General features: G+C 39.6%; 16 protein-coding genes and 1 pseudogene across 29 annotated transcripts in view; 5 read left to right on the top strand and 12 right to left on the bottom strand.

Moving 5' to 3' along the window:
* The window catches only part of LOC133421621 (uncharacterized), a 5,773-nt gene extending 2,828 nt beyond the window's left edge, over positions 1-2,945 (bottom strand). The window contains exon 1 of the mRNA XM_061711289.1: positions 2,204-2,945. Within this exon, the coding sequence (XP_061567273.1) occupies positions 2,204-2,225 (22 nt within the window). The 5' untranslated portion in view covers positions 2,226-2,945. The remainder of the gene's footprint in view (positions 1-2,203) is intronic.
* A 290-nt stretch (positions 2,946-3,235) lies between these two features.
* LOC133421622 (coiled-coil domain-containing protein 134-like) lies at positions 3,236-12,781 on the bottom strand. Its single transcript, XM_061711290.1, has 7 exons — positions 12,524-12,781; positions 9,539-9,669; positions 8,718-8,839; positions 8,123-8,207; positions 5,459-5,640; positions 4,024-4,095; positions 3,236-3,827 (listed from the first exon to the last, which is right to left on the bottom strand). The coding sequence occupies exons 2-7, from the start codon at positions 9,639-9,641 to the stop codon at positions 3,702-3,704; spliced, it is 690 nt and encodes a 229-aa protein (XP_061567274.1). The 5' UTR covers positions 9,642-9,669; positions 12,524-12,781; the 3' UTR covers positions 3,236-3,701.
* A 654-nt stretch (positions 12,782-13,435) lies between these two features.
* On the bottom strand, positions 13,436-83,439 carry LOC133421566 (meiosis inhibitor protein 1). The gene is given in 33 exon segments (XM_061711219.1): positions 13,436-13,790; positions 15,244-15,365; positions 20,545-20,676; positions 31,316-31,422; positions 32,112-32,193; positions 34,483-34,667; positions 35,900-35,984; positions 36,304-36,476; positions 38,566-38,676; positions 39,511-39,627; positions 44,031-44,220; positions 44,518-44,618; positions 44,693-44,903; positions 46,430-46,580; positions 47,854-48,010; positions 51,938-52,029; positions 52,641-52,701; positions 54,711-54,822; positions 55,124-55,271; positions 55,564-55,655; positions 57,245-57,359; positions 60,875-61,009; positions 64,158-64,257; positions 66,514-66,633; positions 67,181-67,295; positions 69,198-69,376; positions 71,137-71,346; positions 77,003-77,108; positions 78,020-78,093; positions 78,956-79,006; positions 79,731-79,854; positions 82,897-82,910; positions 83,292-83,439. Coding segments are annotated over 33 exon segments (3,978 nt in total). The 3' UTR covers positions 13,436-13,732.
* Positions 83,440-90,764: 7,325 nt separating this feature from the next.
* On the top strand, positions 90,765-113,513 carry LOC133421391 (ankyrin repeat and fibronectin type-III domain-containing protein 1-like). Its single transcript, XM_061710957.1, has 19 exons — positions 90,765-90,908; positions 97,040-97,223; positions 98,260-98,533; positions 98,660-98,860; positions 100,795-100,908; positions 101,310-101,407; positions 101,685-101,775; positions 103,374-103,481; positions 103,874-103,973; positions 104,402-104,531; positions 105,754-105,873; positions 106,104-106,210; positions 106,608-106,722; positions 107,827-107,993; positions 108,090-108,264; positions 108,477-108,639; positions 109,425-109,591; positions 109,743-109,947; positions 110,690-113,513. Exons 2-19 carry the CDS (start codon positions 97,062-97,064, stop codon positions 111,424-111,426), a joined length of 3,234 nt encoding a protein of 1,077 aa, XP_061566941.1. The 5' UTR covers positions 90,765-90,908; positions 97,040-97,061; the 3' UTR covers positions 111,427-113,513.
* A 1,879-nt stretch (positions 113,514-115,392) lies between these two features.
* LOC133421408 (GTPase IMAP family member 7-like) lies at positions 115,393-117,274 on the top strand. 2 transcript variants are annotated; one of them, XM_061710990.1, is made up of 2 exons: positions 115,393-115,581; positions 115,850-117,274. In XM_061710990.1, exons 1-2 carry the CDS (start codon positions 115,551-115,553, stop codon positions 116,821-116,823), a joined length of 1,005 nt encoding a protein of 334 aa, XP_061566974.1. In that variant the 5' UTR covers positions 115,393-115,550; the 3' UTR covers positions 116,824-117,274. The 2 variants fall into 2 exon arrangements, with proteins under 2 accessions (XP_061566974.1, XP_061566973.1); XM_061710989.1 differs by having other exon boundaries at positions 115,823-117,274.
* Positions 116,846-120,620, bottom strand: LOC133421411 (ER lumen protein-retaining receptor 3). The gene is made up of 5 exons (XM_061710993.1): positions 120,231-120,620; positions 119,728-119,828; positions 118,817-118,975; positions 118,452-118,704; positions 116,846-118,237 (listed from the first exon to the last, which is right to left on the bottom strand). The coding sequence occupies exons 1-5, from the start codon at positions 120,319-120,321 to the stop codon at positions 118,194-118,196; spliced, it is 648 nt and encodes a 215-aa protein (XP_061566977.1). The 5' UTR covers positions 120,322-120,620; the 3' UTR covers positions 116,846-118,193.
* A 5,618-nt stretch (positions 120,621-126,238) lies between these two features.
* On the top strand, positions 126,239-135,381 carry kcnj4 (potassium inwardly rectifying channel subfamily J member 4). 3 transcript variants are annotated; one of them, XM_061710971.1, is made up of 4 exons: positions 126,239-126,523; positions 127,011-127,055; positions 132,165-132,292; positions 133,421-135,381. In XM_061710971.1, exons 3-4 carry the CDS (start codon positions 132,276-132,278, stop codon positions 135,024-135,026), a joined length of 1,623 nt encoding a protein of 540 aa, XP_061566955.1. In that variant the 5' UTR covers positions 126,239-126,523; positions 127,011-127,055; positions 132,165-132,275; the 3' UTR covers positions 135,027-135,381. The 3 variants fall into 3 exon arrangements, with proteins under 3 accessions (XP_061566955.1, XP_061566953.1, XP_061566954.1); XM_061710969.1 differs by lacking the exon at positions 127,011-127,055; XM_061710970.1 differs by lacking the exon at positions 126,239-126,523 and having other exon boundaries at positions 126,846-127,055.
* Positions 135,382-158,744: 23,363 nt separating this feature from the next.
* sox10 (SRY-box transcription factor 10) lies at positions 158,745-166,459 on the top strand. Of its 4 annotated transcripts, none has more exons than XM_061710977.1 (4): positions 158,745-158,872; positions 162,885-163,689; positions 165,107-165,267; positions 165,544-166,459. In XM_061710977.1, the coding sequence occupies exons 2-4, from the start codon at positions 163,259-163,261 to the stop codon at positions 166,332-166,334; spliced, it is 1,383 nt and encodes a 460-aa protein (XP_061566961.1). In that variant the 5' UTR covers positions 158,745-158,872; positions 162,885-163,258; the 3' UTR covers positions 166,335-166,459. The 4 variants fall into 4 exon arrangements, with proteins under 4 accessions (XP_061566961.1, XP_061566960.1, XP_061566958.1 ...); XM_061710976.1 differs by having other exon boundaries at positions 165,107-165,375; XM_061710974.1 differs by having other exon boundaries at positions 165,107-165,441.
* Positions 166,460-172,082: 5,623 nt separating this feature from the next.
* Positions 172,083-174,728, bottom strand: polr2f (RNA polymerase II, I and III subunit F). The gene is made up of 5 exons (XM_061711010.1): positions 174,580-174,728; positions 174,191-174,260; positions 173,922-174,052; positions 172,861-172,932; positions 172,083-172,507 (listed from the first exon to the last, which is right to left on the bottom strand). The coding sequence occupies exons 1-5, from the start codon at positions 174,597-174,599 to the stop codon at positions 172,417-172,419; spliced, it is 384 nt and encodes a 127-aa protein (XP_061566994.1). The 5' UTR covers positions 174,600-174,728; the 3' UTR covers positions 172,083-172,416.
* A 189-nt stretch (positions 174,729-174,917) lies between these two features.
* Positions 174,918-183,863, bottom strand: LOC133421393 (MICAL-like protein 1). 3 transcript variants are annotated; one of them, XM_061710959.1, is made up of 15 exons: positions 183,255-183,863; positions 182,786-182,834; positions 182,482-182,623; positions 181,158-181,249; positions 180,925-181,067; positions 180,168-180,724; positions 180,060-180,099; positions 179,319-179,925; positions 178,197-178,319; positions 177,832-177,958; positions 177,621-177,711; positions 177,391-177,464; positions 177,185-177,299; positions 177,047-177,093; positions 174,918-176,955 (listed from the first exon to the last, which is right to left on the bottom strand). In XM_061710959.1, the coding sequence occupies exons 1-15, from the start codon at positions 183,395-183,397 to the stop codon at positions 176,834-176,836; spliced, it is 2,472 nt and encodes an 823-aa protein (XP_061566943.1). In that variant the 5' UTR covers positions 183,398-183,863; the 3' UTR covers positions 174,918-176,833. The 3 variants fall into 3 exon arrangements, with proteins under 3 accessions (XP_061566943.1, XP_061566945.1, XP_061566946.1); XM_061710961.1 differs by having other exon boundaries at positions 181,158-181,246; XM_061710962.1 differs by lacking the exon at positions 182,786-182,834 and having other exon boundaries at positions 183,255-183,382.
* A 2,200-nt stretch (positions 183,864-186,063) lies between these two features.
* Positions 186,064-198,349, top strand: gga1 (golgi-associated, gamma adaptin ear containing, ARF binding protein 1). 2 transcript variants are annotated; one of them, XM_061710965.1, is made up of 17 exons: positions 186,064-186,190; positions 188,552-188,636; positions 189,898-189,973; positions 190,068-190,166; positions 190,243-190,366; positions 190,478-190,578; positions 190,764-190,844; positions 192,600-192,737; positions 192,854-192,935; positions 194,012-194,125; positions 194,234-194,365; positions 194,467-194,540; positions 195,780-195,967; positions 196,109-196,338; positions 196,588-196,757; positions 196,905-197,015; positions 197,152-198,349. In XM_061710965.1, exons 1-17 carry the CDS (start codon positions 186,148-186,150, stop codon positions 197,260-197,262), a joined length of 1,959 nt encoding a protein of 652 aa, XP_061566949.1. In that variant the 5' UTR covers positions 186,064-186,147; the 3' UTR covers positions 197,263-198,349. The 2 variants fall into 2 exon arrangements, with proteins under 2 accessions (XP_061566949.1, XP_061566948.1); XM_061710964.1 differs by having other exon boundaries at positions 194,213-194,365.
* A 44-nt stretch (positions 198,350-198,393) lies between these two features.
* ddx17 (DEAD-box helicase 17) lies at positions 198,394-209,277 on the bottom strand. Of its 3 annotated transcripts, none has more exons than XM_061710967.1 (14): positions 209,156-209,277; positions 208,920-208,983; positions 208,632-208,791; positions 206,441-206,537; positions 206,196-206,329; positions 206,050-206,115; positions 205,810-205,951; positions 205,530-205,690; positions 205,178-205,350; positions 204,399-204,509; positions 203,151-203,212; positions 203,006-203,065; positions 200,102-200,335; positions 198,394-199,422 (listed from the first exon to the last, which is right to left on the bottom strand). In XM_061710967.1, the coding sequence occupies exons 2-14, from the start codon at positions 208,967-208,969 to the stop codon at positions 198,974-198,976; spliced, it is 1,899 nt and encodes a 632-aa protein (XP_061566951.1). In that variant the 5' UTR covers positions 208,970-208,983; positions 209,156-209,277; the 3' UTR covers positions 198,394-198,973. The 3 variants fall into 3 exon arrangements, with proteins under 3 accessions (XP_061566951.1, XP_061566950.1, XP_061566952.1); XM_061710966.1 differs by having other exon boundaries at positions 208,920-208,986; positions 209,156-209,250; XM_061710968.1 differs by lacking the exons at positions 206,441-206,537; positions 208,920-208,983; positions 209,156-209,277 and having other exon boundaries at positions 208,632-208,772.
* Positions 209,278-209,569: 292 nt separating this feature from the next.
* LOC133421401 (transmembrane protein 184B-like) lies at positions 209,570-225,406 on the bottom strand. 2 transcript variants are annotated; one of them, XM_061710978.1, is made up of 10 exons: positions 224,991-225,406; positions 222,963-223,184; positions 218,426-218,591; positions 215,067-215,157; positions 214,740-214,815; positions 214,395-214,486; positions 214,041-214,210; positions 213,447-213,641; positions 213,110-213,136; positions 209,570-211,931 (listed from the first exon to the last, which is right to left on the bottom strand). In XM_061710978.1, the coding sequence occupies exons 2-10, from the start codon at positions 223,182-223,184 to the stop codon at positions 211,702-211,704; spliced, it is 1,269 nt and encodes a 422-aa protein (XP_061566962.1). In that variant the 5' UTR covers positions 224,991-225,406; the 3' UTR covers positions 209,570-211,701. The 2 variants fall into 2 exon arrangements, with proteins under 2 accessions (XP_061566962.1, XP_061566963.1); XM_061710979.1 differs by lacking the exon at positions 213,110-213,136.
* Positions 225,407-225,548: 142 nt separating this feature from the next.
* On the bottom strand, positions 225,549-234,753 carry LOC133421402 (casein kinase I). 2 transcript variants are annotated; one of them, XM_061710980.1, is made up of 11 exons: positions 234,540-234,753; positions 231,841-231,931; positions 231,561-231,671; positions 231,090-231,238; positions 230,398-230,626; positions 228,675-228,845; positions 228,355-228,503; positions 228,021-228,216; positions 227,765-227,904; positions 227,271-227,338; positions 225,549-227,180 (listed from the first exon to the last, which is right to left on the bottom strand). In XM_061710980.1, exons 2-10 carry the CDS (start codon positions 231,914-231,916, stop codon positions 227,306-227,308), a joined length of 1,254 nt encoding a protein of 417 aa, XP_061566964.1. In that variant the 5' UTR covers positions 231,917-231,931; positions 234,540-234,753; the 3' UTR covers positions 225,549-227,180; positions 227,271-227,305. The 2 variants fall into 2 exon arrangements, with proteins under 2 accessions (XP_061566964.1, XP_061566965.1); XM_061710981.1 differs by having other exon boundaries at positions 227,765-227,871.
* Positions 234,754-235,728: 975 nt separating this feature from the next.
* On the bottom strand, positions 235,729-236,213 carry LOC133421419 (nuclear transport factor 2-like; annotated as a pseudogene).
* Positions 236,214-238,658: 2,445 nt separating this feature from the next.
* On the bottom strand, positions 238,659-258,969 carry LOC133421421 (trinucleotide repeat-containing gene 6B protein-like). Its single transcript, XM_061711012.1, has 23 exons — positions 258,672-258,969; positions 256,850-256,937; positions 256,471-256,492; positions 255,820-256,254; positions 253,364-255,517; positions 252,656-253,318; positions 252,367-252,507; positions 251,987-252,177; positions 251,803-251,865; positions 251,425-251,583; positions 251,066-251,093; positions 250,914-251,023; positions 248,614-248,802; positions 248,276-248,380; positions 247,944-248,154; positions 246,579-246,731; positions 246,224-246,391; positions 245,804-245,950; positions 244,234-244,326; positions 243,848-244,063; positions 243,529-243,599; positions 241,188-241,327; positions 238,659-241,096 (listed from the first exon to the last, which is right to left on the bottom strand). Exons 2-23 carry the CDS (start codon positions 256,904-256,906, stop codon positions 240,523-240,525), a joined length of 6,090 nt encoding a protein of 2,029 aa, XP_061566996.1. The 5' UTR covers positions 256,907-256,937; positions 258,672-258,969; the 3' UTR covers positions 238,659-240,522.
* A 3,511-nt stretch (positions 258,970-262,480) lies between these two features.
* Positions 262,481-283,057, bottom strand: zmp:0000000896 (caspase recruitment domain-containing protein 11). The gene is made up of 24 exons (XM_061710958.1): positions 282,974-283,057; positions 279,971-280,210; positions 278,654-278,791; positions 276,114-276,300; positions 275,763-275,901; positions 271,113-271,286; positions 270,898-271,017; positions 270,632-270,757; positions 268,318-268,494; positions 268,131-268,235; positions 267,675-267,711; positions 267,017-267,054; positions 266,828-266,916; positions 266,685-266,725; positions 266,388-266,508; positions 265,851-266,034; positions 265,575-265,698; positions 265,201-265,441; positions 264,375-264,441; positions 264,184-264,286; positions 263,928-264,086; positions 263,680-263,792; positions 263,458-263,573; positions 262,481-263,281 (listed from the first exon to the last, which is right to left on the bottom strand). The coding sequence occupies exons 1-24, from the start codon at positions 282,978-282,980 to the stop codon at positions 263,074-263,076; spliced, it is 3,054 nt and encodes a 1,017-aa protein (XP_061566942.1). The 5' UTR covers positions 282,981-283,057; the 3' UTR covers positions 262,481-263,073.
* Between the last annotated feature and the right edge of the window lie 4,679 nt (positions 283,058-287,736).

The raw sequence follows: 287,736 nt of genomic DNA, 5'->3' as shown, positions 1-287,736 counted from the left end.
CAAATTTGGCAAATCTTCTTGAAGAGGTACATTCAAGTCACACTGTATTATATCACAGAATGAGTGGAAATTGCTTTAGATTTTAGTAGATCAACCTGAAATAACTTTATTGCTCAGGTTTTCTCAATTAAACAGATTGATAGATCCATATGTTTTCCTGAATTAAAAAACAATAAAATGAACATGGAAGGAAGTTGGGAAATATATACATTTATTTTCTTATTTAAAATCTGAATGCTTGTTGCTTCCCATGGAAATGTGATCAAATGCTGCCAGAATGCGCATTTATCATTATTACGGTAAAATGCACTGCAACAGGTTTGAATACAGTAAAATAAATCATTCAACATGTACATTAACTTTAAGTTCAAACAAAAGCACGGCTGGAACTACCTTTCAGAGGAAAAATGCCTTGTGTAACCATCTCGGTCAACTCAGATTAATCAGACACATTTTTATTATATTTCAGTTGTTTTTTTTAATCAAATAAGTGGTGGCGTTAGCCTTTTGAGAATCTATTCAATGTAAATGGGATACTTAGTCTTTGTGTTTGTTTGTCTCTCGTAGGAATCACAACTAATTAAATGTATTTTTCTACCAGCGTGTGAAACATAACATGACGTCACATGTCGCTTTAACCTCTGGCATCTCCAGTATTTCCTCATCAGCCAGTAAAAGGACTAAATGTTTAATTACCTGTGCTGTCACAAAACATGCACAACTTTCTCTGCTCATGTGGATTTCAGGCTGATTTAACACAACCTGTCTGTGGATCATGAATGATCACATGATCAAGTGGAAAATGTAATTTACATGTCATTTTTCATTTAAATGTCATTTCACTCCTGATCAGTAAATGTACCATTCTTTCACTGTGTACTTTGATTGGATTGGTGCTTTTCTGTATAACAACAAATTAAAACAAATTACATATGGCTCTTACAATTTCAGATTTAAAAAGAAAGAAGAATCAACATAAATCATGCAGTGGGTGCCAGACATCAACAAAGATTTAATTATCTATTTAAGGAGTGTTAAATGTTTGTTTTTGTTCACTGTGTCCAATTTTACCAACAGGCGCATTTTTAATGACGACTTTATACCCGATAATAACGGAGGCCTGGTCAAAGGACAAATGTTTCTTTTTCCTACATCTAGACCTTGACCAGTTGAGGTAAAAAAAAAAAAGAAATAAAAAACCAATTTAGATAATATTCAAAATAATGAAAGCTTGATCACAAGTTTATGAAAGTTTTTTTTTGTTTTTATTTTATTTAACATTTGCAAAAAGTATAATGATTATATATCTTCACATTATGCAATGTCAAGTTGAACATATAAAGAGTATAAATCAAATAAAATACAAAACAAAAAGCACAACATATTATAACCAGCCAGGGGGGATGAAATTATAACAAAAGCCAAAACATTTACATACATTTATGGTTTTGATTGCTTTTGAATATACAGATACTGATTGAATTCAAAATGATAGTACAAAAAGAGTTTGTTTTTTTGTGTGTAAGAATTTGGATTTGTGGATGTGGAATTTGCAAGGATAATCAACAAATTAATAATAAATGTTTCTTTTGGCTTTGCTCTAATCGTTACATGGTCAAAGACACCAAACAACACATCCTTCCAAAATAATTTGAAATCAGTTTCAATGCAACAAAAAGTACATTTTGAATCGATATTTCTTTTAAATCTTTTTACAAAGTGATCATTTGTAGGATAGAATTTATGAATTAACTTAAATGAAATTTCTTTAACTTTGTTGCTTCTTCCAGTTAATATTTTCTACATATTTATTCCAATATGGGATCACGTATGGAACTGCAGAGATATCCCTTTTAAATAAAGTTCTGATTGTTTTATTATTCTTTTAGTTTATGAAAGTTCAAGAGCTTTTGTGACCAGCATGACGTCACCAGCCTGGACGTTTCTGCAAACAAACATAAACTCAAAAGATCCGTTTATACAAGCGGCCCAACGCATAAGATAGCCGGTTAATATTATTATTACACCCGATGCTGACTTCCCACGAGGCTAAATACCTGATACCGAAAGCACAGATCCCGCTTTAATCATTTGCAGCGCAGTTAAGCTGATTAACAAACGATTTGATAATAGCATGCTATGATTAGCATGCTGCTTCCTCATCACGATAGTTGACAGTTAAATAAAAATAAAGACATCTCACCTTCGTCCTCGTCGCAAGACATTTGTCTTTTATCGTGGCTTCTTTCTTTAATGCAGTTAAAGCTTCGTTTCCATCTTCTGAATATAATACAGCTGCAGATGAGACAGTTGACCTAAACTCAAGTCAACTGTCAAAACATAAACATGATCGTTGTTGAAGAGCAGGTTCAGCTCGGTGCTGCCCCCTGCTGGCTCACCCAGGAACTGCAGGAATCACACTCGCCTCTATTGTCTTTAACGTATCAGTCACTTTATTTTGTTAAATGTGTTAACAAAATGGCTTGTTGATTCTGCAGCAATAATATTCTTTCTCTGAATATACACATAGTTTTATAACAGTCATAATTTTTTAAAATTACATCAAGTTCCATAAATCTAATCCATTTAAATATGTCCATTTCCAGCTAATCTGACAAAAATATTTAACAAAAACACAGGGCTGCAACATACTTTTATCTCTGCTTGACAGAATGAAATTATTCTTGACAACTAAAGGTACAGAAGGTAGATAGGAGGACTAATGGTTGTGATCCCCTCAGATCATGAAAAAAAGAAGTAAAAAGACATAAAAAAGTACCAGTATTCATATATATATATATATATATATATATATATATATATATATATATATATATACACATATACATATACATATACACACATACACATACACACACAGTACAGACCAAGGGTTTGGACACACTTCCCCATTTGTTTGAATGAGGTATGTCCAAACCTTTGGTCTGTACTAATATATATATATATATATATATATATATATATATATATATATATATATATATATATATATATATATATATATATATATATATATATGTCATCCTTCAAAAAAGCTAAATATGCATCTTCACAAACTGGCAGAGTAATTAGAAAGTACGTCTGCTTTTTAACTCAAACTCCCCCCTCACAAAAAAAAGAAATAAAAAAAAGTTTCTCATCAGTTAATAAAGATCAACTTAGACAAAATCAGGCCATGTTTCAGTGAAGTCAAATGTATATTCGGCAACCACACTTATTTAAAGCATATGGGTTTAATACACATTAATTCTAGACCAGACACAATACACTGGGGGTTCGCAAAGTTTGAAGTAACCTGTTGATGCCACTGCTAATGAATAATATTCCAAAATTCACTTATATAATCTTCACATGTTCAAAAACGAGTTTTCCCTTTTCTCCGCCCACCCCCTCCCGTTACTCAAAATTAGATTCCCCGATTATAAATGACTGCTGAGGACAGTGATTCAAGCCTTTGTCAGAACCTGACTAACCTTCTCTTCAGTTTTACTTTTTTCTTACACTGAGGGTTTGGGTCTTGTTTTTCCCCCGAGCACCTGGCTGCTGTACAAGTGATGACGAGTGTGGTTGTCTTCACTGCCGCCACAGTATACAAGTCAAGCCACTCCTAGTGGACTGTGTATACACTCCCTCTTCTTTGACTCCTGTTCTCTGCTCCCCACAAGCACCGAGGTGTAGCGCTATAGCTCATTGCGAGAGCGAGACATGCGAGGGCCTTTCCTGATTTCTTTCCTCTTCTCTTCCTTCCTCCTCCTCTTCTCCTCCTCTCTCAGGATCTTCTGGAACGCTTCGGCGGTGTGAAGAACCTGAAGTAGATGAGATATGCATATTTTTGCTTTCTACTATGAGAAGAAAGTGTTACTGTTTCACTATTGTTAAAGGGAGCAAAAGTATTCCTAACGGTATTACAGGATGAATTCCAGATTAAGATATATTAAATAGATGATGGATGAGCTGCCAAGAGAGATAAAATGAGAAACAATAGTCATACGTCTTACTCACATCATCCCTCTCTGTCCGATAGGGGTTTGTAAAGTCTGGAGTCTTCTCTGTGATTCCCAGCTCCTGTGACATCTGAGATTTGAGCAGCAACAGAGGGAAAGTTAGAGGATGCAGAACATGTTACTATAGGGTTACTGCGGCAAGCATGAGGGTTGAAGACACTTTCAGGGTACAAACTCCTGCTGCTTGCACTCAGAATTAATCCACTTTATAATCCTCTTGGTGCACTGCTGGAGTCACAGTATAATCCTGTTCATTAACGTATATGTTAAAGCTGAGGGAAAACATTTCAGCAGTGGTGACGTTTGAAGGACACCATAAATCATGGACGAATATTGTGACTGCATTGTCCAGAGATGTTCTTTAACCATGTTGCTGCTCCGTCATTTTCACACACCAGTCTCATGTTAATGTTGCAGCGCTCTGCTTTACTGCAGTGTTTCCGTATTTTCAGGGCATCCCCCTGCAGAGAAGTGCTCTTGTTTCAGGGTATGCTGATAACGAAATCTGCATCTAGAAAGCAGAGCATCATGCTTGGTTCATCTCCGTCAGCAAAAAAAATGATGCATCATCATATCTTGCATTTATCTGGCATGAGGGATGAATTTAAGTTTAGTTTTTTTTTTTAGCTTAGGTTTAGTTTATTGGTCCTTTCAATTCCCACAAACCCAAAGTACAAGTGTAATTCGTCGATGTTATACAAAAAAATATATATAATTTTTGGTATATATATATATATATATATATATATATATATATATATATATATATATATATATATATATATATATATATATATATATATATTCACACAATTTTAGCTAAAGACCAAGGACCAAAAGGTGTAGACTGAAGCCTAAGCTTATGACACCTACCCTTTTCACAAAAAAATGTTAACTTTTATAAACTAGTGCAATGTCATTAATAAATATCATTCCATACAGTATTTGTATAAGCAATAATACAATAGTACATACACACACGTACATATATACACACACGCATACATACATACACATGTCCATAGGTACATGCCTATGTGTATTATCCCTTTGTTTTATATTTATTAATCATTTTGAATTTATAGGTGCTTTTGAATTGTAATAACGTGCTACACATTTTCATTTCTGTTCCACAGATTAACTCCTGTCACTGAGATGCATCGTTGTTTAACGTTGGTTCTTGCCTTTGTTTTCCTGAACATAAATGTTCCCCTGAGTTCATATTGGCTAACTCTGCTTTGGAAGAATACTGTCAGGAAGTGTTTTATTGTTGATTAACTCTATCTGTTGAGTAACTCTTTCTGAGCTACAAGTTTTTTCTTTTGAGCTTTTTTTTTCTTAAAAAAACAAAACAAAAACAGCCTCACGTTAAAAGAACATTAGTGGATTGAAACAAGAGTTGCACAAACAGGACAATTAGTGCTTGCTCTTACAAGCGTGAGGACGTGTTGGTGAGATCCTCCGGTGAAAACCCCCGTCTGGTTGCAGAAGTGCAGCCCCCAGCGCAGCAGCCCACCCCAGTCGGCGTTGCGGTCGTAGTAGTGGTGCACAATACGTGGGAAACGCAGCGCCACGTCACCGAAGAATGCAGTGTTCTCTACTACATGGGAATAGGCTGCACAGAAGAGAGCAAGACAATCACTGTCTCACACATTTTAAAGATTAATCCATCATGATGATCTCAGATCAGGTGATTAAATAAATGAGAGCAAAGTTATACTCGGGAATTAATGTTTAATTTGGAATAAAGTGAAATAGATGCGAACGCAGTTCAGAGTTTCCAGAAGGCACCATGAGAACTTTATACAATCAATGGTTAATAAGGTTCAGGAGTCTAAGTTAAGATGTTAAAACTGGTATAAAAAAAGAAAAACTGAATAAAGGTAAGAAAACCAGTAGCAGATAGAGGGGATGTTTTAGTGTTCAAGAAGACAAACTGGTCAAGGGCGGCGGAGACAGAAGCTGAGGGTGAAGGACACACTTGAATCGGGAAAAGTGCACAGAAACAATTACGCTGCAATCAACCGCAGGAAGAAACTCTTCCAGGAACTAGTCCAACAGCCATTTCATTTCCACCTCAGAAATCAGGAGTTAAAGAGGAATTTCACCTTCAAACGTGACTGCAGAAGTGTTGCGGAGCTTCTCTAAAGCCAGAAACCCTTACACGGATGCCGTTTACAAGCAGGGACAGAGCGGCCTGTAATTCTCCTGGATGCTTACGTCCTTCAGTGTTTGAATATCTTCTTTAAAGTCGGCCGTGGAGTCCAATTAAATCTGCAGACTTCTGCTAAACTTTTGATCAGTCAAGCGTTCCCTGCGTTTAATATCCACCTCTCAATTTCATACATCTGAGCTTCAACATCCACAAAAAAATAATAAAATGTCCTGCAGTAATTAGGGATGTTAATAATTAATCGATTTTCGATTAATTGCCGTTATGAAATTACCCGATTAAAATTAACGATTACAATTAATCTTTTTTTTTTTTTTTTTTTTTTTTTTAATTTTTTTTTTTTTTTTTTTTTTTTTTTATCCCGGTTTTGTCCCCATTTTATCACCCAGTGCTCCTACCTAACAGTCCTGTGCATTGCCATCCTCTACCAACCCTGGGAGGGCCCTGCACTGAACTCTCCTCCTTAACCTGAGGAGTGAGCAGCTTTTTTTCACCAGACAGGGTGGGGTTTCTCCGGCCGAACGTAGCGCGTGGAAGGATCACGTTATTCCGGCCGGATCCTCCCCACCCCATCTGGCGCCCCGGTTGGCCAGAGGGGGCATGTATAGCCCAGGACTGTGTGCATGTTTTTGTGAGGGTAGCTCACATTAGCTACCCAGGGGAACACGGGGAGAACATGCAAACTCCACACAGAAAGATCCTTTCGCCAACCCCACCCAGGGTGTGGGTGCTGAAGTCATGGGGGAACTAACACGCACTTCAGCGCCCACAGCGTCCCCGGCGGGAATCGAACCCAGGACCTTCTTGGCTCTGCGTTGTTGTAACGCAGAACCATAAATCAGCCTTCACCCGGTACATACATAGGTTTCTCTAAACATCTGTCCCCGCTACAGTTTTAACTAAAAGAAAATGTGCTCCAATACAGCAGGTCTCATAATTTTATATTGAACACTGCCAAAACTCTAACTTAAAACGTAACTAGAACTTAAAATTTGCTTGACACAAATGACACTATTATGGCTGCTGCTACTACTAATAGCCTTGAAGTGCACTTTGTATTATATTCCTTGTGGTACAAAAATGTCTTTTTGTTACTTTTGTATCAAATAAATATTTGATTAAGGAATACATTAAAATGTCCTTTGTATTTTATATAAGCAAAAAAAATTATGTTTGTATCTCAGATGGGGGAAAAACGCCGCTTATCAACTAATCGATGATCGATCGATAAGGTTATCAACTATCAATTAATGAAATAATCGATAATTTGCATCCCTAGCAGTAATAGTTATTACTCTTTGTAAACAGCATTCCACAATAAAATCTGCCCAGTGAAACAGAAATACCTGCAACCCTGCAGTTATCCAGTTTAAATCATTGCCGATAAACCTCCACTCCCTTAATCTGCAGTAGATGTTGAAAAACTAGGTGACTTGTCCCTCTTTAATCATATTAGCTTATTATTTTTATGGATTCTGTTAGCTGCACAATACAAGCAAAGCAGAGGCAAAGTATAGATAAACGACTCAGTCCTTCCTCCGATTTAAAAGCTATTTGGTAACAGGAGACACGCATCGTCGTAAAACGGTGAAAATGAGGAGAATGGATGTTAAATTGCTCTGAACTATTTCAGTTTTGTATTTATATCGATCATGACATCAGTGTGGAAATAAAACTGGTTTTCTACATCTGTTACCGGGGCCAGACGCAGTGACTCGCATCAAGAAACGCTGAATTCTTTTAGGAGCGATGCACTTCGGTGAACCTGATTTGCCTAATCCGACCTGTGCCTTAGATCTCAGTGGAAGTACAAACCACCCAGGGCTGAAATAGTCTTTCACTTCTTTGGACAATCCCTGAGGTGCTTTGTGTGAAATGTTCATTTGGATAATAGGAAATGTGAGCAGTAAAAAGGGAGTCAGACCTTCTTTGATCTTGTCATCCAGGGGGAAGGGGTCATCGGGCCGCATGTTGGACGCCACCAGGATCTGTCTCGAGTCCTCCAGCACCTGCAGAAACAAGAACAGAGCTTGCAAATTCAAACATCTGCACTAATGTAGCTAAACAAGAAATCTCTGGGCCTGTTGGGAGCTCTGTGGGGCTGGACTTCCAGTAAACCCAGGGCCACTACGAGCTCACGCGATTTATCCCCATCATAATGTTTTACACACCACTTTCCATCCACAGACATCGTCTGAGATTACGGCCAATGCGGCACGAGTAAAGCGCTCCATCTTTCACACGCAGCGGTACAGAAGTGCTGACGGTGTGTTTCTGCCACCGAAGGTTGCCTGTGTCAGATGTCCTTGTGAATCCATAGATAACTGTCCGCTGGGAAAACGGGAGCCATGCAGTAAATCAAAGCTCCCAGCCAAAAAGCCAGTAAATGGCCATTTGAGCAGTTGGATTAACATCCAAATAAAAGCCAACATTAAGATAAATGTTCTGACTCTGAGGGCTGTTACTGAAGGCCTCATCCGCGCTCACGTGTGATGTGAGGGGCGCGCGCCCGCTCCTACCTTGAAAAGCCCTTTGAGCATGATGTCTATGATCTTGTACTGCTGGTTGATGTCGTTCAGCTCCACCAGATTCTTCAGTGCGTTCAGCTGATCTTTCCTCTTCGTCTCAAAGAGCCGCTTGTCTGACAAGCAGGAGGTCAGGAGGATACATGTGCAACACATGGGAGTTACAAACTCACACACACACTAAAAAAAGTCCCACTTTTAGGCCTGTGTTGAAAAAAATCGATTTTCCGATTCTAAATCGATTCTCATATTAATTCCTAAAAATCGATTCTTATGTCTAAAGATCGATTTATTTATTTTTTTTTCATCATTTTCGCCAGGTGAACTTTAATCCCAGTAGTCGGACACACAGTTTGTCATGACACTTCTGAAAAATGCCAGGTGCTTCATGGCAATATGTGTGCGTGGTGACAGAATAAATTAGATAAGCTAAAATGATTTGTTTACTGCATGAACTGTTGCAATTTCTTTCTTTTTTGCACTTTAAATGGATATTGAAAGGCCTGTTTGAGTTATTTATTTCTTAGTTATTTCACAATAATTATTGTGAAATTATTATTTCACTAGTTATTTTAGAGTCATATAATTCAGGCAACAGCTCAAAAAACATTTTAAATAACACTAAGCCAAATCAATATCGAATGGGATCGAATCGAATCATGATAATCGATTCTGAATATTAAGAATTGGAATCGAATCGATTGACATTTGAACCCAGCCCTACCCACTTGCACACCCACCTGTCACCTCAGATCACACAGAAGGCTCACATTACTGAGCGACGCACACGCAGGTGCGTTCAGACAGAAGGATACAGATCTCCAGGTTGGAGTCGTGTCGTGGTCGGTGTGTGTCGGGGTCCGCGGAGCCGAGGGCGGCGGCGGCGAGGGCCAGGAACACGGAGCCTACACTCCACATGGTCAGCAGGGGGTGGCAGAACACTCCTCTGAACACAGGGAGAGAAAACCATCAGAGCATCAAAACACATGAAAATACTATGGAAAGATGTGATCAATTCACTGATCTTCAAGAAAAACATCCTTGAAAATTAACTATTGAGCTGTTTTGTCATTTCATTTCAGACAGTGATTTCCCCCCTCATGTCAAACTCTCCCTGATAATTGTGGGACGGGTAATAGAGATGCACGCTGTGGATAAACGGTCAATATGGAACAACAGAGGGTATCTGGCACTCAAAAGGGGGCCCCTTATGTTCCCTTTAAGACACATGTGATGTCTGGCACTCGCTTAATCCCTACAGGAACTTCTACCATCGCTGCACGAGGCCGCCTCTCCTCCTCCACTGAAAACAGAGGTCTATAAAGATTTTAATTCAGTTGCAACTTCTATTTCCCCCTGAGGCTTTTTATGCATTTTGAAAGGAATTGATGAAAGTGAGAAGATCAATATAAGACCTAAATATAGGAACTAATAAAAAGGATATATAAAAAAAAACATTAGCAGGAAACAGAGGTAACGGGAAGGAAAGAATGAACAAAGCTTGATTAAAAAAAAAGTGTTGATGCATATTTTTTGCGAGGGCTCCTTCAGGGGGACTCAGCAGGCCACGAGGGTTGGAAATGTTGAACAGAGAGGGAAATTATAAGAAGCAGATGAAGGGAGGGGAGGCAAGGCATGAGTGGAAGGGCAGGGGCATTGAAGCTCTTGGAAAGAAGTGGAGTAGGGAGGCGAGATCCTGCGGGAAACCAACAGCTTTCCTGGTGAATATTTCATCCACCTTTGCATAGATGCAGCGGCAAAACTGGAAGACACAGACAGGAGAGCGAGTGCAAGACAGAGGAGGATGAGGATGAGTGCCGGGCTATGGAGAAGAATAATGAGCACGAGGGGACTGATTACTGCACAAACTGAATTAACCTTTACAAGTCGGGCTGCTGATTCTTGAATTTGAAGGACTGGGAAGTGAGCAAATGTCTCAGGGTGTGAATATTAATTCAGACCGAGTGATTCTCACTCAAATCAGACCTGGGAAGCAAACGCTCTGAGGCATCCACCACCCAACTCCCATCTTCCTTCTGTTTAACAACAGTTTCTCTTTCAAAATCCAACCTGACAGTTGCGTGGCAGCTGATCAGACGCTCGTTTTTCAGTAAAGTCGAGGCATCGCTTCTATGAGCGCATGTAAAATGAGTCCTACTTTGCAGTTTATTTCTGTGATCATTCATGTCTCTCATCCAACATTAAAAACAGGTTTCCCTGAAAAGAGCCGGAGTGATTATTACTCCGCTCCGCTACAAATCTTTAAGTGCTGGTGGAAAGCCTCAATATTTCTGTGCAACAGCCAAGGTCAGGGGACCTCGTCCCTCCTGTGACAGCAGCCCATCTATTAACGTGATGCTCTCCCGTGCATCCGAGCACACTGCCATGCGGCTCTGACAGGTATTTATGAGCAGAAAGGTTATTGCAACTGGCAGTTTAACACAGTCAACACATACTGTACATCCAGCAGCTGCTAATGTTTCCGCTCGAGAGAGCAAAGTGCTGAGACTTTGAGAACGGGAGTAAGCACTGAACGTCAATTCTATCAACATGTGTAATTGTCACTGGCAGCAAAGACATGAGACTCTAAACAATATCCATTAGCTGCAAACAAGTAACACTAATTACAAAAGGATATTTTTACATACAATAATAAAAAAAAAAATCAGAACGGTTATGACACATTAAACTGCAGAAATGATCATCTCTAAAAAAAATGACTGAGTTACTCAGAGGGAAATGAGACACATAACAGATAAAAATAAGCTCTTCTCTACAGCTGACCCAGTGATGCTCAGTATTCAGGGTGGGAGGGAACAGTTCGGATTTAGTATTTCCCTTTGGTGAGGGATGAATTGGTCATGTGGAAGACTAAAGGCAGCGAGGAGCTTACTGAACTCATGTAAGCCCACATATATATATCTCTCGGTTGTAGGTTTTCTTCTCTGCTAACAGCAATCTCTTGGGGAGGAACGGCTGAAGTTTGATTTCCTGTGTGGGAGATCCATGTTGCAGCTTTGTCTGTGAAAGTAATCTCTCGGTACCTCGTCTAATTGACATGTGCAGATGCCTCCATTCTCTGCTTGAACATGAACAGTTTTCTGCCATGCAGTGAGGATGCACTGATGACACTAACAACTGCAAGACAAAGGAAAAGGATCAGGGGGGAATCTTCAATCAAGAGCACTGGAGTCTGGACAGACTTGAATAACATTAATCTCAGCAAGTAAACTGACCCTTGAGATGGATGTAGGTCTGGAGAGGATGGAAAAGCGAGACGCTCATCAATCAGACAGACAGCTGGATGTACAGGTTGCAAGCCTGCAGTGGGAGACCTGAGGTTCAAGGACTGAAACTTCACTCCTCTCTCTCTATCTCTCTCTGCTTGCACTTCCCTCCATCATTCATGCAAAGGCAAACCCACGGACATGCGCAAGGTTGATGATGCTGGCTCAGTCTGGATGCAGACTTGTCATTAATTACAAGATGTCTTAATTGATCTCGTGTCCCCTCCCTGACCCGAGTTGATTGCAGCCACACCAGTACACTTTCATCTAACGACTGAAATTACGCACATCATATATAAATTGTGATGTAACACCATGCACATTAGTAATAACCCCCAACTCTACAATAATACATATAATTATTCCAGCCAGACTTCCTCAAGCCTGCAGCTTTTGGGAATAATAAAAGTATGTGATCACATCTGGATGTCACCCCCTCCCCTCCAGGATCCCTGCACGGCGGATCGGAGAGGATCCAGCTCTGGACATCATGACAACTTGAGCTCCACTCACCGCGCCGTGGCGAGAGACGGCAGCGCCAAAAGGGCAGCGATTAGCGGGAAGCGTTTGCTCGGGAGTAGAGCCGCTTTAACCGCGCTGTATTCCTGCTGGATCTGCTGGAAAAGTGGGCTCTCCGACTGGCAACGCGGGACAGTCGATGCAGCCCCCGGAAGATCCTCAGGTGAAAGCAGCAGAGAGGTTCATTTACATGCGGCTCTCGCTGCTCCACTCCACCAGCGCCACGATCGCACCGGCTGGTTTGTCTTGGACGAATGACAGCGAAGCGGACAGAAAAGAGCCACGCAGCAGGGCCACGTTTCCACACGGAAGACTTTAAGCGTGGCGCCAGCAGAGCCTCGGTCTGATAAACGTGATCAAATTCAAATACAGTTTGAGTCCAAAAACACTGAGTAAATGATCCATGAAAACATTAAAGGAAAGCCGAATGTTTCTTTAATGAGAATAGATTTTTAAGGTGACTGAATATCCCTTGTGAATGTTTGCAAGTTGTTATTTAGGAAAATATAACTTGAATTATTAAGTCATAAGTTAGATTTGGAAGCCACATTAGTTTAGTTTTAGTTTAGTTTATTGTTTTGCACAGTTTTAAAAATATATGGGAAATATCAAATATAAATACTATAGGTGCAGGAAGAGGCAAAACACCCTTATTTGAAGCCTCCACCGAAGTTATTAAAATGTCATGTGTTATAAAGAACACAAGATTAACATACAAAAACAAAAAGTATAACTACACAAAAGTGATGGCAAACTAATAATGCAATATATAAATAATAAAGAATAAACAACAAAAACAAAAAAATAAGTGTTTGTGAGTGTGCATGGGATATTGTTTTTACAACTTATATTATTTATATTGAATCCTGAGCAAATTAGACGGAATAAAACACATTGGTACACTTAACAATTTATTTCCCCCCTGAAATCGTCAACAAGCTAGAAACCACAACCAAACAATATTAAATATCTGTTGTAAATAAATACATAAATACAATTATGAAAAAATTAATTTTTGCCCAACATGCACATCCAACATTCAGCAAAGACTTTCTCCAAAACATCAGTAAATATAAGCTACTTTTATCAGATTACTGTTGTACTGTAACTTAAAAGTGGTAGAAACTGCATGAGAGGGATATAAAGGCATCAAAGTATAAACGAACATTAAAATGAACTGTTGAATCTGACTATCAAAGTATATCATCGTCCTGTCTTCAGGGTGAAGTCTGACATGCAGATGGTCACGTCTCCAACTTGTCTGAAGAGGCGTTAAGGAGAAATAAAGCAGCAAGACACTTTATCTGTGCAATAGCAAATCAGATTTAACAGATACAAACTTCTGGTTCCACTTGAATGTGCAAATGTATATCATGTTAAGAACTGAACTAGATTTATGGCTGTGTGATTTATGGCTCAGGTGAAGAGACTCAGTGTTCAACTGATCAACACCTGGTGATGAGTTGGCTCCAATGGTGGAGGAGGTAACCAATCAGACCTATGGCGTAGTGTGAGGGTCTCGGGAATGTCTGGCAGAGTCCCAGGTCAGAGAGAGCTTCAACTCCCATCTCTGGCGTAGCTTCAGCCATGACCTTTTACTCTGCCATCGTCCTGTCTCTCCTGTGATCTTCCATCACTCTCTGGTTTGGATCAGACACCAAACAGGAAAGGTACAGACTGCAAAGGACGGTAAGGTCTGCAGAAAAAATAACGGGGACTGATTTTCCCTCCACCAGGACACTAGGTGGAGTGTCCTGCAGACCCCTCACACAACGTTTTTCAAACTTCTCCCATCCAGTAGTTGCTACAGAGCAGTGCACATCCAAATCACCCATAAACAGAGATGGGGCTATCGCTCTGATGAATTTTCAGTAGTCACAGAGTGTCAAATACAGTATTTGCAGAGTATCTTCAAATCTGTAAACAATGGATCTGTTTTGAAGTGTGCATATTTTTTGATTGCTTTGGCCTTTTACGTTCATATATTTATTTTTGTTTTATTTTCTCTTTCAACGTCGAGAGTCAAAGTTTGCTGAATCAAATTCCTGGTTTGTTTGCACAAACCTGGTGAATAAAGTTGATTCTGATTCTGCCCAGTGGAAGACAGGAAGGGAGGACCAGAGCTGTGGCGTAAGGTGTCAGTGCCTCTTGTGACTGTAATCCCTGAACACATTGGTGGGCACCAGCGGTGAGGGATGTCATCAAGCTGAGGAAGGAGTCCCATCAGCCCGTTTGGGCCTGGGGGACTCCAGAGGAGCTGATAGGTACCGCTGGCAGAGCGGAACGCGGCTATGAGACTGGGTGAGTAAATGAAAGTCCAGTGGGAGAAAATGACTGTGTTTGAGTCACATGAAATGACAGAAGTGCTGCTACTTCAAGTAGTGACTTTGACATTACAGCAGAACCTGTTTTGTTCAACACTTTCAGTGGAAAGCACAACACAGACATTTGATACACTGGCAGGGAAAATCAATGACAGTGCGTTGCTAATGTCTCAAGTAGAACAGGGAAATCCTATCTGGTGTGGTGAGAGAATGTGTGCATGTATAATGTATCTGTGGATGTTTTCCCAGAATGTATGACCAGCAGATAGATCCTCAGATAGATAGATGCTTTGTAAACTGTGAAGTGTTGCTCATGTATAGGTGAATTCATATTAACTGCAGTATGTCACACTATACTTGAGTGTGTGATTATATTCAGGTGAAGGATACAGGATGGTGCTGGAGAGACTGGGGTTGCAGGTCTGGGCTGAAGTCTGTGGTTCCAGCGCCTCCACCATTCTCCTCACTCTAAGCTTGTGCTCGTCTGGTGTTAGTGCAACATGAGCCTCGATCTAATCAAACAGGAAGGAAAGGGACATTTTCACTGAACAGAATTAAAATGGCGATGAGATAACAAAGCTAAAGTATAAAGAAGGGCCATTTGACATATTGGAAGTTTCAGAAATCAAGTTAACCAGGTATTGAAGAGGAAGATAAGAAAATAAAACCTAAAAGTCTGAATATAAAGGAGGAGATGCAAGAGTGAAACCATGAATTCATCTGTTATAGTCCTCAGATATTTACTCTCAACTTTAAGTACACTACGGGGACAGACTCTAGACCCCGTAGCAATGTTTATGTGGCTGGATGGATATTATGCATAAGAGGTGATGTGTAAGACAGAATTTATAACAGAACATCTGTTTTTCTCTTGTTTAGCAAGCAAATACAAATATGGGTTAAGCACAGAACTTGGGGGAAGAACAAACAAAAAAAAGCAAATGTGTGTTTAAATATATATATGTACTGCTCCAAAAAAAGGGAGACACTTAACACAATGTAACTCCAAGTCAATCGTACTTCTGTGAAATCAAACTGTCCACTTAGGAAGGAATCCACTAATGGCCCTTTTCCACTAGTATCTACTCAGCGCGCTTCTACTCGCCACGCTCCCTTCTTACGCTTTTCCACTACGGGCCGAGGTGGGGTTGCAAGGTGTTTGGCATTTGCCAGAGAACACCAAGATTGGTAACTTTGCCAGTGGCGTCTTGTGCTCTTCACAGATGAAAGCAGGTTCACACTGAGCACGTGACAGACATGACAGACGAGTCTGGAGACACCGCGGAGAACGTTCTGCTGCCTGCAACATCCTCCAGCATGATGGGTTTGGGTTTGGTCAGTAATGGTGTGGGGTGGCATTTCTTTGAGAGGCCGCACAGCCCTCCATGTGTTCGCCAGAGGTGGCCTGAGTGCCATTAGGTGCAGAGATGAGATCCTCAGACCCCCATGCTGTTGGCCCTGGGTTCCTCCTAATGCAAGACGATGCTAGACCTCATGTAACTGGAGCGTGTGAGCAGTTTCTGGAAGACGAAGGCTTTGATGCTGTGGACTGGCCTGCCCGTTCCCCAGACCTGATTCCAATTGAGCACATCTGGGACATCATGTCTGGCTCCCTCCACAGACTGTGCAGGAGTTGGCGGATGCTTTAGTCCAGATCTGGGAGGAGATCCCTCAGGAGACCATCTGCTACCTCATCAGGAGCATGCCCAGTCGCTGTAGGGAGGACACACAGGCACGTGGAGGCCACACTCTACCGAGCGTGTTTTAAAGACATTGCATCAAATTTGGATCCGCCTGTATTGTGTTTTTTCCACTTTAATTTTGAGTGACTCCAAATCCAGACCTCTGCGGGTTGTTAAATTGGATTTCTATTGATCATTTTTGTGTGATTTTGTTGTCAGCACATTCAATTATGCAACGTATTTAATCAGAATATTTCATCCATTCAGATCTGGGATGTCTTATTTTGTGTTCCATATATAATTTAATGTTATATATGGTTCAGACACTGATAAGTAATTGAAAAGAGCAGTAGTAGGGAAGATGGATAATGAAGGGGAGTTAGTGGGGTGAGACCAATAGGGAACATAATGAAAAATGAAGAAGCAAGGGAAGCTGGGGTGCAAAGACAAGCAAGTGAAATAATGTATGCAAGAACTAAGGTGACAGAGTGGTGGAGTGATCAAGAGTCCTTCTGGTCTGGGTGAAGCAATTACCAGTCTGCAGGCATCAGAAATTTTGACAAGCTCAGCGTGCAGTCCAAGATGTATCGGCTTCGCCCCCACTAACCCATACCATGGCCACAGGATCTTATCTGCATACGCTTGCAGTTTGAGTCATGAAGACAAACATGAGCAAATATGTAAAAAGATGGGCTTAGACCACAAACAACCAAGGGGTAAAAATGTAAATATAATGCAAATACAAAGCCAGCATGTCTACTCACTGTATGTGTGCACACACATAACATGGCAGGACTCCAAGGAAGAAAACAGCAAGGACCTGATACCAAATTATGGATATTTACACAAAACTTCCTCATAACATTTTATTTCAGCTGCCTAACAGGTCAACAAAACCTCAGAAAACTGTATATTTTAGTGTATGTGTGAAATACATGAGTATGAAAATATAGACTGGGGCAGCGACGATGACACACACACACACACACACACACACACACACACACACACACACACACACACACACACACACACACACACACACACACACACACACACACACACACACACACACACACACACACACACACACACACACACACACACACACACACACACACACACACACACACACACACACACACACACACACACAAGCAAGTTGACACATTTGCATGCATTCACACAGTTGATGATTCCCTGGAACACGCTGCACTGGGCGCTGCAGTGGGTGCCATCATGCCATCATTCTGTCACTCCTCTGACTCCGAGCTCGTTTCAGAATACTAAATGCATTTCTGGCCCCTTGTATGATGCCAAATTCAATCTATTCTATCTGATGTCGCTGCTATTCCTTCTGTGTTTTATTATGTCTCGAAGCAATCCCAGATGGGCTGTTGAAAAGCCAAGAAGTGTGACGACAAGGATGTAGTTCAGATAGATGTGGGGCTAGTTGAACAGTTCACCTTTACTTAATTCACCAACATTACTTATTTTCAAATTGTACAGAATATTTTCTGCTTGTACTTGTCGTATGGGATCATCATCATTAGCATTAGCTGGAGGAGAGGACGTGTATTCATCTTTAAGCAAATAAGCAGCACTAATAAAACATCTGCTGAGTGATATACAAACAATGTTATGATTTAAAGCTTTACAATGATCACATACTGTATAATAGATGGGGGAAAAAAACACATTCTAAAACTGGACCTGCGTCCAAAGGAAAAGTATTGTTGGAGGTTTATCACGGGTCTATTCAAGAGAGATGTGTTCAAAATAAGTGGAAAATCAACATAATTTTTGTTTAATATGAGAATATCTTGAATAAATGCTTTGTTGCTTTTTTCAATAATGATTTGCTTTCGAGGATTTTTGTGCTGTCATCATCATAAGGAAAAGGGAAGAGACAGGAAACATGGACACTTTAAAAGAGCAGTCAAAGAAATATCATTGAATTAGATCTTTTATTTATTTAGTTTTTTTTCTTTATTTCTGTGGTCATTCATCAGCCAATGCTATATTTGCTCTGGACTAATGTTTCATGCAGTGCATTAGCATGGGATAAGAAAATGCTCTCAATCATGGGAGAAATTAAATCCCATACAAATGAACATCTCCTTCTTTCAGTGGTTTGCAGGCGGGACTCTTGGTAAAAAAAATTGTCTCCTTTTTCTCAGAACAATTACGGCAGCTTCAGTGAATATTGTGAGTTCATATAATTACTTTAGCCAATATCCACTGCTTACAGCCTAATGTTTTGATATTTTTGGTGGATAAAAATAAAGAAATTAGTGAATATTAAGATCTCACAGCGAGATTTATAAAACAAGATGCTCAGAACAAAAGAAGCACGATGATGAGTTAATGACATACGTAGCTTCATCATGCAATAAGAAACTTTCAATCTTTCATCAAGCTCCAAACCTGATCTGACAGCAGGTTTAGATTACAAACGGTGGTCTTGCTATAATTACCGTTAAGTTTCTGGTTACCATGGAAACGAATGCACATAGGCCTATACGTCAATTTGAAGGTTTTGTCACCTGTATGTATTTATATGCATGAGATTACACATGTCATCCATCTCACTGTGACTTCTCTACCAGCTCCAAATTCTTTTTCTAAGTTTCCTTTAGCTCATAACCACAACCTCTGCAGTTTTTAAAAATTACTTGATGTCCCTGAATAATTTTAGAAAAATTAAAGGCATTTCATAATACTGGTTTAAAAAGCTTCTCGTCATAACCTTCAGAGTTAAACTTTAGCAACAACAGATCACATTTTGACAGGTGAAGATCTGAAAAATATATAATAAAATGACACCTGGAATGTGGCAGATGTGCGGAAGTTGCTGTGGTAACAGTAAATTGAACGGTAATTGTTGTAAAGGCTTTGGACATGATGCTTTTTAATATCATCTCATTGTTGACAGCTTAACAGCTCGAGCAGAGGCATGGCTTTCTTCCCTCACAGCTCATGAGGAAATCTTGGGTGTTCATTCTTTTAATGTGTGTCTACATGTGGCTAAATGCCAAACTATTTTCTCCCCAAATGTAATCAATCATTGTAAAGTCACCCCAATTTCACTGGAAAAGAGACAGAAAGGGTGACTAGAGGAAACAAGACGTAATAAAGAGATGCTTGATCTCAAAGAAGTGAATTACTGAGAATTACATTTGTGTGGGATATAAATTAGCTCATGACCTCTGTTTGCTAAAATATGGCAGGTAATTTGTAGGGCATTGTTACTTTATAAACTAAATGCATGACCCATTCAATCATGCTACAGACAATTACCACAATTATTACAACCTTCCCAAGTCTCCAGGTACCAATCCCCTACAAACAGGGCATAATGCAACAATCGACATCAGCGGTCTCCAACCTGGTCCTCAAGTGCCAATGTCCTGCATGCTTTAGATGTTTCCCTGCTCCCTGTGTCATTAACAGATTTGCACAGACCTTAATGACATGCTGACAATGCCCATTAATTAGAAATGGGTGTGTTGATGCAAAGCAACATCTAAAACATGCAGGACAGTGGCACTTGAGGAACAGGGTTGCCTACCCCCCTGTACCCCTGGTACATCTTACAGTTGTGCCACAGCATGTTAGCACTTTGTAAAAAAAGAAAGGTCTCATGATATTAATGCTGTTGTTTGTGGTATTTCTGGTGCTGCAGTGCAGAATGCTGGGGTTTTACCCTAAAACAAAACTGTATTTACTTAAAACAAATTGATATTCCCTGTGTACATATTTCATTTTTGCCTTTGTGCTTCCTCAAAACAAAAAATTAAAATAACATTTAAACATGATGTGAATCACACCAACACAGGAAACTGTGTAAGAACTGGATTTCTCTTCTGATTCCCCATCTCTTCTAATGTAGACATCCACAGTAAGCAGGAGTTCTCTCATGGTGAGAATATACTTAATGGTCCCCCGCATGTCCTGCATTCTTTCATCTTTGTGTTCAAGAGCGTGCATGAATGCAGACATGGATTACCTGTGTCAGAAGGAAGCTGAGGGTCACCGCTGCCTCCGGGCCGAGCTCCTTCACCCCCTTCCTCTCCACTGTCTCCATCACACGGAGCAGGTCAGGCTCCCACAGCACAGACGTACTGTTGCACTGCAACAGCTGTGGAAAAAAACAGCACAGAGAGAAAACAATCATATACGATTGTAGTCTTTATTGATTGTGAAGAATTGCAATAAAGAAGAGCGAGCTAAATTCAACAAGAGACATAGTTTATGTACTTTACTGTGTACAAGTCTTTGGTAGTAGAGGCAAGGAAGCTTTTAGAAATAATGTTTGTTCTATTTCAAACAATATTGTTGTACTGCTGTTTTTATGTTTTGTTTTATTCTATTAGGCGCTATGAGTTTCACTTCTGTTTGAGAGGCGTTATTTAAATAAAGTTGAAGTTAAATAATTTAATTCAAGGTCCAATAAAACAAAAAAGCAAAAAGTTATCATTGGTATGAACAGCACCAATTCTCTGTTGTTAATTTGTGGGTTTTTTGTCTCAAAAACTTAATCAACCTTTGGATTCAGGTCGTTTCAGTTGCTTCTGTCCCATTTAATCCAAGAATGACTCCAAAATGTAGTTTAGAGCAGCGGCTGCTGGTCACTGAGGCAGAGTATGAAGCATTAAATTGTGTGAAAGAGGTGTTCAGGGGAATACTACAGGGCAGAGAATCCTAGAATATCAGCCCACAATACAATAACTGAATATGACTCACTATCTTCAATTAACTAAATCACTTTAAATCACAGTACATACAAAACTATAATGCATATGTTCTTACTTCTGTTTGACTTCTGACTTTAATTCAACACTGTGTGAGTAGAGAAATCCAGAAGTATCCAAAGAATCCAAGCAGTATGAGTATGACAGATTCAGAAAAGTAGTCAAAGAAACAGAAGCATCAGAGCAAATAGAATAAAAACAAACTAAATTAAGAACACAAGAGGCCAGGAAAACCCACCAGGAGAAGTAGAAAGAAACACGGGACATGGAGGCTGATGATAGCTTGACAGGCTTGACAGAAAAAAGAGACAAAGGGAAACAAAGGAAAAACAAAAAGTCTTGACACAGGTCTTATAAAAATGTGGAGTTTAAAATGTGAGAATTTGTCACTATACCCGATAATCATAAAAATATTTTCCCTCTACAAAATACCAAAATTTCCAGCTCCGTAAGTGTGTTCATTTGTTGGCATTTCTTCATTTACTTTTGTTTAGAAAAAGTAAACATTGTGATTGGATCTTTCTGAGGTCAGATACGTATATCTATATACGTATATATCTATATATATATATATATACATACACATACATACATATATATACATACATATATATGCACATACATACATACATATATATATATATATATATATATATATATATATATACATACATACATATATATATATATATATATATATATATATATATATATATACATACATACATACATATATATATATATACATACATACATATATATATAAAGAGAGAAAGACAGAGAGAGAGATAGATAGATAGATAGATAGATAGATAGATAGATAGATAGATAGATAGATAGATAGATAGATAGATAGATAGATAGATAGATAGATAGATAGATAGATAGATAGATAGATAGATAGATAGATAGAGAGAGAGAGAGAGAGAGAGAGAGAGAGAGAGAGAGAGAGAGAGAGAGAGAGAGAGAGAGAGAGAGAGAGAGAGAGAGAGAGAGAGAGTGAGTATGTCTAAAGTGTTTTCATATTTCTCCAACCAAATCAAGAATTAAGGCTCTTATACACTTAATGATTTCTGCAGTCGATTGAGATCGATCCATATCGGGCTGTGTGACATGGATCTGGTTAATCTTGGGTAAGACGTCAATAATGGCATGTGCAGCCTAGTTGTGTGATTAATGAAGCCACCACAGCCTCTGCACTACGGTCTATGGGCTAGTAGTGGGAAAAAAAGCACAGCTTTTAGTAAAAATTAGTTCATGATTCAAAAATCTTGGCTTTTCAGTGTTTTCTAAGTGAAGTATAATGTTAGCATTTGAGTGGTCCAGTTAGTCTATTCTTCATGGGATGCAGCATAAAAAATATCACAATTGGAATCCATGTACTTCATTTTTCACTGTTGTGGTTATTATTATTTTCTAATTAAGCAGTGCACCTCTGTGCAAATGGATGAGCTGGCTATGGATGAATGCTGTGGCTTTTGGGGCTCCAGAGCTACTTAAGAAGCAGTACATCCTCCCTTTGAATTTAAAGTGCTAATTGCAGGATAAAAACCAGAATATGCAGCAACCAAATTTGCCTACATAAAACTTAAAGACTTCATGTTAGTTTAAAAAAAAAAAAAAACAATAGCTCAGCAGCTACGTGGCATAAAGAAGATTGGCCAAACCAGAATGACTTTAGTAGTAAGAAATATGGATCTATGAGCGTTTTGATGCTGAATAAATCAAAAATGTAAAATCGCACACACATGACAGACCACAGACATATAATTATGAGCCTAGGCTTCAGAGGGATCAGGAAAGAACATGGAGGCAGAAATATCAGAGCCAGGCACCAGAAAAAAATCTAATTAGTGTAAGAGGAAAACCAGTGGAGACTTGACTCAGCGTGTCATGACTATTAATGTTAGCAAACAGTTGCTAGCAATGTTTTCACAGTATTACAAAGTCTGTTCTCATATTCTTATAATACTTGAGATGACATTTTAACAGTGGCATATAAAAGATATATAACAGAATGTGCTGATATGTCTCTCTCGTACACCAGTGTCGTGACAGATGGAATCACACAAGATTCTGGCTTTAACATCCTGCCTGGAACTCCATGAAGTCCCCAGTTACATAATCCTCTTGTCTAAACTTAGTGCCAAATCCAGTTGTGTTTGAGGAATTGTCATGAAGTCCCATCTCTTCATCTGCACAAAAAGCTCCCAGGAACGATAGCTAAAGTCACATAAAGACAAAAGCAGATCCTCTTTCAAGTCTCAGGCTTTAAGTATCAGGATTTAAGTAAATATAAACTGTCTCTTAAAGGTTTAAAACATGTGTTGAGTAGAATGTCGGATGATCAACACATGCCAGTGTCATTATTTATTGAACAAAAAAACAAGCTGTAATGCAGAAGCAGTGTTTGAAAAATGACTTCCATCATAATTAAAAGGCTGCTAATCAGATGCACTTTGTTAACTGAACATTAATAAATGTGACTTCTTTGAAAGAGGTTTCAGTAGATGACGTATCTGGAATGATCAAGTGAGTTCTAACACAACACCAAGAAGGAAACACATCACCAACCATCTCAGAGAAGCAACTGTTGCTCCTTATCAACCTGGAAAAGGCTATAAGGAGTTTTCCAAACAATCTGGAGTCCATCATTCCTCAGTGAGAAAGATTATTAAGAGGTGGAGAGCTTTCAAAACAGCTGCCCACCTTCCCAGGAGTGGACATCCCAGCAAGTCCACCCAAAAGGCCAGATAGTGCCCCAGAGCTCCCCAACAAAACTACTTCTCAGAGTCTACAGGTCAGAATAGGCACGTTAAATGATACATTTTATGACAGCACAACGAGGAAAAATGCTGGAACAAGGTTCATTGTAGAGGCAAGACTTACATGAAGATTTTGGGGGCACAATGCACAGCTCCACGTCCGGTAAAAACCAACCACACTGTATCAGCACAAGCACTTTATGCCACTTGTGAAGCACGGAGGTGGAGGGGAAAAACTTGGGTTTGTTTCATAGCCACAGAATTGACGCACCCTGTTCTCAGTGTATAGATCAGCGATGTCAGGGATACGGCCCGCAAGCAGGCTTCATCCGGCCCCATGTGGAAAGGGAAAAATAATAATGTAAAAAAAATAAAATAAAAATTTAAATTATAAGTTTAAAAAAAATTATAAATCTCCTGAAAACAGGGCAGCTGGACTAACCATCTCAACAGATTATTCTGGACAATGGATTGCCTTTCATAACTACCAATAGAAAATGAAGCTTATTGTTGTGTTGATCGGCCGAGAGGTGCGTCTGCGAGCGGGTGCATGTGCATGTGTATGCGTGTGTCCGAGCGAGGCGCCGCAACTCAGTGCAACAGGTGAGCGCAATTGGACTGATAACAGCTCGAGCCAGAGACAATGAGATGACACGAGTTGTTCATGGCGTGCTGACAGAAAAGCAAGATTACAGGAATCACGGGAGAAAACGCGTGAAAAACCGGTAGCCTCTTTGGTCTTTTTTCCTCTTTCCCACGCGTTTCTTCAGTGATTCCTAGTGATTCCTGTATAATCTTGCCTTTCTGTCAGCACTCGTGTCATCTCATTGTCTCTGGCGCGAGCTGTTATCAGTCCAATTGTGCTCACCTGCGGCGCTAAGCTGCGGCGCCTCGCTCGGACACGCGCATACACATGCACGTGCACCCGCTCGCAGACGCACCTCTCGGCAGATCAACACAACACTTATAATTAATGAGTGACTCAGATTCAGACACCATCTGTAATTGTTTAGAGTTGTTTGATGGGAAAAAAGTTTTCTTTAGGAGACTATTTTTGTTAACTGTAAGTGACTCATTTAAATTGTAAAAAGTGTTGTATGAATAATAAAAAAAAAAGTTTTCTTTGGTAATTATTTTTTTGTTAACTCTGTGAGTGACTCAAACTCATTGTAATTATTGTTAAGAGTAGAGTAGTATGATTAGGAAAAAAAAACTTTGGTAGGCTACATTTGTAATTTTACATTGTGTTACCGGTGTTTTCATGTACCAACATGCAATTATGTTGACTTGAGTTATATTGATATTTAATTGATGTAAAAAAAATTATCCGGCCCCCTTAAGGTCTCATTTGAAGGAATGCGGCCCTCTACCTAATATGAGTCTGACATCCCTGGTATAGACCACCAACTCCTCTGCATACCTAGCCCAGAAATTTAGACGTAGCACAAGCACATTTAAATTTGCTTTGCAGCTACATCTAGTTACCATCCAGGAGCTCATTAACTATGCCCAAAAGTCATGGGGAGCCAATCAAATCAGTCTATCCCTTTAGAGAGTCTCTGGGTGAGTTTAATACTATGACGACAGAGCGGGGATGTTAACAGTGTAGATGGCTGCAGCTGAGAGTAAGTGGCCATTTTAATTGGATTTGGCATCAACAGTTGAAGATTCAGATTTTTTCTTTGAAGAACTGAACAGAAAATGGCACTGATATCATTGGTTTGCAAGGTAGATGTATTTGCTGTTTTGCCAACAGGTTGCGGCAAAAGATTGATTAACTCTTTTACACAACACATTCTCCTGTTGACTTATTTTCATCGCTCTGAATGCGTCACCTTGTTGATTGGTCGTAGGACTAAACAACTGCGTGCAGTTTGATATGCAACCGTCGGTGTTGCCCCTTGGATCGGGAGGCCTTCTGGGTCATTTTAAGACACTACATCTTTCTAGCTGTAGCGGCTGATCTATGAGGCTACTGTATACTAAGGTAAGAGTCAAATGTGAGGCCATCTGTTTGAGAGCTGAAGCTTGGCCTAAACTTTAGGCCCTGAAGTCAGTCAGATAACAGAACAATGACCAGAATCACACTTGTGAAGGTACAAAGGCATAAAAAAAAAGAAGAATGAAAGAAGGAGTTGCAATAGCCCAGTCAATTTTCAGACTTCAAACTGACTGGAATGCTTTAAAGGGGACCCATTATGAAAAACAAGTTTTTTTCTTGCTTTAACATATATAAAGTGGTCTCCCCTCAGCCTGCCAACTCAGAGAAGGAGGAAAGCAACTAAATTCTGCAGTGTCTGTACAGCCGCCCGGATGAGCCGTCCAGTGTGATGTGACTTCTACGAGCCGTTCAGATTCTGCTCCTGTCGTGATATCACGACAGGAGCAGAGGTTGGCCTTCGATGCGTGAAACCACGCCCACAACTATAAAACCGTGTAACTGCATGCGAGCGTCCGACTATCGTAGCACTGCATGACATCGGACGCTCTTTGTCCATCTCCCTCCAGCAGCTGCCACTTTATTGAGGTTTTTGTAGTGAAATGAGGAGGAATCAGAGATAACTTCTCATTTCAACTAACTGGATCAGCCGTTCCTCATCCATGACCGTTTCCCACAGCGCTTTCAAAGCGAACGACAGGAGGAAAATAGAAGCCTGCGTCCGACAAATGTTCAGCTCATGCCGCGTCGTGCTGCGCAGCGTTGCGTAGCTGCGGCCAGTTAGGACAGAAAATTAGAAATTTTAGAAAATAAAGCAATGGAATTGATTTTGTCGCTGACGCTCGCTCGCATCGCATGCATGACACGGTGTAAAGTATGGGGGTATTATTGTTCCAATATTATTTGTGTGTGCGTAAAAAAGATGTGTCCATGATGACCTGCCTGTGACGTCATTTCAACAGTTTTTCGACTCGTACCCATAAACTTGAATTTGTGTTCACAGTGAAAACTCGTAGTCGTAGAAATTAGAGTTGTATTCACAAGACTTTGCACTCACAGCTTTTAGATTCATACTCACATAAAAACAATCCTAACCCTAATAATTTATCTCTCATGTGTGTGACAGCAGAATTTTGGGTACAACTTTTTTATTTACATACAAATGTTTATCATTACGAATACGAATCGTTATAACATGGACACATCTTTTTTACGCACACACAAATAATATTGGAACAATAATACCCCCATAGTAAAGGCTGATTTATGGTTCCACGCTACACCAACGGAGAGCCTATGGCCTACGGCGTAGGGTCTGCATTGATTTAACGCAGAACCATAATTCAGGCTTAACTCCGCCGGCCGGAGCTTCCGCCATTTTTTCATAGCGGTGTATCGCGTCATTCAGGCAGCCAATCAGCACAGAGCCTCATTATCATAGCCCCGCCCACTCAGAATCCCGCATAGATAAGGAGGTTAGAGAATGGGAAGATAAAGACATGGCTCAGAGGCTGAATTTCTAATTTATATAGAAAAAACTATCAAAAGCTTGTTTTTAAGACATTCAAGGCCTGTTTAAAATAGGGATTAAATGCCATAATAGGTCCCTTTTAAGAGAGCTGTGTGTAAAGAAATGTCTGAAAACCTCAATGAAAAGAAGGAACATTGTAAAGAAGACTGGGCCAAAAGTCCTCCAGAATCAATCTGAGATTACTTCAAGTAATTGCTGTTCAAGGTGCTACAAACGACTGAATCATAAAATGTACTTCTTTTTCCACACACTACTTCTGGAATTTGACTTTGTGTTTGTTCAATAAATAATGATAGACTCAAATATGTCATGTGTTGTTCATGTAAAAGGGAAATATATACATATGTTATTCATATACAACAACAGTTAATCTGCTGTATTCAACTAATCTTAAGATCTATTAACAACTAGGATATTCTTTTATAGCCTGACATGTAAAATCTTAAAACTTAAAAGAGGCTGCACTTTGCTTTTGAAAATGATTGCACTAGAGATGAAAATCAACAACAAAAAAAACCCTAAAATGATCTAACATTATTTATATTCTGTAAGTACAGCACAGAGCAATGACACAGACTCCGACCCATGTAATGATGAATCAATAGGATCCATTACGCTGGTGTAGACGCTCAGACATCCAGGTCATGGTAACTCACAAAGGCCTGAAACAAAGCAACGGTAATTCTTTTTCTCTTCTTTGAAGACGTTTCACTTTCTATCCTGTGGATTTCATCAGTTTAAATAGTGGTGTGGAATTTTGACCTTAGAAGCTTTATATGCAAATCACTAACCCTCCCTCCACTTCTGCGGGGTTTCTGCCCACTTGACTCTTATTTCAAACCAGCTGTGTTCACTATTGTCTGCAAAAGAGGGTCCTTTACCTGTGGGATGAAGGAGCTACTGTAAATGTTGACCTGAGGAGCTGGCTGTCTTGTGTGGTGCCATGCGTTAATGGAGTTGCTGTTCAGTTACTCTGTACACTCCTCACTGTGCTGGACTACATAGACGACTCTGCTCAGTTTCTGTTCGGATGTTTAGTCTTTTGGGTAAAACAGTTTCAGTCTGAGGGTCGTCACCCCTGCCACGTATGGGATATCTCCTCCTCTTTGTTTAGTGCTGTGTTGTTTTTTCTGGATTTGTAGTACCCAGTTGGGATATCCGCCGGTTTGAAGTGCTGTCTTGATGTGGTCCTTTTCTTTTTCCTCTGTCTTAGTGGGAATATTATCAGCCTGATGATGGAGACTTTTGATGACGGACATTCCAGAGAGTGGTGAAAAATAACAAAAACAGCTGTTTGTAGGTTTCCAATAATCTTCGTTATTCAAACTTCTGTCCTCCCCAATATGATCAACCATAGTCCAAAAATGGAGAGCTTGTTGCTCTCTGCATCCTCTCTGCTGAAGTTGATGTTGCTGTAGATGTGTTCAGTGAAGGTCTCTGCTTCTTGGGTTTGGATTGTAACCCAGGTATCATCCACAAATCTAAACCAGTGGCTTGGTGGTGTCCCCTTGTTGTAGTTCAATGCTCTGCTTTACAATTCCTCCATGTAGATCTTGGCAATAAGTTGTGACACTGGAGAACCCCTGGCACATCTGCGTAGCTGTTAAACTGGTCATTGTACTCGAAGTATGTAGAGGCAGAGGTTCCAGCAGGGTTAAAGATCTGGCCTGGAGGAATATTGAACCAGTCGTTTCCTGAGGGTCTCCACTGTCTCAGATGTTGGCCCTCAGTTAGCCCCACAAAATGTGACATCAAAGGACCCAACAGTTTCACAGTCTGTGGAGTTCTGGATGTGATGTGGTGTTTCCATCCAGAGGGGCTAAGATGCTAGTGAGGCGCTTTGCAATATTGTGACTGAGCTGATGCTGCTGCTGATTGGTCTGAGTGGTGGGAGTTCATATGGGTTCCCTCGGGTAAAGTCTGTGGTAAAATAAATTCTGTGTTACTTTTTCCTTTCTTCTAGTTTTTGTAGTTAGTGTGTGACCTTCTTCTTGAAGGCATTTGTTGGATCTCTCTTCAGAGCCTCCGAGGTACTGTCACTTAATATTGTCATTATTTTGTTGTGGCAATCTGCCAGTGCATCTTTCCATGTTTGCTGGTAAAATTACATTTCATCAGAGTAACTGCCTTCCTTTGCTGGGGTGTCAGGTTGGGTAGATGAGTTCTTGCACTGGTAATCGCTGCTGTACCTTGCTCCAACCAACTGATCCTGCATTTCCAAATATGTGGTGTCCTTGTCTTTTTGCTTGGTGGAGTTAGAAGTTGTCAAGTGTCTGTTTGCTCTCAGCTGCAGAATTATAAATGTATGTTTTTGTGTTACTTGCTCTTCAGATGTTGTGAAAGCTGTACCTTTTTAATGAGGTTGGAAACATCCTCTGTGATTTTGTCTGGGAGAAAACTCGACTCATGAAGAAGAGGCAAGGTCAGTGATTTACATCCAACTACGGTTTATAAGCACGAAACTCCACAGCAGTCTATCTGAACTGACGAAATCTTCAGGATAGAGGTTGAAACGTCTTCAAGAAAAAAATAAGTCCTGTTGCCTTGTTTCCAGCCATGAGAATAGGATGTATTATTAAAAAAGCTTTTTTGAGGACAATATTAAGATGACATACTTTTTCTTCTTTTTTTTAAACGCAACAAATCTTTAAAATAAGATGTATATTCTATGGGAAACACAACAGACAAGTTGTATTTTCAGGCAAGACTTTAGATAAAGGCGGACCGGCAATCTGACAGGAAAATGAATGGAGGGATGAAGCACATTAGGAAGATGAAGTTTAAGAAGTTGGACGTTGTAAAGACTGAAAGCCAATTTAAAGAGCTAGAATATGATTGATATTTACAGTATGCTTGGAATTAAGCAGTGTAGAGACTTTTATTTCAAAGCCTTTTCTTCCTTTAAAAAAAAAAAATCATATTATTTATCAGTCTTTTAATAGCATTTAATAATTAAACCCCAAATTTCAAAATAAGCTTGTTTTAGGCTTTTATGAAAGTAACATTTAGTGCTATTTGTTGTGATTGTGTTTGTTTAGTTGAAGCTGGTTTCTTTCAGTAAATGTAAACATGTAAAAATTAGCGAGGGGACGGTTAAGTTTCTTGAAAGTCACCGTTTCTCAATTATTATCAGAATGTTTTCTCCTGTATTACCTGGTACACCTTCAAAGATCATATGGGCAAAAAAATAAAAATAAAGAAGTGTGCCTGGTTTTTATGATATGAACTTTAGATGACTGTTACATCTAGCCGTGGGTGTATTTCATGTGATGATTGCAGGCCATAACTGTTATGCAGGGACATTGCTCACCCGTGGGCTGCAATCCTAGGATTCATAATTTATTAGAATACTTTCTAATAAAGGTTACTTTCAACCCTGCATTTCTTAAGGTGCAGACAAAGCACTTAACTCACATCATGAAACCTGATTTTTAAGATATTATAAGAGATCCTGATACAAGCTGACTACTGGCACAAACTACTCCCACTAGTTTCTACTCTATGACTGTTGAATAAAACATGAAAGTGTTTAGTGGCATGGCTCACAGCAGGAAATATAGTAATAATTTATCTTTGGATGTGATTTACTTTACAAAGTAATTCTGCATAACACAGCATCGTGTTCATCTTAATTATTCATGTGATCTATATGCTTTTACTTTTTCATATCTTTAATATCAAACATACACTTCTCCTAAGAACTATGTCTGTGACTCTTTTCTTTACTCTGTGTGTGTGTGTGCGTGTGTGCGTGCGTGCATGTGTGTGTGTGTGAGAGAGAAACATCTCACGATTGTGAGGAGTCTGAGAATGGCAGGGTGCAGAAGGCAGCTCTCTCCTGAGCTGAGCAGACAGCGCAGTAGGAATCGAGTCCATGGCTGACACACCACATACTCGGCTAATACACAAACACACACATTCACGAGAAAAGAGAAAAAACATCAGCTTATTTTGACTCCGTTCTTCAAGGTCTTATTACTGAACAATCAACACTGTTGAGTTATTATAAAGTTGTAAAAATAAATGAGTAAGCATGTCAATTAAGACAAATACATGCTACAGCATTAAAGACAGAGATAATTTTGAAAAATATTAATGTTTCTGGGGGAAACCATTTACTTGATTAAAAACATAAATACAAGTGGATGAATGTTTTAAATGTGTTTATTTCAGATTAATGACAAAATGTATAAATTATTAGTATTCAAACTTTCAAGTAAAAAAGAACACATAAGCATTAAACCCAGACCCTTAAATCTTTAAATGTTGATGCATGTATTGATCATTTGGTGTTCATGGTGCAGCTGCTGAAGATGCATGAACTAATGCTTCATTTTCTACATTAATGTAGAAACATCTCATCTACTGTATATTTATAAAAGACTTCTTATCATTTCATGGTTAATTTAATCTTGTCTCATCAAAAATGTAGAAATCAACAACTGCTGTAAGTAAAGACACTGATAACACTAATATATTTTAAAAGAAATATAGCGGTGTAGGAAGTACGGCAAAGTATATGTTTGAACAAATGATCTACACTCACTCTTCCCATTTTTTGTTTTTTATTTACCCCTCACTTTGTACCTGTCGTGAGACTTTTCCTCTTCAGGAAAGCCAGCAGGGAGGCCAGGCAGTTGACTGAGGCTCTCAGGAGCAACTCGTGTTTCTGAGGAGACAGTAGACCAAAATACCAGTTAAAATTCAACTAGACAAATTTGTGAAAGAAATAAAAATCTTCCAGCTTTGTGATAGTTAAATACAACAAAAGTACATTTACTTTGTGACTTGCTCCCTCAAGAGCAATTTAGAAACATGGAAAATACCTTGAAATGATCTGAATTCATTTGGTTTCCAAAGAGTAACCAAAAACTTTCAGTGACTGAACCTAAAGTTCAGTCACTGAAAGTTTTCATCTTATTATTATCATCCTCAAAAACTGCTTTGTTTCTCTTGAGGTTCTCGAGTCAATTTATATTATAAGAAATAAACTTAACTGCCATTCAATATGGGCCCAATCAAATAAAAAGGACATCACACAATTTAAACCTTTTGTTATGAAGCTATGCAAACTAGAATAACACATCACTGAGAGCCAAAGAAGGAACAGTAATACGACAAGTAACTATCTGCACTCAGTTGGCAGAAAGTTGTGGAAAACAAAGTAACAGAAACAGAGAGAACAGAAACATAGACCGAGCAGACACATGCTTTCAACTGTAATAGACAGTGATTCATTCAGAAACACAAGAGAGAACAAAATAACACCAGGGGAGAGAAACTAAGTGAGATTTTGATAATGCATGTGTCTCCCACAGCAGCTGACAGTGAGTACTGTATAGTGTCCTAAAATACTGAAATGGGCCAGGCGAGATATAAGATGACATGGAGAGTTATGCCCTAACCCATAAGGAGAAAGGAGGAGTTAACACAAGAAAGGAGTCAAAAGAAAGAGTGGGAGGCGTGAGGGAGTTGACATGAGGGCAGGCTGGAGCCAGTACAGATGAGAGAAGACCAGATGAACATACAAAGATGAATGAAGCCGCCAAAATGAGAGCAAAGAAATAGTGAAGGGCCAGAGAGTGAGATGAGAGAGAAATGGGAAAAAAGAGATTAGTAACGCATGTATTTGCTGTGGAAGGTAAATGGTTTTTATTTGTATATCTTTTTTTAAGAGAGAACCACTACAAACCACTCAAACACAGAGCCAACACTCACAGAGATTGAACCGTTTATCTTACTCTAACTGCTAACCCACAGCCAAATCCCACAACATGTACTGTATTTTAGATGGTAAATGTGTTGCTGTAAGGCTTATTAAATACAATAAGGATGGGATTTAAACCCATGAGTGCAGAGCACAACAGATAAGCAGTCCATCACCTTTGCCACTCAATCTCCTCATCTGGAAAGTGTCCAGGTATTTGATGCTGCAGCTGAACAGATGCATCAACAGGAGGGGGTTGGGAGCTGGTATCACACTACAGAGCACTGAACCTTGGAGTTCAGTGCAGCATTAGTCTTTTACAGAGCGTACAGATGTCACTAGAGGAGAACCAAATACTGGCAAGCAGCAGCATACGGACAGTTGTTGCATTTTAGGCAGATTATAGTCTGTAGATGTGTAAATCTAACTGATTCATCATTTGGGATCTTATTTTTACACAACCAAGTTTTAGAAATGCAGACTCAATGTCATGCTGCAACTGTAACTGTGCCTAAATAAACCCGAATAGTGGCACAGTGATCTTTCTGATTGTCATTATTGGAATGTATTAATATCCATCTAGTGATAATACTGAGAAGCTCATCTTTTCCTGCGTATATTCTGATTCCCAGACTCAGAACTACAAAAGACTGCATTACAAATACAAGTTCGTCTCTCACGTCCCCTCATCATTATGCTGGTGGTTTTCAAGCCTCCATTTAAAATGTTGTTTTATGGTTAAATGTACCACAACTGCTATCCTTCTGGTTATTTTATACTTAAAGATAATACACTGGTGGCTATTGCACTTTAGCTCTTTCAATTTTTCACAGGAATGTACTCTTGTTGTTCTCTGTTAATTCATGCCATCCATAAAACAGGAACTGTGGGAAAGGCTGTGCTGCAATGCAAATGAGCTCTCTGTAACAGCTCACTCATTCATGTTGTGATGTAAAATCCATACAGCGCTTATGGCTATTCAACAACAAAAACAAGTGAGCAATCTGCCCAAACATTTACATTTTGACTGTTAGCTTAGTGTTCAAAATCCCTCCATTCTGCCCTGCCTTCAGTAATGTATTTCCTCTAAATCTTCTCAGTCACTTTGCAGGACATTACATGAATTTTCATAACATTCTCAAAAACTTACTGCACCTTAATCCTTGCTATAATTAATATTCGCCTAACCAAACATATTCAACTTTCCCTGAATATAAACTTATATAAACATTGACATGCAAGTGCTACAACCTGCAATAGAAGCCCGCTGAGAGCAGTAGTGAGGCACAGCGCCCCTGTGGAGCCAAGCGGGTACAACGCATCGCCTTCAACCCCCAGGGGTCGGGGCCCGACCAATCCAGGACCAGTGCTGAGGCAAACTACTGCCGAGGCCAGGTCAACATCAAGTAGGGCCTGCAGCAACTTCAGGTGGCTGACTGAAGGAGAAAAAGAGAGAGACATAAGAAAGTAAAACTGCTAAAGCAAGTGGGACGAAGAGGAGATGGCAAACAAATGTGATACAACGGTCACAAGAGGAAAACACAAGAGAACAACGGGGAGTGACTATTTGGGTCTGTGAGTGGGAAGAGAAAATCAGAGGGACAAAAAGATGGTAAAATCTATTATCAGTGAAAACGGAAACGTAGTGGAGAGACGGCTGAAAGCAACTGATAGAAATTTTTTTTGACTGTTATGTGACACAGTGAGGGCAATAAGTTGAAGATGCCGGTGCCAAGTAGAGGGTGTCTGAGCCAGTGAGATAGTTGCAGGGGTGAAGGAAGTTAGGAAAGACTGAGAGACCAAAGCCAAGATGGAGATAAAGAGGGAGAGAGAAGCCCAAAAGGACTGGCAAAACACAGTGGAATCCGAAATTGAAAGCAGCCAACCATCTGAAACGCACTTATGCCAAGTACACTGAGATTAGAGTTCTTTGAGGGAGGGAAGGCTAATTAGTGTCAGCAGGAAAGAGAGAGAGCAGATGAGGCAAAGAAACAGAACAGCAAGGGTGGACTGGAAAGCATAAGGGAGGTTAAAAACGGAGAAACAGACACATAAAAGGATGAGTGAATGCAGAGACATAGAGATGCGCGTGCAGAGGAAGGGAGCCAATGCATCACAGAGAGCCTGACAGGCTACTTATCCAGCTGACAGGAAAACAGGAGCAGCAGGGATGATCTGTCTACAAGAGCTGCAGTGGGATGTGGCTACTTAATATAATGAGTGTGTGCATGTGTGTGTGTGTGTGTGAAACGCAGGCCTGGGGTTTGTTTAAGTCCACTGAAATTGATGCATTGACAGATATTCACTTCACCTGTGCAAGTGTATGTGTAAACTACATAGAGGGGATCCTCTTCAGTATCCTAGGATTTACACTTTATATGGAAAGCTGCAGCAGTAATTGGGGATTCCTGACACAAAATGAGTTTCTATTGGCATGCAGTAACCTCTCACATGTCTGCAATTGTTTCAGACGGGATATAAAAGTCACTAGCATGAAGGCATAGAAAAAGTAAGGGCAGAAATTTGTAGCACAAAAACAAAATGGGAGAAAAAGTAATCAGAAGCAGAGCTATTTGCAATACAGAGGATCCTTTGAGACTATTCATTTGCAACCACATGCTTAAAAAGCTTTTAAAACAACATAAGAATGAAATTCTGTTTTTGTTACCCAGCAAGAGGCTGTCTGTGTTTCTTTTCTTAACAAGGAGCCGATCCACAGCTGTGTCAAGGCTCCAACTGATGCTCTTATTGACCTTAAATAGTAGTGAAAGACAAAGAGGAAGGATAAGGTAGAGAGGGAGTCACAAGTATAACAAGATTAGGACCAAATTTGCTGCAAGCAAAAAATTTATTTTCTTTGCAGTACAAGCAGAGAGCAAAGAAGACAAAGCTTTATTTTGCATTCCTAAGTCATACATTCATATCTATCACACAAATGCAATAGGTTTTTTTTTTTAAAGTTGTGCACCGACACGTTGCTCTGTGCTCTGTTTTGCTCTATGACTTGCCCTTGACTTTGCGGCGTTCAAACCCAGAGTTGTGATAAGAGCAGAGCTGAGCTGTAGTGTGTACCTGAGAGGAGTGAATGTGCTGCAAGGTAACAAGGGAAGACAGCAGTAGGTGGCCACAGCACAGCAGGGCTGGAGGAGGGCAGGCTGATGGCGGGGGGGATGGGGTAGTGGAGGAGGAGATGACTGTCTGCAGCTGGTCCATCAGCCCACTGTTGGAGAGCAGCATGGAGACAGCTGGCAAAGATAAAGCACTGTCATTACACAGAAACGTTAGTGTGGCGCATGACTGTTCTGAATAGCAGTTGGTCAGGATGACTGCAAGGCGACGCGCTGCAGGTGCACGCTGCAACTTTTTTGCACAATGCAAAAAAAAAAAGAAGCAGAATTCCTCTTCTCTTAAGGACTTTAGTAAAATAAACTTCACATCACAGTTTGCCATATGATCACTTGTTTGCTGACTCATTCACTCACCTGCTTCCACTCATCTAATTCATCTTACCAGTATATTGTACATATTTCCTAGTTTTCTTTGTTAACCGTCTTGGATTTCTTGGTTTAGCAGTGCTTTATGCTACATTCACACAATCAGCTACATTGTCCAAGTCCGTTTCAATTTTAATTTGGTAAAGATCTGATGTGATGGTTCACACTGACAACTCCACTATTTTTGTACTATTATTATTTTTGTTGTTTACTAACAAAATATGAAGTGTGCGCCTTCCTCCCTCCCCAGGAGGAGGACGGCGCTAGTCTCATAATGGTGGTGACGTATGACGGGACAGGCAAATACAGCAGCGAAACCGTCATTGACCGCAGCTTCAGGATCAGCAGGGGAATAAAACCCTCTGACAACTACTGCTAAGGCTCACGGACTCTAATTTCATCTTTATTTAAAGTTTATTATTTTTACAATAAATTCTAAGCATCAGGAAATCACAATGCTCTTTGGATTTATTTAAAGGACAGCTGGGAGTCTGACACACTGCTTAAGCCTGCTTAAGTACTAGTGCAAAAGACATCACATTATTTACAAAAGGAGAAAATCTTGGACCACAGTAAATCTAACATGGGCATGAATATAGCAAATGTAAGAAAGTACCACATCTCCAACATAAGTCAGTCTCTAAGTCCTAACCGCACCATTTAAATAATAATTTTATGATTAATTAGGCGTGTCTGTATATCACTTGATAGTTTAAACCATAAACCCAAAAATTTGCACCCATATTTCACCACATACCTCTCCCCCTATATCTCTCTACAACTGTGTATTATTCTATGTGTACAAGGTAGGTGTTTCAAACCCTGGTCTAAAGCAGGAAAGGTCAATTTGGTGAACCAAACAGAAGCAACCAGATCTGATCAAATCCACGGGAAAGAAGAAAGCCGTACTTTCAGTCAACATCGTTTTATGTGATGCCTTCAACTGAGAGACCACAGAAAGATCAACATCCAGACTCAGCTCACATCAGTTTGGTCATACTTAATAACTACCTGGCTCTGCCAGGTAGACAATAAAATTGTATATTTTAAAATCTAATTAAAATAATTAGATGTTAAACTGGATGTATAAATGCATAAATAAATGTACTAATAAATAACACATAATACATTGATGGAAAAAGCAGCTATAGAGGATGAGTACAGGTAGGCTGGAACTGAAGCAGTAAAGTAACAATAATAAGGTGTTACCTCCTAACAGCATCTGTGAGCCATCTTATTGACCACACACAAACTCATACATACATGCTGATACACACACATATATATATATATATATATATATATATATATATATAAATTAATATATAATATATAATATATTAATTAATATTAAAACCTGCAGTCTTCTTGTAAGTAATTCCCAGTAATTTACTTCTTGAAATTGTTTTGTTATTACTTCTATTTTTTAACTCATAGATAGCAATTTTGCATATTATTCTTGTTGAGATAGTGTTTGGGATAACAGATGTTAGCCTTCCCTAGAACATAATGAAATTCTCAGCTTATGCTGCTATGCTTTTGTGAAAATGTGTGAGCAGTTCTAACACTAGACAGCAAAACAAAAATTAGAAAAAGACAAGAATCTAAAGGGAAAGCCCATGACTGAGCCAAAACCAGCTCGTATGATTATAATCTTCTTTGTGCTTCAGTGGTACAAGGATCAAGATCAGCCTGTCATTTCTGTCAACAAGTCAGAGACAGAGTGCAGAGTGGAAGAAACATAATGACAAAGGGCGTGAAGAGGCAGTGTGTGCAAATTACAGTGTTGGTTGAGAAAGAAAGAAAAAAAATCCACATGGAGAAGTGAAATGTGTCTAACCTCTGTCAGTGATGTGTGCAGGGGACAAGCTCAGGCAGCTGTGCAGGTAGTTGAAGGCAGGTAGTAGGCTCTCTGTGTTGATCGGCTTCAGACTTCCCACTATATTACTGACTGATACACAAAGAGGAATTCACACAGCTGCCCTTGTGTCACTTCACTTCCTAACATAGCTAAAGAAAAACCATTGTCCAAAGCTAACCTTTGCATTTTTAGATTTCCGTCAGGTATTGGTAGCACAGACTTCCTGAGTTAAAACAACCCTAGGTTTATTATGAGATGGCAAATAGTGTGAACTTTAATCAGGGACCAAAACAACACGAATCTAAGCAGTTTTGAGTTGGAACAGAGTTTGTGTTTGCAGCAAAATGACAATTAATGTTAGCACTTGGGGTAATGTCAAATGTCAAAAGGATTTGCTATCTTAAGCTTCTGACAAAAAAATAAATAAAAAAAATGAATTTCAGTTAAATGATGCTGCTGATAGGGTCTCTAGAAAAACCAAGCTCATTTTAAAAACTTGTATTTGTACAAAAAGTGTATAAAAAGGAGTGTTTGTACAGGAATCTTCATCCGGTTGCTGCTATCTATCATAAATCTGTACAAATCGACTACGAGTGCAAGAATGATAAAGTTTAATGAATGACTGACAATGGTAATAATTAAACTGAGAAATACCCCCAATAATGAAAAAAAAACGTCTATATGAAGTTGAAGCAAACCAGTTCAAATAAATATGTAATTGTTAGGTTAAATGCCTCCGTGAGCATGAACACATCTGTATGCATGACTGAAAGAACTCAATGGTCTTTGCTGTAGCGTTTCTGGGGGTCTCTAAAACAGAAAGTGTTTACATTTCAATAGTATATTATATTTTATTTAATCTGCTTCTAATGTTACTCGTCTATTTGTCTGCACATAAATGTTATTGAGGAGCGTTGGTCTCACCATGGTACAGGAGCTTGAAGTGCAGTCCTTCCATGTTAGAGTCGAGGGGATGTAAAGGCGGGTCGGTGGCCTGAGTCACACAAAGCAGCTTCAGCACCAGGGGGAGCGAGTTGACTGCTACACAAAGAAAGAAAAAAAGAACGTAGCTAAGAGACTACATGCACTCGACCAGAATGGAAAGAAACTCATTACAAAGTTCACCCTGCAGTTTTAATTTGACAGAAAACCACCAAATTAAAGACATGGTTTAAACTAACATTGTTTAGTTAGAAGTTTCTTTAACAAGTGAGAATATTTTGTATTCACTTGTGGATTTAATCAAGTCCGGATTTTTGCTGTCCGTCTTTTCTTTTTTCCCATCAAGGGATGACTACTGGTCTGCCTCATCAAATAAAAGGAGAGAAAATCAAAGAGTAGGCCACTATAATTCCCATTAACACGTTTAGAAACAATATCCTGCGTCTGTATTCAGGGCAAAAGAAGAAAGTCAGCATGCAGAGGGGGCGTGAGGTTAAAGGAGACAAAGGGTAGCAGTGCTAATACAAAAATCAGGCTGGATGAAGATCTGAAGGAGTACTCTTCTTTTAGTGCTGTGCTGCATATAATAAAATCTCTCCCCTTGGGATGGCACTACATTAAAGCTAATATAGAGTATATATTAATGCAAATTGCAGTGCAGCTGAATGAGGACATGAGCAGGGATAACACCCTGTAATACCCTCAAGCCTTGGAATGAGCAGAGAGCAAGCAGAGACCAACCACAGCAACAGTTCTTACATCCCCAGCCAGCCGACTGGTGTTGTGCCCTTCAGCTGTTCTCATTAACCTGGTCAAGTACACAGACATAACACCACCTGGCAGACAACTCTACCAAAAGCACAAGGATGCATGCACGGAACTGAACAAGTGCAGTTTGTCAAAAATCAAATGCCTTTCACTTCTGATGTGATATAAAAACAATAGGCTTCATCACTTGCCATGGTGAGGTAACCATATTCAGTTAACATTTCTCCAAGTGTTTATTACCACCTTTTTAACATTCACAACATAACAAGAGTCATGGTCCAGCAAAACATGCTGCCACCTCCTATAAATGTTTATAGGATGAATTTCTTTCATTACTACATTAATTTGCTTTGAGGGAACTTGTTTTATGATCATCCTGTAATAAAGTTATATCTTACTATCGAAACTCTTGTAAAATGAATAATTCAGAGAAATTATGACCTCTAAAAAGATTTCAACCTAATGTGTAAAAGATACCTAAAAAAAGAAGCAGACTCATGTAATACTGCATTATCTGATAAAAAGTGCAGATTACCAACAACACACAAAAGCGTATTTACTAATTTGATCTACTAGTGTCCACCTACCCCTTAGAATTGCAAAATTCAGAATAAATACTTTTAAAGGAATATGAGAAACTCCTCATTTAAACATGCAGTTGTCTATATATGAATGAAATTCTTGCTGTAAAGCAACTTTAGGCAAACTGCTACCACAATCTGCACAAACCTAATCAATATTGCAGTGTCTTCTATATACACAAGTACTTCATATCCCATCCTATTAATTTTAATAGTGCATTAATTGGAGTCTTTCCTTCCAGCATTAATCAAAAGGTAACAGAGTTCAGGGAAATGTTTTGAAAACAGGCCAGATTTCAGTTGTGCTCAAAGTTTTATACAAATCTGTGGCTGCATTTGAAAGCTTGTATATCTGCATCAAACTGATTAGACTTTGGGTGTTTATGCAGCCAACTCCATGGTATTATGTCCTGGAAAAATCTCAGAATGAGCCCATATGTGAACAGCACATTTAACTGTCTGGAGAATTCATGGCTAAAGCGAGAGAGTGCATGTTGATGGCTGTCACTGATGTACAATCTTGTTTATTGCCCTGTATAGAGCTTTCCACTCATTTGTTTATATTGAAGATAGCTATATATAGTAGTATTGATATCTACAAAAGAAAACAAAAAACGACAGAATTACAGATAAAAAAAAGCCTAATCTTTCTTTCTCCTGCCTTTTTGCATCATGCTCTTGCCAGGAATCACATGGGAATATTTGCAGTAGAGAGGATGCATCTCATCAGAGAATTTCCTGCTGTCGGATATGTGTGTGATCAGGCAACTGTGGACAAAACGTGCACCTAATTCTCAGGATATTCTCAGGTGTTCATGTGTGAAACAAGATAACAAGATGTGCCACACTAACTACACGTAAACCAGCCAATATAGACTCATATATTGTGGTATTTTAAGATGTGTCCAGAAGTGTTATTTGTGATTCCTTAACTGTTTCTATATACATTTTCTATAAACACATTTTTTTTAAATGTTATATATTTATAAGTTTATATTTTAAATATCTTCTTATATTATCCATAAAGGGCTGAAAGAAAGAAAAAAAGAAACAAAGACGCATATCATTAAACACAACATTTAGGCCTTGTGTTAACACAATGGCTCGGAAAAGACCAGCAAACATAAACCATCGCAAACATTATTTTAAAAACTTCCCAGATTCGAAAATGATTAAACTAAGTGCTTTCCATTAAGCAACGTACCGGACAAACCCAATTAATCCATGTACTTTACTTTATAGATGTTGATCAGTGTGTATGTAATAATCTCACAAATGCATTTTTGAAGGGGTGTGTGTGTGTGTGTGAGTATTTGTCTGTCCTTTGCTTTTCTAGCTTGCCTTTATTTTATTATACATCAAACATAGTGGGGGCATTATTGGGGAACTGCGGAAGTGCATTGTAGAGTTTGACAATGATAAGATGAAAAGAATGGTGCTTTTATGAAGCATACTCCAGTTCTGAAAGCTTGCAGATATCTACTCCAACACAAAGCGCTCACAGACCTAACATTTGGTGTAACACTCCTCTGAGGTCTGATGCGGTGCATTGTTGTATCGTCCTTGCCTTCATTTCGATATATTGTGCTTGTTTATTGTGCAGCTCTGATGTTTTATAGATAAAATGTGTAAAACCTAGAGAGAAAATGATTACGATACAGCAAATAAACAACTTCCAAAGTAAAAAAATACCTTGGTCACAGTGTGTTAATATGTTCAGTATGGAAAGTTTCATTGCGTCTCTCAACTCACACCGCATTCTCTGTGTATTGTGGTCTTTTTCACTGGTAATATTAGGGAAAAGATGAGCTAACCATCTATCCATTCATTTTTAATATGCACTTCATCCTTGTCAAGGTCTTGGAGGCCGTTCCCTGACCCTGCTGTAATTGGGGAAGATGCCCTGGAAAACAGAAGCCCATTTTTATGGTAGGTAATTTTTGAACTTCTTGAGTATTAGACTTAACCAGAATGAACTGGATTTTACATGGCTTACAATAAATTGGAATGAATTAGAATATAATTTCTATTATATTTAAAGTGGACCTATTATGAAAAACACGTTTTCTCCTGCCAACTCAGAGAAAGAAGAAAGCAACCAAATTCTGTAGTGTCTGTACAGCCACCTGGATGAGCCATCCAGTGGTATGTGACCTCTACGAGCCTCTACGATTCTGCTCCTGTCGTGACGTCACGACAGGAGCGATGCCTGAAACCATGCCTGAAACCACGTTTTCGTAGCGGCGTATCGCGCCATCGCGTCAGGCAGCCAATCAGCACCGTGCCTCATTATCATAGCCTCCCGCCCATTCAGAATCCCGCATAGAGAAGGAAATTAGAAACTGGGAAGATAAAGACATGGCTGAGAGGCTGAATTTCTAATTTATTTAGCAAAAACAATCAAAAGCTTGTTTTTAAGACATTCAAGGCGTGTTTAAAATAGGTATTAGATGCCATAATAGGTCCCCTTTAACTTTGTAAAGTTTGAGTGCCTTCTGTGTAAAGTGCCTTCAGATGCCGGTGTTTGAAATAGGCTCTATAGAAATAAAGTGAATTGAATAGAAATGTATTGAACTGAACTGAATCCAAGAGATGGACTGAAACCACAGAGCTACTGCTGGAGTTTGTTTCTAAAGATGAGAATGAAATAAATACATTGTTTAGAAAGGGAGAGAAAAAAGATGAGGAGTATGATTACATCTCACTGTGCCTAAAGCGAAGGGTATTGGTATTAGTGTGTGCTTGTGTGTGCCCATGTGTGGCTTTTAGCCAAGCAATGGAGAAGAAATTTGATGAAAAACATTTAGAAGCACAACACATTTTTAATATGCATAACTGAGGTAGAAAAACAGCCTGCTGCATTATAAAAAAGTAAACTCAATGAGGTGAACTGTAGTGTGTCTGTGTGAATATTAATTTATACTTTATTTATACTAAGCTTGCCTTACTAATGTCGGTGGTGCAACACAGATCGGCTCGAGTACTGAGCAAAACAAACAAAATAAATCATATTCTTTTAATAATTAGAGTGAGTTACTTAACTGAAAATGATTAACATATTCATAACTCTTTGGGGCTTACAGACACACTTCGGGCTCTGGTCACTCCATTTGGGAGTGCCAGTTTTTTCATATTACGTGTTATGTCTCATACCTGATGTACTGTGTCCCTGTCCGAGGCCATGACCCATGCTTTCCACACTGATCCGCTGTAATGCCTGGAGCAGGGCTGACCTAAGATTTGTACACAAGTCTGTCATATGGTCTCTTAGGTCATGCAAATGAAGCTCCAGGACACCCAGAACTCGCTCTGCAAGGGGAGCCTCTCTGGTGCAAGCTATGTCCTGAAGAAACACGGACAGACAGTCATTTAACAGGCCAGCACAGCTTGTAACGAGCATCGTTCTACAGCACTGAGCCAAACGGTTATACAACATTAATGAACAAATTTCTTAAAAAGAAAAAGACAATTTGGTTTTGTCTCAAGCTTCACAATAAACAGTCACTGGATGTTAAACAATCCAACACATCGACCTGCATTAAAACATGTTTTCAAATTAATATATCCAAGCTCTTAAATCTAATGTTTTATTATATATATTATATATTATATTTTTTATATAAATTGTTATTAGTCTCACCAACAGGGTTAGTATGACATCTGGGTACTTCTTCATAAGAGCCAATAGCTCCATGGTTTCTGTGTTTGGTTCCTGATCCTGCCTATTGTCTTCCTGTGTAACTGCCTGTGAACAGGAGTGAAATCAATGGTTTAGAGCTAAATGGATAAAGATCATTACGGTAAATATTTAAGACATCAATCCGAGAAATGTCTCCTTACTCTGATGTGCTCTGTCTTAGTGTGCTGCGTTTGCTTGGTCAGCCAGAGTTCCAAAACCAGGGAACCAAATTTTTCCACCAACTCCGGATAGCGACAGATGAAGTGGAGGAGTGCAGGATGGTGGAAGTAGAGGGAGGCGAAGCTTTGGCAGGAGGACAGTGCTTTGCTGATGTACTTCAATGCAGGCTTGAAAAGGGCAGTAAAGTAGGAGAAATGAAGCCGAAATGCTTTGTTTGAAATGAGCATGCAGAAGTTGGTTAAAAAGTTTGTAGCTGTGAAAATATGAGACTCCTTTTAAACTGTAACAAGATACTGCAGTGATGTTGCAAACCAGTTCATAATTCATCATAAAAGTACCGGTATATAAAGCAGTTTCAAAGAGACTCTTCTTTAAAAGGACAGCCAAAATGATTATCACATGATTATCAAAATATATGCATTTTTTAATGTTAAATTTAAAGCACATACTTTGCATCTAAAGATGAAGAAGTGCTTTCAAACTGCTTTCTGATCCTGAATGTTACATAAATACAGAAAATGTCTCAGTAGCTCATGTTCTTGCCGTCTTTCTCGGTTTAAGTGCTTCCATCTCAATAAAATCTTGACACATTAAGTGAACACCAGGGCTGTAAAACCTGTCTCAAATGGTTCAAAGTGTTTTGTAATTTTTCATGTCAGGCTGACTCACCGAAGAGGAAAAAAGAGGACTATTTGAATCTGTGACATAATATTTGTTTTGGCTGAAAATGATCATTTTTAAAGTTTCATGTAAAGCTGGTTCCAGACACTGCAGTTCCAGATACGGTTGCCGATCACTGGTCTGTTCAGATTACATGACATGCTATCCCTCTCATCTATCTATCCATCTATCCATCTATCAGTACATGATTAATCACCAACGGAGGGTCATACACTGCAGAATATGACTCACTGATCAAAATGTCAGTGACCAGTCACTAAAACCACATTTTATCGACAAACACATATGGGAAATGAGGATTAACCATGTGCGTAACACAGCTGATTATTTGAAAACGGTCTTAGGTGGGAAACAAACAGTACGAGGTATTTGTACAATGCTTTGATCATGACACAGAAAAAAAAGAAAACACAAAGAACGTGGGCAAGGAACGGATTAGCACACAGGGTTGCAATTATTATCTCCGTAAAAACAGAGTTGGAGATGAGTACGTGCCCAACTCCCCCGGACTGTGGATCTTCGCTTCTATACAGTGACCTCAGCCGATGTCTAACTCTCATATTGGCTGCATCTTAAGTAGAGATTTTCCGAGATATCTGGCTTGTTTACTATCCTTTGGCCTTCAGCAATGAGGTAATGCGTCAGTGAGCATCTCTGAAGATTCTTTCAGTCATTCTGCACATAATGATCAAATGCAAACTCCAACCTCGAACCGCCTGCCAACACACTACTACTCATGCGTGAGCAACTCTGCAGCTGACACATCGACCTTAAAATTATCCAGTCTGAAAGAGCCTTGAGGTTTTACTATTTCATTTTGAAAGTCTACACTAGGCCATGCTTTCTAACAGTCTTACTGTATCGTAATCAAAAAAATTGTCATGTGCATAGATTTTCCTGAAACGTAACTAAAAGCTAAACTAGATTTTGGAAATGATGGTTCTCATCAAAGCTGAATTCCTGCTTTCATGAGCTACAGTGTATCTTGACATGTTTTCGGTGAATCAGTTACCCCATCGAGGTTGGAGCTCTTGTCTTGTGTGATTGCCAGTAAGTAGAGGGCAGAGCGGAAAACAGAGTGAGGCATCGTGGAGCTGCATTGGTCCTGCACTGAGTGCAACAGCCACACCACGCTGGAGAAAACCTTCTGGTCCGGGAGGAGCCTGGATTGCACAAACACACAAGGATGGCATTATTCCAAAAATGACAAGCTCACATACATGTGTCAGAGAAATTTTAAAACAAGATCTGATCTCCACAACAGACAAACATTATGTGTTTCAGCTGATAATAAACAAACAATTACAATTTTATTGAGTCTATATTGAACAGACTAATAGACTAATTACTTTATTGAAAACTTGTTGGAGTCAGTCAATGAAATTACTTAAGGGATGTGGATGGAGGTTTATCTAACATTTTGACATGGATGAAGATCAAACTACATTTTATAGCAAATTATTGCAGAATACCACTACAATCAAAAGAGTGAACATACTTTTTCATCTCGATGCATACGAGCAGTAGATGTACCACTAGAAAAAGGGAAACTTGTAAAATCCTATTTACTAACGGTCATCCTCCTCTGGGATAACACATTTTAAGTCAAACTTATGCAGGTTATCTTGTAATAACACGATTAATTGTTAATTATGACAGCCCTACTTTTTTGGACGCAACTTTGTGTGTTAAGTTATTGACCTAGAAATACTGTGGGGTAATGGATATAAATCAACATCTAGAGTTATAAATAATTCCTAAATAATGAAACACACCTCAAATAATTTATGCTATGGTGTATCAGACAGCATCCCCCAGTACTTCAATCAGCAGGGAAAGTGGTGCTTTTAAAGCTGTAATAAAGGTTAGACACTGGACACCAGCAGTAGTATAAGCATAGACACCCAGTTACATTTAGCTTTTTCCATTAATTCCTTTTGTACAATTAATAGAGTACAACAAAGCCAGTAAATGACTTTGTTGATCAAAGACAAATGTAGTTGTATTTCAAAAGGGACACTGATGCAGCAGACCACTCAGCATTTCTGGATCATTCTGCGCTTGCTGCTCTAACTGAACCTTTCAGCATCAATGCTCTGTACAAGTGCTTAGAATTTGGATCAGCAAAATAGTTTTTCTTTTACTTTTTGTTTTTTGTAAAGTTGTGTTGAAATATTTATTGGTTCATTACATTCCTTAAAAACACAAGCTCAGAAAACTTTTTTGGGACTTGTTACATTTTAAATTGAAGAGACTTATATATTTAAAAAGCAAAGTCTTTGCAATTGCAAACACCCCAGAAACGTCTCCAGAGTGTTTGTACACATCTAAAATGTGACTGAAGGAGGTATTGGTGTTTTCATTTTGGAAGCCTTTATTCACGTTTGTCAGCCAGTGGATGTAATTGCTTTTAATCCACAACACATGCATTATTACCTGTTTCCTTGCTGCAGAGCCAAGTAAAGCATAATCACCAGACAGTACTGTGTAGCTCTGGGTTCTTGATAGTCACACATTAGAATAGGCCATTCTGACAAATGGCGACACAGAGATGGGAGGACGCTTTGCAGAAGAGTCTCCACCTCTTCACAATCTGGGGATGATATAACAGGAAATATAACAGGAGGAAAACAAGCATTATTATCAATGCTTGAGAGTGGGAGAGGAGAAACCTACAAAGAGATGGATCAGATGAAATACAATGCAGGAGAAGCGGCTGCAAGGCCTATATACAAAGGACTATTACTCACCAATTTTTCGTATTATTACCAAAGCCAAACCAAAGCTAAGATTTACACAAACCCTGATAAGGAAAAATGAGTTAACGTGCTGATTTCACACTTTTCCAATAATTTATTTTGCATCTGAACATTGAACCAGTATCTGTCACAGAGAGGACCTCGCTGTCATGGATGCTTAAAATCAATCTCCATAACTAACAGCAGCCATAATGTGCAATAATATCAAGGCTATAAACTTTCTTTTTTTATAATATCCCTAAAGTCCAAGGAGAAATATTAAAACTACATAAAATAATGGGGACAGTAAGGAAGAATACGTGAGTAGGAAGTGAAAGTGCATATCTATCTGTGCATATAAAGAGTGTCAGGAGAAAAAGATGTGATATACAGCACTATGAGATGATGGAGCTTCTAAAACTCTAATCTGGCACCAACACCGAGAAAGATGAGACAACAGGAACACAACATGGTATGAAAGAAAGCTGTGCAGTGCAATGCAGCCTCTTGCAGGTCTACGAAAAGAGACGAGGGATGATAAGAAAGAGAATCAAGCGTATTATTGGATTCAGATATTTATATTTTGTAGAATTTTAAAATGAAAAAATAAGGAACAACTCTTAAACATTCTGTACGAGTTGAGCCTCAGTGTCTCAGACCTTAATTGGATAGCTAGGTCTCAGTTGTAATCAGTAAAAGTCAGGCTACACAAATTTTGAAATTTACAAATACTCTGGCAACTCAAACCTGGGGTATCAGGTGTCATGGATTCCTCTAGCAATTATTGAAATAATCCAAGCCCACAGAGTAAGAGAAGGTTCAAAAAATAATAAAATGTTTTGACAGAATTGCAACATTGGTAACTTAGAAAATAAAATTTACAGCAAAAGGTTTTTTGGTAGCCTAATATACACACAATACAGGTGATTATTGAGATATAGTACCTTCCATAGTAGGTGAAAGTAAGAAATTAAAGACTACTCTAAGCTTTTCTACAGGAACTTTTCCTTTCATCTCCAAAAATGTGTATATATTGATTAAATTGACTAAAATATGTCCTCTTCATTTGATATCTTCTTGAAATTGAGGCCATTATTTGCTTACTTTTCACAGTAGGACATACTCTGTCTAAGGGTTTCAAAACCTTGGCAAGACACTGGGGATTTAGGATGAGGGTCAGTGATGCATAACTACACAAAAGATGTAAAGCTTCACAGGAGTCTGGTTGTGGCGAGCAAGACAAACAAGATAAAGAAGGGGATGAGATTTCAAGAAAACAAAAAGGAGAGATGAATATAAATTAATGGCATAGGGAGAGAGGGGAGCAGCTTGTACAAAAGTACAAACCCGTGGCAACTGGTCTGGAGGGGCCATTGGATAAAATGTTAGAGAAAAATAGTATGATTTAGAAACTAAAAAAAAAATAAAGGGAATGGCTGTAGTTACTCATGCAGTCATCACCCCAAGGGAAAAAGTGAGAGTTGAAAACTGAGGGAAAGAGAAGAACAAGAGGTCTGCACCGATTCTCAAAGGAAGGACTTAAGAGTGAAAGGATTAAAGTTAAGGAGTGACAGATGAAGAACATGAAAGAGAACAACAGATGGGACAGAAAAAAAGCACACTGTAGTGGTATTTTCCCTTCCGCCTAAATTTGATCAAAAGAAATAAAATAATCTGAATAGGAGAATAAACCCTCTTTCAATTCTAAAGGTTTTATATACTGCAGCACCAAAAAAATCAACTGGTCCTTGGAAAACCAATCATCACATTACAAAACTATATGTGACATATTTACATCCTGTCATTATTTGTTTAGCAGAAACGTACCGGTAATCAAAATGCAGACATGGTGTGTGAAAAACTCCACAGGAATTAAAATAATAAGCAGCTGCCAGTAGTTGTTAATCAAATGCACGCAATTAATTGATCATAGCTCAGTCACTGCAACACTTTGCTTCACTCAACCTGATTGAAATACTATGGCGAGACCCAAAGTGAGCTGTGCGTAAAGAAATACCATCCATAAATTGAAGGAACTCTGTAAACCAGAGTGAGCCAAAATTCATCATCAGCAAAGAGGGAAACTAATATCCATGTACAAGGTGATTCCTGAAAAACTTGAAAGACATGAATTTTGAAAGTATATGACCACCCTCCTAATCTCCATCAAAACCAAAGGTCCAAACACATGCATGCACTACTGCAGAGCATAACCTGTGCAGACAGACTAGCTGAAAGTCAGGGATCAGCTGAATTTTACTTACACTCTGCTTGAGTGACGACGCATGAAACCTCCTGAACTAAACGCGAAAAAGGTGAAACCTGTCCAGCAGAGATATACCGAAAAATGCATTAGTCTTAAGTTCCTCATGTTGCCCTCAACTGTTGCCACTAAGGAAACACCACAACAATCTTAATACTTGTTTTATTTCTTGCAGCAGCCTTTGTTTAGTTGTTTTTCTTTTTTTTTTTCAGTTGTAGCCTTCTCAATTGCAGACTTTCTTTTTTGAGCTGCACTGGGGTTTGGTGTGTTCTCCGCCACTAAGTTCATTTCCTTGTCCAAACCCACCTAAAACTAACGGCAGCTTGGCATCTACCTGACTGCACACCACTACCAAAAGAGACAAGCAGAAAGTCTATTTGATTGGCAGAGATGGTGACAAATCTTTTCTCCTTTCAAGTAAAATAATTTGACATGATTTTCTTTACTGTACCAGCCACTAGAGATGACATTTTTTTTGTACCAATCTCAGAAATTAATTATTAATATTCTGATAATAAATAAACAAACATTATTTTAACCAATAAAATCAAAATTATTCTTGAAATAACAACCCACTTATCGCAGTGAGAAGTTGATCAACAATGCAGTGATAAAGAGATATGAATAACAATATCCTACGTGTGTGAAAAAATGATAAAAATGAACATTCAATGAAAGATGAAGGAAAACAAGCGGTAGGGAATGAAAAAGCAACATCACAGTGATAAAAGAGGAGAGAAGTGTGACAAGAAGAAATAGAGAAACCATGAGTGTCGGGCCTGCCAGACTCATTATTCACACTGACAAAAACACATAAGCACTCACACACACTACAGACACACGCACACAAATCAGCATTCACTCATAAAATTCTTACACCTCATTACTTCAAAGAAATATTTTACTCCGTGTCACAATGTGTCCCTCAGGAACCACTGCAGTTTCCACTGACATGTTTTTGGGCTTCATTTTAGGCTATGTGACAGCTATGTGGAGAGAGACGAACGACAGCTGAGTTTTAATCATTCAAACACGACCACTAATGTGTACCGACTTGCTTTTTATACAATTTACTTTGGTCTAACGCAGTAAAAAGGCAATGCTATTAAACACATAATCGTTGCATGTGTTGTAGCAATTTAAAGTGACATTTAATAAAAAAAAACAAACAGCAATTCCTTCCATAGGTGTAAAATTAAAAGTCATTTTACACACCCAACATATTTCCTCGTCCTCTGTATATCAGCTAACTACTTTTCAGACACTGCGGAATTTAGCAGCATCAGCTTGTTTATTGTTTTTGTCCACCAATCTGGCCTCGAGAGACCTTTTTTTTAATTGGCACATCAATGGCTTGATCAGTGACAGTCATGCATGGGTATTTATAGATAATTGTGTATTTTCATAACTCAACTGCTAACACTTTAACACCACTTCTTTGAAGCAAACAGGAACAACAAAGATTGAATGGTGCTACGTCTTTACATGTTATGTAAGTGCACATGTGAACTTTGCGTACCCCGGTTGCCAAAAGGAGGGTCTGACTCGGAAAGCAGACACATACTGAGCTTCTGCAGAAAACCGCAGCACGAAGCATTCAGACCTGGGTTCCTGAAATAATTGGTAAGGGGGAGAAATTGACAAATGATACATTTGAAAAATGTATGCATGTAGAATAGAGCAGGGAAAAGACTGAGAATAGTTAAGGCAAAAAACAGAAAACACACTGCACATAATCCATGGACGGTACAGAGAAGAATGAACAGTGAGAGGATGTGCTTTGTTTGAGTCATTCCTTTCAAATATGAAACACCGACACAGTGTGGTTTAGTTTCATTACAGCTAGGGGCAGGGGGCCTAAAGCTTACCCATTCAACCACAGAAAGCATAAACACGCGCACTCTGTCTCATAGAAATACACACAATTTTCTATGTGCCTATATACACATGACAAAAAAAGCGTGCAGACTTTGACGCTGCAGATCCATCATTCTGTGAAAGACGCACTGCTGAGAAGACTAGCTTATTGGGAGGAAATTAGAGTGACAGAAAAATGCCAGATGCCTCAGTCACTCTCTGTGTCATTGTTTTTTCAACGAGAATAGAAGTAAGAGGCCAATTTTCTGGCTTAACATGCAGTGTTAAACAGTGAACATCTAGAGTGCAGCATTTTGTTTCACTTCTGTGCATGCTTGTGTGTTTGTGTGGTCTGTTGAAAGTACCTGCTTCCTGCACAAAGGAGGCTTTTGTGGTTTAAAGCCAGTCTGAAGAAACCAGAGGAAGCTTAGAGGGGAAAAGAGGTGAGGAGCCGGCAATTAGGACATCAAGACATGAGCAAAAGGGCAAGAGCAAAAAAACATTTCCTTTTCAAGCAATTTCTTTGTGCCAGAGTATCAATTCCTGGTACATATACTTATCATGTCATAGTCACAAAAATAGATCATCATAATGTCATAGTGACCTACAGCTTTGACTATTAGATTATTAAGTTGAGCCCTATAAGGCAAGACTCCTGCTACAGCTGAAAGCAGCATAAAACCATGACAGACCATCATAATTAAAAAGGCTATATCAAAGGAGAAGCACATCAAAAAACAACCCTAGTGTTATCAAAGGTTCAATAACTTATTTGAAAGAGGATTCCGAAAAGTTGACAAGACATTTGATTAAGCAACAGAGATGAAGGCTAAGTTATCATCAGTATACGAGATTTCAGCCAGATAATTAAGGGCAATTTGAATATTAAAATCATTCAGATTTTCGTTATTGTAGATTTGAAGCAGAAAGAAATCTATTCTAAAAGTAATGTAAAGGAGAAGTGTGAAACATCCATTATTTTGTCACAGTAAAGGTAGCAGGGCCGCAGCTCTACATTAATCTCAACCAGGGGAAGAAAAAGCGTTTTGTAGTGTGTATGTAGAGTAAAGTCTTTGCTGTTCACTGCTTTGGTGAGTGACAGCACCCTAATTATGTAGAAGTTTTAATTCCACAAGGTTAGTGACTCACTGCCTTTTTTAGTGCGCATGGAACCACAGAAATCCTGCAGAAACCCTGCTCTGGTCTGATAACTGCTTGCAGCATAAATATAAAGCTGTGGTTTCTTTCTATTGCCACCTCTGTGGCTTTTCCAGATGCCCACGGCAACAACTTTCTTGTAACAATTGAAATTGTGTCCAATGCTAGTTTTGGTCTGATTGTGTTGTTTTCCCCCTCTGCAAACATTTAGCCCCAGTCTCTGTTGATGCTGCTTCTTTCCTCTTTTTTTTAAACTGCAAAAAAACCCAGATTTTTACTTCTAGACAAAATACCTAAACACAGCAGCAAAACAATTTAGTGGCTCAGAGAATAACACAATCTATTATGTGATGATGAATTCACATTATGTTAAGTGTTTAATTAAGCTGGAGGGTGAAGCCACTTCTATTTCTGGTTTTTCAGTCAGACATTTAAATAATTCAAAGAACATCCAAGCAATTCATGCTTATCTGGCCAGCTGGCATGTTGAGGAATATGTGTGAGCCAAGGTCTGTGAGGGCTTTAGTTTCACAGCGGTATGTGATACTGCTACATGTTGCCATGAGGTGCACAACCGACATATGTTAAAGCTAATAATAATAATAATAATAATAATAAGTGTGACTACTTCACAATTATGCGATTTCAGCTACTTTTATCATAAATTCAACTGATCTAATGATGAAGCTTAACTATGTGCCAAAATAATGAACTCATTCTGTCAGTGTGAAGCTTAAATCAGTAAAAATCAAGAATGATCAATAAACAGCAAAGTAGGGCTGGCATCTGAATGTAGGGACTCGACTAAATAAACATCCTAAAAACATCTTAAAAACATTAAATTGCCCAGAACCTAATAAAACAAGCCTGAGTTTTAATACATTTCACAGTGAGTGTACACATACATATAGTGTGTGTGACAGTAAATAATGCTGCATGTAGAGTTTAACGTTGCTGCTTATAAATGATGTTACATGATGCACTTCTATTAGCAGTATATTGTATTATGTGACTGAAGTTTGTCTGAATTTGCCTGCTCATGCATCACTCAACTGGTAAATAAATATTTATATTCGAGGGACCGTCAACAGAGCTTGTTTTGAGGCACTCCCTTAACAAAAAGTGTATATTTATCTCCTGCTGAGGAGTCAAAGCTGACCAGTTTCCCACACACAGCCTGCCAACTAATTTTAAAAAAAGGCGTGTGTGTGTGAATGTTTGATCAAAATGGAACACTGATGTTTGTTTTTGTGGTTACACAGTGTGAGACAGCTCACCTAGTTTATTTGCAAATGCAGGCATGAGGGAGGGAAGAAGGGTAAACTGGGAGGAAAGGATGGAGTAGAAGGGCTGCAGTATCATGGCACTGGGCTCACATTCACACATCCTCTACAGACATAGAAAATCAAGAGCAAAAACACAAACTGTTAACAATTTTGACATGAGAGATTTTTATCCTGAAGACAACTGACAACGTACATCATAAAACAATTAATAGCACTGAAGCAAAGAACAATTGCCACTCAGTCAATATGTACCTAAACTTAATAAAAGTGGCTGTGTTATGTGTTTATTATCAACAACTGAATAATTCCTCAAGTGTTTTAGTTCTAACTGTTACAGAGAGACAATTGAGGATGATTAATCGAATCATCAGCCTGGCATTTGTTTTACTGTGTTCAGCCCTCACCTGAACAGCGGGTATCCAGACAGAGTCGCAGCAGCGCAGCAAACATTGACACAGAGATTCCACAGAGTGTTGAGCATCGTTGTGTTTATGTGGAGCAGTAAATGGGTTCTCCATCAGGACGGGCTCTGACGCACACTCCTCAGCCAACCTTGAACAACATTTTTCAAAAACAGACACATAACATTTTAAAATTAGAAGCAGAGACGAATAGACATGAAATACTACAAGGAACTTCATAAACTTCTTTCATTTGCAGTTTAAACCATAAATTGGAAATATTAAATCCAGGTTTTTTTTTTGCATAAAATAGCATATGAATTCAAAACTTTGACTAATTTTTTCTATTTAAGATGGTAAAAAAAAAAAAAAAAAAAAAAAAAAACATATCTTAGCCCAAAAAGTCTTTATGGTCTAATTCAAATTCTTGTCCATGTCCTGACCTGCAGGTGGCCTCAAAGCAGACCAGGGCCTGTAGAAAATATTTTTTTGACCCGAAGGTCTGGCTGTTTGTATCTGATCTCCTCAAAGTTCCCTGAAATACAAAAGCAGAGCATGAGGAGGGAGGAGGCAGGAGGTAGCAGAAGATAGGAATGCAGCCTGGAGAGAAAACGTTGAGCAAGAAAAAAGTAAATCCAATCTTTAAATGACATAAGATAATTAAGCTTTATCATTTAATTAATCTTAGGTGAAATGCCACATCTTTACTGAGAGTCTGAGATCTTAGGATACCATCCTTCTTCTTCTTCAAAAACAGGAGTCTATTAAAGTCCAGAGGTTGTACTGACAAAAACTAAGGCTGTACCTAAAAACAGGACAGGAAGGGTGTTGGAAAGAGGCTGGGGTTGGGAAGGTTGATTAAGTTAAAAGTTAAATTAAAAAAATATTTTAATCCATCCATGAATCTGTTATGCTTCGCTAAAAAGAAATCAAAAAGGGCATTACAAACAGAAAATGTCCACACACATTCACATTTGCAGCAAGATGCGACATCTATTAGTAAGGATGTTTTCAGTAAAAATGTTTGGAAATGTCAGATTCTTTTCAGATATTCACAATGATTGTGTTGTAGAAGCAAGAATAGGTTAAAAAGACCAATATAAGTGCAAACCATTTGGCATTTACCATTCTGAAGGTTTGTTCATATATCAACTCTATTTATGGCATATTTTACAATAGAAATATTGTAAAGGAAAATGAATAAAAAAAATGTTACCCATTGAGAAAATATTTTATTGATATGTTTTCACTTATATGTCAGTAAAATAGAAGAATGCTTTCTAAAGCTTAACTACAGGTCAGATTTATGTTCTGTAAATTGGTGAAAATATGCAGAGCATATCATTGAGCACATAAGACTGTGAGCACAAAAGCCAACAGATATCTGTAGGCTATTGCAACAAAAATAAATGATCATCAATCAAGTAGTTAAGTAAAACGATATATTTGATTGCAATAGTGAAAACCTTCAGCCTAAAGTCAGCCATATGATAAATCAACAGAAATCAACAGAACCAAACACCAACATGAACAAATTAATGATCATTTCAACCTATACAACTTCCCCTGTATCCTTCCTCACAACCACAAGAGGTCCACATTGCATCCCTTTGGGCCAGGTCTTTCACTGGCCACGCCCACCTCACCTGCTCCCAGGTCAGCACACCTGCATCTGCATCGCTGATTAGGACCCGCTTCTGTTTGTCCACCAATCCACCGCAAGCTTTGTTTGCCTTGGATTTAGCCTCAGAGTAAATCTACACTAATGAGTTGGATTTGTGGCATCATGAGAGAGCTTAAGGTTCTCATAATACCACAATTTCTTTCTCTTATTTTTTTGTGTGACAAAAGTGGTTCACTTATGGAGGAGGTAAATTACCATGGTAAAGTGTGAGATGGGAGATCGGCTCATGGAGAAGCACTGCATCTCATCTATTATTTCAGAGACTTAGAAAAAAATAAAACCAGAAAAACTTACATGTTAGTACAAGGATTGAGATGGACTCTTCTCTCTTTTCACGAGGTACATGAGAGATATTCTCAGCAGTCTATAGCAGTCTCTGCAATCTATATTGCATCTTGTAACTTAACATATGTGGATAAGACACAGTGTTATTAACTTACAGAGTATCTCAAAGGACCAGGGAAGGGCAAACGAAGTTCAGAAAATCTAGAGCTGATAGCCTTTACCAGTCCCTTTACCTCCTCATATTGGACCGGTCGAGACTGATGGTTGAGTCTGGAGAATTAAGAGAAATGCAAACAGCATGGTAGTAGCAGGTGACAAACAATAAGCAAATTGACAATTACCTATATTCCAAATCATTCCCTCGTGCCTTTGCGCTCACAATTTTGAGTGAAGATGTACTGTATGTTTCCAATGACAAGTATTTAATCCTGCAATACACTACAATGGTGCACTCAAATCAGCAAAAGAATTAAGTGTGTAATGCTGGACACCTTAATTTCTCAAGTGTCGCCTTATAACACAATTCCCTCTTCTGAGATACAGAAAAGCTAAATTAGCTTTTTATTATTCAAACCTGATGGGTGCTGTGCCTATACTGGGCGCAATCACGGGTTATAAATATTTGATAAAGCTACAGCTGTTGTACCACATGTAAGATTCTAACTAGCTTTGAGGATACTCAAAGGGATTCAGCTACAGTGGGTTACTATCTGAATCGAATGGGATTTAGAAAATGAAAAAGGAAAGAAAAAAAAATCTAAATTTTAGCCCCTTCTGGCATTTTCTCATATCCCGATTACATTCATTACTGGTGCGTCTATCTTTGATTCCCATGGGCTTTCCTCTTTCAGGCTGAAAACTTCTGATTGACATTTTAGGAGATTCAGTATGTTTGCAGTATGTATTGTGTTAATATGGAGGACCACATGTGTCATGTACATGGTAATAAGCCATTGTTATCATAAGTTTGTAATTGGGAAATTAAAATATATATAGATAAATTGGTTTGCTAATTAATTAATAAATAAATACATAAATAAATGGTTTGATTTCTAAAGTTGAAAAATGTTTTGGTTCTATATTATGCATGTAGGGTGGACCAAAGTGGCGCATTGATTTGTTTTAAACTGTACACAGTAAAAATACCTTTAAAGAGCATGTTGTTTCCCAAATAACAACCTGCAAACATCATGATACATCATGAACAGTAGTTAAGGAGTTATAGGACACTGTACTCCTCATATACTGTACCTTTGGTACAATGTCAAGGCAAGGCACGTTTATTTGTATAGCACATTTCAGTTAGACTTAAGGTGGAGTTACGGTTCAGTACTGACATTGGCCGGGTTTCCCAGATCCAACCTCTCTTAAGGATTTAAGAGAGGTTCAAAGAAGGTTTGAACTAAGAGAGAACCCTAAGATACGGGTGTTTCCCAGATGACTTCTTAACACCGTCCTTTAGTTTCGCTCTTTCAGAAGCTCTTTGGAGCAGCTGTCCGGTTCTGAAACCAAATCAATCGATGCCAGGCAAATCGATCACCGATCACTATCAGCGCATTTTCACACGCAGCACTGCTGCCTAACGCACTAATTCCCTGCTGCATGTGCGTTATAATGAAAAATTAAGATGATAAATATAATTCAATGACCCTTTTTCATCCAAACGGTGCGTTACTCCGTTATTTCTGGCTACAGTGAGGCTTTTTTTCCCCACACGCAGAAACCGGGAGGAAACGTGGTGGGCGTGTGTGTGCGTTCAAAAACATGAGGCAAGAGAAGGCGAGTTTCGCAAATCGCAACGTGGAATTACAGTAATCCCTGGTTTTTCGCAGGGGTTATGTTCCAAAAAGAACCCGTGATAAGTGAAATTGTTTTTACAGTTATAGAGGGCTTCTAATTGCGGAGATCATCCCCGCCACGTATTCCACTGCTCTTCTGAGCTGCTGCATCCCGACTCGCGCTGCAGCGTCTTTTTATCCTAAACCTCGCGGTGCAGGTGGGTTTTTTCAAGAGAAGAAAATAGTTATGGGTCGTTGTCTTCGCTCTTTTTTCTTCTGGGCAAAAAGATTCTTTAATATAAACCGACACCATTGATTATATTTGAGACTGTAATGAACGATTCATCAAAGGATCCCGTTCTTTCAGCTGCTGCTTCCCTGTCATCACATAGGTGCTGACGCACGAATGCGTTCATATAAACAGTTCTGCTTCGCGCACGGTGACGCGGTTGATTTGCAGCGAGAACATGCTGTATAGCAGCCAAATTATCAAATAAATGATATTCATTATGATCGTTTTATTTGTGTGTAATGCATAAAGCATATACAGGAACACACTTGTTATTCCTTATTTTTCTTTTTTTTCCCCCTTTGCTGTCACCAATAAATGCTAAACAATATAAATCTAAAGTATAAAATAAATCAAAATTTGTGCGGGGTGCATTGTTTTAATATCTCATTACTTGGTGTGATATTGATTTGCCTGACGCGGCTGGATCTGTGAGTCTTTGTTCACTAAGATGGTTGTAAAGACTGGGTCAGCAGCATCTTTCATTTCCTTCTTAATGAAAGAGATACTTAAGCTAAGAGCAACTCTGGGAAACGCGATTTTCTTTCACAGGCTCCTTAAGAAGGTTTGAAAGAAGTCTTTCGCTGTTAAGAACTACTTAACTGATCTGGGAAACCCGGCCATTAACATTGTTTAAATGAAAATTCAAAATGGCTTAAGTAATTCAGTCAGAGTTTTTAAGCTTTATTTAAAGGAACTGAGGGTTTCAGCGTTCCTGCAGTGTTCTGGAAGTTTGTTCCAGATCTGTGGAGCATAAAAGCTGAATGCTGCTGATTCTGATTCTGGGGACACAGAGGAGACCTGGACAAGGAAACCTGAGAGGTCTGGATGGTTGATATGGCAACAAGTCCCTGATCTATTTTGGTCCTAAACCATTATATAAAATAACAGGAGTATTTCTGATCCTACTAAGACATTAGGCTTTTGATCATGAAGATGTTCTTCAAGTGACAGAAGGATGTGTCTCTGAAGGTTCATAAATAAATTAAATACATTTTCCCTTTATTTTTTTTCTCTGCATTTAACCCATCTCTAGTCAAACTATGAACAGTGGGCTGCCATTTGCATGGCGCACGGGGAGCAGTAAGAGTTAAGGGCCTTGCTCAGGGGCCCAAACTGGTTTACCTCAGTTGCAATTCAGGGGCTTGAACCTGGGTCCTCCAGATCCCAGCCCCCGCTCTGCAACCACCAGGCTACCACCCCCCAGGTCTGACTCCATGACTACATCCAGATTCCGGGCCTCATCAGTGGTTTGTAGCTGTAATAACTGAAGCTGTGTGCTGACTTTTGAACACTCTTCATCTGGTGAATATACCCAAAGTGACAGCAAAAAGCAGCTCCTGATCAATCAAAATTAAATGCTTTCTTTGCTCTACAGCCTTGATAAGACTCCAAAATGACAAACAAATAAGGTTCGGTCAACCATGTTTAGGTATTTAAAGTGAAATAATTTCAATTTTCTTCACTTACATTCAAAATGACCCTGATTCCCCATTAAGGTCAGCAGGGCTTTGCAAATCGGAGCTTATCTGCAGATTTAGTGGGATTTTCGCAGCATTTTTTCCCCGACGGAGAGGGCTGAAACGGATATTTGCTATTCCGGGGCCTTTCCATGATCCCATCCCTCTCAAACGTTTCAGAATCTAGGAAAGTAGCTGAACAACTCTCCCAGACAATATGTAGCTCATTTTCATGTCCGCAGATGTGTTTGTGGGTACCTGAACAAAGCGGTAGCGGCACTGACAGCCTCTATGGCGACCAACCAACAGGAGGAGGCGACTCCAGCCATCACTGCCTCTGAAACCGCCACAAAGCCTGAGCCACTGGGGAACAGAGGTAGGCTGGGGGGCTGTCTGTCCACACAAATACACACAAACACCAACAGTGGTGCCATTGTTCAAATGGTTGGCAAATAAGTGATTATACAAATAATTATAGACACACATACAGTACATGCATGATTTCATACATGCAAAATGACACAGAATAGCAGACAACAATTATAAATCCTGCTTGAATCCCTGTAGTCAGTAAAATATTGAATGCCTCAAAACAAGTCAGTTTTAAGTAAAAGGAAAAGTGGGAAATGTTTCAGGAATTTTTGTTGATGTTGATGTTTAAGTTTGATTTCAATAAAAGCCCATTACAAAGATGTAAGTATGTTCTTTAACTTAATTTAATGTCTCCAACTCTTTCCTGTACCAACACTGGCACAATTCTTCTACCTCAGTTACCTACACGTTGGCAAGCACACATAGAAAAATCACAAACACAGACACGCACACAAAATATTTCCTCTTTTTAAGGGCAAGTACACCAGACAATAAATAAATATCACTGACCTCTTGGCATTAAAAATAATACCACAGTGTGTTACCACAATGCAGCACTAAAACAGCTGTAGACTGGATCAATGTTGCCACAACAGTAGATGAATAGAACAACCTAAATAACACATGCATGCACATAAACATGAAAACACACACACACTACTCGATTTTAACGGTGCCCCTCTCTTTGCTACCTTTACCATTTGTGTGTCAACTGATCTTCAACCCCCCCTCCAAGTTTATTTATCTAGCCTTCTTTAATAATTTATACAGCAATACTGGCATTTAGCTTGAGGGATTAACAAAGTATTAGTTCAGTTTACAGACACGCAAGGGATTGTCTAACCACCACTATTATCTGAATCCCAATCATAAACCCTAAAACCGGGTCTAAACCCTAATATTGTCAGTCCCATTAGCTCATGTTCTGTCAGCTTTTACTCTCCCTTATATAATTAAAAAACATGCGCACGCACACACACATATACACAATTCTAGCTTGTTCAGCTCCTCAGGTGCTGTGGTCCAGCTACCTTCTTTAATGTTTAACTCAGCATAAAGGACACATTTCCTTCTCAGTATATGCAATTTCTTATCCCTTGTATCACTGCCATGTTACACGTGGGCGTTCCATTAAAATTATGTCAGCCTTGCGGAAATACAATGATATTTTACGGGCCTGTGATGCATTTTCATCTCAGGGACAACAGACAGTTAATTCAAATGTATTAAACTCCCCAGTGCATCATATTTAACACATTTAACGGGAGGTCGCTTTTTATTTAATTTTTTTGTTTGTGCAGCTGAACCTCAGTCTGAGTGCAACAGCAACAGTCTCAAATTCATTTAGAGCATTATCTGATTATTTTCTAGAAAGCATTGTCTAGTTCTCGTATTTTTGTGCCCAAAAATACAGTAACTTTGGAATCTCATCCCATTTATCTCTGGCAACAACTTTACAGCCATCTGTCTATGTCAACACCCAGAAAAAGGCTAAACAAAAGCAAGTTTTGGACAGTGTCATTAAATGACTCAATTTCCATGCCTTCAGGGACTGTCTGAGATAAAAGCTCCAGGAGTTCCTTTGTGTTGTCTTAACTAAGCAAATAGGAAGAGCCATCCACTGGAAAATCACTGCACTGTTAAATAATGTGTTTTTTTTATCTGCAGCTTCAACTAATTTAAATTTCCAACCTTTTCAACTTCTCACTTCTAAAAACATAGAACACTTCTTATGGTCATGGAGAAGGTATTAGTCTGTTTCAGAAGTGTCAAAATGAATGGTCTGCATCAAGTGGACAAAACAACTAAGAAATTGTGGAATATTACCAATAAAATTGTGTTAACACTGTTAAAATGAGGTTAATAACTGTCTGATGCATTATGAAAGCCTGTAGGAATAGTGGTGAGTCCTCATCGATGTGGAGGACTGGTCTCTGTAGAAGAGGATTATGCTTGTGCTGTCAGATGAATACAGATTTGCCCTGCTGTAGAGTGATAGGGGCATCAGGGTAAGAGTAGTAGTGGATGAAGGGATGCAGCCACCATGTCTAATGCTAACTTTGCAAGCGTGCAGGTGCAGTGTTTTGATCTGCGTTTGCTTCGGTTGATTTGGTGAGGTCAGGTGACGATGTGAATATATGGAAAGATCAGGTTTTTTCATTAAAAGTTTTTTTTTTTTCCACTGTCACAGTCACATAAGATGACCATGTCAGGATTCATTAGGCTAAAATTGTGAAAAAGTGATTCAGGGAGCATGAATGCGAATTCATGTTTTGACAGTGCATAAACTTGTCAAAACAATTTCACAAAAGACAGCAGTGTGACTTATTTTGTCCAAGTATAATTGGCTCTTGTGTTAACTAACTAAAATCTAATGAAGCTTATAATAAAACCCCAAAACTAAAACATCTATCAATTTGTATAACTGCCAAGTTTTATAAAGTGACACATATTTCAAGTGAGACCTAATAGCTCAACCATATACATATACAGTATATATTTTTTCCACTTTCATATTTTACTTTTTATGTAAATGGAATTTCTGTTTTTATATTTTGTACGTTTTTATTTACTTCACTGTACAGTGAATGTTTACCTGAATGCAGTGAATACCCGATGACAGGATGTTTCTAGATTGAGTGTTTTGTGACACCTCACTTTAAATGTTTAACAAGTTACAAACTATTTTATGTTCCTTATCCAAATGTGACGTATGATTTTAAAGATCTCTAATGTACATGTTTGCCATTTCCTCCCCTGTTGTTGCTCCTTTGTTGCTTTGAAGGAGACACAAAGGCCAAAGCACACCTTTGATTTTTCATAATAGGTACTTTATTTACAGATTCATATTATTTTTAGAAAACTGAATCATTTTCTCAATAATGCTTATTATATAGCATATTTTGGAAAATTTGGTATCTACAGCTGGCATGGCAGGTGGTTTGAAATACTACCTTGGTCTCTCAGAAGGCACCATATTAACCATATTTTAAAATGTACATTCTGCAGCTGAGTCTATCCTCTTATGACTGTTCTCTGCTGCACATGTATAGAATCAGTGGAGCAGTCACAAACATTTTTGTTAGTGAGGAAAACTGCTACTTTCAGTTCTTTAGCACATGGACACCTTAACCTAGAAAAAAATAAATGAAAAAGGTAAGATTCCCACCTTTCCAGTATTTGAGTGAGGAGCAGAAAACCATGTTTTGGTACTTCCGAATTGGTCAGCTGCAAACCCTCCTTTATACTGCGCAGCAAGGACTCAATACCTGCAACACACCACAAATACACACTGTTTAAATAAATATTTGACTCAAATTTGCACATGAGCAGGCGGTCAGATCAACCAACACTTGTCTAATCATGCTCAAGTGTTGTGATGTCTAATACCTTATACACTACAAACAAAACAACATCTTGAATTAAAATAGTGAGGGGCTCATGATGTAATAAAACAATACACAAATGCTAATACCCTCTCCCCTCTATTGCAAGTTAAAGAGCTGCAGTGATACATGTTTCCAATGTGCTGCTATATAGGACCTGCTGCAATGAGGGGTGGTTACAGCAGATATCCTGCGTACTGGCAGACTGATTCTGCACTGCAAGTGTTTTTCAAACTATTTCTTGAAGTGCTGCAGGGACAATGGAGCCTGAAATGCATAATCCATTGTCATAGTGCACTTCAAAGCCATAGAATCACACACACACAAGCTGTGTTTCCATCCAAAAGCAAAATTAATTTGAAGCATTTTTTCTAAATATCACAAAAAAGAAAAGTGTTTCCTTTCAAAAACCTTTTGAAAAAAAATCAAACTTTTTGTCACTTTGCTTTTAAATAAACTCTTGTATTAAACATGTTAATGAATACTGACCTGCTTGCTAGGAAAATATGAAACATATTCATAATTCAAACCTAATTTCCTAATAATTTGGATTTTTTTTATATGCAGCAAAACAAATAAGAACCAATAACAAATGACGTGTCCTTGCTAAACAATTTCACTGTATTTAGAAAATATTTAGCACCTTCATCCATTTACCACCCAAGGATACCAAATTGTTATAGTTCTCCAAGAGGAATCTATATCCATTTGTGCTCAATAAAATACTTAATTTGCTTGAATTTCAGTGGGTGTCAGAGCAGTGCACTTAAATGAATTTCAATTTGAATTTAATTTGGGTTTCATTGAAAATTAAAACGTTATGACCCACATTCAAACAAATGTTCTGCATATATTCTGTCTTGGGGTGTGAATGACATGCACACATCACTTTTAATGGCTTTAATTCTCCACTTGCACAGAGGTTCATTTTTCTTTCCTCCTTTTGAGTGTAATAACTTATTTATTTCAGGAATATCAAGGAGACACTAGTGTTTATGGCCAAAACCGTTTAAGGGACTAAAAAAGCACAATTTGCTCTTCTAGCCTTAATCATATTTTTTAAATTTTATTTTGTTTGGAATCTCCATGCATAGTGGAAATGTCAGTTTTTATGTTAAAGGGGACCTATTATGGCATCTAATACCTATTTTAAACAGGCCTTGTTTTTGCTAAATAAATGAGAAATTCAGCCTCTAAATCATGTCTTTATCTTTTGTCTTTTTCTTTATCTATCCATTCTCTAACCTCATTATCTATGCAGGATTCTGAGTGGGCGGGGAGGCTATGATAATGAGGATGGATGGATCATCCGGACGGCTGTACAGACACTGCAGAATTTGGTTGCTTTCCTCCTTCTCTGAGTTGGCAGGCTGAGGGGAGACCACTTTATATATGTTAAAGCAAGAAAAAACGTGTTTTTCATAATAGGTCCCCTTTAAATTCAAAAAATGCAATACTCTCAAAAGTCAGTGAGTAATAATTTTAAATAACTGTGATTTCAGTGTTGACCAAAATAACTGAAAAATGCCTTTTTCATAATCAGGCATCCCTAGTGGCTGGTGTCTGATTCTCTTTTTCATGATTCTTTATACAGTAGATCGAGAGGTGATCGGGCATTTTCAGTAATTCAAACTTATTTATTGTCCTTGGATTTTAATTCACTTTGACAAATAACGGTTTTATTTGCATTGGAAATGTCATCAGCTAAATAAAAGTTCAAAATTTAGAACTTGGGTTCGCAAAACTGAAATACTCATAGTACTCAAGTACTATCACGCATCAAGTAACTGTTATTTCTATTTCTCTGTAGTGTAGCTATAACAGCATATAGGAACTGTCACATTTGAGGGCTTATTCAAATTTCTTGGCACTATATCAAAAAGTTCACAGTTGTTGATTGTCCAAAAACTATTATTAGATTTCTTAATTTCCACAAAATTAAGTCAAAGATTTATGCGGCAGACATACACAGATGTAAAGGTAAAATGTTTTGGAACTGAATGCCGCCATCTTGCACTGATGACATCATTTGCAACCTGAGTTTGCACAGGTCTAACAATTTTAAGATACTTTAGCTTCATCTTTTTTGGAGAATTTGGTAACCTGTGGTCCATTTAGATATAAAGACAGTGCTTTTACCATAGATGGAGTGACACTGGGAGAAGAAGAGTTGGTCTTCAGTTAGCAACAATAAACAACTGTAGATAGACAACAGCAGCATCTCATTACTACTGGAGGCCAGTTGGTCAAACAGAAACCCTATGAGAGATGGAGAAACAAAAGAGAAACTTTGAAGGTAAACAAATAAAATCAGGCTGAAAAGATAAAGCTGGAAACAATGTTGCTAAGCAATAATGCTTTTCTGTATCTTCACTATAACTATTTACGAACAGGTTAATGCTTTTATGTATAATTAGTACAAAGTGGAGCGAAACTATAGCAATATTAACCTATGAAAAGTATGAAATTCATTCATGTTCTGAAATTCTTAGTGGAAACACAAGATAGCACCATTATAGTGACATAAAACTAACATCAACAACAACATAATTAAAAAAGAAAAAAATAACAGACAAAAAAGAAAAAGTCTAAATAAATACACACAGACAGCAAACAGGAAAGATTGTTGCATATACAAAAGCAGAGAACATTAATTGGAGAACACAAATCGAAGAGGTAACACCTTGGATAGCTAGCATTATCCCAGCAAAGTGTCATACTGTCAGTGTGTGTGTGTGTGTGTGTGTGTGTGTGTGTGTGTGTGTGTGTGTGTGTGTGTGTGTGTGTGTGTGTGTGTGTGTGTTACCAGGTACGTCAGCCTTGATGAAGAAAACACTGTACTGACTGGGGGAGTGAACCAGAATGGCAGCAATACACTTCACGCTGGTCACCTTCAATGTTTCATCACCACTCAGCAGCAACTGAAAGACATTTTTGATGGGATTTTTAGGAAACTTCCAATCAATTCAAAACACTTTGCACTTAAATACTTCAGCACAACTTAGCTGCCAAAGACAGTTTTCTCAAAGTCGTGCTCTCACGTTTAGGAGGTGAACTGCATTGCTGCTTTACTACTTGTAAAGGAGCCTTGAATATAACTCACAAATAGCACCACCAGAAGCCTCCCATTTTAAACTATTTTTAAAATAAAGTCTACGACACAGACAAATGAGTTGGTGAGAGATAAAAGACAGGTGATGATTTGGACTGCATAATGTCACTTTAACACTCACACCTTGAAACATACGGTAACTAAAAAAAAAATGTACTGGTGTTCCTGACACTGTCCTTTTACTTTGGATCTGTAAACTATGCCATTTTCATCTTCAGTAGAGACTTTAATGTAATTTTCCTACAAAATGACTAAGCTCTGCTGAATTAAAAAAAATATACTAAAAAATAAAGAAACATAATATGAACATTGGATGCAGAAGTTATACTCAACCTTAGCCTTTTTGTGCAATTATATTTGGTTCCATTAGCAACTACTAAAAAACAAAATATATAATGGAAAATCAAAGAAATATATCTTTGATACCTGAAGTTGCAAACTCAGCCGCTGTCTAATTATATCTGGTTACATTACATTGCCTTTGGATATGGTGTCCTAACAAAAATCACCAATCAAGGTGCATGCTGACTGGTGCCAGAGAATTGGAAATGAACATATATACTATATGTGGAATATACGTGGAAGACCCAGGACACGCTGGAGAGACTATGTCTCTCGGCTGGCCTGGGAACGCCTCGGACTCCCCTAGGAGGAGCTGGAGGAAGAGCTGGAGGAAGTGTCTGGGGTGAAGGAAGTCTGGGCATCCCTGCTGAGGCTTCTGCCCCCGCGACCCGGGAACGGATAAGCGGCGGAAAATGGATGGATGGATGGATGGGCATATATACTATATGACTATTTACTGCTACTTACGTGTAGTTTTTATTTCAATTGTTTTGCACTGAGCACAGGAGAAGTTTTACAGTTTTGTTGTACATTGTATAATGACAATAAAATGCATTCAATTCAATACTCTAAGATATGCACTAAGCATGCACATATGGACTGATGGATTCCCTAGAACTGTGCCATCTATAAATTATAGACCAGTGTCTGCTAAACTCAGCCACAAAGCACCAGTTTAAAAACATAACTGGCTCAAGTAGATTCCAACTTTCCTGATGAAATGCTACTGTACATCATTCAAATATTCCAACAAAATGGTGCTGTTGGATACACCCACTCCTGATAACTAGTGGGCGTATGGTCATTCAGAAAATAACTTAATTATTTCAAAGTCCTCTAAGAAACACACATTTGTCCAATCAGTTTTACTTCCGTCTCCACAAAGCTCAACATGGCACCAGCTGAATGCCAAACATGAGGCTTTAAAACAGCAGTTCATAAATCCATGGGTGATGTCACTGAGGGCCTGTTATTTACAGCCAATGATCTGGCGACAGCTAGTGCTAGTTAAAATACACAATTCATTTAGCTGGATTTATCATGTTTTGGGAAAGACTTTGTCTACTTCACATGATCATTTAGTTAAGAGTGTAATTTCACAGCAACACACTGCACACTGGTATCTAAACAAACTTACTAACGTCATGGGCTGAGCTGTATTGTGAGTTATCACTGAGAAAATCCAACAAAATGTAATCTACACATTGATTTCCCAGACATGAAACACAAATATTTGTCTAGGATAACACTCCCCCACTGAATCCCTATTCAAAGGCCCATTTATCCAGGACGAGAGCTTTTTGTTTTGATTATGATCAGTACCCGAGCGCAGGTCTTGGGAGTGGGAGCAGGATGTTTAGACAGAGACCTTTTTCAGCAAGAGAGGCAGAGGACAGTGCTCAGTGGGCTGTTGCTCTTGGTTTTGAGTCGGGATCTGGCTGTTGTTGGTGAGGATGTCCTGGGTCTCATCGCACATTATCTGAGCGCCTTGGCTGCTCATCAGAACTGACACTGCCTCGCTCAGCTGCACCAGCTGCCACAGCAGGCCTAACAGATGAAAGACACGTTGTAAAAACAGACATGGCATGCTTCAAATTTCTTAAAATAAGCAAATATACACATTCCAATAAGCTATTGCATCATTGAGATTCTTTGCAAAGCATCAAAGTTTCAAACCCATTAATGTTGCTTTAATTTTACAACTACTACAACCATATTTTATTTTTTTATTTCATATTTGTTTTCATATTTATATCTAATGTTAGAACAAAAATTATAGTTTTTTTATTTGATGTGAAGATGTTGTTTACCACTGTGCTGCGTCATCCCCACTTTTCACTGCAAGTATTTGGGAACTGACCGTTTTTAAGCCAAATGCTCTTAAAACTTTGTATTTTAAAGGATTTACACCCATGAACAGTTCACAACTCAACACTAGACTACAGGAAAGACAGTTCTGAATCCTGACTCTCTATTAAATATCCACATACCTGTATTGTCATACTGTTTCTAATATTCTCCACCTAATATTTGTTTTGCCTTTCTCTTTTTTTTGTCTGCACCTGTAAAAATTCAAAGATGTGACAATATGACAATGAATATTTTAAAAAAGGGCTTCTACGATAAGTAAATCCAATCATTCAGTTTTATTGTATACAGCATCCTCGCTGTGAGATAAATAGATGGAATCCTATTTACATTCCTGTCATCTGGGAATGTTAATAGATAACAGAAAAAAACAAGACATAATTAGGAAATAACTTTTTAACATCAGGTGAAATGTATTTTATTTTCCTTAGAAATGTCTTTTTTACTGTCTGTTTTACTTTCACTGAAGAAAATGAATGATAATTCGTTTATTTCCCCTCTGGGATTGATAAAGTATGTTTTTACTTGATTTTGAATGACCCTGTTCCCTCCTTTTTACTTTTGTCATCATCAGGACTGCAGCAAACCAGGTTGAAGCTCCGCGCCAGGAGGCTACAGCGCTCACTGAGTTGGCCTGTGCCGGGACCCCCCCCATATATGCTAGTATGATGTTGTTTAATTGTTTGACTATGTTGCTTTTCCCGTGCTGACGTTTTGTTTGAAGTCGTGTGACGTGTCTTCATTCTGTGTCTTTACACGGTATGAAGATGTCCCCCCCCCCCGCCTCTTTTCTCAGCTGATGATAAGGGCAGCGCCTACCATGGCTGCAGCCCCAGGTCTACCCATGTCATATGTTTTTCCACATCATACTATATACATACACATACTACTATAACATTTTGGAGTGACATTCTTTTCCATGCATAACACAAATAAAAACATTTCTCTTCGTTTCTCACTAAAGTACACTCTTTACAGTACTTTGCACTTGGTTGTATTTTTTTGTACTTGTAGAAACTAAGCACAGCCAGTTAAAGTTGAACATAACAAATTCAAAGCTTTAGATGTTGTAGAGTTAGTCCAATCAGCATTAAATATAATTCAATGGGACTTTTAATTTGCAGATTTAATAAGCAAGTTTTCATTAGGACATCTAATAAAGGAGTAAATAATATATGTTTCCATTGGGATAAGAATGTATCTGTTGAATGGATCTGTTTATTAATTAATTTCCCTTCGGGGATAAATAAAGTATTTTAGAATTAAAATTAGAATTAAATTTACATGTATCAACCTTCTGTTTTATACACACACACACACACGCACGCACGCACGCACGCACGCACGCACGCACGCGCACGCACGCACGCACGCACGCACGCGCACGCACGCACGCACGCACGCACGCACGCACACATACACATATAGATTTTTCTCACCAGCACAGTTTCTGATCAGCTTTTCTGCACTGCCATTGGCCAAGGTCTGCAGCAAACGGATACACAATCTGTCCCTGGTGGTTGCGGGCAGGGACTGGGCTACAGTGTCCCCAGCTGTTCCCAACAGCTGGAGCCACACATACATTACTGACGTTTTCAGGGCTTCAGCTGGGTAAAGCAAGAATGAGCAAAGGTGGTCCAGGAGAGGCACTGTTGAACAAAGAGGAGGGGGGGACATAAGTGAGACAGAAACACTGTATCGACAACAGATCAATGTACCGTACATATTACTGCAACATTGAGTAAAATAAATAAAATCTTGTCATCTCATTCAAACTACATTAAATCAGGTAAATTATCAACAGGCAAAACCTGTCTCCATAAGAAGGTGAAAAGCGATAATAAATGAGTAAGATTTCTTTTCTTTTTTTTGTCTGCATATATATTAATGGTTCAGACCAAGTTTGGTAAAAACCTAAAGCATATATGCATTTTAACATATAATCAATTTAATATATAACATATAATGTTGTTTTTTTTTTAATTAGGGGGTGAGTAAGATTTCAAAAAGAGCCAATGAGAAGAACCAATGACCATAATAATGTGAGACAAATGTAACTTGAAAATGGCCAGAGGACAGGACCGGGGGTATAAAAAACCGGCCATAACTGGGGGACGCATATGGAACCCTATATTTTTTAATATTATAACAGAGAGTGAAAGCTACTTTATTATCTTTTTTTGAACCAGGTATGATATGTAGTAAGGGGATATACGTTTTTGCTTGTTGGGTCAAAGCTGCAAACACAGAACATGTCAGGAAAAGGGAACTGCTGTGATATTTAATCTAATGTACTTTGTAATTTCCATGGTGTGAAAAGTGAGCCAATAATGTAAATGAAAGAGCTTAGGCTTCATTACGGCAGAGTATGAATATTAATGTCTTTTCAGCCATTAATTACCTTTACTCTAGAAGTTGTGCCAAGTAACTGAACATTTCTCAGATAGTGGCATATTGACCATTACTTTGTATTGGGTAAATAGCATGCTGTCTGGCAGTTAACACAGCAGCCATCTGCTTTGGTTCTGGTGCCAATGGCGATCTGCAGACTTCAGTTCAGAGATTAGTGATAGTGCTGACAAAGCAAGAGGCCAGGGACTGTATTCTCCCTTATAACACTTACTGCAGGCACTAAATAACAAGTCTAAACGGATTTTAATGATTACTTCTTGCAGAGGAGTTTCTAAACAACAGCTTTTTTCACTGAGTTGTATTTGGCTTCAACTTTAAGCACTAAGAAGGGTAACTGAGGTTAGACATGGCTGACAAAGAGATACAATTAGATGTGATCAAGGAATAAGAGCAAACCACTGAGAAAGAAAAGGATGGTTAACGTTCAACTTAAGACTTGACAGGAAATCGTGCAGCTAAGATTAAATGGGAAATTAGCCAAAAAGATGACAAATTGTTAATGATTACTGGGTAGCCAACTAATAAAAATGGTATAGATAGATAAATAGAGAGGGAAAGAGAGAGAGAGAGAGAGAGAGAGAGAGAGAGAGAGAGAGAGAGAGAGAGAGAGAGAGAGAGAGAGAGAGAGAGAGAGAGAGAGAGAGAGAGAGAGAGAGAGAGAGAGGGTGGAAGAGGGTAAAACTAATTATAGGCAGAATTCATACACTCTTTCCCAGGTTGAATTTAAGGTCTTTTCTCAAATTTTATTAGCATCTCACTTGAGCTGTACCAAACAACATATATATGGATTCATTCACAGAAAAATTATTATTTTACTTTTTGATAACATTAAAAAAGATGCTATTATGTTGAAAAAAAAAAGATTTCCAAAAGTATAAGAGTAAGAGATTAAAACAAAATACATAATCTTTTATGTTTTGAAACATGTCACTTGTAATTAGACTTCACTTCCCATCAACTAAAAATGTAGTCATACTAAGCTTATGTATTTTTATCTCTGTAAAATGCAATTATCCATACTAAAAATAAATATTGGACATGATCTGAAGTATGTGTAAAACAAAACATCTGATAGTAAGGTTTCATTTTTACTTAAGGAGGGTAAACAAATTTGATCAGACTCGGTCCGTCAGGACCAGTTTTATAGCCGATTGGTCCGACCTGGTTGCGTTAAAATGCCATATAAATGCAATACATTAACATTATCATAATCCACAGAAAACTTTGCCAAACCTCATCAATACAACAACACTGACAATCAATTAAAGCGGTGCAGTTTGCTTATTTTCTCTTCATTTACTTGATGGAAACTGATGGCTGATAATGTGGAATCACAATACAATACCCGCATTACTAAAACTTGCAGGTTCATGAATTTGATCCTACTCTCATCCATGCTTTCATTTGTGTTTGTCATTTTTGGCAAACTATCATTAAAATGGGAACCTTGAAGCATGCTGGAATATTCATATCCCACTGTTGTGAAATAGTAACAAAATCAAGTATTTCTAAGCACTTCATTCAAAATTCAAAGACTTTTTTAACCTTGAAAACACAAAATAACAATTCAAGCATTTTTAGGGATTTCAGGTACAGATATGAACTCTGATTTGTATTCTTCTCAAAACACTGCAGAGAGCAAAACTACAAAAAAAACAGAAAGCTACTTCCACATAGGCAGTCCGCCACAAAAGTATAATTCAGATTTACAAGAAGATATAATATTAGATATAATAACAATAATAATAATTATTATTATTATTATACAACCTCAAATAAGCAAAACCACATGGTATATAACACAAACAACACAAGCTACTTATATTAAAGATAGTGTACTATCATATGTTGTTATAGTAGTATAGATAGTATTTTTATTAAGTCCTTTTGAGTAAAACCTTGAAAGATTATATGCTTTTTTTTGCCATTTTACTGCCGAAAGACTTAAATAATAGAAGAAGAAAAGATTGAGGATGACCGAGAACATATGACAGATGCAAAGAGGGAGAAGCATGACACATAACCACGAAAACAAAAATGAATAATCCAGGTGCCATGAAGTAAAAATCCTGTCCAGCAGTTGTTCGAACTAATCACTCAACCAGCTCCTCTGCAGATACATGGTAGGTCGTTAGTGAAAACACTTGTTCTAAATGTACAGGATGATCCAGAAACATGGCAGAGTTTTTACTTTATGGCACCTGGATTATCCACCTCTGCACCAGAAGTAGTAGGAAGAGTAACAGAAGAACAGCTTTGGGAGAAAGACAATCTACAAATAGTGGCAGACAGGATGTTGCCGCATGCAGTATCTGTATCAGTTTGGAGCACATTTTTCATCCTAAAACCTAAAACAGAAACAAACCTCAAATCAAAAAGACAAAAAATTTTCACACAAACCTTAAAACCATCATAGTAATTCATAACTGGTATCTTAAAGAAGTCATCAGATATTAGTACTGCAGTTCCAGGTCTCTTTGGTGCGATGAAGTCACACCAATAGAACTACTGTAGGGTGTGTTTGTGTATATATCTGCAGTTTCAGTGATGGCTTGGTCTTTAAATTTGTGAATAGTTTAGCTAGATTACGGTAAGTCATTGCAAGGTGTGCGCCAACTCAAATTCATGATGAAAAAATACTACTTTTTCTTTGCTATGCAAATATTGAAATACATTTTCATATTTTCCAAACAGATACATTGTGATTTGACTTTACTTGAAGTTTTTTAAGCAGATAAGTAACCAAGTTTAAATGGGAAAATTGTTAAAAATGCTTTCACACAGTCAATAATTGACTGAATGACTGAGAAATAAACAAAAAAAGGTTGTGGAGGTGCATGGTGATGCATAACAGACTCAGTATGTGAAGACGAAAGAGGTGATGGAGTACATGAGCCAGAAACAAGCACAGCTGCTCTTTGAAGCAGATCCAAACCCATATGTGCCTGTAGACACCAACTGACATGTTTGCTTAAACCACAATATATGGGATGGCCAAGATGAGAGCCAGGCATTAGAGAGAAGAGAGTGATGATAGGAAATGGGGATGAGCTAGTAAATCCTCTAAACACCATGGATGGAAATTGTTTATCACTGTTCAAGTAAACATGTCTTTGCTTTTGTCTAAGTCTTTTAAAACTTCAGCTTTTGTTGACTCTGAATGCTCCTAATGTGTAAAATATTATTGTTGGAAACTTCAAAAATGTCTTTCACTCAGTCAAAATTAATCTTTTGGGATCTAATGATGTAAAAACATTTTTTTTTTCTCCTTCTTTCCCTTCTTTATCTCACTGATCCTTCATCCTCCCTTTCTGCTCCCACATTTTCTCAGTTTCCTCTTTCCAGTCATGACCTGAGGGAGTGCCACAACAGCAAACCAGAAATACGAGAAGGAGAGGAACAGTAATACAATAGAAGGCAAAGAAAATACAAGAAAGGAGGAAAAAGAGTTAGGCTTATTCAGTAAGATAGACACACAGTGAGTCCGAGAAAACTGTGAGATCCATTGGGAGCTCTGAGCTTATGTTGTCACTGCCTTGCTGTTGTTGTTAGTCCAAACAGACCCACAGAGACTTGTTGAATGACAGGCCACAGACAAGCACACACAGTCAATAATGGCAGCCCACATCTTGCATCAGCATCGCAACAACCCTGCACTACCTGCATTTGCTCAGGGGACCATGTAAACACATGAGAGCTGGAGACATAGAACCTACTACAATAGAGATGATGCCTAGTTATTTGGTATTGGGTTGCTTGTGGGGTGAATGTAAAGATAAGTACTCAGGCATAACACAAACACCTCACAACACACACTGGTCTGGAGTTTAACAAAGCCTGTTTAGAGCAGAGTAATGGTTCAATGTATCAGCAGATGTCATATATGTGCTTGAAGAAGAGATTAAATCAGTAGTCGTGTGAGGATAGAGTGCACCTGGAGTGCAAATGAACATCATAACAGCAGGCTGAATTAAATAGATTATGTTCCGCTGTTTTTAGTTTTTGTTCTACTTTAGTTTAACACAAAGTACGATAAGGTGCATTTGGAGATAGACTGTTTGAAAACTCGAAACAAAACATCCCTATGCTCTATTTATAAGATTAACATAATTTAGGTCATAATTTAATGTTGGGTATATGATCACTGAAAAAGAAATGTTGAAAACCAAACTAATATTTCTAAGGTATTTGTGGAGAAATACATCACTTGTTTTGTTTTTAATTTCTTTTTCGATGACCATATGAACAAGCACTCAACAACAGCATCATGAGAGACCTGAAATCTGACAAGAATCCCACCTGAACTCCATTTTTAAAACTGGCTCAAACAGTGTGATCATTTTTGTGGATACTCTACATATGAGAGATTTTCCAACACAAGGAGGGTCGAGGTCAGAATCCTCTGAAGAGCGGTTTGCAGTTTAATGATTCCACTTCACGACGTAAACTGCTGTTAAAAAACAGTGTCTTCTACCAATTTACTCTTTATAGTAAAAATAAAATGTAATTTTATTTTTCCTCTGAGTAACTTACATGGTAAAAATTAACAACATGCACATAATTACAGTTTTTCTCTGTAATAATAATAAAAAATAATAATAATGATGACTTTTATTGCACTTCTCCTCCTGTCTAGCACTGAGAAAATTAGCAAAAGCAAATTTAATGAAGGTTTGAGTTTTCCTATGACAAAGTAATAATGACACTGCAGAGTACACTGATATTTCATAACAGTAGTTGGAAGTGTGTCCTTTAAGAAAGACGGTGAAAGTAACAAAACCTTGAAAGACATGGAAAAAAAAAAAAAATCAGATAGAAACTAATATTCCCCTTTGTAAACCTGTGCTTTCGTAACTGTGTGATTTCACTTGTGTATCCGTGACAGGGTCTCACCGTACTGAGTCACAAGGCTGTGGGCCACATTAGGGACTGCTTTCACAAGGTTCCCCAAGAAATTGAGTGCAGGCAGGAAGGACTTCACACTGAGCTGGTCACTCACCTACATAAGAATACACCATAAAAAATTTAATAAAATCCCACTTTCATGGCAAAGAGACATATCCACCAAATCCTTATTCATGGAAGCACAGTAGGCCTCTACATGTATATATTCAATCTCAAAAGTAATACAATTAATTTCTTTTTTACTATTTCTCCTAAAAACCGCCTGCAAATTCAGTTATTCACAGCTCAAAAAATATTAAAACCTTGAAATCTATGGGCTAGAGAATTTGAAAATATTAATAGGCTACTTGTATCCAATATAAAGCAAAAATGAAAACTGAACAGGATACTTTACTTCAGCTGAATTAACTTTGTACTGTGTATACATGCATCACTAAGCACTATTGCTGCTGAATGTATTCCAAACGTTTTCATTTGCAGCACAACCAAATTTTGTAGTTTCATACACTCATCACAGTATCGGGCTGCCTGTTCATTTAAGGGTCTGTACCCGGAGAACCTTCAAAAAGCAATGGCAGATTTAAAATTTTGAAGAATCTAATTAATTCAAAAACAATTATGTTGATTTCTCCCCATGTGTTATATTCCTAACAGAGGTTCTGTAATTACATTTTCTGTAAACACTTCTAATCAGGTTGTATTCTAGTTACACAAGTGAGACCTGTCTGTTCCCCCAGGTGTTATACACTTCTGTCATCATCAGTATACACAGCTTTACTATTTTCCACTGGCTGCAGAATTATGCAACTCCCACCCCGCCTCCCCCCGAGGTGACACAACAGCAGCAGGAGGGAGACAGATACACCATCTGTTTACTGAACAGCCCAGTCAGGATATGGCGTTGGTTACCCAAGTGCTGTTAAAAGTTTTAAGACCTGAGGCTTGTTCCTGTGTCAGCATGTGTAGAAGTGTATCTCCATATATCTGTAAAAGTGTGTATCTTACCTGTTTGTGAATGTTATCCAAGACAAAGTGAACTGACTGCTCATTCTGGAGCTCCGAAAGCAGCTGGACGAGCACTGATAAATGTACGCATGGGCATAAATACCAAACAAAATAACAAAAAGAGAAATTCATTAAATTAACATCACAGCTGAGTAAAGTTTAATACTTTAACTGACAACATCATCAGCTGGCAGAAAGAATGCAATATTACAGTTCTATGTATTTATTGCATATTTAAAACAACTAATTACCTGGGTGGCTACTCGGATGAGACTCAGATAATTGATGGGATTAATGCTTGACAGTACGAATATGATCTTGTTGTGAAAGTTGTTTGTTATTAGTAGAACTCAAACCAGTTTCAAAATATTCCCTCACTGTCTGTGCGAAAGGAATATCAGATTTTTAGCACTACTAGCTTTCACACCATGCTGGTCCCTAAGGCATTTTGCAACAGCTACCATAAAATCATTCTGTCATTTCCACTAAGAAAAACATTTCTGCATTTTTAGAAGCTGGAAAGAGCCCAAACCGAGTGACAGAAAACATGACTTTGCTCAGAGGCCAGCACTGAAATACAGAAACATTTTCACAGTTGACTACATGAATCAGTAACTACAAATAGAATCGGTATTTCAGACAAGCAAAGTAAACCAGTGAAAAATCATCTACATGTGAAAAGTCATATGAACCTTCAAAAATGTTTAAAAATGACATAAAGATCACCTTAGTTACTGGCGGGGATTATTACTACATTATTACAGGACTGACTTGTCTGTTTATCTGTGGATACATGTGATAGGTCCTTAGAAGTCTGTATTCATTCTCGTAAAGCAAGATGCGCATATATATGTTGTACACAGGTGTTTTTTGAAAATGTATGTGAGCACACAAGGTAAAACACACATACATGCTGGTGTGTGCACATTTCTTCACCTTGGTCAGCCTTTTCCAGAGTGACTGGGTCATCCATTGTTTGAAATACCCCTTAGGAAGCAAAAGCAATAAAAGACCAGAGTTAATGAAAAGAAGAAAAAAAGATACTTGAATTACAAACAGAAAATACAATTCCTGAAATCAGTCTTGTTTAATATCAAAAAATATGTTGAATATCAACAGGACACTTTACATCCCCCCATAAGGATCTAGTGAGAATATCACTATCATCTAATCAGTAATATCATTGGGGGATATGAAATAGGTTAAGACTTTTTAAGTAACTCACAAATTATATGAATTTGTCTTTATCAAAACTTCTCTTGAACAAAAACTGTAGTTAGGTGATGATAATGTACTTCTATTATGAGGTTCTGAACTTTCATTTAACAAAATAAAACCCCTTTTTCTCAGACTTGATACAGTTATGAAAAATTACCATCATGCATATAATCCTATGAGTAAATGTGGTGCATTACCAAAGCCCATGATTCTGCTAATTTCATTTTAACAGAATGTAATTATCTGTGTTTTTAATTTTTGTTAGTGTCAAGACTTGTTTATTAATGTGATATGCTTGTTTTTTACTGTTCAGAAGCTGTGATAAATGAACTGGTGCCATCCAGTCTGATCATCTGTAATGTAAATGCAGCACAATAACGGACTTGCAGAATGGTGCTCAGTTTTAAAAAGGTGGAAATGTTGCACAGTCAAACTCAAGCTGGTACAACCAAAACAAGTCAAAGGCTCCCAGACCTACTAATGTGCTGCTCACCTAATATTGTTGCGATAAAACGTAAACAGACTCTGTTGTCTTGTTGTAGCAGCTCTCTCAAGGTTCCTGGAGAACTTTTAAGTATCCCACTTATACTAGACAAGGCAAAGGACTTCCTGACCGACTGTGACGAAGACAGGGCAGGGAACATGGAAGATAGAGATAAAGAATGGAGACTACAGTCAGCACAGAAATGTACAGCTTAACATTTTCAAACATATTCCTAAAAAGCAGGGAATGCAGTGTAATGGCACCTTAACATCAAACGAAATAAATGCAGTGTAAGTGGCTTTTCAGTAAGTCAGTGAAGCATGACAGTGAAGAGTAAATGAGGCGTGCCAGGCATAAACAATATCCAGACATCATCTTGCTTTTCATCTCAATTCGCCGCATCCTTCTTATTCTTGCATCCACTTAAAACCGTTGAAACAGAACCTTCCTCAAGGTAATAAAGTATACTTTAACTTCAATCTTCAGCAGTGAAAGATCCTCGTGTTCATTTGTCTGGTGCACCTAGGGTTGCCAACTCCCTGAACAATAAATAAGGGACACTTCATCGGCAGGGCCGGCGAACCTGTTTGCCTTCACCCTTCCTGGCGTGGTGAATTTTTTTAGCCCCTTTATTTGTGAGTGAAACGATTTTTTAACTATTAGACTCGAACCTGAATTGAATTAGATGCATATTTTTGAATGCCATGAACACATGGAAAACAAATGATTATCCAGCAATTCACTTTAATACAAAATAACAAAATGAACTCAATAAAATAAGTATCTTTCTTAAACAGAAACCTGTCCTGCTTAACTTAAAATTGTATAAATTAGTATAAAACGATAGAAAGAAAGAAAAATATCCATTCTGTAATAGTGCACATTTTTAGTGCAACAACAAAAGTGCAAACAGAAAGTCTGTAGAAAACTTGTAAACATATTTGTGATCCAAAGGCCATGACTGTAGGCTACAGTTGTAGTAAAACAGCAAAAAAATAACTTATGAACTCAACAGCTCAATGCCATTTTCCATTGGCATTTTATGACTATTTTTTGACTCTCGCAGTAATACAGGACAAGGTGCGTTCCTTTTCAGATCAATACGGGACGTACTTTAGTTTATAAATACGGGACGACTCCGTTTTTCAAGGGATGGTTGGCAACCCTGGGTGCACCATAAGAAAAACCAGTGAACAGAATCAAATGTTAATACAAGCTTTTATTATATCATGCACAATGTTTTCCAGCCAGAGGTAGGGCTGGGCGATATATCGAGATTTTAATATATATCGATATATTTTCAAACATGATATGGTACGAGACAATATCGTTTATATCGATTTTAAAAAATATATATATTTTTTTTTTTTTTTTTTTTACATTTTTTTTTTTAATGATTTTGATATAGCTTATTTTGTGACAAATTGACTTGAATGTTTTATTTGAGATTTGCACAAATGTTTTGTTATTTGCACAACTGGCAACCTCAGTGGAAAAGTCTGCCTGTTACTGTCTACATTGTATTAATTGCACAGTGTATTTTAATTTAATTGTTATGCAGGAAAAGGATATTTGTTTTATTTTATTCAAGAAGCATTTTTATTCTATATATGCAGGCAGTTTATTTTTATTTCATTTGTTTTATACATTTTGATATTGTGCAGACCTCTGTTAATAAAAGGTACCTGTGTGACATTTGGCACGAGGCTTTGTATTAAAACTGACTGTTTTTTTAAGGGTTTGCCTCAGAAAAAAATGAAGCAGAGATGCTATGCTATAATGCTTTCGGGGAAACCCCAATTTTGGCACAGAAAAAATATCGAGATATATATCGAGTATCGCCATTTAGCTAGAAAATATCGAGATATGACTTTTGGTCCATATCGCCCAGCCCTAGCCAGAGGTACACTTTTCTCAAACCACAGATGTAGGAGAGAAATGCAGACTTGTGGTCATCAATCCAGTCATATTTATACTGAAGACGGGAGGTGTTTTGTACGTTATAGGAGCAGATGTTGAACCTTATCTGTTGAACCTTATCTGGGAGGCCAACTGCAGGGAAACAAACTTAAACATGTCACACTTTCAGCCATATATTTTCTGTTGTTTATCTCTAATCTGACATGCCAACCCAGCAAAGATCTACGACAGCCAAAAACCCAGAGAAAAACAGGAGGGGACCCATCAATCTCAAAACCTCTGCTCCTCTTCACCGTCCTCACCTAAAGAACTCAGCTCATCAGTCTGGTCATAAAACCAGGAGGTGGTTCTGCTCTGAGAGCAACCATCAGTGTACAATCTTATAGAAAACCCTGTCATACTTTTAACAATTTCATAAAATTCTAACAGCAGCAATGAAAACCTTGCACATATCCACACCTGGCCTCATTGCACACCATGGCACACTAGTACAGCCCAGCAACACAACCAGGCTTGCCACCTGTCCCTTGAAATACGGAATTGTTACGTAATTGGGAATTAAAAGTTGCGTTCCATATTGAACCAATACGGACATATATTATGCTCTTATTTATTGATGTCATGATATACAGGTGAAGGTCTGAAAATTTGAATATGCAATTTGCAATATTGCAAAACTTCATTCGTAGTAAATTCAACTAAAAGGTGAAACACATATAATATTTCCCACTACATTCAAAGTGAGATATTTCAAGCCTTTATTTGGTAGAATTTTGGTGATTATGGCTCACAGTTTATGAAAACCCCAAATAAAAAATCTCTATATTATGAAATCAATAAACAATTCAATCATCAAAATTATAACAAATAAAGGTTTAACACATGTTGCTTTCCATGTAATGATGTACTATGTAATGTATTAGTTTTGCCTTTTAAGTTGTATTATTGAAATAAATTAACTTTTATACCATATTCTAGTTGAATTATTGAAATAAATTAACTTTTACACCATATTCTAGTTGAATTATTGAAATAAATTAACTTTTACACCATATTCTAGTTGAATTATTGAAATAAATTAACTTTTACACCATATTCTAGTTGAATTATTGAAATAAATTAACTTTTACACCATATTCTAGATGAATTATTGAAATAAGTTAACTTTTACACCATATTCTAGTTGAATTATTGAAATAAATTAACTTTTACACCATATTCTAGTTGAATTATTGAAATAAATTAACTTTTACACCATATTCTTTACCTGTAGGCTATATTATCCATCTGGGCTGATGTGGACATACATAGGAGGCTATTTCAGCTGCTAGTATGGTTGGCTGTCTGTACAGTCATGCAAGTTCGATGCTATTAAAGCACTTTCAATTTTAAATCAAAGGATTTTGTTTTTTCATATAAAACAAACACATTTTTATGCAGTTTAGAAGTTAAGGGGCTTTTTTTTGGGCTCCTGCGCTGCTGAAATCGGGGCGTCCCTTATTTCTATTTCTGAAAGGTGGCAACCCTACCAGCAACACAACGTGTGGATTACACACAAACACATATAAGTGACTGTTGCAGAAAGGCTTGTTTTTGATAGGGGGGGAGGGAAACTTGTGTTTCATTAGGACAGAGTAGGCTAATGTTAATTCCTCACCGCGATGTGCTCCGTGTCTATGATGTGAGCGGCGCAGGCCAGGCAGAACAGCCCGCCCTGCCGCGGCTGCACGCTCCACCGACGGTCGTGGCGGAAGTGCACCTTGTCAAAAACGACGTCTGCGCTCGTCAATGTAGACATTGCACCTGTTGAATAAAGTAATACAGTAAATAGATACATTCAAACGGTTTCCTTGATAGTTAGGCCTGACATGTCCCGCGCTAATTACTTAGTGCCGAGTAATTGGCGCGGCGATTATGCTAGTTGTGACGTCATACGATTCATCCAGGCCCCAAACTTTTCCTGAAATTGTGGAAAATTCCATAAAAAAATGGGCTCGATCTAAACCCTGTTCGTACGGAAGAGTATGAGGGCCAGGCAGGCAGGAGAAAAATAAAAATAATATTTTAGAGGAGGAAGATTTTTTTTTCATTAGGCCTATGCACTTCGAGAAAAAAGTAGAAATGTCGAGAAAAAAGTCGAAAAGTCGAGAAAAAAGTCGAAATGTTGAAAAAAAAAAGTAGAAAAGTCGAGATTAATGTTGAAATAGAATTTCGAGAAAGAAGTCGAAATGTTCAGAAAAAAGTCGTGTTTATTTATTTCATTTGTATTCTTTATGGAACATAAATCTTATACTGCCTCAATTGTAAACGTGTAGAACCAAAATGCAATGAGAAGTCTGAATGTTTCAGACAATACATTATTTGATTTTAAACAACCTCTATATTTTGTAACTGTTGCCCTATATACCTTTTTTAAGCTCTTGTTCGTATTGACCAAGGAGTTGATGAAGTTTTCTATACCTTGTTTGTGCTACTGTTTTTACTTTGTAATTATCTGATAAATCATTGTAAATTATTAAGTTATCCAGCTGAACTTCTGTGCAAGTTTAAATTGTCTGTAGTCAAAACTCAAACTTTATTAACAAAATATAGAACATGGAAAGACAGTCTAACTTTATGCTTAAAAGTATTTAGGATTTAAAATGAGATACAGAAGGCTAGTTTTGTTAATAATGCATTAGATCACTCTTCAGATACAGTTATTATATATAATATTTATGTACATCACCCGAGTTTTCATTAGTCGTTATAAATAATATGAAGTCCAGCATTTACAAAAGAGCCCCAGGCAAAATAAGTAACGTTACGTTTTAGAAAGTTATTACTCTGATATTAAAAATGTGAGCTAAATTGTTGAGTCTTAAAACACATTAAACTTTAAATCACCACTGAATGTTTTAAAGTATTACTCTATTTTGTTTCATAAAAACAAAAATCTAAATGGATATTTCATTCACATGACCTCAAAATGATTTTGATTCACTTATATGGAAATTATAAGGTTTCAGTTAAATATCATAAGAAAAGACTATATAGTAAAAATGCAGCATTACTTTAATTCGATTCAGGTCAGTTCAATATACTGTATTTCAGTTCAATAATCCTTTAGCCATCCCTGAAAAGCAAATATATGTTGCAGTAACTGTCACTATTGTGGATGGTTATCGCTGTGGACAGAAAGGATCTTGATCTGTTGCAGCAGATCTGAAGAAGCCTCTGACTCAAGACACTTGAATTGCTGCCTTGTTAAGAGGATGTTGAGTGTTTTCTATATGCGTTTCATTTTATGAAGCATCCTTCTTCAAACAATCAGCTCTAGAGGCTTCAAGAGAGAAAGCTTTCTTGATCAGTTGGTTCAGCTTTTTCAAGTCACTGTTTTTGATGCCGCTTCCCAGATAGGTGGGTGCAAAGGAGATTACACTCTCCACAACAGAATTATAGAAGATATGCAACATCTTGCTGCAGACACTAAAGACTAAAGCTTTGTCAAGAAATACAGTCGGCTTTGTTCATTCTTGTAGACAGTATCAGTGTCACATCTCCAGTCAAGTCTGTGGCCTAGGTGAACACCAAGATATCTATTCATCTCCACCAGATATAATCTTATATATTTATATGTAAATGTTCATGTTGTCTCGTTTTTAACAATACTAATTGACAATTCATTCATCAATTTGCTCTACTTCTTCTTTCAAAGTGTAAATGGTGTATGGCTACTCCTAAAATCCACAATCATCTCCTTTAGCTTGTTAACATTTAAGATGAGATGACTGTTCCCACAACATACCAGTAAAGCAATCCACCAGTTCTCTCATGTCCTCACAACTTCAGTTGTATTGAGGTGCACAGAGTGAAGAGAAATTCAATTTCAATTCAATTTTATTTATATAGCGTCTATTACAACAGAAGTTGTCTCTAGGTGCTTTCCAGAGAGCCAGAACATGACCCCCGAGCAATTATTACATAAACATAACATAAACAGTGGCAAGAAAAACGTCCCTTTAGGAGAGAAGAAACCTTGAGCAGGACCTGGCTCATAAGGGAGTCCCTCCTGCCGGAGGCCAGCTGCACATAGCAGGAAAAGACAAAACAGACAGAGAGAATGAAGAACAGAGAAAGGAGAGACACAGACACAATGGTGAACTGGTGCACTTCAGGGATACAAGCAGATGTAGACAGCAGACACTGAGGTGATCAAAAGAAATGGTGATAGTCAGTGTTCGAATTGGGGGGGAGCTAAGGGGAGCTGAGCTCCCCTAAGAAGGACATTGGCTCCCCTGAAAGACTGCTTTTTGAAATTTAGGGGGAGCTCTAAAATATTGGCTGTTTCTTTTTCAGACAGGTTATAGAGTTCGATTTTCTGTATGACCAAATCCGCTCCGACCCGGTGTGTCAGTGATCAGCGCAGACAGACTGCAGCTTCGCCTGAATTATGGTACTGCGTTAAATCGACGGCGTAGGGTCGCAGTATGGTGTGCGTCGCCGCGTACCCTACACCGAGGGCTCTGCGTCGATTTAACGCGGAACCATAATTCATGCTTTAGCAGAGCTGCGCTCTCGGCCACGCGGACGTGCCGTGCGCTCCGGCGGACAGCGGAGCTCCTGACACAGCTGCAGCTCATCAGCTCATCTATGGAGAAGTTAAAGAGCATCTACCGCTAGATTCTCCTTTCATCAAGGCAGGGAAGAGAATCAGGCCAGAATAGATGAATGTTATCAGTGACTAAGTTTGTAGTGTTGAACATGTTACTACTATTCTTGTGCAATTGCTACAAAATAATTTGTTGTTTTTAGTTAAGTTCTACAGAAGAATATTTATTTTATTATTATTATTTTATATTAAATACATATTTTACTGTATATTACAAATCATTTTGTGGGCACCCCCTGGCACCATCGAGGAGCCCAAGGCTGGGGGCATCTTAAGACCTCTCTTATATTTTTTTGTTCAAAGATATAAACATTTTATATCTTTGAACAAAAAAGATCAGAGAAACAAAGAAATTGAAACAAATAAACAATTTTAGTATCAACTTTGTTTTATTAGAACAAAGTTGATACTAAATGTGTTTCTTTTCCTTTTTTCCAAATGAGAATCGATAAGAGAATCGATAAAGAATCGAATCGTTAAGCAGAATCGAAAATGGAATCGGAATCGAAAAAATCTTATCAATTCCCATCCCTAGTAAGACCATTATACAGGATTCTTGAAGGGGTGTTTTGAGCAGAAAAAATGTTGCCTGTGTGTCCCCTTGCTGCTTTTCTTTATTCTTATTAATAAATGAGTTTGGTCATGCAATACGGCTAGTAGAATGTTTTTCACATGGTCTTTAACCCAGCAAGCACCGTTCTAAAAGAGGAGCAAATGATACATTTGTTTATTTATATTGAGACCCGTTATGTTGCCAAATTGCGTCAATTAATTTGCTTCAAAGTGAAAATTTCTTTGGGCAGTACCCCATCCCCGTCCAACCCCCCCGTCCAACCCCTCAGAAATGTTGGCTCCCCCAGGACCCATGGTCCAATTCGAACCCTGGTGATAGTACAGTCCCCTGTGGTGCCTCTGTGCTGCTGACCACTCATCTCACTCATAACCATTTAGACCTACAATAAGGAGCATGAAAAATACAAGATCACCTAAGGTAAAGGTGTCAGACTCAATTTCATCCTGGGCCACATATTGTGGTTAGTTATAAAGGGCTGGTTGAACGGCACCTGGAAGACTATACAATACAGACACAAGAGTATATTTTAATGCTTATACCCAAACACATCTGCATTTAATTATCAATAACATCAACAACATCAATAATAATAGAAAGATATTACTTACCCTCTATCTTCAAATTGCCCCCTCTCCTCATTATTTTTTCCTTTCTTTGATGTGTTTGTTTTAAAACATAACTGTTGTAGAAAATAGCTAAATTTGAGATACTGCTATGCTACTACTACTGCTATTGGGTAGAAAATCCATTGGGTTAAATTAAGATGTTGCGTGGGACATTTCATTATGATTCATATATGTCTTTACAACAATGTAGAATTGCATTGTGAACACATAATTATCTTGGCATCTTCTTGTGGGCCAGATAAAATTAGTTGTTGACTGGATTTGGGCTGAGGACCTGAGTTTGACATGTCTGACCTAAGGCACTCATTTATTCTAGTGGAGTTCCCTAATGCTTATCATGTTTATTCTAATTTTGGTTCATAATCCATAAAACTAAGGCATCAAGAGTGACATCTCCACTCAGAATCATTTGAAATTACATTTGAGGGTATATATTCCCATGCCATTAGCTCTCATTTAGTGTTTTCCTCTAACAAAGTTTTTCAGAGCTCTGTGGGAATATTGAATGTCATTGCTGAATAATAACAACCGACTGTCCAGAGATTGGATGTATGAATTTTTTTTGCAGTATCAGTTGGCTATGATTTTGGTTATCACCATGACAACAATAGCCTCCTGGCAACTGAGCAGAATTGTGATAATAGGTGTGGGGGCGAGTATCAGATACTACTAACATGTCACTTTATAACCTCTGTCTAATACTCCACAAACGGCCTTCACTGCACATCTGTTTAGAGCATCCCATCACATAAGGCCCATTGAGCTTTTACTACAAAAGTGTGTGTTTTTGCATTACAGGGTAAATGAGTGTCTAAAAGCTCTTGTAGTGAGCTAATCACTCCATGTGTCTCAGTCACAATAACATGTGCTCATTTAGCAAATCAATGTGCACCAGCAAGGTCAATAGAAGCAAAATGATATTGTTGGGCATCCATATTCACAAAGTGGTAAAGTTATCAACTGAAAAGAATACGAAACTCTGGCAAGGAGGAAAAATATCAACGATTGTTTGCAAAATCTCCATCTGTTCTTGGACAAGAGCTACCGTATCCCCATTATTTGGTGCTGTGAATACTGGACCTTAAGAGAGAAAAATAGAAACAGAGAGCACTCCTCTCTGCTCAGCAGGGACAAAATCTGTCAAAATCTTTTGACAACTATTCCACAGACAGTTCTTTACCAAAGGAGAGCAGATAGAAATAGGTGCAGTTTCTGTACAAGTACAAGGGAGGACTTAAAATGGAAATCATTTTCAACGCCATCCTTGGGCGTCAGTATTCCTATGACTTGTCTTGAATCTTTATCCAACATCCACCCCCACCACCATCATCTACCCACCTCATCCAACATCTACATACAGGGCAGTGGTGAGAATGATACATATAGGAGATAGACTGGCACATAGTAAAGTATTAATTCCAGTACCAAAACAGCAGCTGTTAATGAGGATGTTGGACACATCTTGGAATAAATGTACTCGAATATACATTTGTTATACTTAAGAAAGTGTTATGTATACTTCATTAGATATAACAGGTGTATACCCAATACTGTGGCTGGTGAGTGTAGCTCTAAACCTTTTGACTAGTCTGGTACCCCCAGTTGCTGCCAATCAGGCCTGTTTAGGCCGCACTGAAATGTGTGAATGCATCATCTGCATCATCTTTGACCTAAACAAGCATTCTATACAAACAAAAGAAAAATAAGTATTGTTGCAATACTTAATTGTTTTGCATTTAAATGAATGGCTATGGACTACATTCAGCTTACTAGCCTGTAGCAAATCAGGAAGTGAGGAAAATTCCAGTTCTTTGACTGATCACTAGGGGTTGGCTCCAAAAGTGGGCCGATCTCACTCGTTCCCCATATCAAACCGCCTAACTTGTCAATAAATATTTTCAGCCTTGTTATTAAAGAAAAAAAAACGGGACAATTGATCTATATCTAGATTCCACATCCAAGACAACTGTACAGCAACTGGAGCAGCTTACTCCCTTAACCATGCCAATGTCCAGGTTGGCCCTGGCACCTTTCAGAACAGACTTACGTTGCCTAGACCTTTGCCATAATCCAGCTCAGAAAAGCCCCAATTATTCAAGCATCTGGGGCACGGCATAGCTCACTTGGTTGAGCATGCAAACCATGTACAGAGGCTATAGTCCTTGTGCAGCAAACCAGGGTTCAATTTCTGGAATGTGACTCTTTGCTGCATCTCCTCTCTCTCTGTCCCAAAGTTACTGTCAAGCTCTCAATTAAAGGCCTTTAGTGTAACTAAATCTTGTAAAAAAAAAAAAAGGAAAAAATCAGTGCTCTGGCTTTACTCATTTCAAATCTTGGTGATATCTTGAGATATATGGGTCAATGATGTGACGCTTATATTTTCTGAAAAACTGATTTTTTTTCAATTCAAAAAAGGTTTAAATGGATTAAAAAAATATCATATATATGAAGTACCTGTCCCACATATGGACTCACTTGAATTTTACAAAAAATACTAGTTATTTGAAATTTTATTGTTGTTTTAAGCGTCAAAATGTCATGTGGTGCGACCGTCCGACCATGACTCTTGTTTTGAAAACTTTTTTTGAAATCACTCTAAATGTTTTTAAATCAATCTTCTGCCCTATCTGGCATGATTTCCAAACTGTCTTGTAGTGTGTAAGATTGCAACACATTTGTATTTATATTTCCATCATAATATACAAACAAATTTTGACTGATGATGTCCATTTTATGAAATATCATGTGGTGCGACCATTAAAAAAACAACAATTTTTGTATAATACTGAAAACTTGTAAAAAAAAGATGTCAAGATGTTAAGGAAATTAATTTATTTTAATATGAATCATGACCTTTTTTAAGGCTAGTGCCAATTCATCTTGACAAAAAACTCAATTTAAAATTTGTATATGAATTTATGTGTACACAATATTCTTAATGTTTGAACGACTGCAATAGATATTCTTTTTTTTATTATTTTAAAATTGACCTGTTGAAAATCCTTATTCGTCATTGACACATATATATATATATATATATATATATATATATATATATATATATATATATATATATATATATATATATATATATATATATACGTACATGTGTATGTGTGTGTGTGTGTGTGTGTGTGTGTGTGTGTGTGTGTGTGTGTGTGTGTGTGTGTGTGTGTGTGTGTGTGTGTGATGAGAAAGTGGGCGGAACAGACAGGAACATGTGCGGGTGATCGTTTGGTCTCCTGCGTGAGTGAGGCGTTCAGGTGCTCTTTTCAGTCGTTGGTGAAAACTTTGAGATGTGGACACAATGGATTTTATGAGATTAACCACCCGTTTATGAGGATCAAAACTACTTCTCTGAATCGCGACGTCGTCGAAAGAAAGGACGTATAAAAAAAGAAAAATAGCCACCAGCGGTAAGAAATTCATTGCACTTTATGAACTCGGTGTAACGTTAACGTCTCACTTTGAGCCAAACTTTTAACCAGGTACAGTTCTGTTACAGACGGCCTATGATACTTTTCACTGAGTGCTGGTTCCAGGGATGCTCATTTGTACACTCTAAATATTTTTTATATTTCTGTGCAAAACAATCAATTGTCAATTCAAGTGTTTACAAATATACTAAAGTTAGGCAAAGCGAGTCTAGATACACAAATGAGACAAAAGTGTCATACTTGGACGTATATATAGTATAGTACAGTATATTTTATTCTGGAAGAGCATCCTAGCACCAAATAAATAAATAAAAATAAAAATATTCACATTTTATTTCTGAAAGAGTTCCTTGTTTTATTTAAATACATATGTAAGAATATGTTTTATATGAGATACACACTGAGTTGTTTCTGAAAATTGTTTCACAAGAAGAAACCTTACTTTCATTTATTACTTTTCTTTTCTTTTTAAAATAGCACTTACCGTAAACCGTGCAACTTCTCTAATTCATAGTCTGACAGATTGTGTAGAAATTGAGGAATTAGGATATGATAACACTTTTTTATACTTCTTAACCACTCAAAATACTTTAACACTACAAGTCACGCTCTCTCCTTCTTTAGCTTATGTAGGGCCCAAACTTTTATCAAACTCCTCCACTAATGCATGGTGGGCTGTGTTGGGGTTAGTGCTTTGCCTAAGCAGACTTGAACAGATCTACTGAGATCAAACCACTGACCTTATAGTGGCAGTTATAACTTCCTGAGCAACAGCTGCTCCATTCTATAGCTGCCTGTCTGCACTTTGCTACAGAATATATGAAAAAACCAGGTTATCACTGGAAAAATAGTTTTTTTATAACAATGACATAACTTTTTTGGTTGATGAGAAGCCTTATTTTTGGTGAAAATAAAAGACCACTTTCCTGTGTCTCATATCATCAACATAATACTAGGGGACTGTTTTCCTGGACCTAGTGAATCATCTTGGCCATAAGTTACCTTTCAGTTAGACTAAAAAGATAAGAAATATTGTTGAAATTCCCAGCTTAATTAGCTGCTCTTAGAAAGCATATGAGTGCACATTTTAGTGTGAAAATTATCCTATTCATCGTTGATAGAGAGATAAATTCTCATTTAAGCTAATTAAATCTGAAGGAAAATGTTAACACACATGTCTGTATACCAAATCTCACAAAACAAGGTGTTCTACCAAAGAAAGGTTTAAAAAAACAAATTTTAATGCTCTGGAATAACCAAACTAAAGTCCTCGTCTTGACCCAATAGAGACCAGTAGTGAGAAGTTGACCTGATAAAATCAAACATACAGTACAAGTTAACAATTTAAAGCTGTTTGATTGAGTCATCAACTAAAATCCTTGTATCTAACGTCTTAGCTTCACATATAGTTTAAACCTTTATAAAAAGTAGGCAATGTTATATAATTTGATATAAATAAATGAATAGATTTTATTCTATAATATGATAATAAGACTAAGGTCTAATTTGCTTGATTGAGTTCTTATCTTCTTCTAGGTCGTATTTAGGACTTTGGTGAAGTTGTATGTCATATTTGCAAAGGTAAAAAAAATTGTAAAGGATCCACAAACTTGTAATTGTTGCTCTAAATAGACATTTTATCCTGCAGTCACTGCACCATAGGATTATGTCATTATTACAATGATCCTATTTGTTTTTATATTTAGAAACTATGAAAAACAATGTATTTTTAATGTTCACTCGTCCAGTGTCTGCCCTGTAGCGATGTGAAATCCTACTTTATCATAACCCTTGAAGGTGACAGGCTACTCTGTGGTTTACCCTCACAAATGGCTGCGCTGCATAACTTTGTGAGCTATTAGCAGTATCAGTCATCAGATGTTTCGCATGCACTGCTGATTGTGAGAGCTACAGCATTCAGCAGACTGACAAACAGGAAAGAGCGTCTGCAGACAGCACTTTCGCATCTTAGCCAGTCAGACGGTAAAGTGGTACTGAGAGAAAGAAAAACCACAATGAATCAATGACGTATATCTCTACTTAGGTCAGTGCTTTGATCTTGCCTGCTCTCATATTTTCTACTGCACTGTTAACATAGTTTCCAAGCACTTTTTTTTCTTCTTGTTTTGGCTTTTCTTTAAGACAAACACTAAACATTAGCTAGCCTCCTCTCTGAAATGTCTCATCAGCACTTTCTGCAGGTTTTGCAGGATACAATAAACAAATAGGGGAGAACTGTACCAATAACAAAGCCCTTATGCTCACAGAGAGACAGTCAGGTATTATACGAGACGGTGAATCACGCAGTGAGGCAGCAGATACAATGCTGATGTGTCCCTGAGATGTGCTGTCACTGTTGTCTGGGCCCTCATCTTCTGTCTGCAACTACCATGCACCGGGGGAGTATTAGCTTTCTCAACAGGACACTGCATGACTTAGCACATCAAGACTTTTGCCTGATAGGAATGAAATGAAGAAAAAAAGAAAAGAAAAAAACTGACACTGACGGCTTTCATTTGCATGGGAAAGTAGTCACAAAAAAGTGTCTTCTTATCTGAGTGCTTGTGGCATGACGTAAATCGAAGTGACATAAAAAATGACTTCACTGCAGGAGTGTGAAAAGAGAGGGAATAAAGAGTTTATGATAAGAAAGACAGTGACAAATGAAAGAGACTTGCTGACTGAGGAGAATGAGGGGTAAAAACTGTACCAGACTACATTTTGCCCAAGGGTTGGAAAAAAAATACTATAAGACGGATCTTCTGGCGCAAAAGTAGTTGACTGTAAATGATGAAGAGGTAAAGGAATCGATGATGATGAGCCTTCATTACTGTAGCGTTGATTGATTTTTGTCCTCAACCTGATGATATGAGAAGATTAAAATGTATTATACTTGTAAAAGAATCCTGGTTTTCTTCATGGATTTGCAATTCTGTGCTTAATTAAATAGATGGGTCTGGTGCTTTGTGCAAGGAGGACTCCATTCAGAGGGATGAAATCCATGTCACATAATAGGAGGTGAAAGGAGAACAAAAGAGAGGACAGAGAGAAGCATTTTCATTGACTTTGAACAGGCACGGGAACTCTTGTGTGTTTAACAACCCTCACTCTGTGCTTAGCCCTTAATAATTAAAAAAAATGGTTTCATATAAGTATATACTTTATCTTTTTCTAAACATCATATTGTATGGATACCTTTTCTCTTGAGATGCACCAATTTACAGTTTTACAATTGGAAAAAATTGGATTTTTCAGTATTATACACTTCTAAGCTTATACAGCTAATATTCCCCTCCACCAAAACTTTAATACAAAGATAAAATACAACATTTTAAGGATGTTCATTTGATGCATGTACTGAAAAAAATAATTCAGGGTGTATCAACCTACTACTCAACTGAATTGAATTGAATTGAAATGAATTGAATTGAATTGAATTGAATTGAATTGAATTGAATTGAATTGAATTGAATTGAATTGAATTGAATTGAATTGAAGTGAATTGAAGTGAATTGAAGTGAATTGAATTGAATTGATGGGAATTCGTGTTCAGTGTGTGGCTGTAACAGCTGGAGGGTTTGAATCCCAACACTGCCCTTTTTATTTGTATTTTGTACTTTCACTTTGCCAAAACCATTTATGCTTGGTTGATTTGTGGCGGTAACGTGTATGTAAGAGTACGTAAACTTGTCTTTGAATGATACAAATATTTCTGTTGGGATTTGAGCAGAATTGATCAACCTCAAATTCAATATTGTCCTGCATTAGATTTTTAACATATTTTAGACACTGATACAAACAGAAAAAAGGAAAGTATTCTGTGTGTAGGCATACAATCCCACTGAAAGTAATTTTCTCTGAAGTGCAACAAAGATATATCTCAATCTTCCACCATGACCACAAATTAGTCGTTGTGGCATATTAAGTCACATTTTTCAGCAGCATCTCAACTTTTTTCATTAATGTGGATACAAGTGTTGAACGCTAGCTTAATTAACATGCAAGTTAGAGGGTATGTAGTATCTTTTATCCAGGGTTGTGAAAAGGATTTCAAACCCCAACCCCTATATAGTCACTGTCTGGGATAAACTGGGTCCTGTCCAGAGTGAACCCTGTCTTTCACCGAGAGAGAGCTGGGATATGCCCCACTAGATCCCTGTGACCCTGAAATGGAATAAACAGGGATGGATGGATGGATGGATGGATGGATGGATGGATGGATGGATGGATGGATGGATGGATGGATGGATGGATGGATGGATGGATGGATGGATGGATGGATGGATGGATGGATGGATGGATGGATGGATGGATGGATGGATGGATGGATGGATGGATGGATGGATGGATGGATATAGTCACTGTTAATGAACGACATGTCTTTAGCCAAGAAGTGAGTTGGTTACTTCTTTGTGCCTTCAAGAGTCTTTTTTCATATACTTTTACCTTGCGACTCATAAATCGTGATCTGTTTTATTGTCTTCGCAGAAACGTTGTCACTAGTTTTGCATGACTTTTTAAATTCATTGCGCTGCGGTCTGTAGTGCTTCTTTAGACACTGGTTCATGGTGTTGCTTGTTGTCATGGCAACTAAACTGCAGCACTTTCTACACAGCATCCTTTTCTGCTGTATATCCCCCTTATTAACCGGGGTCACTTTAATTCACTACCTTTTCAGGTCATTAGTAGACATTTTTGTCCACTCTCATGAACAGCTAGAAAAGCGTTACAAACCTTTTTTTTTTTTTACTTTTTTTTTCAAAATAAAATAAAGTCAATTTCGATCTTAATCAAAACTACCAAATATTGACTTTGAATTATTGTTACAATGTTAATGGAGGACCTTTAATATTGGCATTTTAAATTGTGAAGTATTTAATTGACTGCCCTAAAGGATTAATGTTTATTATTAGTTTGGACTACTTTTCCATTATAGTACAAAAAACATATAATTTCTTCATGGTAAACTAATGTAGAAAAGTAATGCATGAAAATCACTATTGGTACTAATCTGTGTTCATTTAAGAGTGATTTTTATATAAAATTCCCAGCCCTCTAACATTAGTATATCGTCACACTCTTAAAATATGGTCATATTTTTCCTCAAGTTTTTAAAAGACAAACACAACCTAACCAAAAATCTGGTTTCTGAAAAACTCAAAAATATGACTTAATCCGTTATTGTAAGAGGATGACAATATAGAAAATAACTAATTTGATCTGTTTTTATTTTTTTCATAAGAACAGTGATGTAATGTAACTGAATTGGCTATATTTGGTGATTAGATTTGAGCAACCAAAAAAAAGTGCAAAATATAATACTTTTTCTTTTTTAAGATGAGTTTTTAGGATAGGACATAGCTCCCCCAGAATGGCCTGACATGGTAGTTAATTCATCCCAGGTAACTGTTGACCTATTAAAAAAAAAAAGTTGAATTCAATAGGCTTTTAAAGAAAAAGACCCAGCTTTACAAAAAATACTATCTTTTGCAGTAAAAGTTGTCACTTGAAAGGAAAAAATCTCCCTAATTACCTACAAGCATTAGAGTAAGTTCGAAACACCTTGACACAACAAAAGTCCCTCTTTGGTTTGGGATGAATGTTTAATCTGTGCTTTTAGGCTGAACAGTAGCCATTTGGTTGGAGATTAAATAAATGTTCTGCTTTCCCTACTTCCACATGTCTATTTTTGAGTGGTTAATGTGATTAGTTGACAAGGCAAAGGGTACTTCTCACTGGAGAGCACTGGAGAGCATGGCTGTCACACAAGGAGAAGATCATAATTTTGTAAAACCATTGAGCTGCTATGTTTTCAAGCCTTCATTCACTGCATGATGAATAATGTAACATAAATTGATCAGATGGAATGATAGATTTAGTTTACTGGTGGTAAATCTGACTCAATATTTTTTTTTCTCGTATTTCTTGTTTAATCTTCCTCCGTACTCTATCATTTGGTATTGACTTAATATTCTCTTTAGGTTGAGGTTATGAATCCTTCTTTACTAACCACTGACATCTCATCTCTGTTCACCTTTTTCTTTTCATTTTCTGCTACCCTTTCCTTCTGTTTATCTCCTGTTCTCTCCTGCGATCCCTGTCCCCCTCAGACGTGCCTCCTCATCTCCTGCCATGTCTGTATCCATGAGGAACCCACCTCAGCGCCGGCGCTCTCTGGGTCCCGTCTCTCCTAAACGGATCTACAGAAACCTGTCTGTCAGACTGAGGGGAGGAGAATCTTCTGTTGGTGTGGAGCGGGACGCACCCAAGCAGCCCAGCCGGCCTGCAGAAGCAGTGAGATGTTTTCTTGTCATTTCTAGGGAATGTAATATGGTACTTGTATTTTCCTTTTAGTCTGTCTTCATGCAACTTTCTGTGTCTTAGAAAGAAATTCCTCTTGAGTTAGTTACAGCTGAAGTGATTCGTGGATTAATTAATTAGTCATTTGACAGAAAATTTGCAACTACTTTCATAATTGTAAAGAGCATTTGTCACAGTTTCTTGCAGTTTCATGATTTTTTGGAAACCAGTCAGCTCATTAATCAGCAGTTTAATTCATTTTGAAAATAATCATCAGTCTGCTGCTGCTTTGTTTAAACAAAATTGTTTAAAATGAGCTCAGTCTGTGTGTTTTCAGTCTGGGGCTCCAGCATGACTAACTGAGAGAGGGGACATTTTTCTCTATTGAATGCTTTAAGTTGAACTATAAGTAAATTGATGTGGTCCTACATACTTGTACATAAGCAATATTTTATAATTTTTTCAATGCAGAACTTTGTCTTGTACTTTTATATTACAGTTTGGTATTTGTACTTCTTCTGTCAAAAAGAATGTTTTGTGGATAATTCAGTTTTTAACAGTGATCTGAATTAAACAGTATTTTAAGAATACAGGGACTTTGGGTCCGTGTTTTTGTGTAGTACAGTACTATGGAGGACCAAAACTGATATAATAAAAAATAAAAGCAGAAATGTAAATATTTTGTTTTTCCTTTTCCATATACATGCATTCCTTGTTACATTCCCTTCTCTCCTCTTTTTACTTTACTTAATGCACTTCTACATCATTATGCAAATGAGGAGGACTGGCCTTCTTGGTCCAGCTCCTCTACTATTGGTCAATAACCGGGACCAAGAATCTTTCTTGATTTCATGAGTCTACAATAAGAATAAATCCTACTGGGCACTTCTGATTTATTTTAGTCCTGTATTTCTCTCTCATACAATGACTCTTTTCCCTCTATCTTGTAAAACAAACTCTTTTTGATGCATAAACCTTCTTCTTGTACGTTACCCCCTCTATGGCTCTCCATCCTTTCTCTTTCTCTTAGTACAAGACCCTTTGGGAGGCAGTAGAAAATGAGGACACTTTGGCTGTACAGAGCCTTTTGTCCAAAGAGCACACCAGCAGTGGAGGAGGAGTAGCAGGGAGAAGCATGTGGGAGAGGGGAGAGAAGAAAGAGAAGGACTGGGACCGAGATAAAGAAAAAGGGGTGAACAGAGTGAGCGAGCAGGGCCTGGTTCCCCTTGACGTGGCTGCCCTCACCCACAACTCCCCTCTGCTTCATGTGCTAACAAAGGCAGGAGCCAGACATAACCCTATTTGTGAGTCCTGTGATATTAAATATAGAAAATAACAAAAACGAGTCTTACAAGGCTTGCCATGAATCCAATGCAAATCATATTCCAGTTATATCCGCTCAGTTTGCCATTAACTGTTTTATCCCTCAGTGTGTCGGACCGTAGAATGGGCAGTTAAGCTGGACAACCTGGTGGCTCTGGCGAGTAAACGAGTCGATGAGAAGAAGGCAGAGTTGGTGAGGAAAGCGGGAGCGGGGCCCCAGGCACAGGCGGACGTCCAGGGACAGATCAGCCTCTGGAGACTGAGGCTGCAGCTTTACTGCCGGATGAGGGAAAACTTCAACAACACAGGTCTGTGGTGTTGGGGCAGCCTGGGGGTCAGGACGCAAACTCAGCAAACCACTTTTAGTGACAATACTTTTGGTAATTGTACTTTCAATAATGGGAATTTCTTAGATTCTTGAGGGGGATTTTTTTGCCCACTCATCTTTACAATGTTGCTTTAGTGCAGTGGTTCTCAACCTTTTTTCCTTGGAGCCCCCCCTACTTGTGTCTAAGACCAGCCGGGCCCCCCGACCCGTATGTACTGGCACCAAAAGAGTAACGTGATTCGTTACAAACCTTTAATTGAAAAAATAAACATTAATAATGTTTTTGTGATACATTTCTCTTTGGTTTACCCTGTATACATGTGACTTTGTCTTTCTCACCCTCATTTTGTGTCACTAATGTATAAAATACGCACAGAAAATAATTGCAAGGACATGAAATAATTTCTGAAAAATGTCTCTTTTAATATGAGCGCAAACATTTTTTAAATTTTTCCTTTAACAACCTGTCGGAGTAGTAGTATGATTAAATGTTGAATAATGATATAATAATAAGTTATTAAGTTTTTATCCTGATAAATAACTTAGAAATATATTTTGGTCATTTTAAAATACTACGTGGGTTTATACAGACTTGGATTACAGTATTCCATTAGGTGTGTTATTATTTTTCATTTATTTAACATGCGCAAATATAATTTTTACAACTGCATATCCTCAAAGCAGACAAAGTTTCGCGCCCCCCCAGGGGGGGCGCGGACCCCAGGTTGGGAGACACTGCTTTAGTGCATTTAGGTTTGAAGGTATTTAATTATGCACAGCTCTCTTAATAAGGTCTCACCAAATATTTTCAGTCAGGGTGCAGTGAGGATTTTGACTAGATCTTTTTTCGGTGGGTTTGGTTTCCTTGTCTGGTTACATGAACTATTTTCCTCTAAGGTTTATCTGTTGAACTGCATTTGACCTCACAACTGCAACTTGTTTGCAGCTACAGGACCTTGCAAAATTCTACATTATGCAGTATAGAATAACAGGGTATGTAAAATGAGCTGCTTAGACGTGAAATTACAAACCCACACATCAGATGCAGTGCAACTGCAGCACGATGAGGATGCCACCAGTGAGTCAGTAGACTACGATCAGTAGTCAAAGCGTAGCAAGCATTGATCTCAACTCTCCCAAGTGAAGCTTTTTTAAAATGCCAAATAAAAAAATGAAAGGGGATCCCGGCGGTAATCTTTACTGAAGGTCGGCAAAATAGATCCACCACGTTTCCAGTCACTCCTGCAGCTTTGGATCTTTCTTTTTCAGTAGGTGTGTAGCCCCTCATATCAGTGCTATGGTATTGACTCCTGACATGATCATTATGCAGATTACATGACTCCAATGTGTCCACATTTGGTCTCTTAACAGTCATGATACAAGAACCACAAATCCGATTCTCAAAGCTTGTCGTTTCGACATCTAAAGTGTTAAAATGAGTCCAGTTCTTCTTTCTCATGATTCTTCTGTAGCGAACAGTTATAGTTCTTCAAGCTCTCTCCCGTGATGCATGGCTGTGATGAAGGCAAAGTTAGTCAGATATTCGTCAGATCATCCGGGGCTACATGCATAACAGGCCTATTTATAACTTTATAACATTAAGGTCGGACTGACTTTTGCTTGCATTATGTACCCACTGTGCTCAATTTATGAAAATGAACAGCTCCCATGGTGCTGAGGAAATATTAGCAGCTGCTTGGACTGAGTACTGGAATTATCAGATTTTCAATCAAATACAACTCTAAATTGTGCAATAGGGTTGCCATGGCTCAATTGATAGATCATTTCATAATGTAGACAGAAAACAGAAAACACATTTGTGTTTTGTTAAAAAAAAATGACTATGTGAAGAATTAGCTGAGGAATATCTCTTATTTTTTCTTTGGTGTAATTTTGTTTTTTCAACTGTCCCAGAGCTCCCTGGCCCTCCCAGTCATGTGTCCATACTGGTAACCAGCACGTCATCTTTGTGTGTGGTGATCAAAGAGCCAGAAGCCGACACCATGGGGCTCATCACCCGCTACAAAGGTAGGTGGCAGTTAAAAGCGAAGATAATGAACTATTATGGATAGATTGATGGAGACATTCAGATATCACAAAAAAGGGAAAAAAATGGAAGGGTTTGGTGTAGTGAGTGAAAGGAATTAATGAAGCATTTATTTTATTGGCCCAATAAAGTCAAAATCTCACAGACTATTAAAACTGCTTTTTATTGATGCATTTGTTAACTTTACTTTAGTTTCAGTTCCTTCGAAACTCCAACTTCACAGCCAAGACTAGATTAATCCCTGGTACAATGTGTTCCACAAACTGTACATTTTTTAAATCCTCTGCTCCCACTTAATGGAGCCTTGAACAAAGCCCGAGAGAAATTTTCTCAGTGAGATTGTTTCTTTGTTGTTTTTTTTTTTTGTTGCTTTCTTTCTCAGTGGAATGGAGCACATCAGCTTGCTTCAAACGCATTCTCGGCTGTGCCCAAGTTGCAGAAACCAAGCACCCTTCCTATAATATCAAGGGATTGACAACAGTAAGTCGTGCAACCACGCAAACACACGCTGTAGACGTAAACCCACATCACACACGCAGTAATGATACAGACATTATACATGCAGCCGCTCCAGACCCACTCATGAACTATAGTCACTTGATCACTCATCCGCTGCGCTGAATTACTTTCAAAAAGAGAGCACTTTTCGTCAGTCTTATGAATTCATAATGAGAGTGCTATCTGATCTCTTTGACCTGGAATGGATGACATTATTGCATTGTGATAATTTAGGAGTCTGGTGCTTCTCCACATACAGGGAGTGCACTACTTTGTCAGAGTGAGCGCCTACAACGTGAAGGGATGGGGTCCGCCTCAGTGCTCTACTCCAGTCAGCGCTGCCCCCTCTAGTGAGTAAACTGAACTGCAAAACTTCAAAGAAAGATGGGGGTTTTTTTTGTCTCTGTTCCCGTTGTCACAAACGTGACTTAGATGACATCAAGCTTGTTGTGAAGGAGGTTGAACCGCTTATGGTTGGTAGCAGGATTGGAGATTAACTTTTTCACCCACCTGCCATGTTGGAAGGTAGATTTTAAAATTTACCAGCCACTGTGGTATCATGGTATCATATTAGTGCATGAAAAAAATAAACGTATAAATTATCTAGTATTTGGGCCTGGATGTTAAGCCAAACGAGAGGTTTTATTTATTTAAATAAAAGCAGAAGAACGTTGCAATATAAACACAAACACACATACACGCACACACTATGAATTGGTGTAAGATTAGAATAATCAAAATAAAAGCACCCACTCAATGACAATGCTACCTTGTCTCAAAGTCAAGGATTTTTTCGCATTTCCTGCACTTTTTTTTTCAAAATGAAAGGAATGGACATCTTCTCATCTGCACTGTTGTCACACTCCTATGTGCTTTCATGGCACTCGTTTCGCCAGACATGAGCATGAAGCAACAAGTCATGCGATTCACAGTTATCAGATACTCTCCAATAGTCATAAAAAAAAAACTTCCACTATTTTCACGCCCTTGCCTCGGCCCTTCCTCCTGGGTTTTCCTCTGGCTCCACATATATTTTAACTCCTGCTATGTAATCCTGTAATATTTCTATACAAAGAGGTAGAATGAAACAACCCCTGGGAGTTTATTCAGGAAGGGAAGTGTGCATGCATGCTTACCTTTACCTTTCTGAATAGTTCATTTCGATTACTCCATCTGTTCTCTGACTTATAGAAGTATGTGTTCTTAGATGCCTTTCAGATGTCTCACCTCCCCAGTTTGCTGTTCCCCTTGAATTGCTCTCCCCCCTCCTCCCCTGCTTCCACCTGTGGGGAGGCGGGTTAAGTTCAGCTCCCCTGTATTTCTATGTAGGCCTGATAAATGATGCTAAACAAAGTCTAAATGCCTAAACCAAGTATGTTTTCCTCTGTGTAAAACTGAAATGAATGATTCAGGATGCTTAAAAAACCTCATTATCTCTGTAATTATTTGTTTTACGTATCAACCACAGTGGCTGGTAGTGTTCAGAAAACTGATCCATCGATGCCCAAAATAACCTGCATTTGGCAGGTGGCAGGTGCTAATTTCCAATCCTGGTTGTAGACTCATGAATTATTAAAATGTTGAGCAATTTCAAGTATGCCATTGTGAATAATTTGGCCTAATTAGGGTCTGACTTCCATCCAAGCTTGCACCCCTGCTGCTTGACTCTCTGTTACTTTTCCCTTCTTATTGTTAAACAAGAAACAAGGCTGCAGAGTGGTTTTCAAATAAAGTACAACATGCCACATGGAAAAAAAATATCCATAGTAAGCAATAATGAATAAATCGAGTTTTGCTGCATATGAGTGGTTTCTTATGCAAGTGCTCCTGCTTCCGGTCCCCCAAGGAATTTGAGACTTTCCAGCAGATTATTTCTTGGCATCTGGATTATTCTCCACAACTTTGTATCAGTGAAAGTGACAATGTATCTCCCTATCTCACTCTGCAGGTTGGAGAGAGTGCGTTGGTGTAAAGTCGCAGATCAGGAATTATGAGGGCATTGTGAGAAAACTGCTGGAGAATGCAACAGAATCACAATACAAAGGGTATTGCATAGGTAAAATTGTGCATTTAATTATATATAAATATATATATATATATGTTGTTCGTTTTTTTTAGAAAGGCTGCAAATACTGTATATACAACGTTCCTACTCAGCATGCAAATTGCAAATTGCAAATTGCAAATCTGTACTGTATATGCAACCATATATACAGTGCAATCAAACTGAAATTACTCTTTGATTTACATTTATTAATAACTATAAACAACAAAAAATATGTGGTGACATGTTTTAAAAGACTATGTAAGGCTTTGGGAAGTTGGTTCCTAATTTAAAACACTGCAGTTCTTCTCACAACTGAGAAAACCATTTCACTGCCTTCACTCAGTCAAATATCGGCAGATGAATTTTCCTCAAATCTGATCCGACTCTCCTCTATTCTGCAGAGAACTTGAAGCCCCAGAGTCCCAGCAAGCGTCTGTCAGTGTCTCGAGGCATCAAGCAGCTGTTTCAGTCTGCCACCAAGTTTGTTCGTCTACTCCAAAGGTAGCGCTCATTTGTCTTACCTGTCCTGCTTTGCCTCAACGGTATCCAAAGAAATGGATTCATGTTCAGGGATTACAGCAGTGTAGACTGCAAAGTACAAGTTGAGAGCTTGTTTGTTTTATTTTGTAGGTATTGAAAAGAACATCAGTCACACAATAGCTGCTGTGGATTCTTGTTTAGAGAATAGATACAGTATTTTGAAGACGATGACAGATGAAATAACTGTATTATTGCAAGTGGCAAATGTTATTCCTGCAACATCATTCTTTGGATAAATTTTAATTTAGATGAAGGTGACACGTGCATTTTTTTCATTCTTTTCATCTCTTGCTGGGTTAAAAGCTGTTTTTAAAGATGAACATGATCCGATTTTTCTGATATTCTAAACTGATGAAACACTTTGGTTCGTCTTACATTAATCTCATCAGGGGCGTCTACATGGCAACGATATTTTACCACAAGGAAAATATCCTGGTGACGGCCGAAGATCAGATCCCACTGGTGGAGATCCAGTGCTGCTCCACCTCCATCACCCAGGACTTCCTTTGGTTTGTCAAGGTGAACCCTCAGTAGATGCATCTATTTGTTAATTTAGCATATACTGACATACTCTCACTGGCCACTTTATCATGTATACCTCTCTAGTAGTAGGTTAGACGCCCTTTTGGTTTTTGACATGTTTTATCTCCTTGTAACATAAAGATCTTGGTCCACGCTGACCTGACAGCATCACGCAGTTGCTGCCGATTTCTTGACTGCACATCCATGATACAAATGTCCCGTTTCACCACATCCCAGAGCTGCTCTGTTGGACTGAGATCTGGTGACAGAGGAGGCCATATGAATACAGCTGCCCTCACTGTCATGATCAAGAAACCAGATTGAGATGACTCGAGCCTTGTGACGTGGAAGTGGTTATCAGTAGTTATTGGGGATAGACATAATCAGCTGTTACTGTGCACAACATGTACCAAGGAGACTAAATAGTGCCAATAAACTTTCCCTTACCCCTTTCCATCACCGCCAACAACCTGAACTGATGATACAAGGCAGGATAGGTCCAGGTTTTTATGTTGTTTATGCTAAATTCTAATCTGACTCTCTGAGCAACAGAAGTCGACACTCACCAGACCGGGCAGCATTTTCCCAGTCTCCTTCTCCTGTCCCACTTTGGTGAGCTCAAGCAAACTGTAGCCTCACTTTCCTGTCCTTAGCTGACAGTAATGGCACCTACAGTTGTCTTCTACAGTTGTAGTTCATCTGCTTCAATGTGGTTCAGTAATGGTCTTCTGCATGCCTTGGTTTTAACGTCTGCTCGTTTGAGTTAGTGAATTGCTTAAGATGATCTAGAACAAGTCGGGCTGGACCTATGGCATTATTAAGGCAATTTCACACAGAGAACTGCCTCTCATTGGATTATTTTTTCTTCCTTTTTTGGACCTTTCCCACGTAAACCTTAGAGATGGTTTTTTTTATGAAGAACTCATACCTTTTGACACTCACATCCATGGCACATTCAGAGTCGCTGAAATCATCTTTCTGCCCGAGTCCGATTCTCACTTTGAACTTCAGCAGGTCGTCTCAGCTAAGTCTACATAACTAAATGCATTGATCCACTGCCGTGCGAATGCTTTAGTAGATGTGTGTGTCACAGTGCTCTGTAAAAGCACACCATAGTATTTTAAACTGCTTTGAAATGTTACATGTACCTTTCATCATATAAGCTCTGAAACGCTCACTATGAACTGTAGTTGAACTGTAGTATCTTCTTTCCTTGTAGTTGTCCTGTGCATGGCAGCAAGTCCCCTGGCTCCAGCAGGCTCTGTCCTCAGCTCACTCATCTCCATCCTCCCTCCTTCAGAACAGGCACAACATTTTAAGAGCTGTTTCTCAGCTGCAGGTAGGAAGTTAAGCCGCTTAGTCTGAAGATAGAAAGAATCAAAATGGCTTAATTTCTATGTTAATTACCTCTTCAAATATTTGCCTCCCCTACTTCCGTCTCTTTGTTTTGCCAGGCTCAGTCAGGGTATTGACTTCCCCTGTGCATACAGAACCTGTGTTTCACAACATAAATCGTGAAGATCCTCATGTTTTTTTTCATGTGTTGGCCTCACCTTTGTCTGCCGTCAGTCCTCTCTAGGAACGACGGACCTGGGCCAGGTGTACTACGAACCTCTGAAAGACCGGCAGGGCAACATACTACTAGTGACTCTGAAAGGATTTCCAAATCCCCCCAGGTGAGACAGAGTCTTGTCACACCTTATTAATCCTGTCTCGACATTTTCAACATCCCCCTAGAAGAGTGGAATATCTTAAATCAAGGATTGAAGCTCTTTTTGAAGGGCATCTTTCAAGTCATTGCTCGGCAGCTTATACTCATGCCCCATGAACTCGTGATGACATCTTTCCAAAATCCACCAGATTACATTTTTCTCTCAGACTTCTCAACTTTATTCCCTATTGTTCCATGGAGATAATTACCAAGTTTACGTATCATGCCAGGCTTGTTAAGCACACATGCTGAAAATGGTGGTAGGGAGTTAAATCTGTGGAGCTTTGCTTAATTATTGAGTCAAAATGCTTCTGTGCTATTTCCATGTGGCTGCATTACATTTATGCATTGTGTGCTCTTAGCCCTCCTGACCCTCCCTTTCACTGGATACCTCTGGCTCGCCTGGAAAAGAACCGCAGCAGAACTCCTCTGCTACCCGAGCCCACAGCCATGGACATGCTCTATGAGCAGCTGAAGGTGAGAAATAGACAATCGTATCACAGACAGCAGGGTGTACTGACAAGTAGGAATGGGCGATATTTTACCGTTCACGATATACCGTCAAAAAAATGCCCCACAGTAAGAATTTGTCATCTCGCGGTAAAAATGATAAATTCCCGTTGATGACGTTTTTGTGTAAAGCTGATTTATGGTTCTGTGTTAAATCCACGCACAACGTACGTGAAGGAAGGAAGGAAGGAAGGAAGGAAGGAAGGAAGGAAGGAAGGAAGGAAGGAAGGAAGGAAGGAAGGAAGGAAGGAAGGAAGGAAGGAAGGAAGGAAGGAAGGAAGGAAGGAAGGAAGGAAGGAAGGAAGGAAGGAAGGAAGGAAGGAAGGAAGGAAGGAGGGAGGGAGGGAGGGAGGGAGGGAGGGAGGGAGGAAGGAAGGAAGGAAGGAAGGAAGGAAGGAAGGAAGGAAGGAAGGAAGGAAGGAAGGAATGAAGGAAGGAAGGAAGGAAGGAAGGAAGGAAGGAAGGAAATGAGCCAGAAAAGAAAGAAAGAAAGATATGAGCCTGAAAGAAAGAAAGAAAGAAAGAAAGAAAGAAAGAAAGAAAGAAAGAAAGAAAGAAAGAAAGAAAGAAAGAAAGAAAGAAAGAAAGAAAGAAAGAAAGAAAGAAAGAAAGAAAGAAAGAAAGAAAGAAAGATAAATTCCCGTTGATGACATTTTTGTGTAACAAACATGGCGGATCTGAGAACGAGGAACTTGAGTCATTACAGTTTTGCAGTACAATTTTAATAGGTTTTTATCAATTCAATTTAATTGGTGTAGTTTAGTAGCATTTAGTATCTTTTAGAGCAGTGTTTTGGGGGCTCCAAAGACTGAATGTGGTGATAGATTTATAGTTACAAAGGTGGAGTTGATTTGGTATTTTTTTTTATTGTAATTTTTATCGTTATCGGGATAAATGCCAGAAATTATCGTGATACATTTTTTAGTCCACACCGCCCATCCCTACTGACCACCAAGCTGTGATATTGTCTCCTGCCCAACATCAGGCACCAAAGGTTAAAAAAAAACATTACAATTTGACATTGAATGAACATCCAGCATTAATGCAGCAATGTTTCACTCTGCACTCCAGGAGAAGCTGTCCTTCCACAGGCACAGCATCCAGTGGCCCCATGCAGGTCTGTACGTGGGCATCCTGAAGCTCTGCAGCTCCGTGGAGCAGATCAGGGTCCTGGTTCCCCAGAGGCTGCCCAATCTGCTCTGCCACACACGGGTCCGACACAATCCCCACGTAACCAGGTGACATTTTTTCACCATTTCAAGTGATAGACAATACCATTTCATGGAGGGATAGGTGTCCTTGATTCTAAGATTGTGTTCTTGACTGTGTGTCAGAGAGGAGTGGGCATGGCTCCAGAGTCATGTTTACGTACACAGCGGTAGCGTTCAGAACCTGCTGAGCAGTGAGGACGAGAGCTCCATGGAGGGCAGTGCTCTGGTAGAGTTTGTCAGGGCTCTAAGAGCAGCAGTCACACATCTACTGACAAAGCTCAACATCCCCCTCTACAGGGTAAGAATGGCTAAACACAACCACCTCTTCAGTGACTTATCTTTTAAAGTGCTACGCAATGAAATGCAAGGGATGAAGTCCGCTTCTGCCATAATGAGATTCAGCTTAACACCTCGACTTAAGAAGTTTGTATTGCATGTATAAAACTCCCATTTTACTGACTTAATGATATTCCTATTCATGCATCTGGCACGCCACCTTGTTTCTGGCAGGCGTATCAGTATGGTGTGTACACCCGAGAGCTGCTCCAGTTTGATGAAAAGATGTCCATGGTGTTGCTCCTGCCTCCCAGTGAGGACTTCAGCTCCAGCTACTGGCCTCTGGTGGGGACCAAGGAGCCCGGCCTAACCCTGCCTCTGCAGATCTTTGAACTGGGTAACTGGGAAACTGCTACTGCACTTGTTCTGTGTAACATTATTACTAAATACAGTTTTTTTTTTCAAATACTGACGAAAAAAAGAGACCAAAAAAAGGGGAAAAGCGATAGTAGGCCAGTTATCCATCAAAGGGGCTGTGGACCTGGAGCTTAAAGGAAGCTCTGGACCTGGAGCTTAAAGGAAGCAAAACCTCTCTTACAAAAAAAAGGCAAATACACTGACAATGGTTCAGTTTAATAAAGAATAAGTAACTATGAATGAATGAGGAGTGAATGAATAATAGAGCCATTGTGAGCGTTTGAGTGTCCTAGAGGAAAGCGCGATATAACATTATTATTATTATACATGAGAACAAAAGCTACAGTAGCCATAATATTTGGTAAATAATTAAGTAACGTGAACTAATTAATGAAGAATTGTAAGTAGACCCAGAAGTAACCCAATAGATTCAACCATTTCTAGTTGGGATTTTTGATATAAAATCCATAAAGCAAACTGGAGAAAAATATCTGATCTTCTGATCCACTGGAGATAATCCCTTTTTATTGTTTTAGCACTTGTCTCTATTGCTTTGATCTTTCTTTTCGTACACAATAAAGGGCTATTGATCTTTTAACATTAACTCATCCTTCCCTTGAACCCCTTTGGAAAATTACCTCACCTAAAGTACAATAAACTGCACCTATGAGGTGTGCGGCTTACTGGCTTTTCTTTGATGTAATGATGTGATTTTTATTTATTTATTTCTTTTTTGTCCCCATTTAACTCTGACTAATGATCTAGTTCACTTCTGGACGTACGAGCGGGATTTTCTGTGCCAGTACTGCCAGGCCTGGGTGAGGCTGGAGCTGGACACCCATCTGGCTCAGCAAGCTCTGCGTGAGGCGCTGGACACCAAGGAGGTGCAGGAAGCCCGAGAGCGACTCAACAACATCACGGAGCTATCTCGGGTACGATTTTCTGAAACCTATGGGACACAGTGATATATGAATGATGAATACTTAATGGTGTAATTTGTTAAGGGTGTAAGCCTTCACTGAGAGAGCTATACAACAGTGAAACCGATTAGGTCTGTTCTCTTTCTTTTTCTTGTCTCTTTAGAGATTGGATGTGGTGTGGAGGGATGCTCGCTGGATCATGGACTGTCTACAGTGCGTCCGGTCTAAGCAGTGGGTGGGGGCGGTGCCTCTAGGCCTGGTGATGGGAGGAGACCCGCCCCCTTGTCCCGATGGAGAGGAAGAGTCAGAGACTTTGACTGCCAGACTGACTTGGCCCCATCGGATGCCGACACAAAGAGCCATCACAGGTAGTTTAATTGATGTAGTCGTAAGTTCATGAGGTGAAATAACTCATATTCTTCAGTGTAATGACTGAATCCTTAGACGGCAGGTCTTCATGTCCATGGTTACTTGGTTACTTGGGGATGAGGACCTGGACACCTGCTAGGTTTACACATTTCTGCTCTCTCCCACATCTCTGGGCACCTCCTATATAGGTGAGGAGCACTATGGAAATCTAAATATGAGATAACCAGACAAAAAACCCAGCTAACATTGAAACAGAAAACAGCTAAGCATTTTCAGGCTGCTGTAAAGTAAAGTGACAGAGAACTGACAGCGAACAGGAGTTGTGAAGGAGCAGCCACTCTCTGGGGGGGTGGAGTCATCTATTCAACTCCCATCCACCCCTCGCTTCCACTGGGTATTTATCTTGAAATGAGGCTTTGAATTACCCACTTACAAGGTACAGCAAATAAAACATTTTTTATTGATTGCTTGCTTCTTTATATGGTTGTTTTTAGGCCAAAGCGGCCCGACCCGAAGTGGTATGCTTGTTATTTCAAAAACTCAAATAAATGCTCCTAATAATAGGAAAATGTGACTTTCTTCCCCTTTAAGTTTCAAAAACCAAAAATTCTTGGAGAGAACAGCTTCAAAGGGTTACCAGAAAGCCAAATCAAAACCTTTTCCTGCCAGTGTGCAAAATCACATACAGGGCTGAAACTTAAACTTAATCTCTCTTCAACTCTTTTCCTGTTTCTTCTGCAGAGAGTTCAGTCAGCGTCCCTCCACCAGTTACTGCTGAGGTCTCCACTGCAGAAGTAATCTCGGCTGTCACCGAGGAGGCCGCGCTGGTGCTGATGGAAGGTGTCGTGAAGGGAGGGTACCCTGTAGACATGAGCTCTCAGTCCACCACGGACCTGACCAGCATTGGCCAGTCAGAACTTGAATGCGCCGATGTTTTGATAGAGTCCGGATTGGAGGCTGCTGCTATTGCACAGTTAGAGACAGGATATTCAGTTTTGGACGCAGAGGAACCGTACAACAAGGACCTGGACTTTCACTCCTGCATCACTGAGGTCATCCAGCCAATGGAAATGGCAGAGTTGGTGGACATCCTGCCTACGCTGAGTCGTATTGAGGAGGAGGAGAACCCCACTGGCTTGTCCACACCATCTGTACTGCAGATGCTCGAGAGCTTTGCACTAGGGATTGGTGAGGACAGGTCCCTCTTTGACTTTGGGGACGGGGGCTCGTCGGAGCCCGGACCGCACTGTAACAATAGCAGCAGTGTGAAGGAGACGCACTGTGAGGGTATGGTGTTGCAGCCACAAGAGGCTTCAGCCTCTTGTCCCACTCTGAAGGCTGCAGGCGGTGATGTATCTGCCTCGAGCTGGGACTGTCCTCGAGAAGATCCAGAGACACAGGAGTCTCCAGGCAATGGGACATGTCTACGAATGAGGAGTCAGGTGGAGTGGGACAAACCCGCTAACAGCTCTTCCTGATATCAGCTCACATACCAGCTGGCCTTAAACTTGATGTTAATTTAACTTATGAGCATGCAAAAGCACACTTAATTCAGAAAAATCACATGTAACCATTAAGAGCATTGACACGCCCACTCAAGTCCTGTGTTTGTTATTGTCATGTACTCATTTAACAAAAACTGTCGTGCAGAATGTGGTTCTGCATTGCTCTAATGGAAAATGCACACGTGCATGTTGCAGCGTGTCAGCCGGTCAGGGGCGGTCTCGCCTTTAGTTATGTTGGTGTTCTCTTGGTTTTGTTATGGAAAACACAATCGTCTCTGTGGAAAAAGACACACTTTCTAGGGGAGTGAAGTTAAGTTTTAAAATAACAAATATTGTCCAGTTCAGCTGTTGTCCTCACTTTTCACTTCCCTTCTCCATTGTCTTATTTGAGATGGTTCCTATTGGCCCCCCAGTAATTTAAGTCTTTGCACGTATCTGGTCCAACAATTTCTTTATTTTTTAGATTTTATCCACTAGACCTTGTTAGACAGAAGAAAAAAACTAATAAGCTACAGTAGTTCTTTTTATTACTCGAAAATACACTCACTACAGCATGAAGCCACACTGCTTTGTGGTTGAGCTGGATACAAACTCATTTAATTCATACAATTCAATCAAATGGAAGTGTTGCTTTACTATCTGTGAAAAACAAACATACTTGTATTGAAAAATGATGGTTGTGATTGGTTTTCCTGCATGCACTTTCTGCTTTTGGTAGTACAAGACGCCAGCAGTATTCAGTTTTAATTTCAGCTTCTTTCAGAGGAGTCCAACGAAATGAAAACAAGTCTGAGGAAATAGTGTGGCTGCTGAAAGAAAACTGAGCACCATAAGTCACCTTGTTGTTGTTTGCTGCACGTTTCTTTCCTGCATCTTCACGCTGTCTGTCACAACAACTAGTCTGAGCACAGCGGCGTCTGAACCGAAGCCAATAAAACAGTGAGGGTGCGTAGAAATTTCATCCATCTGTAACATGTAGCAACAACATTTGGAGATGCTGGTCTCATTACTGCTAAATTATGGAATGTAATTTAGGCTAAATCTGAGAAAACAATAGGATCTACCAGCTGTGTATTTTAGCTCAGTGTCTTTCAACAAAAGCCATTATATAACTGTAGATTTCATTGTATTTCGACACAGTTTATAATATAATGTAACTACGGTGCAATATATGTACCGGTAGTAGAAATAGGCGGAATATACAAGTGGATTAGTTGGCTTTGAAAGCTTGTTACCCAAGACATATACTGTAATAGTGAATGTATTATTTAGTGTATAACATTTAAGTAACTGTAAAGGCTTTCTGCATTGTCTAACTGTCTTCTGGTTCTTACAGTAAAAGAAAACAAAACTCACTGAAAGTTTTAAGTTTAAAGATTCTGAACAGCCACAGTACCCAGTAACATCTATCATCAGACTGATGCTTGTTTGACATCCTGTTCAGTCCCACCTTTGAAAGTGGGATTGCGTGAATTACGATTGGAGCGTTCATCCTATTTAGTGTGTATTAAAGTGGAAATGATTGTTAAGTTCAAGCATCAACCTCTGTACACTTTTATAAACCTAACACAAAACATAAGGTAATTTGTATTTGATAGATAATTTCTTTGTTGTAACAATGTTTCTTGGCAATAAATCTTATATCGTTGGAAAGCCTGTTTATTTCCCTTTTAAATGGAGCCACATTTGTAAATAACCTGTATTTGTGGGATGGCAAGCAGAGCTGAGGTTTGCACCCTTGAAAAATTTTTCAAATGTTCTCTCCCAATGCCAAACAACTATAATTTTTTTTTTTGGGTGTTTGGTGGATTGTATAGTTGAAGTTTGAAGAAACAACACATATTGGCAATTTAATAATCGATCCATTTAACAAACAGGAGTCTCAGTAGTGAGTGGAAGAACAACAACAGCCTGACTCCTCCTCATCCTGGTCTCCCCTACTGTGGGACGGCATCTCGTTCTGCAACCAGCATTTGTCTCAAGTAGCCAACGTGGTTGTGTTGGTCACTCTGGTACGAACAAGACGCCCAAGCTGGTCCCACAAGAGTTCAAGGAGGTTGAGGTCAAGTAGCTGGCAGGTCTCCATCCTCTCCACTCTTCAATCCTGGAGTCGATCTCTGATAAACCTGCTCTGTGGGGGAGAGCGTTGTATGCTTGGAGCAGTTCGGGCCCAGACTGCTGAGATCTGGGATTGCCACTGGTTGCAGAATCTCATATCGGTATCTCTGTATTGAAATTGCCTCCAATGATGACGGGCCTCGTTTTTCCAGTGAGGGAGCTCCCGCCCCACACCATACATTAACTATACATTTAAAATGTAAAGTACTATAGGAAGTACTGTATATATATGTATAATTGTGCTTTTATATGAATGTATTTTAATTTTCATGGACCCCAGGAAGACTAGTTGGCGTTTTGCGTCCGCTAATGGGGATCCAAAATAAAAAACAAAACAAAAACCATCACAGCTGCCTCCATCAGAAAATGTTACTCTGTTGGTGCAGCAGCAGTCAGCTTAGAATTCTCCACGTCTTTTCCACACTTCGACCCTATGATCCAACTGCAGTGAGTATGCCGCATGCCGAGGCATACACGCTGTTAATATTTAATAACCTACAAAATACACACATAAAAACCCTATTTACAGAGTGATATAACAAATAACAAACACTATTACAGTAGTTAAGTGTAATAAGTATTCCTGTAGTGAACAAGCCGAAAGATCGACTACTTAATAAACTTTCATAATAGTGACAAAATGTTAAGGTTATTTGTATTCCCAATATTGATTGTTGCTTCAGTTTGGTCATTGCAATCTTGCTGCTTTAACACGTCTGTTTATAATAGTCATTGAGTGGACAGCTATTCAGAGGTTCCTCTGGTGGATTTCAACTGTTATTTGTGCATTCACGCCGAGGACTTGAAAAAGTTATGAAGTTTTTTGTTTTGTTAGTCTTTGCTTTTTGTTTGGTTTTTGCAATCGAATATTGAATTCATAATAAATATGTTGAACAGTTTTTAAAATGTCCTTATTTTTTTTTATTCTGTCAAGAGAAAAATAAATGGGATTGGTGGGAAAAATACAGTTTGAGCTTGTCATTGTTAATTTGTTAAATTCAGGTACTTGGAAAAAAAGATGTTATTTATACTTACATGTATGTACAAACTGCTGTCAATATAAGTATATTAACCATGTAACATTACACTATATGTGTCGTATACACTATATATGTATGTGTGTGCAAGCCTGTGTGTGTATATTGGCTTTTTCTTTTTTATGTACAGTACTGCACAAATGGGTATGTATGACTTACACACAGACGGTAGATAGATATATAGATAGATAGATAGATAGATAGATAGATAGATAGATAGATAGATAGATAGATAGATAGATAGATAGATAGATAGATAGATAGATAGATAGATAGCACTCATTTGAATACTGCAATAATGAAAAGGTGATCCAAAGTAGAATTATATATCTTATTCAGTGCTCAAAGGTTAACGTTTTAATTATGCATATGCAGATTGTGACTGGTAACTGGCAAAAACCATTTGTCACTTTGTCACTGTATACTTAAAAATAAATAAGCAAAAAACCATTTCAGGGGTCTGCAAAAATCTCAAAATAATACATGAACAACATTAAGTACAAAAAAGGTTTTGCTTCCATATGTTGACACTCGGTATTTGCTGCCATCTAGTGGTTGAAATTAGGAACTACATCACTGCGTCTTTAAAGAGGCTAAAGTATATTTATTTGTATGCAGCATTTCTGCGATTTTTTGTAATTGTGGTCATTGTATAAGGGTGTTATAGGGCCGTGGCAGAAGCTATCTTGGATTAATCTTTAATCTTATCACGAATGTCTTCTAGTTTTTTTCCAATAGGTTTAGCGGCGTGCGTCACATTGGCAGCTGCGCTCTCCATCTCTGCAGCTGCACGCTGATGCACTCGCTGTTTGGGTGGAATTAATATGTAGCTGGAAGAACACATCTGGCCAGCGGTGACTACACAAGAAAGCTGGATATACGTTATTGTAATTGGCTGAGTAATCGTTACACCGGATATTTTATCAAGGTTTCTCTTTCAGGATGTCATCCGAAAATGCTGTGTCACAGGCAGGTATGTTTATTACAAATCTTACCAAGCATGAGTGATCAGAACAGCTTGTGTCATTGTACAGCAAAAAAAGTCTCAACACAAAATAAGAATCAAACACTTAAAATATTAACCTTTAAAAAAAAAAAATTCAAATCTTGAAAACAAATGTATTTTATCAGTATGTGTTTTATACATAGAACATGCAGATGCTGCTCAAGGGTAAAATAACATTGATGCATGTTTACTGTGTGTTTTGGCACAGCCACTGACACACCACTCCCCACATCAGAGTCTGAACCTCTGAGGATGATTCTCCTGGGCAGAACGGGGACAGGCAGAAGCTCCTCAGGAAACACCATCTTTGGCAGATCTGCTTTCTGGGTGGAGGCATCCCCCCGTTCCATCACTACAAAATGCAGAAGACAGACTGGGACTGTAGGCGGGCGCCCCGTATCCATCGTTGACACCCCAGGCTTCTTCCACACGAACCTGTCACCGCAGGAAGTCATGGCAGAGGTGGGGCAGTGCATTCGATTATACCCTCCAGGACCCCACATCTTCTTGGTGACCGTGCAGCTTGGAAGGTTCACCCAGGAAGAAAGAGAGACCCTGGAGTGGATCAAGGCTATGTTTGGATCTGAGGTTTCTAGATTTATCATGGTGCTGTTCACCTGGGGGGACCAATTGCAAGGAAAGTGCATCGAGGACTTCTTGGAAGAGAGTCAAGAACTGTCCGAGTTTGTCCATGGCTGCCATGGGAGGTATCACATCTTTGACAACAGCGGGCAAGACGAGACATCAGAGTGCTCGCAAAAGGTCATGCTTCTTTTGAAGAAGGTGGATGTGGTGGTGACAAAGAATGGAGGTGGCTTCTACACCAGCGAGATGTTCAAGGAAGCTCAGAACACTATAAAAGAGGCACAAGAGAGGATTCTGGGGGAAAAGGGACAAAAACTGGAGGTTCTTGAGAAGGAGACTGGAGATAAAGAAGAGCAATCCCACGACTCTGAGATGATGAGGAGGGAGGAAGAGGAGGCCAGGAAGAGAGCAGAGAAGCTTTTCTGGTGTGAGCTGGTGACTGCCATAGGCAGAGGTGCAGCAGAGGGAGCAGGGATCATCGGGAAGGAGAAAGGAAAAGGAAAAGCTGTGAAGAAGGTCGCAGCTTTGGCAGCATCACCTCTAAATATCAAATCAGTGGTGGGAGGAGCCGTGAGAGAGGGGAGTAAAGTGTTGTCCAAACACAAAAAAACTCTGCTGCATTGAGGGACATTTAAGGCTGCGATCATTTAAGTCTTTTGAAGACGTGTGGTCTTTATTACACAGAAGTGATATGTGAAAGAAAACTCACTTACATACATCACACCAGATGATATAGATCCATTCATCTGCACAAACACTGTAAAATCATACTGAATGAAATTACAGCGGACACGTGTTAACGGTCTACACAAAAGTTAGTATTCACGTGTGTTTCAGTCTATGTGGACAATTTACAGAAGGCATAAAAATTCTGTGCAATTCATCTTGTTGATTGACACATCTGTATTCCTAAAAACATGGTTTGTTATAGAAAATCACCCTTAAATAGTTTTTTTTTTCTTTTCATTAAAGTCATTGTTATTTAACTAAAACACTGGAGCAGGTAACCTCCATCTTTGGCCTCTTCTAGCGTGACAAAATATTTAGCCCTTTTTATTCTCCCATGAAGAGATACACTGAAATACAAATATGTATGAAAAACAAAAGCAAACAGGTAACATACTTAAGAAAAAGGAACGTAAAAAGCGAGCCTAAAGCCAGCTGCAGAGATTTTTCTTTTTTTTTCTTTTAACTGTGGAAATCCAGGCCGTCAGCTTTTGAACAGTGCAGATAGGTTTACAGAAGCATATCATTATGTTTGAAAGGGAGAACTGCAAATCTGTGCTCACAGTCGCTGAACTGAGTAAACAGATTTCCACAGAGCTTTATTATTATTAATATTATCATCATTTTTTTTTCCACAGCAGAGGTTAAGTCTGTTGTGTAGGAAAGGAACTATTTTGCAAAATACACAGGAAGTGTCTACCAACACAGAAAGAAAGGAAGGTGTCAGATTTTCGGGTATAATATTTGTTAAGAATAAGTTTGCCGATCGGTTTTAATGTAGAAACCTTTAAAAAGCAGCACTCGCACAGCCACAACACCGGCTCCACAGACTGTGTGTGAAGTGGCAACAATCTGCCTGGGAATGCTGACGCCACCACCAGGTGTGGATTTAACATTCAAACAAATAGCGTAGCTAATAAAACTAAACGTAAGTCCCTCTATAGAGTCGTAATCGCTCAGTTCCTAAAAGGTAAAGATAAAAAAAATGGAAAAAAGTACATTTTTCCATGCTGTATAGACACATGTCCTGCGTAACATTCGCATGTCAAGACAGGATAAATCAGAACTGTACACGGAGTTCACACTTAAAATCATACATACACAAAGTACCATTCAAAAAGAAAATCATTTTCATTTTTGGTCTGCAGGATGATGCCAGACCACTAGTCCCATAGCTGAATACAAGTACAGTCGAAGGCAAAGATCGGCGCTCAGATGCTGAACCGCGGCAGGCACAGATGGGTGAAGGCGCAGCACAGGTGTCCGATTTAAACTGGCATCGGCAGGCTCATCTTTCCTCTTCCTCGAAGCACTGCAGACAGGTAGAGGGCAAACCAGGAGAAAAACGCGAGCATGAGATGGCAATCTGGTCAACAACCTTCTCCACTCCCCCATTAATCATCGACACTCTGCTCTCCTTCACCCAAGCATTCAAATCTGTCAAAGTCTACAAGGTCTCTCCTGCAGCTCAAATCAGTCACAAGTCCCTCCAGATAAAACCTTCAACTTTACAAGTTTATACTCACCCCTTGTCACATAAAGGTAGAAGAAGTCGCAGTAGAAAATAGTCTGCACGACTCCAGACACTACAGCGATTTGGTCAAAGAAGCCCTCTGTGTGGTAGCGCCACACCCAGTTAGCTATGTAGAGGGCTCGGTACAGGCCCAGGAAGAACAGGTAGTGGGTGGTGATCGACTCTGCCTCCCCCGTCTTGGTGATCATGAAGAGCTGCGGCATTATGGCCACAGCCTCCAGGAAAATGGAGAAAGTCCACAGGATCTAGTGGAGCGACAAGTAAATCCAACACAAACAATGTTGAAACAGAAACTTGAAAAAAGCGCATTTTTTTGAGCCTTTGAGCTGTTTTGCGTGCAGTCCTGCATGTTTTTACCTCCAACGGAGTGAAAACATAGTTTTCAAGGAAGGACAGCCCGATGACTGGGACCAACAGGAACTCCACGCGAAAGGTGTCGTTCTCCGAATCGTAGGTGTTCTTGAAGCGCATGTAGATCAGGTACACAGTAGCGTATGACATAGCCAGGAACACCACCTGAAAAAAAAGTCAAATATTGATTAAATGGGACTTTTATTGAGAAAACAAACCATTTGTTTGTGCTTGAAAGCATTTATTTTGGTGCTTGAAGTCATTATCGCCTCAAAAACATGACACAACACTATCACGCTCTGCAGGCTGGCCTACATCTGAAAACACCGACCTGTCTAATTCAGTGAGCTGCACGCATTTGCAGGGTTCTGTGACATCACAGATCCACATCAGCGTACAAATATCCAGCTTCTCCATCTTCTTCTCCAACTCAACTTACTTTACCGCAGAGACTTTCAAAAGAATGACACCACATGCAAAGCTGACTAATAAAGACTTGGTTTAAATTAACTAAGTCCTCAGGAAATTGCAATTAGAAAATTAACTTGTATGTCTCCTTTCAGACGACTCGGTAGTGGTTATTTTTGTATGTGTAACTGGCAGCTTACCGCTCTGCCTGATAACAAAATATAGTGTATGATCTTTGATTCAGCTGAGTGTTTGCATGTGTAATGAGAAATATTTTGAGATTTTAACCAGAGTACGAAGCTTAAATGAGGACGTGACCCCAGCTTGTCAACCCTGTCTCAACCTCGGGCTTCGAAAGAAATGTCTTAATTGTAATGCTGTTATTCTGGTTGAATGTAGAGTTATTCTCCAGGGAAATTGCATGTGTGTGTGTGTGTGTGTGTGTGTGTGTGTGTGTGTGTGTGTGTGTGTGTGTGTGTGTGTGTGTGTGTGTGTGTGTGCATACTAACCTTCATGACTGTGTTGTAAGCTGAAATGAAGACCGTGAATAAGTCAAGATACCTGGTGGTGAAGACAAGTGCAAACAGCACCTGAGACTTCCCGGAGATGCCTATGAAGGAAAGATGAGATGGTACGAATCAATTATAACCTGTAGTTAAAGGCAGATAACATCAGTCATCAGACAGTGCAGACATGAGAGGAAATGTTGCACTTCTCATAACTGTATGTGGTCGGTTTTCTCGTTGATTGTTGGAGGATAAGTGGAGGAGGAAGCTCTTAAAGTGCGTTTGTTAATACTGCCACGTAGCTTTCTCTCCTCTACAAGTACTCACCACACTATGCAAATACTCCCAATATCCCAGTCCCCACTACATCTACATAGTATAACTGCATATATATATATATATATTCTCAGTGCATATGCAGTCAGACTGCAGGGTCGTGTTTGTGTGGGTGAGTTAAAGTCCAGTGACAGCAGGGAAGAGCAGCAGACATGTTTCTGTCAACTCACCAGCGCAGGACCTGGACCTCCATATCTTCATGAGCAGGATGATGATGGCCAACAAGTGGCACACGTCCCCCGCCAGACGAAACACATTCATGCTTCTGCTGTCTCACTTCAACAACAACCTTAATTCTAACTTTAATTAACTCTTCACCGGCCTCCACAGAAGAAAGAGAGAGTGCAGAGTTGTTCAGCTACTAAAGGCGGGCAGTCAGGAGCTCTGCTGAGATAAACAGATGGAAAAGAAGCAGCAGCGCAGCCAGCGTCTCCAGGATCGATATCTACAGGCGTGTTTTAGTCAATAGGTACCAGTGAGCTGGACTTCTCTCATTTCAGCTAGATTTCAGTGAGTTATGGTGCGGGAAGAAAGCTGTGGAGGAGGTGACGTGGCTGTCAAGTCCGCACAGGTGTAAGATCAAACATGACAACCGTTTCCGGTCTGTGCTTTTCAAATTAAATGTCCAATTGGTTACGCGCACCCCTAGTAGAGCGTATAAATCTATTAATAATATTATTAAATCACCTTATATTACAAGTAGTTTAATACACGTTTAACAATGGAAAGTATTATTGGCAGAGTTGAAGTTTTAAAATAGGTTATTATTTTATTAAGAAGGAAGCGCCCCTAATACTGTGTTCCGGTGTCACCATGGCTAACTTGATTATGTGTGAACGACCGATGTGCAATAACAGAAGTAACCAGCAGGTGGCGACATAATGCGGACAATAGAGATGCATCTACCGGTATTCATCCATCCATCGAGCAAGCCGTAAATCTGTCAGCCCTTTACTGTAGGCTTACTTAACTGTGGATTTTCATTTTATGCCATTTATTTGATCTATTTTATTTATTTTTTAATCTTTGGGTAACTTTCAATACTTGTTGAAAAAAAAATTATAACAGATAACAAGGTTTTCCAGCGTTTTTTTCTTCTTTGGTCTGTAGTTGAGGAGGCCGTATTTCAGATACCTATGAGTTTCTAAAGATTCCATCAAGTTTTTTTTTCTATCTATGCCTTTGACTAATTTCATGTTTGATTCGTTTTTTAATAATCTAACACAATAATTACAATAATTATCCATGGTCTTTCAAGATAAGATAAGAAATCCTTTAATAGTCCCCCAGAGGGGAAATTTCCAGTCTCTGCATTTAACCCATCTCTAGAGACTAGAGAGCAGTGGTCTGCCATATGAACGGCGCCCGGGGAGCGGTTGGGGTTGAGGGCCTTGCTCAGGGGCCCAGGGTGGTTGACCTGAGTTGCATTCTGGGGGCTTGAACCTGGTCCTCCAGACTCCAGTCCACTTCTCTAACCACTAGGCTACCACTCCCCAAGATCTGAAACAGCTGCAACAGCATCATTCTTCTTTCACACGATGCTTTAGTTCTGATAATCTATTGATGTCATATACAGTATACTGAATATTATTCTAAAGGACCTAAATATTTGCTATCTTTCCTATTTTTTCTTTCTGACACTATATGATATTTTTTGATAATAATATACTTTTACTTCAGCTGGACTTGCATTTGTATCTTTTTTCCCTTTTCCTTTGCTTAATAACAGAAGATACAGGTGTACTTCAACAGAGACACCCATAGTCCTGTCGTCTTATCAAACTTTCAATAACATCCATATTTATTAGAAAATAGAAAATACATGAATCTGGTTCTCTAAAACCTATTAGTATGGTATATTCTAAAAATATAATTGCAAACATCTTTATGGGACACTCTCACTAACAAACATTAAATCAGTGCATGGTTCTGAAGCAGGCCATGATACAGCAAGTACTTATTCTGGGTTAATATAATAATAATATTGTGTTTTCATTGTGGGTTATTCAATGATTGATGTCAATTATCAAAAACTGTGAATAACTGTCCCACAAAGTGATCAAACATTAGTCGCTAGCTCAATTTTCAATAGTTACCCATTTTTCCCACGATTTACGGTAATTCAAGCTAAAACCATGTTTATTGATAGATTCTGTGAAATTCTAGCCATGTTGAACTCATTCAGACTGATTAAATTACTAGTTTGTGGTCCTATCTATGTGGAAGGCCATACAATATGAATAATTAGTTTTTTATTTGTATCCAAAGTATTTCAACTATAAAAGGAATAGCTCAGTGTTTAATTGTCATGTGTTTATTTTTTGGAGAACAAATATAAGTTAGAAAAATGATTACATGAAGATTTGTTGCAGTTTACTCAGACACATTTTTAAATAATCAGCGTTCACTTATTCTCTATTAGTGCTTTCTGACACCTCCACTCTACCTGCCTCCCTTTCCTCCAACATTCTGTCGTCTGAATCCGTGACTAAAACTTCCATCCACTCACCCTCCATTTTTCATCATTCAGTGTGTCCGTTCTCATTAAAATCTCAGTGTTTCCACCTCCTCACCTGTCCCCTTCTCTTACAATAGTTCAGGAATAGAAAATACATTTTGGCCTCACACACATCCTGTTCCTCAGCATCCCACTCTCATTTTTGATCCTGTAAAATAATAAAAAATCGTGCACAGGAAATGCTTTCAGCCTACTTTGAGTGTATCTGTGGTGGTGCAGAGAGATGAGGGGGCACCACGCACTAACGAAGAGTACACAGCTATTTTACACATCCTTGAAGTCTCCAGCAAAGAGCATTTTACCTTTTTCTACTGCTATTTTCAAGCTAGACTGCACTTAACTGTGATTCAAAATAGGAATCATCAGACACTTGAAGTGATAAAGTGGGAAAAAAGAAGAGGAAAAGACAAGGTAATCATACATCATTTTCAACAATTGTCTTTATTAATCCTCACTGGGTGATTTATCTCGGACAAGCTTGTAGATGAAGGTTGAGCACCAAATATACTTTAGAGGACATCCTTTGGGCAGAGCTGACCCTTAGGTAGGCTACTATAATGAGTGTCAGCTGAGCAAAAGGTTATGGGAACTAATCTGACACCTAGAACTGATTAGAAGCTATTTATACATGCACACAGTCTGGAGACTCTGTCTACACGATCAGCTTCTGCTCAGAAGATGCACTGTAAGAGAGTCAGTGTATTTTCTTGTTTTTCCGCATTTTTTTTTTTTTCTACTGCAAGTGCATCCAGTTATTTAGTGTCTGACTGTTGAAAACCACTGCTTTGTGGCTTCTCTCTGCTCATTGCACTCACACCATGGCAGGTGAAGCGTGTGACTTTCTTTAAAACAAGGTTTAAGATAATAAATAGGTACGTCTGTTTAGGCTACGTAGCCTACTCTGCACCCCACCGCTTTGGTGTGTTGCAATAAACCCTGACAGAGGATTTCCAGTATTTTCCTTATTTGTGTTTATGAGGTGGACTGCAGCTGAAATAAATGATGCATCATTTTTTTTACTGTTCCAACTCACACCGCCTTGAAAGGTTATTTTTGTGTGAATCAGATTCTTTCTCAGTTCCTGCACCTATTACATTCAAAGGCTCATCTGCTTGTCCTCAAAGTTTCTGTTTTCTGTGCAACCTGATGTTGATGCTCAGAGCCTCATGTCTTCATGTGCCTCTTCATTCCTCCTCTATGGATCTGTCACATGCGCAGATGCAGCACCCACATCCTTATTTTGAGTCTATTTTGAGAAAGGAGAAACCCCCCTGCTCTATAATTTAGATTGGCGAGTAGGAGTGCAACAGGAGGGTGGCGAGAGGATGGAAACAGTGAGGTGGCTGAAGGGAAGCTTCAGGTGCAGGAGGGATGAAGGCTAGCAGTTTCCATAGAAACACTTTTGCTAATTTTACATGTTTTTTTTTAACTGGACTCTGGAAGAAAGATGTCAAACTGGTACAGTAAATGTCTCTGTTTTGAGACCCATGACATTGTTTCAGTCATATTCAAAACTCTGCTCAATATTTTCAGTTCCGTCAAACTCTGACAAGCTGTCCTGATGGTGAAGTGGAAAGTACATACTGTACACGTAGGTGCAGTTTTCAGGTGAGGGAATTAAATTTAAGGAAAATACTCTGTGTTTTTGTTTGGAATACAGAAAAGTGAAGAAAGTACACCATCTTTTAATGCCAGGTTTAACATGTCAGACAATTATGAAAAAATAAGGCGTTTTGGCCTTATTTTTAATATTTCATAGCTCTCTTAAAGTTATGTATTTGTTCATTTAGGGAGAAAGATATCATTATGTTAGCATGCTCAGACCTATAAGCTTGCAAAGAAAGCTCAGCATCACCGGCATCTAAGCTCGGCACAACCTGGAGGCTCAGGGCCCGTCTGCAGCCTGCGCTCGTTAATGGCATGTGTCTGGAGATGGGTGCGACATGCAGGACCTGAATACGCTGGTCCACAAACACTGATGTCTTCTACAGGAAGCAGCGATGCTGGCTCTATTTCCTGTAGAGCCTCAGGTCCATTAACATATGTCAGAAGATGCTTCAGGTGTTCTACCAGTCTGTCATTGCCAGCGTCCTCTTCTGTGCCGTATAGGAACCATTATTAAGAAGAGAGAAGCAATGTGGCTGGACAAGTGGGCTTCGAAGGATGGTTCTGTAGCAGGGAGCAGAACTGGACTACCTAAAATCTGAAACAGAACAGAAGAGCCTTTTGCAATCTTCTGTCAGTCCTGGACAACAGCATCATCAGGCAGAGGAGCAGCTTCAGCAACAGGATGCTGCTTCAATCCTTCAAGCCTTAGTTTTTATCTGAGGCAGTTCAAAACACCTTAATAGTTATTTTATGTCATTTTATATTTTTGTATTGTGGTAAATATACCTGTAAAAATTACATGTTTTATTTCAAACATGTTTAAACGCATCAGTTCACCATCACATTTGACTCAAAAACATAAAACACATCACAGCGATAGCAATGATTAGTAACATCAAGATCATCATGATTCAGTGTGTAATAAAACCATTTGCGCACAACCCACCAATTACTCTGGATTGGTGAGAAAACTGGCTGGTTTTTTGTTTATAAAGTCTGCACTCCTGAAAAGATAGTAAGAAGTGGAGATTTTGATCATGTTTCCAAAACTGAATTACAATCCTAACGCATAATCCGCTGTCTCATCTGGAATTATAGCAAACATTTGAAGGAAAAGGGACCTGGAATATAGTCACAAGAAGAATTTCATGGGTAATGATGCACATTTATACAGATTCAAATGTGATTTTATTATTTATCTCTACAGTTGAGGGGCCACCCGGAGGGCTGTGAAGCACAAACTATTATCCACTCGATAATCAATTATGCAAACGTGTCCTTCCCCATTTCTCTTGCCTCTTTTCCCTTCCTCTGATCTCTCTGGTGAGAGCTACATACTACAAACATTAATCATACAATGCAACCATGCAACATAAATCTCTTGCTTCCACGCAATCAGTATTCTGTCCAGCTGTTTTTATTTAGAGAACGTACTGACTGTAATTCATTTTCAAGTCATTCCAGCTTTGCAGCTCCCATTGACGTCCCACTTTCCATATTTGCACCCATTCTGAAGTGACCATGGAATGTGAGGAAAAGCCTGTTGCAGCATCACAGCACTTCAAATTAAAGCACAAATGACGCAGGGCAAGCTGTTGTTGCAAGGTATGAACCCTTGAAAAGGGAATTTTCTGTTCTGAGCTGTATGCTGATGCAACCTTTAACTGTGCTGATGCTGACCAGCATGGATAGTCAGCTTTCCGAGCAGCAAAAGATAAGTGTTTAGAAACCATCCAGGTGCAAAATAATTAATTTAACGTCCAATTTTCTGTGACAACCCTGTCTTCCTCTACTCATTAACTTTTAACCTCAACTTAAGTCCCTCCTATTCTCCTCAGACCCCACCTGTTATCATTTTTGCTTTTTCAAATGTGAGTTACCCAGAATCTATGACTCAAATAAGTTCCTGCTATGGACGCATCAGGCATTATTAGACACCTACACATAATGAGAGCTCCTCTCTCCTCTCTCCTCTCCTCTCCATCCGTCCACCTCTCCCTCCCAGACTCATGCTCTGCAGAGCGGAGATTGACACAGCATTTTCAACCCAGGGTGTATGAGTTCGCACAGGAGAGTGCACACAGCCAGGATTATAATCAGTGAAGGAGGAAGCGGAGGACAATAAAGGATTAAAAGAGACACACAACCAGAAGAAAGCAAAGAATAAGCAATGAAGGAGAGAGTGAAAGAAGAAAGTAAAAGGCTGGATCATACGCTGCTTTAATCTAAGGATGTGGGAGCTTTCCCCTAAAAAGTGGAATTTTGGAAAGTAACTTTTATTGTTTTTTCATGTGAGGGGTTCATACTGTAACCAAGAAACAACTACTTATTCATCAAGTGAGTATAATTTGTATTCAGTATGCTTTTATTTTTTACATAATCATGACACTGTAACAGTTTGAAAAGAATACTAAATAGAGTGTTTATTTGACACATTTGGTTTCAGCTGACAGGCTGAGGACAAGTGTTAGTCTTGCTTTGACAAAAGGCATCGTTTTAAAAGGAAACATGCCAGAATAAGAAGTACGTCAAACAGAATACAGCTCAGCCATCATGGAAACTGCCCTGTTGAGCGTGATCAAGCGTACATTCACACGCCTCCGTCACTGTAAAACTTTACAGCACCGGTGAGACTTAGCTGCATCACCTCGCACATTTCAGGACGCATGGAACATACTTCTAAAAGCACTCATGCTGTGCACAGGATGATTTGAAGGGTAGAATTATATCTTGGTGGGCTAGATGCTAAGAAATGTCTTCTTCTTTTGAAAGTTTTGAACAAGTTTTTGTACACCAGTATCCTGTTTTTCATCAATCAAATCAGTGAGAAAGCAGAGCTTCTGCATCTTCTGGAGGGGGGAAACATAAGGTAAGCTCTTATCCTGTTTCACATAGAATAAGGAGAAGAAATGGGGAATGAAAACTTTATAAAATAGTAAATATCAGCTTGTAGGTTCATAGATAGTCCAGTTTTTCAAATCAATGAGAAACAAACCTCAGTGGTGCTCTGAAAGTTCACTATAAAGTCAAATAACAAACTTATCTTTTATCTATGGAGGTATTTTATTATGAGTGAGAACAAAAGAGTACAAAAATAAATTCATAGAGATACTTAGTGTAGGCCTACCTGAGTCAGCAGACTCTGTGTACACTAATGCTGGTTGCGTGTCAAGTAAAAAGAAAATAGAGGGTCATGAAAGGATTAAAAAAAAGAAAAATCAGCCTAAAACTCAAGAAATGCGAAGTAAATGATCAGAAACAGGTGTGGCTTTTAAACAACTTATCTTTAGGTTCATACATTTTTACTTTTAAACACAAAATACCTTATTTGATGTTCTGTTGCAAAGTTATGTGTTCATTATGCACAAACAGCTGATCTACAGTGTAAAGAAGGAAAAATTAAAAGATTAAATTAAACAATGGCGAAATAAAAAGTAAAATCCAGAAATGAGGCCAGGACAGGAGGTTGTCTAGGATGGGAGATGAGCGTGGGAATAATTCTCTGCTTGGCCGAGTCCTTGGCTGTGGGTTGGATCGTGACAAACAAAGGTGAAAGCAGGGTATGTATTGATCAGCGTTCGTGTAGATTTATAAAGGCGAACAGAAGGAACTTCAAAAGAATGGCTGACACAGACATGAAGAGCAGTTTTTTATGGAATAATTAGTGCTGCTATCAATCATAATTAAAATGGGCTTTGTTGAACAACAGTTTACATAATAGCCAACTTCCTGAAGTATAAGCAATGATGTGGTGATTATTCTCTTTTTATGCTCCTCTTGACAGCTTGAACATTATGCACCTGGTTCTTAACTTGCTACATCTTTTACAATTGCTGCTACAATTACTAATTATTATTATTATTATTATTATTATTATTATTATTATTATTATTATTATTATTATTATTATTATTATTTGTGGCCGTAATATCATCGGGGCGAATAGCTTTAGGGTGAGTGGATATCTTAAATCCACTTGCATCTCCTGACAGATTGTCTCTGTCTTTATCTCAGCTGGGATTGAGAATTAGGGGGCATACAATAATTTTAGTGTGTTAGATAAATGCCAATAACTTGCATGGGCTCTGAGACAAGAAGGATTCATGACAGAACTTCAGTAAAAAACCTTGAGGATGTTGGAGTACCGATGTGGGAGCAACGACATGCAAATATGGTCCATTCAAGGTTAATATACAGTAGAATTGCTAGTAAAAATGACTTCAGTATCAATAAATGTGATAATCATTTGTTCAGCAGATAGACAAAGAATAAAGAAAAATCAAGAAAAAAGGAGAAGATCGGAGAAATTCATGTTAAGGATATGAAACATTCAGCCGTGGGGTAAATCCTGAAATTTGACCTTCGAGATGCACATGAGTAAAAAAAGAAAAAGAAAAAAAAAAACATTCAAATTTCAAAGCTAATGAGTTGCAAGGTCACATAATATGAGGTCAAAATGGGAAGTTGGTGTTACCACTTTTTTCTTTTTCATTTATTCTTATAATTCATATAATATTCCCCTTCTTTTATAATAATCCTCATTCAGTAACCGGTGAAGTGTTGCCTTTTCAAAACCCCTTTAAATATAATCAAAATAAAATGTAGGTGTTATGTCACAGAACCTCATGCCCTCTCGCTCTCTTTACATTGTTTTCTTCCCTCACTGACTCATCTTATAAGAGCTCTTAATACCGTGTGCGACCCCCCACCCTAGCTCTCACCACGCTGTCTCTAATGACTCCCTCCTTTTACCCCCAAATGCCACAACAGAGATGTCTCTATGGGAACTGGCTCCAGTGAAAGCACGCAGTTTTACACGGTGTCCATTAACCGGCTTGTGCTAACCACAGCTGAACTCTGCCACCTCTCTTCAGTACCTGTGCCTGTTCTTGCTTCATGCTCATGAACATTTATAAACCTTTTCCAACAAAAGAGAAACTTTGTAATGACAGGTTGCTGGCTGGTTGCTGCGTCAGTCTTTTAAGTTGAGCTTGGAGGCGCTGGAAGCCAGGGACACCTGTGTGGAGAAAGATGCTCATAATTTGAATACGGACCTCATGTATAGACATTGAAATGCCTGTGTGTGTGTTATTGATGAGGGTGAACTGATTAGAACTAGATTGGATTGGATTAGATTGAATTTTAGGATGCTATTTCATTGAAACAAGCTCCTGCTGTTCTAAAATCACGTGAAAAAGAAAGCAGATCTTTTAATGAGGACAGTCCTTTCCAGGTCTTACAATGAGGTACGACTTTAGACGATCAGCAGGAAGTCATATTATATTGTGTCATTTAACAATAACAAAGACAAAAGGCAGAATTAGTGTGTAAAAAAAAACAACTAAATACATACTTACTGCTTCCATAGATACCAAGAGGTACCCTATCCAAATGCACTTCATTAACCGATGGTCAGCATGTCTGAACATCTCCATAAAAGCAAACCCAAGAGGGAAGATATCAGCAATGATGTCAGAAAAGCATTTTTTATTTCTAATCAATCAGAAGAATTATAAAACCATTTCCAAACAATGCGAGAGATTATTCAGAAATGTAAAGCCAACATTTCCAGAAATGGATGTGCTACAAACAAGTTCACACAATGCAAAGATCAGAAAACACTCAAATCAAAGTGCTTCATCTCAGATAATCACAACTAGTTTTGGTGCCTTTTCTCTGTAACCTAACACATTAGCACTGCTTAGGTTTGCAAATTTCTATCTGAAGAAACTGGAAGATCAAAACCATGTCCTTTGGATGGGTAAGATTAGATGTTTGGTTTTCATGCAAAGCCTTAAAATTGGCTAATTCTTAACACAGTATATCATCCCAAACTATCAACTGTAGAGCATGGTGTTGCAGGGGGGAATGATTTGAGCTTGATCTGCAGCTGCAGGACTGGGGAGTTTTGATGTAATTGAGTAAACCATGAAGTCTTCTGTATAGCATCATCACACATACCTACATGAGGCAATCTGTCGAACAAATATAGCGATATGCGTCATACAACACTAAAATCGTCTCAAAACACACCATCAGAGGGCTGCACATGAGCAAATTTCCTGGAACCACAATAAACTTTAAGTTAAAATTAGGTTTATATAATATTGAAAACAATCACATCAAGTCTTTATGATTGAAGATGGTTCTGCAAGCACCTGAATGCGTTGAATTCTGTATTCTTCAGCTTTTAGACATTGATTTGCATTTTGGTTGTTCTTTTGTTCAATACTTAGTGACAGTGTGTACTGTTCTTCAGCTGAAGGTGTATTTACCTAATTTTAAGATCTGACCTTTTTATTTTTTTATTTAAAAAAAGTTATGTATATTTTGGTTATTTTGAATCACTAATGTATTGCCAAGTAGGTCTGTTTTTTTTAACACTATATTTATTGACATTTTTTCAATTATTACAACAATACAGTTATATCTGTTAATAAAATGTACAATAGAATTAAAAAAAAAACAATGAAAAAAACACACAAGCATAGCAGACATAAAGATACAGAGACAAAATCAACAACATAAAAAAACATTACACACAAAACTCAAAACAAAAGAAGAAAAAAAAAACAAAACAGAATCCTCCCTACATTATCATTCAACAGAATCATCCAGTACAGGTCCCAATTGATTACTCCTCATAAAACGCATGAACTGTCCCCATATTTCCCAAAAGTCATCAGATTTCCCTTTCATGGCATACAGTATGTCAATTTCTCTAATGCAAGACCATTTAAGAGTTCTTTGTACCATTGCTTGATGTCTGGTTTGGCTGGGTTCCTCCAAAAAAAATGCTATTGTATGTTTCGCCTGGAGAAAAGAGTAAGTTATCATACTCTTCTTTTTACTGTTTATTTTGAAGTTATCAGGAAATATACCTAAGAAACACAATTGTGGACAAATAGGAATATCTTCTGAGATAATCTGGGATAAGATTACAAGTACATCTTTCCAAAACTGCGATCTCTGGGCATTGCCATAAGCAGTGACATAATGTACCCCCCTCCACGTTACACTTTACACATCTGTCCTGTATATTAGGATCAAAACGATTAAGTAGACAGGGAGTAATACACATTTGCATTAGCCACTTGTACTGTAATAACTTGTACCTGGTATTAATCGTCTGTGTTTGGACTTTGTAGCAAGCCCTCTCCCAAACTTCAGCACTTATTTCTATCCAAGTAGGTCTGTTAAAAAAAAAAACAGACCTGTAATTGAATCCAAAGACATCAAACTAGAATCAATGCTCAAAACATTAAATATCACTACATATTAGTGATAATAGAGCTACTGGTTGACAATGACTTTTCATCAGGTTATTTAAAAGCCTATTCATCTAAACACTTCATAATCACGTGACATCATGGAGACATGATGTTCAGCAGTTACACCCACATCTAGCACAATTTTAACAAGTGTAGAGGTCTGTTGTTTTTCACAACAATCAGATAATCCTTTCATAACTGTATCTGTTCTGTAGTAGGTCAGACGGGGTCACACTGCCTTGAGATACCGCACAGAATTAAATCAGGATTAAGTCTAAATCCACATTTTTAACTCTGTGGAACAAGACAAAAACAGCCAGAGCAGCTGACAGTATCACGTCTAAACGCTGGAGAAGATGAAATTGGATGAAACAATGTATTCAGTAAACAAAAATATAAGATAATAAATAAATAAAATAAATTGCTAACATATACACTCATGGTAAAAGTATCAAAGTTGAAAAAAAAAAAGGATTGTGTAACATATGTAGTTTTGGTATAGGATACATAAATTGAAATCCACAGTAGGTGTACTTGAAATTTAGAAATTTATTATGAATACAAAACCACTCAAAAGACTGAATAGCGTCACAAAGTCAAGTTATGCATTCACAATCACTCTTTTCTTATTGTAAATCACCACTGGAGATGCTGGGTGTCCGTCACACGAGTTCTTACTGTACACCAACTCTTTGATTCCTCCTCAGTGGTCTTCTCAGTGCTGTGAACACCACATCGTCAGCGCAGACCTGTAATGTGTGGAAGCGGACCAGAGTCGGCCCGTCCACAGCGGCCCCTTCCCAGTGATCACTGGTGCCATGGGAACAAGTAACAGGTGAGGAAATAGCCAGATCCCCCTCCTGCCCCACGCTTTGATACATCTGTCGTTATTTTGCCATCAATTTTAAAGTCTCATAGGATATAACAAGTTATTGGCTATGCTGGCTTCAAATGAACCTGTGGGCATGGACTTGTGAATTGGGCTTTGGGAAGTGTGTCAGGCTCAGCTCAAGGATATTTACAGTACCTGGATCTTCAAAAGGCCAAGGCCATCCCACACTGTCTTCTCCACCAGCCAAAAACATCTGCTTTCAGGAAGTTGTAAGGAGAAAAACTGTTCCCCTGCTGTATTACTGACGTCGCCAAACAAAGCCTACAATGAATGGGTCATTTTGATTAATTGTTTTGTCTGTATTATAAATGTTTGCATGAGTTTTGTCTCACATCTGTGTGCCATTGCCAACCATCACCTCCAATATCACCATCCTTGAAAAACCTGCTTGAAAATGTACTAAGCTTAGCCTGACTGGGTTTAAAGGGAGCACCTCTCAGTTAGTTCTCTCGAAGTATCAGTGGGTTGAAATAAGATGATAAAAACATATGATGAAGTGACACAAATATATGTCCATCTCAAAATAGGTTGTCTGTCTCACAGTGACTCAAATATAATCCTCTAATCTGTGATGACAGCAATCCTTCTCACATAGCTAAACTGAACTCACCTTCCCAACAGGTAATCCTCTATATAAAGGAGAGAGACAGGTTAGTTTGGATGATGGGTTCTGTTGACCAGGAATTTGGCCAATTTGAGTTGACTATTTGTGACTGAAAGTCAAAAATGTATTTTATTACTGCAATCCATCCCTTTAAACTGCAACACATTGTTATGTTTTAGATTGCCCTTATGGTTTGCACCTGTGAGTCAGGTATTATCTCCCTAGGTCAGTGTTGATAAGAGGGTGCATGGTGTCTTTGTGTGCTTTAAAAGGTACGCCTTAAAGTGCACAAGAAGATTATTGGTATGCATCATCTGATTCCAGCACCATTCTGTTACACTCTTCAAGTATTAGTTTAAACATTAAAGGATTTAGGATAACAAGCAAGGTATTGCAGTAAGTGTTTGTGTATAAAGGCATCAACCTAAAGTTGGTAAATTTCTTATCCTTATGCACCCCTCTGACAGGTACAGCATTGTGTCAGATATCCTACCAGAGGAGGAACTGCAGAAGATTTCGAGTTTAGCGCTCCGTAACGGCACCAGTTCTCCCAAAGTCCAACAGCACCGCGACTCAGAAGGAGGGGACAGTAGGAGGAGGTCTGGAGCCTCCGCTGCCGTGCCCAGCGCAAGGGGACAAAGAGGGATGAACCACTACAACGGGAAGATTCTGACAAGGGGCTCCAACCAGATACGGAGCCGTTTTGTTAAGAAAAATGGACAGTGCAATGTTTTATTCACTAACATGGAGGAAAGGAGGCAGCGCTTCCTCGCAGATATCTTCACCACATGTGTGGACATCCGCTGGAGGTATCTGCTGCTTCTATTCTGCACCAGTTTCATGGTATCCTGGCTGTTCTTTGGCATAATATTTTATAGCGTTGCCCTGGCTCATGGGGACTTTGAGGAGTCGACTACTCCTAAAGGTGATGAATTGGTAGTAGGAGGGCTGCATGGACCCACCTCTGGACACACAGCTGGAGGACAGACACAAAGAATGCCTTGCATACTTCACGTCCAGGGGTTTGTTGGGGCACTGCTGTTCTCTATGGAGACTCAGACCACTATTGGCTACGGCTGGCGCTGTGTTACTGAGGAATGTCCTGTAGCTGTGATAACGGTGGTAATCCAGTCCATCGTAGGTTGCATAATTGACTCCTTCATGATTGGCACCATCATGGCCAAGATGGCTCGGCCAAAGAAGAGGAACCAGACCCTCGTGTTCTCAAAAAATGCTGTCATCTCCATGCGTGATGGCAAGCTGTGCCTCATGTGGAGAGTGGGCAACCTGCGGAAGAGCCAACTCGTGGAGGCTCATGTCCGTGCCCAGCTCATTCGTTCGTATGTCACAGCTGAGGGTGAGTTCATCCCCTTGGAGCAGATGGACCTCAACGTGGGCTACGATGAGGGCACAGACAGACTGTTTCTAGTATCTCCGCTTGTTATAATTCATGAGATAGATAAAGACAGCCCTTTGTACACTTTAAGCCGAGCTGATCTGGAAACAGATGACTTTGAGGTTGTTGTGATATTGGAGGGAATGGTGGAGGCCACAGCCATGACCACCCAGTTTCGTAGTTCCTACCTTGCCAGAGAGATCTTCTGGGGTCACAGGTTTGAGCCTGTGATTTATGAGGACCGGGACCGCTACAAGGCAGACTATTCTCGCTTCCACAAGACTTACGAGGTGCCATCAACACCCCATATGAGCGCCAAAGAGCTTGACGAAGCTGCAAGCCGGCCCTCGTCTGCTGCATCTCCTGTATCACCTCATAGATCCACACAAAACTTAATCCCACGGTCCCTGAGCGCCTTCTGCTACGAGAATGAGGTCTCACTGAGCTGTGGAGAGGAGGAGGAAGACACATTTGGCTCCTCTCACACTGTAGGAAAGGAGGACCGGAGGACTTCAGTAGACTTCCAAAATATGTTCCAGGACACGGCGACCATGACCTCCGGCAGTCATAGTGTCATGTGTGTTCTAGATATGGACAACAACCAGATGGAGTTTGACATCCTACAAACAGCCATTCCTCTCGATCCAGTGACCTATAAAAGCGAGCAAGAGACCTAAAGATTGGAAAGAGGGTTCATCTTTTGCCCCTGAAGCCTCTTTTGCCTTTCCAGTGTTGTTTTATACGTATTTCTTTCTCCTCATGACACATTAAAACTTTGATTTTCCTACATAACCTTTGGCACCAATGGCTGCAGTCCTGGAAGGGCCAAAAACAATCAACCACCCTAACTCCTAAAGAGGACAAGCTTTTTTTAACAAAGCATCAAAAGACTTTTGGCTCCTTTTGATTATGATTTCATAACCAAAGTACGGTAGCACAATCACAGAAAAACTTGAGTCATGCTTTAGCATCTGTGTATATTTAGCACAGCTTAAAATGATCATAGAAAAATATATTTTTCATTAAACACAGACAAGATGGTTAAAGAAAGCAATGATTCCCCCCCCCCCCCCCCCCCCCCCCCCCCCCCCATCAATCATCAATCATCTGCAATACTCCCCCTCCTAACTCTGATATTTGCACTTTTGTCTGTTTTTGGTAAATTGTTTGCTGGGAAAACATAATAATCCTTCTTTTATCAAGTTATTTCATATCACATTATTATTTCATATAGTCGGTTGTTGAGTTTGCTGTGCAGTAATATCAAGATCATTCCAAGTGCAATCACTAAGTGTAGCAGAGGGAGCATTTTTCTGGATGCAAGAGACTTCTTAAAACAATAACTTTTACCGGACGTCTTGATTCACTGCAAGTTAGAGAGACTCCACTGTATTTCAAATCACATGTTTCCATTTAAAGTGAAAATGTTGAAGTTGTATTATATTTCAGACCTATTTAAACATATTTATTGACCTTTTAGACCTTTTAAAGTCCTTTAGTGTGATCAGTACATAGGTAAGTAGAGTCATTGTGTACTTGATGGATTACTTTTATCTGTTTTTTGGTTTCTTGGTTTGTTTCTTGTGGAGGTTGCAGCCCGTGATTACAGAAACAATATTGAGAAGTGGCTTTAACACATGTTTGTGCTGTTGCTGTTTGCCAAAGGTCTGGAGTTGGGAAGTAAAAAGCTGAACGCCTCTGATGTAAAATTGAGATTATGGAGCAAACATCCAGCCTCAGTGTACTCATTGTTTATGATGGTAAAGATGGAAGGCCATCGTGAAGCACAACAGGAAACAAAGGGATGAAGGATGTTGGTACGGTCTATAAGAATGTCCAACATGTCACTGGAGTTGCACAGAGAGAGATTAATTCAAGTGTAACTGAATGTCATGGAAATGGCTTTGGACTCATTTGTCGCAATGGTTGTATAATAGATGACATTAAATGAAAATCAGTCAGCATGCTGAGAGGACCAGTAGATTTTCATAGAAAAAAAATAAATTTAACTGTTTTTTTTTCTTTTTCTAAAGACTGTAAATAACTGTGTTTACTGATTTATTGTCAAATGTAGAAAATCTTACTGGTTTGGTACAGACTCTTTTTCAAAAAACTGGGACACTCTTTAAAGTTGAATTGAAAGCAGAATTAAGGGATTAGCAAAGTATGTGGAGACTACAATTAACTGAAAATAGAACAAACACATGTTGAATTAAAAAAAAACTTTAAAAAATGTGATTACATTTGGGAAATATGTTCTCATTTTGAATTGTATACCAGCAAAACACTGCAAAAAGTTGGGACAGGCCATCAAAAGATTGGAAACATCGTGCACTGTTTGGAACTTCAAGGATTTGGACATTTCATTGTGTAAAACACATACCGTAATATCATGAAAAGATTTAGAGAATAGAGACATTCTGTATTGACTTTCATATTGCAGGCACACATAAGTGAATTTACAAAAATGGGAGCTGAGCAAATATTCTGTAAGTATCTTTACAAGGTACAATATGGCCTCAAACAGGCATTTTTTTAATTATTATTATTTTATTTTTAGCAGGGAACGTCTCACTTATTTCAGCAAGACAATCAAGAGGCAGATTTTAACTTGTATTTGAACAGCATGGTTACATAATAAAATAGTCTGGGCCTCAAAGTGTCAAGTTTATGGTCCAGATCAGTCACAAAAGGAAAACATTTGATACATAATGATATGAAAAATGCAACTAAGGAATATCAGGAACTGTTAAGGAGCTGATCTCTTGTCAAATATTAGAAAACAATTTTCTTTTAAAAGTACAGAGAAGTAATGCTCCAGCAGTTAAACCCAACTGTAAGAAAGTCTTGCTGGTATCAAGTTCAACGTGACAATATATTTTTCAAATTACAAATAAAATATATGCATTTTTGGTATTTATCTTATTTCTAATTCAAACATAGGGTTTGTATGATTTTCAATCCCTGCACTGCTTTTATATATTTGCAGTTGTCTGAGCAGTATTCCCACTTCATCTGATGATTCTGTAGCACTGTGTCTCAAAAGACTTTTAATTTGTTTGCATTCTTTTCCTAATTGTCTTTTATCTATTTCTCGTTCTGATTTTGTTGTTATATCATTGTTGATATGTTGAAGAAAAAATATTTTAGAGATTATATACATCTGAGAAAAAGGCATCAAATAGAATTAGATTTTTCAAAATTTGCATTGTCTGAACAAACATTGCACTGTTTAAACTAAAACCTTTCCAGGAACATAACAAGAATGATGGTGAAGGTACACTGCTGGCCAAAATAAAGTTTGCTTTCAATTAGTTTAGTTTAAAATAACTGAAATATATAAACTATTTTGCTTGTAGTCCTTCTGATCCTTATCTTTTAGTTAAGAGTTTAACTTGAAAGGCAAATTTAAAAAAATAACAAAATATTCAAATGTTTTAATGTTTTGAGGACCTCTGTTAATTCTGCTGGACTGCCTTCCTCGAAAGTCCCAAATGATAAAATGCTTTTACAGAAATCCGTCAGGTATTTTTCTGCACTATTGGATTATATTTGTTTAACACTGAGATTTGCGTTATTTTCCAGATCAAGTGTGGGTTCAGTGACATGTCGAGCTATGCAGACAAGCCACTGTCACCCCATCCTGATAAAGATGTTGTTTTCATATTTCAAATACAACTCCACTTCCAAAGAAGTTGGGATACCATGTGGGATGTAAGTAAAAAACAGAATGCCATGATTTGCAAATTTCATAAACTTATATCGTATTCAAAATAGGACAAAAAAAACAAAAAAACATGTCCAATGTTTAAACACGAATTTGATGGACCCATTTAACGGTCACCTGAGCAAAATCTCTTCCATCTGTTCTCTGTCTCTTTCACTCTCACACCAACTAATTGCATGTCCTCTTCCACCATATTGGTCTTCCTCTTTGTAGCCTGCCTGGTAGCTCTTTTACCACCGTCCCACCTCCACATGTTCAAACCAACATAATCTGACATCTCTAACTTTGTCTCGACCCGCTCAACAGTCCTGGGTGTTCGTTATCTTCTGTGCCAAATATTTTCAGTTGGTAAAAGGTACCAGTAAGCCATGCTTTTGCAATGGATGCAGCATGCAATTTAGCATTGTCTTACTGAAAGAGGCAACGCCTTCCCTGGAAAAGACATACTGATGGGAGGATATGTTTTTCTTAGCACAGGATGGCCCAAACGACTGTTTTATTTGGCAGTGATTTCCTGAGGCTGAGCAACACTATCAGTAACAGAATATGCTTGTTTTGATGCAGTGCTGTCTGCGGGAATAGAGATCACAGGGATTGATTTTGGGCCTTTTCACTTCTACACAGAGATTTCTGACCCTCTTCCCATTTTCACTTTGGAAAGATTAAGCCTTTCTATTTTTTTTATAGTCACTCATGCCACTAACGTATTGCCACATAACCTAATTAGTTGCAAGATATGCAGGTACAGGTATTCTTTTTGATTTAACAACTACTTTCCCAGCCTTTTGTTGACTATGTCCCAACCCTTTTTGAGGCATCTTGCTGCCATAAAATTAATAAAATTAGCTATGTTTTTTATGAATTGGCAAAGTGTGTCAATTTTAACATTTAATATGGTTTTCTATGTTCTATTATGAACAAAATATGACTTTATGGCATTTGCAAATCATTGTGGTTGAAGTGTGGTAGTTTTAGACGAGTCATAAATGTTGCATCTCTACATTCAGCAGAGAACCTGAACTGTTAACCTCAGGACAAAATAAGTTGATATTAAGGTGATACAACTTCATAACTTTTATTTTTCAGTGGGACTCTGAAAAAGAGGAGAGGTATCATTAACATTGGCACTTTCAGCTGCTTTTCCTGCTCTATGCAGTTGGTGAACTCTCTTAATTTGATTTCTGATTAAAGCTTTTCTATGTAGGAATATCTGTACTGACCACAAGGGGGCATGCCGCTATGCTATGTTAACACAGAGTAAATATCGGCAAAGAGACAAACGCCATACTAGAATAATAAGTAATTTTATAATACCACTTTGTCCCCACTAGAGACACTGTTGTATCTTACATTTTTTATTATTATCCTTTATTTAACCAGGTAAGACTCATTGAGATTAAAAATCTCTTATTTCCAAGAGTGACCTGGCCAAGAGGGCAGCATAAGTTACAACAGAAAACACAACAAAAAACAACAAACAGCAATCACACACTGTAGTCAGGAACACAAATTACATACAACATAAACGGGTCCATATAATTTGAAAACTTTTTGGCACCATTTGAATTAAAAACAAGCATATTGCCCGAGAGAACTAGTTTCTCGATCCTTTAAAATTGATACCTGATACATCAGGGGCTGAATCATGAACTGTCTTTGGATGTGCTATATTGCCCCCGTGTGGTCAGAAGTGGTATTGTTACATGGAGTGGCATTGAATAGGGGCAGTGTTTAAATTATCTCTGTTTAAAAATATATATCGTTTTTATAATAATAATAATAATAATAATAATAATAATAATAATAATAATAATAATAATAATAATAATAATAATAATAATAATAATAATAATAATAATAATAATAATGTATGGTTATTATTGTTTAATAATCATAATAATAATCATCATAATAATAAGTTATTCCAAATTATCTTGGTTTGCATTCTAATATGTGAAAACATAAAATGTTTTGTCTGGCAGTGTATAGAGGTCTTTATTATATTTGGTTTTGAATAGTTTAATACTCGTCATGAGCACAGAAGGATAATTCATTTAACAACAAAGCGTTGTCATTTGTCTTCCTGCTTTGTAAAAAATTATGAATGTTGCCAGCGTCTGGTTGGAGATCAACACAGCAAACTATTGTCCTAAATGAAAAAAAAGGTATAAAAAAAATGAAAGAAAATCGGAAATACAGAGCACTTTATTATCAATTGTATATAAATGTTGATGTTGTAAATAAATGTTTATACAATTTTGCTTGTTTCTCCTTGTTAAAACTGGCAAAAAGAAAGGCTGTTCTCAGATACAAGGGGACTATTTACTAGCGGTGCTGTGAGGGTTATATTTCCTGCACAGTTGGCTATTCCTCCCTTATGCCACTAGATGCCTCTGTGGTTGTTTCTGTCCTGAAGTGCTTCAGGAAAAACCATGAAATCATGTTGTGTGTTCCTCCTGTGACAGATTGGATTGGATGGCTTTCAGGAGCATTTTGATAAAAAGGAAAAAAAAGCAGTATTCAACAGAACAAAAATTAACAGGACCTTAAGTCTTGTCAGCTTTTCTTAGTTGTTTTTGGAAATGGTTAACTTTGCATTGGGACTGAAATGAATGAGGCATTTCACATTGACACCACAACGGAGCGCCCGAGGCATCATCACATGACATGCCTATGCAGAAGTGCTGACAAAAAATCTTTTAAATTGAAAGCGATTTAGTTATGGGGTGTTCCGCAATACTCACTGCTGATACTAGTAATTAAAAAAAAACAGGTTTCAGTTGTTAGAAGGGAGGATTTGTGTTTCTTTAATCTGCCCACATGGTGAACCCATTTTATACATAAAACACTTTTTCGGATTATTTTTTATTAAATGACCTCGGCCAAAATAACAAGAATGTTATAGTGAGGGACATGTCATATGAATGAATTTCACCTTTCATTTTTGCAAACCTTGTCGTCCTGAAGAGTCTTGAAGACCTTTGGTCTCTAATGTCAGGAAGATGAATATAGACAGGGCTGCACATAATTATTTTGGTCTGGAGCTCAGAGGAGACCCTGGATATGTGACTTGGGCCTCCAAAAACGCGGTGACCCGTCTCGCCGGATCGATAAAAGAGGGATGCAGGAATAAGTTATAGGCAAAACAATATTTATTCACTTTTAAAGATGAATGGCTCAATATGGTCCTTTACAAAGTTAATTTATTTTAATAATTCAACTAGAATATGGTGTAAAAGTTAATTTATTTCAATAATTCAACTAGAATATGGTGTAAAAGTTAATCTATTTCAATAATTCAACTTAAAAGGTGAAACTAATATATTACCTAGTCTTATTACATGCAAAGCAAGATATTTTAAACCTTTATTTGTTATAATTTTGATGATGGAATTGTTTATTGATTTCATAAAATATTCTCTAATTTATTTTTTATTGGGGTTTTCATAAACTGTGAGCCATAATCAGAGCAGCGTCTTGCAGGAAACTGCTGCACGCAGTGACGGACGCTGGCTGATTTATGGTTCCGCGTTGCACCAACGCAGAGCTTACGGGGTAGGATACGTGGGAGCGCAAACGTACGGTACGCGTCGCCGCGTAACATCATGCAGCCGCTTCTCGGCGAACACACGTTTTCTGTTTCTATCCACGGGTATTGGTTCAGTTTGGCGTCTCTTTGTAGTTGGTGGTGGTGGAACGCCAAAATAATTACTTAATGGCGCTTGCTTCTTGGACATTTTGACGAGACGTGTCGAAGTTTGTTCAGTAAAGCTGATCCTTACCTCTCTCCCTGCGCAACCCACAGCAGCAACGGACGCGCTGTGATTGGCCAGCCCAGTACCAACTTTGAGTGGCAGTTCTGGGGTATTCTGGTCTGGCCACAACCAATAATATGAGCCCCAGCTGTTGGTACGCAAAAGCGCTTTGCAGCACAAGATTGACAGCGCACTGTGGATTTTGACGGCGCATGCGCTCTGGCGGCCCACTTATGTGCAGCCCTGAATATAGACAAATATTCATACGGTGCCCTCTACTGGACAAATATTAGACATTTGTTCTTCAGTGTAGTCAGAATTAGGACTTACATTGGGATGACTGAGAGAGAAAGCATCATAAGTATGTCTTGCCCTCATAAATGTCCAATTTTCATCTTTCTTTAATCATATATACCTTGTCTCTGTCAGTCTGAGGAGGTTCCTACGCGCAAGATTCCTGATGCCAAAAGCAGCCTACATGATGGCCCTCTGATCCTCGGGGGCAATGCAGAGGCATTTTCTGTCAGTAGATGAAAAGAAGGAAATGAGGATTGAGGGCAAGCAGCTCAGTAAGCATGTCCCCGAGGCTATCAGCTTTTCATTAGTGACTCAGTGAGTGAATGAGTGTGAGCGGTGGAAGGGTAAAATACGACAGGCCACATCAGCTATTAGGGTGATTTGGGGGCTCCCACTGACTCCTATTGTGCATTGTCTCCAAAGTGAGCAACAGAGGTCCAACAGTAAGCCTTTGTGTGGGACATTTAACTGCCTGTTAGCATGCTAATTATGGGATATGTGTGTTTCTGTGTCTGCCACTTGGTAACCATCATATTCTGGTCTTTTCCATCTGTCTTCTTGGGTTTTGCACTTCTCTAGTATCCCTCTCTCTTTTTCCCAGAGGCTGTGATGCACTGCTGATCTCTATGTTACCGTCTGATCCTGTTATTAACCCCTTCCTGTTGTTTTCCGCTTTCTTTTCTGCTTTTTATTTTATTCCGATATGTTCCCAGAGTGTTGGAAGGCCTTATTTATTTAATTCTTGACTTACTTACAACTGTTTCTTATTGCGCAATGCCTGTATGTGTTTCCTTTTCACTCCCAATGTTACACCTTAAGCTTTCTGCCGTTTTTACCTCACATCAATCAATGTTTCAGAATGTTGCTCTCCTGCAGAGACAGCTTCCTCCTGCGAGCTCCCCAGATATCGTCAGCTTCTGTCTCTGCTGCTGGATTTTGGGTGTACAACTACAGATTCACCAAATACTTTTGGCCCAAGAGTGCCATTCCGTTATGGAGAGTGACACCGGTGACCTCATAAATAACTAAATTGGAAAACCAGACTGGACAATCTTGTGACGTATTGCTGAGACTCATTCTGAGCTACAGTAGGACTGCGGCTCCTCATCATCAGAACAGAATAAGATTAGGAACATTCCATCAATCATTTTTATCTACGCCTAATCAAGAGCGCAGACTGAAGGGTCATTTCTTTGCAAGGACTATATTAGATTAACATCCATCTATCCATCCATCTTTATACCTTCTTGGTCCTGTTTAGGGTTGTTAAGGGGCTGGAGCCCGTCTCCGCTGTCATCAGGTGAGAGGCCGGTTCACCCTGGACAGGCTACCTCAAATTAACTTATCAAAGCAAAATAGCTTGGCGTAATTAGTTTTATATAGCTTCTTTTAACAAGTATCAATTAAATACATTTCCAAATCATTGCATTCTGTCTTAAAATGCATTGAGACATTTTGGAAATACCCTTGTTTTTCCATTTACTTTAATTCCTTTGCACACTGGTGGAACTCAAATATTTGATCTTTCATCTCATTAGCTTTGTTTCATATATGTTATTTTTTCACAAGAGTAAAAATGCACGGAAGATCTCGACAGAAAGTATTAGCATTTTCTCTGCGCATATTATTTAGTGATTTTTTAAATCTGAAGGACTTTCATTGCATACAAAAGCATATAGGCTAAGCTGAGCAGCTACGATATGGGCGATATTACTAGTATAAGAAAAGGAAACAGGTGTAAATGATGCTCAAGTAACAAAACCAGCTTAGAAATTGCATCTTGTGCACAAAAGCCTAATTACTGAGGATGTGGACACTGGGATAACCAAACGAAGACAGTCATCGTAAACAAAGAAGACACAGAACACAGAAAGTGAGGTAATGTAGGACATGTATTAAAGTCATTATCAACAAATTCTCAGTCACTATTAGCCACTTCTGTAGCATTGTTCAGTGCTTCCACATTCATATATATTACATTTAAAAAAATAAAAACTTCTGCTAATTAGCATAGCAGCTTTTTAAACACATGCACGGTATTTAAAGCATATTTTAATAATCTTTAGTCACATATGTTCTTGGTATATTTAAAAAAATAAAACATTTTTACATGGTAACATTTATTAACCCTTACAGAGCACTTCTCTGATTACTTTAACAAATAAATTAGCAGCCTAATTTACATGTTTACATGTAAATTACATGTAATTTACATGTTTATAGCCAAGTATTTAGCAGATTGTTTTGTCCAAAGTGCCTACAATAAGATGAATTTACAAATAACCGGTTTAACTTTCTGCACTTGTGTTCCTGGTAGTTCATACTTGGCAAGTACGACTGAGTAGCACGTACTTAGGAGGACTTAGAAGAAGTATATGATTACATTTTGTGACACAACAACAAAGTTATAGCATTCTTTTCACTCCTTTCTGTTCAACTATTACTTCTTATTGATGATGTGGAATGCATTCTGGGATACTTTGTTGGCTCAGATCTACAGAAACCTCCACTGGGTGAATCCTCAATGAAACGGGCGGCACAAAAACACATCTGGGGACTTCAACCGTACTTGTCTAATTTTGCATCAAAAGGCTACAGCTACAGCGGCAGCTCCGCATGGTAGACCCATACGACTTGTGGAATAAGGACCGAATTTTTCCCCGCTCAAAATCCAGACCTCAGCCAGACTGAAAAGTGGTTGCAGGACTTTGAGAACTGTAAATGAAAATCCCAGTAAACTAAAGCACTTTGGTTTTGATGTGTGGGGCTTAGATTAGGATCCGAATGTAGAGGCTGAGACAGAAGTATGAAATAGGATGTTTTTTTTCGATGATCCAGCCGGAGGGGGGTGAGGGAGGCAAAGGGTTACACCGGTGGGCTGGTGAGGAGAGCAGTTAGCAGGACAGGGCCCGCAAAGCAGCGAGCTGGGGCACTGGTGGAGCGGGGAGAAGGCACGTGGTGGGGCTGGTGGTGCAGGCAGGCAAGACTGGAGGCTGGGAAGCAGAGAGGTTGGAGGAACCAGAGCTGGGAATGAAAAGAGAAACACTGGTGAGCTTGGAGAGATGAAACCAGAAAGCTTGAGTTCTCAAAAAATGGATCAGGGCACAGTGATGTGAGATAATGTCATCACATAGAACAGAATTATTATGGGTTATTTCTACCAAATGTGGTTCGAACAACCATTGAATCACAGTGTGAATTTATTTTTTGACTAAACTGTTTTTGTGGCGTTTCCATGCTTGCACACGTTTTCTCCAGGTACAGTCCGAAAACATGTGAATCTAAGTTGTCTGTAGGAGTCAGTGTAGCATGTGGGCTTGTTTGTCGGTATATGGGCCTGTGATGGACAGGCGACCTGTCCAGGGTGTAACTCTGCCTTTTACTTGGGTCATAATGTGCACCCATCAGGTTTCATTTTTAATCGATATTGGCTAATAACGCCGGCTCCGTAAAATGTAAGCAGCTTCGGAGCTGAACCAAAGTGTAGGGAGTAGTGTATTTATTTATTATTCCAAAAATCAGTACATGTTCTGTGGGAACATTTAAAAGAAATAAGTAATTAAAGCTGTGATCGTGCCATCCAGACATTCTTTTTAAGAATAGAGGTCTGTAGATGAGCTGGGAACAGTCCAAGATCAGATATGGAAATAAAAACAACACATTGGTTGAGTCTGCAGTCTGACAAAGCAGATCATCCAGTTTGAACATGCAACATGGAACACTGAGTAAGAAATGTGTGTTGACCATTAATCCTCTGACACACATAGTAGCCTACTAGGTCTTGACAAGTTCAAATCTACTTTCTAAATGCTCTGTAGTCTCAAGATTCCCTGCATTTTTCTTTTTACTGAGGAACTATTCAAGTATTCATTTTTGACCTTTACATTATACTGCGTGGTCTTGTCTTACTTTGCACCAAATATGCAGCCTGCCCTGCAAACTGATATTTTTGTGCTCAATAAAGAATATCTCTTGGTTTGTTTTTAAGGCTGATTTGGTATCAAACCAAACTGAAATCCTCCACTGTGCGCAATCATCTGATTTATTTTTCCTGATGAGGATCAATCACCGGTGCTCACATGTGACAGTTGTTGTGCTTGCTTGTAAACAGCTGCACCAGACACATTCAGATTCTCAATAGTTTCCACGTCCACCTGAATGTTTTAGTCAGGTTTGCTTTTATCTGCATGTGGATGCTCATGTGCACATCTGAGTACGTGTCAGTCTCTGTGAGCAGCTGCGGGCCCTGTGTTTGAACTCCAGCTCACATGGGCAGATTGAGGGAGCGCCGTGGGGTGAGAAGGCGATAGGAGAGGGGACTGATGCTCAACAAACTCGCCATCTCCCTCTTCCCTTTCATCTCCTTCTCCCAGCGTCAAACAACGAACCCTTTGATTCAGGCAACGTTGCAACCAGCCTCCCCCAGACCCTGGAGGCCCCCACCCGTTCACGCTGGTTAATTCAATGTTCTGAGAAAAACTCATGATTGGAAAATGACTTTTTTATCCTCTTCCTTTTCCATATCTCCTCTTAAAAAACATCACCCCTCTCCTTGGCCTGTCTAACGCTGGTTTTCCCACTTATATCAAAACATCTCATGTTCTGTAAACAACTCATGTCCTGAGAGCAAAAATGGGGTAAAACTGATTAGTTTTAGTGTCAAACCAATCTCAGAGCTGGACTATACAGTGACATTGAGAAACCTTTATAATGAAAATTCAATTATATACATGTAACATGCCAACACGTTTCATTTTGGGTGAGAGAGGGAAGCTGAGAAGTTAATTAGGTGGTAAGGATGTGAAGTATTGAGATCAACTTCTCATTAAAAGGATTATAAAACTGAGGGAGCCCTATTAACAGGTTTGATACCAGATGAGTAACAACATTTTCATTCCTCTTCTATGTTTAGCAAGCAGATAATTCAAAACAGCAAAGACAATAACATTACTTATCTTATGAAAGATATAAGATAGCAAATGGTTTAGCATTTTAACACTCGTCATGTAACCTTGGAGTAAGACCTTGTAACTTTGTCGAAAGCCATTCCCATCTCGGCACAAGTGCTTAATCAAATGATAAATGTGATCCTTCAGCCCAACTTTCTGTGGATATGCACTAATCCTCCTTCCTATGGGTTTTGAGTGCTCAGTCTTGAGACTGAAGAAAATAAATCTGTTCTTATTTCTTGTCTTTACCACGGCAACGCCTGCATGTTACAGCTTTCATCTTAATCAAAAGACTTCAATGATTGATACACCAATATAAATCATCATTTCTTCTTTTTTTCTTTCATGCTTCTCCTGATTTACTGGTTTGTTAGGTGTAACCATCTAAAACTAACAATATTAAATAGACCAGTCTCCCTTGAAAATGTGCTTTAATGTTATAAAGTTGTAGTATTCGGTGTGTGCTGAAACTGTGTGGGAAAAGTTGTAACGTCATGGTTGTTTTTGAGGCTGTAGCTTATGATGGGAGAAGAATCTGTGTGTATCTTTCTGAACAGTTACAGCCTTGTGCTGGATTATTTATACAAACCCCTCATAGCATTAAATTGGTGTTATCACTAGGCCTGCTCCAATTGAAATATTACACAATCATAAGATGATTCTTTTTTTTTTTTCAAAATTGTATCTTTTTGGTAATATTGTATCATATAACCCTGGATTATTAATAATTGTCTATTGATTATTTACAGTTCATCAAAGATGACTAGCTTTTTCTTTTCTTTTCTTTTCTTTTTCTATAGAAATCACTCACTATCTTGTGAGAAAAAAAATAATGATTTAAAAAACAAAAATCTCCCACTGAAATCCCAGCACTATAAATTCAGTACTTGAGTAAGTAACTAATTTCCTACATAAGAGAATTTTATTTTGTGTTCTCGTAAAGAAGAAGAATAAAAATCGTCTGTGAGAAAAGAACGGAGCATTTTTAGAGACACATCATCGCTGAGCGACGATCTCCCAAACAGCAACCAGCCTGACATGCAGCAGAAACCGTCAAACAAAGAAAAGCTTGTTCCCAGTGGAATTCTTGGACATCGTTTTTTACATTTTCCTTCAAATGACTCAATCTCCATGTCCTTCGCCTCTTATTCCGCCCAATTATCATTTTTTGAACATCACCCCTCATCCTACAGATATGAGATATTTTGGAGTTTCCAAATCTCTCTGGTTGTATATGTGGAGATGTGCGGTTTCTACCGAAAGAAGATAGAAAAGAAAAAAAGCACAGTATACATACATTTTGCTTTTGTAGCTGAAAATGTGGCTCATCTTTCTTGTAATCACACCAAATAAAATAAAAAATGCTGCGGTCTCTAAATATATCAGAACAACACTCTATCTTACTGTATATGATTATAGCAATGAACAACTCTGCAAATGCACAACTCCGAATAATGTAACTAGTGGGGTTTAATTTATAAGAATAATAAAATGTGCACTGCGGCACCAGATATTTCACTTGGTTGAGCAGGCATCCCACATGTGGAGGCTATCGCCCTCGGCCTCGTGCAGGCAGTCAGGTTCGAGTCCAGGCCTCTGACCCTTCACTGCATATCTTCCCAAAGCTTCTAGTCAAGCTACTTTCAAATAAAGGCCACTATAGAGTCACAAACAAATCCTTTAAAACACTTACACAAAATAATATTAAATAGGTATCACTATCAACACAAAAACTGCTCCATCACACTACAGTTACAGAGATTTAATTTATGCCTAAATACATGTCTTCTTATTTCCTGATCACTGACTATACCTTTTAATACCATTACACCGAATTAAGCTGCCTGTAAGATCAGACGGTAGCTGACCAGGATCATTTATATTTACTAATTACGCTACTATGAACATACCTGTAACTACAGGTAAAGGCTTACACTCTCTCTTGATTGGCTCCCTTTATGTAGGTCATCTCTCTCCCCAGAGTCCACCTCCACCTCCAATATCACTATGACTGGAAAAATAAGCAGAGCATTTTGAACATTTTATTTCTACACAGTTTTATTTGCTAGCGTAATATATTCTCAAAAACAGAAGCTAATATCACATAGTTTTAGATTCCTTGGCGAGAAGTTATTACTAACCAAAGGCAGAAGTTGTAAACTAGCACAACCAAAGCCAGTGCTGTCAGTTGAGAATCTGTTTCTTAAACGTAGTTTACACCATCGGTTTTGGATCATATTCATACTAAGGCTTAAACAGAAAAAACTTAGCTGATAGCAAAGAATGGTGCTTCTGTTTGCTAATGAAAAACCAGCATTGTCAGCAGTTCCCTTAACCTGGAACTTGAGATCTGCCTGGGCAAGTGGGGGACAATGATTCAGAGGCTGCATGCATTCCTTTTCTCTGATTTGTCGTTTCGTAGACGTCTCAGAATGTATTTTATAGTATTGTTCAAGCAGAAAATACAAAGCACCTATAGTGATCCACATCCTTAAGTATTTCAAACGTATCCCCCCCCCCCCAAAAAAAAAGATTCTGCCATTGTAATTTGAATACCATGGACCGAATCTTTTTTCATAGATTATATTTTAAATACTCTGACAATTAATATGTCGAAACCATTTTCCAAGCACCAACAGCACAGCAATACTAGTTTTTCACTCTGTAATGTGAGTACACCGTTTTTCACCGTCATGTGAACACACACACCCACTCAACAAAAACAGACTAATACAAATGTTTTTATGTGTCATGCTTGTCTTGTTGACACCTTTGAAAAAAAGAAAGTATTTGCTTAACCAACTTAGTAAGTTAATCTCATAGAGTATCTCTCAATTAACAGGCAACTTGCCAAAAGTTGAATAGTTGAACTTTTTGTCTTCTTAATGTGTTTGAGGCCATCCTCTTAGGGTTTCAATACTCTAAAGTGCTTATTGTGTCAACAACTCAGGTTGAGTAAATTGTTTATTCACCAGTGACACTGAGCTGAACTGTACAGATCACCTCTGCAAGAAAACTATTATAAAGGGCACGCCAAAGCATCTCAGGGCTTAAAATAGCAAATAACGGGTTAACCCTAATAATTATGGCCTATCAATTAAATCATCCACCTCTAATGTTATCTAATGTTGTTATATACCTTTGCACAAATGACAAAAAAATATAATATTATACTGTTTTTATTTATTTTAAGAAAAAAGCCAAATTGCTGTAGTAGTGAGTGGAAACTAAGTACACCCTTACAGTTTCCATGGGACTCAACAAGCAAAGTATCAGTCAGGTTCTGATATTCAAATACATTCTCTCCAAAAAGAAGAACTTTAGTCATCGGTGAATCTAAAGCTTCCAAGTTTGTGTTAACACACTGTCAACAAGGGAAGGCATGGATATTAGAGTATCCATATGGGAAGGGTTGAGGGGATATTTCCAAACAATCTGGAGTCATTCGTTCTTCGGTGAGTAAAATCCTTTACAAGAGGAAAACGTTCCAGATTCCCAGAAGTGGACATCCCACCAAGTTTACCCCAAAGTCAGACTGTTGCAACACTCAGAGAAGCAACAAAAACCCAAAAGCTACAATGCAACTGGGAATACTAAGGTAATAATAAAAATAGATGGAGTTGAAATAGAAAGAGTTAATGAAATAACATTTTTGGGAGTAATCATAGATGATAAAATCAACTGGAAATCACACATCAAACATGTACAAAGTAAAGTATCAAGAACCATTGCCATTATAAATAAAGTTAAAAAGGTCTTGGATCAGAAATCACTCCACACTCTTTATTGTTCCCTGGTCTCACCATATTTTCAATACTGTGCAGAAATCTGGGGCAACAATTACAAAACATCTCTACAGCCATTAACCATTATGCAAAAAAGAGCAATAAGAATAATCCACAATGCTGACTACAAGGAACACACAAACCCATTATTCCTGAAGTCCAAAATACTCAAATTTAGGGATATTGTGGGCTATCAAACAGCGCAAATAATGTTCAAAGCAAAAAATGATCTGTTACCAACAAATATACAGAAATTATTTAGTATTCATGAGGGAAGATATGGTTTAAGGGGCAAAAGTAATTTTAATGTCACATTAATACGCACAAACAGGAAAGGTTTTTGTGTTTCAGTCAGCGGGGTGAGGCTATGGAACAAGTTTTCAATGGAATTAAAGCAATGTCCAAATATTAAACTGTTTAAAATAAAATACAAAGATATTTTTTTTCAGAGGTACAGGGATGAGCAAAATGCTTGGGTGCAATGATACAGTGTTTATTTTTTATTTATTTATTTTTATCCTTATTTTCTTACACTAGTCAGTAGCTTATGTTGTTACAATGTTTTTATTGTCTTGTTTTGATTGTTTTTGTTTTTTTAATTTTTATTTATTTTTATTAATTTATTTTTATTATGCTTGCATAATGTTATGTTCGCATGTGTTAGCTAGTCATATTTAAGGAGAGGGGGTGAGAGTTTATAAGTTTTACTTCTTCTCACTCCCTTTCGAATATGTACTAACTGTATGTTATGTCTCATGTTAAGACGATTGTCTTATTTTCTTTCTTTTTTTATATGATTCATATTCGAAATAAACACTACTACTACTACTACAATACAGGCATTAGTTAAAAAGTTAAAGTTTCATCTGAAGCAACCACAAGACTTCTTGAACTACCGTATTTTGAGGACTGTTACGGGCACCGTATTATAAGGCGCAATATCAATGAACGGGTCTATTTTCATACATAAGAAGCACCTGGTTTTAAGGCGCATGATAAAACGTATATAAAGCGAAACAAAGTCTGGTAAGTCGAACTTTATTCAACTCATTCACAATAACTCAGAATATCGTTCAGTTGTAATTAATACAGAAAAATACACTCATATCTTAAATCATTTGTCTTCCACTAATCCACTAATAAAAAGTGGAGGAGGGAGTACGACACGTACTTCGTCCTGTTCTCTAATTGGTTCATCATTGCCGGCGATAGCAGGTACCTGAAGTTAGTAAGAGGTTGGAACAACGTTGTATTTCAACATTTGATTATAATGGGATTATGAGATTTGAAAATTGGGTTTACTCTAAAAATTTGATGTTGGCTTGACGTCTAATTATAGTAAGGTAACGACTAGATGTTGGATGATGGTTGCTTGCCAGAGCTACATAATTAGTTATGAAATGCGTCTGAGGTTACAACCCGTATCCAACCGTAAGGCGTCAGCTGAATGGTCCTACAATCAATCAAGCGGAGCAGCGTCGTCGCTATCAATTTTGCACTAAAACATTGACACATTTTTGAGCGCAGTGTAACACATAAAATTGGTTCAAGGTCAGTAGCACAACACAATTCATACATAAGGCGCACCTGATTATAGGGCGCACAGTGTGCCTTATAGTGCGGAAAATATGGTAAGTCTTTTGGACAGGAAAGGCCAAAGTGAACATTTCTGGGTATAATTCACTGCCTTTTGCACAAAAAGTAAACACACTGATACCAACTGTCAAAGATTGAGTTGGATGGGGTGGTGATGTAGCTTCTTCTGCAGCCACAGGACCTGCGCACATTATGGTCATACACCAAAAATAAGACTGGAACGCTGTGGTGGAACCTTCAGAGAGCTGTTCGTACACAAATGCTCACAAACTTCAATGAACTGAAACAATCTTGTACGGACAGGCACTTTTACACAAACCACTGAATGTTGAGTCCAGTCTCGGGTCCCTAGCGTTCAAGTTCAAGTCCATCTTTTATCCTAATCAAAGTCCAAGTCTAGTCCAGTCCAAATGATGGAGCTGCCAGGTTTTAAACCACATTTTTATCACGTCTAAGCGTACATGTTGTGACATTGGATATCAGTTTTTTGTTTAAAGTGACTTATGAAATTATCATTAGCTTACAAATAATAAAGTTTAACTGAAAGATCAGTGGCATTTATTAGAGCCTACTGACAAACTAACACTGTCAACATTATAGAATTAACTCCATTTTATTATCACAATAAAATCCTTAAGACTTGAGCATGGTTAACGAGTCCCAATGCATTTAATGCAGGTCCAAGTCAACAGCACTCAAGTTTGTGTCAAGTTAATTAAACCTGTTGCATGAGCAGGTCCGTCCAAAAATTTGAATCGTACTGTGTATCAATTTAAAACACACATTGACCCATCATTATTTGTAGATTGAGGTACAGTAATACTATTCTTTGAAAATGAGAATAATGGTATTTTATCACATAATGAAGGTGAATCTTCTGCTTAACTTTGTGATGATTTACAGCGACGCTTTCCTCTTAAAGGGAGAAGTGGACTCAATACTAAAATACAAAATGAGAATGCTAAGATATTCTAGTATAGATAGAAATGTTGGAATGAATGACTGGCTGACAGGCAGGTGTACGTCTGTCTATCTGTCTATCTGTCTATCCTGAGAGCCATGCTGCATGCAAGTGATGACCACAAAACATGATGTGACAAATGCAGGTAATTTATCGATAAATCATACCTGCTAGAAATCAACTTTGATTCTAGCCTAACTCTCTAAAAATGAGAACATTTAAATATAATGATGTAACTCTACGCACATTTTATGGAATAATGTGAATATTGAGAATAAAATCCTCAATGTCAATTCCACTCTGATTTAAAACCTACTGTCAAATTAGAGAACACCAAGATGAGACTGGAACTCTGTGGTATAATCTTCAGAGAGCTGTTCATAAACAGCTCATGCCCCAAGCGTAACAAAACTCCTGCCCCCAAAACCCCTTACCCCAGCACAACCCACTCCCTCCATTACCTCCTTATGCAGGCCAAGGTGTCCCCCATATATCAATTTCCTTTAGCTGTTCTCCCTCACACAACCCAAGTAACTAGATTCCTTCCTTTCCTCCACAATGGGCTATTCATTAAAGTAGTAATACAGCACATGGCATTTTGCACAAAGACTATCATGTAAACACATTCATGTACCCTTATATAGCTCCTGAGGGGCACTCTTCCTTTTTCTCATCTGAAGAATGTTCATAAAAATCTTTCACATACTTTTATTTTCTTTACCACCCCCTATCAGTTCCAGTTGTCCCACTCTGGTAACTCTGTGGATGACCCTGACCCCTGTCCCTCCTTTTAGACGAGGAAATTTAATGGAGATCCGTCAGTATGTTTTTATTATTCGCCGGAGCAAGTCAAGCTAATGCTGCTTCAAAAAAAAAAGAAGCATAGGATGGAGTTGATTACATTAGTAATGACTTAATAACGGCAAGACTAGCAGGGCACCGGATCCTGTTGCAAGGTTGACTGATCCACTTCAGTCAGGTACACAGACACACCTGCTGTGTCCCGCACAGGTGCATGGAGGACAGAAGTGAGCGTTACAAAGAGGGAGATCGTGTTTGCGGGTAAGAGTCAGGTATAAGACTTTCATGTTGTGATTCTGGACTTGGTAGAAAATCAAACACAAATATATATATTGCACATGATACCTCAGTGAAAACATTCAGTATAAAACCTAAAAGGAAATAGAAACCTATTCTCAAGACTAAGCAGGAGAGCATGGCCTGTCAAGGACTTTATTCATGTGAACTGGTTGTGACTTTAAGTTCTGATTTGGATGAACCATAATTATACATGAGTCTTCCCCCAGTGTCACTTTTTGTTGTTTTGATAATTTACTGTTTACACTTCTGTACTGATGGGGTCACTAGTGCGTGGCCCTCCACTGATGCTGAACACCCTCAAACTACTGACCTGTAGCATCAACCCCCAAAACAGTCTGTTTGTCTCTGACAGAAACATCCTCGTGCTGCATCATATGTGTCACATGGCAAGAGGAATTTACATTACTGGTTTTCTCTGCCTGCGTGTACAAACCCATATCTGGGTTTTGTGCAACATGTCCATGTTTTTCTTTCCTTCTTTCATTTTTTTTCTTTTTGTTGGCAAAAGCCTTATAATCAGCAGAATTTGGTTTATAGTTGTAGGCCCTTAAACTGAATTACCTATTTTTTAATCAGACCAAAGCAAATATAAAGAATTTTTGAAATCCTTTTATACGAGTTTACTAAGGATATCAACTGTTGAGTTAAAAAGTGATCATACTACTTTAAAAGCACCTGTTAAATTACTTTTTTCAGGCTTTAGTGTTTTGATTTGATAAAAGATGAATTAATTCTGAGAAGTTGCCAAACAAAACTTTTGACATATTTTCCCATTAATGCAATACTATAATGCTTAAGGAACAATACAAGGCCAAAAATTGACCATCTAAATAAAAAGTTCAGCTTTTCCTACTAAAGTTTTTTTTAAATGCTAAACAGATATTTTGTTTTCTAAAAGTGTAATTAAATTATTTATTTGATTCATCCTTTTTTGAAATTTTGAATAATCTCAGACCATCAGTTATTATACAAGGACAGAGAAAATAACAAATTACGTATTTCAGTACCTTAAAAACCTCTCAGTAACCGAGAAAATGTTGGGATTTTTTCATTTGAATTATAACACCAATTCAACTTAATTCCTCAGACAACTTGCAGCTAATAAAAATGCGTCCCACACATCAGTCTTCTGTTTTTAATCTCTCCTAAACACCATTAGTTAAGGTGTCTGATTCACTGGACCTCTTCTCTCCCCCATCATCATGATCATCACCTCTCAAAGACGCAGTAAAAAGACTCACGGCAGATAGAGGCCGGCCCGCCCTGAGCTGCGCAGTGGGAGCGCTGTCCCCGGAGTGGCGCTCTGGAGCTGCCCGGCCTGCAGCTCCGGGAGACGGGTAGTTCCTCCGCAGCTCCCCGGGGTAGTTCCGCTGCGCTCCTGGAGCTTTGGCCCGTCTGTATGTCTGGGTTTAAGACTTAGACAAAGACTGGCGGTGCAAGGACAGACACAATCCTTTCCCCCGTATTTTCTTTTCTTTTTTCATTGACACAAAACTGCTTTTTGTTTCGCAGGTTTTTTTTTCACTAAGGGGGGGAAGGGGCCGCTCATTTTGATCACATGATTACAATTCACCTGAGATTAAAAAAAAGGAGGAGAGGAGGAGAGAGGAATGAAAGGGGACGAGAATCGGACAGAGAGATGCTCTCATATAAGATTCTCTTATCGCGGTCCACATTGTAGGCTAATGGGGGGGAAAGTGGTGATTTTTTGATTGGGGGCCAGTGTGTCGCATGGCGGAGATACAAGGGGTCATTGTTGTGAGGAACAGCGCTTGCGTTTGTATCCGTGCGGCCTATAATGTGCCCTCTTGTTTCTCATCTCACTGCCTATACCAGCTGATTTAAACTGGCTTTCTTGTCTCTTTGGGCCAAGAGGTGCAGAGGCCCTGATAAATCTCACACATGGACACGAAGAGGCACAATGATGCCACAGAAACTCTGCAACTTCACCTGTTGCATGCAGGATTAATCAGTAGCTTGCTGCAGTTAGAAACGCAGTTTCCTTCTAGGCCATGGGGTTACTGCAGAACAAATGTCATTTAAAACCTCAGGTTTTCTTCATTATTTAAAATTGTTTTATTTAAGCATCCTCTAGTCAAAAGAAGATTTTCAATCTTTTTGATTGATGCAGCATGAAAGTTGTTTCATGCTGCGGGCTCGTTAAACACAGATTGCTCCATTTTTCTCTTGATAAATAACTGACAGCGTTTAGTTATCTTTATTTATTTTACTCTCCTTTTTTAGCTTTTCCCCCCCAAGCATGTTCTGAGAAATTAAACTGTTTCAGCCTAAATAAGGGTGTTTTTTTCTCAGCTGATATTAGGCCAGTCAAATTGATTAAATTCACCAGAAATTCCTCATGTGGAAGATATTTTAATTGATAGGGTGGAAAACCTGGATGCCACACCCTTTAGAGGAAAGTTTCCTTTTTGTTCAAGAAAAAGAAAAGTGAATAGGGCTCCCATCACCATAAAAGTAATTGGCCATTTTTCGTAAATTAAAGGGGACACAGATTATGTCCTTTTTCAGAAGATAACACAAATGCCTGAGGTCTTAATAAAAAAAATCTGCGAAACATTTTGGTCTAAATACCCTACAGATACAGCCAAAAAAGGTTTTAAACTTTTACCACACTGGTCCCTATTTACACTCGGAAGTCAGAATTTCCAAGTTCCCATTAAAGGTTTTAACTAGAACGCCCCCTGAAGTCATAATCCCTTTTCAGAAAGTCAAAGAAACCTCACCTGACCTCAGAGTCCAACATGTCTATGACTTGTATCATCAACGTAACCGGCTAACTTTACTGTCATTATGTCTTCTTTTATTCACATTAAACACATACTGTTCATGTTTTGTCAGTGAATGTGTTATCATGGTATTTTTGAAAAAAGCCACATACAGTAATGACATAAACTAGTAACGCTAACAAAGCCTATATCAGTGGTAACTGTGAGTCCAACCTTTGGAGAAGTTCATTTTCTGACTTTAGAGTTGACATTAAATTCGGGTGTGATATCACTCTTAGTTCTGACTCCTGGATAACACCATTAGAATCTGGTTAAGGCTCCTGCACACCACAAGATTTCTGCAGTTATACTCATCACTACGTCTCACACAGTACAACTTATCTACATCATTTTAAGGTAAGAATTCGAGAATGGTATTTGTACGATCATCCCCTCTTGTGTCATATGACCTGATGCCGAGGGATTGCATCATCAACTTGTGAAAATATCCCAACATGAACACTCTTATACAGTATGTACCGAGATGCTTTTTAAAAAATAGGTGGCAAAGCCAACTTTGGATGCCAGTTTTGCAAAGGGAACTCGAGGTAAGTAGCTGACATGACCCTGTCTACATATACAAACATTATGAGCTCATAGTGTTTCCCCAACTCCACCAAATTTGATTGTTTCTCAGACTCCCATGAAGCTTGATTTGTTTTTATGTTTCACTTTTTTCAGAAATTGAGCTGGATTGCATTACTATATCATTTCACGTTGCAACTCAATAGGCTAGTCAGCAGACAGAGTCGTAGGATATCTGGAAGGGTCAGAAAATGATGCCAGATACTCTTAGGTCGCGGGATGTTTGTGAAGTTGGTTGTGAAACCCACACATTGTATGACTGATTTGGACTTATTATGATAGTTCTCTAACAGGACCTGTTTTACAAAAATCGTGCAGTGTGTATAGGATCCTTTAGAATCTGATTCAATGGGGTCAGACAAGTGACTGTTCTCCAAAGTGCATCCAATCAATGTTACAGCTATGCATTATCATAGATGGAGCAAACATTGCATGACATGAAGTTAGATGGAGAAAAGGATGGGGTAGGTGGATAATTCACTCTGATTGGGTCTGTGATGTCACTATCCCCTTCCAATCTGAATGATTTACAAAAAGAGACAACTTCTGACTTGGGTACCTCAAACTAAATTACAGCGTTATATTATGTTGGGGTATTTACGCTGGTGACTTCAGACAAAGTCTAACAATCTTTGTTCATTGAAAGTCAGTCAGTCTTTCAGTCTTAACCAATAAAATACCTACTATGTACAATATATAGCAGGGTGTATATAACTCGAATCTTAAAACCAACCCCCTAACCAATCAGGGCTCTCAGAGTCCCCACATGTGCGCTGCTCCTTTAAGCCTAGTCCCCTGAATCTTTTTCTTTTTTTCTCCCAGCCTCATACAAGGGGCTCTTTAAGCCCTGGCACGGACACACAGAGCAGGCATTGATTCTCGGGCTGGGGAGCGAGGGGGCTGGGGAGCGAGCGTCACTCTCAAACTGGGAACTCACGGATTCTCGTGCTGAACCGGCGACCTCCTTTTCTCATTACTGAAGTAAGGCGCTGAGCATTTCCATGTCTTTGCTCTCTGTTGCTGGTGGCTGCTGTCACTCTAAGATTTCATTACTAATTTCTGGACGAAGTCAATAGAAATGAATTTGAGACTTGGGTCAGAGATCTTTTTCTTTGATTTTTGATCATATTTATCATGGTTCTCCTGTTAGGAATGCGCTTCTCAGCCGACAACGGTTGTGTTCAATCTTTATCCTAAATTACTGGGACATTTCAGCCATGTAGACACTACAGAATAACGTTCTTGTTCTTATAGAGATGCTTTTAAACATCTGAGTTCTTGTCATTCATGTTTAATGTATTTTTTTCTGATTGCCAAAAGTGCGCCTTACGGTTTCTGGGCTTTTTGTTAGGCAATGAAAGTGGCCTATTACATTGTTTTCATTGAAAATCAAAGTGAGAAAAAAGAGTATAGTTAAAAATACTTTTAGGAGTAAGATATATAAGTTTTCTGCTGAACACAATCATATTGATTCATGCACTTTCTTAACATTTAATTGGATCGTTGTCACTATATTGGAGTTGTGCGGACTGCATGCGCTCAGCAAACAAAATAACAACCATAAAAATGGATTAAACAAACAAAACAAAACAAAAAAACTTTTGAGCAAGCAAATTAAGGCCAACTTATTGGCAAGTCAGCCGGGGATAATGAGTTCACAGCGCTGAAATTCATTACGCTCGGCAAATGTGCAGATCAGCCTAATGAAATATAACAATTACAAGCAATACCTAAACAATATGTCAAAAACAATTTATATAATAGGCTGTACATGCTCAAACAATATTTCACGACTTTTGCTGCTGCAGAGGAGTGACCATTCAAAGTGGATTTGCTTATAAATCGCTTCTCTGTTCCCAAACTGAAGTGTGATGTAATGTGCTAAAATGAAAAAATTACGTTTTTATGAATAGTGACCAAATAAAATGATCCCCACTCGTTCAAGTGATTGTCCACCCGCGCGTTTTCGTTGTTACATATAGGATGAAACAAGCAGCGCTTATCTTGGTTCCCTTTACGCACAATATTTACGCACGGAGACTTCTTGAAACGTGATGACAGTCGGTGAGGTGTCCTTGCAGACCAGGTGGCGAGCGAATATCCAAACTGGACAGGTGGTGAAGCTTCACTTGTCCCTCTTCAGGAAATGAATACTCCCGACGCTGCCGCAGGCTTTCACGTACACGCAAGTTTTTGACACACATTTATTAAGAGTCTTATGAGACAATATCAAAGTAATATAATCCCCAGTGCCATTTCATAGGGAGTACAATATTGCTGGATTCATTATATTATTGTAAGTAAGTAGCCTAATAATAATAATAATTCCCTTTCCTGCTGTCTGTACAAAAGAAATTATGGATTATACAAACCTAATGGATCATGGTTCCCTAATGATCTTTGACATTTCTAATTATCTTGACGCTCCTCTAGGTGGCGCCTTAATTAGAATATTTACGTTTTTGGCTCCTGAAAAAATGTTTCCCCCCTTTTATGCTCCCCAGTCCAACCAAATGACAACCATCAGTGAGGTTGCGGCTCATGCGTTAATAAAACCCGCTGCAGTTCCTCGACTGGCCGCTAGAGGCTGGTTTAAAAAGTAAGCCAATATCCATTGACTCCCATGATAAAATGTCCAACTTTAGAGCAGAAAAAGATATATTTACAGCCTGGTTAAAAAACAAGATTGGTCTCAATCATTTGATTTCATCCCCACCACAGAAGAGTATAAAAAGCATTACATGTAGGCCTATTTTAGAGTACCAATGTGATTGATTGACAGTCGGCTCAGCCAATAGCCATTATCAATTCCTCATCCATAATAGTCACGCTTCTACGCTTAGTAACCTGTTCATATTAACCCAGCATCAGCTAAACGTAACCATAAATTTGGATTTTGCCAACTAGTTTACGTGTTAACGGGATTTTCTGCTGTAAACATCTGCTGATATTTCACTGGGGTTGGCTGAAGATAGATAAAGCTCATTTTAAAATTTCAGTCACAGATTTTTTAGTTTTTTTTTTGTCTTTTCAGTTCCATCAAACATTATTTTTTAACATGGCTGAAATACAAATGCATGACACCTATTAAAATAACACATCATGTAAATTAACTCTTAATGACACTTTCGCCAAAGTCTGTACATTTTGTGTCATTTGGGTTCCCTGTTTATTTTAAACTGTAGACGTTTTTGAATATGTGTTAGCCTGCTAGCTAAGATGTGATCTATTCAAGTACACAAGTTCACTGCTCCATCCTCCCAAGTATGTTCACCCCAGTTGTATTTGTTCATGAATCCAAATTGGGGGTACTTGGAAATTGCTACAACTGCTACAATTTCTGGAAGTTTCCTCAGAAGGTCTCATTTGCAGCTTGGAAGGATGTGAAAAATCTCATCTAACCCAACTTTAAAATCCAACATGGATACAGCTCACATCAACAAAGTAAACACTCAGCTAATTTGACTGCTGAGAACCGTTCCGTCTTATTTCATCCACAATAAGTCAGACAAAGGCTACACAAAGTGGTCACTGTTTACGTTCTGTCGTGGATGTGTTTGTACAGGCTGCATACAGTACTAACATCAGCTAACATCAGTAACCACTCATTCAACATTTGGAAAGTTTCATGGCGCACATGAACAGTGACTTTATATGTGCAAAATGGTGCAAATAGAAAACAGTCAACTTGGGTTTAACATCATTCCTACTTCCAGCTTTGGTGGTAAATGGGACACAGGATTGTTCCTGATCACCCTGATTCTTGTTTTTGTGAAATTTCATCCACGTGGGGTGATACAACTCTAGCATGATCATATCTCATGAATAAGTTGAGATTTATATACATCTTATAAGAAAAATACAAATCAGATGAAATACTCAAATATGGGAAACATAAACAAAACTTAGGTTGTGCCAACTGGCTGACTTTTCAAAGTACTTGCTTAACAAGCCAACTTTGATTAAAGTGAAAGACATGTCATGTCACAAGTCATGAGAGTTTATAGCATCCCTTCATGATGGCAAGTGGAAGGAATGTGCCTAATTTAAATCCAAATGCTCAGCAGGGATCATTATGATTGACAAATTCAAGTTTTTGCTCTTATAAAGGTGATCCATTTTGTCAAACCGTGTGGATTTATAATCACAATTATATTCTGTCAAAGTTTGTTACAGTCATCATTTAAAGATGACGGAAAAAAGATGACCAATATCTTCTGATAGATTATTCAAATTCAAAGAAACTCAGCTGAATATATAATTCTGACATTCTTTAGATTCTGTCAAATTTGGTAAAATCATTTCCTCGTTTATTAACATTTATATCTACCTAATCAAGGGGGAATTTCATAAAGCGCAGGCTCCCTGGATCCTGATCAGGTTAAGAAACCAGCACGCTGCCTGCCGCTGGTTCACAGAAAGTTCGTTGATTTTAAATGTTAAATGACAGTTCAATGTCCCGGGGATTGGAAGGGTGTTGGTTTAAATGTGCAAAACGAGGACCCGTCTGGCTCGCAGCGGCAGCCCTGCCCCTGTTTTCACAAATAGGCAGCGTCTTGACGCACGCACACGGCGGCTGTGTTTCCAGCGCCAGGTCGTGTTTATCCAGCAGCTGAGCATAAACCCTGGGTCTGTGCTGCTGCGGCCTCGTATCATTGCAGCGGGATCTCTCCAGGGAGCTTGGAATAGTAAAAGCTTAAACGGTAGCTTGTTCGGGGCGACGCAAACTCGCTGCAAGAGAGGCGATGCGTTTTAGGAGTTCTGCCAATGTATATGTGGCGGCAGACAGGCCATTAACGGTTCCTTTTATTGTTCATTATGGCCATGGTTTATTATCTTCATGTATGGAACTAAAGTGAGCACATCAAACATTAATTTGCATCGTTAGGCATTGGCATGACTAAATAATTATCTAATTCCCTTTTTTTCAGGTGACATTATGTGAAGACGCATTGGTGACCGACTTGTAATGGTGCTCCTTGATTATTTTCAGGTCCCCTCAGCTGGATTTATACTTTGGGACACACGGAGGAGAGAAAAAGAGGGGGAAGGTGAGCTGAGTTTAGCGCAGACCATTGTCCTTTTGCAGGTAAACTGGGGCCCCAGGTGCGCACTGAGCCGCCTATCCCAACAACACGGATGGAAAGAACTTTAATGTGGAATCCTCACAGAGTTCTGCAGCGGAGACTGAGAGTAGAGACAGACTGGCAGTTTATATTATAATTTATAACGAGTTCAGAGTTAGTAGAGCTGCCACTCGGCTTGTTTTTGTATAGAATACGCAGCAAGAAAAGGAGCGCAACAGGCAGAGCTGAGCTTTTAGGTGCAGGATTTAGGTCCTTTCTGGAAGCGTGTGTGTGAAAGAAGATGTCCAGAGAGGAGCAGAGTTTTTCAGAGGTTGAACTGAGTCCGGGCATGTCGGATGACAGCCGCTCCCTGTCGCCCGGCCCCTCCTCCGGTGCGCCCGGCGGCGGGGACTCGCCCCTCCGCGGCCCGCTGCTGCCGCCCGCGGCCCCGGGCGACCCGCTGGCCGGCGGCTCGGCCCTGAAATCCGAAGACGAGGAAGAGCACTACCCCGATGGGATCCGCGAGGCGGTGAGCCAGGTGCTCAAGTGCTACGACTGGACCCTGGTGCCAATGCCCGTGCGCGTCAACACGGGCAGCAAGGGCAAGCCGCACGTCAAGAGGCCGATGAACGCGTTCATGGTGTGGGCGCAGGCGGCGCGGAGGAAGCTGGCCGACCAACACCCGCACCTGCACAACGCCGAGCTCAGCAAGACCCTGGGCAAGCTCTGGAGGTAAGGAGGACACTGCACGTGGGAGGGAGATCCTGACACTCCAGTGTCCACTTTACATTTACATGCAAACTCTGATGATGCACCGTAAGTCTGAATTATGGACCTGCGTTAAATCGGAACCATAAATCAGCCTTAAACCATCATCATGGGGGGGTAACACCCTAGGTGTTTGTCAAAGGGCCACTCAGACACAAGCAACCATGCACACACGCACTTGGTGTTAAATAACCAATTATTTTCCATTTTTCAACAGATCTATTTTTCTCAGCTCTTAAGTTTTGGCTTCATCAGAGCTTTCTTCGAAACCTCGATTACTGTGACATTTGTGCATGGATGATTGTTTCTCAGAGCGATTTCATAGTGCAGCTGCAGTTATGTTCAATACTAAAGTATCTATAAACTCCTTTCAGTTCAACACAACAACACGATGATTGTCATTTTCACTATGAAAACAGATCAAATTGTTTGATAAATTGGGTGCATGGTGACAGGTCTCAATAGTCTTGTTGGCCTCCTTCAGTCACAGCTCTCCAACAGTTGGTCATGGTCACATGTCACATTGTCACAAGCTGACAAAACTAAAAATAAGGTATATGTAAAAAATCATCCAGCCTGTTAATATACAATGTTCTGAACTTTCTAATGTTTCTGACTCCAGTCAGAAACATTAGAGAGGGGGTTTGCTTATTCACCTCGCTGCCTCTTTGAACACACATCCCTAACCCTATCCTGTCCCGAACCTTTCTCATAAGAATTCTCACCACTTCACATCAAGGAGCTCGGAAAAGTTAAATGAATTAACCCCGCTAGGATCGAGTATTAATTAGACCTGACCTTGGGTGCAGCCTGGATTGATAAATTGGCCCTGAAGCACGATGAGCAGGGAGGCTGAGCAAGGTCAGGGGATTCTCATGCCATCCCTGCCAGCGGTAGTAATAGGAGCTCAGTTCCGTGTTTGCAGACAGGATGCAACTTCAGCCTTTGTTATTTCATTACTATTCAGTGGTCAAAAGTCTCTGGTAGGAACGACAGCCGATACAGCAATGGCCATGCAGTAAATGCAGCTACCTCGGAAAATGAAAGAGAATTGTACACTCTCACAAAAATTGATAATAAAATTAATTTATTGAAATCATATTGCTTCAGATGACTTTACTTTACTCCCCCTGAGACTTAAGAAAACCTTTGTCTCATCTGTATTGTTATGTTTTTACAAAGACATGCTCTAAAATACTCTCATGCAACTACAACACAGAAACCTGTACTTACATTTCTAAGCTTTTTCGCACCGTATCATGAAACTTTAATCAAAATCAACCATGTAGCCCAGTGTTGGCTAAGCTTAGTGCTGTTTCATCCTCTTGAATTTGAACTTGCAAACAACCCAGTGTACCAAAATAGTGTCTTTCTTTCCAAGGCTTCTCAATGAGTCTGACAAGCGACCCTTCATTGAGGAGGCAGAGAGGCTGAGGAAGCAGCACAAGAAGGATTATCCAGACTACAAATACCAGCCACGGCGTCGTAAGAATGGAAAGCCTGGCTCCAGTTCTGGAAGTGAGGCCGACAGCCATTTGGAGGGTGAGGTCAGCCACAGCCAGTCCCACTACAAAGGCCTTCACCTGGACGTGGTCCACGGTGGGGGAGCCAAGTCTCCTCTGGCAGATGGGGACCACTCTCATGCTGCAGGTGGGCTGCAGGCTCCCTGCCACAAACACTGCACAGTTACCATCTCTGCCCCACTGTTAGATTGCTGTGGGTTCAAGTACACAAGATGGCACACAGTTTGGCAAATGATTATGATTCTGTAATCATCTGCAAGAGTTGTAACTACTTTATATATTGGTATGTCTACAGGTCAGAGTCACAGTCCACCCACACCTCCCACCACTCCCAAGACCGAACCTCAGTCTGGGAAGACGGGGGACGGTAAGAGAGATGGTCCTGGGAACGGGGGCTCCCGTAGTACAATGGGGGGAGAAGGAGGCTCCGGCGCTCCAGGATCTGGGAAACCTCATATCGACTTTGGCAATGTGGACATTGGTGAGATGAGCCACGAGGTGATGGCCAACATGGAGCCTTTCGATGTCAACGAGTTTGACCAGTACCTTCCCCCAAATGGGCACCCAGGGGTCGGGCAGAGTGTTGTGGCAGGAGGATCTGCAACAGTTTCTCCAGCCTCTCCCTACACCTATGGCATCTCGTCAGCTCTCGCAGCAGCCAGCGGACACTCGGCAGCCTGGCTGTCCAAGCAGCAGCAGCTACCGCCACATCACACCTCCGGCCTGGGCTCAGACACCTCCAAGGCTCAGATCAAAAGTGAAGCTGTGGGTGCTGGGAGTCACTTTGCAGAGGCAGCCTCAGCGGGAACTCACGTCACCTACACGCCCCTCAGCCTTCCTCACTACGGCTCCGCCTTCCCCTCATTGGCTTCAAGGGCTCAGTTTGCAGAGTATGCTGACCACCAGGCCTCAGGGTCCTACTACGCCCACCCCAGCCAGGCTTCAGGGTTGTACTCCGCTTTCTCTTACATGGGGCCTTCCCAGAGGCCCCTGTACACTGCCATCACCGACCCAGCTAGTGTGTCGCAGTCACACAGCCCCACGCACTGGGAGCAGCCGGTCTACACAACACTGTCACGGCCTTGACGGACAACAAGACCAAAGGGCACCAGTGCAGGTTCAGGCCCGAGATCAGACCAGAAGCTGTGGCAGCAGCAACAACGGCCGAGTTGATGAAAGAGGTCTGGTCTGGAGGGAGTGGGCAGGCACTGGGGGCGTTGGCTGGGGGAGGTAGAAGGGGGGAAACCTTTTTCTGACCATATCCAGATACAGAAATTCTGTCACAGCTCAGGGTTGTGCTTATACTGTGGTGCGTTCGAAGAGTGGTTGATTATTTGGGTCTACTCAGCGTAGCAGTCAGGCAAAGCAGTACTTTGCTGACGCAAAGACAGACGCCAACCAGCACCACCGCAGCACAGCTTTTGGCATTCCAAACAAGACTACTGACAGTTATTATGAGTGGCGATGCATCACATCCCTAGCAGTTTAAATACTCCATCACTGGAGGCACAATGCAGAAAACAAGCATCTTCCAAGGGCCAACTGAGAAGGAACTAGCAAGTCCTTAATCAATACTGGTGTGACTGAGAAGAAGCCAAATTCACTCTTAAATTTCGAAACGCCACAAGAATGGAGTGCCATTCTAATTCAGGATTATCACATAAATGTTTTGTATTTAAATAAAAAGTCGACACAACAAATCCTGATGAAATACTGTTTATCTGAACTAGATATTGTCCTGTTTATTGCAAAATATTATGCTGTGTTCCATGAAAATGTCTTATGTATGTTTGAACATTGAGCAGGCATAAAACGTGCAGAGCGACGTGTATTTGGACAGAACGATGCTCACAGCGACTCACTATTATCAGGATATACTTGAAGTCATAAATGTACCTACTATATATAGATGCATACAGAAACAAAATATTTGACCAAAGTTTTAAGACCAAAAATATGTTTACCTTTTTTAGAGAAGAAACTTGATTTTAAAGACGTTTCTCCCAATGTGACACTCAAAACTACCTGATAGTTTTTAGCTAATTAGATATCTTTTTAGTTGTATTTTTTTTTGTCATTGTGTGATTGTAAATGTATTTGTGTCAAAAATTACCTTAGCCTTCTTCTTTCCCCCTCAGCAGCACTGATGAGTGTGACAGTTTTTGTAAATGTTTTGGACATTCCCAAGAGTCATGACAAAAGACAATTCCTCTTATACTTTATTTCTTAATTGTCATTGACGACAGTAGTAATGTGCAGCCTGGCCAGTCATACTCATTCACATCACAAAAATTCTCTCTTGTGGAATAAGTCAACAAGTTCCACCGGTACATAACGTACCGGAACAACCGCAGTGGGGTAATGAAGCGTCCAAGAGCCACCGTTCAAAACAACCAAGATGGCTGGCGTCACATGATTTGGTATTCTGGTTGAATGCTGATTTAGTGTCTGTTTTTACTGCAGTTTTGATTAGTGGGAATCAAGAATAGCTTTATATCATGCATATTTCCTCTACTAGTGAGAATTATCATGCACCTACACAGGGCTGAAACACATCCCTGATGTGGTCCACTCTATTAACCCTGAAAGAACTGCTGGGTGGGGGATGTGCAGAGGTCATCTCTTCTCATTTATCAGTGCATTGCACTTGTTCAAAAAAACAGTTTAGCCATTTTAGTCTCAATCGTTTGATTTCAAACCCATGACAACTCTGAGGGGGGTGAATATTTTTGTACCAGGCCACGAGAATTTATATAAAGCAATTAATTTATTTCTCACGTGATTGATTGACAGCTCAGCCAATGCCTAGCCACTATCACTTCCTCATCCCTAATCTTCACGCTACCGCACTTACCGAAGCAGCTACCCGTTCATATTAACTCAGCGTCGGCGATACACGACTGTAATTATTGATCTTGTCGTGAAGTTAACATGTTAAACAGTAAATATCTACCAGCAGCTTACTGCCACAGTTGACTTTGATACGGTGGACGTGTTGCCGTTGGCTTCCCAGGCAACATGGTTGTGTCATGTGACTAATACTTCATCCATTGTTTTTACCGTCTATTGTTTGTCTGTGTGTTTGCCGTCTTCTTTTATGTGTTGGCCATTTGCCATTTGCAAACAGAAAAAGTGCTGGGACTACCCTGAGTTTGCCAGGTCAGTGGATCCTACCGGCTCCATCACTGATTAGAAAGATAGAACAACTGAAAGGACTGAAGAGGAAGTTGACACTTTTATACTCCAGACTCCGAGGTTTTTACCCCAGACCTAATGGAAATGCAGTACAAGTCAAATCCACAGGAACTAGGCTAAATCTTTGCTTTAAGAGTAAAATAATTAGTATGACTGGCCAGGCTAATTCATTCAAGAAATGTGCTTGTTCTTACAGATGACTGGAATGACACTGTTAAATATTATTTTTGCCATTACTCTCTACACTGAATGCCTTCATCACTGCCTTTGTTGTTGTGTATAATTGAACAGTTTTCAGGGTGTACAGTCCAATGTTTTGTAATTATAAACAGCTTTGGGATATATACATATATATACAGTACAGATCAAAAGTTTGGACACACCTTCTCATTCAAACAAATGGGTAAGTGTGTCCAAACTTTTGGTCTGTACTGAATATATATATATATATATATATATATCTATGAATATATGTATACAATGTAGGAGCCACCAATAGTGAGAAAAAGTAGCCACAAATGAAGCATTTTAACATAGCCTGATTTTAAATATAAACCGTGCCTTGTCCTTAATAACACTAGTTACTAACACATTATGCAGAGGGTTGTGGCCTCTGTTTCATTTTATGTTTTTTTCTTTTTATTGACAGTAATTTAATGTTAAGTCTTCTCTTTAATTAGCAACCTTTTTTTCATTCTAAAGTATCTATATATTTTGAATATTTTATTAGCGACCTTTAAAGGTAAAAGAACCGTAGTATATTTCATTTTCATTGTTTTTATTTAAAGTGTACCACCACTGGACACAGATTTGAACAAGATGCATGCAAGGCCGCTCGTTGTACTGCTCAGTCAAAACTCTGTTATCTCTCGAGCTTTTACCTCCTAAACAAGAGGCAGAGTCGCTGTGAGCGTTACATGCATCGCTAAGAATTTGACATTTCTTATTTATATTTTCCTTTTGTTTGTGTAAACTCTTGCTGCCGTTTTAGCGGCTCATATTTTTCAGCAGCTGTGCAGCTTCAAAGCATCTAAATAACGCTGGGAGCAACATGTGATTTTAACTAATGATCTTTTACTTCAGTTGAAATAAAGTCCCTCTATTTCTGCTCGAGTACAAATCTTCCTCTTTAGGCGTTCTTGCAGTGTCTCGTGGAGGTCCTGCGTAAACCATACAGCTAAGAGAAAATTCACGGGGCTGGTCCGAGTCCGCCTCACAGCTGCAGCCGTACTTGATGGTCACTTGTACACACAGGCAGTGAATGGGACTGTGGTGATGACGCACTACATTTACCCCAACAGCAGATGTGTCATCACATCCACATTTACTGTAGCTTGTGCACTTTTTCCCAGGAAGTTTCTTCCAACTTAACTTGAGCTAATAGCCTTGAGGGCTATGACTGGCATGCCTGCATGCATATTTCAGGTTTCTCCTATTGTGCCTGTGTGTGTATTTCTGTGCGTGTCGAGGGTTAAGCTTGACTCCTAATTCCCTCTATTTAATCGGCTGTGTGATACTTTCAAAAGACAAAGAGGGCCATTGATGGGGGATGTGGGGAAAGAGGGAAAGAGGGCAGTGAGGGAGTCTAACCCGTAACTGGCCATGCAGCCTCACTGCCATACAAAGGGACCCTTACTCTCTGCAGATCCACCCTGCAGTCCTGACTACCCGCCTTCCCAAACACAAACCTGCTTCTTGTATGTACGCTGAATGAGATTAAAACATTTAAAAGTTGAAGAGAGTGACGATCCTAACAAAACTGTGTAAATTGTGCAAGTCATGCTGACATAGCAGGTGTCATTGAGGACCCACATGGATCCTATCAAGACAGTAACTAAAAGTACTGTTTGTTGAAGGAGGGCGAGCTGTTTTCTGTTTTTCTCAGGACATGTTGGCTTGTTCAGGGTTGACAGAAATCCAAATTTTGTGTTTAGCAGCTGAAAAAACTGTGTTTAAGTGAGGCTGGGTAATCATGAGCACATAGAGGTGAAACATAGCAAAATGATCAGATCGTAGGAAAAGAATGACAGAAAAGGCAATTACACTGCACATAATTGAAAATGTTGACATTTCTAAACTCGAAATGAAGCATCCACAAAGTTGTAATTATTCCAATTAATTTGTTACACTAGACTCAAATAATTAAAAGCAAGGCTCTAAATCAGTGCCAGTTTCTATTCATTTTTTTAGGGGCCTTTCTGTTTAGTGCTCTTATTTTGTAAAACTTCAGTGTCATGGGGAAGCTCAAAGCCTTTAAGATCTTTTTTTCAGACTAAGAATTTTTTTGGGCTGCGAGGTAATTTCATTCTGACTTTACACACTTACAAAGTTGTAAGAGGAAAATCAGAAATTGTCGCTTTTCTTTCTGTTCACAACGTACAGTGCATCTGTCAGGCATAATTGAAGTTGTCCACTGTGAAGTCCTTAAATGTTCTTGTTTATATGGGCACTAAGGAAGATCATTTTATTTTTTCACCAGAAAGAATCCTGCATCCTCTACATACAGCGAGAAATAAAACTCTACCGTCTCTGAATAAAATTTTTCAGCTGCCTATAATCCAGTTTAGTAGCTCTGTAAACCATTTGATTAGAAATGACCAAATACCACTTGTTGAGATTGAAATATAGTATAGTATTACGTCACAAGAGTGCAACATTATATAGAAATAGAACACAAAGCTCAGATAGAACAGACAAGTCTGAACGTGGTAGAAAAATATCTAAAAAGAACCACAAACAGACACAATGTGGACTAATGAGGAAAAGAAACAGCAAATTTAGGACACAAAACTAAATGTCAGATGTTGGTTGTCCCTTTTACTAAATTTGAAGAACCATGATGGCATTGTTTGGTGTGAATGAATATCTTGAGCTACTCTCTCCACACTGACAGCACTGCAAGGCGATCTCCTCCTGTCGAAGGTCTTGTGAATCAAAGCAGTTTTTATTTTTTAAGAAACGGACATGATATAGCCGAATTGGTTGTGGTATGATAAATGTTTTACTGTCATTAGTGTTCCCAAGATGCCCCCCGACCCACCCACTTTATTAAAGATCCAATGCACTGTGCATATTAACACACTGAACAAAAAATCCACATTTCCATTTCAAAAGTTTCAACAAAAAGCTTCTTCTACAGTGAAGTTGGTAATCTGGCAGAGACACAAGAGGCATTAGAAGTGTGATCAGTTCTTGTTCAAACATTTACAAGGGTCTTATTGAAAATGTCTTATTCTTTTAACACTGGATATTAGAAATATGTCTATCTCTTAACACCAGCAACAAAAATGTGTTACAAGCAGACGCCTACTAGGAGCTCCTTGTGTTGCTGGATCTCTGGATTGCAGCCCGATACTGGGGAGATGCATACATTTTAAAATCTACTCTCTACAAAACTGCTTTTATCCAGGTGAATAAAAATGATCGGGACTGACCATATTTAGTGGTCATAATCAAACCCAAAGCTGAATCACTGTAACCTTCCTCAGTGTGTGTTGACTGTTACATTAAGTTGAAGAGGTTATTTTTCCAAATGGAACAACATCATTGCATCATGTTACCTGTCAAATCACTCCAACGCTGATGTTTAAAATCTATGCAACATTCAGAGCAAAAGTGATGCAACTCACAAACAGTAACTAATAAAAAATGTTTATTATCACCAATAAAATAGTTATTTCACATTTTTTTTCAAAACAGCAAAAGGAATATTTATAACAACAAAAAAATTCATTCTATTAAAAAAGGAAACTAAAGTGTTTAAGTTACATGTCTGCCTGGTGGATCTTTATTATAGTACAGTTCTTGAAATCATTAACATGTTTTTTTTTTCATCTTGGACATATCAAAAGTATGTTTAAATAGACAAGATATACGTTCTTAACTTTAGAGACTCATAGAAGTTCATGTAGCTGAAAAGACTGACATGTGGAGCTGTAGACGTGTCTTTTTTAATCTGTAACGGTTGAGTTTTTCAGTCAGTTATAATGAGTTCGTCACAGCCCCAGTCCTCATAACTGCCATCTGGAAGGTACCTGCGGATGATGATGGGAATCTTCCTGCTCCTGTTGGAGAACACAAATAACTTTGAAAGTAAATAACAGTGGCCGGCCCTATTTTCAGGTGCTTCGTGAAGAATAAGCTGTCAACATTCTGACAAAATACCTTTGACAAGATATATACACACAAATATATAAAACAGAGTTGTCTTTGTATATCTTCATATATTCGGTCTTCATATAATTACATCTGCGACAACAAAGATTCTGTTACACTTCCTTCAAGGTAGCATATTGCTCCATAGCGACATCTGGTGGGGCCTGACCATACTGGCCCCACATGCAGTGAATAATAAGGGTCTCTAAATAAGGACCAACGGCTCTCAAAATAATTACAGATCATTGAAATTATGACTTACTTGAGTTCTTTCATAGCTATCTGCAGGGGGTCCGTTTCTCCCTCCAACTCCACCATCACAGGAGCACACATCCTACCAGCAGGACAATCACATTCATTAACTGAGGTTGTCAAACCAAAATTACATCATTCTGTTAATGCTGAATATTTATACTGCTTTTGTAGCCCCTTCACAAAAAATAAAATGAAATAAAAGGGATTCTTTTTAGGTTTGACATTACATTTCAATAGATAAAATGTTTCAACTGCTCAGTGAGATGCTGTTGATGTGATAAAAGAAGGTCCACCTGTTCAAAACAACAAGCTGGTGATTTATATTTCCGGAGGTGGTGGAAGCCATCCCAGCTGGCACTGGTCACCAGTCCAATACAAAGTTCCAATATAAGACAGCTGTTAATCACATATTAAGCCAAATTTGAATCATCATATAACTTAAGATGTACGTGGACTGTGAGAGGAAGCCAAAATATCTGGAATAAAGACATATATCCAGGTAGAACAATTTAACTTTACGACATCAACTGACCAGTAAACTAAAATCCAGACCTTTTTCTTGTCATATGTGTTTGTTCTGTTTCGTCCTCCTGACTGCAAGTGGCAGTAAACAAAGTGGATGTGTCTTCTTGCAGTCTGTGCAGGTCGACTTTATATGTAAACAAAGTAATTTATTTGACTTGTCGGCTATCCTTGGGCTTAGACAATAAACGCTGCATGGTAAATGCCGACCAGTCTCACAACTGCTTCTCATCCCAAGGAGGGACCGAGAGACCTGTGTAACTGGCTATCATCCAAGGACTCACAGAACCAGTTACCTACGTAATGCCCGTAACTAATTTTTATCAGTATTATCACAGAAACTGAAATAAAATATATATCGGACGCTTTAAAACTTAGTAAGAAAAACTAAAATAATCTACTAAAACTTTAATCTTGGCCCTGAAAATGACAGGTATAAATGGTGCAACATGATGTGAAGTGCAAAAGTCAAAGGTCGGAGGGAAGATCTGAGTCCTGTCGCTGCAGCATCACCAGCATCACCTCCATCGGTGTCTAGACACTCACGCTATCTGAAGAGCTCGTGTTCCCAGCACTCTGGCCCGCTCATATTTGGTCATGTACTGTGTTGTGATTCTCTTCTGGTTTGCCTGCTGGCCCTCTCCTGCAGGCAGAATCTGCACGTTCTCCTGGTCACCCTGCGCACCAGAAATAAACAAAACAACAAACAAGATTAAGAGTGAATTACAGGGTCATAAAGCCACAGGACTGACACTCAGACAAATATTAATGTATTTTTAAGAAAACTCTTTAAGAAAACGGCAAGCCAAACTTACATCTTCTGCATTTTCAAGATCATCTAATCCCTCATCCTCCTCAGCGTCATCAAAATCTCCATCATCGAAGCTATGAAATTCGGGAGAAATATGTTATCAAAGACCACAAACGGACACAAATATTTTAATAAATACCACAGAAAGACAAACGTGTTATCAAAACCCAGATAAAAACATGTTATAAAAGACCGAAAATAGCCAGAATTGTGTTGTTTAAGACCAAAAATAGTGAGAAATGTGTTATTGAAGGCATTAATGGGCCGAAATATCTTATTAACCATAAATTGGCAACAATATAACACAGGCCGGCTAGCTGGCTAACTAGTTAGCTGTAAAATTATCATCATTCACGGGTTAATGTGGCTTTTTGGGACAGTGTCATTACTTACTTGTCTTCGTTGTCGGACATTTTCTAGATTGGTGTGTGTTTGTATTCTTTGCAAATCCTTTAAACGTATCTTCTTTCAGGTAAAACTTCTATTATAAACATGGAACCACATGAGTCGCGGGGACATCTAACTTCCGGTGGGTTGGTCCGTGGGAAAACATTCCGACTGCTCCAGAGGAACATTTGTCTTTCGTTCCGCTTCAGAGGCAGCTTGCACTGCTGCCATCACAATATAACCTTTATGAAAGAATTTTCTAGAAACCCAAAATCAGTCAGAAATTTAAGTTTTTTATTAATAAATATAAACAGCTCTTCTTCAGAGTCATGACACAATCCCACCACTACAAAAAAACAAGAACAACTTTTATTGGACGGTTCAATAAAGTACATCATTATAAAATAAACTTAAAGTTGTATTTAATTATTGCAAACATAGATATACATATTACAAATTTTAGTTTGATAATACTGAATTGTTTGTGCAAAGAAAATGGAAAACAATTGTTTAACAATACACAAAAATGAATACAGAAAATATGTTTCAAATGGATCCTTGCATGTCAACTCATAGTTACATTTTTAAAGGGGTGGATGACACTGGAAAGTTTTAGCAAAACAATTCATCTGTAGCTGGGTGTGATAATTAACACTATCACCTCATTGGAGGAATATTTCCATTCTGAATCCCAGCCGGGGACATTGTGCGGAGTGGAATGTTTTCCCGGAGCTCGCATGTGTTTTCACGCTTTCTACCACAGTTCAGAAAGATGCATGTTAGGTTGATTTGTGATGCTGAATTGTGTGTGTGTGTATATGGTTATTTGTCTTGTGTGACGAACTGTTTACCCTGTCTGGGCGTACAAGACTTATTTACTTACAAGGTTCATTTAGGCACATTTAATCTGGACTTGATGAAGACAATTAATAATGGATTCAATTACAGTCAATGTAGAAAGAGAATGTGGATTAATGCTCCTCCACTTTATAACACATTTTTGTGGGTATCTGGGCAGTTTCAACATCACAGGTGTGTTAAGATGGCCCACACATAAAAAGAAGGGAAAAAAGATGCTTATATTTTTTGTTTGTTTGTTTTTTAATAAAGACAAATTAATATGCTGTATCAGTTTTGGCCAGCTTCATGCAACTATGATCCAAAATTCACCATAAAATAAACTGCTTTATATAAAAGTTGTGATATAAAAAAATATGGAAAACTAAATTAAGACACTACAGGTAGATACAAAAAGTCCTCTGTTGGTTACTGACAAGAAAATTATGGGTTTATTTAAGCATTCTGAAGTACTATGGTCAAATATGCGACATATTATATAATCAGATATGCAAGAATTTGCATAAAGTAAAAGTATAGTAAAATAAGGACGTAGACGTACATTTGGATAACATTTGGGTCAATCTGCTGATTGGAACTAAGTCCTGTGAAGGAAATGTGTTTGCACGTCTAGTGTCCTTATTGCTTTTTAAGACTTTCAGTTTACAGAAACAGAAAACTAAAACAGATCAAAAAGGGTTTACATTTGAGATAAAATGGATCCAAAACTAAGGATTTCTGTTAAAGTGAAGTAAATGTAAAATCTGTAGTAAAATGTTTGCAAAGGTTCAACTATAAGAACATGAGAGCACATTTAAATACCCTCATCAGAATAAATAACTGAACACTTGTAATACTAAAAAAAAAAGCCTGACTGAAGAGCACTAAAGACTCATCACGTGATATCTGTTGGTTAAGTTTTTGTTGTATTCCTTTTTAACATTTTTAAATCCCAACGCAATAACAGACCAGTAAACTTAGTAAACAAGAACAGGTTTGCTACAGTAAGATTTTTAATTTTGAAATGTTTTGTGGACACCAGTGGATGTTTGAATTGTAATAATGTTAATAAATAAAAGAATACATTTTTTTTCCCAGTTCTCGTGTTTATCTTTAACAAAATTCCTGATGAAATGTTTCAAATGGACTAAAGTCCTGACCAAGCAGATGTCCATCCAGTTAGGAACATATAACAGAAAGAGCCCCTAAACGGCATCAAAAATCAAGGCACTAACTGCAGCTTTGTATGATCTTTTATAAAAGCATCTATAACTTACCGGTATATACATATATTAATTTCCCCAATAACTCTAACATTTTGGATTTCAGAGATTGACCTTTCACGAAGAAACTGAATCAAAGTGTCCGTTTGGGTGAATTTTCCTGGAATATGAGAGATTTCCCAACAAGATGGGGGGTTTTTTCAGTTCTTTTTCTGCTTGTCCTTGCTGCTCTCAGTTTTATAGTTCAGTAATTTAAACACTTTTGCAGGCTTGAACTTTCCTTTGGACTTCTTGAGGTCTTTTAGTCTTTCCTTCTGGAAATCTGTGAAGAGATAACATATCATGCTGCGATGAGTCCTTACATTTTTTTGCTGCCTTGTCAACAATAGAAATAGAAAAAGTTGATTTCTCACCTTTGTTCTTCACCATGCTCTCCCAAAGCATATCTTCCTCTCTTTCCCTTGTGAGGAAAATAAAGTTGAATCTTACATTTGAGTCTCTGACTTTGAGAGCATAAAACCATCCCCCTTTTCCCTGCGTAGCTACTGTACCTCTGCCTGTCCTGATCCAAGCTGCTGATGATCTGGTTCCTCTGCTCGATGACGGCGACCAGCTCAACCATCAGCTGCTGCTCTCGTTCTCGATCCTCCCGGCTCCAGTCACTTTCTGAATGTGCAGGCGACAATTTCATGACAATCAGTCCAATAGAAAAGATTTCTCTACGAATATGTAAGGTGGAAAACTGATTGACACGGACCAGGTTTATTGAGGAGACATCTGAGCTCGTACTCCACGTCTGCTTGTCTGTCGTCTAACTTTTGCTGCTTTGTTCTGGGAAAGTGCACAACACACATAAAAATTATGGAAAATTAGTCTTTGATGCCACAAAAAAAACCTTTTAAGACATATATAGAAGTTGAAATGAGAAATAGTAGCATTTGTAGTCGTACATAGCATCAGAGAAAAACCTTTATCGCGTCTACTTACAGAGAGACCAGTTCTGAATCTTTGCGTGACAAAATCTGTCGCTCATGGTTAAGAGAGAACCACTCTGTCAGTATTTCTTCTTCATCTTTACCTATAATTGAAAAACAATATTGTTGTTTTTTTCATGCAAACTGTATGATAATAACAGTAAAGCTGTTGCAGGTGAATCATTTTATCAAGAACCCCAGTGGGGGGAAAAGTGAAGGCCTACTGCTTGTTCCCTCTCTGAGACTCTTCTCCAGCTGAACTCCTCTCTGTTCCAGGGTTTCCAGGTGTTGATGTAGTTCTCTCATTTCGGCCTGCAGGTTTTCCACAGAAAAACCCTGGTCTGTCTGCACCTGCCACGCAAAATAAAATACATAATTTCTGCAAAACCACTTTTCTTTAGTGATAGAACTTTGAAAAGCTAACAGATAAAAACCTCCCAAAAAGTGGGCAGACTTGATTTCAACCTTTTTAACTGTTGTGTGGAAACTTTGATTGGGAAGTCACTTCACACACCCAAATATATGTTATACACACGCACACACACAGGCTCAAATCATGATATGAGCCCTGTAAATTCAGCATTTCTACCTTCCTTTTGATGAGTGGGAAACCGTGGCCAGGAGCAGGACCCCGACTGGATGAGATGTCCTGCAAAGTCTTTGATTTGGACATTTCAGATTTCCGATTGAAAGGATTTTCTTTAGAGGTTGGCTAAAAACAGAAAAAAAAACAAGGAGTTATTAACTCATGAATGCAGTCACAACTAAGTAGGGGTGTAACAATATATCGTGCCACGAAATTTTGCGATACAAAAACATCACAATACGTGTTGTGGAGGTGACAAAGTGTATCGCGATATTGTGTAATAAATATTAATCTATTGTGTTGACTAGTAACGCACATCCACCACGCGTGCCGACCGCGCCTCGACCCGCGGACCAAAATCTTACTACGCTCAGAAGAAAGTAATACCGTTTTGCGGTCCCGATCACGGGAAAATATTTTTACTTGTATGAAACTGAAGATGCATAATGCAAACCTGACATTTACTTTTAGTTCAGTTTGTGGAAAATGGTTGGCCTGGCTTTCTCTTTAAAACTTAAAGGAGCATGAGGCTCCTTTTAAGAAATGAGACTCTCTAGCGCCACCCTTCACCACGACGGCCGTTGGGGGTACTGCAGCCAACAGCGAAGCCGGCACAGGAGAACGGGGAGAACGTGCATGCAGCGTCATGTGACGTCACATCCACAGCCCAGCGCGGGAAATTTGGGCCCGAATTGCAGCACATTTTGCAGCACACAGCCTGTTCAAGGCAACGGAGAGATACACTAGAGGGCTCATTCTTTTGGGTTTGGAACGCTTCATCTGACATTATTACTAGAAAACTTAAAACGTATACGCATTTTTTTCATAAATCCTGCCTCCATCCTGCCTCAAGCTCCTTTAAACAGTTATAAAGCATTACAAACTGTAACAATAGGGCAATTGCACAGCATTTTTTTGTATTTTGTGTCTTTCAAATAAAAGACAATTTTTTCCAGTCATATGTTCCTCATGCAAGTTTGTTAAAAAAATACTGCTATAATATCGTATCGTTATCGTGACCTCAATATCGTGTATCGTACCGTATCGTGAGATTAGTGTATCGTTACACCCCTACAACTAGGTAAAATGTTTATTTTCAGATGTTGACGTGATCTCTGTTCATACCGTTCCCTGACATGATGTGATGGATTCATTCGACTCAGAGTGAGTTGGAGAGTGCTCAGATGTGATAGCTGGCACAGACAGACTTCTGGGTAACTTGTGACTCTGTGCTGAAGCGGTGTGGAGATCTGCCACCTCTTCTGTCTCATCTGATGCCTCAGTCTGGTGAACACCTCCCGCCTGTTCAGCTGATGCCTTTTCTGCGTCAGTAACGGCAGTCACTCCCTTTGCTCTGTCAGGTGTCCCTTCTCCAGCATCCTCTTTGACATCTGTTTTGACCAGCGGTTTTCCTTCATTCTGCTCAGGTTCCCTGGCAGGATTATGGGCCACACTCGAACAAACCACAGCATGCACGTCCCTGCTGTCCTCTGAATTGACAGCGGCCTCAGATTCAGGTTTAACAGCTTCCCCCCCAGTGTCCTCAAGCTCCTCATCCTCTTCAAATGGATTGGGAGGTGGGATCTTGCGTCTTCTCCATAACCCCTGCGCGTTAGGGACAGATTTGGATCGAGGAAGAGGTATGGGGGCCGGAGCAGGAGGCAGCTGCGTCCAGGGACCAGAATGTACAATGGTCATCCATGGATGGTTGGTCATCACTTTGGGGCTTGTGCTGGTTAAGGTGGTGCCATGGAGAGAAAGACAAAATATGTTATCAGAGGTTATCAGACGTCTTTTATGATGTTTGCCAGTCAAGAGAAAATGAGAAAGGAGCAGCCACCGAAGGCAAAGTTTGTGTACACTTACATTTGTGAAGAACCTGAGGGAGATTGAGTGCCTGAACCACCTGAACAGAGAGATAGAGTGAGAAAAAGAAAGAAAACAAAACATATACAGTGAAACAACGCTGTTTACCTGGAGAACTGGTCATAGTTGGGACAGTTCTGGTCCTGGGTGCAGGAACGGGGACTACATAGGCATCCATGCTTCGTCTGGGTGCTGGAACGGGTCGAGTACTTCTTTCAGTCACTTGAGCACACGGTGGCTGCTGTTCTTTACTGTCTGCATGAGTGGGCAAAAGTTTGTTTTTTTTAGCCCCGTCAAATGTCTTTTCTTTCACAGTGGGTTGGGGAGGATGATGAGATCCAACACACGAGTTTCCTTTGTCCTCCTCCTCTCTGCTCCCCTCCTGCTCTTTTACGGCATGCTTTTGCAGTGTTTTACTAACCAGTCTATCCTGTGACTCTAGTTTCTTGGTGTAATGAGATACGCTGGTGACAGTCAGTTCCCCCGGAGAGCTCAAACCTGCCTGAAATCTACATTTGGGCTGGTTATCAGTGGATTCAACTTCCTGGTTGACATCAGCATTAAGGCTTTTACTGTCCGCTACATGGCAAGCACAGATCAAGGAGCCAGTATCGCTTCCTTGTGTGAATGACCCTGGTAAAAGAGTGCAGTGGCACACTTTGCACCTGAAAAACAAAACAAAAAATCAAAAAGCTTCCCAAGTTGGAAAGCTGAGCTCATTCCAACAGATATAACCACAGCTGTGCAGGTATGATAAATATGATCACTTGAGACACATTAGAAACGCATTCTTACACTTGGACTGCAGTGCATCTCAGACACATGTATCCGGCGTGAACGAGAGGCATAGAAAAGCTGCTCGTACCTGAAACAGCTACGATGATACACCTTCCCATCAATCAGATGTCTCTGTATGAGGTGCACAGGCTTGAAACACAAATTACATGGTGTCTGCGACCTTGTGTTGGCAAAACGACCTTCTGTTCTTGCTTCCAGGTCAGTCGGGCTCTAAATGGAGAAGAGAAACCAGTCTTTCAGGGTGGTGACACGGCGGACGAGTTTGCTAGGTGAGAGAAAATCGAGGCTGAGACCCTTCACCTTCAAGCTTTTTGGGCCATCAGGACTTTTATTGCTCTTTGTAATATTGTTTAAGACGGTGATGTGAAGTGACCATGATCTGGAGGGACCTGCTGTGAAGTCAAGAGAAGAAACACAAAAAAAAAGTATTTTCGCAGATAAAACTTTTGGATATCTGAAGATTTCATTCACACATTGTGAAAAGTAAAAATGCAGTATAACGGTGCCTTAAAAATATCAATAATACATCAATAATGTATCATTAATCACCTATAATGGATGATGAATATGTAGACGACAATGAGTTTTAAAAAAATGACATACTCATGGCCCAATTTTTAAGAAATAACTGGTGATTTAATGTTTGTGAACCCTTAAAGTAACACAAAGAAACGTTTTTTTGCAAAAGTACCGGAGGTTAAGCAGCTTGTCTGAGAGTTCCTGTTGTTGCTTTCTCTTCTGCCCTCACTGTTTTGGAAATCTAAATCGAATGTGCACCATGAAGTGATTGTAGTTGTTAACAAGGTCAGAAAACGACAGGGACGGGAATCCAAAGTTACTTTGCCAATAAACTGCTAAACGTAGATGATACTTGGAGCTCATCAAATATTCCTTTAAAAGAAACTGAAACAGATTTTTTAGCTCAAAGAAAACTCCTTGATTATGAATGTTTTTCGACCTTGATAAGTTTGTGTATAATCAAATCTTTACTGCCCATCTGCAGTTTGGTTATTCCCACACAAATAAGAAAGAGGAATATTGAAAAACATACAAATTTAAGTTTTAAATAAGATGAGTGGAAAACACAGCACTCCAGGGTACCAATCTGAATCCATCTGTGAATCATTGTGATGGTAGAGTCATGGTCTGCATCTAGAACAGGATGCCTCGTCATCATTGATGAATTTGTTAAATTCTGAATTATATCAGCAAATGTCAATATAAAATATCAGGACATCTGTATCTGAATCTCTGTGATGAAACATTCACGTTCAAACATGTTCCCATAAAGTGATGACTAAAACTTGGATTTACTTCACTGTGGTGTTCTCGAGACTTTGGGTCATTTTGTTTTGGACTGACATGCAACATAGAATGGTTTTCTAGGGTTACATGTTGTATTTTTATATAACCACAAATCCCAACCTTAATCCTTGGGGAAGGGATGTATGGAGTTTGACAGAGTAAAAGCTGTTCAGTACTAGGATTGTAGCTCAGATAGAAGAAACAAGATTTTTTTGTCTTATCTATTTTCAGGTGAAAAGGGTTTTGCTGTAGGTATCTATTAATAAAAGCACACAATAAGGGATAGATAAACAGAGAGAATAAACTGTGGTCTACACACCGCAGGATTTCCTGTTGAAGAAGTAGTAGTACTGAGAAAGGTATGTGATGACACTCAAACAATCAGGCCCCTTTGTGGAGACCATGTCCTTTGGATCCAGCAATGCAGGGATCCCCAATTTCGTCTCTGCAACCTCAAATGCCTTGACACGGATAAAAAAATGTAATTTAATTTTTTTTTTTTTAATTAACCTACATGACATTTTAAATTGAAGTTATGGTGAAAAACAGTATACGTACAAGCTGTGCAGAGAGAAATGTTTGCTTTCTAGCTGGTGTGCAAACAGAAAATGGACATAACTCACCAGTTTGTTATTCTGATATGCATTATCTTTGGAGAGCGAATTGAAATCTCTGGAGCATGGTGAAGAAAATGGAGAGAATGTTAAAAGATCATGAAATGACACAATCAAAAAGGGCCTTTTGGAAAATGATGGCACAGACTTAAAGCACTGAAACAGCAAAGTAAATGAATGAAAGATCATGAATTTGATGGGTTGATTTGAAATCAGGGGTGCTATGTAACTGTGGTAAAGACAAACCGGCTGATCTTATTGAAGTGGACATGAAAAGGTTAAGGACAGAGACGCAGGAGCTTAGGACAAGGATAGCAGATTAGTCCTGGACACTGTGCAGGCCATTCTCTGCGCAGATTAGACAGGATGTCCGTTTACAGAAATGTCAGTCAAGAAAAGAAATCTCAAACTGGGAACCTGCACTCTTTACACTGTTAAACCCAAGGCATGATGCAAAACATGAGCATTCTCTACTTACATCAGGTCAGGTCGGTGTTTGTGGATGATGGCACAAAATGCAAGTCCATCTTTGAATGAGGATGACATGTTTCTTATCTCCACACTGGGATAGCTGGAGCATGTGACACGGCACCACTCGTGTAAACACTTCCCTGAGGCCATTTCTTGAAACCGATTACACGGACTGAGTGGGTGCACATGGCACTTTGATGAGTCAAATACAGTTGTATATCTTTGCTTTCGCAGAGCGAACAGGAAATACAAGCATCCTCTACTGTTGTAACTCTGCAAAACACTTGCGGTAAGATTTGCGCTGCAACTTGTTGAACCAGCAGAAACTCATTCATCAAGAATTGTTTTCTTACGTTTGGTTCTTCCACTCAAGGATTTCTTTGTCCAATAAAAACATAGCTGTCCCAGTCGTACACGTAAATACACTTTAGCTTCGACCAAAGTCTCAATCTGTTCCTCTGACTCAGGATAGACAAGCACTGGCAGTTTTTTCATCACAAACGACCAACGAGCTCCCCATTGAAGTGATCTATTCTCCAAATATGTGCAGTACTCCAAAGGTTCCTGGTAGATCTGATCATTTTCAAAAATCCCGTTACTGACCGTCCTTCTTGTTGTTATCCACAATCAATGAAATGTCCAATAACTGCCGCTAGAGGGAGACGTAGAGCTCTTTCTTGTCTATAATTAGGACGGGCTGGTTTCTTATTTCTCTCTAACCCTATTTATCTCTTTCCTTACACCGTTTAATCTCTGGAAACTTCCTATTTCAAAAACAACACTCAAGGTTATAAATACATGTTTTATTATCGTCATTTGTCGTTGCTTCAGTCTTGAGGATGATTAAATAGCGCATAGAAGCTGTGGTTCTAGGTTACTCCAAAATAGGCTTATGATTCCTGAATGTTCTCTAATCAAAATGTTACAATTATTTTGTTTTAAGATTACTCAGGACTTGTTTTTTCTTTTAAGTATTACATATATTTAAGTTCTATATCCTTTCCTTTGATTACATGCTTCAAAACAAAAATTTTATTTAGAATGTTCTTGGCTGTTCACAAAAAGTACAATATAAAATCTTAGAATGAGAATGAGTTTTGTGTGGTTTTTAATCTACGTCTGTCAAAACGTGACAAAGTTACAGTATACTCCGTACTGGAGTTGAGGGGGGATGAGGGGGGATGGCATCCCCCCTGAAATAAAAACGGTCAAAATCATCCCCCCTGTAAAACTGCCATCCCTCCTTTCCATCCCTTATGTCATTTCATCAATGAATGTGGTTTTACTGCTATTTCAACATTTAGAGTCATCACCAGAAAAATAACACCAGAAAAATAACTTATTTGACAATTTGCACCTGTTTCAAGTACATTTTCACTTGAAATAAGTAGAAAAATCTGCCAGTGGGACAAGATTTATCTTCTTATTACAAGCAAAAAAATCTTGTTCCACTGGCAGATTTTTCTACTTATTTCAAGTGAAAGTCTACTTGAAACAGGTGAAAATTGTTGTTTTTTCCAGTGATGAGTCTTGTTTTAAGTGTAATGAGATTTCTTTACTAAAATGAGACATTTTAACTAGAAATAGGACAAATATTCTTGTTAAGATTTTGAGTTTTTGCAGTGATCCATTTTACTTATCCTGTGAAGGACAGAGGCATATGTATAAGTTCAGAAAACTGTTTTTTATTGTTGTGTTTTGATGTATTTGATGTAAGCCCAGTGGATATTTAAAGCTTACAGAAGGCTGCATTTAACTGCTGCTATGTCATTCCTGCAGTATTTCTGCAGGTATTTTGGTCAGTGTTATAATTATTTGTAATATATTATTTGTAATCAGCACAAATGATCTGTCCCCATATGATAAAATCCACCATCCCCCCTGATTTTTTTTTTTTTTTACAACTCGAGTACTGAATACACTGTAATCTGGTATAAAGTTGGGACAATGTTCATATCTCTAACATTCATTGTACAACTTGAATTGCCATTTCTTATAATAAGAATGTTTTTTCAGTCGTGTGTGCATGTCAAAACATAGTTTTTATACACCATTCCGTCTCTGGACCTCTGTTAGCATCACTTATCTGCTCGAACTGTTTTTTTTTTCTTAAACTTAAAAAATTTAAAAGAATTATCACAGAATAGGAACAGGAACAGTATACAAATAGAATACAGAACATGTGCCAAGGGTGATGTTCGTTATACAAGAAGATTATACATATTACACAATACGGTTTTAATAGCCTTTTCATTTGTTGATTTAGTGATTAGTTTTAAGTAAAGTTCCATTTCTTTCTGGAAAACATAAAAGCAAGGGGTTTTCTTTGAAAATGTACTCTTATGAATTTGAAATTTGGCAAGAAATAAAAACAGATTCATCAAAAAGTAACATTTTCCTTCTTTCTTAGGGAAACAATGGAAACCAAAAACAATATTTTCCCAATGTAAATTAAAATCTATAGTGAAAGAGTCAGTAATAACTTTGCTAATATCTGCCCATAGTTTTTTCGAATGAGAGCAAAGCCAGAATAAATGAACAACTGTTTCTGGATGTAAATTACAGAAGGAACAATTCGTATTAATGTCCTTTTTAAATTTCTGCATGTAATGGCTAGCAGGATAATATTTATGTATGATTTTGTAGGAGACCTCCTTAACATTATTTGTGATTAAAAACTTGTTAGGAAGCATCCAAGTTTTTTTTCCAATCAATATGATCTGTGAAACAGTAATATTAGGGGTAGCAATAATATCTTTTTGAAATAAGGCATGTACCCTTTTATTAGCATCACTTATCTACTCCAACTGTCCTAATTTCTGCGTCTCTTCCGTCTCACAGTCTCGCTACGTGTCTGTGCAGTTCTCGCGAGAGCTGGACACGACATAAATCTCGTAGTGATGGCTTCGCCGCCTCATACGGACAGTCTGGAGTCTTGTATCAGTGAGTATTTACAACGCATTTCACCCGATCCGCACGGTCCCCCGACCTCATCGCGGTCACGTTATCATGCATGAGGTGCGGGTGAAATGTCAGCCCGGGTGTCCTCGCAGAGGGAGCAGAAACCTCGCCGTTACCTCCAGGTGCTAAGCTAGCTCCCATGTCAACACAGCGAACACGTCTTTGACTGTTTAACTTCACCAGTCTGGTTCTGGTCGTGTTGACACGGTTTGAACGCCACCGATGTGACTAGGGTTGTGTCAGCACTGTGGACTGGTGAGAAAGAGCCAGACGAGTGTGTTCAGTTAGCCACAGCGGGCTAACTCTCGTGACTCTGTTAAGGCTGATTTATGGTTCTGCGTTAAATCGACGCAGATCCTACGGCGTGTCGTGCTCGTCGACGCCGTAGACTCTGCGTCGATTTAACGCAGAACCATAAATCAGGTTTTTAGCATGGCTCGGTGACATTTTACTCACAACATGCTTCAAATTACTCCCTCGCCTACAAGCCCGGGGTTTTATGCGATACAACCACTGTTATGGATTTTGGGGGGTCATTATTGTATGTCTAAAAGAAAAGAGTAAGCATACTCTCAGTTGACAGTTTATTATTTAACCCATGTCAGGGACAGAGCTGTCAAGTTTTGGATTTAAAAATACAGGACATTTTCCGCCGCTGTCCCACCAGCCCAACCCAGGCCCTGCTCCACTATCTTACATTTCAGCATAGATTTACGAGAAATCCAAAATAACTACATGGCATGTACATAATTGTACAAACTACAATTATGTGCTCAGAATCTGATAAGTCTTACCTTTGTTGACACTGAAATGCTGTGGACGTTCCTATGTGTGTGTGTGTAATTTCTATAATAGAGACTAAATGAAAACACAAAAGGAATTAAAGCACACTTATTTATTTTTAAAATTTCCAGTTTATATCAGGGCTGGGGATCGATTCAAATATCAAGATTCGATTCCGATTCTTAACATTCACAATCGATTATCACGCTTTGATTCGATCCAATTCGATCCGATATTGATTTGGGTTACTGTTAATAAAACTGTTTTTTTTTCAGCTGTTGCCAGAATTGTATGACTGTCTACTTATGCAACATATTAATACTAGTATTATATTGAGATTCAACAGCAAGTATTGGCAGCTAATGATGCTGTAAGGACCAATCACCTCCCAGAATGCTGATAGAACTGATTTCAGAAACATCGTGGGTCAGAATTATCAAACAGATCCAGGGAGGAAACAGAGACGGATGAAATCGGTTTTATTTTTTCCCCATTTATGAGAATTTGGTTTTCAACATTTATGCAAATGTAACCCCAAGACAGTATATAAACCAAAGAAATATAGACAATTTATGCAATTATAACTGAAAACTTTGTTTTCATACCTTTAAACATATTTAAAGGCAAAAACATGGCACCAGTTATTCTCGTGTCCAACAAAATATTCCTTTTTTGGGCATAAACAAAAAGGTACCAAAAGTTGTAATGATGAAAACCTTTTTTTTTTTTTTTTTTTTTTTTTTTTTTTTAATAAATCGATCTTTAGACATATGAATCGATTTTTAGGAATTAATATGAGAATCGATTTTAAAATCGGAGAATCGATCTTTTCAACACAGGCCTAGTTTATATACATATTGATTGTCTTCAAGTGAAACATTTACATTTTCTTTTAATTTGTCATTTTCACTCAAGTGGCTCTCTGTCATTCACTGACTGATGACACGCATGTTTCTGAGCCTCAGGCTGAAATAACTTTCAGAAAGCGTAACTGAGCCCCATCCTGCTCCTCTTTAGGAAAGTAAATTTGGTTTCGCATTTTAACATATATTTAAAGAAGTCTTTGCTTTTTGGGGCAGAAATGTCTCCTCTCTCATTACATCCATAAATCTCTGATTTGTTGTTCTGAGTTTGCTCCCGTTGTCGCCACTACCCTCGCGAGAACTGCCCCCCAGGCTACAGTTAGCAGCAGTTCTCGCGAGGCTAGTGACAATTCAGTTTGCAGTTTAAGAATTATTATATTATAAAACGTGACATTTACGGGAAAATACTAATACGGGAGGACGGTGGGAGAGAGGGGTAAAATACGGGAGACTTGACGGGTATGGTCAGGGAGGGAGATGTCAAGAGATCTAAACTATCCCAACAACGGTTTTACATGTTTACATATACAAGTCTTTTCAATTTCAGCAACTGAAATTGACTGTAGATATTCATACATTTGACACGTGACCTCTAATATTCTAACATCATTGTAAACAAATACCAGCACACCAGCAGCAGTGTTATGATATGAAGTGTCATTTCTGTCTTCTGTTTTCCCTTTTACTTACATTTCAGACAGAGCAACAAATCCTCTCAACAGAGAGACTGACTGGAGTAGCATACATGCCTTCTGTGAACAGCTCAACAATGATTTGGAGGGGTAAGAAAAGACTGAAGGGTCAACATGTTATTTGTTGGTTAGTCTATTTTGCCTGGCTGTTGCTGAGTCAATTTTATTAAATCTTTTTGCTGATCCCAACTGCATAAATGGGCATCTGTTTAATACGAAAATAAGTTTTTCCCCCTCGGATTAAATATTACATTCTGTTGTAGTCAGGATTTAAGTGGTGGGAACGAGAAGTAGCAGTTCAAGTATCTTGGGGTCTTGTTCAGGAGCGGTGGAAGAATGAAAAGAGAGATTGACGGATTGACTGGTTCTGCAGTGGTGGAGATGGAGTGTTGAGCCAAAAGATAAGATGATATTTGTACCTACCCCTCACCTATGCGTGTTGATTGTGGGTAGTCACTGGAAGAATGAGATCACGAATACAATGGCTGAAATGAGTTTCCTCTGTTGGATTGCTGGAGTCTCCTTCAGAGTGAGGCTGAGAAGTTTGGTTACTGGAGAATTGTGAGGGAAATGGTTAAGGTGGTTTAAAAATCTGGTTAGGATACCTCCTGGACGTCTAACTGGGGAGCTGTTTAGGGCATATCCAATGAAAAACGCCCCTCAGCAGACCCAGGCAAGATGGAGGGATTACGTTTCACAAGCCCCTTTCACACAGAGATTCCGCAATATTGGTGTAAAGAAGTCCTGCCAATACGCCGCCTTTGTTGGTTCACACAGAACCATACAACGCCGGCATAACGCCGCTCCCGTCTGTAAATTCACACAGCATGCCGGCGTTCCGCAATCAGAGGCGTGACGACAGCGTCAGTCCGACTGTCATGTCAGCGGCATGCCGGCTGTATCATTCACACAGACCCCGTTTCGGCTCTGTGACTACCTCCGCTGCCGGCTTATTGGTGGGGCCACTTGGCCCCCCCATTCCGCCTCCGTGACTTTCACACAGAACAGCGAGGCGGCTTAAAGGCGCAACGTTCCCGCCTCGAACTGGCTGTGTGAAAGGGGCTACAGATGGGCTGGGAATGCCTTGGTTTCCTCCCAAAAGAGCTGGAGGAGGTAGTTTGAGAGGGAGATATAGGCCTCCGCTTAGGTTGCTGCCCCCACAACCTGAACTCAGATAAACGGATGTGAATAGATAGATTTAGGTATGATGGGGAAATAACATTCATTTTTACACTTGTTATATGAATACAAGTCATTTTTTGTGTTGAAGAAAGTAAGCCTAAGGGGTTTTAAAAGACATCGTACATGATCATGCTTTTTCTGGAAATGACACCTGGAATATGTGTTACAGACCACAGCTGGCCACCAGGCTGCTTGCCCACAAGATTCAGTCTCCACAAGAATGGGAGGCCATGCAAGCACTACTGGTGAGTTCAGAACTGAACCAGGTTCAACATTGTTGTTTTCTATTTTTGTTTTAAACCTGTTTTTGTGATTTATATGTATGTGTTTTAACACAAGGTTCTGGAGACGTGCATGAAAAACTGTGGGAAAAGGTTTCACAGTGAAGTCGGCAAGTTTCGTTTTCTCAACGAATTAATCAAGGTGGTTTCCCCAAAGGTAAGGGTTTTCAGAGTGGCTCTGCACATCCAGTTTCTCATGTTCCAGGATTAAATTAGAGGTTGTTTGTTCTTAGTACCTGGGCTCACGGTCCCCGGAGCCAGTAAAAAAGAAGGTTTTGGAGTTGATCTACAGCTGGACTTTGGCATTATCTGATGAGACCAAGATCTCAGACGCATATCAGATGCTTAAGAAACAAGGTAAGAGGCTACATCAGCCATCAGATGAATAAAAGTTAAACCAGATTAGGACTGGTAGTGTTAACAAAGCCAAAACAAGCAGTAACTAATTCCTGCTCTGTGCTTGTATAGGTATCATTAAACAAGACCCAGAGCTGCCTCCTGACAAACTACTTAAACTTCCTCCTCCCAGACCCAAGAATGCCATTTTTGAGGACGAGGAGAAGTCAAAAGTAAGATCTTATTGAACAGTCACTTTTCTAAAAATGTGCTGATACTGTATGTGGTTGCGTTTATGACTTGTTACATGTGGCTTTCTATCCTCCGGTGTACTTTGTCACATGTCCATAGTTGTTTGACTCACCTTTGGAAGACACAAGCACATTCACAAATGTTTAACAATGCTGTTTTGTGCCAGATGCTGTCTCGCTTGTTGAATAGCTCCCACCCCGAGGACCTAAAAGCCGCCAACAAACTCATCAAGGAAATGGTCCAAGAGGTAACCCCTTCTGTTTGTGTTTCCTCTTTCTGATGCTTTTATTGACCACTTTTTTTTATTTTTATTTTTTTTATGGATCAACTCCACCGGCATTTTTAGCAGAAGTGAAATACTGCTCTTGGCTCATTCATCAACTGATTGGACAGGTTTCCCTCAGGGGTTTTGTGTCTCTGGTAAAGTGATGTAGAATGAGTTTAGAGGAAATCTTTCCCAGTTGTGAGGATAATAGGATCATTTTTTTTCATTGTCATCTCTCTAGCTTTGATGCACGCTTTACTTTTATGCATTATGGTTGTTCTACTGATACTTTGTTGTTGTATGTCTCTACAGTATATTTAAAGGGGACCTATTATGGCATCTAATACCTATTTTAAACAGGCCTTGAATGTCTTAAAAAAAAAAGCTTTTGATTGTTTTTGCTAAATAAATTAGAAATTCAGCCTCTGAGTAGTGATGCACCAAATGTTCGGTAACCGAAATTGTTCGGCCGAAAATAGCAAAAAAATACTTTCGGTGTTCGGTGGAATAAGTCGGGGAAAAAAACCAACAATTAATAACGGCGTGTGATGACGCCATCAAACAGTGGACAGCGTGGAGTAAGCGGCGTGCGGTGTTAAATGCAGGAAACATGTCAGCATGTCAGATCATTACTTGGATGTGGGGAAAAAGCAGAGGACACGAGAAATGATCCAGGCTGAGTTGGATTTGGGAAAGCGCTTTGTGATGGAGACGGTCACGGGACGCACAGCGCAGCAGATCAAGGAGAGAGCGCAGAGAAAAGGGCCGATGCGGTGCGCCTCACTGTCTGATATGACGAGATCCTCCAAGAAAATAACCCAGATGCAGAGGCTCAACAGTTAGATGGTTATCTGTCAGAAGTCCCCATCCCCAGGAGCGACAACCCTCTCGCCAGTAGAACATATCAGAGCCGGGCCGGGGGGCAGGGTAATGGGGGCATATCAGGACTGGGCCCTCTGCAACCTAGAGCCTCTCGTCAGGCTGCAGAAATACCTGTCTCATTAACATAGCCTACACATGCCCAACAACGGGACGTACAAGCATTACCAGATGTAAGAGCAGAACGTAGCCTTTTAGAGATTGTGAAAGATAATTCTCAAATTATTATTTTTTTCAAAAATTGGCAAAATAAATGAAAAAGTGCAAAGAACCATTGTTCGGTATTATTCGGTATTCAGCCAAGTGTTTATTATTGTTTCGGTTTCGGCCACAAATTTTCATTTCGGTGCATCACCTCCTCTGAGCCATGTCTTTATCTTCCCATTCTCTAACCTCATTATCTATGCGGGATTCTGAGTGGGCGGGGCTATGATGATGAGGCTCTGTGCTGATTGGCTGCCTGAATGACGCGATACACCGCTACGAAAAAATGGAGGAAGCTCCAGCCGGCGGAGTTAGTTGTGGCCGTGGTTTCACGAATCGGAGGCCAACCTCTGTAAATCGAGCCCGTCGTTACGTCACGACAGAAGCAGAATCTGAACGGCTCGTAGAAGCCACATTACAATGGATGGTTCATCCGGTCGGCTGTACAGACACTGCAGAATTTGGTTGCTTTCCTCCTCTGAGTTGGCAGGCTGAGGGGAGACCACTTTTTTTATATGTTAAAGCAAGAAAGAACGTGTTTTCCATAATAGGTCCCCTTTAATCTATGACTTACTTGTGTGTCATAGATATGCACATTCTTTTGGTGAAAACCCAGAGTCTGCAGTTTTCCAATTTGTCCGCTGCTGTTTTTAGGATCAGAAGAGAGCAGAGAAGGTGTCGAAGCGGGTGAACGCCATCCAGGAGGTGAAGGAGAGTGTTACTCTGCTGACTCAGCTGCTGCAGGACTATGACAGCAGCACCGCAAGTCAGAGCAACACTGAACTGATACAGGTGGGAGGAAATGCAGATGCTGTGAACCAGCCGCTTGTTGAGTCGGTTCAGTTTCAAGTATGAATGCTGCCTGATTCCTGAAATTTGATGATGTGCGTGTGTGTTTTTGTGGTCAGGACCTGTACCAGCGATGTGAGAAGATGAGGCCGACACTGTTCAGGCTGGCGAGCGACACAGAAGACAACGACGAAGCTCTGGGTGGGCATCTTGCTTTTTGTCAGCCACTGAACAGAATATAAACAGGGAGAATTCATCGTTGACAGGGTTTTGTATTATTTTGAGCTTAAATCCAGTTTCAGATATAATTTCTAGCATTGTTCAAGTGTTCACATGTGCTCTCTGTATTTAGGACATTATGTTACTGTGTTGGTGTTTATCACTCCGACTGGGTAGCTCTGATTCTCTATACATTTACTGATGAACAGGATAAGTCAGGAATGATATGTAGTCGACAAGGAACGAGTTAATTGGCAGACAGCTCCTCTGGCGATAGGCATGGGGAATACGTCAACAAACAAATGTCAGTATTTTTAAACAGAGAAGCAACAGATTTTTAAAATGTACATGTGATTCAAATTGACAATGTCACAATTTGATTAATCAGTTTGAAACAGTTTTGATTCAGCACTTCTTCACATCTGCTGTGTCCAAAAGACCAGATGTTATTCATAGTAAATATTTTACAATTACAAGAAAAATACTTGATTATAGATGGTTTTTCTATTACAATAAAATTCAGAATTAGAAACCACAACTTCCTTAATTTTTGGTTTTGTATCATCATATGTCTTAGTTGCAGCTTAATAACTGTGTACTTTAGGTCAAGCGTTAACTCTTGAATTGCTTCAAGTCCTGAGGAGGATATGTGATACAGACATTGGCTTTTAATTTAAAAAAAAAAACTCGTTTTTTTTTTTTTTTTTTTTGAACAAATCCTCACATCCCTTATCTAATAGCTAAATTTTCTTTATGCATTGCTCAGCTCTATTTTTTGTGAGTGACATATTTGATATTTGGATCCACTTTAATGTTGTAAATATTGAGAATTTTTTGCGTAAAAAGACAGGATGATAATAACCTCATGATGGAACTGACCTCTTCATAATTGCCTAGTGCCTATAATAAATCCCTTTTCTCCAATGTCTGCTTCTATGAGGTCCCCACATTATTTGACAATCTTTTTTCTTTTTTCCCCTCAGATCCATTTGCAGAAGCTTTGTTTGTTGTTAATGTATCAGCAACGAGAAGAATAACTTTCTCGCATCTTTCCACAGCCGAGATCCTCCAGGCCAACGACAGCCTGACGCAAGTCATCAACCTGTACAAGCAGCAGGTGAAGGGGGAGATTGTGAATGGAAACGGGATGCTCAACACACAGAAGTCAACAGGTGAGAAAACAGTCTTTAAAGACTGGATTGATTAAAATCAGAAAATTCTTTTGTTGAAATAAGCTGTCATGAATGGATTTCTCACAGGAGGGGGGTCTGCGCTGCTAGATCTGTCAGGACTGGAGACTGAACCTCAGTCAACGCTTTCCTGCCGAGAGTTTCCTACTCCAACAGACGGCCTCAACGCCCCCTCACAGGAGATGGGGATCAGTCTCCTTGACGATGAGCTTATGTCACTCGGTAACGTCCCACACCATTGTTTATAATCTGTCACCTAATTGTTTGACTGGCAGAGAAAGAAAATACTTCAATTTAAAAAAGATTATTTGTGCACCATGCAGGTTTAAGTGAAGGAACACACACTTCCAACCCCCCCTCACAACCCGGGGACTCCACAGCATGGGATTCCTTCCAGGTGAGGGACTGGAAGAAACACCAACCAGAAATTCATAGTGATATACAGGAATGTCTCAGAAAATTAGAATATTGTGATTTTCTGTAATGCAATTACAAAAACAAAAATGTCATACATTCTGGATTCATTACAAATCAACTGAAATATTGCAAGCCTTTTTATTATTTTAATATTGCTGATTATGGCTTACAGCTTAAGAAAACTCAAATATCCTATCTCAAAAAATTTGAATATTCTGGGAATCTTAATCTTAACCTGTAAGCCATAATCATCAATATTAAAATAATAAAAGGCTTGCAATATTTCAGTTGATTTGTAATGAATCCAGAATGTATGACATTTTTGTTTTTTTAATTGCATTACAGAAAATAAAGAACTTTATCACAATTAGGGTTGCAAAATTCCGGGAATTTTCAAAGTTGGAAACTTTCCATGGGAATTAACGGGAATATATGGGAATTAACGGGAATATATGGGAATTAACGGGAATTAACGGGAATAAATAAGAAATTACAGAATTGAAGGTTGGCCCTTAACAGGGAACTTAAATATAGTTGGGGGAAATATATTGTAGCATAGTCTTGGCTAAAACAACCAGATTTAATGCAAGTACACTCCTCAATCACATGCACACAGCACATTGCTTACTGCAGGGCTATTGAGGCCACGCCCCCTACATGCACTGTGCATTCCTCCATCACATGCACAGGTGATTTCTTGAAGCCTGGAGGCCACACATTTGAGCTCAAAGCACAAGACTATTGAAGCCACACATTTGAGCCCACGGACTATATAAAGTCAAGTAAGTTTTGATAATATTATGGGGTAAATATATTTGATCTATAATGGTATTAATGTTTAACTTGCAAATATTAAATAAAAATGTATTAACACAGTAGCTAGCTAGCTGGTAAGTTAGGTGCTAATGTTTGGATATGATACAGTTTGTTTAAATTACCCCGAATTTCCAGTTAATTCCCATAAATTCCATAAATTCCCAATAATTCCCATAAATTCCCATAATTCCCATAATTCCCGTGGAAAGTTTCCAATTTGGAATATTTCCAAAATTCCCCAGCTTAACTTCCCATGGAAAGTTTCCGGAAAGTTTCCGGAAATTTACCGGAAATGTTCCACCCCTTTGCAACCCTAATCACAATATTCTAATTTTCTGAGACAGTCCTGTACGTTATAAGATCAAGACGTGTGCACATTCCCACTCTCGTTCTCTGCTTCCAGTCCTCTGACAGCATAGACGCAGACATCCCAGCAGCACCGAGCCTCCTCCTGAGCCCTGATCATTCCTCCATCTCTCAGCCCCTGTCTTCTGGTTCCACTCCTGGGAATTCGGCTTTGGATGAACTGGACCTGCTGGGAAAGACTCTGCTGCAGCAGTCGCTGCCCCCCGAGGGTCTGCAGGTCAAATGGTATTTAACACAACCACGATCCCGTTACGGCTAACAGGGCCAGCCTTGAGATGGTTCCAATACTGAGAGTTCAATGTAGAAAGGACAACATTTTTATGCACAAGATAGCAAATCATTTACAGACAGTTTTCCTTCTCCAAGGGACAAGCAGCAGTCCAAACCAACTCTGAGAGACCTCCAGAGCAAATCTGGACCCAGCATTGCCCCGAACCCAGTCCTAGGCTTTGCCCAGGATCACACCGCTCCTGTTCTGAGCACACAGCCCAACCTGGGAGCCGCCCTGCTGGACAAGCCCCCGGCTCAGCCAGAGACCCCTCCACTAGAAGCTTCCCTCACTGATGTTGTTGTACCATTAGAATCCATTACACCCAGTAAGTAAACTGAAACGGATTTTAAACACCTGTTTTCTTCTCCCACATCATAATTTATCAGCCAAAATAAATCTTGCTGACAGTTTTTTTTTTTTTTTTTTTTTTTTTTAAGCAGGCGTTTTTAATTGAGGAAAAAAATCCTATGTAATACTCACAGTTGACGTGAACCTTGCCTGCCTACTCTTGATTGTGTCAGCAGAAGGCAGATGTATCAGATACTCTCTTCATCTCTGGCCTCTCCTGCTCCAGGTAGTCTGTTACCTGTAACTGTGTTTGATGGCCACAGTCTGCGGGTCCTGTTTCACTTTGCTCGTGACTCGCCTCCGTCGCGACCCGACGTGCTGGTGGTGATCATCTCCATGCTGTCCTCAGCCCCCATCCCAGTCACCAATATCAACTTCCACACTACTGCTCCCAAGGTGCTCGCCTTGTATTTTAAATATCCATAACCACTGGGTTCTAGATGTTTGTAGTTTTGGATGCATGAGAAACAGAAAATTGGATCCACTGCACTTTTTTTTTTCTAAATAAAGAAATACATTTTATTTCACATGTATCATCTGTAGTCCATGGCACTGAAGCTGCAGCCTCCGTCGGGAACCGAGCTCCCGGCGTTCAACCCCATCCTCCCTCCTGCTGCCATCACACAGATCTTGCTCATGACTAACCCAAAAAAGGTGGGCATGTGGTTTTCCAACATATGTATCTCTGCACCCTTAAATTGATCATCTAAGTTGGGTGCTGTCTCAGATAACTGTTAAACGGCTAGATGTGATTTACTTTGTCTTAATTATCTTCACGTGTGTGTTTCAGGAGAAGGTGCAGCTGCAGTACAGTTTAACCTTTACCATGGGTGAGCAGGAGCACAGCGAGATCGGCAGCGTAGAACAGTTTCCTCCCCCGGAGAAGTGGGGGAACCTATAGCATCTAAACACAAGAACCTGACAAACTTTCTGCTTTCAGACTCGGCCTCTTCTTTTTTTTTTTTTCTTTTCCTCTTCCCCTTTGCAATCACGGCCTACTTACTTTGATCAGTATCATCTCCAGGGATTACACTCGTGCTCAGTGTAACGGGGGTATGCTTTGGTCTCAATTAGTCATGTGTACATAGGTCTAGTCTCGTTGTGAGTTGCTGCATTCAAACGAGCCTCCGACTCAGAGTTGTTGCAGTTTATCATTTCACCTTTTAAACGAGTCCTTCAAAGGAAGAAATCTACAAACTACTTGATCAGTAGGTTTGTTCGATTATATTTTTCCTCACCTTGGGCCGCCTTTCTGAATCAGTTGTTTTACCTTCACATCGGCACGCTCTGCGAACATGATGCTTGCGAAATCCAGCCGTATCATTAGTTTGCTAAACAAGACTATACTTAATCAACTTTATGTGGCGTCTGTTTATTTTGTGATTTCTTGCTCTCTCACAGTGACAGTCACTTTGATTGCACAGAGAATGATTGTTTTGATAGTACTGTTTCCCGGTCATTTCCCCTTCATCTTGTGTAAAGAACAAAGTCTACTGTAACAGAGCTGTGTATTTACTGCCATATGTGCCTATTTTGCAGTTGCAACTTTATTTAAAGTTTAGTGCTTTTTTTTTTTTTTTATGTTTCTCATCTTGTTACATATTAGGTTTGTTTGTGTGGGACACAGATCAGCTACATCTTAATATATTCATATCTTTAAAATAATTTAAGTTAAAATGTATTCTTTAGCTCTTCATTGAATATCCAAGTGTTTATTGGGTAAAACTCAACATCAAAAACTTGATTATATGCAAAAGGAGCTGCACAGTGTCCATCTGAAACCTGTTTGACTACAATCCATGATGCATGTCAGCAGCTGAAAACTTCCTGTCAATCATGTTTCCACTGCGCTCATTTCCTGTTAGACTCCTTTGTGAAAGCCAGCGATGGCAGATCAGTCATGTACATTGAGCTGTGCAGTCCACCAGAGCAGAACACTGAAACTATTCCAAATGGGTAATAAATTCTTTTCTTGATGATCAACAGAATGTTGTGTTAAAGATGGGGGGGGAATAAATTCAAAAGACACATGTACACTGAATATTTTATTCAAGAGGAAGAAACAAGCTGTAAAAAGGACTTGCTGTGTGCTAGAAAATCTTACTCAGTGCCCTAAAGGCTGGACCAAACTGGTGATCAACTAAGTAAGTTAACCTAATGTTTGCAAAAAAAGATGCTACTTTACATACAGATGACTGTGTGGATAAACAGGTCTGTAAAACACTAAGATGAAGCTCAAATATTAAAAGGAAAAAGATTTAAACGGCTATTTTTTTTCTTTACTTTTCTTCAATATTTCCAAAGAATAACATTTTCAAACATAAATATGAAGAAATCACTGAGTGAACCTCAGCACCTACCTGTAACAGACCTGAGAAAGATAATCAAAACAAACTCATTTAAATAACAGCCGAGCTTCCGTCACACTAAACAAGTTCCAAAACCAAGACTTCATAAACAAACCTAGACCCGGTCTAAATGCACCGATGCTGGAAAATGGAGGTTCTGTTGGAGCAAAGAAGCAGTGCAAACACATAACTGGAATGTAGCAATCATTAAAAAAAAACATTGATTGATTCTGAGACAAAATGTCTTCTGTGCTTGATACCGTTTTATTTCCTGCCTGGTGTAGATGATGATGAAGGAGCAAACTGGAACGGCGAGTGCCCCATCAGACCCATCATGGGCTGGGGAGGGTTGAACTGCTGGGCCATTAAAGGCTGAGGGCCTGATGAGGAAGATGGAGGCGGAGCCGGCACGGCAGCTCCCGCAGAGCCAGATCCAGCCCTGGAGCTGCTGTACTGGCTGCTGCTGCTGCTGTTCTGGTATTGGCTGTAGGAGCTGGAGCTGGAGCCGTAGCTGCGTCCTCCATCCCTGCTGCTGCGATCCCTGTAAGAGGAGGAGGAGGAAGACGAGCGCTCTCCGTCGCGGCTGTTTCCTCCACGGCTCTCGCGGCTGTAGCTGCTGCTGCTTCCGCCGGAACGCATGCGGCGGTCACACTCGTCCTGGTACATCAGGTTGGGATTGTTAGAATTGGAGCCACGGAAACGGGACCGGCCACCTGCAGAAAGAAAGCCGCAAGTAGTGATTGCAAAGAGACACTGCAGCATCTTTATTACCGTATTTTCTGGACTATAAGCCGCTACTTTTTTCATAGGTTTTGAACCATGCGGCTTATACAAAGGTGTGGCTATTCTGTGGATTTTTCTTCCACCGCTCGGGGCGCTCTAACCGGAATTAGAATCAAAACTAAGACAAAATAAATGCAAAGAAGAATACGCTACTTCTTCTTTAGCAGATAGAAGTAGGTAGAAGCAAATTTCAAACAGATAAATAGATAAATAAATACCGGTTATTTTCTCTTGGTTCTGTCCCGTTTTAATCAGCAAAGTTGCTGCCGTGTTAAAAGACACTTAGGAAAGATCTATCTAGGTACAAACATGTACATCATTTACTGTTCAAAATCCTTCTGTACATGTAGTAAATATCTAATCTAACAACATAAATATCTGCGGCTTGCATATCTTTTTTTTTTTTTAAATAGAGCGGATGTGGCTTATATGCAGGTGCGGCTTGTATATCTTTTTAATTATTTTTTTTAAAATAGAGCGGAAGCGACTTATATGCAGGTGCGGCTTGTATATCTTTTTTTATTATTATTTTTTAAATAGAGCGGATGCGGCTTATATGCAGGTGCGACTTATAGTCCAGAAATTTTCTGTATTTGGATCCCTAAGCACCTCCGCCTCCTCCGCGTCCACTGTCAACCAGCTGCAGCAGTTTGGGGTTGATGACCTGCCGGGCCTCCTCCAGCACCCGGATCAGCTCTCGGGCCTGCCGGAGGTTCCCGGGGGTGAAGAAGGTGTAAGCCGTGCCTTTGTTAGTGCTGCGGGCCGTGCGGCCGATGCGATGGATGTAGTCCTCCGACGAGTTGGGATAGTCATAATTGATGACAAACTTGACGTCCTCCACATCTTCACATTGGAGGCAGTAAAGAAGACGCGTTGGTAGTTGGGGTCCAGTTTCAGGGAGGGAAAGACAAAAGGAAAAAAATAAAATCAGAAGAAAAACGAACACTCGATAGCAGCGCAGAAGTCTTAATTTTGAAAACAAAAACAAACGTTCAGACTGACAATACCTCTGAAACACATCTTCCTCTAAACTTATCACTTACCTGGCAAATGATCAACTACTTGTAAAAAAAAATACAACTGAAAAATAACTTCATGTCAGTTACAGGACAGGGCTCAATAATCTGATTTAGGAATAACGTTTTTATCACACATGCAAATACTTCAGTCTACGTCTAAGACTGAATTAATCAGGGACTCTGTCCTAGTTCTGTGCTGAATAGTGAGCCTAACATTAAACTGTAGAATGATGTTTGTGCAGAAGACTAAAAAGATTATTGATCTCTCTTTTAAAATGAGCTCAACAAACGGGAGGTCTGTTTCTCATTACAGCTGACGGAGGGCTCAGAAAACACTGCTGATCAGAGGAAAAACAAGCCTTGTTTTGGAAGCATCATGACAAAGGCTGGTGGAGGGGAAGGATGAGGGAGGAGGAGGGGTGAGGGACAGTACTTACCCTGTATCAGAGTTTTAGTGATGACATACAGAGTTACCTCTCTGTCCCCCTACCCATCGCCAGTCCTGGGAGGTCTGCAGGGCCACGAGGAGAGCTCACAGGACAAAAGCAGTCCCTTCTCCCACCTCGCCGCTCCTCCACGACGCTCCCAAAGCTGGACGCTGTCTGGGCCAGACGTCCAGCTGGCCTGGACTCTAGACTTAGCTCTGCTTCTCCATTACTGCTGGTTTATCCTGTTTCTAGGAGAAGGTGACAGGTGGAGAGGCCTTTTCTGGATCCTTTCATGTCAACTTCAAGGATCTACAGTCCTCCTCAGGATGACCTTACACCGCTGACCGATAGTGACATGTCATTTCTGGGTCAGGGGAATCGGTACATTAGAAAATCTAACGGGCTTTCATTGGCGTGGTTCATTGTAAATAAGTCAAATCCCAGGTTACTTCCAATGGCAGTGGTAGCGCAGAGCCCAGCTTTTTAAGTTTAGTAACAAGAAACAGACACTAAAGCGGACCGGTGGGTCTATGTGAGCGGGATGTCAGAGTGGGCTCTTGACAGTTTGGACGGTACTCTCTGTAAATCTGACCGGCTGGTCCTTAGACTGACCAGGCAGCCAAATATGATGAAAATAAAAGGGGGAAAAAGTGTTATAGACAAAGGAGGGTGAAAGCAGGTCACACGGTGGGCTTGCAAAAGAGTGGGAGATGGGACAGAAAAAGAAGACGAAAAAAAATAAGAATCATCGGACTGGAAAGAGGAACTGGAAGTGAGATTGTGAGAGAGGGTGAAAAAAAAAAGGGTGCAAAAAATAGGAAAGACCAGGAAGAGAAGATGGTAAAAGAGATGCGATGGATGGAAGATAAAGTAAAGAAGAGAGGAAAGAGAGGAGGACAGAACAGAAAAGAGGTGTAAAAGGGGGGGAAAGGATCAAAGAGAGGTGGTTCCTCCAGGCCAGGACTCCTGCCAGCCAGGACCAGACATGACGTCCGCAGAGGGAGAGGCCGGCGGGCGCAGCCAGAGGTGGGGGGTGTCAGGGGCTGCATCAGGGGGCAGTTCAGAGGGGAGTCTGTGGCCGCTGTCCACCCTCACTTCCTGGCACTTGTCTCTTTGTCTTCTTGTGTAACAGCACTGCGCCAGTGTTGCACCAATTTAGGTTAAAAACAAAAAATATCATCCAAAGTTTCTTAAAGGGGAGAGAGGGGAGAAAAAAAAGTATCTTCTCTGGGACTTTGCAGTAGATCAATAGCCATTCAGAATAAATATGGATATGGAAAACTTGGTGGAAAAAGTCTGTGAAAAATAACGGTGCATCACTGTTGTGAAGGCAGGGCCAGAGGGAGTCCATCCTCCTCCACACCCCCCTCTTCGCCCTCTCACCTGACAGCTGCCCCCAACTCTACCATCAAATTTGGAAGCCCAGCAGCACCCTAGGCTTGTCCCTCCTCCCACCCGAATCTCCCAGGTCGCCAGGGTCCTGGAAGTGGGGGAGGGCTCACTTAGCGGGCTCAGTACTAGGTTTCAGCAGAGAAGGCTGTATCTGGGACTGATTAATCAGACTCCCCGAGTCAGCTTTCGATTTGTCATGCCTAGGTCCGGCTGCAGGCTCCCGAGGGCCTGTGTGCTTCTAGTTGCCGGAAGAGAGACTTGGAAACAAACAAACAAAAACAAAATGAAAAGAAAACAAATGGACACAGAATTAGGTTAAAGGTTGACTTGCATTTTGCAAGGGGCTGCTTTGACAGCGACGCCCCTTACACCGTCACACTTCAACATTCAACATCACGTCTATGTCAGTGGTATTTGATAAAGCAAACTGTTTCACAGGAAATCCTACTTCAATCGTCACATATTTCTCAGATAAACCAGTTATCCGAGAAGCATCATATATCCTTGAAAATAAATCCAACTTCATGTGTTTGTGTTTGACTTTTGATTATTAACTGTACATTAACAGGCAGTGAGGAGTCGAATCATCACATATGGACAACTGTAATTCCTCTGCATGGTAATTAGTTAAATATAGTGAGGAAATCTGATCTGCTCTTGAACACAGGACATACCTAAACCGCGCGAGGCCACATCAGTAGCGATGAGGATGGGAGCTTTGCCGCTACGGAACTCTACAACATCAGATAATCAACTATCAGGAGCAGAAGTTTTATAAGACGTGGCATCAAAACACATCTCCTGAATTAGATTTTGTACCTGATAGTACCCAGTCCCTCTCCGGTTGGCTCTTGTCACCGTGAATGCACATTGCTGGCCACCTAGAAGACAAACCAGCAACCAGTTATAATATCATCCTTTAAACATGGTGCTAACTCTATTAAACACCACATAATAGTTCCAAACACTTCTGACGGTTCATGGACTTGTCTGAAGGTAAACTGGAGCTCTGCTACAGGCACAGACCCGGATTGGCTGGAATTGTAACTTTGTGGTCCAGACCAGATCACTCTGTTACAGTAACACAATAATATCAACACGGGAAATGATCTTGGACTGGTTTTTGGTCTTTGGCAAAAAATACGCCAGAATATTAGATGCTGCACATCCGACCGCGGGATCAGAGAAGGAGACATCTGGAACTGGCTTTACCTTTTTGCTGAGCACTATGAAATCACCGTCCTGGACTAGAACGCAAATGTCCTGTTATTGGTAGCAGGCTTCTTCTGTGTCGTCGCTATGGTAATAAAGTTATCCAGTCAGTCACTGTCATCTTTGCCCGTTTTGTCAGTCATTAGAAAACTTACAAAATGTGCCGTGGAATTACGGCTCTCTTGCATCCTCTCTGGCTTTTGTTGCACCGTGAAATCTGTCAGGTATGTATTCACTAAATAGAATAATATTATTCAGAAATCAGGTTCCACCGTAGTCGTAATTTAGCAGTTCACATATTTGATTTTAAAGATGGATTTTTGTTGTTGACCATTTTTGGGGTTTGGTACATACATTTTCAAACAAACTGAGTTTATGCGTCTTTCTTGAAGGAACGTTTTTAACAATTTGTGCTCTTTGGGAAGATGTATTATGATCCTGCAAGGGAATGATACTAACTGAAGTGTTCAAAATGCCAGTTTAACAGAAGAGTTACCTCCTGCCCCGCTCCTTCACCTGCCATGAAACCCAGATAATCAATGACCGTTGAAATAAGTTCAATCATCTAAATGTTTTATTTGACCTGCTCAAAACCATGTTCCAGCATCATCTTCTTCCCCAGAGTAGATCTGTGACTCATCACTGAATATCATTTTCACCCATGACTACTTCTCTTTACCCACTTGTTTTTTTTGCAAATTTGGAATTTTTAAACAAGTTTGTTTTACAAAGCCAAAGTGCTCAACTGATAACAGTTTTATGACCCATCGTTTTTTTTATTTCTTACAAAATAAAAACAGCTAAATCAACATCCTCCAAGACTAATGATTGCAGATTTCCACACGCTGTACTCACCCATCACGTCTCATCCTGCGTGTCAGGTCATCACAGCGTTTTTTCGTCTCTACAAAGATGATGGTCTTATTTTCTTTCTCAGCCATGATCTCTTCCATCAGCTGGATCAACCTGAAAACAAACAAGAAATTCATCACATCTCATTATTAAACATATTCGTCGCTCAGAAGAGGCTGTTGCAGGTGACATCTGTCACTTCATAAGCCTTTATTTTAATACAAATAATTTCCCCACATGTTGTTAACTACAGCAGCACTTTTCTTTTTTTTTTTTTTAAACATTGTGTATAAATCACTTTTCAACTCTTGTCTGATGGAGACAAAAGTCCATCTAGGCTGTTCAGACGGTTCAGCTGACAGGTCAAAAATCAGGGAGAGCTGCAGCCGTCTCTTTGTTTGAAGAGCATCAAACGAGCCAACTGGGCCAAATGAAAATGCAGCCCCGAACACGCAGCGTTTTCAAGACAGGATATATTTTTGCACTGATGTGGTTCAACTGTTGTGTATAAAGGACTGAAGTTTCACAGAGATGCAGCTGTGCCACGATGTTCAGGAAAGGCATCTTTTGTTGGAGATATGAATCAATTTTGATGTGGCTGAGTAACTTTGCAAACTTGAAATAGGTTCTAAAAATACTATACGACCACTTTTAACATAAAAAAAGGATGAGAGACAAACAAAAATAAAACATCACAAAGAAAAATCACTCCTGAACACAAGATAACAAAAATAAACGGCAATATCAGTAAAGAAAGTTGTACTTTGTGAGCTCTGGCTTACTTTTGATCCTTTTCGTTGTCCATGCAAACGTCAACAATCTGAAGGATGTTGTGGTTGGCACTGAGCTCCAGAGCTCCGACATTGATTTGCACATTGTCCTTCAAGAAGTCCTCCGCCAGCTGGCGCACCTCTTTAGGCCAAGTAGCGCTCCACATGAGGGTCTGTCTGTCCGGCTGCACCACAACATCAAGCGTGCATCAGTAATGGCCAACACCGTAATAAACAGCTTCACGTGGTTAAAAATGCTAAAATATAACTCAAAATCTATCACAGGAGTCCAAACCATTTCACAAAAAGTGTTTACCATATATAAAGATAAATAGTAAGCCAAGAAAATGAGTGTTATTTTCACCCTGATCTGGTCAACAATTTTGCGTATCTGTGGTTCAAAACCCATATCCAGCATGCGATCAGCTTCATCCATAACCAGGTAGGTGCAGCGCCGCAGGTTGGTCTTTCCTGCCTCGAGGAAGTCAATCAGACGACCTGGAGTAGCGATGCAGATCTCAACACCTAGGTCAGATACATTTCAAATGCTTCATGATGGATTATGAAATACTTTACTTATTGCTTAGTATGTGTATGATTCAAATGAGCTTTACTATCAGAAGTAAAACAGTTGTTCTTCTCACCTCTCTCCAGGTCCCGGATCTGAGGTCCCTTCGGAGCACCGCCATACACACAGGTGCTTTTAATCCGAGAAGACTTCCCATAGTCGTAGGCCACCTGCTGGACCTGCTGAGCCAGCTCTCTTGTAGGGGCCAACACCAAACACTGCAGAACACACATTTAACTGTCTTAGACATTTTCTACGTCACCATGAGAAGGAGATGATGCAGTCAGGGGTGTTTATTCCTTTTCTCTTCACATACAATGGGTCCATCTCCTCGCTCCAAGTAGGGCTGGTGATTGATGTGCACAATGGCAGGAAGCAAATACTGCAGAAAGAAAAAAAGGATAAAGAGATTTGCTGTGGAGATTTGTTTTTGAAAGGTCAGGGATGGAAGGTTTGCCTCACCGCTAAGGTCTTCCCAGAGCCGGTCTGAGCGATGCCCACCATGTCTCTCCCACTAAGGGCCAGAGGGAAACCCTGTGACTGAATGGCTGTGGGCTCTTTGAAATTCTGCTGCATCAGTACATCCATCACGTATTCTGGAAGAAAACACCAGAAAATATGAATTCCATGTATTTTAATGATCATAAATATGCATATAAATATGCTGTGCTGTAACCTAAGACAGAAAACTGACTCTCTGGGCTTACGTGGAAAGTGTGCCTGATTGAAGCTGGTTACAGGTTTTGGGCAGCCGGAACCACGAACAGTGATTTCCTTCTTTCTACGATATTCATCAATGTCATACTGACAGCAAAAAAGGAAGAAAATAATAATAAGATTAACAGTTATCCTACTAAGCAATTAATTACTTGGCAATTGATTGAGTAATTGGTTGCTGCTGCCACATTAGGTACAGTATTGTGAAAAAGTATTTACAAGATTCAGAACATCAAACCAATTTTAATATTAGACAAATATAATCTGCATAAAACACTAAATTCAGCTATTCAAACTAACCTGGCCCTCTGTGAAAAAATAATGCCACTAAAACCTGATAACTGGTTATGTCAGTCTTGGTGGCAACAACTGTGATCAAGAGTTTAGGATTGTTAGCAGTGAGTTTTTCACATCCCTGTGGAGGACTATCAGACGTCTCTGAAAGAACTGTTTCAATACAGCAACATTGGAGGGGTTTCAAGAATGAACAGCCTGTTTAAAAAAAAAACAAAACAAAAAAAAAAAATGTATCCCTGATTTTGTCCCCCATTTTCACCCAGTGCTCCTACTTAAGTGGCAGTCCTGGGCATTGCTCCCTCTACCAACCCCAGGAGGGCCTGCACTGAGCTCAGGTCTCCTCCTTAACTTGAGGAGTGAACAGGTAGCTTCTTTTCACCAGACAGGGTGGGGTTTCTCTGGCCGGACGTAGCGCGTGGAAGGATCACGTTATTCCAGCCAGATCCTCCCCACCCCATCTGGCGCCCCGGTTGGCCAGAGGGGGCATGTGTAGCCCAGGACTGTTGCATGTTTTTGTGAGGGTAGCTCACATTAGCTACCCAAGGGAACACAGGGAGAACATGCAAACTCCACACAGAAAGGCCCTTTCACCAACCAGGGTGTGGGTCATGTTGAAGTCATGAGGGAAGTAAACACGCACTCAGCCTTTTTAATGTCATACCACACCATTTCAATTGGATATTAGTCCAGACCTTTTTAAATGCATTTTTAAAAACAATATATTTTTACATAAAGCACTTTGAGTTGTCTTGTACATAAAATGTGCTATACAAATAAACTCGACTCCAAATCTTTCATTTTGTGTTTGTTTTTTGCAGGTGTGCTTCCACTCGTTGTCCTGAAGCATAGCCCAAGTGCGCTTGAGCTTAAGGTCACAAATTGATGCCGTTCAGAAAGTTAAATTTTTGTCTCGTCAGCCCAGGGAATATTTACATAAACTCTTAGGGACAATCAAGATCCTTTTGTTTGCAAATGAGACAAGCCTTTGCAGGTTTTTTTTTGGTCAGCAGTCATTTTTGCCTTGAAACTCTCCCATGGATGTAATTTTTGTCCAGACTCTCTTACTGTTAAATCATGAACTCTGATCTTAACTGAGGCAAATGAGGCTTTCAGTGCTTTCATGTGTTGTTCTGCCTTCTTTTATGCCCTCCTGGAGTCATTTATATACCACTACATGGTATATAGTCATCCCTGTAGTGCACCAATTAGCCATTGTGTCTGTGTCTCTCCTTTCTCTGTGCTTCATTCTCTCTGTCTGTTATCTCTTTTCCTGCTCTGTCCAGCAGGGCCTCCCCTTATGAGCCAGGTCCGGCTCAAGGTTTATTCCCACTTCCCACTGTTTTTCTCCCACCAGGAGAGTTTTTACTTGCCATTGTTTATGTTACGTTTATGTAATAATTGCTCGAGGGTCATGTTCTGGGTCTCTGGAAAGCGCCTAGAGACAACTTCTGTTGTAATAAATGCTATATAAATAAAATGTAATTGAATTTTGGTAGAAAGGTCCCACGCTGTTCCATGTCTTCTACATTTCTGGGTAATGGCTCTCACTGCCGTTTACCGAAGCCTTTGAAATGATGTTGTAACACTTTCAAAACTGATAGAAGTCCTTTACTTTGTTTCTCATCCATTCTTGAATTTAAGATCAAGACATGATGTGTTTTTAGCCGACTCCCTGTTGTCAGACAGATTTTCTTCAAGTGATTTCTTGATTGTGCAGGTGATGTAGTAATAAAGCCTGGGTATGTTTCCAAAAGCATGTGGTGAAACAATTCCTTCATGATTTAATAACAAAACTGCATTTTGTATTTATTCACGTGTGACAAAGAAAACAAAAACAGAAGAAACCGGTAAGGGGGTAAATACTGTTCCAGAGCATCAGAGTACCTGGCTCATCCGCTGCACCTCGGGGTGCTCAGTGTAGAAGTTCTTCTCAAATTTGGGAAGCTCCTCCAGATCCCATCTCTTCTTCCGTAAACGGTCCCCAGGATTTCCAAACTTCTTCCCCGACGGCTGCCCGCCCCTGCTGGACCCGAACCTGGGGCCGCTGCGTCCAAAACAAACAGATTACAGTCATCTTTAATGCATTTCCCCAAGCCATTGGAATCGTAATATGTGTTATGTTAAATGGTTTAAATGTGGTACAGTATTGCAGCATCACCAGCTCTTTCTTACCCTCTGTCACGACCTCGGTCTCGGTCTCTGTCTCCGTAGGATCCTCTCATTCTGATGAAAAACGCTGCTGGGGAATAAATAAATCAGTGTTTCAAATGTGTAGTTTTCTGACTTGTGTTTCTAGTAACCTTTTATGGCTTTAACAACCAAAACATCTACATCCAAGCGCCAACCTGGAATAGAAAATAGCTGCTGCTTTCAGGAATGGTTATAAAATATAAAGTATCAAACCATACCGTAACTCTGTCCTTGTATATGCTGTTAATTCTTTGCGATTTTATGTCAGATTTTGAGCCGCAGTGCTACGATGTTGTTAGCTTAGCCTTGGCCAGGAGCGGAAGTGACTCGTGATTGGCTGGTTGCTCGTGAAGTCCCGCCCCCCAACATGATTGACATTCACACAGCCAATCAGAAGATGGTTTCAAATCACTAGCCCTGTTGTAAACACTGTTATTTAAAATGAAAACATTACTTTCCAAGCACTCCAAAGATTTATCTGTAGAGTTCATTTTAAAGAATTGCCATGGTAGCATGTGGCTGTAACTTCAAAGTGTGAAACACTAGCTTTCTTCATTAGCCGATTGGGAAGTATGCGTAAGAAATATGAATGTAAAATTAAATATATAATTACTGCACAACTGCACATAAGGTTGGGTGACACATTTAATTTTTGTTTGTTCTTTATTTTCTTTGCAACATCAACAGAAATCAATATAGAAACAAAACACATTACCAATATACATATTAAAAGTGTACAACGAAATAAATCAGTAGCATATATAAAGTTAAAATATTCAATGTTTAATACCATTACAGTCATCTCCATGAATACTTTACAGTGCTTCATTTGATGCCACTACTACCACTTTTTTTTAAATCAAGATACTTGAACCTGTTCTGCTATTGCCCAAGGTCTAAATTTGGGTCAGAGAAACCCACTTTTTAATCAGACTAATTATTACTGCATAAAACAAATGCACTCAACCCTGAGTTTGAAGCAGTGCAGGTTCAGCAGAAACACAGATGAAAATTGTTTCTTTGTTGTTTTTAACAGTGCAGGAGATGGCTGAAATGGATCACTAACCAACCAAATGTAATAAATACTTTGAATGTTCTGCTAATAAAATGTACTTTTTTATTTATAAAAAAGTTACACATCATTTTGGCTGTTAATTGTCCAACTTCCCTAGATTCATTCCTCAGAAGAACGTTGCTGTTTTTACCAGCAATTTGAGTCGACCTGTAAAACTTGTTTAGATTCTGCACGCAATGGGCTGAATGTTACCTGTTAGGAGCCACAGATTTTATGCTGTGCTAATAAATATTTAAATCACAAAAAAAGCCCGGTATGTACTGGCCACTGTGAAAATGGATATGAATCATCACCTTTAAGAAAAAGATCAAACAAGCAGAAGTCTGGACAACTTATTCTGCTGTCCCTCCACAAGTCTCTTGCTTTAGTAGATTTCTGTACATATCTTGCAACTTTTTAATGCCCATATTTAAACTCAATTTATCTATGTGAATATAGTATATATATATATATATTTTTTTTTTTTGGGAAAAAAAATCCTGTCCGAAATAAAGCCTAGACTGCCCCAAAACATTCTGCAGGGCCCTCTCATGTCATGTCTCAGTCCCGCCTGCTTAAATAGAGATGCTACAACAAAGCAGTACCAGCAGAGGCAGGCCTGATCTGTGCCGTTAAGGGCACCGTTAATTATGAGATTACGTCCACAACATATCACAGCTGGGCCGGCTCTGCAGGAAGTGTTGCTTCTTTAGTAACATATAATCTGTGTGTATGCCGTCCTTCCGTTCATCCCTCTGCCCACGCAAAAAAATCTCTTGTACAGCTGTTCCTTTAGTGCTGAACAAAATCTCCTGCAGCAGTCAGACCGACAGCTGGACTCACAATGACACTCTTGTACCACTTTATCAAACAAACCCAAAACAAAGACAAAATACATAATATATTCAGAACTTCTAGAACAACTTTCCAACAAACTGGTCTTAAGAAGAGTTATATCTTAAAAGGTCATACAACAGAAGATATAAAACAATTATTAGTATTAAACTAATTCACAATGAATCCCAGCTGTTCTGAGGTTCCTTACCTTTCCTTGACAATGAAGTCAACCTAAAGTTGAAGAAAGTGATGCCACATTCAGTGAAAAAAAAAAAATGGGGCTCTGCTCCCTTTTTTGGCAATATTTCCGTAGAAAAAATAAAAAAAGAAAAGGTGGAGGTGGTGTGTGGGCTGGGAACCAATACAAAACTAAAAAATAAGGAAGCCATGTGTTTCAGTTGAAGATGGCACTTATTTTTACTGGCATATATGCGACAACCCTTCTGCCACACCCTTTAAAGTGCACTATTAACTAGAAAGCTCAACTATTTGTACTAATCCATATTTTGCAGATGAATTTGGTCTGCATGACTCCAGAACCACAACTGCAAAATGACATCAACACAAATAACAGCTTGGTCATGTAATGAATCTGGTGGTCCTTACCACAGGCATTTCCACTCCCTTTATGCTCACTGTGTTCCTGCTGCAGAAATAATTTCCCGTTCACTCATGAAAACATTTCCTCACACTTATGTTGCTGCAGCCTGGAGAAACCATTTCACAAATGAGCCTTAGTTGTTTTCTAAAATTAAAACTATTTTCACCTTTTACACTACGGCTTAAATAAAAGATTGTATTTGTCTGGGAGGGTTACTAAAAATTCAGTCTGGACTACAGGCTTAAAGTGATCTTCAGGTTGTAGTTTCAGTCTCAGAACTCGTCGTCGGAGCTCAGCAGAAGGGTTTTTTCATTGTCTCCGCGGGTGCTGAGGTTACTGTGGCTGCGGGAGAGGGCCGGACCCCCACCTCGCTCCAGCGTGGACTGCTGGGTATACTGCTGATAAGCTGGGGAGAAATTATGGATGGCATCCTGGACCATGTCCCCTGGATTCATGGTCTCCTTCAGGCTGCTGGAGATGCTCTTCATTGGCGCACAGCGACCTGGAGGTGTGATGAGAAGGTTGGAATATTAATAACAAAACACTTAGAATGATAAACGAGGATGGAGGGATGAAAGTAACAGATGAATGACAAAGAAACCAAAAAAAACCCAGTTTCCATCAAACTGTGAAGTGAAATTTCCCAATTAAAACACTAAAGTAACAAAAAACGTACAAATCAATAATGGAGACATACTCAATGTACGATACAGAAACAGCAGGCATATTAGTTATAATATTAGCTGACATATCGTCTAACACAGTGGTGGCAATTCCACCACAATTTTTGATTTGCATTATAAACATATGTAAAGGAATAAATGCAAACATATAATTGAAGTTGTTGTTCCTCCTTCAAATAAGAACTGTTACATTGAAAATGGAAATATCTACTGGGAATCTGTCCTGATGTTCTAAGTTGTTAGTCACATGACTGATTACATAAGTCATAAAGCTATTTTTGCTTCTTGCCAAATAAAAAAGAAGCTTTTACTGAGCTAAAAAGAATTCCTAAATCCGGCGTCTCCCCATTTTTACCTCATGTGTAACAATGTTCATTGTCCAGTCAGTAACTACTGTTTATTACAACCACAATGTAATCAACGCTGCCACCTGCTGATGACACAATCCAGTTTTGTTTAGGTTCTCCACTACAGGTAATAAAAATGAGCCTGATGTGCATTTTCTATGATGTGATCATGGTTCTGGAGATCCTCTCCTGTGCATCTTTTAGAAGTTTCTCTCTTCAAGGCACCAGATTTAAACAAATGGCTGATTATTGGGTTTCTGCGGAGCTGTGGATTCATTTGATTCAAGTGTGCAGGAGCAGGAAAAACTTCCAAACCAAGCAAGGGAGGGGATCAGGATCAAGACTGAGTAGAGGCTGATCTTAAAATTGAAAGTACTTAACTGAAAAATAAATACCACTGAGCAAGACAAAATTTGAAATTATTTTTCATTCCTAGTCTTCACCGTTTCAGATTGAATTACTTAAATGATGTTTCCACTGCGTATTCTGCATTTAACAGTCAGGGCGACGTTTTCTATAACACAAACAACACAGACTGAACAAAAATGCATAAATGAAAATGGCGAGGCAAAATAACCAGTAAATTACAGCAAAATAAACTTGAAGGAAGATTGACCTAAGTGACGTGACACAGTTAACATGAGACCTACCGTACTGTCCATAGATAGGAAATGACCCTTTGAATGCCGTGCAGTGAGGTGGAAAGAAGAAAGAGAGACAAGGAGAAAAAGTCAAGATGAAACTGAAGGTACAGAAACAGCAGACCAGAGTCACTCTTGTCATCGAGTGAAAGGTAAGAATAAAAGGGAAGGACACAACGAGAGGTCAGTTCTGGAGGCTCCCAACCTCAGACTGTGGCGAGGAACCTCCATAGAGTTGTTTAATCATCATCATCTACACATGACTGGTTTCCTTCTTCACTATCAAAGCCATCCGAATTAAACAAGCCTCTTAAAACCTAAAAACATTCTCATTCACATCACTTACCGTACGAGTCCAGCCTTTTGTCCATGTAGACCTTGTAAGTGAAGGCATGTCGCAAAGCGATGGCAGCAAAGAACATCTCTATGCAGATGATGAAGTTTTGGTATCCGGCAGCAACCGTACCTTCACCCACATAGAATTTAGCAGAATTGATCTGAGGAATAGCTCCACATTTCTCCAGGATGGCCAGCAGCATCCCTGATTCAAAAACGGAAAAGAAATCAATCAGATCAGTTCCTAAGTGGATCTCAGCCAACTTGTGTACACATGAATTTTCAAGTTTTCAACAAATCTGTTGTGTTTTAGTTATTCAAAACAATCCAGAAAAAATAGGTGTAATGGCCAGAAAGAAAATGAATAACAGCCCCGTGACAGGCTCAGAACAGGGACACATAAGTGCAAAAGGTTTTCATATGTGGTTCCCTGAAAATCTTCCAAACGGACACTCTCTGATTGCTGTAAACTGCAGTGACCAGATAACTTAAAAAGTGAACTCAAAAATAAGATTATAAAAAAAAATAGGAAACACCACTTTAATAGTGTGGAATATGTTAAAGCATCTGAAATGAAGGTAAAAGGTGCAAAAGGTGCTCTTACCCTGCCAGAAGGAGAGGAAGATAACTGACTTGACCATGAAGAACTTCAGCACGGGGTTGTAAGGGACCAGCAGTTCACGTGTAGCAAAGTAGAAGAGGAAGAGTGCGTAGAGCGACAGACTGACAGAGACGTTGTAGATAATAGTGGCGTACAGGTAGCCACTAGCCACACTGGAAGAGACAGACGGCAAAGATAAAAAAATAAATAAAATAAAGATGTTGCTTACAGGCAAGTTGATTTTTCTTTTGGACATTTCAATCAGGAGGAACTTGCTTCACTCTTTTCTACACAAAGCTGAGAGAAGATTGTCAAAACATGGACTGTGAGTAATTTTAAACTGCAGCTAAAACATACTTAAAGTCTCCGTCTTTGTATTTGCCAAAAGCCTGAAGAATGACAGTTATCACTGCCATCAGGGGTTTCACCACACAGAACTGTAAAGTTGCCTGCGGAAACGGGAGAAAAAACAAGTTTTCCGTAACGCAAATCTCGTTTGAGTCGACTTGAAAATGAATGTGAATATCATAAGAAGGTTAGTAGAAATTATACAGTAGAAATAAATTCATCACGATCTGAGGAAATGATTCAAGGGTTTGAAAGGTTCACATAATTATAATTATTACAGTGGGATTTTTCCCCATTATTGTTATTGTGTGGTGTTAAAGAACGTACAATGTAAAAAAATTAAGAGACTGGTACCTGTTTGCAAAACCTGAGGAAGCCGATGGAGTACGTCTTTCCCCACAGACAACACGTCCCATACATGCAGCTTGACCTAAACGGGGGAAGGTAAATAAAAGGTCATTTAAACCAGATTTATAAGTTAAAACAACACAAATATTATCATTAAGCTAAAATTAACATCACCTATGGCTCCAAGGGTACAATCTACACAGAAGGTTAAAGTGTGAACTCCTAGCAAAGCTGTTGGCTCACAAATATTTTAGTTTCTCTAGTAAAATAACTCACTGAAGTGAAAGAAAAGTTAAAGAAAAGATAAAAAATGTAATAAAAAAAAAGACTTACTCAATAGGTTTCCCTCTGATTTCAGCCATGATGGCGCTCTCTCCTCCTAGATACTCGTAGCACAGGCTCAGGAAGTTGTAAATGACAAATGCTGCAGAGGGTTAGACATAAAAACATTTGAATTAATTTCCCCTTCAGAGATTAATAACATATATTTCAATTTGAATTGAGCAGAAAAAAAGTTTTGTCAATTGTGATTCATATGAGTCAGACCCATCCGTAGAAAGATTCAGAGAAGAAAAAAAAAAAAAGTACTCTGTGTGCCTTACTGTCCGGTCTATTTGAAATGCATGTTGCTTCATGTGACTGAGTGCTCACTGGTTAATAAAAGGGTGTCACACAGATCGCAGCTCCCCACTGCCTGAGCCCCTATTTTACAAAGCTTCAGACTGTAATGGTCCGTAAACAGTCACCAGAACACAGTCCTGGCTTTGTCAGGGTTGCATAATCACAGATTAAATAATTGTTTTCCTCCCAACCCTAAAAATGCACTGACACACCTTTTAACTTAAAAAGTCAAATAGCCTGAAAAACTATGTTTACAGGCTTTTATGAGCAAAATGCCCATGAACATTGAATTTAATTATGAAATGACAAATATGTCTACATCAGATCAGCAACTGTGGAAAACAAATCCATCAGTAAGAGCAACTGTCTCAGTGCAGTATTATCTAACCTCATAAACAGTAACATTTAACTTAATGTTAAGGAGACTTGTTGGACTTTTCAAAAATGGATATTAAGTAATGAATACATGCAGATTGCTTATACAAACTGCAGCTGTAAAAAACGGTAAAGCTGTATCAGCTGTAATTAAAAGAAAACAAGCCATTTCAGCGAGAAGGCTTTCAGTACTGCGGCCAGTTTGTGTGTCCTACTACGTCAGCACTTAGTAATCTCACAGCTTGGCTCACAGCTTGCATGTTTTGTTTTTTTTCCTCTCTTTTTTTCGTTTTTGCAGGCATCCAAGAGTCCGTTCTCGAGTCAGGAATTTTTCTGACACCCCTTTTTGTTTTGGTTGTCCTAAAATATTTCCTGGCGGTTCTGAATGCACAGCAGTCACGTGATAGACTTACAAAAACATTCAAGGCAAGTAACTGTGGGGTCAAATGTTCCCAAATGTGTCAGTTAATGTTTACTGTGTATGTTATGGTAGGTTTACAGGTCTGCTTTGCATCATAGCCCAGTTCCTGCAGCTGCTTTAGGGTCATATGGATTTTGTTAGATTAAAGTGGCCCATTTAGTGGCACACACTGTGCCTGAACTTGCACAGTTCACTGTAACGGACAGTAACACTGTTATGACAGTGCCAACTGAGCAAAACTTCATGACTGGTTAATGATCAAATAATTACTGATTATGGAGATATATTACAATTAAAAGTGTATTGTTTTGTATCAAAACCCAGCTTTTTTGCTTTTACACTGATATATTGTGCTTCACTCCAAACCCTGCCCTGACACATAAACAGTCTGTGCTTGTGTGCAAATATCCTCCATTTCACCCCAAAACTCTGTTTCTGATTATACATGCAAATATTTATAGAAACACCCAGCTCTCCAGTTTGAACCCTTCTCCTTGTGCATATCTGCTAATGAACATTTGCTTTTCCCCTCAAATTTCTGTAAAAGGCCTCTATCAAAAATCACAACCAAGAGAGTTCCAGACTGATGTCATCGTCTTATGCACAAATTCCGCTGATTCAATTCCCAGCACATAATTTCTGACTAACCGGTTTTAGATGATCACTCATAATTTTGTTTTAATCAAGTTCAATACAATTTTACTGTTGATGTGTAGTATAGTGCCAATTCATAACAACAGTCATTTCAAGTCACTTTACAGAGGAAATAAAATTCAGGTCAAGTTCTTAACATTCGATTAATTATGATCCAATTCAGTCCATTTAATTATCCTATTCGCAGGTCAGTGTTTGTTCAGCTGAAGAAATGCCATCAACAAAGGTGATCAGGTACCACGATAAAACAACTGGGGAGCTCAGGTCTACATGCATGTGTACAATACGTCACCACCAATGTGTCCTGCTGTGTCATAAATACATTCCCGTTCACGCTGCACCAAGAATACTGCAAGTCAGCATTAGCATTTGAGGGCTCATAATTTCTCCTGGTTTGTAAAATGTGGAGCAAAAATACTGTATATCATATGAATCTACTAAAGAACAATGCAACTGAATCCCATCGAAAATTTGGGGGCAGATCTGAAAAGGTGTCTGCGAGCGAGGCGGCCGAAAAAACCCTGACTCAGTAACACCAGTCCGGTCAGGAGGAACGGGCCAGAACTCCAGCAGAGTGTCAGAAGCTGGTGGAAGGTTACCCAGAACGTTTGACCCAAGTCATGCAGTTCAAAGGCAATGCTACTAAATACTAACAAAATGTATTTAAACTTTGGACCTCAGAGAAAGTAATATAAAATTTTCTAAGAAACTCTCTCTCTCTCATTAATGTGGCATTTAGTAAAATTAAATAATTTTGGTGATCCTGACTGACTGGAAACAGGAGAGGTTTAGTCTGATTTAACTTCAGATAGTGAGACAAAAAACGTTATGTCTCTTTTTGCACACTGTAACTTCTGGTTTCAATGTGTACTTAATTTACTGGTCAAGGTAATCTATGTGGGGCAGGAACATTTTGTACCCAGATAACCTCCTTATTTTAGGACATTGTAAGATTAAACAAGCACCCGGTAAAGACGTCAGAGACGTCAGCATCCTATCTGGAATTCTCTTGGCTGTGAATGCTGGAATCTAAGAGAAGAAAATTAAACTTCAAGTTCAGGCCTTTAAACTGATTAATCAACTAACCATACTGAATTTATGATGACATAAGCAGCAGTAGAGAGGGGGCTTTTGTTTAACGTCTGTAACTTTCTATTGCTTCAGCACATGTATGCACAAGCAGTGATGCTAAAAAAAAGTACATATGACGATAACATAACAGTAAGCATTCAGAAATAAGCTTAGTATGCATAAAAAGGCGTTTTGCAGTATTTAATTCTTCATAAAATACAACGGATCATTCATTAATTGTCAGTAAGACTTTTATCTGTTCAAAAATGGAAAGCTTTCTCAAGCATTTGGTCGTTTTCACACAGTTGCTAGGAAACTGCGTCCCCCTCCCCTGCAATCCCAGCAGGCCATGGACACAATGAGAACAAAGATGGCAACCTTGGTAAATGAAGACACTACAAAGGCCATCTGAGTGCCACTGGGGTATCAAAACACATAACTTCTCACTCTCAGTTCTTTGAACTGGAGTCAAAACACTTAATACACTTGACCTACAGCAGAAAATGTCAGGGTCTGACTGCTGTGCTGTGTGATTTCTGGGTCTGCGTACCTTCATAGCAGTCCCTGACTGTGTCGAAGTACACGTAATACTCCTCGTTGGTGAAGAAGAGAAGGCTGAGCCAGGAGTCGAATGCGTAGATGGGGACTATAAAGAGGATTCTTACGATGTGTCTCTGTTCATTTGGAGAGCTGTAGTAACGCAGGTGCATGTAGATCTACAACAAAATTAGAAAAAGAGTTTAATGTTATTTCCAAAAGGAATCTGATTGTGGCAAGAAAAAAATTACATAAATGTGCTGCTTTTTTAGCTTGTCATAAAATGTGAACTCATAGTCATCCAAGTCATAATTATAAACAAACGAGAAAACGCAATGCCCTTAAACTTAGAACACACAAACCACTAGCATTTCTTATGTCTTTACTGAGCCCACCCCTCAAACATTCACAGAGCTGGTAGAAGAAGTTGTGAACTCTCAGAGTTAACAGCTGGGGGAGCCTCCTGGGCCTACTGATTTTATACCAAGGCCTTCTGCAACTCTGGAACAGATCCCAAAGCTGGTCTAGATCCATTTACCCCTTGATGAAGGCAAGTGGTGCAGAGCAATCCCAAATCACAGCTCCCTCCACTGCACTTCACCGAGGGGATAATGTTTTGATATTGGTAAGCTGTGGGATTTTTGTGTGTTGTATTTTCTCAGAAGAATTACGCTTTTGCTTCATCGGTCCAATTTTTTGTTAAGAGAGTGCAGAGGCTTCCTTCATCGGGCTTTGCCATGGACCTTGTGCTTGCTCAATGACTTATGCAAAGCAGACTCACAACCGTCTGTTTGGCTGTTAGTCCTTGAATCTTATTCACTTTACTGCAGATTCTCCACTGTGCTGGATTTGGACTCATCTTACATCAGCACTCATTATTAGGGATAATAATCGCGTAACTAAACTGTCTCCATGCATAGACAGTTTGTCAACCTGGGGTTTGAAGGATGTCTAAACATTCTGAGACTATTTTGCATCCCTTTCCAGGCTTAAGCAGATCAGGTGTTATATATATATATATATATATACACACCGTATTTTCTGGACTATAAGCTGCACCTGTATATAAGCCGCACCCGCTCTATTTAAAAAAAAAAATAAATAAAAAAAAGATATACAAGCCGCACCTGTATATAAGCCGCATCCACTCTATTTAAAAAAAAGATATTTAGATTTAAAGATTAGATTTAAAAAAGATATGCAAGCCACAAATATTTATGTTGTTAGATTAGACATTTACTACATGTACAGAACCATTTTGAACTGTAAATGATGTACATGTTGTACCTAAATAGATCCTTTCCTAACAGTGTCTTTTAACACGGCAGCAACTTTGCTGATTGCAAGGCATCTGTTCCTGTCAGCAGAAGCTTATAATGAACCCCAAATTTAAAGTTTGCCTTTTATCGAAGTAGCTCTAAATAAAAATCCCAAATCCTTTCTTTAATTGGACTGTGTGTTCAAACTACTGACTCCAATTAGCCTTTGTTGAGTTCATCCATCGATGGGATCACTTACTTTTTTCACCAGCATTGTAAATCCTTCATCCGTGTCATCAATAAATACACAAGAAATTGTATTTGTCCATTATTGCTTCTCAGATCACATTGTATGGCATATTAGTTACGGAAATCCTTTAATTCAAATACTTTTGCTGAACACTGTTCTAATACAGCTGAAAAACCCCATCACATGACCACTCACGTTTACTGGCAAGTGCCCGTGTAAACAGGAAGGAGAGGGTTAATTGCTTAGTTGTGACAGACAGGACAAGAGTCAGGAAAGGACAAAAAGTGACTGCCAATATTCAATCAGGCCTGTGTCATTGTTTTAAAACTATAAAACTGCGTTAATAGTTCAGTCAGTGGAGTTTTCTGAAACATCTCTTTTCAAGTATCCAAAACTGATATTTTGCAAACAAAAAGACAAAAACACAAAGAAAAAGAAATGCTTTCAGACATATCTACTTACATGTTACCAAGGCCCTAATACAGGATCCTCCAAAGGAGTACAAACATATTCCTGTATCAGCTCTGCCTCAAACAGCAGATTTAATGTTATGCACTGACTTTCTCATTGTTAAAGGATATATTTAGAACACATTTGATTTATAAGAGGAAACTAACAGCTATCTTGTGCAAGCTGAATCTGTGCAGACTGTATATGCTTGCCAAAGTCAGATACTGGAGTAGTGCGTCTGCAGCAACATGTGGGGGTTGTTTTAGGAAACCGATATCAGGCTTTTATCACTCCTATTCAGAGCAGCAGACAGTAGGATGAACGGGCCCCTTTTCCACTTACACAATGCCCACACCTATCACCTTTCCTGGCCTGTAAACAGACACAAACCTTGGGTAAAATAACAAACAGTGGGTGACAACCTGCCGAGTGAGGCAGTGCACTCACCAGCGTTGTTGCCAGGTGACCCTACGGCGGCTTATGCATGTGCAAACACACACACACACACACACACACCTTCTGCTTGGTCGACAAGCCAGGAGCAGCTGTTGCCTGAGTGACAGAAGCCTATTCTCCAACCCTACTCTCTAACTCAAAGAGCATCAGCAAACATTGGAAGACAATTCATCTATGCCTCAAGGTATAACAGAACTCCCACACATGAAGGGGGTGCTTACTAAATAATTCCCTGTAACAGGAGTAACTACATAAAACAAGGATAACAGACAAAAACTGCAATCTCACATTGAACGGTAGCATCCCCAATGCCAGAATAGTTATCACAAAGCCGTCCTCAGGTGTATCCCTCTGAACTTCCTATTATCTGATTCAATAATAAGAATTAACAAGGTCCTCATACAATTTTGCTTGTAACATTTAATTCAAGCAACGTTCTTTAGCAACAATCTAAGCAGATCTTGGATAACATTTCCTAATACTCCGGTGTTAAATCCGTCTCAAAATAATACAGCCTATTCAGCTTTTGTTAAGGAAGAAACCTTCTCCCAAATGGATGCAACATCTACTAATTAGTGCATGTGTGTGTTTAGCATGTGTGAACTTGCATATTAAGAGCCTTTATTGACATGAATCATGGAAAAACACTCTGATGCTGACAAAAGCTACTTTCTTTTGTTCAACATAAAAGGAAAATGAGCTATGGTTAGATTAGGATTCAAGATTACGGGTGTATAGCGTTTGTGTCAGTCTCACTGCTGCTACACACAAACACTTAGTGTTAGGTTACATCCAGTCAATTAAAAGGTAGAGTTGTTATTCAGACACTAACTTCCTCATTACTTTCAATAAAACTACAGCATAATCAACAAGTTGTCCCTCTTAATAAGATTCGATAAAATAAAATCAAACGTCTGTAGGTGTTATTTTCACCTCCACTATAAAGACAGAGGTAGTTGGATGGCTGCCCATTACACCAACAGTAACTGTAATGACATTGTATTCAAATACATAACTACATATGAAGTTGGTCCCCCTTTTGAACATATAACAGCTTATACGCCCCTCAGAGGAACTTCCACAAGATTTTGGAGTGTTTCTGGAAGCATTAATTAATTCTGTAGAGCATTTATGAGGTCAAGCACTGTTGTTGGAAGAGAAAGCCTGGCTTGGGTCACAACCTCTTTCCCAGTTCATCCTAAAGGTGGTTGATGGGGTCGAGGCCAAGTTCTTCCACACCAAACTCTAACCATGTTCTTACAGTCATTCCTTTGTGCACTGTTGGACTAAAAAAAGCCCCTTTCACAAGGTGTTGCAACAAAGTTGGAGGCGTAGCATTGCCCAAAAGGCCTTGGATTGCAGAAGCATTATGGTTGCCCTTCACTGGAAGAAAAAACCCTGGTCAAAACCTGAAAAATTGCCCTTTACCATTATCCCTCCACAAAACTTGTGACTTAACAGCGTACAGTCAGGCAGGTAATGTTCTCTCAGCATCCACCAAACCCTGATTCAGCCATGTGACTGCTAAAAAGAAGTGTGTTTTGTCAGTCTACAGACCATCTTTCCACTGCTCTGCAGTCCACTGTTTGAGTGTTTTACACCACTGCGTTTAATGCTTCATTGGGCTCGGTGATGTGAGGCTTGCATGCAGCTGCTCGGCCATGGAAACATTCCTTTAAGCATTAATGCCAGTGAAAGTTTGGAACTCTTCCGATACCGAATCAGCCGAGAGTTACCACCTTTTGTGTACCGTGTGCCTTAGCATTTGTTGATTTTAAGTGGTCTGCCATGTCATTGATGATGTTGCTCCTAATCAATTCCACTTTCTAATAATATAATTCACAGCAGACCATGGAAGATCTGGCAGGGGTAAAATGTTATGAACCTTTTTTTTACTAATGGCTAAAAGGTATCACAGTACCATTCTTGAAATCACTGAGCTCTTTGGAAAAACCCCTTTTGTATAGCAAATGTTTGCAAATGGGAATTGACTGGATGCTTTATCATAAGAACCTGTTGCAATGGGTCTAACTAAAACACCTGAATTTAATGATTAAGAGATGTGGCCATATTCACTTTGTCTAGACAGGGTGTTTACTTTAACTTCCAAATGCCAGACTCTTTCAAGGTCTTACCTGGTGACATGTGATCAGAAGAGCTGTCCAAACAAAAAACCCTGATATAGTCTGGGCAGAGGAGGTCATGAGGAAGCTGGGCTCTTCTGGTGTGACCACTGGGGCTTCAGGTACCCAGGAGGAGTTAGATCCTTGTGGGGCCAAAGTGGCTGGAGGCCCCGGAGGAGAGTCATTCCCCAACCTCTCCGACAGGCGCTTGACTCGCCACCAAAACTGACTCATCTGTGTGAAGGAGAAATAATAATCATTTAATGTGCTTAATCTGAAGCAAAATAACTAAACCTAGTCAATTTTGTACAGCAGTCAAAACTAAACAATAAGCAGCATGATAAAGGTTATAAAGTCCATATTAAATACAAGGTGCAAATGCAGATAAACAGAACTGCATGACACTGTGCTGTGACCTAGATCTCAAACCACTACCGCTGCTGTTAGATTGACAAAAAAAGACAAAAAAACCCAGTCAAAGCAGAACAGTGCACAAATCTTAAATGGTAAGAGATTGTGCAAGATCAAGACAGAGCGAGTTAAAGAGGGAACACAGTACAAGATAGGAGAGAAAAGAAATGGTACCAAGACATGGAGCTGAAGTGAGCTGAGATCTGCTGCTCCATTTTCTCCAGTTCTTTTTCCTAGAACTATTCTGAGTGGAAGGATTGGTATAGATATTATACACGTTGGCTTATTCTTGGTACCAAAACTAAAATACTGAAAAACTAGCATGTAAATTCAATAAATTCAAACACAAAGTTGGATAAACTTATTGCAGAGTTTCTATTCTTTAAATCACATATAGAAATCCCCATACACTCAGTTTTTCCTGTCAATTTATTCTAAATAATATTAAGTGGTGTGCATCCAATAATCTCAAAGCACTTACTGGGACTAATGAAAGCTAGACCGCTCAAAACAAACATCACACACATTCCAGATAAGACCATCAATGTGCTACTTATCTCACTGTCAAATCCCATCACTTTGGACCGTCATCTCTCTCTCAACAACTACGTCACTGTCTTGTTGTGGTTTCCAGGAAGGCAATAATCTAATCGTCCCCATCCCCAAGCACCAGATAAATATGGATTGGTGCACAGTGTGGTCACTGATGACTCATGCTACTTGTCAAAGCCTCAATGAGCTTCTGACAATGCAGTTGCTGGGGGGAACATCAGCAGATTACATCACAGCAGGGTGGAAGGTCCAGGTAGAGGTAGAGGAACTACTTTTAACAGATTTACACAGGTTAGCACATATAATTGAGAATTCAGCATACATGGACTTAAACATCAATAAGACTTGTATGCGTGTTTATGTAATTAAAAGGATCACATACAGCTTAGGTTTGATTTACAGATTTCACTGTAATCAGAGTCATCTGTATTATTTACTTACTGAATGTTTTTGTCTAAACAAATGATGCAAAGAGTGGGAGGTGGTCTTTTTGAGTGATTCATTGGTTTATAAACATTGTTTTCTAACTGTAAATGAGTCCAAAGTCACATTAAAAGATGGATGTGCCCATCATTTAAGGCTGATTTATGGTCCCTCGTTACACCAACGCAGAGCCTACGCCGTACGGAGCGCGTCGCCGCGTACCCTACGGCGTAGGCTACGGCGTCGATTTAACGCAGAACCATAATTCAGGCTTCAGACATGTCAGTGCTTGCATCTCAAGGAGCAGGCCACATTAGGCTCATTCATGCTGCTCACTGCATCTGTGGATCGATTTCAAAACGTACTTTGACCTAAATCAAGCCGTTTTTTGCGATACGCGGCAACTTTTTGAGCTTCATCTGCCTGAAACAAACCGCTCACCGTGGATGTGTTTAAACAACAGTCAAATACTGCTGTATAAACCACCACCGAGGCCGAGAGAGCAGGTAGATTTCAACCCACAACACGAAAACGGTTTCCACATATCAGCCGGGAGGGAACATGGTTCATCGATTGGATTTTTCACACCGCACAATCAGAGTGATGAACAAACAGGCGCAGCTGATTCTGCATCTGCATCAGTGCTGCTCTTACCTCCTCTGCAGTTGTCTGGCCGGCTATGGTTTCAATCCAGGCATCAGGTTATCTCATCTCAATCCGACTGCAAACCCTTTTGTATCAGTAAAAGTTCCCAGGCTAAACGCGGACATCCAGGCGACATGAGCCACGTATCCAATCACAGCATGATCGTTAACGCTGCCGGAAACGGGTCCCCGTTTCACCGCCGTGGAGTGTCAGCAACACTGGCCTGTTAGCGACGCCTTCCCCGGACAATGCTCGCCCTCGTCGCTGGAGGAAGTTATACAAGGAAGAAAAGAGTCTCGGTGTGCCATCAGTTCCAGGATGACATGGATATATCCCTAGATATTAACTGGTTTTATCCAGCCATTTCCAGCGCTGACGGACCAGCGTTACATCAACAGTATTTCAGGATGTGCACTTCTCACTGCGCATGCGCACCCACGCTTTTTTTCGGCCCACTCTCCCAGTTTTATTCATTTTATTTCTTGGCATCATGATCTTACCACGAAAAAGGAAAAATTAAACTCCCACAGGAGGTGCTAAGCAATTAAGGAAAAAAATGTCAGAAAATGTGTCAGCAATATTATTAATTTTTATTACTTCATAAAATATACACAAATACTGTCAAAGTGTGTTAAAGAACTGTACAGGATATCAGTACACAATACACAAAGTGAAATCCGCTTGCTGCATCCTCTTGTATATCACCCCGAAACTTAGTTACAATGCCACTGGGTCATGAAGATCTGTACAAAAAGGTAATTACACAATATACTGCCACACACATCCACACAACTTCCATCATTCACCCTTTTCTTCTGAGCGAGCTTCATAAGGTTAAATCCAAAAAGGTGACATCTCATTTTTGCAGAAGAAATACTTCCAAGTCTGAAGTATTGTAATATTGTAATGTAGTAGATGGGCATAAAAAGAAATAAAGTCATAAGTTACAAAATAAACCAGTCTTGGATAAATAGAACAGATAAAGAAAAAAAATCACATGCATACAGAAATTGTTTTATTGTTCTCCCCTCTTTCACACAAATGCATTCAAAAACACACAAATTACTGAATGACCCAGGTGGCACAGCAAAAGTCACCCATCCCACAGTTTAGTACTTTAAATACCCCCCAATACAGAGTTCAGACCCTACTTAGTCATTAGTATGCATTTTTCTACTTTACACCTTTACAACAACCACATTTGGCTTTACACTGAAATAATAATAAAAAAAAAATTATATTTACAGTGGAGTAAACAAAAGGGAAAAAAAATAAGAAACCAATGCCCCACCCTTCAAACGTCATTCCGAAAAAGAGCTTGCCCCCTCCCATTTAGTGTCCAATAACAAAAGAATAAAAAAAGTAACATTAAGATCTATCATAAAAATTGCAACCAAACCTATGGTCTCTGGTCAAATATCAGTATGCTGAGAATTTCCTGAGGAGCTTCCCTCAAGATTTGGGAGTGTGTCCTTCCATATCAATCATACTGTACCTTACATACCAAGATTAAAATAAAACAATTCAAAACAGACAAAGGGTGCATAATATTTAGATGTTTTGAGGGGCAGTAAATTGACACAAAACAGATGACTTCACCAAAAACATTACAACAGCTAAAACATCACTTACTTCTCCTTTCTAAAGTTGCCTTTCTTGTCGTCCACTAACTTCTCACCTACATATCCCCATTTCAGCTACAGATACTCATTTTTAATTTAGCTGTTATCCCTTTAAAAAAAATAAAAAATAAAATAAAAGTAAAAGCAAATTCACTCAAATTTAAACATGAAAAATTAAGGTAACAACAAAAATTCACTTGCCTGAATTAAAAGTGAAACAATTTATGAGCCTATATCACCCTTTGACATGAAAGACAATGCACGTTCCCGATACCTTTTTGCTCCTGTGACGCCAACAGTTCTTCACATTTGCTAGAGGACTGAGGGAATGTTTTGAGGAAAAAAGGAGGACAGGAATGAGCAACTATCAAGGTGCAGCATTGTCATTTGCTTTTTGTGTCGTGGTGGTTGTGATCCAGGGTTCAGCAAAGAGGATCCATGTAAGAATGCATGTTGGATACTTTCACATATTTTGAGTACTTGAAAAATTTAATGTCTCTTAGCAAAGACTGACATGTTCATTAACAATCAAAAGAAAAAAAGAAAAAAGAAACAGCGACAAGTATTCCTTGCAGCCCTGCAAAAAAAACAAACTGTCATTAGAAATTGTTTTATTGCTTATGGATGTAAATAAGTCTGGTAGAAGTGGAAAAAAAAGAAGTCTCACCAGTCATTTTCATGTACATGCAGAGCCTAGGAATTTCACTTCCCCATGTGCTCAAATGGCACGCTGACCTGCAAACGACCCAGAACAGAAGTTTCAGAGAAGCAACAATCAATGTAGCTCCATGTGATGTGCATACTCAGATTGTGAAGAAAGCTGGAGAAGGTCCTTTCCCTAATTGTCAAAGTCTTAAATCAACTAGCCTTCCGTGGTTTCCTCCGGTTGCCTTGACTCAAGCCTTTGGCAATTACCACACCTTAGATGACAGAGATGCTACACCAGCATCCCTCGACATGTCCTACCCCATACTGATCTAGATATCCAAATTCTCTGCTCCTCAGATAAACAGATGAACTATTCAAAACTTTATAAACTATCTCCCTAACCCAGACTTTAGTATTTAATACTAACATGGCCTTTGTTGCATTTCCTTTGCCATCTGTGGCATGAATAGTGGGTTACCTTCCCAACTGAAGGAACTGTGGATGGTTTCTAACCTGTGACGTAGAAATTCTTGACTGGTCGTGACGGGCTGTGAGGTCAGAGGACGATACATTAGCAGGAGCTCCACGATGTAACCGCATGCTCACCTTCCTCTCCCGCTCTGCACGAGAAATTGCACGAGGTGATGTGTTACCTGAAATCAATAATAAATGATCTCACACTTGACAGATCATCTAGTAATAAAACATACAAAGTAAGTGTTACATACTGCTGATTTGAAATGCAAATCAACTTGAGCTGAAAACTCACCAGACTGCTGGACCCGTGAGGCTGGGTTGGAGATGGCTTGCTCCGGCCCATTCCTGACTCTGTTGGGAGCCCCGGAGGTGGGGCCTGGGGGGAGGCCCCGCGACGCAGACCCCCTGGGGCCTCCTCCGATCCGTTCATCCCGCTCATCCCCCGTCCTCCTCTCCCGATCCACATCGTCAGCTGTCCGACTGGCGCCCTGTGAAATAAGATACACCAGATTTGAACATTTCCACGGCCAAATACAGTCTTAAAAGAGATGTTTGAGCACTGCAGTGAAAGTGGCAACTGGACACTAAATCAAACTTCAATACCCTTAGTTCCACCATAAACTTACAAATTTGAGCATGTTCCAGTCAAAGACGTAATCATAAGAGAACCCCTGTCGATGGAACAGATTCCTGAAGAGCTGGCGAAGGTAGGAGTAGTCTGGTTTGTCATCAAAACGGAGTGAACGGCAAAAATTAAGGTATGTGGAGAACTCGGCTGTAAGAAAAGGAAGAACAAGAAACAGTGATGAGTAATTATATTCAAAACAAAACAGAAAATGACTAAATTAGAAACGTATGGTTCCAAGAAAATTAAATTCAGCATCTATAGATAACTTTAAGAGGCATGTGACTGCCACAATACACAGATCCCAGAATCATTACTTACAAGGATATCCTTTGCAGAGAACTTCAATGGGAGTCGACATTTTCTTCTCACTGATTCGTTCATACTTTTGTCTCTTGGTTGCAGCCTTTAGGCCCTGCCAGGGGAGGGACCCCAGGTTGAAGTACATGAGGACATAGCCTAGAGACTCCAGGTCATCACGTCTTGACTGCTCTGTAAATATGACACAGAGTAAATGAGTGAGGAAAAATATGAATCATCAGTTACTTTGGTTCAGTTTGTTTTGGAATGAAACTGCTAATTTCTTTAATCATTTGCCATAAGTTTTATATACATTTTTTTCTAATAAACACAAAGAGCCTCCAACAGACCAAGAGGAGTCAACTCATGTAGTCAAAAATGAGGAGAGAAAACCTCTGGAAAGAGTGAAACAACTTAGTGTGCTTTATTTACTTCAAGCTACTAATTAATTAATTTATGTTTATTTGATATGGACATAGCAATCACATTGGACAAACCAGATGCATTGTTTAAGTGTTTTAGCACAAGTACTAATTCGCAACACGTTTTACAATTTACTTTAAGCTACCAGAAAGCAAAACTTTTTGGTTTAAGAGATAACGACAAACAACTTCTTTATTTGATATTCCAGAGCTCCATACTTACAAAATTTGCCATTTTCCAAGTTTCACATGTTTAGTTTTTCAAAAAAGGATTTAATAGTTCCCTGTTTGATGTGAAAGTCAAGTCACTTTCGTCTGAGATTTCCCCTTACACACTTGCTCTGTCACTCGTTTTCTCTGCCGTCATAACTTTGCTGAGTCTCTTAGGCGCTTCTGCCACCGTGTCAACCGCAGCTCTACGAGCTACTCCCATCATTGTCAGAAAGTCAAATGTAGCTGTTGCGAGAAACAACTGGGACAAAAGCCCAAGATTACTAAATGTGCCTTTTACTGCTAGTAGGTACAGAAACCTGTAAGGGTGAGACAACCCTTCCTAAAAATAACAATTTCCTTAAATGAAATGGAAACTGATACTTTGAAAATTAAAAATAAATAAAGCTAAAAAAAAAAAAAAAAAAAAAATTCTTAATGGTGCTGCTTAAAAGTATAAACTCAACAGTAGAAAAATGACCTCCAGATGTTTGACAATCCATTAGATATCCTACAAATAATGTCCAAATCTATTCTGCATATGCGTCTGGAGCTGCAAATGTGAAGATAGTATAATGTAATGAGACAAGTGTATGTATTATGATGCTATACATAATGTTCCACAAAATGCCACAACAGTTTATAGAATACTGGGCAACAGTTGTGTTTATCCTAAAACAAACAAAAAAAGCAGACGATTTAAAGTTGCTTAAATGTTTTAGGGCACACCAGCACATTTTCAACGACTGATTCCAGTGTGCTTTAAGTGGATATGACTGATAAAACAAAATTCTAAGCAGATCAACTAGGACTTTGTGGTATAAGTACAGTACTTTGCACTAACATGAGGTGTGCAGCGGAGCAGCTCTTATGCAGTTAGCAAGTTGTGTACAGGCAGCTACCAACAAAACACATTAGTGAGACCATGACAGAGAAAGATATATTTTACATGACAAATCTGAGGCACTATGCGTGACAAAAGCCATGGTCTGAACCACAACATTTCATCTTGCCAATCCCTCTCCCTGCTTGAGTCATGACTGTCCACATATTTAGATATTGAACCCCTCCCCCATGCCAGTAGTACTTAAAACAAAATTAATAAACCTTACCAATTCCAAGATGTGTGTTGATGGAGGCGTAGCGAGCTGTTCCAGTCAGATTCTTGTTCTCCCTATAAGGGATATGCTGGTGTGTGCGGGCATCGCGGTATTTTTTGGCCAGACCAAAGTCGATGATGTACACCAGGTTACCCTTCTTGCCGAGCCCCATTAGGAAGTTGTCTGGCTTCACGTCGCGATGGATGAAATTCTTGGAGTGGATATACTCAATGCGACTGATCTGGAAAAAGATTAACACAAAACTGTCAGCTTCTCGAGCAAACCAAATAATTTGGTGCATAGATGATAGACCAGAGGGTGGTGCTATAATATACTCCCAACATTGCCCTAATAGTTTTTGTATTCCTTTAATCAGCTGTAATTAGTAAAATTAATACATGACTGAAGCAAACCAAGACTAGAGGATAGAAAAAGAGCTACAGGGCATGAAGAGAGGACACTAAACGGCCCAGACCCCACGCTGTAATTGAAAAGTTAAACACCCATATTTATAGGACTGACACAGCAACTTGGCTAGTTAGAACAAAAGGTGACACGAGCAGAGAGCACTATCCATGAAATTAAATATCTAGGCCAGCATGTTCTGAGACAACACCCCAAAACTACACTGGATGCAATCTGGTTCAGGGGGACAAATAAACTGCCCGAATGCCCCCAAATTTAATAAAAGGTTTATTTCATACCATCTGATCTGCCAAAAGCAGTACAGTCTTTAGGCTGAACTTCCGGGAGCAGAAGTTGAAAAGGTCCTCCAGACTGGGGCCAAGCAGCTCCATCACCATCACGTTGTAGTCTCCCTCTGCACCGCACCACTTTATCGATGGAATACCCACTAGCCAAAACATAGACATTTGTAAATGACAAAGTATGAACTGATTTTCTTCGACTCATCTACTAATTCTATTATTTGAAATGTAACATGTTAAGTGCTGAAATATTTTCTTAATAAATTCCCCAAATAAACATATGATAGGAAGTTAAATTTAAGATGGATTAAGAGGGAGGAAAAACTAAAGACATTGACAGCTCCTTGGATATTTTTATTGCAGATATATGTGCCAGATTGATATGGATATCTTAATTGGAAATACATCCAAGGAATTTTGACAATCAATGAAAATATTGACAAGTACATCAAACCTATATTTGCTTACCTCCTCCTTGCATCATCTTGTAAAACTTGCTTTCAATGTGCAGCTGTGGATGCTTGGTCTTCACACATTCCAGCTTGATGGCCACTTCCTCACCAGTAGCGATGTTGGCACCTGAAGAGATCAATACAAAAACATCTGTGAGGACACAATAAAGCCATGCGACATGGGGACAATGATGGATGAAACCGAGGCTAAAGAATGTTCATAAATTTACATGGAAACATTTAACAAGGGAGAGAAATAAAAAGGTAAGCAAGACATCCAGGAGGGTTAAACTCACCAAGGTAAATGTCGCCAAAGGAACCACTCCCAATTTTTCGCCCCAGCCGGTATTTGTTGCCCACTCTCAGCTCCATGGTTGCAAGGTGTCACTGTCAGCAGATAATGTATATATTGTTAGAAAAAGGACATATCATAACATTAGATCATCTAAGATTCATCCCTTTTGTCCTAATCAATAAGTTTGAAACATTTAAGACTCAAGTATGGAAACATGGAAAATAAGATAATTTGCTCAATCTTCCTTAGTAGGTGATGGAGGGAGGATATCCTTGAGTTTCCCAGCAGCTCACATGATAAGAATCAATCCCAGACAAACTGACCACATGTTTGTGTGTCCCACAGCCTAAACAGCGCGATCTGGTCAGCAAACAGCTGTCTGGCCTCCAGAAACGCAGGACAATATTTGTAGCGTAGCGACATGTACAAGGCTGGAGGGTGTTGTGAGCTCAGCAAAAAACAGGAGAGGTAGCTGTAAAATGTACAGAAAAACGAGGCCAACGTGCAAATAGCCCTTTCCACTTGGAAGAGGAGCGAACCGCAGACAAATGCTGCACACGAGGAAATGAAGCGCAATTTCTGAGCAGAGTTGCACGTGATGCTGGAGCAGGGTCATCACTTATTTAGCACTCGCTCTGCCACGGCACATTGAGCAGCTATTGCAAGAGCAGGACTAAACTCTCTTCTGCTATGCACTGGCACTATCAAAGGAGGGATGGCATGAGCAGCCACGCAGCACTGGCTGGCTTTATCTATGTCAAGGTCCTCAGACAATCCTCTGTAATGAACTTCAGATAGCCAAGTACAGCAGACAATTCAACACTGATTGGGGAATCCGATATGAAAAAACAAAAGAAAAAAAAAAGGGCAGACCGTTTACTTCCACTATAAACCCCAGTCCAAAAGCAGTGCTGCTTTAGCTAGGAGGTAACACTCCCAGTTAGACTAAGCTTTCAAATAAGTTCACGTCAGGCCAATTGATAAAGACATATACTCTTTACTAATTCCTCAGTTGCACTGTGACGAGTGACCTCAATTCAGATCTCTTGAAGAAAAAAATAAAATAAAACCATGACAAGCTCACTTTCATGGACATACCAACTCAACCAAGCAGAATATCAATTCTGCAGAATTCCTTGCTTGCATGTGATGTGCTTTCACCAAGAATTTCAGTTATTTCAAGTTAAATTATCTACTTGATTATAAGCAGGAGGAAACACCAACTTCATGCTTAAAACTCATGCCATCTAATGATGAAATACGGACCAATTGAACATAACGTAATATGAAATCTCTAAGACGTTGCTTTGAATGCCATCTGATGAGGACAACTTGCTATGGTAGGGGCTTAACAAAGGGTTAGAGTTCATAGCACCAAGCGGGTCCCTTAGGTGCTGCTGCCAAAGCTGCCAGATTTAAGGAGCAGCATTAATCACAAGGCCACAAAGTAAGTGCTATTGATTAATGAGCAGGAACACAAAATACTTAATGGTGTTAAACTGGATGCTAAGGACTGTGCAGGTATTGTCATTCGTATAAACTCAAGTGTTCATTGTATCTCAATTTCATGGGAGGTTTTAGAATGGCAAAGATCCATCTAGTACAATCTTTGACATCAAATGTGACAGAGCCATTATCTAAGGATTCAGAGACAGCCTGTGTAATGTGAAGCAAGAGGAATTAGCCTGTCACACTGCACTGGAAAAACAACATGTGCTATTACGGTAGTAATCGTGTACTAGAGAGTGGATTGGTCAAGATGGTACAGTACACATCTGCTGGTTAGGGGGAGTCGATGTGGAGACACGATGTCCTGTAGTGGTGGTGGGATACTATGGCTTAAGGTGCCATAAATCATAGTAATGTTGTCCACAGCGAAATCCTGCAGCGTTTCTTTATGCAGCATCCATTTATGAGTGCATACTATGTTGCATGTGAGCGAATAGTCCTCTTTAAACCGAAAAAAACAAAACAAAAAAGAGTCGAGACCTAAAGCCAAAACATTTCGCAATCACATCACCCTGTCAGCGTTACGCCTCTCACAGCTGTAGCTGCACAAACAACCAGTGTGCCATGGTACAATTTATACACAAAAGGTCCGTTTTATATCGGCAATAGCAAATGTTGGGCTTTATTTCTTTCCAGATTGGGAATTAAATATACAACGTGGGCTCATGTGTCACAATTGCCTTAATTCTAGTAATAAATATGCTTTTACAAAATGTTTAAAAGACTCAAAAATAAAATAAAAAACGCAGAACTAGCACAAGTTCGACATACAGCTGCATGAGCTGACGTGAGTGGAGCGCTAGCGGCTACGAGTAAAGGATGATTTATGGTTCCGCGTTAAAACGACGCAGAACCTACGCCGTCCCTTACGGCGTATTCTCTGCGTCGATTTAACGCAGGACCATAATTCAGGCTTAAGCTAGTAGAAGTACGTGGACGGAACCGTCATATTTATCGTCAACAGCTGCAAAATTACACTCGACTTTATAAACATTTTATCGCACTTCACCACATTCCGTATCATAATCCACAGCCGCGCCCTTGTATGCGTTTAACCAGCCTGCGAACATAGCCAGTCCTACAGCTCGCCCCCTCCCCCTCTCCCGTAAGCCGTGAATAGGAGGCTCGGATCCGGTCGAGTCGGGCGCCTTTTCCCCCCTGGTTTCTCCGGTTCCCCGACCCGACACTCACCAGATATCAGGCGGGTCCGACAGCCGAAGAAGTGGAGTTTCTGATCCGATGGTTGTCAGTCGGACACGAGTCCGGCCGGAGGAGGATGGGAGCGGATTCTGGCAGCTCTCATACCCTCAGTTCAAAGCTCCGTCGTCGGTCGCGCTCCCTGTTGATCGTCCCTGAGTCGCTCCGGCAGCACTGAGCGCTGTTCTGGACGCTGGCCCCTCCCCCTCCTCTCTCTCTCGTTACTTAACAACGTGCCTGTTCACAACGTCAATGATGTCATTTTCTCGACGTCATGGCCCCGCCCCTTAAAGGGGACGTCTCACATAGCTGCTGCTCCCCCTGTCATGTTCCTGTTTCTTCAGTCAATGCTTTTAAGAAAAAGTGATTTGTTTACATATAAACAGTCATATTTATTTATTTTTTTGAGTAATGAATCATTTTATTTGACAGCAATGATGTTAAGCATATTCAATTTTAATTACACATAACCAGAGGTGTCAAGTAACGAAGTACAAATACTTTGTTACCTTACTTAAGTAGAAATTTTGGTTATTTATACTTCGCTGGAGTAATTATTTTTTAGATGACTTTTTCCTTTTACTCCTTACATTTTCACGCAATTATCTGTATTTTAATGTATCTTACATTTTAAAAACAGCCTCATTTCTCTATTTCATTTCGGCCTTTAAAAAAAACTTAAATTGCTCCATCCGGATAGAGTGAATTTGGTTGTGGTTGTTTCAGATGTTCTTGTCCAGTTTTGTTCTTACATCCATTGCCCTCAGATTCCTGCAACTAAACTTGGATGTACATTCCAATAAACATTAGGATAAAAGATAACATGCCTCTGAAGTTTGACTTTTTGCACCATTACAATACTTATAGGCAACTAGTCATCATATCTTCTGCTCTCTGAAACACATGTTAATGCTCAATAGTACACATATATGGTTCTTTAATATATTTGCATTATACTAAGATGCATTCATTTTCAATGGCTTTTGTCCTTAATGGCTTTTTTCCCCCTTACATTACTTTTACTTTTATACTTTAAGTAGTTTTGAAACCAGTACTTTTATACTTTTACTTGAGTAAAAAACTTGAGTTGATACTTCAACTTCTACAGGAGTATTTTTAAACTCTAGTATCTATACTTCTGCCTGAGTAATGAATGTGAATACTTTTGACACCTCTGCACGTAACAAGCAGCTTACTCATCTATTGTAAACATGGAGGAAATTAACACACATATAGCCGGTGAGATGGTTGTATTTCCATAAAAATATAAAGATATAGCTACACTGGTATGTCGTGTACACCCAGTCGAAAGACATCATTTGTGCACTCCCATGCACAGTTCTGGGACTTCAGCATGAACACCTGATGAAAAGCCATGGGTGGGTCGTCATCTGCCTGTAACTGTCCAAAGACCATGATGAGGATACAACTGTCTATTGTCTGTTGAAAGTCTTGTTCTGTGATTATGTGCTTAATGCGCTTGAAAGGCAGGCCTACGAGCTAGCCAGCAATTGCTTCTCTCCCCTGAAACGGAGATCCTTCCCATGTCAAGCAAGCATCAGGAGAATATAGGTTGGCAAGTCCCATCCTGTTGGAATTGTCAAACTGGTTATAATATTCCTGGACAAACCCCTCTCCAATCTTCTGCCATATTTCTTCACCAGCCATGTGTGTAGCTTCAAACCGTGTTTGTGAGTTTAATTTACCTCTTTACACAGTGGGGGAAGTCAGCTTGAAGTTAACTTAAACCAACCCCCCGTTTCCCACAGTCATATTTGTTATGTGTATTAATTACATATATTTATTTCATAATTAATTTGCCATCGGTGATCAATAGTCCAGAGTCCTTACAAACACCAGGAAACTGGACCACATTACACCGGTCATGAAATCACTACACTGGCTTCCAGTGAGTCAAAGGATAGAGTTTAAAATCTTACTGCTGGTCTACAAAGACCTGAATGGTCTTGGACCAAAATACATGCTTGATCTGTTAGTTCCTATGAAGCTCCCAGACCCCTGAGGTTCATCTGGATCTGGTTTGTTGTGGTTCCCAAGAACAAGAACCAAGCAAGGTGAGGCAGCGTTCAGTTATTCTGCTCCTCACCGGTGGAACAAACTTCCTGTAGACCTGAGGTCTGCTCCAACTGTCAGCTCCTTTAAATCAGGCCTAAAAACATTACTGTTTACTGAAGCGTACTCCTAAATTAAATACTTACCTGCTGTATTCTACTGCCCTTATTTTTTAACAACTTTTGATGCTTTTTATTATTTTACCTCTTTTTTTATAATTTTATTTCATTTTATTTGTTATTTACTGTGTAATTGTGTCTTGCCGCTTTTAATGTTAATGTTGATGTAAAACACTTTGAATTACCTTGCGTTGGATTGTGCTATACAAATAAACTTGCCTTGTCTTGCCAATAAAGTGTTTCTGAATTTAGTTGAGCTAAATTTAATTGATTTAAAATGCTCAGCCTCCTACCAAGGAAATACTTAATAATGTTTATGTCTACATTATTACTGAATCTACATTACCATTTCCCTGAACCTGCAGTAGCATGTCGACAGAATGATAACTCATGAATATATCAGAGCAAGTAAATCATGTAAGGACAGTGTTTAATGTAGAATAAAGTATAGGCTAAATAAGGTTAGTGAGTTATGGGATTGTCAGACTGTAACAATTATCTATTATTCGGACTAGTCTTCCATGACATCACCCATAAGTCTAATTTCTGGATTAATCTAACCTCTGGATTGATGCCATTGTGGAAATAAGAAAAGTTGCAGGATAACAAGGTTTCAAAACCACTTTTCAAAACCCATGGGTAATATTGCAGAGATTTTGCCCGGTTGTTTTAAAGTAATAGTAAACATTCCTGAATAAAAGAGTTGGATGAACAGCCTGGGAACACCTAATGTCAGTTAAAGTTAGCGATGGCTTCCAGCTTCTTCAGCTGATGCATGCATGAGTAACTATGAAGATGCCAGTGAATGCTTGCAGCAGAATATCCCGTTTCAGATGTAATTTCAGTGGCAAGAAGTGACAGCTGCATTCAACCAACACTGGGTGAGCAAAAGCTGCAAACCGCTCATCTATGCTTCATAGCATGAGGTGATGGGAGGTAGCCAATGGATAAACAAGCTGTCAATAAAAGGACTATGCCCATTTAAACATAAATCTATCACTTTTATATAATATGGTACAAAAGAAAAAAATCATCCTCCTTTAGTTGATATGGGTGTGAAATCGAGGAATGGCCCTCAAAACATTTTTTTTCAACCACTTTGTAAATGTTTATTTTCACTTTTTGCCCCCTGTGGTCAGTCGAACTCTGACATGTATTATTTTTCACAGTGGCATTAATGCAGAGGTTTGATTGTTGGAGATTGCTTGTTGTCTGTATGAGTGCATGAAAATCACACAAACTTCAAGTACAGGAAGATTCCAGATTTAAAATAACATTTATGAGATGGTAAGGTGTTTGAACTTTCATGAGGAACCAAAACAACCGGAATCAAAGAAGTTTTAATTGAGAACTTCTGAATCAAACTGGAAATGATTGTTAGCACCTAAGGCAATAATTTGAACATAAATGTACAGAAAGTGCATAAAAGGGACTGTTTGTACATGCATCTCCATCTGGTTGCTGTCACCATGTCATAAATCATACGAGTCAATTCCCAAATTTTGTGTAAATGAATGTTAATCGTTGCAAATGGAGAATTTCTGGCCGGCTGCTTTATACAGTTGCTTGTTTGTTGCACTCCAGACTGGAGACATGTGATCTCCACTCTACAGAGCATTTTTCCCTGACCGTTACCTGAATATTAACCACTTGAGTGGAGGTTACAGGTTTCCAGTTTAGCAGTCTAGTCTGTATCGATCCTGTTGACAGTAGTTTGTGCCTTATTTGGTGGTCGCCTTGTGTGGACTTGAGTGTAGAGGTTGGCGGCAACTGGAACAAGATTGCTTGTACAAACAGTCCTTTTAATATGCTTTCTGTACACTTACAAGGTTAAAATTACTTTTATATTTTTTAAAAGACCCTATCCACACTATCAATGAAGCAAAATTACATTAAATGATTTCAGAGGCTTAAAATAGCCATTTATTTTGACGTAGGTCAATCGCTCCAAGATCCAAAAATCCATTCCCATTTCCCTGCAAACGCATATTCTGTTATCTCTCCCAAAACTGTAGAAGACAAAAGTTTACACTCCTTATCTAATAACAGTCTTTGGACTGTTTTAATGTTCCTTAAAACTTTATTTGTTAGCAAAGTTGATCCATTTAGCACTTTTCACAGACATGAATCACAGTCCATCACAAAGTGGAGCAATATAGATAAAATAATTGACATAGGAGAAATACAAAAAATAAAATCAATTAAAATAAAAGTCAACACAGTCAGCTAAAATTCTGTCTAAATAAGTGTCAACTGTTTAACAGTGGAACTTTATATGAAAGTGTTAAAATAGTGTTCAGCTGTTCTTTATAGCACCAGGCAGGAGCCTGACTTCACAAATAAATCACAAGCACACATTTAGAAGCCAATACTTTCTTCTTTATTAATCTTGTTCTCATTGTTTAAATAAATTTTTCCTTTGTAAAATCTCAAAACGAAAACACTGAACAGGAGTGTTAAAGCCCGTCTTAATTTAAAACGAATACACAACAACAGAACATTAAAAACGTACGGTAACGCTTACTCTGTAATCTGTAAACAACCCACCCCGCCCCTCCCGCCCGCTCCACACAGTTTGATAAGATTTGGCATGTCCATTTTCTAAACGCATATGCCTTCAGCTCTTTGTGACATTAAAATGTTCTTTTTTTGTTTTTTTTTTCATTTTTTTTATTATTGCAGGTCAGACAATAAAAAAAGACAAGTCTGCTAAAATAAAAAACTTCAAATGAGAGAGAGAAAAAAAAAAAAGCATTAGTGCCAATATTTCTTAACACACAGTCAGCAGTATACCAAATGCACTCAAAACATTTTTTGTAAAGACCTTCTGTATCGCAAGCAGCCTTGCCCACATTATGACAGGCATTAACATGCACACATTATCCTCACATTCACACAAGTGGTTTAATCCACTTACTTGGTCTCAGTCTCACTCATACTCGGTGTGTACGATGCTGCACGCAGTATCGACACGTGGAGAAATGCATTATAGCCTGAAACTGCCAGCAATTTAACATTTATCACTGCAACAGTAACAAATATGTCCAAGGGAGAATAACAGAGACAGAGTGCGTGAGATACAACAGTAGGAGGTCAGCATTTTGAAAACAAGAACTTTTTCAATATTTTCACTGTTCAAAAAGTAAAACCATACATACAAATAAACAGGAAAAAAAAACAAAAAAAACAAAAAACTTAACATACACAGTAAGATACAGGTCTGTTGTCAATCAGAACTGTTTGCATGTGTTTGGATTCAATCTCCATCTTTAATGGGATGTGAATACAAACTGCACTTAAACCTCACATCATGTAGTAGTTTTAAATTCTCTTATACGATGAAGGTAATGCTGTTTACAGTGCCTATCTGTCTGAAGGCTTCTCTGTATTTGGTGTGTGCATGTTTATGTAAATCTGTTGAAAAGTCCCCTATTTACTAAGCACATTGCAATCCAGTCAAGTCTTTCAGACTAAATGACTTTTCATTCTTTTACAGGTTTCAAGTCTAAGCAGTTGAAATCTTCATCTGTGGAAAAAGGCTGTATACACATCTAACAGTCCCTGCATTTGTTTTTTTTAATAATAGCTTAAGTCTGGCCATGAGAATGTGTGTAAGCATGTCTCACATTTCTGCTTTATGCATGTACTATGCATACGTATGCATGTGTATGTAGTACATTAATATGCGTTCTGTGTATATGTGTGTGCCATAGTAAGTACATATGTATCCCAGTGTATGCCATAACAGTGTGTCCAAACCCACACATACAAACAGAGGGGACTCATCAGATAGAATCAGCCCCTCCACCCAACAGGTTGCCAGGCAACAATCCAGCAGGGCTGTCCATTTGGTGCCTTTCCTCCATTTGCGGTGCTCCCCACAGGCTGCTGCTTGGATATCCTGCAGTCATGCCCCCCCACAGCCCAGACCTCCCAGTTTCTACTCCCCCAACAACCCCTCCCTCTCCTGCCCCATTGGTGCTCCACTGGGAAAATATCCCCAGCCCAGGTCCTTGGGCTGAAGACGTTTCTGAAGAAGTGCCTGTACCATCAAGAGACTGCCATCCAGAACCAGATGACCTCACACCTGCCATCGCCCCCGCTCCGCTTTCACCTCCTCCACCGCCGTTTCCATTTCCACCTGAAGACGAGCCCACTGCTGCCCGCTCACTCCCCGGAGAGCTTCCGCCACTACTGGCCACAGCTGTGCCCGCTCCAGATGAACCGGGCGCCGCGCTGCCTGCTGCTCCCCCTGGGCTGACCCCTTCTGCCCCTCCAGCCTGGGAATGTGCAAAATAGCGTGCAACTTCTTCTTCACTCACAAATTCTGCCAGAATTGTGGTGTTTCCAAGAACACACCTGAGAGGAGGAGGAGACAAGACAAAGCTCTTTAGATCAACATGTTAGAGGCTTCGTATTTGTGCGTCCGTGAGACTGCTGGTAAACATACATGTGCAGTGCACCCTGGGCCTTGGCTGCTTCCTGCCGGCTGCTATAACGAATCAAAGCACTGCCCTGGGTTAGGCCCAGGTGAAAGGTCAGCAGGGGGCCGTGCTGCATACAGATGGTCCTCAGCGTGGATCCATCGATCTACAGAAAAAGAGAAAGAAAAACAAAAAATGTTTTTAAGTGCATGGTATTTTGTGTGCCTGTGTGTATTTGACAAATACATTTTACTGTAATTATCAATCTTAAGACATCAGCTCTTAGGTCAGTCAAATGTCAGAGAGCCTAGGATGTTTTAAAATAAAGGTTATGCATATAAATATGTAAATATAGACATGGTACATCATGGGTTATTGATCGGTAATTGTGTAACAGTCACAGTAAGAGACGTTGCGCAAGCGTGTGTGCATGACTTACAAGGATGGACAGGGGGATAACTTGTATACATTATTAAAACAATCTTTGAAGGAAATTATTCCCTTTCTAAGATTTTCTAAGATAAGTGGTTTCATGCAAGTGACACCTCTGCAAACCCCAAATAAGTACATGGCTCATCCAACTTCACAATTAAATTACAGCAAGGTGCTGTTCTGCATGACGTTGTAGGACAGCAGGGAGGGATTTATAAACAAATATAATTATATGGTTTTACAGTCTTACTGAATTCTGTTGCAGTGAAGAGGTTTGTAATGTGGGAGATAGGGATCAGCCAAAATATCGATATGGCAATATATATCGCGATGCTTTGCTGCTCGATCCGATTGAAATTTGAATATCGATTTAAAATGTCTTTTTTTCCCAAAATAATAAAATCATGTTTCAGCCAGGTTGTAAATCCAGTACAACAATATTGTATATATAATAATAATAAAATAATAAAATAAAAAAATAATATTTTTTAGGTTAATTTCATATGTAAATAATATGAAAAACATATGCAAATATGTTGTAACTTTAGCTTGTATAGTTACAATAAAACAGCATGGATAATTTTAATTACATGGTTTTGACTCAGTTTGTCTCATGAATTATTATAATCTGATGTACGTGCAACTCTTTTACGATGCATAATGCCCTTTACATTTTTCAGCGAACTATGAATAACATTGCAATATATTGCAAAATTAGGATATCGCAATATTGTATCGTATCGTGCATTCCTTGGCAATAGCCACTCCTAGTGGGAGACATACAACATCTAAATATTGAAGGTAAGAAAAAAAACTACTTAAAAAGGAGCTTGAGGCCGGATTGTGGCAAGATTTATGAAAAAAATCTGTATACATTTTAAGTTTTCTAGTAATAATGTCAGATGAAGCGTTCCAAACCCAAAAGAATGAGCCCTCTAGTGTATCTCTCCTTTGCCTTGAACAGGATGTGTGCTGCAAAATGTGCTGCAATTTGGTCCCGAATTTCCCGCGCTGGGCTGCGGATGTGACGTCACATGACGCTGCATGTGCGTTCTCCCCGTTCTCCCGTGCCGGCTTCACTGTTGGCTGCAGTACCCCCGACGGCCGTCGTGGTGAAGGGTGGCGCTAGAGAGTCTCATTTCTTAAAATGAGCCTCAAGCTCCTTTACAAAAGGGAGGCATCTGTTTAACCTTTGGACTTATGATAAAGACATTTATTTTTATTTTATTATGTCAATGTTGAGGTAATCATGCAGGAATTAGTACTTTTCCCTAAAATTTTTCAATATGACAAGAAAAAATGTAAACAGAGCCTTCACTTGAATTTTCAACAGATTAAGAAGAGGTTCTGCAGTGGTGGGAAACGTCGAGGCAAAAGGAGAGACTCTGTTTACCAGTCGATCTATGTTCCTATACTGACCTATGGTCACAAATTCTAGGTAGTGACCCAAAACACCAGACTCCAAATAGAAGGAGCTGAAATGAGCTTCCTCCACAGGCTGTCCCTTAGAGATAGAGTGAGAAGTTTGGTTATCTGGGACTCGGAGCAGAGCTCCTACTGCTGCGGCTTTCTGACATTCTGAGGAGCCAACTACGGTGGATTAGGCATCTTGTTAGGAAGCCCCCTGGACGTCTCTGTGAGGAAGTGTTTTAGGCACGTCCAATCAGGAGAAAGCCAGAGGCAGACCTAGCACACACTGGAAATGTTAAAACTCCAAACTGGCTGAAGAACACCTCACAATCCTTGACCTCAGTAAATATGACTCAATGTGTTTTACAAATTTAAATGAAAACACGTGTACAGCTTCTTTTTATATCCATCTCACCTTCTAGCCACAATAGAGTATAAACAACAAGCTGTGACATTGTTAGCGGCCTGTTTAATCTCTTGTTACAATTTCCATGTCTCTAAGCCCGTTCCTCCCTCACTCCTTACCTGAGGAGTCAGGTTACTCAGCAGCAGCCAGCAGCTGCCCCTGGAGGCAACGCCGTCACTCCAGGCAGAGCCTGCAAAGAAAAACGAGACAGGATGGGAGGAGGTGGTTAGAAAAAAGATGATGTGGATGAAACAATATGTGGGCATGGCACAGTTGATGACAAATAAAAAAGGCAGCCCTGATGATTAATTTTAGAGAATTTATTTAAGATACTGTTGTCAGACCTCAGTGAGGCTTTTATGTGAAAAAGGTTTACACAGTACAACGTTGGCCTTAAACTGAAAAAGTGGTCATAAAACAAACTCCCTGAAAAAGTACCTGGCCCAAATCTCGAATCTTGATTAATTCCACCCCCTCCCCAGCTCCGGGCCGACCGAGGACCTCCAGTGCCCCATGGGGAGGACGATGCCTGCTTTTGATTGGTAAGGCCGGGAGGGGGGCGTGGCAGCTGCGAGCTGTTGCGATTGGTCTTCCACATTTTGTTCTGCCCGATTGGCTCGGGAGGCCAGCTGGGCTTATACTCAGAGTACTTTCCTGAGGAGGAGATGTGGAAAGCGTGAGAAGGAGGGTGAAAATAAGAGAGAGAGAAAAAAAAAGAAGCACGCACAAGACAGAGAAGGGTCAATTTGTTTGACAACTTCGTAGACAAAGTGCTGCTTGCAAAAAGGAAAAAGAATTTAAAATATGAAAATACACATCCATACCTGTGCTGTGTGCATTGCTGAGGGAGCTGTCTGAGGCACTGTAGGGCCAGGCACCAGGTGAAGGCAGCGAGGTGTTGAGAGAGGGGTTTGGCCCTGCAAAACATTACAATAGTATCTTAAAAAGGAGAAATATATATTTTTTTGAATACTTCACCCTGACTTTATTACAAGAATTTGGCAAAATATCAGGTTACAAGGTTAATCTGCAAAAATGTGAAATTAAGCCAGTGAATTCAGAAGCCAAGCAGATTAAATCTGACTTGTTTCCTTTTAGAGTTAGTCCACAAAAATGTAAATATTTAGGAATTTGCGTCACACACTCTTTCAAAGACTATTTCAAAGCTAATTATTCACCACTATTAACTCAGCTCAAACAAGATCTAGAGCGTTGATGTCTACTACCCCTTTCATTGGGAAGGAGAATAAACAATCAAAATCAATGCACTACCAACATTTCTATATGTATTTAAGTGCATCCCCTTATACTTATCTATATCCTTCTTTACAAATGTGGATAAACTGATAAAGATTTCTATGGAATAAGGAAAAACATCTTACAGCAACATCGTCAGCATAGTGGGTTATCTCTTCCTAACCTTCAATATCACTACTAGGCTGCCAACATAAGAGCCATGCTACATTGGGAAGAATCAGATTCAATACTACCACTTCAGAATTGTTACGAATGGAAAACTCTTCTTGTCTTCATAACTCCCTGCATTCAGTGCTTTGGTCAAAACTACCTTTTTCTGAATCTACATCAAAATACACTTCAAACCTGATCGTAAAGCACCCTCTTAAAATCTGGACACAGTTCAGACAAATGATTTCCCTGAAGAACCTGCAAGTGTGCACCCATTGATAGAAATCATTTATACCTGCAATTACAGACAAAACCTTTCATGAATGGCGAAGACGTGGAGTTGTCGCAGTAGAAGATCTATTTATTGATGCCATTTTTGCATCCTTTGACCCACCTTTAGATTCAGTCAATTTTTAAAACGGTGTCAAATGTCCTACAAACACCTAGAAGATGTCGTCTTTATTGGCCTCCATTCTGACTAGCTGTTAGCCTATCCTCAAAGATTCTTCAAACTGAGAGCACTGTGATTGCAAACACCAACTGCTCATGAGAACTTCACACGACTCTGCATCAAAAACCCAGAAATAATCCCGCCACAGCAGGGATTTGGGGGATTACCTGTGTGGTAAAATATCTACCCGGGGCTTAAGTTTACATATCTGTAAGGTTCTTTGTGCCTGGAGAAAGCCCCTGTAGCTGAAATGCGGTTTAACATAGATAAAAGCAGTGAATAGACTTATTATTCAGCCTTAGTCGCAACAGACAGCAGCTACAGATGTAAAATGGAATTTAACGTAATATATTCCATTAACAACTGAAGCAGATTAAATAGCAGCACTTGATATGCTTTTCTCCCCTCCTGAACTTCATCAGATTGTGATTACTACCATTAGTGTCCCTTTTTATACGTTTTGCTTCATCAGTGACACAAAGGAAAAGTTATATCCAACAGCTAAACCCATAGATTTTGCACACTGAATTAAATACCTATGTTATCTCGCAGTAACTGGTGGTCAGGGTCATTGAGGTTCGGGGATCCTGGGGAACCAAGAACACTGCCGGGGGTCATGTAGGGATCAGATTCTGGGTCTCCACTGCTCTGCATTCCTTTCCAGGGGACACCGGGCTGGAACTCTGGCATCAGAGATCAGACAACATTTTATTAGCCAAATTAATGCAGCATGATGTACAAGTTTTACTGTGGCCATTTGTTCTTAAGGATTTTATTTAAATGAGAATACTATTCTCTTTGAGCAAAACATTAGGAGCAACTAAATCAGTTTGCTCTTCAATCGGTTTTGAGCTTCAGAATTAAAAAAAAAGGTAAGAAAAAATAAAAAAATTTCAACAGAATATTTCTCCTCAGGTCTTAAATCATTCGGAAACAAATGGCAGAGATATTCTCACCTGGAGGCCAGCTGGATGTGGCAGGTTTGTTCCCCATTTTACTTCCAGGAGTCCGGTGCCAGCTGTCCGCAGAGCCCTGAGGTGTCATTCCTAAACCTTCACTGCCCAGCATATCATACTGGGAGTAAGGGGACCCTCCTCTAACCTTTATCCCACTGGGTAAAGGGCCTTGGAGATGACAAAAGAGAGAAATGGGGTGAAACAGATTGATAGCAATATGCTGCAAAATGCCAATTCTCAGTGTCTCATACAGAGTGTGAAAGAAGCTGATTACAACATCTATAAACAGCCTGAGTGGTGCGTTTTCCCAATACAAGAACATAAATATCATCCAGCTAACTGTTTGTTCACCCACCATTCTTGTGAAGGGTTGTGTCTGGAGGAGAGGGAGCTGGAGAGTGTCCCTCCATCATCCATTTGAAGCGGGATTGCTGTCCACCCACATCCTTCATCCCTCCCATCATGGGACCGAGCTCCAGCGATGACAAGGTGCCACCAGGTGCAAGCCCTGGAAAGAAAAATGTAGACATTAAACAACTTCGTAATGAGGCCTACTTTTGGAATTCCTGCTGGGAAGTGACATAACCAATTTGAAATTAGCAGGATCTCAGCAAAAATAAGGTGTATTTTTGAATATATTCAGTATCAAAACAAAAAGTAACATATATCATTACAAAAGAAAAAAAAATATTTAGTTTAAGTAAAGAGTAACCAGAGTAAATGAAAATGGAACAGAGCAGAAACTTTAAACAATAGAAATACAATTTATAACGTTGCACCGTGTAATCAACCATGACTGATTTTCCTATTGTGCAACGGTTTTCATGAGAAGCTATGTACAGGAATTTATAAAAGGATTTTCTAAATTGCCCATGTTGGCACAGTTAAGCATACCTGTGTCATTGAGATCTTTCATGTACCAAACCATAATGTGTTGACATACATGTCACTAAATGTATTAATTCCTCTATGACATCTTTATGACCAACAGAACGGACACAGTTCACAAACCCATGTCAGTTCAGGCATAATCCAATCAGTATTATGAGAAGATTGTATATTAGTAAAGATGCCTGGCTATGCATGCTTTTTCCTGTAAATGAAAAAAGGAAAGAAAAAAAAAGTGTGAGACAGCAAAAATGATTTTGATTTGGTAAAGAGACCTGGGATTACATGAGTTTGATGGAGTTTCACCCTGAAATATGATTTATGACAGTGAAACAGTAAAGACAAGGCCAAATTCAGAGTTGGGTTAAAGAAAGTAGAGATGTTTTTGTTGTCCTTCAGCTCATGGGTCAGTGAGTTTTTTGTTGAAGAGTGTTGATCCTTACACCATTTCAATCTGTGGGGTCTTAGCTTTCAGCAAACAGGCTTGTTTTTGTAGCTTGGAGCAGGTGGTCTCTATGACCTGAACAGTTATCTGGGACATGGTGAATCTCATCTTTTTGTGATGTGTTTTCTCAGCTTCGGGATGAATGAATATTTTCTTAATTAATTTTTGAGGTAATTGTGTTTCTCAGTTTAAATTTAAGATTTTCCTGTTCATTTGGTGTTCTGCATGTGCACAGTATGCTTTGTATGATTACAAATGACTCATAATATTGACTTAAATCAAGATGTACCTCTAAGCTACAGGGACATAGATACAACCCTCCATTGTTACTCAGCTCAATGGCGAGTACAGCATGTTAATCTGAAGCAGTGTGCTGGCTAGACTCACCTGTGTACATGCCTTGTGGTTTGGCATGGAGATCTGATAAGGGACCCCCCATTCCAGCATGTGGAAGGGGGTCTACCATGGGCTGTTTTGATATGCCTCCTCCTAGGTGAGATGGGGATAGTTTGGAACTCCCTCCTCCTACCGCTGTTCCTCCAACTCCACTCTGCTGATGCTGTCTCTGTTGTTGCAGAATAGCCATAATCCTCGCCAACTGAGAAGACAAAACATAAAAACAATGTAAACGACAAGCTGGTGAGTGAACGCTGTTATTCAACCAAATTTAATTCTTAAGTAACACATGGCAACAAAAGCCAATATGTCCATATGCTCACCTGCTGTGGATCTGGTTGCTGTCTCAGAGGCTGAGGCTGTGGGAACTTCCGCTGGTTCTGCAAAAGCTGCTGTTGTTGCTGCTGTTGTAGTAAGAGCTGACAAGCCTGTGGGTTCATGGTCAGAAATAAAGACAAAGGGAAACTGATAAATACAAGTTTTTTTTCCCCCTTTTAAAAGCTTTAACTTGTATTGTAACTCAGTTACACGGGCTAAGTTTGAAAAAGATTCACCTTCAGTTATGCCATCAGACAAAAACTGTACGCAACAGTCAGCGATGAATTATTAATTTCAATGTGATAAATCACTCAGTCAAGGATCATGACATTTAACCACATACCAGATGGAACTGCTGCATGTGGGGGTAAATGTTGCTGAGCATTGCTAGCTGCTGTGGTGAAATCTGGGGAGCGAACACTCCTCCACCAACACCACCCACCCCTCCAACACTTCCAACACCACCGACACCTCCTACTCCACCTACACTGCCACCAGGAGAGGGCATCTGCTTCAGCATAGGACCCGGCACCTGTAGGTCACAATTATTGGTACTGAAACGAGTGCCATCATAGATATATTAAGGAGAGAACAGAAACACCAAATTGAACAAAAGCCCTTCATTTGAGGCATATATGCCACATACATGTTGGACACTTGTACCAAGAAAGACATAATGGCACGTGACTGCATATTATAAGTTTAAAAACCAAAGTGAGACGTATTAAAATCAAACATCTGCTAGACCTTCTTTTAGTTGGAAGGTTTTACAGATCAGAATCAACAATAACATTGTTTCTCTCAGATCTTAAAATTTGGTAAAATATCTCTTCAGATGAACAACATATATGCCATAAAACAGAATTAATTATTCAACTGAGAAAAAACTACAACAAAAGGAAGTAATAGTGTTGGGAAAACTAAGTATACTGTTACTGCTCCCATCAAAAACAAGTGATTAAGTAGCAGTCGGGTGCTGCTACTCAAATGTGCCTGATTTAACTGATCGTCAGTCGCGTGTGAACATATCTATAAAACCAGAAGTTTTGTGAGGCACAATTAATGAACTGTTGTCCATCCGTCTGGAAAGGGTTATGAAAGCTCTGTCCTAATTATTTGAAGTGCATCACTTCAAAAGTGAAAAACATTCAAGACAACTGCCAGCCTTACCAGGAGGCTCACTGCAAGGTGGGATAGTGCAACTCACAAAAAAGTATGAAAACAAATCTCAGATTCTAAGACTGTTGTTAGCAGCTTAAATATTACACTCCATAACAATGCATAAAAAAAGTAAGTAGAGTCAAGTAAGTAGTGTTGGAACGTTGATGATTTGGGATAGTCTTGCAGCCCTACAACCTGAACATTTTACAAGAAATTAGGCAGGTTAAACCATAAAGTCTATGTAAAAAATATTTGAGTCAGATATGAGGCCATCTGTCAAACTGATAAAGCTTGTCCAAAATTATGCCATGCCATGCAAATGATCCCAAAACCCCCACAATTCTACACCAGAATGCACAAAAAAGGAACAAATCAAGATACTGTAATACCCAATCCTGTATCCCTTTCAGACAGGGCGCGTAACCCACTAGTTTACTGCTAAGGTAGTCTGAATGTGTCAAACATACTCAAGGGAGTAAATCTTACGAGCAGTTAGCAGTAATCCTTTTAAAGATGTTAAGTCTCTGTACAGCAAGAGTAATGCAGGTCCTGTACAGGGGATTCAACTCATCAAAAGAAAAGGATCATTTTTCAGCCTCTCTTGATTCAGGAATAGGATAGCAGACTTATTTAATAAGAGCAGTTCTATTTGAATCAGGACCTTCTGACCGATTCCTGCTCCAAACTGCTGACAGCCCTGCAGCTGCATGAGAAGCTTAGATATAGAAATAGGATCAAAGAGGCAGGTGACAGGGGCAAGCAGTCAGTTTCAGAATGAAGAAGCTAGAGGTTCTTAAATATCCTATTCAGCACAGATTCTGAATGTTTGTCCTTTTATGCCAGGAAGAAAGCCTGGGTTGTATAAGGAGTCTGAATGTTGGTTTAACAGTACATACAAAAGTTCTGTCTGATAGGAGGAGGGAGAAAAATGTGACCCATCTTGTTTACCTCTTAAATGAATAGGTTTTGTCTTTGAAAGTCGTATTATTAAATGCCGTGGCAGGGTGAGATCTGCATCAACAAATATCTGGACATTTCAATGAACTGAAGCATAGTTGCAAAGAAGAGTGGGCCACAATGATACATCTGCTAGTGATAGACTGATATCACAGAAAACAACAACATCATGTTCTTGTTGCTAAACGTGGCTCTATAAGCTACTGAATTTGCACACACTTTTTGTTAAATTAATAACAACACTGTAACATGTCGCATGTTGTTCATCTGAAGATGTATTCATCTAATTTTAAGCGTAAAGGCTAAATGACAGAAAGGAAAAAAAAATCTAACAGTTTGCATAAGATGTGTTTTCTCCTTAATGTCTATAAATTAAAGTTATGAACCTAGCCCAGGCTTAAAACTCACAAACCACTTTTCACCACATGAAATTTAGACAACCAAAAGGTCTACACAAGCAAAAGCAAACAGTCAGTCTCTTAGAGAAGCAAGTTAGACTTAAAATGAAGGGTGGGAGACACAAACCTGAGCAGACAGGAACTGGTGAGGCACTTGTGCACGTAACCCCTGGGACGGGTTCATCGGATGCATGCCGGGCTGGTGCATCCCTCGAGACTGATGCATCCCTCCTCCTCCTCCTCCTCCTCCGCCGCCGCCTCCTCCTCCTCCTCCTCCACCCCCGACAAACACTCCATGGCCACTCATCTGGAGGACAACAGAAACAATGAACAACAAAGAGTTTATAATGTGTTCTCAAATAATTTAAACAATTTGATTTAGGACAGACTTGAGTTGCTGACTATTTCTTTGTTGCTATGTATAATTCTCCTTTTTAAACACACCCAAAAGTTTTAACTTTTGACAGTCTCATATGTATAGCATAAAAAATATGAGTGAACCTTAAGATGATACATACTCGATATTGTGAATTAGAAAAATATACATACTAAAAATAAATAAATTAAAAAAAGAAAAAAAAGTGGAAACTGAACATTTATAGTATTATTAAACAGAAGTTACCCCTGCAGACTCTTACCTTCTCACCGTAGGTTCCCATGTCAGGAGGACCCATGTCTTTGGAACCAGGGATGCGGTAGCCTCCACTGCCTCTTCCTCCCCTACGCATCTCTCCATTATAGTCATTTATTACTCTCTTGTCTCCTTCCATCTTTTTGTCTACGCCTGAATCATCACCCTGCAAGCCCAAAGTGATTAAGTGCCTTCATATGTCAAAGGACAGACACAAAACCTTGAAAAAAAATAACCCATACATCTTTATAACATTTTCACACAAGGGATACCCTGTATTTTCAAGATAAATTAAAGAGCCATACATCAGGATTCAAGTAAAAGAACCATGTACAGATTACAACAGTTAACTAAAAAGTCTTAAGATTCAAAATGAAGGTCTTACCAAAAGGCCCATGTTTGAGAACTGGCGGGACACTGGATTCATCCAGCTGTCTCCTGCCCCACTCTGTGGGGACAACATTTAAAAAGCAAAAATGTAATTCAGTTATTTGTCAACTTTGCCAATCGCAAACAAGAACTGCTTCCACATATATTTATATGCATGTCCTAGAAGCTTCCTTTCCCACCTTGACATTGCCTCTCTTTCCTCCGTGAGTCTGACCCCAGCCTCCAGAGTTAAAGGAAGAGCTGCTTCCCTGGGAGCCAGCGTTGTTCCAGACCCCTCCACCACCATCGTCTTCCTCTTCCCAACTGGGGTGCCTGGAGGCGGTGATGGAGCTGTCTCCCTTCCCACCCCAGCTTTCCATTGACTTTCCAACTGCAAAGCACGAGGTTCAGTCAGCAATCAATTCTCCATCATTGACCAGAAACCCACATATACTGAGAAATGTAATTTACATACAAATATAATCTGTAAACTTCATGTATACTAACAAACAAAAGAAATCAAGAAAAAAATGTAGATACAAGAACAAACGTTATTACACCTAATAAAGTCTGCTCTTACCAGGTTTACCAGGGTTGGGTGACGGGTTCCTCCAACCAGATGCTTTGCTGGGTTCATCTAGTTCACCCCAACCTGTTGGTGCATCTGGTCCTTTACCCCAAGCACCTGTACCATTGTCCACATTTTGTCCTCCCCATATGCCTGCAAATTTAAAGGAATTAGACACCCAGTTAAAAAGTGCCAATAAAAAAAAGAAAATTAAACTATATTTTGAATGTTTGTATTTAATTTACTTTAGCTGTGATTTGATAGACATACTCTTATTTGTAATCCAACAACCTGTTCTTACCAACTGCTCCATTGTCAGAGTTTGTGTTGGTGCTGTGCTGCCTTCTAGGAGGTTGTTTCTGCATGGGTGGAGGTGGTGGACCTTGCTGACTGTGACTTTGGCCCGGTGTAGCGTTTTTCCTGTCCCACAAATTCACATTCTTGTTGTTGCAGCGATTTGGGTCTCCCCAAGCCGATGTGCCATCATCAATTTCCAATTTGCGACTGATGGACTGAGGGGAAGGTTCTTCCCAGCCACTGGGCTCCAGCGTGTCAGCCCCAGCCACAGAGAGTTGGGGTATAGGGCCGGAAGTCCAGCCCAAACTTTGGTTCTGATTCTTGGAAGGTGGAGCTCCACTTCCAACGGCCGACTGCCTGTTCCAGCCTCCTTGCATGGGCCCCCCTGTTGGTTGCTGGCCTTGAGATTGCTGCTGCTGCGGTTGATTTGGGGCTTTCATTGGTGCCACTTGGCTGTTTGGTATCTGTGCTGCTGCATGGGGCTTAGCACTCCCCCAGTCCTGGTGGGTTTTGCCTCCACTGACATCTCCTCCTCCCCATCCCCCTCGCTGAGATCCCCCTTCATCCAAATTTCTCCATGAAGACCCATCATCCGGTTTGCTTCCACCTTTACTTTGTGCATCTCCCCACCCACCTCCAGGATTAGAGTCTCTCTGTCCCCATTCTCCTCCTCCGCCTCCTCCTCCTCCGCCTCCTCCTCCACCACCACCACCTCCCCAGCCACTTGTCTCTGCTCTTTTAGATTCCTTCCAACTCCCTGTTCGTTTGTCCTCTCCACCATCACCCCACCCACTACCCCGTTCTTCAAACTCTGTCCAGTTTCTCCCTCCTCCTTTGCGATCCCCCCATTGTTGTTCTTCATTCGTCCATCCTTTGCCCTGGTTTTCAGGTGGGGGATCACCCCATCCTGTAGCAGCTGCCTTCTCCTGGCTGCCCTCCATATCATCTTTAGATGACCCTGGCTTCCTTCCTGCCATAAAAGGACCACGAGTGGACTGTGTAGCACCACCATCCCATCCATCCCCAGCTGTAGCAGACCCAGAATTAAGGCTGGTTGTGTGACTGCCAGCAGATGCATCGTTAGATACGGAGCCAGTGTTTGACGGGTATCTTGGACTGCGACAGGTTGTAGTGTTCATGACGGCTGATGAGAATGCAGACGAAGATGAAGGTTTTCTCTCGTTCCTGTTCCCTGCTCCTGTCGTGGGGTCCAGGTCCCAGGCCACATTCTGTCGAATCTGGGTCTGTCCCCAGCCCGTGTTAGACAGGACCTTGGGATCTAGATCTGATCGATTGAGCATACCAAGTAAGGCCACTTCAGCATTGGACTGTTGGGACTCTGGGCGAACAGAAGAGGAGCTTTCCTGCTTATGTTCACTACCACTCCCACTGCCTCCACTACCGGCTACAGATCCACCTCCACTAGAGGATGAAGGTCCTCCGCCTCCAGGGCCGCCATCCTGCCCTCCTCCTCCTGCATCCCATTCCCCAACGGCGCCATCCACACTTTCCATCCCTTTCTGATTGTCCCAAGCTTTTGTCATAGTTGCAAACTTTGGTGAGGCAGAATCGTCCAAACTGCTACCACCAATACCTACACTGCCTGCACTACTGTTGATGCTACTCACATCTATCCCTCTTCCACTTCCTATTGCTAAATTACTCGAACTTGCCCCCTCTCCAGTACCACACCAGCCGGCTTCTGAACTGCTTCCTTCCCAAACTCCCTGAGATACCACTGGGGTAACTGATTCCCCACCATTTCCCCTACCCCAGCCCGCCTTGTCATCCTGACTGCCAAAACCCCAAACGTTCCCTTCCTGCCTCTGACCTCCAGTCCCTCCACTCCACCCATCGGCCTGTGAGGCCCCGATACCGAGTTCAGAGGACACTGGAGGCATAGATCTCCAAGAGGAGGAGGCAGCAGAGGAGGAAGACGAAGTACCAGAAAGATTACCACTTCCTTCTATTTCACTAGCAACTCCAGAGGTTTCCTCACTGCCACCTTCTTGATTTGGTCCTGCTTCACTTGATCCCCCACCCGAACCCAGCTCCAGCCCTGGGTTTCCTAAGTGCTGCTGCTGTTCTTCACTTTTGGCTCCCACAGCTGTTTCAATGTGCTGCTGGTAGAGACCGGCTGGATTCACAGATGAAAGTGTTTCAGTGGTGACGAGGGTGGTGGTGCTGGCAGAAAATGAAGAAGCTGAAGTAATGGATGCGGGTAGGGGAAGGCTGTTGCTAGCCGAAGTGGATGCCCCACTTTGTCCTAAGGCGGGCCAAGCAGAGGGGTTCACATTGGGGTTGAAATTGGCACCAGGAACATTACTGCTGCCACCCACAGGGCCCTCCTGAGGCCCAGGAAGAAGATGGGAGACTTTGGAACTGTAAAATGCTGCTGATCCTGGCCCACCTTCCACCTGCGACGAGGTGGAGGAGACCCACACACCACCACTTGACTGAGAACATTCATTAAGTGAGGAAGAAGAGGAAAGAGGAGAAAAACGAGGTGGGGAAGGATTGTCCATGTTCCCTACTCCTCCTCCCATCACACCTTCCTTTTGCTGGATGTTTCTCTCACCCCATGAGGCACTACTGTTGTTGTTGTTGTTACCGGGGCAGTCTTGCTCCTGCATTCCTCCTCCAGCCCCATCAGAACTCATTTTGGCCCCGCCTGTGATGGTAGGCCAGTCCTCCAGGTCAGTCCCATCCACAATCACCTTACTGCAGCCCTGAGAAGAGGACTGGCTGCCAGAGCCTGCCCCCCATGTGGAATTTGCATAAATTGAAGTAGTTGAAGACGATGAAGCAGCGACACATAATGAGGATGACTTAGGAGTTGAAGGAAAAGATGAATCTGGGTTGGAATCTATAGACAAAATTGTGAATGTTAATTTACCATTTATAATATTCACAAATTACTTGCACACTTTATCAACTGATAGCTTAAAAAAATATTTAGTCACCAAAGTGAACAGATGTCATTAATACACTTTTGTAAATATAACTTGACTGATTAAAATAAACAACATAAATGTATTAGTTCTCATGTCTTTTTTATGGCTGCTGGATTATTTGCTGTTTCTAAACAAAAACAAGACCCTTTATATTAGCTAGTTTAAGACAGATGGCTTATTGAATAATACATTAAAGTTGCTGACACTGGCTCACCTGCATGTACAGATGTGTTTGCATTGGGGTTATCCGAGGACATGGCAGAAGCCCAGCCACTGGCTCCTCCAACCCCTCCTGCACCCCCCTCCCCTCCCCCTCCTCCTCCTCCCCCAAGCAGCATGGAGGACAGTGGTGGCTGGCCCCTTTTCAGTAGCACTTTATGGTCCTGCTGGCAGCGAAATCTTGGTGGGACCTCTCTAGACATGTATCGCTGCTGCTGGGAGGTTTGACTTCCAGATGCGGTGGAGGAGGGCTGTCCGTTGGCCACAGCAGTCCGCTGCTTTGCATTGTTCCCGCCACCAGGAGGGACTTGGGCAGAAACTCCGCCTGCACCAGGACTCGGGGATGAAGGGAAAACCGGTCCAGGGCTGGGGGACACTGAGCCAGGGGTGGCGAGTGGCTGGGAACCGGAGGGCTTGGCTGATTCTGGCACTAGAGAGAGAGGAAAAAAAAAAAAGTTAAGGTAAGGGTGTGAGCCATCATGAGTACTTAGTATCTGCATGTCTGCATCATGATTCATGTTTAGGTCATTCACAATAAAAGTTGTTTAATAAGACAACTTTTATTGTTGTGTATCAAGACACCAACGACAAATTGTCATATGGAATGACAAGTCGTAAAGAAAAGAGCATGACAACAAAAGCATACCTTTGATTTTCTGTTCTGGCACCTAAAAGGAAAAGAAGGAAAATTTGAGTTTAAAATTAAGAGAAACAAAAGCCACAAGATCCATTTACTTTTGGGAGACTTCAAACATGAATTCAAAAGGGATTGTCAGCGTAATTTAACAGGCTACAACACCCAAGAAATGTACTTATAAAGCAATGTTTAGGCAAGACTATGAATATGTGATATTCATTTTGTAATTCCCATTATAATCAAATCTTTTCCATAGAATTATGCTCTACAACTAGAGGTTATTAAGTTGCAATATAGCAAAAAGCAAGCTAGTTTAATTTAGACACATTATCATCCAAGTAACAATGCCACACAGATTCTCAGCAAAACCAGACTCAACACGGCTTACCTTCTGAGAGGTTTCCCTTTTCTTTTTCTCTTCTTTTTTCTTTTTCTTGTCTTCCATGAACTGCTGTTCCCCTTCTTGATTCTCCTCTCTGTGAAGAGTAATGCATACATTGAATTATTTATGTTATTCAAGTCCCAAAGAATGCAGTTTAATACTGTCAATTATACAATTTTCACACACACATAAAAAGACTTTGACTCATAATTTTACATGTATTAATTAGACTACTGCCAAGACTATGCCAACACCATCAGTGGTATAAGGGCTGTAATGTTAACCATAGGCAGACAGCTTGACAACAGCACTTGGTAGCCTCGTTTCTCGCTGCATAATTTATTAACCAGCAAACCATTGCCATTCAGACCAACAGACAACACAGACGGCATCCAAACAATGAGTTCAAACATTTCTGCAAAAGTAGTACATTTCATGAACCACATGAGTCCAATGCTAATATGACTTGATGAATTAGTCATCCATCTATGTTTATGAAAAACTCTCATGCATGCTCACATCTGCCCCCTATCCCAATACAAGTTGCATCCATGCATGTTTTTTGGTGGAAATTAATAAATATTTTGTAATAAAAAAATAAAGTCACACCGGAGACACCAGTGAGAGTCAAACCAACTTTTTTTTTTGTTTAAAAAAAAAAAAAAAATCATGGTCAAATAATTTCTTACTCGACAGTATCTACTGAAAATACACGCAGTCAGATATTTTGATGCATTCGTGGATTTTGTGGCACCAAAACAAGAAAAAAAAAGTAACTGAAAAACAATCGGTTGAATGGCCATGTGAGCGCTCACACCTGTGCACTAGAGTTGAATTAAATCTGGTGTTCATATCTAAATACTAAGTAAATGGATCTTTATGTTCAAAGAGCATTATTAAAGAATGAGATAAAGTATTTATAACACTAGGAGACATACGTGGATCAGAGATAAGAATATTGGATGCAAACGAAACTTAAGGGACTTGATCTGTCCATCCAACTAGGCCAAACGACTCTGTTGGCTAAGCTGCACATAATTAGCACTGTGTCACAAGCTAACTGGATAACTTCTGGGTTTAACCCTTCCCCGTGTAATGCATTCCCTCTGGGAATGCATTTTTAAAACAGTTTATGATTTTCAGTGATAGCCCGCACACGGCGGATTCCTGCAGACGATCCAGCTGAAACTCCTGCACCAGAACAGGCCAGTAAACACACAGCTGGTACTGGGAGCTTTACTCAGTGGAGTGGCCAGCTAAGCTCGCTTTAAAGCAGCTGGGGAGCACCGTGTCTTGACCTTAAGAGAAGCCGAGCTGTCAGGGAGAGATAGGAGTCTCTGTGCGGCTCCAGAGCACCGAAACCCAACACAAACAAACGACAGCGTCACAATCAGCAAACAGCGTCCTAATATTCACAAACAACCTCTTTCATTTGGGTCTTTTTTTAAAAAACAAACACATTTTGATTTTGCAAACTTAAAAAGCAATAAAAAACGACAAGTCAGTGGATAAACAGATATAAACATTCGCCATGGGCAAATGATACGACGAACTTGTGTGACGTTTCTTGAAGGCGGATTTATGGTTCCGCGTTACACCAACACAGAGCCTGTGTACCGTACGGTGCGCGTCTCCGCGTACCCTACGCCGTAGGCTACGTGCGTCGGTGTAACGCGGGACCATAAATCAGGCTTTAGCCCAGCAGGCTGAGCAGCGGAGCTGCAGCCGCGGGGAGCTGCTGTGCTGGGGGTTTGTAAGCAAAGGGAACAGCAAACGTTATCAGCGGGCAAAAAAAAAAGCGTTCAAAACATTTACGCTCGATACTCACCTCGGGAATCACATAGGACATAAAGTGCTGCTGTGCAAAATGTCTTGCAGACCTACCGCTAGCAGGCTAGCGAAGGAGCTAACCTAGCGAGCTGGTTCTTCGAGGCTTTCAAGGCTGAGCTGACTAAGAAATATCATCACCAATAGGCCAAATGTTAGTCGTAGATAAAATGAAGAAAGGCGAGTATCCTTTTTTGCGCGGCTGTAGTTCTCAAGCTGTAAACAAAACATGCATTAACCCTTGCTGACTGTCAGACGCTGAGAGATCGGTTAGTTTACTATCGGCCATTTTGCTTCTGTGTGGAGCTCCGGCCAGTCAATTATATCAGCGCCGGGAGGAGGAGGAGGGTGCAGGGACCATACCGGCCGCCAGGGGGCGCCCCCTCGCCGAGCTCAGGCATATGACGTCAAAAGAGTAAATACACGGTGAACCATTTTTGAACCTGAACTTATCCTTGCAACGTATTTCTACAAAGATACAAAAAGGACATTGATGTGGACTGCTCATTTTGTAAACTGTCTGCAGAAGACTTATGTAATTTATTTTGGTCTTGTCCCATCTCATGTATTTTTTGGCAAGATACAGTATCTGTTCACTAATTTCACAACATTTTGACTCTGAGTTCTCCCTTTCATATGAAAATGTATTGTTTGGATTCTTTTCTTACACCTCTAGCAAAGCAAATCAATTTTACATCATCAATTTAATTTTGTTACTTGCAAAATTTCATATTCATAAATCTAAATTCTCTAATCACATACCATCTTTCCCGGCCTTTAAAAATGAATTCAAACAATACATTGCAACAATCCAATACTATAAAAATAGAAAAGCCATCCAAACCACTAAGTTATGTATAACATTTTTTTGAACTGATCTATAATTTCTGTCTGTGATTAATCCCCTGGCATCAAATGTTTCTATATATGTTTTGTTTGTTTTATAATGTATTGTTGACAATTTGAAATAAAGTATTGCAAAAAAAAAAAATTTGAACTTGAACACGCAGCAGTTTTCTATTGGAATAACTCATATTTTTATTTATTTATCCTTTATTTATCCAGGAAAGTCCCATTGAGATACAATATCTCTTCTGCCAGGGAGTCCCGGTCAAGATGGCAGCAGAAAAATAAATTCAGTTTCATATAAAAGAAAATACATAGGCTACAAAGACAAGTAACTATGCACTTTTTTAGACATTGTTCTGTGAAAACTGATTTTAACATATGTTTGAACATGTTAAGAGAGGGTAAATATTTCAAGTTGAGTATGTGTTGTAGCTCATTCCAAGCTTGCGGTGCATAAAAGGAAAAGGCCAATTTACCCAACTCTGTTTGAGTGCTTGGGACCATGAAGAGAATTTTCTCTGATGATCTAGTGCAGGGGTCACCAATCCTGGTCCTCGAGGGCCGGTGTCCTGCATGTTTTACATGTTTCGCCGCTTCATTGCACCGTGATAAAAGTGACTGTGTCGTTAAGAGAATTGTGCAGACCTCAATGACAAGCTGATGACGATGATTAATTAGAATCAGGTGTGTTAAAGCAGAGAAAACTCTAAAACATGCAGGACACCGGCCCTCGAGGACCAGGATTGGTGACCCCTGATCTAGTGTTATAGCTACTAGAGTAATATTTTAATAAATTGGATATGTACAGCGGTAGTTTACCCAGTAGCCTAATGCTTTTGCAATAAATATTAACATATGTGTTTTTCTCCTTAGACTCAGTGAAGTCCATTCAACCATTTGATACAAATTACAATGATGTGTACGTGCACTTGAACCAGTTACAAGGCAGCGTGAATGACTACATCCAGTTTTTTCAAAAGAAATGAAGATGCATGCATGTAAATTACATCACCATAGTCTAATACTGACAATATAATGAGATAGATTGGAAAAACACATGGGTCTTGTCAAGAAAATGTATTATTACAAACAAAGTAAGAGAAGTTACTTTTAAAATACTTCATAGATGCTATCCAGTCAAGACCGATCTTGTTAAATATAAGATAAACATTGACACACTCTGTTCTTTTTGTGGTAATGTAGATGAAACAATATCTCACTTATTCTGGAATTGCACATATACTCATATTCTCTGGATTGACCTTAATAATTTTTGAGTTGATTCTTCCTTTAAGTTGAGCATTCAACATGTACTATTTGGTATATCAAAAAATGATATGACAAGCCCAGACAAAGTATATTTGATCAACCTTCTCTTAATTATTGCTAAATGTCATATTCACTGTACTAAATTTGCTAGCCAACGTCCAAATATAATTGTTCTCAAAGCTATATTGATATCATATTCAGACAGTCTTAAACAGAGCATAAACCCCAAAGCGGTTAAAACGAGAAGCTTATGTGAAAAATATAATATTTCCTAATTTTTTTTTTAACTTAAACCTTAAACCTCAAGCCTTCTATTTTATTTTGATATATAATTTACTGTTCTTAATTTGTAACTGCATTTTATCCGGATGTTTTGTACCTTTCCTGTATATATCTGTCAATAATAATAAAAAAAAAACAAAAAAAAAAAACAATTTGAACCTGAACCCGAATCTAGTTGTTTATTAATTTCTTCTTATTAATTTAGTTATTTTGCCTATTTATTATATTTCTAGATGTATTTGAGATATATCCTCCTTATTTTTAGGTTTTTGAGTTTTGAGAAATATATTTTCGACATTTTATTTACAAACAAGCCACTTTCTCACTACTGAAAAACACATTTTCAAGGGATTTATTTGATGAATAGGAATAATGATTGCACTGAGATTTTTTTTGTCACCTTTTATTAAATAACACATTATTTTAAATGTTCACTGAAGCTCCATTTGAAAATGAACAAACCTCCCACTCTAAGACTTATGCCACTATTACTGATGTGAATATGACACAAACACATTTATTTACTAATGCAAAGCAAAAAAATATAGCATCTGAAAATTAGTGTTTGTGTTCATACATATGGATGTGGTTAAAATGCCCATTCATAGAATATTTTCTCACAAATACATTCTTAACATGGATTTTTCTCAGGACTACAAATCAGTAAGTACAGCTGCTTTAATTTGGAGCTGCGAAATAATCCTTTTCTCATGATTTAAATTTCAGTGCTCTCTAATTTTTGCACCAATTTTCACAGATAAATTGGAGAAAACAAGACTAGGGACAGATGTAGGACATGCACTGGTCAGAGAACTTTAGGTCAACCAAAGAGATGATATGTTATTTGCATTATTGTTGTGTAGTAAGAAAATAAAAAGTTTGCAACTCCCAAAGCACTTTAACTTTAGGACTTGTGACCCACACTTCCCACAGCTGTTCCTGTACACTGTTCAGATACTTGGTTGGGGTTTTCCTTGTAGCAGTACCTTATTCTCATAAATTGTTTGAAGGAGATCTTTGTCTGGTGTGGTAAACCCTACTCTCTTCTCTGTTGTTCTCAGGGTCGGGGAAATTTTGCCGTCCTTCAAGAGCAGCCCCCCTGTTTGGATTTCTCAGTATCAGTCAGTCTTTCAGTCTGTGGATGGTAAGGCCACGAGAAGTAGATGAAGCAGGCCTCTTTTGCTTCATCACAGGGTTTCGGATGACTGATGCGTTCACATTTCACCAGTTCATACTTCAAATTACCTTCTGGGATCCACTCAAAAATTGATTCTATCCCAATATGTTTTTCACAAGTCGAGAGGAAATCATATGTTGTATTCATTTATTTCCATAAATATGTTACAAAAGCAACTGAAAAAAACAACCTGTTGTGAAATGTAAACTGAAATGCAGTATTAATACGTAAAAACATCAAGAAATTCACCTTTTTCAATAATGAAGTGATAAAAAAAAATCACAGTTGTTTGCTTATTAAATACAATCTATGCTGAAGTGTTTTTAACAGCACAGACCACAAATATCTGGATAATAACAGTTTTATTTTTCATTCTAGGATGAATTTAACATTTTCTCCTCAGCTTTTCTTTTTATTCACAACTTTAGTGAATTTCCAGAATCCACTAAAAAAAGATACCTTGTGATCCCTAAAAATATAACTCTAAACATACAGTTAAATGATCGAAACCTTAAATGTAGAAAATATCTGAAAATGAATAATAAAAAAAAATGCATGATGTAAAATTTGCTACAAGTAAATCTGAAATGACATGTACTGTCCTTATATGGCTCAAATAAGTTTATTCTTATGCTCATTTAACTCTTCTCCCATTGTAGCATGATACATTTGTATAACAAAAAGAATAATAAAATTCACATTTGCATGCATGCATATAAATCCGCCCCTCCATACACTCTGCAGAGATTCTGCTGCGGTTTGGTAGATGTTGGCAGCTCCAAAGATATGTTTGTGTTTATGAATAAATCGTTACCGTGCCTCTCTTCTACTGCAGCCTATCAAGTTCAACCCAGACCACCGCCCTCTGCTGGCTGTGGATGGTATTACTTATGGCTTCCACCAGCTCCTCAGTGCAGCTCCAGGCGTTGGGCTCCACAGTGTCGTAAAGCAGAGGAAGCGTCTCAAGCTGCAGCTCCTCCGCCTTGCACATCTCCTCCATTACAGTGTCCTCCCCACATCGTGTAAAAAATTTCCTGTTTCAAGTGTTAAATTATAAACACATGGAATAGAAACAATATTATAATAAGGGAAAGCATACCTGCTGCATATGCTCTATAAAGTGAATGCCGGATAAGACTGAATACAGAACAGTCAAGTTACATTAGCGGTGATCTAGCCTCAGATGCAAAGCAAATTAATATGTTCCTACCTCAGCTTCTTGTGCTTTTTGTTTTTAGGGCGAATGTAGACGATGATAGGGTAAATTCCCTGTCTCAGTAAGCCCTCAACAGAGTTCAGGCCCAGCTCTAGTAAACAATGCCTGTCCTGAGAAAAAAATAAGGATAAAGTGCAACAAGGTACATTCAGCAATGGGGACAAATGCCTATGTTTATGTTGCTGAGAAAAACAAGAGCACAGTGGTTATTTTTACCTGGCTCATGACATCCTGTATCGACTGCAGTTGTATGCCCAGAGTTTGATCCGTGGTGTTGGAATCCAAAAAGAAGATTTTTTTGTCTTGTCTCTCTGATGCTTGAATGGGTTCTTACAACAGGAAACAGGAATGAAAATGCATCATGTTAGGAATCACCCGCATTTGTTGACTGATTCTTTTTTTTAAATTTTTTTTAGGGGGGTTATTTAGTATTGTGTCTGGTTCTGCATCAATGTTGAACTCACCTGGTGGACAGGTGTTGAACTTCAAACCAGACTCAGCTGGCTGCAGCAGCCTCTCTATCAGACCACGAGAGAGAAGAGATGGGGAGAAGATAACGGGCCGCTTGGTCGGGACCTTCACTGGGTGCACCAGACTGTACGGTATTAGATGTTCCTCGTTACCTGAGAGGGGAATGGCATGCATAAAAAGTGCATGTATACAAATAATACACTATTAAAAATTTGCTGTTTCAGCCTGCTAACATAAGGAGGAACTTACGTTTGCCGAGTGTGTAAAGGACCTGCTGAGTGGATCCGACACCACGGCAACCAGGATCCACCGCCTTAACCAAGCGCACGCGGTCAGATGTTTTCTTTAAAAACTACATGTTTAAAAAAAAAGCGTTAAGGGGTTTTTGTGATAGTTCAAATATGCTGTTTATGTCATCTCATAATAAGCAGAGTTAACACCTTCTTCCTGAAGTCTTTTTGGTCCAGAGCCATCTTTTGTAACCTTACAAGTAATAGCTGTTGTGCCCTGAGAAAGAAAATTGGGAAATCTTGATTATTTACATTCAAATATGATGCCTCTTTAGCTTTACTCTTAACACAAACTTACAGTAAAATCAGTTAAAGTTGGAACATTGAACATGTTAAAATTACATAAAAAATATGAAAACAAATTCTTCATTTATTTTCACTTTTATTTTCTATGCAAAAGGCACGTACCCAAGATATAGTTTCATTTGTTTAAATAAATAAAAAAATTTTGTTTGAGGTCTGCAAAATACACCAGAAAAAAAGTTGGTCTAGGTGAAAATTTTCTGTAAAAGACTAAGTAAAAGAAAAAAAGAGTGCTGTTCTTTCAAAAAGGTGATGTCATCAAGTGACTATAAAAGTTATTTGTTACATAAGCAGCAGTAATGAAAGACAGAGGTTTTGAGGAGCACAGATGGGCAGGGGAGAGGCCTTTTCTCAAGACATTTGTGAGAAAATCCCTGACAAGTTTAAAAAGAAATATTGGAAGGTATTTGCATACTTCTACTTGTGCAATGCAGGATATCATTAAATAATAAGTAATCTGGGGCAATTTCAGTGGGGTAGGGCAAGGGTGCGACTCTGAATCAGATATCCATAAACTCCAATCTTTTAGACACCGCTGCAACTATAGTTAATGTAAACATATGGTCAAGGGGGACCTTTGTCATTTTCTGCAATACAGAGTTACATTCCCAAACAGCACCTAAGAAACCATGTAAGACAGTAAGACCATCATGTCAAAGTCTAAATGACTCACCTGTTGTAGTTGGGCATGGTTCCTTCCTGCAGAGGTTTGGCTGTGCTCCCGTCTACAAGACAGCATCGCCACTGGTATTTTCCATTGAGTCTTGTGTCTGTGACATGCACGATATCATCACAGGAAACGGGCAGCGAGGGCGGATCACCGTGGGACTCCATGTTGAGATTGACCCTCACGTAGAAGGAGTCGGCTCCCATGAAAGTAGAGGACGAGAGTGCAGAACAAAGCTTTGAATAACCTTAATGTGGGAGACAGAAAAAGGGGCAGCTTGGTTTCAGTCTTCTTAAACAAGGATGATCATTGAAAACCATTTTGTGTCTTTGCAGTGGGGAGAATTTGGCCCTTTGATATTTTCCAACCTGCAGACTCACCGTCTGTGTTGCTCCGATGTTTGAGTGCCGAAGGCTCGGTCCACCACTGCAGAGAAAAGTGGGCCACCTCAGCGGTGCACTGACTCAGCAGCACACTCCCGCCCCCGAACAGAACCCGCTCCAGCTAAACAGAATCAAGACAAACGTGTTATTTTACAGCCTCGTCTCTTCCTCAAGGGCTCGATTTGGGAAAAGTCAGATCAAATCGAAATCATAGAGAAAGCCCAGAATGTTTGTATATGCAATTTGGGATTTATTCGCCATACAGTCACACACCTCCAACAGCTCACTGCCCTCCTTTAGCCCACATTGTTCAGCTGGAGAGCCAGCTCTCACATCGCTGACGAAGATCCCTGTCTGATTTCCTCCCACTAGTGTAATATCGTTAGCCAGACTGGCTCTCCCGGATTTCGGTGAGGTGGGTGGACTTGAAGAGGGAGAGCAGTGGGAGGGTGGGCTCCTGAGAGACAGCAAGGATGGACAGCAATAAATAAGGATGTTAACAGTACAAGGTAAACAAACAGAAAAGGGTTTTCATCAAAAATGTAATTGCTTTGACTATGTTCTGAGTTCACATCATGTTACATCCGATCAGTTGCACTCCAAATACTCAAAACGTTCAAAACAGCCATTTAACGACATGCAGGAAATTGTATCTGCTGGCAATAAATGCACAAAGAAATGAAGTCTTATCAGGAGAGTGATGATCTACAGAATAGTCTTTAAAGCATAGGTTTACAAAAGAAATACCTTAACATGCTTAAAAAAAAAACACAAACCAATACAAAAAGCTTAAAAACTGCAAGGTGGTACCTGGAAACACCGGGCCTGGGCTGGTGGGAAGAAACCGTGGCCAAGTTCACCAGGTCAGGAGGGAAGAGATGAGAATGTAAAGAGGTCCAGGAATCACACAAAGAAGGTTCATTCTGCTCAACTGAAAACACCAGAGAGCTGTTTTTAGGGTGTGAACCTACTACGTGCTCCAAGAAAATAAAATTGGTGTACATCTGTGCCAAATGAGCCAGCCAACCCCCCCCCGCCAAAAAACAACAACAAAAAAACCCAGCAACTAAATATCACAAACAACTAAGAACACTAGACCAAATATACCTGTAATGTTGTCATCGCTGCCCCAGGAGTCCAAGTCAAACCTTTGCACCGGACAACACGGACAAGGATGTTAAATATATGACATAAAAAAGAAACGTAAGCAGGAATGTACTGAAGATGTTTCGTGCAGTTGATACACTCACTCTGTGTTAAACCGTCGGTGGATGGAGTTCATACAAGGAGGAAAAGGGAAGGTGGAGAGGCGATTTATTTCCTTCTCATCATCTTTTGTCTGAGGGGTACAGATATGCATATCATTAATGGACTGATTCTGATCTCCAGCTCATTTGTGAGTAATCAGAATCATCATAATGAGGAGCTTTGATACTCACTGACGACAGGAGATTCTCCTCTGAGGTGGAACATGAACCTGTGAATCAGCAGAAAGGATATCTAGACTTAGAAACCCTTATTCCCCGACCCAGTTATCACTTACTACATGTAAACTATATGTAAATTTGACTTTTCATTAAAGGAGCTTGAGGCAAGAATAAGAAATGAGACTCATTAGCGCCACGGCGACCGTCGGGGTTACTGCAGCAAACAGCGAAGCCGGCACGGGAGAACGGGGAGAACGCGCATGCAGCGTCATGTGACGTCCCATCCGCAGGACAGCGCGGGAAATTCAGGCCCGGAATTGCAGCGCATTTTGCAGCACACAGCACATGTGTGTGTGTGTGTGTGTGTGTATATATTCAAGTAGCCATTTGGTCGGGAGTTGCTATGCAGTCCCGCGGCCCCCGCGGCCCACACGTACAAAACTGAATTTTTTTTGGCGGCCCACTAGATGGCGCTCGCGGCCCAGGTGTGGGCCGCGGCCCTATGGTTAAGAATCACTGCGCTAGAGGGCTCATTCTTTTTGGTTTGGAACGCTTCATCTAACATTATTACTAGAAAACTTAAAACGTATATGCATTTTTTTCATAAATCCTGCCTCAAGCTCCTTTAAATTAAACAATCATTCTCAGTCTAATAGTGCAGACAACGTACCCTCTAAGTTTTCATTGGCTTGGCTTCTAGAGGTTGTCTGTGATAAAAAAAAAAGACAGAAAAAAAGAAGAGCAGAGTTACCAGCGCGACCTCACAGAGAGTAAGAAATACTAGGCAGGTACAAACACTCTGAGTCACCATGAATGTGCGGCTCTGAACAACAGTTTGAATGTTGGTGTAGCTGAAGAAATGTGCAGTTCAGAGGTTTCATGCTTTACATAACACCATCACTGCACGAATTGTGTTTTTGGAGAACATAATAGTTGGGATTTGTAGAAATAATATATACTGCATAAACATGAGCTATTAGGCCTAAAAAAAGGTTTATTATTCAACAGCATAATTAACAAAAGCATCAAATCCCATCCCATGTATAAGAATCAGTGGCAGTCATTTTTAGTGTTGTTTAGATTATTCACATGGAATTGTGATGACAACTATGAAGCCTGCGCTGACCTTTCTGAGCATTGGGTGGGTGCTGTGGGGCTGGGGGCTCAGGTCCAGGTCCTCCGAGCAGCAAGGACCAAAGCACTGGTCCTCACAGCACAGTGATAGGTGGGACTGGGGAGCAGACACAATGAAAATCAGATGTGCAAAATGCTCTAAGGTGGCTGTAAGATGACAGAAACAGTGGTTAACTCACACAGTTCAGACAGGCGCTCTGCTGCAGTTGCTCCCGGCACCTCTCCTGCTCTCGTTCCAGCTCCCTCTGCTGTTGCTCCAGGTTGGCCTCCAGCTCTGCAATGCGTTTACGGAGACGGTTCTTATCCAGCAGACAGTCGGTGTACTCCAACTGCAGGCTGTCTCGGCTACGCAAAGCCTGGAGAAAAGAGGTGAAACAGACAGGAAGCTACATTTGTACCATCGGGATTTGTTTCAATTACAACAAATGCTTGCCCTGAGAAACTCTGTTTTTGTGCAACAAAGTATTGAACCTCACTAGTGTCTGTTTCTATGTCAGTGCATTACAAATTACAATTTGAGTGGACATGCAAGTATTTTTATTTATTTTATTGCCATGGACCTGTATGAAAAATATTTAAACCCACGAAAAAAACGAAAAAAAAAAAAAAAAGCTCCAGTCTTCAACTATAGGCCCAAGAATACTACAGGACTGTCTCAGAAAATTAGAATATTGTGATAAAGTTCTTTAGTTTATGTAATGCAATTAAAAAAACAAAAATGTCATACATTCTGGATTCATTACAAATCAACTGAAATATTGCAAGCCTTTTATTATTTTAATATTGATGATTATGATTTACAGTTTAAGATTCCCAGAATATTCTACTTTTTTGAGATAGGATATTTGAGTTTTCTTAAGCTGTAAGCCATGATCAGCAATATCAAAATAATAAAAGGCTAGCAATATTACAGTTAATTTGTAATGAATCCAGAATGCATGACATTTTTGGTTTTTTAATTGCATTACAGAAAATCACAATATTCTAATTTTCTGAGACAGTCCTGTATGCTCTGTGTTTGTTGTTCGTAGGACTACAGGTTTCTATACGGAGAGATCTTGGATGTTGCGCTCGGGCTCTGTTGAAACCACCACAGTGCTCCAACTACCACTGCTATCCCTGTGGCCTTCACTTTACAAATCTTTTCTATTTTCTAATTTAACCCCAAGTATTTCTCCAGCTTCCGTATTCCGTCTTGATGTTGCTGACACTCAGGATTTCTACATCACTCATCCCAGCTCTCTTCTGGAGTTTGTCAGCCACCACAATGTCTGGTTGGTAAGCCATTTGGAAGTGCTGCAGGATCTTTGATTGTTTTTGTCTCCACTACTATTGGAGGTATTGGTCTTGTTCTCGGAGCAAAAGAGGTCAGGTCTTTTGCCATTGTGATGAATACCTCACCACTGTCCTTCAAGCCAGACATTCCTATCTACTGGTAGGACCCCTCAATGTCAGCTACTTCTTCAGTCTGTCGGCGACACAGGCCATAGATCCATCTACCCATCCATCCATCTTCTGGAAGTATTTTGAGATCTTTGGTTTTTTATCCTGGATCCTTCATCAGCAGCTACTTCATTTATGTTGCTCTGCACTCATGAACTGCAGTTAGAGCTAGGTGTTAAAAGTTTATTCAGCTCTTCACACTGGAGACCATTCCTTGTATGTCTGCAGTTGTGAAGGTAACTGGTTCTTGTTTTAAAAGACTGGGAGATTTTGAAGGGTCTGATAGCTATGGGGCATTGGTGTAATGTGTTACCTCTTTCTCTCATATATTCTCACACTTCTGTTGTGTGCCTCCTCAGTCAGGTATTCAAAGCTGCATGTTTTTTTTTGCGCTTAAGGTTCTGAAAGTTTGAGGCATTTCTCAGCCATCATTGCACCTGCCAGCTAATGCGACATCTGGGATGCCGCTCTCTCCATGCAGCCTTGATCTTAGTTTCAATCCATATCTGCTGTGGAAAAGTCTTTTTACTTCTGTTACTAATCTAGCAGCCAAGCAACTCTAGGATAACTGCTGCTGCACATCGTCTGGCAGACTTTCAGAAGGTACTTTATCTCTTAGCCTTGGTCAGAGATCATATACAGTAGGTATTCAAAGTATCCAAAGGTCCCACATCATCTGCATAAAACTGATGGGATGGTAGACAATTCTTATTAATTAATTTTCGACTAAAATTTGCTCTCACAATAACCTTAAACGTATACTTAAAGCCAATACTTGTTTGATTTTTGGGGAAATCCTTGTATGTCTTGGAATGGCCACGTCAAAACCTGAGACCTCCATCTAAATCTATGAATTCAAAAATCTCTGCATGTCAACGAAATCTACCCAGCTTGAAGGAGCTGCAGCAGTGACTAGATGTACCACATGCTGCATTGAACAACTGATACAAACTTCCACTTTAATTCAAGTTCGTGAGAAAACAATAGAAAAAAAAAGCTATGTGTGAACCATGAAGCAAGGCGGAACTAAGACCCTCTGTTCACACTGACCTGATCTCTCTCCTTTTCTAGTTCCATGACTTGGTTGAAATAAGACACGCTCCTCTTCTGCTCTGTCTCCCAGTCCAGCTGGAGAGTCCTCACTTTCAGCTGGAGCTGCTCACACTGAGACTCCAACTGCAAACACATTTCACCATCAGAGGCTCAACAGCCACATTTACAATGGAGCAACAACAGTAACCACGATGAGTGACTAATGGGGCAGCAATCACACATTTCTACTTCACTGGTTACACTGATAAGCTGCAGCTTTTCACCTTGTCCCTGTGCTCTTCTGCACTCTGCAGCTCCCTCTGTAGTTTGGTGATGATATTGCAGAGCTCTTGTCTCTGCTCTGCCGCCTCTATTCTGTCCTGCTGCAGGATATCCATCAGAGCCTGAGATGAGCAGAAACATTGTTTATAAAGCAGATATACACACCTGAAAAGCAATTATAGTGTTTGACTCCATTAGTAGGAACTGAGTTCTTTACCGAGGTTCCTGTACTCTCATCTTTCTGAACGTCCGTGTACTGCAGCGGCTTTTCTGGTAGAGGAGGCGGACAGCCATTTATGCCACTGCAGAGAACATTTCTTTTCTTGGTAATCTCAGGAGTGTCAGTTGTTTGCCTCTCTGTCACGGTCAGCCTGGACCTAAGCTCCTCTACCTGTAAAATGAAAAGACACAGAAACAGTGAAAGGCCATTATGTACAATCAAATCTCAAAGTATTTAGACAATTAAAAGTTTTTTATGATGTTATCTTTATGCACCACCACAATGGATTGGATAAAAGGAAAATAAAAGGTAATTTCAGTGTTAAATTTCAGCTTTATTTTATTGGACTCAAAAATATGGCATTTGTCTGTTAGGAATTATAGCAATTTTAAGCAACATATGTGAGGTTTCTGGAGGTCAAAAGTATTTGGACAAAAAGTGGATTAAAGGTCTGAAGTTGATTATGAAGTTATTATGTTGACATTTGGTAGCTGTTCAACTGGAGCTCTACCAATATGAAGTCCTAGGAGATCTCAATGCAATTGATGGAGAAAAAATAACAACAACATATAAAACTATAAGACAGATGGCAAAAAAATTAGATGTGGCAAAAATCAAGGGTTTGGTACTTTCGTAAAAAAAACAAACAAAGCTCATCAACATCAAAAGGCCTGGATGATAACCGCCGACGGGTAAAGTGGAGCATCACCGGACACCAGACATTTTCTTGGTGAAGAAAAATCGCTTCACACCATCAACACATGTCAATAATACTCTGGAGAAAGTAAGCGCATAATTGCCAAAATCTAGAATCAGAAGACGCCTTTATGAAAGCAAATACAGAGTATTTACTACAAGAAGCAAAACATTTATGATCTGGAAAGACAGATTAAACTTTTCTAGATAAAAAAAAAAGAAAGCACCCCATGTTCTGTAATCAGATTCTTTAGAATCAGATTCTTTAGAACTGAACTTGAAAAGAAACTCTCATCCATCTATCTGATACGACCTTATCAGTATCTGATCAATTTAAATGCGTGGAGGGAGCGTCGTGGTATGGGTATGTATGTATGGCTGGGAATGGCGGCGGGGATGAGAGTAGGGGACGAGGCGCCGACCTCAGGGGGAGCAGTGGAAGTATCTCAGTGTCTTGCTCACATGTGAGGGGAACTTGGATAAACAGAAGATGGATTGATGGAAGGATGACTGGCAATGGAGTGCCACTCAAAGACATGCAATATTCTTTAATGGCCAAGTTATTCACCTGATCTCAACCAGGGAGAGCAGCTTTTCAACCACTGAAGATAAAACTAAAGGCACGAAGGCCCATAAACTAACAGAAACTAAAGGTGGCTGCAGTGAAGGCCAGACAAAGCCTCTCCAGGGAGGAAACTCAGAATTTTGTGATGTTCATGGTCTCCAGATTTCAGGCAGGCATTGTAATGTACTACAGTCTTAGTAATTGTGTAAGTATTCAAAAAAACATGGTTATATGTACAATAATGCTAGTTAAACAAAATACCTTTAAGCCACTGAAAATGGAGGTCTTTTGGATAAAGTGTAAATGGTTGAATTTTGTCTGATATGACGTCAAACTACAAACAGCACTGTTGGATACTGACATTGTTATAGCTATTGCCATGAAAAATGTTCCTTCTAATATTTCAATTCATTTACACCCGATTTTTTCATACCTCAGAGGTACGGTCAACATGCTGTGGACATCCATTAACTAAAAAGATGCTGATAACATCTGTACAGGTGCATTGAGCTGCTCTGTTCAGCTCTTTTGTTGCCTACTGGGGTTGTTTTGCTTGAATGTCGAGGGAGAGAATTTCCTTCCCTTTCATGCAATCCAACAATACGCTGGTGCAGATTCTCAGTCATCCAGGAAACATGGAAACTGGACTTCCTTTTCTTTTGTTCTTTAAATGGGCCTTTTTCAAGTCTACCAAGAAATCCAGGAAAAAAAGCCACGGCAATAAACAAAGGGGAAAAAAGGGGAACAAATATTGCTGTAGCATATAAAAGTAACACCACCCTCATGGCAAACACTGGTTCACCCAAAGGAGGAATACACCCAATCACAAACTGAGCAGTGTCTAGTGTCCAGTCTATGCAGTGCACTACAGTGAAGAGTGCACAGACAGACACACAAGGGGAGCAGCTCTTCAGGTCAACACTCAACGACCCGCAGAAGTGGGTCGTTGCGTTGGTGATTTGCACACGACTTCCACAGTTTACAAACTCAAAACTCCACACCAGTCTACACAAACTGACAATGTCTTCAGGGTAGAAGGTGAAATGTCTGTGAGAACAATAGAAAAAGAAAGTCCAGTTGTTTTATATCAAGACACTGATTGAGCTTTCCAAAGCCAAAGTGATGACCAGAGGAAGACTGTGACTCTGGCTGATGGAAGAAGAGACGTAGGGGATGTGGCGCAGGAGCAACACAGTGAGCAGGGAAGTTTGAACCACTTTGATTATCATGGAAAAAGAGACCTCACTTGTAAACAAAATAGACGAGCTTGAAGCACTCATGAGGGTAAATCAGTTATACTGGGAATACATTATGGGCCCGATTTACTAAGATCCTAAATAAAGAGTACTAAATTGCGTGTGCACTGAAAAAGTTTGCGCGTGCTGTTTGCGTGTGGTTTGCGGGTGATCAACTAAGATTGCGTGCGCAATTGATAACAGGCGCAAACAGCAGTATTTAAATGAGGTGTTGCGTGTTAAGGTTTGCGAGCGCAGATCTGCGCCATGGAGAGTCTGGATGGAAAGCACAGTCACAAGTCACAAGCGCAAAATGAAATTTGACGAGTTGGAGTTAGAGATATTAGTGGAAGAGGCAAATAAACACATTCATGAACTACAGCAAAGAAATGTAAACATTACCAAAAGAAACGCAATATCGGAGAAAACCTGCGATAGAATAAATGCAGTTGGTAAGACAAAAAACGGAAAAACATCTGGTTTTTCATATTTCAATTTTAGGCACAGATCAAAAATACAAAATAGAAAAACGGGCCACAGGACCGAATTTGATTTTAATATTGAATTGGTCGGGTTTGCGTGACCCGGCGGTGCTCGGCATGATCTGAGGAGAAAAAGACATCAGACACAGAGCTGGAGAGCGCTTTGATTCAATCTATTTATGAGTTAAGTTTTTATTCAGATGTCCACAGTATATTGCAAATATTATATATTATATAGCAAACACTGACAGTAAATGTGTGACAGACGGGACCATCATATGGCCGTCGATTTAACGCAGAACCATAATTCAGGCGAAGCTGCAGTCTCTGCGCTGATCCTGACACAGCGGGTCGGAGCGGATTTGGTCATGATGTTTAACCTGTGTTTTGTGATTAATAAGCACGGGTTTTAATTAAATGTAATTTACGAAGGATGATTTCACGTTCAATAAGATAGATAATCAATAAAATACAAAGTTTTGCAGAAAGGCTTGGCCTGCTTGTGGGCGAGTGGAGGGGGGCACAATAAGAGAAGGTGGCAAGATATAAGGCGGAGAACTAAAGAAAAAGTGGCCTTTAATAAAACTTGTGCAACCATTTTTAAAATAGCATGCAGCAGAATAAAGACTCTCTCTCTGCGTATTCTTTGATTTTGGATGTCGCCTCCTTGCCACAATAACGGCAGCAGCAGATTAGCACCTTCCTTTCAAACGTATTAAATACAGACGCAATCACAATGCGCGCAAAAACTTTCAGGCTTGGTAAATCTCATTGCGCGTGGTAAATGGACATATTTGCATCTTCCCCTCCCAGTATTTAGCGCTCTCTGGCGGTTACGCCCCATATTGATTATTCATCAGGGCAAAAGTACTAACTGAATTGCGTGTGCAATTTAGCGCATTTCAGAGACGCAATCCTCTTTGCACGCTGTTAGTAGATCAGCTGGCACTTTGGTTTGCGGGTGCTGTCAAGTTTGCACAGGTTTTAACACACGCAAACCTTTAGTAAATCGGGCCCTATGTGTTTAAAGGGGACCTATTATGAAATACACGTTTTCTCTTGCTTTAACATATATAAAGTGGTCTTCCCTCAGCCTGCCAACTCAGTGAAGGAGGAAAGCAACCAAATTCTGCAGTGTCTGTACAGCCGCCCGGATGATCCGTCCAGTGTGATGTGGATCTACGAGCCGTTCAGATTCTGCTTCTCCCGTCGTTATGTAATGACGGGAGCAATTTACATAGTTTGGCCTCCGATGCGTGAAACCACGCCCACAATTAACTCCGCCGGCCGGAGCTTCCGCCATTTTTTTTCGTAGCGGTGTATCGCGTCATTCAGGCAGCCAATCAGCACAGCCTCATTATCATAGCCTCCCCGCCCACTCAGAATCCCGCGGGGATGCTAAAGACATGGCTCAGAGGCTAAATTTCTAATTTATTTAGCAAAAAAATCAAAAGCTTGTTTTTAAGACATTCAAGGCCTGTTTAAAATAGGTATTAGATGCCATAATAGGTCCCCTTTAAGCAAAGACATGGTCGCAGGAGTGTGATGTAATCTGGAGTCCAGCATGGAAGACGCTCCAGACACATCACATCATAGTGGACTCAATTTATCCTATTTTTTTCAACTGTTGCAAACAAGGTGGGGTTTGAAATAACTAACACAACAATACCTGTCTCAGCAGCTCCCTTTCTCGGTTAGTGGCTTTGCCCTGGTCCTCCAGCGCTCTGGAGTACTTGACAGCCTGCTCAAGGTGTCTGTCCTTCAGCTTACCCAGCTCCCGACTGGCCGACTCCCAGTCCTGACGCAGCCTTCAGACACAAACCAACCAGGGTATACACTCTCAAAGCCTTTTTACACACAACAAATAGTGACAAAGACACTAGAAAGAAAGCAGGAATTAAGCGTAGCTCCTGTCGGAAATGTGCCAAGGTTTTTGTCTGGTTTTATGCATGGCTTTACTTGTATCCATTTGAAATGATTGGGAGAACAAGCTCAGGAACCTAGAAAAGGTCAGTCAAACCTTTCGAGCTGCAGCCTGCCGTGACGTAACTCTTGAGCTTTGCGTTCAGCCCTACCACGCTCCTCCTCCGCCATCCTGCAGCGCTGAGACAGGCGGCGCTCGCACACCCGGCTGTTTCGGAGCTGTTCCCTCAGATTACGCACCTCCAGCAACAGAAACTGCGTCAAACCCTCCGGGCCTTCTTCGTCTGCAAGGAATGACAGTTTCAAGTGATTGTTATCGGAGATGTTGTGCTAATTGCAAACTCGTTTTCAAGTCAGAGAAACTTGTTTCAGTGCCGGTAGTTATAGCACATAACTCGAATCTCCAGTTCAAAGAGTCTCCAGTTTGTTCTTTTCTTTTGAAATTTCAAATCCTTTAGCCTTAAAGCTTTCACCCCGTTTAGTATTGTGGTTGTGGGAGCTGGTCTCTGCTCAGCTGTAGAGGAAGATGTGGAGCAGTGGGACAGGGGACAGTGCCACGGGGAGACAGACGGTCACACCTGTTAAGCAGTGTGCCAGGACCGGAAGAGACCCAGTAGAAGCCAGAAAAAAAATACTGCAATTTCACCCTAAAGTAACCAACACGGGGAGGTTAGATGGAGTAGAAGGACGTGTGCGGAGAAGCTCCCCAGCGCAGTTTCAATAACTTTAAGGACTTGTTATTCTTGCAGAAAGTGAAAATCTAGATAGACATAAAAAAAAAAGCTGAACCAAAAAGAACCGACGGACAAAAGCCACAATGCCAAAAACTCAAGATAAAAACAGCTGTCACATTTCTTTGTCATGCCTCAAATTAGAAGCAAACTGACTGGATTGCAACAAAAATGTTGGAGACAATGTGGAAGCTATAATGCCAATTACAGTCATATTTTCTGGTCATGTGCCAAATTACAATCTTTCTGGGATGACAGTATTGGGCTTTTAGAGGTCATTTTAAATTATAAAGTTCCCAGGGACCCACGGGTTCTGTATCTGGGATTGATCCCAGATGGAGTTGTGATGAAAGAAGATAGGTACCTCTTCAAAATAATGAGAAGGCCATTACAAGAAACTGGTTGAAAAGTGACGCTCCACAAACAGGACATTGGATGGACATTATGGAGGAGATTTATGCCAGCTCCCAGACCCCTGAGGTTCATCTGGATCTGGTTTGTTGTGTGTCCCAAGAACCAGAACCAAGCAAGATGAGGCAGCGTTCAGTTATTCTGCTCCTCACCGGTGGAACAAACTTCCTGTAGACCTGAGGTCTGCTGCAACTGTCAGCTCCCTTAAATCAGGCCTAAGAACATTACTCTTTACTCAAGCGTACTCTTAAATTAAATACTTACCTGCTGTACTCTACTACCCTTAGTTTTAACAGCTTGTCCTATTTATTATTTTACTTCTTTTCTTATCATTTTATTTATTATTTTACCTCCTTTTCTCATAATTTTATTTACTGTACAATTATTTCTTGCTGCTTTTAATGTCGATGTAAAGCACCTCTAATCACCTTGTGTTGAACTGTGCTATACAAATAAACTTGCCTTGCCTTGCAATGGAAAAATGACCAAAGCAGGTGACTTTACACAAAACTGGAGAAAATGTACATTATTTAAAGACAAAGACAAACCTCACTCAAAATAATGAAAATTTGTATGCCCCCTCTTGTACTATTTTACGTTATGTACTGTTACATGTATACATATACAAAAATAACTAAATAAAGAGTTTTTTTTTAAAAAGTAACCAACAAGCAAAGCAAAATTACTGTTTTTATTTTATTGACTTTATATTAATTGGACTAATTTAGGTTGAATTGAACTATCTTGTGGAAGAACCTCATGATGACATTTGTTATGAATTGGTTTGTATTGTGGCAATATAAATAACTGTATTGAACAATATTGAGATGTTGGCATATAAGCTCTGTGTGTGGGTGTGTGTGTGTGTGTGTGTGTGTGTGTTTTGAATCATGAGTAGCAGAAGTTCACCACAAACTTACAACCAAGTTAGTAAACATCAGTAAGTAGTGCGTCATACAATCCTCCTTGCTGATGCTATGCAGAGTCAAGTGGGAGAAGCTATTTATTCTAATTCAAACATTGGTTATTTAAGATGTCACATTATGCTTTTTGTCTTTTCAGTTTTCTTCATTATCTTATGTATAAGATAAATAGAAGAGTCTGCAGACTCAAAGTTTACACTAAGAGGAAGTTATCCACTTCTGCAAAAGAAACTCGTGCTGAACTGCAACTTCTTGCTTTTCTTCCAGAAAGAAACACATTTGCACAATTTGTTTGGCACACCTGAAACAACACTTCATCACCTTGATCAGCTGAACAACCAGTCCTGACTGGGGTTTTTAGGTTAAAACAGTCAGTGTCCCAAGAGAAAAATATTGAACATTTCAATTGTTAGAATAAAAAAGAGATTCGGAGGATGCAAATGAGTACATAGAGGCATATTATCATGACGTGCAAATGTTTTTTTTCTGTACTTCTGACTAAGCCTGAAGTCGACCCAATATCCTGCATCAAATCTTTGATTCTATGCAGATATAAAGATAATTTTGCTTGCCCAGTATGAGGGAGCATCGCTGCGTGGGCTGTTCCCCGGTCAGCTGCGTGTACTGTTGTGGATGGTAAAACTCCAGTGATTCCATGAAGGCTTGAAGACCTCGCTGGCCTTGACCGCGGAGAATGTCCAGCAGACGACCTGTCCAACAAAGTAGGAGAAACGTTTTTAGGTACAACATTAAACAGTTACACATCTACTTTCACGTCAGCACTGCTTTTTGACATGAGCCAACTCCTTTGCAATGAAAAAGAAAAAGTGCAAGCTCAATTCAGGACAACAATCTTGTCATTTATTTACTTTTCTCTTTTTAGTTTTAAATTGTAAGAAACACATTTTTAAAAGGCATTAGAAGGCATGTTTGCGTGGGTTCCCTCTGGGTACTCTGGCTTCCTCCCACAGTCCAAAAACATGCATGTTAGGTTGACGGCGACTCTGAACTGCTCGTAGATGTGAATGGTTGTTTGCCCAGTTATGGGCCCCTGCCATAGACTGGTGACCCGTTCAGGGTGTACCACCGCTTTCTGCCTCTAATGAGCTGTGATGGGCTCCAGCAAAACCCCTGTGACCCAGTAAAGGAGTTTAGAAATTTGCTGGGTTTAAAATTTCTAAATTTACCCTTAATTTCCCTTTTTGCCCACTAATTATTCTGCCTTCCTCTTTCACTTTAGCTGTCAAAATCTGCTATCTGACTCCGCTAGTTCCTGTTGCTTCATCTCACCGCAGACTTTTTATTTCCTCAAGTTCCACAGTCATGCACACTAACTGCGTCTTTAAGAGTTTTACCATAGAGTTGTAGATCATTTAACTTTTATTAGATCATGCAAGACTACATGACGATGATGATGCATGTAACCCTCCGACTTCTCATTTTAAATTTAAATATCTGAAGCAAACGTAGAAATTCCAAAGCAAAGGTCCTTCTAAGATTTAAGAGTTAGTTCATAGATAATTTGTTGTGCCTTTCTTAATTTAACAACCTGTATATGTTGCGTGCATATGTTCATTCTTAAACTATAACTCAGACTCATCTTATTGCTTTAATTGTGGTCATTAGATTGATGAACACGTCCACTCAACAAGCCAAATGACCCTATTTTTAGCGGTGCCTTCTGTGTTTTACTTCCTTACAAGTGATTATTAGTAATGGCCTCATAATTGTACCGCAGTTTTGACACAGTCTGAAAAAGCACGTATTTGTTAATGATGCTCAGTTCCAGGATCACTTTTGTGATGTTGAAATTAATTCAATATGATGGTTGTACTTTGACAGACTGGTGCTGGTTACTGATCTGACAAACAAATCCTTCCTCCTCTCACCGGCCTTGCTAATGCGTAGCGGGTACTGCGTGGAGTTGAGCACTTCATCTTCATCCTGCTCATCGATGACCTTGCACTGGCGCAGGTACGGCGTGAGTTTGGCCGGGTTGAGGATGCGGGTGAGCTTGTGTCGCACTCCCTCCACGCGATCCCACAACTCGTCGCAGCGCTCCTCCGACCACGGGGAAGAAGATCGGATCTCCTCACGAGGTATGTCAGCCTCCACCCACACTGTGACACCTGCATGAGATTAACAATGTTACTCTTTGAAAAATGAGTAGAAAAGGATGACTTAAAAAACACTACAGACTGAAGGACATGAGAAGTAAAGGTGTACTTTTTCTTGAGGCAGAATACTGTTAATTAGGGCTGGGGATCGATTCAAATGTCAAGAATCGATTCGATTCTGATTCTTAAGATTCAGAATCGATTATCAAGATTTGTTTAGATCCCATTCGATTCCGATATTGATTTGGGTTAGTGTTATTAAAACTGTTTTTTGAGCTGTTGCATGAATTATATGACTGTCTAGTTATGCAACATATTAATACTAGTATTATAATGAGATTCAACAGCAAGTATTGGCAGCTAATGATGCTGTAAGGACCAATCACCTCCCAGAATGCTGATAGAACTGCTTTCAGAAACATCGTGTGGGGCAAAATTACCAAACAGATCCAAGGCAGCAAACAGAGACGGATGAAATTGGTTTTATTTTTTCCCGCGTTCTGTTTTAATATTTTCCATTTTCGGTCTATTTCGGTTTTTAATTTTTGAGAATTTGGTTTTTAGCATTTTATGCAAATGTAACCCCAAGACAGTATATAAAGTAATGAAATATAGACAATTTATGCAATTTTAACTGAAAACTTAAATGTTTTCATACCTTTAATCATATTTAAAGGCAAAAACATGGCACCAGTTATTCTCGTGTCCAACAAAACATCATTTTTTGGGCATAAACAAAAAAAATACCAAAAGTTGTAATGTAATGATGAAAAAAAATTTTTTTTTAAATCGATCTTTAGACATACGAATCGATTTTTAGGATTACTATGAGAATTGATTTAGAATCGGAAAATAGATTTTTTCAACACAGGCCTACTGTTAATGAACAAAAGTTTTCTTTCTACTTGCAACTTTGGTATGCTCATTGGTGTCTTTTTAAACCTGTGTTGCAACATTTGGCAACAGTGTGCATTCTTTCATGTAACCTTAAGTACAAATTTGCTACAAATGATTGTAAAGGGTTATTGGATTTGCTGCATAGTGACGTAATGAGATGGAGCTCCTTACTGGAAATCTCCCAAGGAATGCTGCGGGAGTTTTACCCTCGACAAAATGTCAGACTGGCTTTAATCTGAAATCTATTTCCCTAGACATGTTTTCAGAGCTCCTGACAGGTGGAACGTAACATCTTTATATGACTTTACATCATATCTTGATGGGATGAAGACATGGATATTTGTGCAAATGAACAGGTGATGTGGGCTGAAAGTAAATAAAACTCTAAAATTGTTTTAGCCAGAGCAAACTGTCTGGTGATGTGTGGGTCCTGAAGCGGTGGGGGGAACTCTTTGTGTCTCAGGCCAGAGGAATGAAGACACTGACGTGACTCATATCGCTGTAACCCTAAAAACACACCATGAGATTACAGATAAAAGCGCGCTGGGGCACCGAGAGAAAGTGAGCACAACATCCACTGTAATCCCTATTATATTAGTTTATTTTTTTTAATTTTAAACATGTTATAGATGTTTATAATTCTTTCAATAGTGCAACGCAGGGAAAGCTTATACAAACTTTCCCAATCCTGAGAGAAACTGCTGAACCAGACATACTTTAACAACACAAGCCCCCCGCCCCGTGTTGATCTGCAGGCAGAATCACGTCTCTCATTTTTGCTGGCATAGAAATGTAGAAATTGCTTCTATATTTCAGTAATAAAGCCTAGAGGCAAATCAGTTATGAAAATTAAAACGTATCTATCCACTCTCTGTTGTGACCAACTGATTTATTGCTAATGTGAGAGAGTGGTGGCAGCTGCTTGCTACGGCTCACCTGAGCAAACAGGCAGGTACAGGCGTGTTCGGATGCCCTGGAATCTGTGTCATTACCGTAAAACCTTAGTCAAGACCTTGTCCTCCTGTTATCACTACAACTCCATTCAGTGCAATAAAAACAGTACAGAAACTAGAATAGTTTCCCTGATTTACAGTCATCTGCACTGCAAAATGTTGAAGTTAGAATACATAATATGTAAACTAATACACAATAATAATAATACACAATATGTAAACTACACAATCAAACAATAATATAAATTCAAAACGCAAAATAAAACCTTTTCATGTGGCTGTTTTGAAACTTTCTTAATGTGCTATTTTATTGTCTCTTTTTTATTAGAATGAGCTATGTAAAGTGAAGACAGGTGATATTTATTTTTGTCACATAGGCTTGAAAACTGAAATAAAAAATGTCTTGTGATGAAACGTCACTGAATATGTGCTTTCAAGTTTGATAGATCTCCTGGTTTAGATGACTTTGTTGTGAGAAAGGAGTCTTTTTTTTTTTAAATGTCACAAACTTTCCGAGAAGCTCATTTTCAGACGTGTGGTGATTATAAGAGACAAAATACGGTACAAATAACGACTTTTGAATGGTCTTGAATTGTAGACACACTGGAATTCAGTCAAGAGTTGAGAAGCTTATCAGTGTCCATACATAACATTTAAAGTCCAATCCTGCTGCCTCATAACAGGCAACTCTGTCGCTACTGATTTATCAAAAAGTTAGTTTCTTGTAAACACCTTAAACAAACGCCATGTGAAGACAGACAAGGACACAGTGAAAAGTTAAGGCTGATTTATGGTTCCGCGTTACACCAACGCAGAGCCTACGCCGTAAGGTGCGCGTCGCCGCGTACCCTACGGCGTACCCTACGGCGTAGGCTCTGCGTCGATTTAACGCGGACCATAAATCAGGCTTTAAACGTTGACTCACCGCTCATATCTTCCTCCTGTGGAGATAAACGGCGGACTGCGTCCCAGGCAGGACTGGTCGAGGATGGGACTGGTGCTGGGACTGGTCGCGGGTGGGACTGGTGCTGGGAGGTGGGACCAGCCTGGTACCTGGCTGGTCCCACCTCCGAGCCAGCATTCCGCCCAGCTGTTACCTCCTCCGTCGGCGGCCGCCAGGGGGCGCTTTAAACTCATTATTATGCTGCGTTCCATTTACCTCGGAAGTCGGAACTGGGAACTGGGAATGACGTCACAGCCGAGTTATCAGCGTTCCAGTTACAAAGTAGGTAAACAAGTTTGTAGTTCGCATATACCACATGAAAAATGTAAATTACACTATAGCAGCATATATATGCCGAACAATACTTGTATACGACTGATTTGGTGTGACCAAAACTAGAATGAAGTGCTACGAATTTTTACAGAGCTCTCTTTTACTGTTTACAACCGGGGCAGCCATCTTGGAATGTGAACTCGGGGGTGGTGAAGACTCTCCCACTTTCCCAGTGGGAAATCCCACTTCGAGGGGCGTTCCAGTTGAAAAATCCGACTGGGAACTGGGAAATCCCCACTTCCGAGGACAAATGGAACGCGGCATTACCCCCTGATAGAAGTCCTGTACCAGAAACTCCACCTTAACGTGTAAATAAATGTGTGACGCGAGGGTTTCAATAGGTGGTAATCAGACACTCTTCATGAGAGAAAACAGCAGACGTGAGAGAGTTAGTTTTCCAGCAGAACTTTTACTGAAGGCATCAGAAATCACCATGACAACCAACAACTTCCTTCTTTCTGACCCCATGTGACTAAACCAACCAATCAGGAGCCAGGAATGACCTAGACCGAGGAAACGTACTGTAAGAAGGTAAAACCAAATAAACACATTCAAAAGAGTGTTTTAAGTGTTGTGCTGGTATAAACATCTGAATCTGTAAACATGTGAATAATAAAGCACAAATGAATAACTAATTACATACTACATAAACATTGTAAATATATTTTCTGGCTAAATTAACTTCATCTTTAAATCTTACAAATGTAAAGCTCTCCCTGAGCGTGAACCCTTATTATGCGGCCATAATAAGATATTCAGAGCTGTTTATGAAACCAATTTGTTATGGAAACGTCCGGAGGGTAGTGTGACTCATTGGGGTTGTGAGTCACTCTCTAGGTGCCTCTCCTGAAAAGAGCTGGAGAAAGAGTTGTGACTTTTACCCTTTCATCCTGGAGAACACCAACTGCAATCAGCTTCTGGGGAAACCCAGTCTGAGCTTCTACATCACAACTCACTGACACAGAGTTTCATCCTCGAAGACTTTAAAATGCCAATATGGTTAGATTGTCTCTCTGAATGTACAACAGTGACAGAAAAGTGGGACAGCTGACTCATGCACCCAGGAAGTGACACAGAGGAGCCCACACCCAGACAGAAATCATACAAATAGATCTGATGTGTATTGATCATACTGAAACAAGAACACACCAGGTAAGTTCATGGCCACAGTTCAGGCAATCTACATTTCAGAGGTGTACTACTCTGACTGTTACATTGAATCATTTTGAGAAAACAAAACAAGAGGAAAGATAAATCATTTGAGGGAGCAGCACAGCGTTGAGTGTGTGATGGGACAGAAGGGTTAAAAGGTGCAAGATGACATGTTATCCAGTTAGAATAAGGTACGGTCTTCTTTAGCTTGAAGACAAGAAATGTCGGGCTGTCATCTGTTAGTGGTTTTCCCGTCAATAAAACTGGCTTCTGTGTGCGGTCTCTGTGACGTGGTTGTGAAACAGTGTGGCTTAAAGGATGTAAAGAAGATGGTTTGATAAACTCACACAGGAAGTATGACCAGAGGTGCTAAACATGAGTGGCTGGCTGGTATGGTGAGCTAAAAAGCACAAAAATAATGTTTGTGACATCTTTAACACACACTAAATTATTAATATAGGCATATTTGAATGTATATCACATTCATGCAAAACATTTTCAAGATGTGTGAAGACGATGGCATTTAATAAGGTTTTTTATGCAGCAGAGTACAGTACATGTGAGTTTGCAGAATGGGTCTGATGAACAGCTCAGCTTGTTCCTTGTATTTATTTTCAATTGTGTACTACATCATCTCTGTTTGCTCTTCCTCTTGGTCCGGTTAGGATTCACAAAGTCAAGTCTTGCTCGTGTCTGTCTTCCCGCTCCGTTTGTACTGCCCCCTGTTCCCAACTCCGTTCTTCCTCCTTTTGTTTTTTTCCCCTCTCTTTGCCCGACTGTCTGTCGTTAACTTTCCTCTGCAGACGGACCAGTCCGTCCTCCAACAGTGTCTGTGGAGGGAGGGCAGCAATGGATGAGCATTCCTGTTTCTGTCTCTGAGGTGACGGCGACACAGAGGAGCCATTGATGGCAGCACTGGACCCCACAGTTCGCTCATGCTGGAATGCCCCGTCGCACAAAAGTTGTTTGGGCCGACTTCTTTAAGTTTACTTTACATTTCAAGTATTAACCTTAAAACTTCATCATTTTTCTACAGACAACAATTGTGTGAGCAAATACTGGTTTTGATTATGAAAATAAGAGCTTGGTTAACTCACATGAGACATATTTTCAAACTAGTTGAGAATTAAGATTATGTAGATATACATTCATGGCAAAATTAAGAATCCCTTTTTTTAAAGTCTTATGTTCATCATCATCGTGGGTCACAATCTCAAATGAGCAACAACATTTAATTTTTTCGCCGTTCAACTGTTTATATAATCAAAAATGAAGCCAAAGAGAAAAAAAAATCATGTGAGTACCCCCATGATTTACAAACTTGTAGATCCACCTTTAGCATCAAATACTTGGAGTTTTCATTTCCTGTAAGACTTCGTCAGCCAGTCACATTTTTGTGGAGGAATTTGGCTCATTCTTCCTGGCATTGCTCCAATTCATTGAGGCTTTTGGACATTTGCTCTCTTACGGTCCCACCACAGTTTCTTTCCAAAACCTTGATTCTTTTATTTTTCAGCTGTTGAGATATGGATTTGTTCGAGTCCTTTGGATCAATCTTTGTTTGCATAGCCTGATTTCAACTAAGCTCTAGGTGTCACACAGATAGCCTCACATTTACCTCTTTGTATAGTGACTCCATGACTGCATAGTGCCCACGTCTTGTGGAAAATAACCCAAAATCATGGAGCTGTTTGGCATTAAGGCCAAACTCTATTTTAGCCTCATATGTCCATTGGACATTATTCCAGGAGTCTGTGGTTTGTTCTGATGCAGTTTTACAGTATTTTCTATGCTGTTTTTATGGATTGTCTAGGCAACTCCTCCAAACACACTGTAATGGTTCACTCTTCTCATAAAGGTCTTCTCGTATAGACTTCAACATTTTACAGACTGAGCAAAGCCTGAACCAATTGGTTCAACAATTGGTCTTATAAGAACATTGCTTCTGTCATTCCGTTCTGGCATTGTGTTAAGACACCCAGCCAGGTAAATTTGGAAAACGTTTGCTTTTATTGAGGTGTACACACTTCCTGATGATAAATTCATTAAGGGCTGAGGATTAGCAGCACGTGGCTCCAACTTACTCTCTTCAGTCCCATGAAAGCAGTAAAAGGGTATTTAATATTGCCTGCATGATGTATTTTTCTTTTGGCTTCTTTTTTATAAATAAAGATGAATAGTGGCACAGTGAATTAAGTTATATATTGTTGTTCGTCTGAAATTGTATTTGTCTAAAACTAAGTCAATATGTTTAAAACAATTAAAAAATGATTTATTTTTACACAGAAATATCATTAAATTATAAGAGGGAATGCTACCTTTTGAAAATAATTGTAGCTGACTGATTTGTCTTGAGCATCAGGAAGCAGAGATCATTATTAGTCCAGCAACTTCAGCCAACTTTTAAGGCATCGCTGCAGGCCAAAATGGCATAGAACAGAATGATTGCTGCAATGCACATTGTAAAGATGAAATTGCGCCTGTGTCTGTAGCTTTTATGTCTTTGTTCCACTCTGCTCCCGCTCAGAGTACAACAGGCCCGGCTCTTCATCCAGCAGCTGACCCCCCATGGCTCCATCTGTGAGTCAAGCCTGGCGGCTGCACAGAATTGCTCCTTTGTGCTCATGAAGAATGTGTCTTTTCTGATTTTTGGGGGGGAAAACAGAGGCAGAGAAAGAACGTGGTGGGGGCATGAGTAACTGGCATAGATTTAGGCCTGATGACATGTGATTTATGCTTCCTTTGTTGGCAGGATATCAGGACAGCAGCATTCACTACTGTTCAGTCGGGTGGTATAAAATAGCCTCAAATACTTTTGGACAAAGTTGAGATCATAAGTGAGAGATGACTGAGGCAGAAACCAAACACACGCGTTAAACTCTCTGCTTGTAAAGAGGAAAATGCATTCGGGTGATGTGCTGTACTGAATATGTATTCTGAATTAAGTAACATCCGACTCCTTATATGAGAATTCCAGTGAGACCTAAAGACATTTTGAAACATCCCACAGTGATACAGTGTAATTTCCCGTTTAACATGAAAGGAATGAAGTCTTGTCAAAGCAATCAAGATGAATGGAAAAACAAAAACATGAATGTCAAGGGGTGTTTATTTGAACGGACTTGAAGTTAAGAATTTGCTGTGTGAAATGTTGTGTGCACTCACACAGGAAGTCTGATTGTTGAATCTGATTAGATCATACTTGACGCGCACACCACTAAAGTATGGACACCCAAACTGTTCAAAGTAAGGTTGGGTTA

The sequence above is a fragment of the Cololabis saira genome, chromosome 21, assembly GCF_033807715.1.
Source record: "Cololabis saira isolate AMF1-May2022 chromosome 21, fColSai1.1, whole genome shotgun sequence".
In the NCBI taxonomy this organism is placed as follows: domain Eukaryota; kingdom Metazoa; phylum Chordata; class Actinopteri; order Beloniformes; family Belonidae; genus Cololabis; species Cololabis saira.
Note: the sequence above shows the minus strand (reverse complement) of the source record. Positions and strands in the feature narration are given on the sequence as shown.

What these genes read in the sequence shown, in the direction of transcription:
- gga1 (XM_061710964.1), top strand. Translation starts at nt 186,148, where the DNA reads ATGGCTTCGCCGCCTCATACGGACAGTCTGGAGTCTTGTATCA. An exon ending in CTCAACAATGATTTGGAGGG is followed by an intron (nt 188,637 to 189,897) that starts GTAAGAAAAGAC and finishes TATGTGTTACAG; the next exon opens with ACCACAGCTGGCCACCAGGC. An exon ending in CAGCATGGGATTCCTTCCAG is followed by an intron (nt 194,541 to 195,779) that starts GTGAGGGACTGG and finishes CTCTGCTTCCAG; the next exon opens with TCCTCTGACAGCATAGACGC.
- polr2f (XM_061711010.1), bottom strand. Translation starts at nt 174,599, where the DNA reads ATGTCCGACAACGAAGACAA. An exon ending in ACACGAGCTCTTCAGATAGC is followed by an intron (nt 172,933 to 173,921) that starts GTGAGTGTCTAG and finishes TCCTGCTGGTAG; the next exon opens with GATGTGTGCTCCTGTGATGG. An exon ending in ATAGCTATGAAAGAACTCAA is followed by an intron (nt 172,508 to 172,860) that starts GTAAGTCATAAT and finishes GTTCTCCAACAG; the next exon opens with GAGCAGGAAGATTCCCATCA.
- LOC133421402 (XM_061710980.1), bottom strand. Translation starts at nt 231,916, where the DNA reads ATGGAGCTGAGAGTGGGCAACAAATACCGGCTGGGGCGAAAAATTGGG. An exon ending in CTTTGGCGACATTTACCTTG is followed by an intron (nt 231,672 to 231,840) that starts GTGAGTTTAACC and finishes TGATCTCTTCAG; the next exon opens with GTGCCAACATCGCTACTGGT. An exon ending in TCTCTGCAAAGGATATCCTT is followed by an intron (nt 228,504 to 228,674) that starts GTAAGTAATGAT and finishes CTTTTCTTACAG; the next exon opens with CCGAGTTCTCCACATACCTT.
- LOC133421421 (XM_061711012.1), bottom strand. Translation starts at nt 256,906, where the DNA reads ATGGAAGACAAGAAAAAGAAAAAAGAAGAGAAAAAGAAAAGGGAAACC. An exon ending in AAACACATCTGTACATGCAG is followed by an intron (nt 255,518 to 255,819) that starts GTGAGCCAGTGT and finishes TTTTGTCTATAG; the next exon opens with ATTCCAACCCAGATTCATCT. An exon ending in ACATGCAGCAGTTCCATCTG is followed by an intron (nt 248,381 to 248,613) that starts GTATGTGGTTAA and finishes ATGAACCCACAG; the next exon opens with GCTTGTCAGCTCTTACTACA.
- LOC133421401 (XM_061710978.1), bottom strand. Translation starts at nt 223,184, where the DNA reads ATGAGTCAGTTTTGGTGGCGAGTCAAGCGCCTGTCGGAGAGGTTGGGG. An exon ending in TCCTCAGGTTTTGCAAACAG is followed by an intron (nt 214,487 to 214,739) that starts GTACCAGTCTCT and finishes CCGTTTCCGCAG; the next exon opens with GCAACTTTACAGTTCTGTGT. An exon ending in CAAAAGGCTGGACTCGTACG is followed by an intron (nt 213,137 to 213,446) that starts GTAAGTGATGTG and finishes CGGCATTCAAAG; the next exon opens with GGTCATTTCCTATCTATGGA.
- ddx17 (XM_061710967.1), bottom strand. Translation starts at nt 208,969, where the DNA reads ATGAGAGGATCCTACGGAGACAGAGACCGAGACCGAGGTCGTGACAGA. An exon ending in GACCGAGGTCGTGACAGAGG is followed by an intron (nt 208,792 to 208,919) that starts GTAAGAAAGAGC and finishes TTTTGGACGCAG; the next exon opens with CGGCCCCAGGTTCGGGTCCA. An exon ending in TGGACGCGGAGGAGGCGGAG is followed by an intron (nt 199,423 to 200,101) that starts GTGCTTAGGGAT and finishes TTCTTTCTGCAG; the next exon opens with GTGGCCGGTCCCGTTTCCGT.
- sox10 (XM_061710974.1), top strand. Translation starts at nt 163,259, where the DNA reads ATGTCCAGAGAGGAGCAGAGTTTTTCAGAGGTTGAACTGAGTCCGGGC. An exon ending in ACCCTGGGCAAGCTCTGGAG is followed by an intron (nt 163,690 to 165,106) that starts GTAAGGAGGACA and finishes TTTCTTTCCAAG; the next exon opens with GCTTCTCAATGAGTCTGACA. An exon ending in TGCCCCACTGTTAGATTGCT is followed by an intron (nt 165,442 to 165,543) that starts GTGGGTTCAAGT and finishes GTATGTCTACAG; the next exon opens with GTCAGAGTCACAGTCCACCC.
- zmp:0000000896 (XM_061710958.1), bottom strand. An exon ending in CCCAGGCCCGGTGTTTCCAG is followed by an intron (nt 266,035 to 266,387) that starts GTACCACCTTGC and finishes GCTGTCTCTCAG; the next exon opens with GAGCCCACCCTCCCACTGCT. An exon ending in CCTTTACACACTCGGCAAAC is followed by an intron (nt 264,087 to 264,183) that starts GTAAGTTCCTCC and finishes TTCCCCTCTCAG; the next exon opens with GTAACGAGGAACATCTAATA.
- LOC133421391 (XM_061710957.1), top strand. Translation starts at nt 97,062, where the DNA reads ATGTCTGTATCCATGAGGAACCCACCTCAGCGCCGGCGCTCTCTGGGT. An exon ending in AGCCAGACATAACCCTATTT is followed by an intron (nt 98,534 to 98,659) that starts GTGAGTCCTGTG and finishes TTTATCCCTCAG; the next exon opens with TGTGTCGGACCGTAGAATGG. An exon ending in TCTGCAGATCTTTGAACTGG is followed by an intron (nt 108,640 to 109,424) that starts GTAACTGGGAAA and finishes CTAATGATCTAG; the next exon opens with TTCACTTCTGGACGTACGAG.
- LOC133421408 (XM_061710989.1), top strand. Translation starts at nt 115,551, where the DNA reads ATGTCATCCGAAAATGCTGTGTCACAGGCAG. An exon ending in AAATGCTGTGTCACAGGCAG is followed by an intron (nt 115,582 to 115,822) that starts GTATGTTTATTA and finishes GTTTTGGCACAG; the next exon opens with CCACTGACACACCACTCCCC.
- LOC133421411 (XM_061710993.1), bottom strand. Translation starts at nt 120,321, where the DNA reads ATGAATGTGTTTCGTCTGGCGGGGGACGTGTGCCACTTGTTGGCCATC. An exon ending in GAGGTCCAGGTCCTGCGCTG is followed by an intron (nt 119,829 to 120,230) that starts GTGAGTTGACAG and finishes TTTCCTTCATAG; the next exon opens with GCATCTCCGGGAAGTCTCAG. An exon ending in ATGTTTTCACTCCGTTGGAG is followed by an intron (nt 118,705 to 118,816) that starts GTAAAAACATGC and finishes TCGCTCCACTAG; the next exon opens with ATCCTGTGGACTTTCTCCAT.
- LOC133421393 (XM_061710959.1), bottom strand. Translation starts at nt 183,397, where the DNA reads ATGGCCTCAGGGAAGTGTTTACACGAGTGGTGCCGTGTCACATGCTCC. An exon ending in CTTCAACAGGAAATCCTGCG is followed by an intron (nt 181,250 to 182,481) that starts GTGTGTAGACCA and finishes TTGACTTCACAG; the next exon opens with CAGGTCCCTCCAGATCATGG. An exon ending in TATCATCGTAGCTGTTTCAG is followed by an intron (nt 180,725 to 180,924) that starts GTACGAGCAGCT and finishes TTTGTTTTTCAG; the next exon opens with GTGCAAAGTGTGCCACTGCA.
- LOC133421622 (XM_061711290.1), bottom strand. Translation starts at nt 9,641, where the DNA reads ATGTGGAGTGTAGGCTCCGTGTTCCTGGCCCTCGCCGCCGCCGCCCTC. An exon ending in GGATGACAAGATCAAAGAAG is followed by an intron (nt 5,641 to 8,122) that starts GTCTGACTCCCT and finishes TCTTCTGTGCAG; the next exon opens with CCTATTCCCATGTAGTAGAG. An exon ending in ACCAACACGTCCTCACGCTT is followed by an intron (nt 4,096 to 5,458) that starts GTAAGAGCAAGC and finishes CTCAAATCTCAG; the next exon opens with ATGTCACAGGAGCTGGGAAT.